Source organism: Anarhichas minor, unplaced genomic scaffold, assembly GCF_050575085.1.
Source record: "Anarhichas minor isolate MPS153535 unplaced genomic scaffold, ASM5057508v1 ptg000033l, whole genome shotgun sequence".
NCBI classification, from domain to species: Eukaryota; Metazoa; Chordata; class Actinopteri; order Perciformes; family Anarhichadidae; genus Anarhichas; species Anarhichas minor.
Genome location: NW_027466479.1, coordinates 4,054,051 through 4,337,609, shown reverse-complemented (window position 1 = coordinate 4,337,609; position 283,559 = coordinate 4,054,051). Strand labels below are relative to the sequence as shown.

Sequence of the window (283,559 nt, the reverse complement as noted above, 5' to 3'; positions counted from 1 at the left end):
TACTGCAAATTGTGAAGTATGCTATATTTTCCTGTTTGTGTTCACTGCAGCATTATGGAACAGAGTGAATCACTACATCTTTAGACTCTGAAAGAGGGGACAATTAAAAAGCCATTGCATTTAAGCCATCTTCTTCCGATGAGAGATTAGAGTGCAAACAGGGAGAAAGCCCATCTCCTCTCACTGTGCACATCAACAGACACAAAGTCACTCCCGAATGAAGCCCAAGCATTAAAGTGGGCAGGAGAACTGCTCAAGAGGCTTTCAGTCCCTGAGCAGAACACAGTAATCAAGGCATCTTTTCTAATCAGTGCCTTGTCTTCTACACAGCCATTAGCTTTTTGCATGTGTGAGCGCTGATACTAAGGACCGGTTTGATTCTTTGATGGGGAGAACTGTATTCATCGGATGAGAAAATTTGAGGTTGCTGCTGGTTATATAAAGGTCATAGTGCATATTATTGAGCAGACGCACACAGGCACATACATTTCAAAACTGGCACAAGAAAAATGTATTCAGTGAAGTGCAGTCATGGATTACTGACAGGGTACAGACGCCCAAAGCGTCAGGGGCTCCCTGGCCTTTACCTACAAACTGTCAATGGGACGCGAACCAACCAGGAAGTTACTCAAATAAACATAGAACCACAACAGATACAAAAAGACTAAAGAGTCCAAAACAACTGCAAAGAGATGCAAAACAGCTTCAAGGAGACATAATGAGACCATAAAGAGATTCACAACCACTTTGAAAAGGGCCAAAACAATCACAGAGAGACACAAAGCTCCGACAAAAAGACACAAGGATGCTACAAACAGACACAAATTAACTTCAAAAAGACACAAATTAGCTGCAAAGAGACACAAAATGACCACAAAGAGATCCTAAACCACAGAGAGATGCGCACTACAGGGACACACAAGACACGACAAAAAGAAGCTAAACTATTATAAAGTCCGTCAGCCTTGTTCAGATGCAGGAGAGGTAGTGATGGGGCCTTTTGCATGTCTGTACCCAGGGGCCAATACAACTGAAAGCCAAATAGAGGCCTTTCTTTGACACATTTCCCCCCCTTACAACCCACTAAGAAAGGTTCTGCTGTCCTAATGGGGGTTACCATGAACACAACACGAATTAAGACATGACCCCTCTGGTTTGAATTTGATCAAAACTTAAGGGATGATGATGCATTTGCCAGAGTTTTAATACATTTAGAAACATTGCACAGGCGAGAGGAGTTGTGATTAAAGGTAACCATTCTGAATTGGTACTGTTCCACCACTGGGTGTCCTGGATAAAAGCATCAGCTAAGAAGCCCGAGATGTTGATGTAACCTTTGGCCATTTGTAAAGGTCTGACGGGGTCACTGCTGGTCTCCTGTTATGACCACTTAGATAAACCGAACCGTAGGCGGCGCAGCGCTCACTAAACGGCGTGTGACACATCGAGCAGTGGTGAGAGGTGCGGAGGTTACATCTTTCCGGCTGATCTCATCAGCCCGACATCCATCCAGACTGATGGACTTAAGAGCCTTTTCCCCCCTTCATCTCTCCTCTCCCACACAAAGCAGGAGGGCGGTAGCATCATGCCTCCATCCTTCTCTTGTTACAGTATTGTCTCTCTCATCTTCCTGCTTCTCTCTGTCTCTGCTCCCCTGTCTCTTCTTTTCTTAACGTCCTCTGAAACACTGCTCCCTTCTGCTGCCTTATCTTCCCTTTGTTGTCTCCTTTTTTTCCTCTCCATAATTATCCTTCAAACGGATTCCTATTAGGGTCAGTGTGATTGATGGGCTGGTTTACTTGTATACTGGGCTGTTTGTGCCCTAATATTAAAAACCCACAGCTGATGGTCTCTTCATTGGGCTCTCTCTACCATCGCTGCTAACTGCTAATCCCATTAGCCTTGTTGTTCCTTACAGTTTCAGGTCCTTAGACTCCAAGTTCAAAATGTATCATATTTCTAATTATATCAATTTTTTAAGATGAACATAGTCCCATTAAGTTAATTCAACACTAATACCTTTAATCTGAATATACTGAGATCAATGCCGCCTTAAAAGTACCCCCCCCCCCCCCCCCCCCCCCCCCCCTTCTCTGCATGAAGTCCATAAAGCCAGGAGCAGCATGCTGGTGCAGCCAAGGGTGTGTCACGACCGGCATGAAGCCAGGCTGTCCCGTTACAGGGGTGCCCAGGATGGAAGATGGTGGAGGAGATGAGATGGGGGGGATGCAGAAATGAGAGAGAGAGATATTGAGGGGGTTGGATTTATCACCACAGTCAGACGCTCCAATGCGAGAGCCTGAGAAATAATAATATTAGTTTTTATCTAAATAGAGGATGCATTCTCCCTCTGTCTCTGCTGTTCCCCCCCTGCAGACATCAGATGGGGGACGGTTTGGGCGCGTGCCGTGCCATGCCATCCATCAGTGAGCCTACATCATGCACTTAAAGATTAAGCAAAAAAAAGTCTGCAGATATCAGGAGCTGCCATCGTTGCTCGTTTGAGCTCATTTCGAAACGTGCTTCTCTTCTACGTGACAAACACTTCAGTCAGCGGCTCTAATGTGTGCCGTATAGCGTAGTGCATTGCGTAATCCTTTCCAACGGGATGGACCAGAAGATACCCCTCAATTCAGACGGGTTCACCCCGCACACAGGACAGGAAAACCCCTTGGTGACACCGATTATTACCGGTATCAGATGTGTAAATCTAGAGTATGTAAAAATATACGGTGTTGCATTAATAGAGAGACAGTGTGCATTTACAGAATGAACACAGACAGAGAAGGAAGGAGGCCATTAGGTGCACAAACAGCGTGTGTAATGTCTCGGAGCAATGCTGGGATTCCTGCCTGAATACTGTGGATTTTGCCGGGTAATAAAAAAATAAAAGTTCATCCCTTATCTTTCTCCGTTAACTGTGTTATTCTGGCGTTGCTGTTGGTTACACGCCCAAAATCAACCGTATCGTAGCGCGAGCAAATTGTCAAAACAGCAAAGGGAAAACTGCAGAATTTAACCCACTATCGCCCCGTTTGGACGAAATATTTCGGGGGGAAACACAAGACCAATTGCTGTAATATATAAGTATAATTGGATGATGATAATTACCTTTGTCAAGCCTCTAATCCAAAAAAAATCCCCCGGACTGGGAGGGGCTCAGGAGTGGTGGTTCCTGGAGATCGCCTCTCGTTTTTTCCTCTTTATGTCGTAAGTCTCATCCACCCCATCACCCCCAGCCCGACAACACACTTCAATGGGGCCGGATCGGGAGCAGCTGAAGACTTTCGGTTAATGTCGGGTTTTGTGGATCGGCGGCGCTCGGGAACCTCCGGTAAGAGTCGTTCAACTCTGGCTCGGAGCCACAAGCAGCCGCTCTGCAGTTTTAATGTCAGGCGACCATTAGACGCGCACGACTTCTCCGAGCATCACGTTCACGTCTCTGGTGAAGCAGACCGTAGTTTGAAGGGGGGGGGGGGGGGGGGGGGGATCCTCTGTGACTTGTAGCATACTGTTTTTTATCATTACACAGCATTACATTCGCGAGCATGTCAGCAATATCAGCAGCAGTAAACTAATTACCTCGTTCCAAATTAGTCTCACCCACTCAATTCAATTTAATTTATTTTATAGCCTAAAATCACAAATCACAAATTCGCCTCAGAGGGCTTTACAATCTGTACACATACAACATGCTCTGTCCCAGGACCCTCACAGAACATGAAAAACTCCCCAAAATTACATCAGGGAGAAAAACAGGAAGAGACCTTAGAGAGCAACAGAGGAGGATCCTCTATCAGGACAGAAGTGTGATAGATGTCATGTGTACAGAATGAACAACATAACAGAGTTACAACACATTCAATGCATATGACATACATGATTCATGTAATGAGAGTAGTAAGCAGAATAATGATGGAAAATTTTTGACTACTAATAATAATGACAGTAGCAGTGGGTGTCGGGCCGGACCACGGCAGGAGGAAGGACCAGGGACCAGGATCCATGGAAACCTGTGAGGAGAGAAAGCACAAAGACTCCAAAGTCCACTGCCGTCAAATTTGTTGGAATGGAAAAATACTTTGTATGGCCTTTGTGAAGCATTGGTGATGCAACAGTGCAGACAGCTAGCAGCTAGCGACCTGAGACAGCACCCAACTGTCACTCAAAGTGGCCGCGCCCACAATTAAGCCTAACTTTAAGACTTAATATAATTTCAACTGGTGTGCTATATCAAAAATTCTTCCCCCAAACAGGGGTTAATCTACCCCTGTTTGGGGGAAGAATTTTTGAATGAATTGCAATACAATAAACGTTTTTGGTAATGTTATGGAAACGTCAGAATTCGATAAAACCTCCTCAATTACCAGGAACATGTTTATGCCAGTTTGAGGTGGTTTTTGCCTTTATCGAAAAGGAGTTGAAGCTAAATGAATTATGGAAACGTCTCTGCCGAATAAATTCTCACGTAGTAAACCTTTACCTCACATGACTGATAAGCTGTTTCAGCTGTCGGCGTTGTTGACATATATGGAAAATTTGCTCTCAATCATAGAAATGAATCTTTTGTTTTTGTGTACTGCATGACAGAGAAATGACAACAGCCAATGAGAAGAGTGTGTATGTCAAATGGGCATGTGTCAATAAAGTCCTTTCACTTTCGAGTGAGTTCCAGTCTGAGCAGAATTAGATTCATTATTATTTCCGGTCTAGTACTGGGCATGCACGTTAGAATCACTGAACCATTCACCTCTGCTAACAGGCGTCTTCTCCAGTATTTCCATAACGTTCAAATGCTTGTCTTCATCTTTGGACAGCATGAAACATGGCCGATACATAGCACCTCCTATCGTCATCAGATAGAACTGTGCCTACACCAAAGAACAATTCAAACGTACTCAATTGCAACAAATTCCTGAACACGTCTCTCCATTTTTCTCTCGTGGATGGGTTAGAATGTTAGATAGTCAAGCCGACTTGTAATGTTTCCGGTTTGCAACCTACTTCTTCTTCTCCTCTGTTTTACGGCGATGTTTACCCTACAGCACCAACTTCTGATCAAACTATACGCTGTAGCCAGGTTCATTCATGCCTAATTTGCAAATTTTTTTGCGACATTTCAAAAGTTTGCTCAACATTTGCTTGACAGTTGAATGGAAACAAGGCTTATGATTGAAGTATAGCCTCCACACGGCTCTCAACATGGCGGCGGCTGAGCTGGTGGCTAGAAGCTATCGGTGCTAACAGCGCTAACAGTGAAAAGAACAGTGCTGACAGAGCTAACAGTGTTTACCAGCGGGTGTACCGGAAGGCGTGCTCTACTTTGCCGCAACAAAGCAGTGGTGGCGACGGCTTTATCAGCTGTAACCGCCGTATGACATCAGTGCAGAGTGGGAGCGATTGGCTAGCCCGTGGGACACGCTCACATGCACTAACATGCACTAAAAGGCACGCACAGTCAGCCCGGCTATGTAAATAAAGCACAGAGAAGCTCAGATTACAACACACTCAGAGGGAGACTACATTCTCATGTAGACAATGTCACTTTATCGAATCAAAAAGTTGTTTGCTGCTTGTTCAGATTTTTAGTGGTCCTGTTTTTGGGTTGTAATAACAGAAACTCTTTTCCATCAAACGTCTCTGCCTCCTTAGAAAGTTCCACATTGGTGAATAATTAACTCTAAACTCAGTTTTTGGTTCACGGTAAAATATTTTAAAACTCCTTTAATTAAGAGTATGTAGTGGTCAAAAGCATTCAAAACATCCCTTATTTTGAAAAAAAATATTTGAAATGATGTTTCCTTATTTTCAAAACTTATTATTTTCTATATTTATTCTTTATTTACTATTTTCCTATTCAGTTGTTGTTTAGAGTGTATTGTATCGTTAAAAAAAAGAAGAAAAAGAGAAGAAGAAAAAACACGGTTGCTAGAAATTTTAAATTCAAATGTTTGACGAGGTTTTGACGCAATGTTCCCCCTGGTCGTCAGCTCTTCTGGATCTAATGGATCATTTCGCTGCAGGAGCACAAAGGAGGTGTCAGAGCTCGAGGCTAAAGAGACAAAGTGTCCTCTGGAGGAAGCTTCGTCACTGAAACCACCACAGCTGTCAAGATGATCCTGGAGAAAGAGGTTGCGTGTTATCAGTGTCATTTAAACATAGTGATGACATTTCAGTGCTCCCTGGTTCTGCCCAGGATACACACAATGCAGCATCTGAGATTGTGAGGCTGGTTAAGGAGGAACCCAAGAAGAAGACAGATGGCTTAGAATGAGTCTGAAGGAGAGGCCAAGGAGCAGGCCGAGAGAGCATCTCGCTGGAAAATGGTGCGAGTAAGGTTAAGGCCTTCATCGTCCACAGATGGAAAAACTGTGATGCACACTTAACTGCTTCCCTGCACTCGAAGACAAACTTCATTGAAGCTGCTAATCGAGGACGCCGATTGCCCGTTGGAGGACATGGTCCTACCAGAGGAAGATGAGGAGAACAGAGAGGGCACAGATGAGGATTGACCTGGTGTGTGGTGCCCTGAGGCAGACTGCGGTGGCAGTAAGTCAAATTGTTCCACAGGATTTCAAAAAGGTATCAACCCACAATGAAGCACAAACACACATAAGGACAACACATGCTGAATGCATACTGGCTCAGTGTAAACATGTATCAGAATGGTAAATCGTGTACTTCTTCACAGGACTTCATAGGATCGAACATAAAAGTGCAAATTAGTTTTATATTTTTGTGTCAAAATGACTCGGTGTGATGTCAAGTAGATATAGAGAGGTGAAACGTAGATGTACTGTGAAGAGATGTATAATAATACCTTCGACTTTTACTAAATAGAATACACTAAAATATCACCTGGGAGTCGGGTTATCCTTTTTAAAGCCGAGGTTTTACATTTTACATCTTTTTCTTTTACTCAGAATACTTGGCTGATTCATGGTTCCCATCCAGCAGCAGCAAAGCTCAGCCCTTTTTGAGTCCAACATATCAGGAAATAGAAAACAGATCAGTGAAAGTGAAATAAGCTTTCCATGAGCTGGCAGAACATGTGCAGAGTGTGATCCTCCTCATGACGTTGGCTGGCGTCTGAGAATAATCCTGCTGCTGCTGCATTAAAACTGTCAACATGTATCTCAGTGAAGTCAATTTGTTCGTCGGGAGTTCAACAAAACCGACCTTTGTTCTGTTTGGCAGAAGTTGAAATTACCGTTATGTTATATGTTGAATTGGCTGCAGGCAACAACAACAACATATTAAAACATTTGTCTTTCTTATGACACTTATTTTTGTGCTTTCTGAATAAAATGAAAAAAATTTATTATGTGAATTTATAACATGAAGTTCTCCATAAAAGGTAATGTTACTACATTGAGAGAGAAAGAGCTCTCTGTTTAACAGGAATGGAGAGAGGTCTTTAACTTAGATGAGGATATAGAAACACTGATCTCTGGAATGAAATGACTCTATTAGCCATTTCTGATCAACGTGAGAGTCCTTTTCGTATCTACTACCAACACTCACGATGATCTCAGAGTGGATCTTCAAAGCTCATGAGTCATGACAAAAGTAACGAACACTCATAGAAGCAATAAACACTGATAATGGCGTGATTTCACATTGCTGAAGCTCACTTTCAGGGTTACAGGCCTGGTTTAACCCACAGTTACAGGGATTCTAACACTTGACATTCTTTTACTTCACGCGTGACTAAATGCTTTCACACTGGAATAAGAACTGCTGACACTGCACTGCAAATCAGTGAAGTAGCACACAGATTTAATTTTCTTCCAATGACTGCAGAATGCTGCAAGAGGTAATGTCACGTCAATTATATTTGGCAAAATGTGTGAATGAATTTAAGTGTAATATTGCATTTTAAATCAGTAATATTACACATTTGTTCAAGGTGGAATTAACTTCACTTTATAAAGCCGCTTTGTTGAATGTTTCCTTGTAGTAGTTTTAGTTTCCGTCTTCCAGAAAACAGTAAAAATGGTCCTACATGATGGAAGTGTCAGCAGTGCTTCTGGGCTGTTTATTTGCTGCAGAACAAGATCTTGGTGTAAAAAATGTTTTTTGGGAGGCTAGTGTTGGTAAAACTGCCCAACATGGCGTCACAATAAACGTCACACTGTGGCACATTCATTTTTTTAACCTCTTTCTCATCCTGCTTCTCTTTCACTTCTCTGCCTACATTCATCTTTCATTTCTGCTAAATTTCTTCATTTCCTATCGCAATATTTTGTTCTTTTTTTCTGGATTTTTCGGGTCATTAGCTTCATCTCTTTCTTTAGCTCGTGTGACATCGTTTTTGTTTTGTTTTGTTGCCATTCTATGCATCCTCTTCTAGGTCCTCCTCGAACTCTCCCTCCTCCTCGGCCGTGGCGTCCTGGTACTGCTGGTACTCGGAGACCAGGTCGTTCATGTTGCTCTCTGCCTCGGGGAACTCCATCTCGTCCATGCCCTCGCCGGTGTACCAGTGGAGGAAGGCCTTGCGGCGGAACATGGCGGTGAACTGCTCGGACATGCGCTTGAACAGCTCCTGGATGGCCGTGCTGTTGCCGATGAAGGTGACGGCCATCTTGAGGCCCCGCGGCGGGATGTCGCAGACGGCCGTCTTCACGTTGTTGGGGATCCACTCCACGAAGTAGCTGCTGTTCTTGTTCTGCACGTTCAGCATCTGCTCGTCCACCTCCTTCATGGACATGCGGCCGCGGAACACGGCGGCCACCGTCAGGTAGCGTCCGTGGCGAGGGTCGCAGGCGGCCATCATGTTTTTGGCGTCGAACACCTGCTGGGTGAGCTCGGGCACCGTCAGGGCGCGGTACTGCTGGCTCCCTCTGCTGGTCAGAGGGGCGAAGCCCGGCATGAAGAAGTGGAGGCGGGGGAAGGGCACCATGCTGACAGCCAGCTTTCTCAGGTCGGCATTGAGTTGGCCAGGGAAACGCAGGCAGGTGGTCACGCCGCTCATGGTGGTTGAGGTCGCCGTAGGTGGGCGTGGTGAGTTTGAGCGTGCGGAAGCAGATGTCATAGAGGGCCTCGTTGTCAATGCAGTAGGTCTCGTCTGTGTTTTCTACCAGCTGGTGGACTGACAGCGTGGCGTTGTACGGCTCCACCACTGTGTCCGATACCTGAGGACAAAGACACGAGGAGCATCAACAGTCATGGCGGGTACAGACACATGTAGGACACCATACTGCCATTCACCGTTCAATAGATCAGCTCACTGATGGAGGACAGTGATGCAATCTCATTCTTTCAGACTAGTGGAATGCCTCATTTGCATATTTTATTCAGTATTTCCTGATTTATAGCATGATACGCAAACATTTTCTCAGTAAAACTTTGACTCTAATATGTAAAAAAATGAAACAATTTTGAACCTGGCTGTACCCAATGTTTCGGAAATGTGTGCAAATTAGCACATATTTGAAAAGAGAATGCATAATTTGCATATTTAAACATAACATTTCAGAAAACTTGTAATACATAAAATAATTTTCTTATTATAAGTAATCAACTGAGGAAGTTTCATGGTGGTATCTATTTGTTAAAATGTGTCACCCTATTCACTTGGAGTGTCTTAATATTAAGAGCAGTATAGATGGCACTCACAGGATAAATCATCAATCATATTCCACTGCATTCAACTATTGACTCTTTATTCAGAAAACACAAAAACGGCACAGAAAACTACTACTACATATTATGTCACCATCAGAGTAGCAATAAAGGATGGTATTAATATTTCATTTGAACGACAAATTACCTAAAAAAGTAAGCAATGAGATCTAGTTCTTGCTGTATACGATGGTAAAATATTACGTGTGTTACCTTAGGGGAGGGCACCACACTGAAGGTATTCATGATGCGGTCTGGGTACTCCTCCCTGATCTTGCTGATGAGCAGGGTGCCCATGCCGGAGCCGGTTCCCCCTCCCAGAGAGTGCGTGAGCTGGAATCCCTGCAGACACTCACAGCTCTCTGCCTCTTTTCTCACCACATCCAGGACCGAGTCCACCAGCTCTGCCCCCTCCGTGTAGTGACCTTTGGCCCAGTTGTTTCCTGCTCCACTTTGACCTGAGGAACAAAAAACAACAACCAAACGAAACCCAAACCCCCTTGTGGCTGCAAGCTTCCAAGTGTCCTTCAGCGAGATGTTAAACTTCACAAGCTTCACGTCTGCTGTTTTGTATCCCACCCTGACCCCTGACCTCCAGTGGAAAAGAGGGCCGCATGAAAGACTCCAACTCCGTGTGGTCTTACCAAAGACAAAGTTGTCAGGTCTGAAGATCTGTCCGAAAGGTCCGGAGCGGACTGAGTCCATGGTGCCTGGTTCCAGGTCAACTAGGATGGCCCTGGGCACATACTTCCGACCTGAACACACACACACACACACACACACACACACACACACACACACACACACACACACACACAGAAACAAAGTGTCAGCTCAATGCAGCATGTATTCGTAAAGCTTTAAGAAGGTTTCACAACTGCAAAATCAAACTTGAAAAAAGTTGAAGGGTCCAGACCGACTTAAGAAAGGCTGGTATTGTGCATACAGGATCGGGTCGACTCCAGTCACTGTTTTGACTTGAGTCACATGTCCATGTCACGTCCATCAAATATTTTGAGTTTATGTTGTAAGTCATGACAGTGTATTCAAAAAATGAACCTCGTGGGCTTTGAATTAGCAGAATTAAAAACTTCACTGTGCAGTCTAACAGCAGGTGTGTGGATGTAGTACCTCATGTGGCCACTAAGTGGAGTTTAAACACTCCACACACTAGTTTGTAATGGTAAAAATAACCTTAATTAGGACAAATGAGCGACAATATTGCATGTTCTCCGATCATTTACTACAGCAGCTACTTCTATGAACTTTTCTTGATGCTCATTTAACTCATTTTCATTGGTTTAGCTGCTGAGTAAATCTGTGGGGTTTGGTCTTGTTATATACAAACATTGAGGGCATTTGGCACATGTATAATGTTCCACTGTTTTATTAATAGCAAAATGCATTCTACTATATGTACAGCAGTACATTTAAGCATCAAATGTAGTTTTTCCAGGAGTAGTTAGTGTGAGTGACTCTTTAAAGGCCGTATGGCCCTCGTAATGAATCTCATCTGTTCACATCATGAATGTCTTTTTCTTTTCTTCTTCCAATTAGCATAACATCAGTGCGTTGTATTCTTCTCCCCTCATGTGATCAAACAGACCTGTGTGTGTCACCTACCAGTGGCCTCGGTGTAATACACCCTGATCCTGTCCAGCTGCAAGTCGCTGTCTCCGTGGTAGGTTCCCGTTGGGTCGATGCCGTGCTCATCGCTGATCACCTCCCAGAACTGAACACACAAACACACGGCCAACGCAGCATCAGCAAAGACGCACAGTACTGTGATGAAGTGCTGCTATTGACAGACGTGTGTAACTGTGTGTTAAAGTCCATTTGTAAGAGTTCATCTTTGCATAACCTACATCTGATCTTTTAGCAGCCACCTTCAACAATCAATATGTCATTTGGCTTGAAACCTGCAGCGTCCATGTGCAGCTTTAATTATGATGAAATGCTGTGTACTCACTGGAGTTATTCAGTCACAGTTCTGGAAACATGTCTTAGAAAAGAGGTGTCTTTGTGTACTGATTAAGGCCATGACTGTAAGTCAATTTACTAAAGGGAAAGAAGAGAGTGGTTTACAACTACTCCTCCTGTCATCTGATCAGCAACATGTTCTTTAAAAACGGTTTCTTTCTTTGAATCTGGTTAAAGAAGGTGTCTTTGTTGCTGCCTGTCAGTATATAACCGTCAGTATTCTCCAATCGTCATGCGGATTAAAAGCTGCATTTCATGGAATCACACTCATTGTATCGAGCTGCACGCGTGTTCAAATGCACAAGCATGCAGCGACCTGTCGCAAATCCAGTTGGTTCTCTCTGACCCAAAGCCTGTTTGAAATGAGAAGGGACTGTAGCTTTGATCCAGATCACAAAGCAGCCGAAAACTGCTCAGGAAGAACTCTCTGTGTTCGATGTCAGTCGTCCGCTAGATTTACAAATGAACCAGAGATGTGTAATATCTGGAGAATAGAGAAACGGCACAGCCCTGATTATAATGGAGAATAACAACGAGAATTTCAAAGGTTTGAGACCAGAACAAGAGAACCAAAGGAACAACGAACAACATATATATAGTATATATACTCAAATTCCTTGTTCCACTCGCAGTCTGAGGGTCAGTGAGCAGAGCTTTCTCAGAGGATCCTGTCGGCCTCGTTTCTACATGCTGAGGCATTAACGCCAAACTCAATTAAGATTCACACACAGACTGTCTGTCACACCAGCTGACCCTAATCTGTGCAGGACTGTGTGTGTGTGTGTGTGAGCTAAAGCATTTTATTGGGGCTAAAAGCAATAAGAAGACTGAACAATAATATCATTTAGTTTCCTAATCATTTACATTTACACAATCTGTCTTAAATACATTACATTAAATACAAACTTGGAACAATTAAAGTGTATTGCAGACTTTACAATGAACGGGAAAAGGAGGAGAGTCAACACACCCAACGAGTGGTGAATCTGAACTGTTCGTGGTATCTAGTTATCCAGCAGATTTCTGTTGGAACTCCATCGGGTCAGTGAGTGAATTCAGAGTTAATCCGTTGGGAAATGAGGATGACCTCAGCTTCACTAAATCCTCTGTAAATGCACTCGTCTTCACTGGTTTTGAGCCAACCCGTGTGTTGCTGCCACGCCTCTCGTTGCCCCGCCAACAACCCCCACGGGGCAAATCTGATGGACGGGCCACATAAAGACGCTATAAATCATTGAAATGACCAGACTTACAGATTGTTTTATGTTGCAAAAGCAATCGACGCTAAAGGCTCTCAGGTGTTTTCAGCTTATCAGGCGTATTGAAACCTCTTCTCAGGACTGTGTGGGTCTGTGTAGACTATGAGTGACATCTTTCTGTTAGCTTCAACCTGAGCAGAGGCGTCACCAGTGAGGAAACACCTGTGTGTCAGTTCAGAGGCTTTAAAGGCCTGTTTGTGATGTTTGAATAGTGGACATCTTGATAGACAGCAAATGGCTCTTTTGGTACTTGATTACTGACTGGTTTCACACAACAGGTCTACTGTACATCCAGCCAACACTCTGTCTGATTGTAACATCATTTACATAAACGATCAAGGATTAATATCTTGATTAATCCATCAAATATCAAAAATGTGCTTGTTTTTGCCCAACCAGCAGTCCAAAACATACATTTCAAAGACATTTAATTGATCACCATAAGACAAAAAAATAAGATTAAGCTGAAACAAGCAAAACAAATTAAATATTTGATATATAATTTTGATTGACTGGTTGCTCTATTTGGCGGGCAGTGGATCTCTGGGAAGTGTAGGAACAACCACAGGACATTTAATTAGAGCGCAGCAGCAAAATCACTGATAACATAGAACTTATATTCCAGATAATCATTCTATGTGTAAATATAGTTCTCAGGCTGTCTGGTGTTGCATACATGTGATACACTCACTGACTGGAGAAGCAGCTATTTAAATGACCTCATCTGTGCCTTTAGAGAAGACACTTTTTATCTCATCCCGGCGCTGATTGGATGAAGGGGCAGATCTTTCTTTCTGAAGGGGTTTCCTTGTCTTAATGGCAAGGACGGAAAAGAAGAAAGAGTTACTTCATGGATCAAAGTATTTTACAAGTCCATTTGCCAGTGTTGGAAAGTAACTTAGTACTTTTACATTAATGTGATGCTCACATTAATATACTAATGATTATAATCCAATAATATAATATACATTCGTAGGAAATGTGTACTTTTACTTTTTGTACTTAAAGTAAAATTGCATGGTGTATAGTTTATAATAATTTGTATAATAATGTGAATATAATTTTCAAAATACATGCCTACTTTGCTACTTTTACTTCAGTAGAATTTTGAATGCATTACTTTTACTTTTACTATTACTACACTGAGATATTGCTACTTCTCCTGAGGTCAAAGATCAGAGTACACCACTGCCGTACAGAGGCAGTTCGCCACCACGCCACTAGATGGCGGACGCACACAGTTTGAATGATGTGCGTGCTGCGTAAAGGCCGCGGAGCTGCAGTCAGTCTGTGACGTACTGTGTTGGCCCCATCAGCCAATAGTACCTGGCATCAGCGTTTAACGGGAATAAACGCAACCTGGTCACCAAAAATTACATTAAATTGAACCAATACAGACAGACCGCTACTTATTCCGCCATTTTCACCCTACTACCTAACCCACACCGTGTATAGGCTAACCGGTAAGTGTGTCGCTGCACTGCGCCTCCAACCACATGCATTCTCGATTGTAAACACAGCTGTGGTTAACAATGTGATTGAGGTAATGGACAGACAGCTAGCCGCTAGCTGTGTGCACAGAGTGTTTTCTTCAGCGTCATTCTTTCGTCATAAGCGGCTGTAGTGTGTAGGTGTTTGTGTTACTCTTGTGGCTCTTCTTGCACATTTTTACTGCGCAACATGAGCGTGAATTAGATTTGAGCTGGTCAGGTCTGCTGTCTGGTACCCATCACAACCCCCCCCCCCCCTCCTCCTCTTTCATCACAACAGACACTGCTACTCATTTTTGGAGGCATTATTATTTATAAAATAAGAATATAAAATAAACGTGTGTGTGTGTGCGTGTGTGTGTGTGTGTGTAGTAGAAGTCCAAACAATTCCTTTACAGTGTTCACAGTGTGACTGGTTTCATGTTTTATTCTGAAGGAGGATCAGCAAACATGTTCTACACCTGCGGTCCCAACGAGGCTATGGTGGTGTCAGGTAAATGATGGCAGCTTACAGTGACACCATAATCAAGAGGATGCCATTCTTGTTTTTAATTATTATGATTATTAATTTCCATCCATTTGAAGGGTGTCATTCCAAAGTGGACAAAATATCCCTAATATCCAAATATTTTTAAAAAACATCTGTGATAACATTTTCTAAAAAGTTTGAAAGCAAAGTTATGAAATAGGAATTGCTCAATGCTATTTAATGGGTTTATGGTTGAATGTCTGATTGTGAAGTGAAACATGCAGAAACAAAGCTAAAGCTAGAAGCACCGTGTGTGACTGGAGGCTCTGCTCCGTCTCGTCTCTCAGGGTTTTGTCGTTCCCCTCCTCTGATGATACCTGGAGGCCGAGTGTTCGTCATCCCGTGCATCCAGCAGATACAGAGGTTTGCAAACGTCACCGCCCGCTGTTGTCTGCCCGTCTCTAACGCCTGACGTTGCTGCTTTTTAAATGACTATATTATTACCAGATTGGCAAACTTGATAAGATGGCAAAAGGCACTGCGGCGACATAAAATACAAATCCCAATTGTAAATTAAAAAGTAGCTTTACACTACAGGACATTTTGATAAAATTATAATAAATCATATAAATATGCAATTATAGTGAATGACTGATGGACACATATTAAAAACGGTGGCCATCTCCCTCTTCTTTATGAAATGAAAAGGATTAGTGATATCTATATTTTGTCTAATAATATAATTTGTGCTCTAACAAACGGATTGCAGGACACGTTAGGATCACATGCTGCTCCTCTCACATCCATCTCAGTTCATCATCTGGCACCAGACTTAATGTTTTGTTTGTCTGAATGCTGCAGAAATATATATGAGTCCGAGCGCACGGCTGAAATTATTCCACTTTAATGTATACCATTATAATAATCGATCAATCATCCTCTTCTCCCGTATGTGCCTCGCCATGCCTCCCTCCAGGATTTCCCTGAACACTCTGACTCTGAATGTGAAGAGCGACAAAGTCTACACCCGCCACGGTGTGCCCATCTCCGTCACCGGCATAGCCCAGGTCAGTGCTCTCTGGGTCGTCAGTTACCGTCTGAACGCGGCTAAACTGTGTAATAACGCTGTAGCTGGAAGGTTTGTATGGCTCCTCCACATCTGTTAGTGTCACTTTACCAAACAAGACATATCAACACTTGTTTTTGCTCCTGTTTTTCATGAGTTGAAAATAACATATCCAAGACTTTTTCTAAGTACACAAAAGGCTTATTTCTCTCGAATTCTGTTCACAAATTAGTTTGAATCCGTGTTAGTGAGCACTGACTGGTGTGGCGTATCAACAGGCTGATCAACCAGCATGATTGTTACACAGGCAGGGCTTGGTCTGGTCACGATAAGGTCACTCCAAAAAAGCATTTCTTCAGATTTCACATGACTCAGGCTACAGAAATGCGTTTTGGGGTCAGGAATCAGTCAGTACACACATCATCACACATCTCCTTTGCATAGACATAGAGTTGGTGAGGTTGTGGCACAGTTTTTAGAGTGACCTTTTATTGTGACCACAGCTGTGAAACAATCATCAGCCTCTTGATACGCCACACCTGTCAGCTGGACCGAACATCGCGTTCAAGCGCTCACTAACACGGATTCAAACTAATTTGTGAACAGAATTCAAGAGAAGTAAAACTTTGTGTGCAAAGAAAAAGCATTTTTTATTTTATTATTTGAACTCGTGAAAAATGTGAGCAGAAACAAAAGCGTTGATATTTTTGTTCAGATACATGAAGCAGTATTTGCTCGTATTTGCTGTAGTGAATGAAGCCGCTTGCTGTAGAATATTACAATCTCAGCGTCATTGATCAGTATTCCTATTCAAAAGTAGTTGCAGCCACAGATTTCTCATCTTGTGATGATTCAGTGTTGTGATTTTAAAAATATCAGAGTGTCATTTATTGGTTTGCATTAAAAAAAGCTGCTGTCCTGCTGGACTGATTAGATTAGATCTATTTATTTTGAACGTGTAACATATAATGAGAATACAGAACACGATTAACCAATAACATGAAGAGTAACCATATACATCAAATTCTAAATAAAATAAAAAGGTTATATGTTTAGAATGTCCTATGCCTTTTATGATTTAAATAATGAACTTAATGTTTATCACATATACACATAAATAATCATCTTGATATATATATATATATATAAAATCATTAACAACAATGAGCGTCACAGTCCAGAGAGAGACCCGGCCCCTTCCTCATCCCTGTTCCTCTCAAAAACAGTGTATTGTATTCGTACTTTAATCATTCCATTAGTTCACCTCACAGGTTGAAATACACCTGCTCTTCCTGGTGGTACGAGCACAATGTTTCATCTCCTTGTGGACATGGTGAATGAGCCTCTTAACGATAAACGGGCTGCTTGTTTTCCTGCAGATGAAGATCCAGGGCCAGAACAAACAGATGCTGGCTGCCGCCTGCCAAATGTTCATGGGGAAGTCCGAGCCCGAGATCGCCCATATCGCCTTGGAGACGCTGGAGGGACACCAGCGGGCCATCATCGCCCACCTGACCGTTGAGGTAAGGGTCCGATGGTTGTTGGTATAAGAGAGTTTAAAAGTCCTCGTCAGGAATTAAACCACGTTGCCATTACAAATATTAATCCAGTGAGCATTTCACAACAAGAGTAAAAAAAAGGTTCATGTTTGTTGACATTACGTCGCTTCCCGACTGTCAAGGCACACAGAGAAGCTGGCAAAGAAGCACAGGTGCTGCTAACGGGGCTGAACACGTCTCACTTGTATTGTTCTACCATTAACCTTGAGACTTCCTCCCACAGGAGATCTACAAGGACCGAAAGAAGTTCTCCGAACAGGTTTTTACGGTGGCTTCCTCGGACCTGGTCAACATGGGCATCAGCGTGGTCAGCTACACGCTCAAAGATGTTCACGACGACCAGGTAAACTGCACACCTTGCAATCAGTCATTTTCAGAAGTGGGACATTTTATAACTACTTTTTATTTAGTCCCTGAATTATTTTTGAACAAATTGATGATTGATCACAGGCCGTCATGTTAACACACGTATAAGGAGTTTTTCCGTATGTTATTTAACACACCTAACTGTGACATCTCTTTGTGGTACGCAGGATTATCTGCATTCGCTGGGGAAGGCTCGGACAGCCCAGGTTCAGAAAGACGCTCGCATCGGAGAGGCCAAGAACAAGAGAGATGCTGTGATCAGGGTGAGACATCATACCACGCTGTCTCCATCCTCCAGGATATTGATATGCCTGTGAACACGTCTCATTTCCTCACAAACATCAGGCTATAAACAAGGTTTTTATTTGGAATGCGTTCCAACAGAAGTCCATCTTGGTTTTTTTGAGGTCTGTCTTTAAAGGAGTCGGTTCTTGTCCTTAGTCCATTTTGCTCAGTCTCCGATGATATTCGTCTCAACTCTTGTCTGTATTTTTAGCATCTTGTTTATCCTATTTTCAAGAGTTATGGAGTGCTGCAGGAACGAGTCCTAAAACCCAGAAATGAGTCAGCATGTTTGCACTTGAGTTATCTGAATGGGTTTTTGGTTAGATGCCTGAAATAAGGTGTGTGGTTAACACAAGCTGAAGAGATTTTATCATTTTGTTCAACAAAATAAAATGTATGTATCTTTAAAAAGTTGGTTGCTAACAAGAGGCTAAATGAGACGACTAAACGTCATGATAAGAACACTAGTTCTTCTTTAGCTTAGTGGTGGTGACATGAAGTCATGTGACCATGGTGTACATTGTTTATGGCCTAAAATGTTGATATCATTATTAGTAAAGTATCATAAAAAAGTGTTTGCCACAGAGTTTATTTTCTGCAATAATCCAAAATCCAATGAAAAAATCCCCTTGGCTTTTTGTCAGGGGAACCAGTGGGATGCTAACTTTCCTCCATGCTAGCCTACAAAAATACATCGTCCCTACAGAGCACATTTAAGTCCCGCTCACGCCGGAGGGGAAACCAATGACTTTGTGTGGTGCAAAGGGGCCTCATGGTCACTTTCGACTGCCAGCAAACATCAGAAAAATGCCTACAAGCTGTGGGACGCACTACCAACAGGTTAAAGAACCCAGAACCTAGTTTTTATACTACATATGCAGCAAGCATTTTGTCGAAATGTCAGTTTTAGGCTAACTGTATTTCTGTAAGTTAAACTAAAGCATTTTGACAGCAGAAAGCTATGCAGCATTATGTTAGCAAGTGGCTAAGCTAACTACAGTAGCTTGCTGTAACACATAGCTAATGGCCAACTTCATCATTTTAGATATCAACTGTACCTCTGGGAGACATAAGTTGCTACAATAATCCTCAGACATGCTGAGATGTAATGTTTTTTAAGCAAGCTGCAGCCACCTGTTAGCCTTTCAGCCCCTGGTTGCATATTGTGGCGCCGATCTTGTTTATAGAAATCTGTTTTTAGAGTTGTCAGTTATTTTCCTTGGTCTGGTTTACTCAGTCTCCAGTGATGTTTGTCTAAACTCTTGTCCATATTTTTAGCATCTTCAGCCTGTTTATCCTATTTTCAAGATAGGATAAACATCTTCCCCTTCCCCCTCTCTCTCTTTCTCTCTCTCTCTCGCTCTCTCTCTCTCTCTCTCTCTGCAGGAGGCCCATGCGATGCAGGAGAAAGTTTCAGCTCAGTACAAGAATGAGATCGACATGGCGAAGGCCCAGAGGGACTATGAGCTGAAGAAGGCCACCTATGACATCGAGGTCAACACTAAGAAGGCGGAGTCAGAGATGGCCTACCAGCTGCAGGTACACAAGAGCGAATAAGAACTGGGTGATGTGTGATTGCAGTGCGTAACGCATTTACTGACTGGATCGAACACTTTCTGATGCTGAACGACGGGATGTTCCCCCTTGCATTCTCTCAGGTGGCGAAGACGAAGCAACGCATCGAGGAGGAGAGGATGCAGGTCCAGGTGGTGGAGCGGACGCAGCAGACCATGCTGCAGGAGCAGGAGATCACCCGCAAGGAGAAGGAGCTGGAGGCCAAGGTGAAGAAACCGGCGGAGGCTGAGAGGTACCGCCTGGAGAAACTGGCCGAGGCTCAGCGGTGAGTTGTCACCTCACGGGTGCTCTTCCAACACGACAGGGTGGTGTGGTGAGTCAGCAATTTGGTCATTTTCCATCCAGCTCAAAGATGCCCGGATACTTCTCCTCTCAAGACCTCCAGGTTCATCTGGTTCTTGGTCACTTGAGTCAATTTGCACATTCCTTTGTGATGTTGTCTTTTTTCTAACTGTTTTCATCCTCAGTATAGCAATTTTGTTTTTGCTTTATATATATACCAATACACACAGACAATTAAAATAAATAAAATATATTTTAAGTTGTTTTTTAATATATGTTGTATTATTATCGGAATCTGCAACCTAACTGGTTATGAAATAAATGCAGAGGAGTAAAACAATATTTGCCTTTAAAGTGTAGTGGAGTAGAAGAAAACAGTAGCAGAAAATGGAAATACTAAAGTAAATTACAAGTACCTTCAAATTGTACTTAAGTACAGAACTTAAGTAAATGTACTTGGTAACTTTCCAACACTGATTAAAAGGTGGAACTTTTTTACAGCCAATGAGAGTTTGTTTTTAAGAAAACAAAGTGAATGTATCATAGTGACAGAGTGAAGTCATTATCATACCGTACTTCTTTTGATGATTGAGTGAAAATAAAGATGGACCATAAGCCCCGTCTCATGCTGTATATTGTTCATGATATCTGCTGAATCATCTGTTTCCTTCTCTCTCTGTCCAGTCTTAAGTTGATCATGGAGGCGGAGGCCGATGCCGAGTCCATCAGGGTGAGTCACAGCTGATCCCCAACTCGGCTGTTTTCTAAATACTTTAAACTGGAAGTCATGTTGAGAATGTTGTGAAATATTGGTCCTCTTGTCTCCGTCAGATTAAAGGTGAGGCCGAGGCGTTCGCAGTGGAGGCCAAGGGTCGCGCCGAGGCGGAGCAGATGGCGAAGAAGGCAGAGGCCTTCCAGCAGTACAAGGATGGAGCCATGGTGGACATGCTGCTGGAGAAACTGCCTCTGGTGAGAGACAACATGTTATACAGTCCATTCATACAACACTGCTGTTTGTCCATCTCTGGGTTACTTATTGTCCTAATTAAAGCTAATAATTTGCCCTCGTCAGTGCACCTTTAAGACTGTTAACATTAACACAAATATATTAAGGAGATGCGTTGTTAAGAAAACAAAAATAAAAGTATCAGTGTTCCTTGTAGACATGCTATTGTTTGCTATATTTATTTCACATTTCAGAAAATATCATTAAAATAAGATAAAAAAAATAACATTAACATTTATTAAAAATCATGTATGGCATAAAAAAACTCATGGTTAATTAAATGAATTTTGGTTAATTTAATTAGTTTAGTTTCACTGCTTAGTTGCACACTGTCATTTCTCACAGTCACTTCGTTGCTTCATGTCCTTCGTGTTTCATCTGCCTATGAGGAGTTTGTGAAGGTTCTAACATTTGGTAATATCTCTCTTCCACCAGATGGCGGAGGAGATCAGCAAGCCTCTGTGTGAAGCCAACAAGGTTACCATGGTGTCCAGCGGAGGCGGGGAGGTGGGCGCCGCCAAACTGACAGGAGAGGTGCTGGACATCATGGTCCGCCTCCCCGCGGCTGTGGAGAAGCTGACCGGAGTCAACATCTCCCAGGTAACACATCCACACACAGCACTGTTAACTCTCTGGACTCGCTGACCCTGGTCTGCTGATGCGTGTCCCGTCATATGCATCGTGGAGGATGCAAGAATGGATCCTCCATGAGCTGCAGTCTTTGGTTTTATTTTGTTGCCAATGTGGAGGCAGAAGAAGTCACAAAAACACTGACACGCAAACAGTCCTGGGGCCGTGCTCACAAACATTCTGAGAATAATCTGAGAGCTCCTAACTCCGCCTGAGCATTACTAGCAATGAGTGATTTAGGAAGCAACTCTGAGCAAGGAAGGGACCTTAGTGAGGAGGTGTGGTTGACTCTGTTGATAGGTATGATTAAGTGTGATTGGTTGAGTCAAGTGTATTGAGTTGAGTGTATTTATGAAAACTATTCATGTGATGAACATAACATAGCACTAGTTGTAAGCCATAGGCCTACTTTAAATGTAGCCGACAACAAAATCCCAAGCAGGCTTACCTGCGCAGTGACCTATTCACACGCTGATAGTTGTTATATTTATTTACCATGCTGGTAATATATATTTGATATTAACGGCGAAACTTTGCCGCATGTCGTCTTCTCTCTCTCTCTCCTTTCCTGTCGGTCCTGTCTATCTAATAAAGGGAGAAAATGCCCAAACAATGTTTATAAGAAAAAAAGCTAGTGAGCCCGAGCCGCTCCGTAAATAGGCTTAAAAACTCATTAGAGCTGCAGAGGTAAGTTCAAATGAGAGTTATCTGCATTTATTGATGTAAAAATGTAAAAATAAATTGAACTTGAAAGACGGACCTCTCTCTCTCTTTCCCTCCATTCTGCAGGTGACCTCTCGTACAGGCTGAAGAGAATCAACCCCCCCCCCCTCTGTCTTATCAGCTGGACTCTGCATGAGTCTGCGAACACTTACACAGTAACACAGCCCGACCCCTCTACTCACATGTCTGTCTTACATCATCTGGTCAGCTGTTTCCCCCACGTAGCTGTGGACATGTTCACTGATACCCATCTGGGTTTAAGTATTGTGCTCCACTGGCTACTGTTACGGTTGTTGTTTCACTTGTTTTTTAGTCCGCTGGTACTGACATTCAGCATAAACACAAAGCATTCAAACTACAATACTTCCAGCATATTTTCTCTTCATATTTCGGGCCTGTGACTTTGACATTGGCATCGAAAGATGGCAACAGATGTGACAGTAGCCTCTGTGTATCCCGTACTTTTTAAACCTTCGCTTTAGACTTGGTCTGAACAGTCTCATGTCCTTTCCTACCTTCTTGTCCCTGCGGTGGGTCACATGTTGTGTGTCTGTGCTCAACTTTAATGTCTCCTTCATAACTGCCTGTCCACTGCCTTGCTGCCGAACCTTAAGTGCATCTTAACACGAACACGCGTTGGAAACCTTCATCTCCTGCTAACATTGCGTCGTTTAATACAGGACCAAAACCACAGCCTTTGGTTTGAGCCATCACTCATTTCTCCCCATGGGATTCATAATTCATATCTAATGTATCAAGGGGGATTAGTTTCGTCATCAGACCTTAACTTACAGGTCAGCAAAATTGTGGTGCCATCTGTATACCATTACTATGTATTGTACATCTATTTTTTATCATTGTTTTCTATTTAATATGTGTGTTTTCCATCCACACTGGTGTGTTCTAGTCTTGTCCTGCTGAATCAGTGTGATAGGAAGAGCCTTTGCTGAAGGCATACCAGCATAATATAGTATTAACCATTACACCCTGTGCAGCAGCCCCATACCACCTTTCCCTGTGACCTTAGACAGAAATATTAGCAAACGTTGTGCATGTTCACTAACCCTCACCCACAGGTGTTCCCTGACTTCAGGTTCTACACTACGCACTTAAACATGTCTCTTATCGACTTGATATTTTTATATCTATCATCAGAGCACTGCAGTGGTCACTTTAAGTCTTTCTACTGGATGCCAACAAAGTCGGCAATTCAGAGAAACTCGGCTCACTTTACTGTTAACCTCACTGTACGTCAATCTAGTCAACGGCATACAACGTCAGTATAGAATCGTTTTCTGGATAATCCGATGCTGTGATGGCCGTCATAGGTAAAGTCCTCTCTCTCTCGGTCCCTCCCAAGCAGTGGGGTCACAGGTCAAGGGTCCTGTCTTCTCCCAAGGACACTTAAACAGATTCAGGCCAAAACAGGAGCTTGAACCTGGATCTTGTGGTTCAGGTTCCCTTGAGTCTTTGCAGCCCTGCAGCCCAGTCATACATACACTGTACTTAAGTAAAGTGGCACCCTCTGTGTTGTTTTGGCACAGTTATGTAGCAGCTGTCATAAAGGTGTAGCGTGTGGAACTGAAGGTAAACGTGGTGTAGAGTATAGCTTTAGCCTTCTATTGTAGCAGTGGGAATACCACAGTGTCATTATGAGTGGATTGAAATGCTGAACTATAAATCTTTTATTTTTTAAATGAATAATGTGAAGAGATGCTAAACGGACCGTTAGACAGCTGATCGTCAAACGACGGCCGCTTGTACTTCAGGGAAAAGGATGTTGATGAAGATGAAGAGATGAAGGTTCGATAGCATTCATCAGGAGTGATAGATTGCTCGTCAATCTTGCTGTATTGTGCACTCTTCTTATTTGTTAACTTATTTATTTATGATACAAAGTTATTACCAAACAATCCATTGTAAGGAAGTGAACATATATTATATTTTGCATGAGTAAGTTCTCATGTTAGAGTCGATGCATCTGTCCCCCAGAATGATGTGCTAGTGAAGGTCTCCAGAAGCCCTGAGAGGCAAAAATCAGAAAAAATCATTCTGGTGAATCCTTTTGTGAGTCTAATGTAAACATGGGGCAGTGGTACTCCTCAGCTCCTTGTGGCCAAAATAAGTATTACAACAACAACAACAACAACAAAATGCACCTGACACAAACCTTTGTTCTTCAGCTGTTTTCACAGATGAAAAAAAGGACCTTAAAAAAAATGAATAAACAATTTCCCCACAAAAAATGTAAGGACACAGAGCGATGAACCTGACAAAACCTCTCAAGTCCTAAACACAGGAGAGAAAACAAGTTAGGTCAGACTTAGGAAATGGTTCACCAGGATTGCTGTTTTCTCACTTGCGTCTCTGTGCTTCTGTATAGCTCCGAAGTGATAGTTCCTAAAAAGTGATGCAACTTGCCTTATACCCTCTCACACCGTCACCCTCCACCCATAAGCTCCGAGGGCTGGGTGGGTATCAAAGAATCTTACAATGAAAACACGTTTGCTTTTCTTTCGATTTAGAAAATGATTTGCATGTGTGATTTTCTTTGACTGAGCTGTCTGACAGCGGTGACTTGAACCAGTGGTCCTTTCTGTTTCCTCCATGGTACCCAGCCTTGACAGCTCACTATTTATCTTTCTGTGACTGCTGATTACAGCACAGCCAAATGTATTAAAATGGATTACTGAAGGTCCATTTCATTTGTTTGAAGGTGAATTCTACTGTTATTGTGCATGCATCCATACCCCCAACACTTTAACTGTAATTGAATCTGTTTTTAGTCAGGACTCTGTGTGCTGAGATTCATTGGTGAGCTATTGAAAAGGAAACGTGACCGTTGTTCCTCTGTAATGGGATGTTAAGCACAATGATGTGCACTACATATAGATGTGTTTATACAGTATATATTTGATATTTAATACAGTTGCACTGTTTGCTTCACAAGTCACCATTAACCACTACTAACTCTTACTAACAGCAGTGCTTCAGTATACATGTATTTAAGCTATAATCGGTTTCAGTGTTTTTTCACCTTACTGGTAAAGTTCAGGAAGATGCCACTTTGTAGCTTTTTATTTACTGTCTGTGCACTTCAGGAAACGTGTGTTTCTAGGAAGATACTATTCAAACCTGTACCCAGTAAAGTTGTCATTAAATTGCAAAAGGGAAACCACTTATGCCCTCTACTATTTCTGAAAACAATAATTACATTATATAATCAACTGCTGTGTTTGTTATTAGTCTTTACGCTTGTGTTATTTCTGATTACACATGTGATGTGTGCATGGTTTTAGCTTTGCATATTTGTTCCAGTTTTTATCAATGTGTTGGTTTTGCATTGTATTGCATAATGTTTTTTATGGGGAGCCCATGAAGAAGCTCTCACGTGCTTGGTGTAGTCCGAATAAACTGAATATTTTCTTTCTTTCCTTTCTTTCATTGATCTGTCACAGAACGTTGATTTTAGTCTGGTTCACACTTAAACTGACGTTCTCTACTGTTTGCACTGAGCAGCCCCGTTGGAGCTACAGTGCCTTGCCCAAGGGTAACTATCTGGTGTAGTTGTACCTGTTGTTGCATCTCAATTTATTTAATTTTTTCCAGGGATTCCAAACCAGCAACCACGTAGACACAGCCCTGGTTCTCACCCTAATGCTAACGCCATGATACCTGATGAAGAAAGAAGTAGGTCTATTTCTCTGGCAGAAACTACTTCATCTGATGTGGACGTAAAGTACAAATTGAAAATAATAACAGTGATTGGATTTTAAAGATACAAGAACCTGCAGCAATGCGGACGTTTTAAAAGGGATGAGTGGCTTTTAAAAAATAAATTGAGGATTGTTTTGTAGGAATATAGCCGAGCAAAATGTACATAGAAATTGATCATCTTATTAATGTTCTCAATCCCACACACTGACGGGATAAATAACAGGCTTTACCGGAAGACACTCTGTTGGACTATTGGCAGATGTGTCAAGTTAGCTAGAGATAGCCGATCTACTGCAGGAAGTAAGACAAAGACATTTATGCATTTGTTCTTATTAATCTAATTTGAATTCTGGTCAAACTCACATTCACAAACGCAGACGAAACAATGAATGTGTGCAATACCTTCAGTTCATTAATTTTCAAACACTCGCGTGTTTATTTTACGTTGATTGGATTTGTCTCATTTCCGGTATCTTTTTTTTTGTCTGGCACTCGTTTTCCTTTATTTTCGCAACACTTCATCTACATGATTCTGATGTTTACGTTTGATACTATGTATGCTGACAATTTTAAATAAAGATTAATAAAAAAATTAATAAAAGATGAGGAAATAAGAGGATTTCGTCTTCAAAATTCATAATTCAGACATAAACCGTCTGAGAACACCAGGTATTAATATGTGTATAACACACAATTCAAAAACACTCAGTGGTAAATACACCAATACATTATGGAGGGCAGCATCCACCTGCCAAGTCAATATATTATTTAAATAAATGTTATCAGGCAAAAGAGATCTGACAGTTGTTATAGTTTATTACAACTTCCACTTGTGCCGTGAGTACTTTTAAAAATTTGACAGCGGTACTTTTTCATTGAAACGCAATGGAAAAATCAATATGGCTTTTATTTTTTAAAGACGTGACCGGAAACGCAACTGTTCACCTCCGACTTGACTCTTCTGAGGAGAGCTGGAGGGAAAAAAAGGAAAAAAAACCGAACGAAAAAAAGGCATATCTGAGGGGTTTGAGGGGCGGATTTGGACAAAGTTTCCCAACTGTCCCGACCCGAAGAGGCTCCGGGGGGGTTGACGGGGAGTCGATTTCACCGGTAATTAACACAGGAGTTATCAGTCCGTTGTTAATTAACTGTTATTTTCAGTGTGTCTGAGAGCACCGTCGTCCCGACCGCCGGAAGTCTGCATGAAGCTGCGTCTCCTACAGAGGCGACGGCGTCGACGTTTTTTTCCCCAGTCTTCGTTTTTTTTTTTTTTATTCGAGACTTTTTTTTTCTCTTTTTTTATTTTCTCTCAGCGAGATGAGCAGGGAGTGAGGAATGGAGGCGTAGGGAGCAACGGTGTTTGTGTTGACAAAGTGGCAACCAGGTTAAGCATGTGAACAGACAGGCCTCCTTGTAGCTAGAGCGAGCCAGCGAACAAAAGGAGAAAATTAATGGAGGCAAGTTAGCTAGCTCCCCTCGTCTTGTTGCGTTAACCAGCTAGCGCTAGCCATGTTTTTTTTTTTTTTTTACCCAGATACCCCGCGGCAGCTGGCTAGGTGCAGTGTAACGTTAACACATACATGCTGAGTGCTTTGCAAGTGGTTTTCTCATTTAAACCATTTATGACAAATTCGAATTGACAATAATGTATTTATCACGGCTAACGTCAGCTAGCGGTGCCACAGTTTTTGGGGGCCAGCTAGTGCCAATCGTCAAACCCGGCTCCATGAGCACTGAGCCATTGACCAGTAACTACAGAGTCAGAAAGCTGCAGCCTGTTGGACGTGTACTAGCTTGCCCCATCACTTATGCATCGTTTGTGCAACTGTGGAGGCGAGAGGATGCTCTTCAACAAAACAAAACGTCAAACATGCCTTGAGTTATGCGCTGCAGTTCTTTTGCATGCAATATTTCCCTACCTTAGTTATGTCAGAGTTTGTTTTATTAGTGTGTTATGTTGAAGTTATTTTTACATGGGCCGACATTCAGCTAAAGGGCTTAGCTCTATTTCTGTTAAATGTCATGCCGGCTTTACTAACATGCAATTACACGCTTGCTTTTCTTGGTATGTGGGAATATGGCTATGCATGGCATTCACAATCTCCACATGCATACAGAAAACCAAAACCTCAAGAGTTCTCTCGCCTTCGGTCTGTAACAGTAGCAAAGTGTGTGGAAATAAAGTGCAAATGCATGGCAAAAACAAATAGATCAATGAAACTATGAAACTTCCTTCTTTGTGCTACAGAAAACATGTTGCCTATGTGTCAGTGGGAGATGATCGGGAAACAGAAGATTGGAGGTTAGATGATGAAAAGATAGACAGTAGTCTTTTTAAAGTCAGTGAGTGTTGTCTTCAACAAACCATGTCATGCACTCTTAGAAAGGATGTTCTTTCTTCAACACATACTGTACTAGTCTGGACGCCTCTGTGTTACTCCTCCAGGCAATAAATGGTCCGAACATTGTGACAGCATTGGGTTGCACTCCAGAACTAGACTCATTAACACTGATGAAGCCACCGCTGTAAGATTGTGTCATCTGTTAATAGCAATGCAAACTGTTGTAAGAGACTAGTGAGGCTGTGTTACAAAACTTTATCAAAAGCCTCCAAGACTGATTATCATGTGTGTTTTCTCAACTCTTACGTCTTCTGTCCTCCTGTAGATATATTTATTTATTTATTTACCTCCATCCCCCGGGATTGAACATCTTTGCCTGATTCCTTTCACATCCTCTTCTCTGTAAATCTGAAATATATTAACTAAAATAAAATAAGAAACAGAATAAAACTTGAAGCATTTCCCTTCAACCAGGCAGTTGTGTAACAGCTATCTTACACATCTTACTGGACTGGGATCCTTCAAAAAGCTTTCCTGATTTATTGCACATGACAACGAGCCACAGCTAGAACACAGCAGCTCTGCTGGCTGATGCTAGTACTCCACGCTGACCCTGAAACCTGTGCAGTGTGTCGTCCCATGGAGGAGAGGAAACATGGAAAGGAAACAAACTAAGATGATTGAAATGCAGCCACGCATGGTGTCGTTTCACATGAAAGTAAAAAAACAACAGAAACATAGTAAGGAGGAGGAAGAGGAGGAGGGCAGGTGTTTTCTAAGTGTGTTGCTTTTTAATTCCAGAAATAATGGACGATTCCCATTTCAACTCCTCATACTTTTGGTCTCCCGTCTCCACTGTACAAGGACAGGTAGAGACACCCTTATTGTTGGAATTGTCTTGAAATACACATGGTGTAGTGGTATGTGCTGTCAGAAGCAGTGTGGGAGTCCTTTGACCCGTGACACAACACCAGACTATGATTTGAACAGTGCTCGCTAAATCGGTGAAGCTGACTTAATCTCACATGAAAGTTATTTGGATGTGAGTTGTTGACATGGGGAGGGTTCACTCGATCATGTGATGACTCTCCTCTCTCATCTCTTCAACCCCCCTTTGCTCCTTTTTTCATTGTCTTTCTGCATCTCACTTCGTTCTCTCTTCTCTCCCATGGCCGTCGTCTCCTCCGCTGTCTTCTAACTCGTTATCGTCTCCCGCCCTTCACGCTCCCATCCCGCTGCTCACTTCTTTTACTACCGACCTCCATAATTACTCCCCTCCCTTTCTCTTCTTTCATTCTTCGTCCCGTCATCACATCCACTTTTATTGCCTCGCCTATCTTCCTCACATTCTGCTCCTGTGTTAAACCCATCCTTGACTCCTCTTCTCCCCCTCCAACCTCGTGTCTCCCTCTCCTTTACTCTCTTTCCTCCTCCTCCTTTCCCCATGTCCCTTTCATCTCCCTAAATCTTCCCGGCCTTCTGTCTTCATCACACACTTGCATATCACCAAACCACTCCCCCTTTTCTCACCTCTCCTCACCTGTCTCCCTAATCTCTCATGGCCTCCTTCCTGGTGCTTTTCATCCTTCATCTTCCTTCCCTGTTCGCACTTCCTCTGCTCCTGCTCCTCCCAATGTTTTATCCTGCACTCCTTTCCTCTTTATTACTTCGCCCCTTCCTCCTTCCCCCCCCCCCCCCCACCTCTAGATCGAGAACGCCATGTTCCTGAACAAGGCAAAGGAGCAGCTGGGTCAGGAGAAGGCCAACGCGTCCTCCTTCCCTCACGCCTCCGCGTCTTCCACCTCCTCCCCCCACTACCCCACGGCTGTGCTCGCCATCCCCGGCTCGATGGACGCAGGTCCCGGGGTGCGGCTGGTCCCCAAACAGGAAGGAGGTGGGGGTACCGCAGTGGGAGGAGGAGGCATGAGTGCGCTCGGGGGACACCTGCACCAGGTGCACACCACCCAGAACATCACCGTAGTGCCTGTTCCCTCTACAGGTATCATGACCGCAGGTGAGTGAGCGGCTGCGTCTTCTTCCCTTCCCTGTCATGGCTCGCCATCCTCACATGTATCATCGTATTATATCTGTTCCCTGGTATCACTTTAAGACCAATGCACGCGAGTAAGGAACACTATAAATATTCAACTGCAGCTGCTTCAAGTCTCGATCCGAACAGTTTTCTTTGCCGTCATAAACGTCTCTTTGTATTCCATGTCAGTATTAGCAGTTTTAAGGTAGAGGTTGTAGGAATATTGACCCTTATACAAAGTGTTTCTTGTGGCTTTAAACATTGCCAGTGTCTAATGGAGGACAGTGCACCTCCTGTTAGTTACCCTTAGTAGCAGCGGTAGCCTAATGTCAAATGTTTGTTTCGACCAACAGCCAGATCACAGTTTCTCTCTCCCTCTTAGCGGGGTTAGTGATCACCCCTCAAGGCACACTGGTCCCCACCGCCTCCACGCAGTCATTTGTAGCTGGACACCCCACCACCACCACCATGATATTATCTGCAGTGCACCCCTCAAATACAGGTAACACGGGGCCCCAGCTCACCGTCACTTAAGGCATTTCAACAAACGTATAAAGGTTCAAGTATTGTCAAAGTTTATGCTCATAATTTCTTTCAAAATGTATTTGTCTGAGGAGTATCTTTTGGCCGGTGGGCGGGGCTTCGTTGTGGCTTTGATACATTTACACGTTGCACCGAAATATGTTTGTGAAAACATTCGAGGAGAGAAATAGGCAATGCATTAACATAATGTTGATTCATATTTGATCAGCGCTGCCTGGCTCAAGAGCTTCAGCAGCAGTGATTGACAGCTGCGTTAGAGGCTCCTCGGCTCTGATTGGTGGTTTTCCGTCGGGCGAGGTGAAATATTGCAAAACTAGGAGCACTTAAATAAGGCCCAGGAACCTGATTATTTTACAGATCATCCGTGTCATGTGCTGCTGTCAGGATATAGTAACAGTTTGAGCAAATATGACGAATAGTTACTTTTATTAAAGTTACCAAATGCAGCTTTAAGGACAGACACACAAATCATTTCATTGGAATAGTTATTTTTGTTTTGGACCCACCATTTATTTGTGTATTCCTGTCTTTTTTGCTTTGTGACATCCATACACATGCATACACGCACACACACACACACACACGTGTGTACGTCCATACTTGTTTTGTAACTCTTGTATGTGATGTGTCGGTCCGATTCGTTCATGTAAGAGAAGTTGTCTTCACACAACTCTCACCAACTCTCCCTTCCTTTCCTTTTCCTTCCCTTGCTGTCTTTTTTTAAACTTTTCTCTTGTTTCCAGACAAGAAGCAGAACATTCCTGCGGTTGTCATGCCGACGTCATCAAAGCGGGGCAGGAAGAGCAAACAGATGTTGGCCAGAGTGGCCGGAATGGGGGGGGTCCTTCCTCCAGGAAGTGATGCGTTAATATTGGCCCACCTGGCCGCTGGTGGACAGGTGAGGGTCTCTTGTGTTCTCTGCTCACGGTCTCGTGTTACTGGTGTTCTACACAGCATGGATTGTCAGTGTTCCTGCCTGTCATCATAACGTATATGTTGTTGTTGTGTCAGCACCACACTGCTGACCCATACGACCTGTCAAACGATGAGGATGACCATACCAACAAAGACGGTCCCAAATCCTACAGGTAGTGGAAACTCATCTGCCCAAACAGGCACTACAGACTCTACGCGTAAGCCTACGTTAAAACCCCGTAATGGTTTCCTTCTCTCTCTCTTGCCAAGGTGCCGGATGTGTGCGGTGACCTTCTTCAGCAAGTCGGACATGCAGATCCACGCCAAGTCCCACACGGAGGCCAAGCCCCACAAGTGTCCCCACTGCTCCAAGTCGTTTGCCAACTCCAGCTACCTGTCCCAGCACATCCGCATCCACAGCGGGGCCAAGCCCTACACCTGCACCTACTGCCAGAAAACATTCAGGCAGCTCAGTCACCTACAGCAGCACACACGGTACTGCACCGGTCTGTGTGTGTGTGTGGTTTCTGCTGTTAAAGCGTGTGTGTGCCTGTGTGTGTGACTGATGAAGGGAGGAGGGGGATGGTGAGTTGGGGTTACATTTTTTAGCACAAGCTCTTCTTGCAGTCTCAGCACCTTTTAAAGGTGCAGCACTTGTACCACACTTAAATTAAATCAAAGCTCTAAGCTTGTTATTTTAATGTATTTATCAATGAAGATTGGTTCCTTTCTGGACGCCTGCTTCATCATTACAGTTATTAGTTGCTTTGATCACTTACAAGCTAAGATTGTTGGGTGGATGCATGCTCCAGTGTTGGTAGAGGAGGTCAACTTAGAGTAACAGTTGCCCCCAAAATATACCTTCATTTAGCAGGTGGTGGGTGTTAACTTCCTCATCCTGTCACAAGCTTGGCCTGGTACTGTAGCATGCATGTTATTATGTTATTATATTATATTTCTCTCTGGATCTGCCTCTGCTTTCACACGACTACTTCAGGCATCCCCTCCTTCCCTTTGTTGTTAGGCACCATGTGGAGACCTTTCACTGTCTTTGGAGCCACCTGTAATGTTAAAAGATCCCCATTGAAAAAAAATAACTGTGAAAATAGAATTTTGACTAAAATAACATTGAGGAGATAATAGCACTGATTACGTCCTCAAACGACCGTTGATCGTCGGTGTTTGTGCACTTTGTATACGAACCTCAGAACGATGCACGCTCCTGATTGTGTTTGCCATTGTTTTACGGAGCCTACATGTTCAACGCAGATAAAGCCGCTAATCCGACATATAGAATGGTGTATTTCCTGTAACTGTGTGACGATGTAAGTGATGAAAGCACCCATTCATGCCCTCATGATACATGTTTTAATTTGACGTTTGACCTTGTCCTTCACCGTCTCCACGTCTTACGTTCCCTCGTTGCCACGCACCGGGTTTCAGCCATTACTTTTAGGCAGGACGATGCGCTCCACTGGCCTGCCACTCGTCCTGAATTTACATTTCAATTTGGCTGCAGCAGTGCCAGACATTCATAGACACACTCCACTCAAAGCAGGACACACCGATGGGGAGAGGGAGGGAGGGAGGGAGGGAGGGAGAGAGAGAGAGAGAGACTGTGCTTGCTGTATGTTTTTGTTCTGTGTTGTCACAACTCAGACACAGCACAAAGAGCACACCTTCAAACCTAATGATCTATGATCAACGCTATTGATCGCCGATCCTGTTAACTTTAACGCATGATTTGGTCCTCAGCTCATGGTGAAGTTTGGTCATGCTGTAGCTTAAAAATCTCTCGCTGTTTCTCTCTCTCTCTCTCTCTCTTTCTCTCTCTCCCTCCCTCCACCTCCTCACCCCTCCAATCCCGGTTTCCCCGTGTTAGAAACCACACGGAGGCCAAGCCCCACAAGTGTCCCCACTGCTCCAAGTCGTTTGCCAACTCCAGCTACCTGTCCCAGCACATCCGCATCCACACCGGGGCCAAGCCCTACGCCTGCTCCTACTGCCAGAAAACATTCAGGCAGCTCAGTCACCTACAGCAGCACACACGGTACTGGGCCGGGCCGGGCTGGGTGGGTTCGAATGGCCGGTTGTGTTTTTATGTGTGCATGTACCGTACGGGAGCAGGTGTGTAGAGAGTTGCGGCATTGTGGTCGTTTGCATCTTTTTGCTCTTTAGTTTTTGTAACATGCTGTGTTGTCAGCTTTCTTTGATAAATCATATCAGAGTTGCCAAATAAAAGACATTATCAGTAGCCCTGACAATTGATTGGGCTTGAAATTGAAAATAGGTTACCTATCAGCCACAGCCAGGCTTATGGCGATCTCCTGCCTCCGGTGGGAGAGTAGTACCTACAGTAGATGGCGGTCCAGCACCAGAACAGGAGCAAAGCAACGTACTGCTGTAGACGGGGCAGCAGCAAATGTTTTTTAGACACCTAAAAAGAATCAGTCAGTTCAAGTGTACGCTGTATTTAGACTGTTTTTGTCTGTTTACCTTGCTGTCAGACAGCTCTTTCTGACGGGGAACTGAAGCCGTTATCTCTGCTCTCTTCACAGCCACCAGACTCCTTTGACAAAAACACATTTTTCCTAGAAGAACAGGGGTGTTACTGGTCTACCCCGGCCTCCATTGGTTAGTTAGTTAGTGTTATTGTGTGACTTTGGTTAGTTCAGATTCACCAGAGTCAAACAATGACACAAACAAACTAACTGACCGAGGCAGCAGTAGACCAACAACCCCTGTGTGTTCTGCAACGTAAATGACTGTTTGTCAATGGAGTCTGGTGGCTTTAAAGAGAGAGTCTAGATAGCTGATTCAGTTATCTGTCAGAAAGGGCAACGGATGGCAACGTAAAGCGGAGAAAGCATTCTAAATATAGCGTACACTTCAACGTAATGATAAAATAGATTTTATCATTACGTTGAAGTGTACGCCTACAGCAGTACGTTGCTTTGCTCCCCTGCTGGTGCTCCTGTCTGTTTCTCCAAACTGGGGGTGTGCTGCTGCTACTGTTACTGTAGCTAGCTAATACACAGACTGTGGATAAGTACTTCAGTCTAAAGCCTTCGATGGGGTGCAAATAACCACAGAAGTTTTCCCGACTCAGCATAATATTTAATAACACCACGCAGCAAAAGGCATTGCCTTTTGAGGAAGTTAAAGAAGGGAAAAACAAGGGCTTGAGCCACTAAGCTGTGATCTTGACGTCATTAAAAGCACCTTAATATGTTTACTTTTATTTGTGAATGACGGTAAGTGATAGATGGCTAAATAGGACTGAGTACACTGCATCTGAAAAGGCATAACGCTGTTGTGTACAAGGTGTTGCCTTGAAGAAGAGAAAACACTAAATACCTGCGCTTTACTCCCTTTTTCGCTGATGGAGTGCCTTACTGTGCTGTTTCAGGATTCACACCGGTGACCGGCCGTACAAGTGTAACCATCCTGGCTGTGAAAAAGCTTTCACTCAGTTGTCCAACCTCCAGGTAAATGAATTCACAGGTTCTGACCTGATGACATTTTCCAGAATAAGACTTTGATTTGCTGACCTGTTCTTTCTCTGTGTTGGTGGAGACGAGAATGTAAACTTTATATGTAGATCCCATGTGTAGTCAAGATCAAGTTAAATGTTCTTGTTGGTCCATCAATTGATTGTATTATTCACTGTTTGAGGAATAAACGACAGTGGCCCTTTAAGACATATTCGTGGTACTCTCAACATGCGGAAAACGTCCCCTGTTGGTTGTGCTGACGTCTGTTCATTCCGCTCCCCACAGTCTCACCGTCGGCAGCACAACAAAGACAAGCCGTTCAAGTGCCACAACTGCAACCGTGGTTACACGGATGCTGCCAGCCTGGAGGTGCACCTGTCCACGCACACCGTCAAACACGCCAAGCTGTTCTCCTGTGGCCTCTGTAACCGATCCTACACCTCGGTAAGCACTCAGCAGACGTACGGATGACAGAAGCAGCCTTTCCAAAGGAGGTCCTGGTCATTTTAGTCCCGGGACTACTTTGAAAGGAACTTGGTTCCTTCAGCCCATTGTTGCCTGAGTTTCCATAGCGGTCTCAAGACCTGGAGACTGACCAGGGCTTTTGGTGTTCGCAGGGTAAACACACTCTGCAGCCTGAGGTTCAGTGTGCCCGTTGTTTTATCTTAAAAAAACACCTTGGAAAAAAACAACAACCCTTGTTTTATTCTGTCTCTCTCTCCTCTCTCTCTCTGTCTTTTTCTTTCTTTTTTTAAATGAGTCAGGAAGCCAACAACCAAGCCTAACTTTACTTTTACTGCTATCAAACGAAAAGAAACGTTCTCCCCTCATCCTAAAATGGTCCTAAATCCATACTGGAGCACTTCTTTGTTTTATGAATGGAGCGGCACACTAGTTCAACCAATCAGCGACGATCATCCCTGCGAACCCTACCCCAAAGGTTCCTGTCATTTCAGAAAGTACTACCCTCCAACCGGGGCCTTTTTGATGGGCAAAATGTCCCTGAACGGAATCTAGACCCTGGTCCCTGAGGTCGAAACGCTGTAAGTTCCTCTAAAGGTTCCTGGGGAAAGTTCCTGCGCTCCAAAAGAGGCTATAAAAGATACAAAAGGAGGAATTTGACAGGAGAATGTTTGTAGTTCTGTTTGTAGTTCTGCCATCATGTTTTCTCTCTCTCTCACCCTAGGAGACGTATCTAATGAAACACATGAGGAAGCACAACCCCGACCCGCTAACAGTGGCAGCAACAGTAGCTGCTCAGCAGGCCCAGGGCCTCACGCCGGGCAGGGGCCGAGGCCGTGGCCGAGGGAGAGGCAGGGCGGGCCAGCTCCAGAACCAGACCAACCCTAACAACACCCAGAACCCTGGACCGCCAGGCGGCTACCAGCCAACCCAGCAAGCTGTGGTCCAGTGCCCGTTCGACCTGCACCAGTACAAGACAGTGTCAGCCAGCGAGATCCAGTACAAACCAGTGTCTGTGGCGGACCTGCCAGTGGTCCACAAAGACCTCTGCCTCACCGTCTCCACCTCAGCCATACAGGTGGAGCACATGAACTCGTAGGCTGCGAGTTTGAGACATTTCTTATTGTATCTGCAGTGTAAAATGGTCCATATAAACAAGTCGGTTAACTGTATTCACTATTATAGTCTTCTTAAGAAAGGAAAAATGGCTCATAGGGTGGAACATTTTACCAATGTAACGTTTGGAGATACAAGTAAATTGAACTCACCCAGCGCCATTTTTTCCCTTCATTTTAAGAAGCTCTAATGTGAAGTGCAGCATTGAGTTCCTGGTCACAACACAGATATTTTACAATGTGCTTCTCGATTCCTGAGCCCACTTGTGCCAAGTACCTCTCAGTAGAGATGCTGGTCTAGGACACTGATACAAGTCTGGAGCCACATTCCTCCAGTTTTAGACTCAACCAGAACCCTGATCTGAGATCCCTTTTGGCTTTTATAACATTGGGAATGAGATGCTGATTAAATTCAGACCTGAATTTCTCAAAAGCATGTCTAGTCTAATTCGCCTTTTTTCAACTACGAGTCAATGAGCCAATAATCAGCTTTGTAAAACACACTTAATACCTTGATCCAAAACCAGCAGTCCTCGTCTGAGTATCTTGATAAAAGAGGCTCACTGGTGTCCCGGCTCTTTTTTTATTGCATGGCTTGCAATAGGCACCATCGGAGGATGAAGATGTAAAATATCTGTAAAACACAAAAGAAATCACACTACTCTCTGCACATTTATAGTCCAGAGAATGGTGTTATCTTTCAACTCATTCAGATCACATTCATCTGAACATTCTCCATTATTTAGTTCAAGCCAAAACAAAGGGAGAGAAAGAAGACAAGGAATCAAAGATGGACGCCGTAGGGACGGACTAAGTAAATCCGTTTAGAATATTGATTGACGCCTCCGACAACAGAGGTTGCATCTGAAAGGCTGAATTGGAGCCTGAGAAAAGAACGCAAAAGAAGAGGCCCAGGAGAAGGAACATGGTGAGGTGTTTTACTGGATGGGGCTAGAACCTGGGGCTGAGTCTCAAAAGGGTTCATGGTGTCCTTATTTACGTCCTCCTCCCCTCTGACAGCGAGGAGTTGAGGAACCACTTCTGTGTTGGAGCCCAGAGTCTTGATCAAAAGAGACGGACCGGTTGGAGAATGCACAAAACAGGAGGACTCTGCAGCAGAGCGAGATGGAACCATGAGGAGAGAAAGGGGGGGTCGGTGGGGTGGGAGGGGTCATAAAGAAAGCACTTGATGAAGCTTGTACTTCATGTCTATGTTTGCCATTATTGTACTTTTTTTTTTTTTTTTTTTTTTATATCATATGTATGTATTTTTCTACCAACAGAGGAACGTGTGAACACACTCGGAGAGAAAGCAAAGTGATGCATGAATGTGAAGGGAACGGAGAGAAGCGTTTTTTGTGTTACTATTCCAAGAATGAACTATTCTCCAATAGTAGTGAAGACAGCCCGACTCATCATAGTCCGTTGTTGGGGAAGTAATGATTGTGAGATAAAAAATGGCTGACAGGTACTGTTATCAATCTTTTTTTTTTTTTTTAAGAACTTTTCATACATATTACTACTTTCAATATAACCATTGCAAATGTTATCCACATTATTATCGATCTGAGGCATTATTGTATTGCAGTATGCTGTACATAAATAGATAGAAAAGACTTTTTCATCTGTGAAAGGGAAGTATGTTCTGTGTAAAGCATATATGGAAACTAAAGGAACTCAAATTAACAAGTGGCACATCAATGGCTGCGTCCCAGGTCACCTTTAGTGCTGGTGGAGCACATCCTCCAAAGTGCAAAAGAATGACACATTTAAACTACGGGAAAGTATTTCTTCTCTCTCTGTAATGAATGACTGTGCAACGTTTTCCTGCAGTTTGAACCGTGCTCGCCCATTGCACATGGTGATATTCATTCTGATTATGATGTAACCAGAGAAGGATTTCACCAAGTTCACTGTGTGTTTCATTTGTACGAATCATTAGCTTTGATCAGGCCTGTGTGACAAGATTGTTGTGTCGTTGTAACCTGAAAACCCCCATCAGCATTCCTCTATTAACACAAATGATATATATTAGTATATCTTCATGATCACACAACATAAAGTCCCGGTGACCTGGGACACTGCTGCCATGTTTGGTGCACAAGCTGTCTCCACCCAATCAGAATGTTCAAGCAGCCTGTAACAGCCGGCTGCTTGTCCTCATGTATGCTGCTCCTTGTGTTTTAATGTGTCTTTTTTTATGAAAAATAACAAGATTCTCACTATTCCTATTAATGTTATTTCTGATGCTCCTGATAATAGTACAGTTATTAACGGCCCTCTTATATGCCACACTCTTGCATACTGTATGCACAGTTTCACCTCTTGCTCATCTGAACAGACTGTTTCTTCCCATAAGGAGAATAAAGTTCGAAAAACGTTTATGATGAAAAAAAAAAGAACCTTATTTGTCTGATTTATTTGATTACAATCCAGACTGTGTGGAACTGGTGAGAATGTACGATTGTGTAATGTTCCGTTGTTTGAATGTGTAAAAGGGATCCATGTGCTCCAAAATAATAGCTCCCACAATTACAGTTGGTGTTTGGAAAAGTGAAATTGTGCTGTAAAAGAGAAAGAAATATATTGTTGATCGCCTACCAAACATAGTGAGCACATAGTGGTTTGTCAGGGAAGAAGTGGTGCAAGAAGTGTGTCTCAGTTTTATGGAAAACATTGTTTTGTGGTGAGAAACATTTTAGCAGGTTTGTGAGATTGCTAATCATCAATACTGTACTCTAAATCATCATCATCATCATAAAAATATTATTCAATAGTAAATCAACTACATTGTAGTATAAAATGTGATCCGTTAGATAAATTAGACTAGTCTGCAGTAGGTTTTACTGTGCGAACAGTGTATATCCCGCCCAAGCGGGACACTCCTTGCGTCCTACCGAGCATACATAAAAACAGAGGCGGGGTTTACGCTGGCTCCACCAATCACGGCAGGTTTTCCGAAGCACCCACCAAAACAGTTACATTTGAAATTCAAACGACCGGAAACAGCGGATTGGAGACAGCCTTTTGTGAAAACAGCGTTAATTCAGGTAAATGCTTTAATAACTCAAAGTTTATTGTTTCTTTCGTTTCATTTTTAAGTCTGCCCGGTGACGATAGTTCCAGTGGTGTAACGTAGCTATTTACCTTTTATGCTCAAGGTAACTGGTAGCAGCTAACGTTTAGTCAAATTAGCAAATTTAGCTACTTGAGTGTAAACATGAAGGTCGGTTTTTCATGGCTAATGGCAATCTGTCGAAGCTAATATAATCCTCTTGATGTTTTAGTTTAATTTTAAATACTTTTGTGTTCCGGGTCCAAAATGACTGCCCCATTATAGATGATTAAAAATAATACATATACCATCATATGTTGTAACAGATATTTTTTATCAACTTCTTGGGAACATTATAACGTTACGTTTTTAACTTGTGTTTGCTATGTATGGCCTGTAACGTTCGGCCTCGTTGACCTGAGCTCAAACAACTAGTTAGTTAGGCTAGCTAGTTTTTGAGTAAATTAAAAAGCATAAAGTTAATGTTTGGATTATTTTGTCTATAACGTTAACGCATACTAAGAGGAAACTATTATTTTGTTTCTCTCACAAAAGCTTTATAGAGCTAGAGCTGCGAGAAAAGTTCTAACTAGCTAATGCTATATATTATTAAAACTATGTGTGTGTGTGTGTGTGTGTGTGTGTGTGTGTGTGTGTGTGTGTGTGTGTGTGTGTGTGTGTGTGTGTGAGTGAGAGTGAGTGTGAGAGAATGTGAGAGAATTCACCCCTCAAACAGGCTCTTTTCACTGCAGCCATTTTGACATGTCAGCAGGGTAAACACAGATGTGTAATTGATGAATGAATCATGGTCCCATTCTCTTTAGTGTGTCACAGACATTACAGTGAGCCATGCACGTCAACTTAGAGTCGAGTTAGAACAGCTTTTTGTTCATTGGTGAATCGTGTAAATCCTCAGCTTACCCACTGCAGCACTGCTCTGTGAAAGTTCAAAAGCTTTGTGGTTTAGCATCATGACGTTCAGATAAGATATCGCCAATCTAATTTGAGACTTGTAGATGTGGTTAATCTGCTTGGAGGAGTTTGTGACGGTAGCATACAGCGCCTGTAAATTAAGTCTAGAGGTGATACCTCTGCCGAGTACCCACTTTTCTTTATATCTAGCAGAAACATACCTCTATCTTTTCCTGTGATGGTCTGTTTGGATCATAATTGACCTCTTCACCCTCAACAGAACATGTCCCGCTTGCCAGTCAGTTCAAACAAGAGGGTCCTTCTGGCGAGCAGCAGCAGCTCAGAGAATGGACAAGACCTTGCGCCTGCTCAGGTTTGTAAATGTACTAAAACCGTCTACATCTTTTGTGTCTGTCAGTTTTATTCTGCTGCTGCACCTCAAGCTGCTCTGCATGTAAAGTAACCTGTTATCCAGCTCATAGGTTCAAGCATCCACATGTTGGCCTCTCACAAGATCTTAACATTAAATGGAGTTACTCTCTCTGCCATGAAGCTGATTATGATGTCGTACAATGTTATGTGATGTGGAACTTCTTGTTTGTGGTGGTGCCGCCAATTAAAACTCCACAGTACTCCACACTGCCTCCAGATAATGATCATGCATGATAGGTGTGCTAGAATAATTTGATTATTGTTATTTATAGCCCAAGAGGTTGAATCCCTGCTGTTGCCTGATGCCGGTGGTGCTTTTTGTGTTTGCAGAAGAGGATTCGTAAGGACCCAGAGCCCATCGTACCACATGCAGCAGCAACCATCATCGGTGGCAGACGGCCTCCCGTTGCAGCAACCAGGGCACCGATTTGTAAGTTAGCTGACTTTTAGAGTCTTTGTTTTTCACCAAGGTCAGAATGCACCAAGAGTGTATGAGATCATTTGAGGTTATTATCCTGTTTTTATTATTTTGACAAAACATAAACCTGTCTGTCCCACTTTGTCCCCCACACAGCGAGGCCAGTCAGAGGTGTGGGCGCTGCCACCGTGGCTGTTGGTCCTTCCAGAGGTAAGATGAGCGGTCTGCTTGGTGATGGAGCAAAGTGAATAAGCTGGGCTGGGTACTGTTTATGTTCACATATCCTCACTGGAGCAAAGACAGTTTTAGTTTAACCTGGGTGTAATGTATTTATATAGAAAGTATTTCATGAGTAAAGTTTACAAACTGGTAGCAAGAACATGTAGAAGGGCTTTGGATCCATCATAATTACAGGGTGTTCTTATCAAGGTAACGGGTGAATGATTTTGACATTGTTCTTTTGTGTTTTTGTTCCGTCAGGTGTCCTGAAACGATCTATAGCTTCAACTGCAGCAAAGGGAGGCAACGTAAAACAAACTGTTGCACCCACAGGTGCAAAACCTGGTGAATAAATCCTTTCCACTTGTTCCTGAGTGAATGTTGTCAAATCAAGTGAATCAGTTAATGAGCTACGAGCCTTCCTGGCAAATGAAAACAATGGTTTGGAGTTTAAGGCTGGGATTAGTTCTGATGCAATTTAGCAGATTTGCATTAAGCAGAGCTCTGTTGCACATTTAAAATCTAATCACTGTTTAGTAACTCCAAGTTTAAACCAAATTTAAATAGTTGCATCAATAGAATACTTGTCTACCCAAATTAGAATAAATAAATAAATAAGTTTGCGTGCTGTCGGGACCTAGTGAGTAGATCAACAAAAGTTATTAACATGCCATAAAACATTACATTGTTTGCCAGCTGGTTAATAAAAAGTCAGTTAGCATTAATGTTACTCATGATGATCCCCACAGAAGCTTTGAGAAAAACCTGTTGGCTGAATTATTGAAGCAATTAACAGTCTGTGAAATGTTAGAAGCTGCAGATGAGGGATTACATTTTGTTACTAACCTGCTTATGGTGAAAGAGGATCAAGTTGAATAGTTTTTTGCAGAATCTCTTGAATGACATGTTCTCTAAGTACACGATCATATTTAGAATATGCCTTTTTCACAGCAGACATTTTGACTCGTCGTAGAAGGAAAAGCAGATGTGTGACTTCTAACAGTGGCTCTGCTCTCTTCATGTGTCCCAGTAAGCTTTCACAATGAGCAGAACACCAGGACAGCAGCAATGGATTTCAGCCACCATTCATTTCATAATTTACTGTGACATGTGAAGATGTGTGATGTGAAAGAGACTCTGAGGTCTGAATGGAACCGTCACACCTGTTGCTTATGCCTGTTGTGCACAGGTGTGGTCGGGGGCACCAAGCGTCAAGCATGGGACTTGAGGGGCAAGGTCAGCGACATGGAGGGTAAGATCCAAAACTACCAGACCAAGGTCAAAGCTACCAACCAGGAGAATGAGGCGCTGAGAGGCACGATGGTCCAGAGCCAGTCAAGAGTGGCTGAAATGGAGACAAATATTGCCAAGCAGAGGAGCCAGATCAGGTACTGAGAAACATTCCATTTGTTAAAAAAAAAAAAAAAGAAGAAAGAATGACTCATCATAATGTGGTTCGTCTGATGCCATTAAATGTCTCCTCTGGTTTCAGTGAGTATGAGGCGGAGCTGCAGGCATTGGCAGGAGTGCGGGACGAGTTGGAGATGGTGTCTAGTGATAAGAGCACTCTTGAAAAGGAGCTCTCCAACTTAGAGAGCAAATACAGGGTCATGGAGACTCTGCGGGACAGCCAGGAGATGGAGCTGCAAACGCTCAAGGTATAAAGTCTGCTGCTGGAACAACTGCCAATACTGGCTGTGTGGTATCAATACGTAAATATGCCACATTGTGTGCTACCACAGGACTATTATTATCATTTAACAAACCGTAACGGAGCCGTTACGTTCCAGAAATCCAGTCAAGAAGTTTGAATATTATTTTAACATATTATCTTTCCTCTCCAGATGAAGCTGTCGGTGCAGGAGTCGACTCTGGCCCGTCTGCAGGTGACCCTCAGAGACACGGAGGAAGAGGCCCGCTCTCTCAAGGACACTGTGGTCCAGCAGAAGGACGAGCTTCATGCCGGGGAGATGGAGCGCAGGGGGCTCCATAATACCATCCAGGAGCTCAAGGCAAGTTAGAACATAGAGTAACGGCTCAACACCGTCCAGTGACACTGTACTTCTTACTCTACAGAGGAGAACGCTGGTGGTTTCCATTTCTTCATCATTATTTTTGTTGTGTTGTTGGCAGTTGTTAATCTTCTCTCTGACTAACGAGACTAATTCAGCAAGGCCGAGATCCTCCTTGTGGCACTGGCACCGCAGTGGCAAGCGAGCCACTGGGGGAGTGCCACCAGTAGTCGGGGGAGTGTGCCCCCCTGGTCTGTGTACGTTTTGATAGTTTGTTTTATGGTTTATTTGTTTTTTCTTTTGAAGAGCGACGCAAAGCAAGACAGGTAGTCCGGAAGTAAAAAATTGCCAAAATAAAAGTCAAGGCAATAGAATGACCGTATACAAGAAAACTGTTAGTCTATGATGCAAGCACATACCAGGGTAACATTAGAAGAAAAATAAATAAATAAACGTGGGCCGATGGGAGTATGTTAGCAACAATATTTGACTACATGCGATTTAATATTCATGTAGCCATGTACACAGCAAGAATCAAGTTTTCGATTAATCTGTGGATTGTTTGATGCAATACAGTTCGTAATATAGTTTCATCAAAATCCTATCGTAACAACAATGGTTGTTCTCAGGAAATGTGGCTCCGCCCGCTCAGCTTCTTGACGGGTGCCGAACGAGTGCAGCTCGCTTGCTGCTGTTGTGACACCTGACTGACGCTTGCCACTGAGCTGCCAGTGCCACAAGGAGGATCTCGCTGTCTCTCGACTAATTTGTCCATCACCCTTTTCTTGCAGGGCAACATCAGGGTCTTTTGCAGGGTGCGCCCTCTGGTGGAGGGAGGCCTCAGCGAGCACATTCAGTTGGCGGCCAGCGACAACAAGACGATAACGCTGGCCAAAACAGAGGAGGTGAGAATCCTGTCAGCATACCACAGCAGATGTATGAATAAATAGATCAATCAAGGCATGTTTGTGCTCTGTAGCCACAGTAGCAGGTAGCATCCAGAGTTTCTGTGATGTATTTCCTGTCTAACCAGCCAGTTACATTGTAGATGAGAAATAATTGTAATGAATTGGATGTCACAGTTAACATAACAAACATGTTCTCAGTGCTCCATCAGACTCTCCTTAAAGAAGAAGAGGCAGAAATGTTGACATATTGCTTTGAGTACAAAACTTAATTCTGCTTTTCAGTCTCACACAGGAAAAACTGCTGACACTCACAAGAATTACAACTTCAGTTTTGACCGAGTGTTTGGCCCTCAGTCTTCACAACAGGAGGTAAACAACATGCATCAAAATGTACAATAAAAGAGTCTTTAAGTTGTCAAAGTATAAAACGCGTGAATATTTTGTGTCTGTTTCCCACCGGAGCAGGAAATTCATGGTGATTTTGTCAATTTGTTTCCAGGTCTTCGATGAGATCTCGCTGCTGGTGCAGTCCGCTTTGGACGGCTACAACGTCTGCTGCTTTGCCTACGGCCAGACGGGGAGCGGAAAGACGTACACCATGGAGGGAGACGAGTGTGACGTGTCCAGAGGTGTCATTCCCAGAGCCGTGAAGCAAATCTTCAGAGCAGCAGAGAAGCTGGAGGCACAGGGCTGGGAGGTCAGTGTGTAATGTCACGCATGAGAACGCATACAGGGAAGGAGGTCGTAGTATTCAGAATGAACTCTTTGTCTATTTCATCCCATTATAGAAAGTATTTTTACTCATTTAAATCTGCCATAACTTATTGTTTCTGGCCACTTTAGGAGAAACATGTGAACACACTTGGACGTTTCATCACCTTTGTAGTTGATACGGCAAACCTGTCGGTTCATTTGCTGATCGACACATCCAGCTGTTACAGAGCAGAGCAGCAGTCATGTTTTTGGTCTCATCCAACTCCTGAGGGAATCTGTTGTAGTATCGTCGCTGTAGAGGATGTCAGCAATAGTGTCAAATACTAACAAACACCTCCTTATTGATGTGTTGACCAACACAAAGTATTAAATTAAAGGCGCGAAATAGAAAAATACAAAATTGTTCATTATACTAATTTTTGAATTAAGTTTTTTTAAGTTTTTAGCACTACTGCAGACACCAGCACTCTGAATACTTATTCAGCAAAACTAAAACTCAACCAACGCAAGAAAACGTCTCTTTCCCAGAGTCTCACATCGGTGTAGATTCATACTGTTGATACCAAAACAAACCAGGGACAGTCTCTCCATCTCATACCACCAATGTCTGTCTGCTATTGGCTCTCAGCGTGTTAGTGTCTGGAGGAGATGCAGTGCGATGAGGGGAGGGGAACATTATCATCAAATGTGTGAATCATTTCTGTTTTTATCTCAGTTCACCTTCACGGCGAGCTTTGTGGAAATATACAACGAGAGCCTGCGAGACCTCCTTTACTCTGGCAAGGCCAGCAAGAGGCCCGAGCACGAGATCCGGAAGTCCCCCAACAACGAGGTGACGATCACCAACCTCGCATACGAAAGGGTCTGCAACGAGGATCAGGTACGCTGGACACGTGTATCTCAGACGATTTAAGTAATTTAACCGTCCAGCAACATAATTGGCACGTTACAAAAAATATGAAAGATTGCAGTCATGCACAGCAGAGTTAAATGAATAAACAAGTATGATTGACATATCAGTTAACTATGTATCCATGTTATTTCTACATGTGTTGCTTTACAGTAAATACTCTGTTTGATCACCTCCACCTGCCAGGTTCTCGGCCTGATCATGCTGGCCAATCAGAATCGTTCCACGGCCCAGACAGCCCAGAACGACCGCTCCTCTCGCTCCCATTCAGTGTTCCAGCTGGATATCGAGGGAGTGAACGTTGGCAGGGATGTCAAATGCAAGTGTGAGTATAATCCCGCGGATTCCACCAGTATCCGAAATGTGCTTTCACTTGTGTGTTTAGAGCAGAACTCTGTGGTTGGGGTAGATATCTTGCTCGACTGTCTTTTTGCAAACGTGACATATGTGCTCATTTTATAATCTGAGTTCTACGTTTATATTACCTTTAAACCTGCTTGTGTATTTTTGTGTGTGTTTAGCCACTCTGTGCCTGGTGGACTTGGCCGGCAGTGAGCGAATGCTGAAGAGTCAGTCTCAGGGAGAGCGCTTTAAGGAGATGACCGCCATCAACGGCTCCCTGTCCAACCTCGGCATAGTCATCACCGCGCTGGCCAACAAGGTCAGTAAGCAGAGTGCACACACTTCTGGTTTACTTCCACCCTACAAAACAACACCTCTGAATGATGTTCATTTTTCCTTCTTCATTTGGTTTGTGGCATGAATTGATTTGTGTTTGTGTTCCAGGAGAGCTTCGTGCCTTACAGGAACTCCAAGCTGACGTACCTGCTGCAGGGGTGCTTGGGAGGGAACAGCAAAACGTGAGTTCAGATATCGGTGGTCTCGGCCAACAGATGCCGTGTCAATCATTTGTCAACAGTAATGGGTTTCATCAGGGTGGGAAAGAATGCGTTCTGAGTTATTTTATTCTAATGACTTTATTTCTGTTGTCATCCCAGCCTGATGTTTGTGAACATCGCCCCTGAGTCAGACAGCTTCGGAGAAACCCTGAACTCCCTGAGGTTTGCCAGCAAGGTGAGCTGCATCTCTGGTTGTTTAAAGTCCTGTCTTGATGACACGGCTGGTAAAATGTGACATGAGTACATTAATCACATGATGTGAAACTGTAGACTAAAGTGAACTTTAGTGTAAAGTTACATTTACTAGCTGAGAGTACAGGAGTAAAGTAGTTCCTGGTTTAAAAATGCACCATCTAGCTTATGTTAAACATGTTTTATTCTTCATCAACAAATAATCTGTTTCCTTGACCCACAGCTTAATTTTCCACCATTTTTTAACATTATAATTAGTTGACTAGTTATAACAAAATGACTCCTGGAATGCTTTTAACACTCACTTACTGTAACAGTTGTATCATTTTCTCATAATTGACAGGAGATGTTGTTTCCTCTCTTTACAGGTGAATGACTGTGTGATTGGGACCGCGAGTGCCAACAAGAAGTAGAGCGAATCAGTGAGACGGCGCTCGAGGGTTGCCTGTGTATTCTCAGGACTTTCATTAGTGATCACTAATACTGTCTTTTAAACATTTAATCGACTATGTGTACATATGCATGTTTCTAGTTAGGTTTTAAATACATATATATACATGGGTTCTTGATTTATGAGGAAATTCTCGAGTTGAGACATTCAATCTCCATTGAACATGTCCTGTATCAATAAGAGGAACCATATCCTGGTTTTTATCCAATTTAAATGTGTTTTTTTTCTTGCACAAAAGTTGCAAATAAATTGTGTGGATATCGAATACTGTCACTTTAGCTTTTCTTGACTTTTGCTGATAAACAGTCATTGTTTGTTTTCTATCTACTTTCTGGCCCATCATGATGTAATAATAAAGACATTAGATGGGCTATTTATATTCTGTGCTGCTTTATGTTTATTTCATGTGAGTTTTTCCAATGTTTTCATAAACATAAAGCATGTTTTATAGCTAATGCATTGGAATTCTCTTGTTCTACTTTCCAGGCAAATGACTTCAGTGTCATTCTACTACGGTATGATAGTTATGAGTTATGTTTCAACATCAACCCTGGAGGACAAACGAGACTAAGGTGTTTGGTCGTATACAGTACATTTATCAGGCTTTACGGTGGCAAAGGATTGGTGTTCATTGCTTAATAACCAGCATCTTTTTAAAAAATGAATGTTGACATGTTCTATATGTCAGGTAATGAGTTGGAATAAAGTTGACTAAAAGGAGAAACACAGAGGTGGGTGATAATTTCTGCTTTATAAATAGTCAAACCAGACGGGGTCATTTCTGATCCCAGAGGACAACAGGTGTGATATTTGCTGCCATTGGAAAAAATTGAAGTGGTTTAAGAACATCATCCTCACTGAACTTTGACATATACCAGTGATGATCTATCAACACGTGACTCTGATCGTTAACTAAAGTCAGAATAATTGATTTTATTTTGACTAAAAAAAACAATTAAAAGTTCATATAAATGAGGTCTTATTGGCCTTAAATTTCAAATGGAATGAATAAATTGTGTTAATGTGTTTGAGTGAAGGTGTTATTAAAGGTGTAACAGAATTGGGTGAAGTATCCACTTTATATTCTTTAAATAATGTGACTTGCCAAAATGCATATTGACAAGCCACAACGCTTCTGGGAGAATGTCCTTCGGACAGATGAGACATCTGTCAAAAAATCAGCTCTATGTTCACAGACACAAAAATGAAGCATTCAAAGAAAAGAACACTACTGTGAAACATGGAGGAGGCTCAGTTATGTTCTGGGGCTGCTTTGCTGCATCTGTCACAGGGTGTCTTGAATCTGTGCAGGGTACAATGAAATCTCAAGACAATCGAGGCATTCTGGAGCAAAATGTGCTGCCTAGTGTCAGAAAGCTTGGTCTCAGTCGCAGGTCATGGGTCCTCCAACAGGAGAATGACCCAAAACATCGTTAAAAACACCCACGAATGGCTAAGACCAAAACACTGGACTACTCTGAAGTGGCCTTCTATGAGCCCTGATGTAAATCCTATCGAACATCTGTGCAAGGAGCTGAAACATGCAGTCTGGAGGAGGCACCCTTCAAACCTGAGACAGGAGTGGGCCAAAATACCTGTTGACAGGTGCAGAAGTCTCATTGAGAGTTACAGAAATCACTTGATTGCAGTGATTGCCTCAAAAGGTTGTGCAACAAAATATTAAGTTACGGGTACCGTCATTTTTGTCCAGGCCATTTTCATTAGTTTGTTTTTTTAATGATTCTGTTGAACCACAATTCAAAAGCAATGTCTGATTTTCATTAGTTCATTTTCAGTACATTTTTATTTATTATTACTTTTGTCAGTTTCAAGTCATTTCAGTGACCATTGTGGGTTTTTCTTTCTTTAACGGAAGGGTACCAACTATTCTGTCCATGTATGTATGTGTATATATGTATGCATGTATGTATGTGTATATATAATCATTCTTTATTGTTCTAGTTACATTTTTCTTGACAGTATTTCATGTATTTAAATATCCCATAAAAGATAAAATAATTTCATGTTGCTTATTATCCAACATAATGCAGCCTATACATAGAGCATATGTGTCAATGCTCTTCAGAGAGCTAATATGGGATAAAGATAATAGAATAAGACAAATGAATGTCTACTATTTTAAATCAAACATCACTTTTCATCTATGACTGTTATTTCGTATATTAACGCTGTATTTGCGGTGTTTCTTCCATTGTTTACTTTGCGTGTTTTTTGTCGGCCAAAGTCTGGCTCGTCTGTCTGGAATCCTTTTAAAGGCGACGCGTCGCTGTCTGCCGCTGCAGGAGATCAGATGGGAAGAATATTTTCCAAAAATGGTCCCCAAACTTCAGGGCCTGGATAAGCTGGCAGCACACACCGCCGTCAGCTCGGACAGAGACGCTACTTCAGCCGGCTGCCGTGTCGACTAAAACGGTGAGTTTAATGCCCGCAGCGCGTCATGGCTATTTTCTTTTCTTCTTCTCGTAGCCAGCCGTCTGAGCTAGCTAGCAGGCTAACGTCACATCTGTAAAGGTGTGATTAGAGTCCGAACCTCCGACGGTCTGCCGCCGTTTCTGTGTCTGCTGTCTGAGAGCTGAAGACGAACACCAGCGGAACATTTTAACAACCACGCCAGCGTGAATCCTCAATCCACGGCTTCGCTTTTGTAGCTTGTCAACTAAAAGTCTGCTTTTACTCCAGCTGTTGATCCCCCCCCCCCCAAGCGCTAATAACACAGCAACAAAGTGTCATGGATGTCATGTTGTAGGCTGTTCCTCCTCATAACTAATGACGTGATGCGTGTGTGGTCTATGTGAAGCCCGACATGAGCTCTTCATCACTATCAGGCTGTCAAAGTGCAATCAGTTCACAGGAGTGCAGGGACAGCCTGACATAACACGCACGGTGCTCGACACACAACACGCGCTCCGTGCACGAAGCTGAGCTCGTCTGTGACGAGCAGCGGGTACCGGCTGCACGAACACACCAGCGTGTATATATATCAGTATATATATATATATATATATATATATATATATATATAGAGTGTATGTATGTGGCGGAGAGCTAACAAAGACACTTCAAAAAAAGACACGTGAGGCTTTCGGTTGCACGGGGGGGGGGTTCCACTTCTACACTGTCTCGAGTGGGACTAATTTGCAGTGCATTCTGGGTAAATTAGTCGTGTTTCTCAAGTGACAACATGGCCAATCAAGTCAACATGCTTCATTGATTGGCTGCACAATATTAATCAGTGAGTCCTTTAACTGCTTGAGGGTGAGTCAGGTTGAGATGAGTTATAGCTAGTTAAGCCATTTGAATGTTATTAGTTGGGTTCTTTAGGTTTGCTCAGAAGGGCAGCCTGTCTCACCTGAAACACTTTAGAACTCGACATATGTGGACTTCCATGTGTCGCTGATCCACCACCCGCCAGCTAAAAGCCACACACTGTAATTCAGCAGCCCTGCCTGATGACTCAGTTATGTGGAGCTGTTGAATTGTTTTGCATTACTGAGAGGTGTTTCTACTATTTTGTCCACCCCGTTTCTATTAGAGGGTGGAATGTTAGAAGCAGCTCTCAGTGTGGACTCAGCAGCAGCAGGCCTCCATCAAATCATTAAGTTAAGAATCAGCAATTAGTTGATCAATCGATCGGTGGATTGACAGGAAATGAATCGACAGTTATTTTGATAATTTGATAAATGATTATTATTATTGAATCATTTTCTAAGACAAAACAAAAGACAAAAATGTGGTCTGATGTGAGGATTTGCTGCTTTTCATTGAAATCTAAATGTCTTTGTTGGTTTAATGAAACAAGACATTTGAAGATGTTGCCTTCGTTTCTCTCTGTTTTCTGATATTTTATTGAATAAACGATTATAGAACAAGATGATAATTGACAGTAATCGTAATAAAAATAATAATTTGTTGCTACAGTAATCATCACCTCTCTAAAACATTTGATAACAAAATCGTTAAAGAACGTAGAATTTATTGCGGGACTGTTACTTAATAAACTGAGTATCTAGATTTCTGTATTTTTGGATTTTTAAAATATCTCAAATTCATAATATTGCATATATTACCACTACAAAGCACTTACTACGTAAAAAAAAGGAGTTGAGAATGACAGTCATGTGACATTTACACAAGTGATTTTTCCATACCTAAACAGATGTGGTGATGTACCTCATCTGGATATCAGAACAAGGCCCTCTGCTTGTTGTGGTACTTCTACTACATCCCTACATCAAACCTCACTGTGGCCTGGACAGATGCAGCAGTAACAAGCCATAATGGAAGCAGTCGGACTTAATCTGAAAACATTAGTGAATTGCCAGTCATGAAATCTTTCTCCTCCTAGATGCAGTCCCTGTCCATGGAAGTGGGCAGCAGCAGCAGCAGCAGCAGCAGCTCAGCTCCCAGCGACACATCTGGCCCGGTGGTGCAGGTGTGCTTCCCCGGCGCTCAGGCCTCGGTGCTGGACAGCCTGAACCGGCAGAGAGAAGACGGCAGGCTGTGTGACCTCTCCATCCACGTCCAGGGACAAGTGTTCAAAGCCCACCGCTGCGTCCTGGCCGCCTCCTCGCCCTACTTCCACGACCAGGTGGGAGCGTTTAGCTGCTGACGTTTTCCATTCAGTACGAACACATAAAACATGGAGTCCTGTTTATCCATCTCTGATCTGGACCATGTCAAAAACGTGCCTTGAAAATCAGATTCAGAGGCATGCAACTTGTATTTGAGCACTTGTATGAGATTCCATAGCAGCTGTCTCAAACTTTATGACCTATGACAGTTTGGTTTAGCCAGACTCAGCGTAAAAGATATGGAGACACAATAATGGATATGGATTCAAAGGGAGATAGTTGACTTTATACGTCTTTGTGGATACGACACACTTCAGTCAACACTCTGTGTATAATATAAGCAACATGTGTCGTAAACAACAGGGAGAGTGAAAGAGAGTAGCTAAACCTCTAAACCAGTGTGTGTGTGTGTGTATTTAGGGTGGTTGTTGATGGATTCAGGTCCTAATCTTGACACTTCAGTGAAAAGCGTTTGAATTCTTCGTTATAAGTATGCATAGCGACTGCCCTCCACTGTCTGAATCCCAGCTATTGCAGACTGGTGAGAGAGAAGTATTAGAGTATTAGTACTGAGTATTAGTACCATGACAAGTGTCTTAACAAATAAGAGAAAGGCGGCATTGAAGGGAGTGGGGAGGAGAGGAGGACCAATTATTCATAAATTGCTAAACGTATTATTGTGATCTACCCCCCCCCCCCCCACCACCAGGTGCTACTGAAGAACATGTCGACCGTCTCCATCCCGGCAGTGATGGACCCGCTGGCGTTTGAGAGCGTGCTGAGCTGCGCCTACACCGGTCAGCTCCGGATGCTGCGCGAGGACATCGTCAACTACCTCACGGTGGGCAGCGTCCTGCAGATGTGGCACATCGTGGACAAGTGCACCGAGCTGCTGAAGGAGGGCCGGGCTGCAGCGGGAGGGGGGAGTGGCGGAGGAGGAGGCGGCATGCAGGACGGAGCAACTGTCAGAGGAGGAGGAGGAGGAGGCGGAGGCTCGGCCAACCTCGGATGCAGCAGCAGCAATGGTGACGGTGTTGCAGGCGGAGGTAATGGGGCTGGCAGGGATGGCGGTGGCGGTCAAGCCCAGGTCGAAGGGTCCAACGAGCCCCAGCGCGCCTCCCAACCTCCCAGCCGCCCGTCAGTGAGTGAGAGCCAGTCTCCCAGCAGCACCAACTACTTCAGCCCCAGAGATGGGAGCAGCTTCGGAGGAAGCGGTGCAGCCGCAGCCGGGGCGTCAACGGACGGAGGCAGGGCCAGCAACACCCCCAGCTACTGCACGCCGTCGGGAAGAGAGGAAGCCTTCCTCATTGAGGAGGAGGAGGAGGAGGAAGAAGTGGAGGAGGAAGAGGAAGAGGTGTTGTACCACCAAAGGAAGAGAGGAGGAGGAGGAGGCAGCGGAAGGAGGAAGAAGATGAGCTCAGCGTCAGAGCAGGAGGTCGGGGTCAGCGACAGCTTTGGCGTGTCCTCTTATCAGGTGAGCCGTGCACCTTTAGACTGATCTGAAGACATTTTATTTTCAATCAAGAGGGAGCTCTGTTTAAACAGGAGGAATATTCTGTATCCTGAGTGTTTTTATATCTATTTCCTCATCATTTCATTTGGTTTAAACTTGGCGTTGGTCCTTTTCAGGTTTTCCTTCCCTTTTAAAAAGAACAAAAACCTGTAGGGTTTATGAAACACTAAAATATATAAAGTAGTAGTCAAGCTGCTTTTTCTAGACTAGAAACCCTTAATTAACTATCTCAATTGAAAGGACGGGGAGGACTCGGCGATGCCGCTGCAGAAGCGTCCCACCTACAGCCAGCCCAGCATCATGCCCCGTAAACAGTGGGTGGTGGTGAAAAGCGAACGCATGGAGGACGACGACCTCATCGTAGTGTCCGGGGAGGAGGGAGGAGAGGACGAGGAGGACGAGGACGAGAGGGAGATGGAGCTGGCCAGAGAGAGGGAGAGAAGCAACTTCAACATCTCCAACGTTCGGAGCCTCTCGGCCGATCTGGGAGGCAGAGCAGAGAGCGACATGGACTCACAGGTGAGCTGAGGCCGGTTCTAAAGACGCGAGGTGTCGAGTTTTCATGTAGCATCTTTCAAAATATTGTGATAGCAGAAGTTTGTGTTCGTGGAAAGGTGGGACAGACCGGGTGCAAGCTGGTGCTGTGTGTGTGTTTTAATACCACCAGCAGGGGGCACCAACGGTTCAACAATTCAAACTGTACACAAACCAATAGGTGACGTCACGATGACTACGTCCACTTCTTATATCCAGTCTATGGGTGAAACAGAAATACAGCCATCTGAACCTGTGTGATAGAAAATAAATATATGTTTTTAAACTTCGAGACTTTTCTAGATTCATGCAGCACATGAGACTTGCGTCGACTGTCCAACATGCAGGTGCAGAGCGCTCTGCGGAGAAGTCTGTAAAATCACTGAAAAGTTTGAAATTCTGCAAATGGTCCTGATGCAGCACAGTCCCTGCATTTTGCACTCATCACATATCTCTGTGTGTCTCCAGGTGGACTACTGCCAGTCGTCAGAAGACTACCTCAAGTTTGAAGGCAGTCTAATGGACCAGACTTTAGCTCACCTTCATGACAGTGCAGCGGGTCAGAGCCAGAGCGCTAACCGCGCCGTGTCAGCGCTGCTGGGCCAGGTTCAGTCTGCCGCCTCGGCCCGGGCCCAGCTCTTCCCCCTGGACATGCAGGGGAACCAGATCCTCCTCTACAGCCAGGCCTCCGGACTCTCCCTGGACGCCACCGCGCCTCCCCTGGGGATGGCCGGTGGTATGATGGGAGGAGCCTCTTTCAAAGGTCCCGGTCTGGAGCACGGCGCGGTCCACCTGTCGGCGCAGGGCGGTCTGGGAGTCGATGGCATGGACGGTGGGGGGATTGGAGGCGGGGGCGGCATCGGCGCCGGGGGTTCAGGGAAAGTGTTCATGTGCCACTGTGGTAAGACCTTCACGCACAAGAGCATGAGGGACCGCCACATAAACATGCACCTGGACCTGAGGCCCTTCCACTGCCCCGTCTGTGCCAAGAAGTTCAAGATGAAGCATCACCTCACGGAGCACATGAAGACGCACACGGGCCTCAAGCCGTACGACTGCCTCGGCTGCGGCAAGAAGTTCATGTGGCGCGACAGCTTCATGCGGCACCGCTCGCACTGCGAGAGGCGCAGCGGGCTGGGGGAGGGAGGCGAAGGAGGCGAGGGAGGGAGAAGAGGAGGAGGAGGTGAGGATGGGATAGATTTGATTGCCTCCCCTCACCTCCTCCTGTCTGGAGGCGAGGGAGGACAGGGCGGTATTCTGGGAGGAGGAGGGAGAGGAGGAGGAATGATTGCTGCTCCTCCACATCTTTCCGGCATCTCAGCCACAGGAAGTAGCAACAACAATATGGCCGCCGCAGGGGCGCTGCTAGGGGTGGTCTCCCAGAGTCCCGGTCAGGGACCGGGGATGTTCGCCGGTCTGGGGTTGGGTCGAAGCGTGTGCGATGAAGACGTGTGTGAAGTCAGTGCCGATGACGGTAGCGTGACTTAAAGCCGTGTGAGCTCTGTCCAACGGGCGCTCTGTCTGAGCAAACTGTCCCGCCTCTCGTTCCTGCTGCTGTTTTTACAACATGGTGAACGTTTACCTCTGAATCACTTTGAACTGCCAGGAAGTGCGTCCCTTGTCTGTTAAGTTATCCGCAATTCTTTTGGAAACTTACCTCCAAAAAGTGGCCTCATTAAAAAAAAAGGACCTTTCGTCTCAGTGAGTAAGCTATCGTTTCAAATATCCCAGATGTTAGTAAAGTATATTTTTTGGGGGGGTGTTTGTGGAAGAATGCTCTGCGTGTCGAGAGGAAGCCAGAAATGAAGACGCAGTGCTTCACTAACTGTTACTAACAAAGTTCCACAGAGAGTAGAGATCAGTAGAGGAAAAGAAAGTCTGTTCTAATTTGCTGTGATTCTGCAGTATTGTATTGTAATGTGTCATATGATGAGAAAAAACACAAATCTGCAAGAGAAAAACTTTATATTCAGAACTCAACTGAGAAAAGAGGAAGTTAAAGTTGCAGGTTTGTGTTTTTTTGGTCTTTTCCTCAGCATCCCATGTGACACACTGACTGTCAGCATCATCACAGTGAGATGATGCTGCTTTGCTGGAAGCCCAGACTGGACCACAGTGAAGGCACAATCATCTTTTAGCTGCTTATTTACCAACCTGTACAGCCGGTGCGCTCATTCAGAACACTTCTTCAGAACTCACAGAGGTACTGCACACCTAAACGTGTTTTTTTTTTTTTAGCTGTAAACTAACCAATATGACTGTACTGTGATGAAATCATCGACCTCATGTCCAGTGTGCTCCACCCCCACACAAACACAAACACTACCTGTCATGATGAGCTCAGCGCCGCTCATCTTCTCTGCCGTAGAGAAGCCTCCCGGTGCTTTTCCAGTTCTGCTGCTGTTACCTGCTTTCACTTTTTCTTGTTGTTCACAGAGTTCTCATGCTTTGAGAAGTATATTATCACTGTAAATGTATAGAAATATATGTCGTTTTCACTCATCACAACCTGGAACAAACACTGACTTTGTGACACGGATGCGTTCGCTGCCGTCCGGTCTGCTTTAATCAGATGTGGAGGCGTTAAGTGTTCTACACCGAGCTCCTCATGAATCATCTGAACCTCCAGTCAGTGCATTTCAATGAGGAGCATTAGAAGCTAGTAATGGTAGACGCTGGTCTCCTCTGAGCTCTACAGTGTATAGAGTGTTTACGAGCGTCCAATGTTTGTCTCTATTCTTTCTACACGAGAGCAACTCTGACTTGTCAAATGTCCTGGATATTGTAAAACTACTAATTGATTAGTTGATAGACAAAAAATGAATCCATGACAATTTTGACAATGAAGCCGCCTGAATGAAACACCGTTCTGTTTACTCTGAAGCTCACCGAGTTTCTCCTTCACAGTTCTCCACAGTGCACGATGTTCTCCTCTGGGCCCTGCTGTGGTTACAATACTCCAGTAATACACCAGTAAATACAGTTAATACACCAGTAAATACAGTAAATACACCAGTAATACACCAGTTAATACACCAGTAATACACCAGTAAATACACCAGTATCATGTACCGGACAGGTATCTCTACAGAATTACTTCCTTTGTTTCTTTATTAAAACACAGAGTAGGTGATGTTTGTAGAGGAGGTAGTTTTTGTCTCCATGCCAACGTATTTTTAATAATGTAATCATCTTATTTTCTTTGTTTTGGTTAAGAGGCCAAAATACATAATTCATTCCTCCTCATGGAGCTGCTCCTAACTCACGTTCACATTTAGCCCCACAAGGGGGAGCTGTTCATGCATTGGCATAAATGAATAGTATTTTATATATACATATGTGTATATATATACGTGTGTACATATATTTATATATTTTTTTTTCTTTTGCATCACAACACTGCTTACTTAAATACTCTTTAAATAGTATTTAGTACTCTGTGTGCTCTGCTTCTCATTTAGATTTAACTTAAATGTGAAAATTTGGCCCATGAAAAAAAAAAAAATTAACTAAATATTTAAGTCAAAAGTATGGAGGAAAATGTCGTTATGAGAGAAAAGTGCATCATTATTTGATTTATAAAATCGTATTGACTTTCACAAAGGTGTGTCCTCTTGGTGCTGTGATTTAAGAGATTATGATCATAGAAACCTGCAGCAATGTGATAACTGAGTGTTTATGAAGCTGTATTATTGTTTCACTCCTACATACTTTAACCAAATCATACTTCAGCGTGTTGCTGCGGCACAGGACAGTAAGGACAGAAATATAACACATGACCTCTTCAACGTTTCACAGTGTTTTACACTAACGTAGAGCTGGAGAGATAAAGGATCGGAACGTTTGACCTTCTGTGAAGGCTCTGGATATTTTTATATGCAGGTTTGGAGCGCTTTTTGTACGTGACCTCTGACCTCCAGTGTTTCCTCCGTGCCGGCTTCAGTTGTGTCTGTGGCTGACTTAGGTTTGTCCCCGTTCGTCTGCTCCTCTGCTGACCAGCCACAGAGAAAACACTGCACGGCTGTGAGAGCAGAATGTGTGAGAGACAAATGTGACGTTAAACACTGGAAAGCGTTTAAGCGTGCATGTGGGGACCTTCCACTGAGTGAGGTGTAGGTGGACGTTTACTATTCCTCTGCAAACACAACGCGTGAAGAGACAGAGGAGGCTCAGTCAGAAACATGTGAACAGAGGAAGACAGAATGATCTCTACTTTCTACATCCCATAATTTAAGAAGTTTCTGCTCGCGTCAGCACCCAAATAATCAATACAACCTCAACATGTGGTCGGTACAGTGTCGATCTCAAACACAAAAACTACTTCTTAGATAATGTGCCAAATCGGGAGTTGTATCTTAAAATGAGAGAAAAAAACATCTACAAAATAGACCCCGAACCAAAGAGAGGACGTTTCAGGGTCCCTGTATGACGGGTGTGTAGTTTGTTGTGTCTCTTAAACTCCAGCCACATGGTTTCTCTAACACCCCGTCTGGTGTGAACGAGTCGTAGCAGAGCTTCACATTCCATTTTTTTCCAAGACCGAGTAAAGACGGAAGGTTGCGGACAGAGCGCTCAGAGCTGCTGACTGAGCCGTTTGAGTTATTTTTGTACATTCCACGAACTGTTACACGACTTCTCACATGTGTTCTGGTTGACCAGTCGATTGTTGAACAGAAAACGACAATAGACATTGTGATGTAAATCCTGAGTGGTACTAATAACGTCATGAACTACAGTACATCAATATTCACCTCTGCCCTGTATCAAAGTAATGGATTAATAAATTATTTGGTGCGAATTATGGCTTTTGTCTTTAATCTCTGTTCAAGCCTCGAACAAATATAAATAAATTATGGGCTGTATTTTTTGCAATTGTTAACCAACATCTGTAGTTTTTTTTTGTTTTTTTATTTCAAAGGTGTGTGTGTGTGTGTGTGTGTGTGTGTGTGTGTGTGTGTGTGTGTGGGGGGGGGGGGGGGGTACAAGCACTTATCCTGGACAGAGGAAGAACAAAAACCATGTTTTTTCATACCTTTGATGATGGACCTAACAAAAATACTTTATACAGCCAAAAGTGATGAAATTGATCAATATACTGATTCCACCCAAAGGCAAACAATGTGCTGAATAAAACCACTGATGGTTTTGGGGGTTACATATTGAATCTCTTGTAATGTATGAATATCAGATACATAATTATTATGAAACTACTAGAGGTTTTACAAAATTGTTGTAAATACAAAGTTGTCATATACAGATTGTGGGATTGAAATGTGATTTGTCAGCACAGTAAGAACGTTCAGCAGTCTGTGTGAAGACACATTTGTTAAACTCTTTGCACTTCTAAGCCAACAAGGCTCGTCACACATGACACCAAGCAGGTGAGCTCAATAGATCAGTTCAGCTCCTGAAAGGAGGAGAGCGTCTCCTCTGCTCCTCCTCCAGGAGCAGAGCTTCTCCTCGCTGCTCCTCCTCGCTGCTCCTCCTCGCTGCTCATCCGCTCCCCGCTGGGAGCCAACACCGACATGGAGACCCAGGACATATTGCTGGACCCGCTGGAGGGAAGGGGGGCACGGGAGAACCAGAACCAGGACTGATCGGGGTCGACTGTCAGACCCTGCTGCAGTAAAATGAGAGGTTTTCTAAATGGACTCTGGTGCGATTAAACACTACCACTTTTTGTCCACAGGGACCGCCAAAATCAACAAAATAAAAAGTTCCTTGAAGTAGCTTTAACATTGAAATGTATTCAAAAAGCCAACTTCTAAAGGAAATCCATGAAAGGCTCTCAGACAACACAGGTGATGTGTGGAGGCTGTGGTGGTGTGACAGAGCTGTTGAACCTGTAAAAGACATGTTTGTAGATCTGAAGGGCCAGGTGCAAAGCCCATCCGGCCCTTTAATAAGGTCAGGATGGGTCAGGAGAGGAATGAAGAGCTTTACAGACACCAGAAGGCTGACGGAAAATACTTTTAATTCTGAGCTTACAAGTTAAAATATTCCATTCTGTACAGAAATATTACAAACAATTGGCACAAAGGTGGCTTTACACTGTGTAGTACATGTTAGCAACCACATGTATGAAACAATCAACAGTAATCACAAAGAGCAAATCAAGTTCAATCATTTCAACAATTAAATGAACTCCAAAGGAAAAGGCCTCCCACTGGTCTTCCTCCGTGTGACGGACGGTTCAGCCCATGAAGAGTCCACCTGACAGAGAAGACACTAACGTTGAGCATGCTGAACATCAAAGTGTTTATACAGAAGCAGCTGTCACACTGTACCTGTCACTTCCACGCTGGCTCCTGTGATGTATCGAGAGTCATCTGAGACCAGAAAGGCACACACATCAGCCACCTCTGGAGGACAAAAAGAGTCAACAGCGTGAGGAGGACCTGGGGACTGAGCATGGCAGACCTGCTCCTGTAGACCAGGACCGGGTGTGGGAAAGTAAAGTGTGTTTTATAACTTTTAAATAACATTTTAAAATGCTTTGTGTCCAACGGTAAAATCAGATTTAACCGTAACGGCCTGCGACACATGCAAAATGTTTAGATTCTAGTGTTTGGAGCTTAGAAAACTTCACATAATTTCCATTATGAAAATCTATCAGATGAGAATAAAGGTCTGCAGTGAAAACAAACCAAAGTGATGCGTTCACTGACCTGCAGGCTCACCCATTCTCCCCAGAGGCACCAAGGACTTCATCTGATAAACACACAAACATGACGCAGTGCAGATTTAAGGAGGACGGCTCTGTTTGATGACCACAGCAGAGTCAGGATGGTCGGTCCACGGTTTCCTTTGGTTGCAGTTTGTATTAAACGGCCGGTTGAACCACTGACACCTGGTGATATTTAGTTCTGCAGAAGGTTCTAGTTTGGTTTGCTGTGGTTTAAAGATCACTGCCAAGACTCTGCAGCCAGAACCACAAAGGTTCATTTGTGCTGCTCAAAGATTCATTAAAGATAATCACATAACAACTTGTCTTTACAGAAACGTCGACATGAAGATGACTCAGGAGAGTCCACTGAACGCACTGTCAGCAGTTTGGGAGCTATTTTATACCGAAGAGAAAACTCAGTTTCACCATGTTCTGAACCGTGCTACATAAATAAAGCTGATATAAAGTCTATCATAGTGTTTGTAGGAGGTGAAACTAACTGCATTTAACCTAAAACACAAGCAAACATTGTTTGTAAAAGGGTTTTATTTATTATAACTCGTAATATTTAAAAGTTTACATTTTATTCACGCAGTAATTTACATATTGCCTTTCTGGCTTAAATAATACATTTGTTGATTCCCTCCTGATAAATGAAGTGTTACTAAATGTGTGTGTCTGCTGTACCTTGCCAATAACCTTCTCTGGAACTTTATCCGTCATGGGAGTCGATATGAAACCGGGCAGCACACAATTACACCGAATCCCAAACCTGCAGGACAAGAGAAGCAGAACCCAGTGAGTGGTGATTCTTCTTTTTCTTAACACTTTGACTGTTACCAGCTGTCTGTCTGTGTCTGTGTGTGTGTGTGTGTGTGTGTGTGTGTGTGTGTGTGTGTGTGTGTGTGTGTGTTGCATCACTCTTCTCACCTGCTGAGCTCTTTGGCAGCCGTCCTGGTTAAACCCTCCACTCCTGCTTTAGAGGCGGTGTAGTTTGCCTGTCCGATGTTTCCCACCTACCAACGTTAACCACACACACACACCAGGAAACACAATCAGTCGTGTTCCACTGGAGATCTTCATGAAGCAGTCAAAGTTCAAATCACACAGCAGATACTCTCACAGAGGACTGAACAACTCATGTGTGTCTTTGGCTTCATATTGTTTTTTTAGAATAAAGCTCTAGATGGATTTCTGTGTGTATTCGTGGATCTTGTGCTTTTGGAAACGTTGATTAGAAAGCTAAAGGAAACATTCCTGTTAAACACGTTTTAAATGACGAACTATTCACTGTATTTCCATCTGTTTTGGGGTTTGACTGCTTCTATTTGGTCCCTTTGGACTCCACTGAAGAGAAGCTCTTAGTGAACTAAAGACAGGTCCAGGATGAAAATACTGCTGACTTCATCCTTTAACAGTTGTGGACAATCCCACCATCACACCTATAGACGTGCCTTTCTGGATACGAACTTTAGCTTCAGCTAAATATGTAAAGTGTAACGCAGAGACCTTTCCCACGATGCTGCCCACGGTAACGATGGATCCCTTGGGTGCTCCACAGGCCACCAGAGCCTGAGCCACAGCCTGAAGGACCAGGAAGGAACCCTGGGAGACGCAGGAGGAGAGAGGACTGAATAAATCTCTTCACTGTGTTGTTCTCTGCTCTTCATCTCAAACACAGAAAGACGGAGACGCAGGGCCGTCTGATGATGAACAGACTTCATGAATATGTTAAAATAATATAAGACGAAGCAGAGAGGATCATGAAGAGGTCTGTCTGATCCAGATGTTGCATTAATATGAATTATGGGAGCTAGTTAACACTGTGTGGATCGGTTTCCAATGAAAGACAACAGAGTATACGAGTTACTTCCAGTTGTTATCACAAAGCTGCCTCGTGTTGTTCTGAGCTGCAGTGATGGAATAAGAGAGTAAAAGCATCAAGACTGACGGGAGGAAACGTAGAAACATTCAAATGCAGCTTTCGTTCTTATATTTCATCTTTAAAACTGTGGCTGCGTTCATAAAGATTCGACTGACAGATACTAATATCTGTTGCTCTTTACTACTTGTCACTTTATTTTGAAGTCACTGCTTTAGTTCCTGTCAGGATCCTGAAGGAAGGAGGACTGCATGTCCCAGTGAGCTGATTGGTCAGTGGTTAACCTGCAGCGTAGGTTACCATGGTGATCCATCCCAGCTTAAAAGCCAGAGTTGAGCTGAAAGACAGCCGGGTAACTCCCTCAGCTCCTCACTAAGCGTGGCGGTTCAGGCCCCAGGTGTCATGGCCGCCTACCTTCAGGTTGACCTGGACGACTTTGTCAAACTGATCCTCCTCCATGTTGAGCAGGAAGTCGTCCTGGGTGATGCCTGCTGCGTTCACACACACCGAGGGAGGCTGGAAGTACCGAGTCTGCAGAGGGAGAGGAGGACATTCACTGTCAGAGGAAAGAAAGCAGCAACAGTCCCTGCAGCCTTCTACCACAAAGAGATGAGCGCTTGTTTCTCAGGACATTAATGCTCCGTCTGCACCACGCGCCTGTATACTCCTGACCAGCTTCTTCACGCTCTCTTTTGACGACACATCCACCACCGCCGCCATGTGACCCTGTCCTCTGAGCTCACTCGGCAGCCTCCCGAGGGTCTCGTTGGCCGACTCCAGGCTGATGTCGGCGACCACCACGGAGGCGCCCTCAGAGGCGAGGCGGCAACACACCGCCCGTCCGATCCCACTGCCTCCTCCTGGGAGGGAACATACAAGTGTCATCTCTTTGTTCTGCATTTGTTTTTTGTATTCTACAGATATATGTTGTGTCTCTGCATTGTTATTCTGCCTCTCTGTTGTGAGTGAATGGACCTTTATCCATCCTAAAGAGCCTTAGCTCCCACTGTGTGATGTTGTGAGTTTACAAGAACAAAATGATGTTTCATTATTTATATTACAACTAAAATGATTTCAGTCAATGAATCAATTACAAAATGAATCTATTCATCTAAGTATTTAGTCATGTTTTAAGCAGAGGTGCGTAACAGTCTGGTTGCTGCTTCACTGAATTATAGAGTGAATGTCTTTGGTCTTTGTTAAACAAGACGATGGAAGATTTGGATTCGGGGACACATTCTACACTATTTTCAGCCATTTCATTGACAAAATCCAGATTAATCCAGAAAAACGATAATTCCTGTAAATTGCAGCTCCAATTAATAACATTCATATGTCTCAGAGACAGACAATGCAGTCAGTGGTTTTATTTTCACTCTACGTTCAAGTTACTAAACTTAATCGGCCCTGATCCTGGTGGAACTACTTCTTTGAACGTCGTGGATCAGAGTTTATACTTCACTTGCTAAAGCTGAACCCTAAAGCTGCCTAACTGGTGGTGAGTCAGTAGGTAAACAGTACTTTAACACACTTCTACAAGAATACTCATGAGTCTACATTGACAAACCAGTAGCACTCAGCTAGCATCAGTTAAAACGGACTGAAGTGAGACTGACGACCAAACGTTACAGACAACGTCCTGCTTTTCCCTGTTCACGTATCACACTGACAGACAGACGCGTGGTCAAATATAAACGTACCAGTGACCAGCGCCAACCTTGACACGAGCCTTGTGGCGGCCGCCATGACGGGTTTGTAGTTTGTAGTTTGTAGCGCGAGTGGTTACTGAGAGTGGCACCACAGCGGCAAGCTGCAGGCGGGAGACAGCACAGTGACAGGCGAGCCTGTGTGGCTGCAGGCAGGAGACAGGACAGTGACAGGTGAGCCGGAAGCTGCCGAGCTGAGCGGCCCGGACGGCCCGTCTGCAGCCGAGAGGCGCCTCTGTCAGGCCCGGTGATGTACGAAGACAACTGGATACAGCTTAGGAGAAGCGCTCCATTCATTCCGAAGAAAGTTGCTCAGTAGCGTGTGAAGCAAAACAAGTTTGACTTCAGAGTATAACCCGGATGTTCCGGCGATCATCCGCATCCACGGGCCCATAGAGCATGCGCACTACCGTTTTACGTAAATCCGCCTCCCAGTTTTTCAGCCTCGTTCTCGGGTTCATTCACATGAAGGAAGGAAAATAACTCCGAGTTCGGCTATTAGTGCACTTTACTTTTACCTAATGATTTGAATAAGGGCTATTCTTGTGTTCATGCTGGGAAGTTGAATTAACAACAATGTAAGTCTATGGGGGAAAAGGGTATCAATGGGTCAGATCAGTCTCAGTATGAATGCATGCTCACAGAGGGATTCCCAAATGTATTTTCTGATATGTATATATACATATCTATATATACACACATGACTCTCCAGAAAAATATTTTTCAATGCACACAAAAATATAGTTATTATATAAATGTAAACAAAATCCACAAGAAAAAAAAGAAGAAATGTAATCTAAATCCACAAATATGTATATATGTATACATACATTGAAAACAATGTGTGACTCAAGCGATGTCAAACACACAAATGCAGTGAAGTTCAAACATGACAAGGAGTTTGTAAATGCAGGTTCAACAGTTTGTATATAAATGTAACATCCAAATATGTTTTTGATGACATTTTAAAATTCTTTTAAATACATTTATTCATCAATTTCTTTTACATTTATTTTAAAGCATTTATGTGTGCATCAGAAATATCAACCAGCTGAGACAAATTGTTTTTAAATCAAATGAGCTAAATAAATAAATACTCATCTGCAGCTTTCTTAGAATACCAAGTTTTTATAATGTAAAAATGTATTCTATATATTTATATTCAAGAACTTCAAATCCAAACAGAAAAGAAAAGCCACACAGAGGCTGTGTATATATATTTATAAAAAGTATCATTTATTTATTTATCAAAAATGAAAAAAAAAAGAAGAAAAAGAAAATAAATCACAGTTTGTCATGGATCACTCCACTGCATAAATGAGGCCTGATAGATAGTAGCTATGACAACTACATTCCAGGTCTACATTCTATTAAGTCTGAAAAGACCATTTACCCGAAATATTATTTCACCTGTGTGGGAAAGAGAACAAAACTGGGATTCAGGAGGAAAAGAGAAAAACAGGATTGTTATCGGGATAAAAAAAATATCCCCTCACCAAAAAACCCAGAGTTGTATTCCATGAGTTGTATTCCACGAGGACCAGCCAGCCAACACGTTCTAATGAAAGGATGCAAAACATACCTGCCACAAAAGAATCTCTTTCAAACATGAGACATCTTAAGAGCAACACTGTGTTTGATCAACTCAAAGATTTTCATGAAAACAAACTTGATGTTAAATAAGTTAGGGATGCAGAAATGTAAAGTGTAATGCTAAATGTATCAGAGTATCCAGTGTGTGGTCAGGAGGGAACCACATGTAAAAGCTGTGCCAACAGATGATTATCTGTTTGAAAGTGAACCATTGTGTGTCAGAATAAAATGCTAGCATGGTAAGCTGTGGTTTGGGCTTAAACTGTGGACCGGGTGAATAGATGTAGTTATCGGGGCCGGGCAGAGGTACAGGTTGAATTTAGCAGTGTCATGGTGAAACTCAACTCTGATGGAGGTGCATTAAAGAATTTCTTCAATCTAAACTTCCCCTTTTGCTTTAGAACGTGTCAGAATCACAAGGAAACATTTTTGTGCTATAGCTACTTAAAGGATAAGGCTCAATGTCAACAGATCCCATGTGAAGACCAGGACCATCAATGTGTTCGTCTACCTTTGACTGACTACTGCTCTCAGCTCAAAGACCATTGGTTCCTCAGCTATTTTGTTTTTTTGATAGTTTGTGGACAACAATGGAGCTCTGTGGCCCAGAGGAAGAAGACATATCAGGTTTGGGATACAGAGTTTAGTAACAATTAACTGTTCTGGTCTTTGCACGGGATTTGTTGACGATAACAAACATATAGAATATTGCTTAAGCTCATCCTTCAAACATTTGTGTATGAGACTCGTCAACGTTGGCCATTTAAACCAACAACTATCTGGAAACTATTCAGCTATCCTGCAGCAGACACGGGTCTGAATAAAACTTACTTCATTACAAACCTAAAAAATAGAAACATGTTTGGAGGGAACATAAAAAACAAAGTGTTTAAAATGTTCTCTATTATCAAACAGCTCACTGACTCAATGCACATCATAAATAGCAAGTAAAACAACGGCATCTCACACTTCCGTTTATACAGCCCACTACCTCCCTGCTCCTCTTTATGGAAAACATACTATTGAAATATAAAAATGTAAACAAACTGGCAGTGAGCTACCGAAGCCTTCGCCAGTTGAGTGTCAGTCTGGGCCATGCGTCCGGCTGCACAGGTCATGTTTTCAGGCACTGGTTTCTTACCTCAACCCCTCAAACAAAAGTTCTCCTCATTTCAATGCTACTGCCAGCTGACGCATTGTTGGTGCTGCACCGAATGGCAGGAAACACGGCGACAGACGTTTGGTTGCTTGGATCACCCAATAGATTCTGACGAGGTCATCTTTACTGCACCCGAAAAGGGAGAGAAGACAGGCGAGGTAAACACCAGCCGATGGCTCTCTGCTTTGAGACAGCGACAGCTGTATTCTCTGGTGTTCACTGCTGAACACGAGGACTCCTTGATTTTACAAAAACAAAATCAAGTCCTGTTGAAACGGCTTTCTTTCAAAATTTAGGTTACAATTATTTTTATTTAAGTCTTTTACAAAAACACTTGTCTTGGCTTTTGTTTGGTTGTATGTAATCAAGTGACATGAGGTACTAAATTCATAGTTTTCTCCGTCTTCCACAGTTACCAACGGCTGTTGTGCATTTAGTAAAAACTTGATATTGTCGGTTTGGATCACACTTATGGCAGAAGTTTCACAATTTTTGGGGAAAAAATTGAGCTTCTTCCTCTTCTGACAAGCCAGCGGACAAGGACGGTCCTTAAAAATCCGTTGAGGAAATGTGATCCAGAATACAGGTGAGATGTGGACCAATCACTCAGAGTCTGACAGGACGATGACCTCGTCTGGGTCACACTGTGTGGCCACGTTGACCTGGAAACAAACACACTCAGTGAGTACAGTGTGATCACGGCTCAATGTTTTCTTGTATTTATCACTGTATAATTTAACTATTAAACAGGTGAAAATCAGACACAGATTACCGGTATTTCATTTCATTCTTAATTTGAGAGTCATTGTCTGGAGCCCTTTTTCTCTCACATTCTCTTGTTTTGAACTTTTGATTTTAGAAGCATCTCCTGAGCTACTTCACGCCGTAACACTGTGGAGGACAACGACTACTTGTAGGAGGAAACACATCACAATATATACACATGTATAAACTATACCTGGAAATTGTCCTCTTTCTATGAGCACCCACCTTGTTTTTCTTGGGGGGCGGAGTCGACTGAGAGCTGCTGACCATTTCATTGGTTGGAGTGTCTGCTCGGGTTGACTCTGCCTGCTGTGGAGAGTTGCAGCTGAAAACGCCCATATCCAGAGGGATGTCTGCCTCACTGGGGAGGGAACAGGGTGGAGAGGGAGGGGGGGACGACGACGACAAAGAGTTTTAGAGGGAATTACAGAGGTAAAAGAAAATCAACAAGAGAAAAAATAAAAAGGTTAAAATACTTGCGATTACATTAATCCAGAGCAATAATAATATATTATTATTAATTGAAGAGCACTAGGGCTACAACTATAGTGGCATTTTAAATGCATTACTGTTTTCTTGACTGTGGAGTCCCAGACTAAGTGAACTTTATCTCAACCTTCTCCTCTGTTCCTCTACATCAGTGAGAGTATGTGTTGAGCACACAGCACAGCTTAAAAAGGTGCTGATGCAAACTAGAACTGAACAAAAAGTCCATCATTGAAAATCGAGAAATACAGATGTGTTTCGTTAAATTGTTGACTGATTTGCTCTTGAATAAGTAGTGGTCTGACTCGTCGACGTTCATCGAGAGATCACACAGGTGCTGTTGTTTAACACAAGACCAGGTTGAGTCCAGGACCAGACTGCTTTGACAAAATCAGTAATTTCACCTTGAAAACACAGGAGTAGCTGGTCTACCGCTGCACTGATCGTTAGATAGTTTGTGTTATGACTGTTTGTCAGAAGAGTCTGGTGGCTTTGAAGAGAGCAGAAATAACGGCCTCAGCTCCTGTTGAGAAAGGGCTGTCTGGCAGCAAAGTAAAGCTGTGGAAATATTCTAAATATAGCGTACACATGAACTGATATTGACTTGTTTAGGTGTCTAAACTAAGTTTTGCTGCTGCCCCGCCCACAGCAGTGCATTGCTTTGCATCTGTGCTGGTCGTCCTCCAAACAGGGGGCATACCGACCGCCCTCTACTGTAGGTAATACTGTCTGAATAAGAAGCTCATACAACCACACTAAAAAAAAAAACAGTTCATCTGAGCTCCTCGTTCCTGTTTTTCATTTGGTCTAAGTTAAGTTCATATTTATTGACACTGCAAATATGATTTGCAGTGTCAATATACTTTTTTTAATAACAATATCTAATACATTCATGTCACATATTTCTCCATGTCATGCAGTCCTAATCTATCAGTAACAAACCCTTCATTCAGTACCTGTCGTGGATGAGTATGTGCTTATTATTTCGGGAGTTCCCCGACGTCGCTTCCTCCCTCTTCCTCTTCTGGCTCCTCGTGGCTCTGAGGCTTGGCGGCGGCGACGTGCCGTTGGTCGTCTGTGTGACACAACTTTCTACGATGACCGCTGGCGACAGCGGCAAAGACACCCCGTTAGCTGTTGCCGGAGAAACGTCTGCAGGGTCCTGAGTGACTTTGCTGGTGCTTATCAGCACGACTGAAACATGATTGGATGAATCCACGGGCTCCTCCAAGCCTGCATGGTTACCATTAGACAGCGGCGTCTGGTCGTCAGTCTGCATTGGCTCTGATTGGCTGGGGCTCTGTCTGGGGGAGGGGAGGTCGGACAGCGGAGAGATCTGGGGCTTGCTCTCATCAGAAAGAGGACTGAGTCCACTTGCTGGCTCCTCGTCCTCATCTTTCACGCTTTCTTCTTCCCCTGCAGAAACACTTCCTGCCAACCGATCCGTCTGATCCTCGTTGTTGGTGCCTTCACACGCTGGTTCCGCCTCGTTACCGACGTCCTCGTCATCGTCTACAGAAAGAGGGAAATGAATGCAATGAAATCTTTTCTCTCCGTCGCTCCCACTAATACAATCAGAGAGAGACTTAGTCTAAAAACTGAAGCAAAATATGTCTTAGAAATATGTTAACATCATTTAAAAGTGGCAGGAAACTGGATTTACTGTTGAAACTTCAGAATAAAAAAAAGAAACATTTCAGTGAACATCTCTGCTCTTACCTGGTCCGTTCTGCTGGGTGCTGGCCTGGATCTCTTCCTCAATGTCTGGGTCTGATGATTCATCTTCTTCATCGTCATCCTCCTCCACCTCCTCTTCTTCCTCCACCTCTGCCACTCCGTTCACCTCTTTAGTTCCTTCTCCGTTTTCTGATTTGTGGGTCTGAAAATAAGAAAATAAGACGTGAGGGTCAAACAAGGAAAAACAGAATTTTAAAAAGAAACAGAGCTGTCAGAAGCTGGATATACGTATCATAATATATTTCTCTAATGTTGAGTTTTATTTCTATATAATTGAATGCATTACTGTGGAGAATGCAACGATCATAGGGATAAAACAATTCCAGGAACACATTTTCATACATAAAAATGAAACCAAAAGCATGTGAAACACTGAAAGCAGAAGACTTTGATGATTTTCCTCCTTCCAGACGCTCTCTTACCTCTTTCTCCTTGCTGTCTTTCTCCAGCCGTTTGGCCCTGTCCTGCTCCTCCGCGTCCTCTTGTTTGATGGCGTAGTTGGTGATGACATCCTCGAGACGGGACAGAGCCACTTCTCTGTTCGACCGAAGCTTCCGCAGCAGTGAGGGGTCCTCCAGAGCCGGGTCAGTGGCTTTAGAGGGGGGGTGGGGGGGTGGGGGGTGGAGAGAAGGGATAGATGAGGCGAGGACAATTAATTAAGAGTCAGATAAGAGATGGGCAAAGAGAGATAGAACTTTGTCTTTGCACCAGTGTGGTCCCATCAACCAAGTCAAATGTAAAGACACGGCACTTCTTAAAGAGACAGTGTGAAGGATGTGGTGGCATCTAGAGGTGTGGTTGCAGACTCCAACCCCTCCACTGACTCCTCCCTTTCCAAGACTGCGGTCACGTGAGCCGTCGAATGCAAAACCAGGGTAACACCATTTGCCTACATACCATAGCAACACTCCTTTAGGAGCAACGGAGGTCACGGTACACCATGCACTCTGCGGCTCACGTTACCACAGTTTCACAAGCGTGTCGGAGAACTACGGTGGCCTCCGGGTAACTTAGGAAAATGAAAGGCTCTCTATAGAGCCAGTGTTTGGTTTGCCCTTTGTGGGCTTCTGTAGAGACATGACAGTGCAACACGGTGGACTCCGTGAAGACGACCAGCTCTCTGTGTAGATATGAAGGACTCATTCTCAGCTAACAAAAACAAGATTCTTAAGTGATTACAAACTCAAGAACAACATTATTATGAATATTGAATTCCATTTTTGCTAAAAAGATCCCCTGAAATGCTACATCCTGGCCCTTTAAAGCTGTGGATCATGTTTTATACACTCAACACAAAGTGTCCAAAAGTTGTTCAAGCCTTGAGAGGAAAGTAGGTGTTTTAAAAACAAGGGTGGAAAGAATTGCACTTCATATAAGACTAATGTATGGAATAGCTGTAGCACGGAGCTGTACATGAGTAGCTGGAACGTTTATTGTACTTTATTAATCTTTTTGTGTTTACCAACAGACCAAAGAAAGTGTCAACTATTACTTGACACTATTACTTCCAAACCCTTGAAGACCTTGACATTAACATTTCTATCCGTACTCATGTGCTGTACGAGACACTGGGTGATTGTTGAAGTGGGATCGCCCTTAAAGGTTTGTTCAAACCAGAAAATAAAGGTTTCTTGTGGTGCATTTGTGTTGATAACCTGCGTAACGTCAGAACAATGCATTCTAAGAGTCAAGTCTGCCACAGCAACCGGCAGACAGCCTCACCAGGCTTGTAGGCGTCAGTGAGGCGCGAGCCGAAGTTGTACACCAGGTCCAGGTGGCGTCTCTCCTGCATGCAGCGCCAGGTCTCTCTGAAAGCCTCCTGGGCGATCTGGTCCAGCTGTTTTCGGCTCAGGCACAGGTTGTGGCGCTCATTAGCGCGCAGCACCTGCTGGAAGATGTCTTGGAAATCCGGAGGGTTCCGCTGCGCCTCGGGACTGTTGATGAAACGCTCGATCTGACGGGAGGAAGGAACGTAGGGCAAGGGATCAGGAGCCGATCACATTCACCCACGTAAAAATACAGCAACAGCTTCTCCAACATCACCAGTTCATGCATGGCACATAGTTATGTCTTTGTTTTCTCATGTCACTTTGCTTCTATAGGAGGTTCTGACTGATCCCGCTCAGACTCCCTTAACGTAGTCCCTTAAAGCTTATGTGATATTTATATTCCCCCAAAAGTTGATTAAATATGTATCTTGACACATTGAAATAACAGCTGTTGATTCTTGTTACTAAATTTGCCACACCTTTTTTTTTTTTTTGAGCTACTTTATCCAAATACTGAAGGTCCTGCTTCAAAAGCATAAAGATATAACTATTGATACGATAGAAATAAAAGTTAAACTCTCGATAGTTCCAATTTACATCAACTCATTTTGAGGTTCCGCAATTTTCTGTTTTGTATCGTGCTCTGGATGTTTTTGAAAACCTAAATAAAAAGAGTAATAATGATCAAATCTAGCTGTGAGAAATAATAATCCTGTTCATGCAAATAAGAGTTCAGCTGTGAGACATTTAACATGGTAGATGCACAACCTGGTGTCAGCTTATACAAAATGAATACTGCTGAACTTAAGATATACCTAAGCGGGTCAGAGGTCACTACTAACATCTACTATGGGAGCCAGGATCAAGATAAAACAACCCAATCACACAAGTGAACACCAAGTTTCACCCAGCGTGTTACTGTCCAGGACATTTAAACGGACTAAAGCAACCACCAGCTCACCTTCCTGTTGATCTCAGGATAACGAGTGCTTTTGTAGGGGATCCTCTGCTCAATGACTCGGCCCGTTAGTGTGCTGCACTCCTTCAGTTCACACAGCTTTTCATAAATCTTTATCATCTGGAAGAGAAGAAGTAGAGGACAGAAGAAGAGGTGTGACTAGCGGTCACACAACCTGGCATTTGACAGCTTTCAGCCGTGTTTATCAGCAGTGGAGCCCCGAGCCTAATCAACCTGCAGGCTCACCTTGCGTTTGAGCTTGTGTTCCTGGATGTATAAAGAGTCCTCAGTTCCCAGGTCATCTAAATTCAGCTCGGCCTGCTGCAGGCGGCAGATCTCGTCGTTGTACACCTTCAGCAGGTTCTCCAGGTACGCTATCTGAGAGAAATTGAGAAAGGACGTGAAGGGTCAGTGTTGATTCATCCTGGTTGCTTGTGTTTCCCGTATCAAGTTGTATGTCGGGGATGAAAGGAAAAAGAAGAATTAGGTGCGATTGGTTAATGGTTTCTAGGCTACCAAGTAAAAACAGGTGACAACTACACCTTAGTGAGGTACTAATTGCATTAAAGGCATTGTATAAGCTGATCAAAATCTGAAAAGAAATACCTTTATGTGTCCATTAAAAACCAATATACATTAAAAAGTCCATCACAAACCCATCACATTCATCATTCATACTTTTATGCTCTCTAATGTGATCTTTATCTGTTCTACTTTTATGAATAGTACTTCATAAACACTGAAGAAACTTGAAAAGTGCCATAAAAATCCTATTTCTAATTATTCATCACATGTCTAGTGTTCAACACTAACCTGTTTCCTGGATGCCCTCTTTGCCTTTTTCTCTGCTTCCGGTCCCTCCTTGTTGTTGCCCTCCTGCAGCCCTGAGGTGGAAGGTTGCTTATCCCCCGCTGCCGGTTTCACCCCTTCCTCTTCCTCATTCATCTCATCTTTACTCTCGTCTTTCCTTTTGGGCAAATCAGAGGTAAACTGGACAGAACTTGATGAGGTAGAAAGCCCGGGTTCAACCTTGGTGAGGGCCTGCCTCCTCTTCGCTGCATGCTTCCTGAGTGCAGTGCAGAGTTCATTGATGTAGACAAAGGTTTTGGACCGGTTGGCCTGAGTGTGAGTCAGACATCGTCCCAAGGTGTTCCTGAACTCCACGGAGAACAGATACTCTGGGGAGGCCTTGGCATGCTTGGTTTGGAGGAAGGTCAAGACCTCGGGGCAGTCCTGGGTGTGAGTTGAGCAGTGCTCCACGAACTAGGAGGAAGGAGTAGAGAAAACACCCATGATGACAAGGCAAGGTGACAGAGGAGGGAGAGAGAGGAAAAATGATAAACGCCCTTACAGCAAACATCATCAAAACTATACATGCGTGTGCATGTTGGCCGTCCAGACCGGTTAGCAAGCTTGACACTTTTTAAAATTAAAACTGTTAACAGCATCAAAATGTCTGCTTGTTGCATTGTCAGAATATATGTTCAAACAGTGGACTCAAGTTCTGGGGAATTCCGACAGGATCGCGCCCGTTTCAGAGCAACAGGTGTTTCAGTCTAACGAGTGACTGAGTTAACCGGTGACTTTCAGTCGAATGCGTCCGTGGTTGCTCATAGTAACTTATGGTTGGCATAGATAATAAACACACGAGTATGTATTTAAAATATATCTAGCCACTAAATATTGGGCCACTTGCTAATGTAATCTACACACATCACTACAAGCACACAGATCTAGAAAGTCAATTTGTTTAGGTTGCATTTGCAACCTTTGGTGGCTGATGAGCTTTCATATCTTGACAAGCAATTGCAATCCGCCATAATTCTGTTGCATATCTGCGTGCGCACACTAGCGCATGTCTTCATTTTCACAAACTGTAAAAGGTCGTTAAGAACACGTACAACAGCACTTTGTGATTCAGGTTTGTTCCAGTTTCAATGTAATGTGTCATAATTACAACTATCTGGTATTTATAAGTATCGTCATTAGTTACAATGGACGTTTGTGTATCTACATTATCATGGGGTACAGAGATCAATGCAATGAAAAGTGAAAAGTATGAGCACACTGGTATAGGCTTCATGACTTCTTCAAAAGGGAGCTTTTCATTCCAGCGTGTATATTAGTTGCCATTTCATACAATACCCCCAATTCCATCAAGGAGAGAAATAAACACAGCTACCAGCCAAAGGCTAATATATTTTGGACTGGACATTTACCACTGTTATTCTAGCAGAAAGCCAACAATTATATTGTCACATTTCTAAATAATCTACAAGGTTTGAGTAAACACACTCAGTTGTGCCCCTTAACCGTCTAAGCTCACCTCAGTGAACAACTTCTGATTCTCAGCCTGCAGAACATGCGTGTCCTTCTTCACTGAGGCGAAAGGCGACTGGGTAATGTGGGTAGGGGGGGCAGGCTGCTGAGCTCTGCGTGGCAAGACTTTTTTGGCTTGTTGATGAGAGGACGAGGCTGAGGCTGAGCAAGAGGGTTGAGGCCTCTCCTCTTCATCATCATCAAGGACGATGATCTTATCCGCCATCGAAGCGGGAGCCACCGCCATCCAAAACGCTGGTGATTTCTGCTTTCAGAAAATAAAAACAGGGAGAATGTTGATCAGGACAACTGAAAGTACAAGATGTCAAACAAGCAGAAGGATGTTGAAGATCAAACAATATGAAAGTTGCAGTGTTCTGGTCAAACATGAGGGAATTGGTGGGTTTAATAACAATATTGGTGACAAATAACTGATGTATATTTTGTATTAATAATCGAAATAAGCTCATAACTAAAGCTGTCCAATAAATGCAGTGGAGTAATAAACACAATATTGGCTTCCCAAATGTAGTGGCGTAGAAGTATAAAGTAGCATTAAATGGAAACACTCAATACAAGTACCTCAATATTTTACTAAAGTACAGTACTTTTAGACGTTCTTGTTAGACTGCAAGTAGCATTCATGAATTCAGACTGTCAGGGGTAAAAGTGAGAAATATTTTCAAATGTACTATATTGTAATTCATTCCCATAAGCATACTGCGCAGAGTAATCTCAGTGACGGCTCTTCTGCCAACAGTGCGGGTTCTCTTCATCTACTCATGGGTCTGGCTCATACACTGTATACATATCTGTAGATAAAGAGGGTCTGGCTGTGCGAGACTACTTTAGTCGTAGGTGTGGGGCATGTACGGAGCCCCTAAAGGGACATGGTAGATTGTTAATAGGGGGGGGGGAACTTTGGCGTTTGTGAGGTGAAACAAAAGAAATAAAACTCGCGTTGTTTTTCGTGGCTCGCCTCACAAACGTCAAAGTATTTTCTCTAACTATATAATGACCCTTCAGCGGCTCTGTACCTCTGATACGTGTAATAGTTTGATATTCTCCCTCCCTTTGTAGATAGTTTTACTTCATATAGACAGTAAAATACACTGAAAGAAGGCCATATGTTTGTGAATTTAGCTATGACTCTCTAATACTACCCCTTACTTCATGGGCAAGCAACGACGCCATTTAACATGAGCATTACGTTATCCGTGGTTTAAGAAACGAAACTAACAGTCAGACAATAGTAAGTGAAGGTAAACAGCGACGTGATCGAAGCTTGATGACATATTGAGGTTAGCTTTATGACAGACAAAAAGCTATCAAATAGAAATAAAGGTTAGCACTATAACACATTACGACACACTCACAAGTGCCTTACCTCTTGTTTATGAGCCGTTCGACGTGAAGACAAAAAAAGATAATGTTTCACCACAATGCACCATTAAATTCTGTGTTCAGTTATGCTAACGCTCGTTAGCATTAGCTAGCTAGTTAGCATTGTGACAAGTAGCATTAAGTGCGCGAAGTAAGAAAATAACGAGCTGGAAGAAAAGCCAGTGTTTTGTTTTTAAGACATAACCCAACGTTACTATACAAACAAATCCACGATACTATTTAAAACCATATTTTAATCCCACATACTTTCTGTCTTTCTACCAAAACAATGCTCATCAACTTCGCTATGCTGTCGACTCAGAATCGCTAGACTTGTCGAAAGTGTACCCGCTAAAGTCCTACCAGCACCAACGCCTCTGATTGGTTCATAGATGGTTTACGGCCAGTAATGTCGTTACCCATTGGGTGATTTGCTCCCCTTGAGTACCATTGCTATATTTTGATAATTTTTTTAAACAAACGTCAAAATCCAGGAAGTGCATTAAAACCTATATACAGATGATTAAAACCTAAACGTAATGTTATATAATAATTAACATTGTATCAAACACCAATTCTAACTTGAATGCGCTCACTTAAATCGAATAACACAAACAACAAACATAGTGAACACAAAGAGACGCAGGAAGAGCTATTTCACGTTTGCGTTAATCTCATAGATGTCAAATTAAAGACATTTGTTTCTCCCAACCTTGACATATTTTCATACTTTAAATGTATTTAATAATTATTTCAAAATGATTAATAATAAATCATGAATGTATGGTGAGTTGCTGGTATGAAACAGTTCTGTTTTATGTATTATTTCATTTCTTAGTATTATGTCTCTCTATTCTGTCCAAGATTCTAACATGTTTTAGTTAAAAACACAACTCCAAAACAATTTAGTTTTATTCTGAAAAGGACAACGGAAGTTACACTTTCTCATTAATGCTAGCTTGAATTCACTTTGTTGGATCAGTCAACTTTTACACTTTGTATTTTACTACTCTCAAACTTTGAGAGAAGTTCATCACAAGGTTTTTTTATTTAGAAATATTTCTCATCCCTGCGGAATTAACAGCAAGAAAATAAAAACAGCCCAGCCATTACAGTCTGTTAAAATACTGCCCTATGAATTCATTTAAGAAGACACATTTTCACTATTATACTATCATAAATGAACACGTGACCATTTTCAGTTTGTTTTCCAACAATGTGGCACTTTAATTCTAATCTTTGAATTCTAACACAAATTTAGATTTTCCGTGGGGTAGAACTATGTGCTCTGTTTGTACCATTTCCTTCACACGTCTATATAAGTTTAATAGTGCAGTAGCCCAGGCTGTTGGAGCATCATTCCTACCGACACAAAATGAAAGCAATACCACTCTAACACACAAGTAACAAAAATGTCAGAATATACATACATTATTTTTTCTATATTTACAAAAACAAGATTCTGATTGTGGGTTTGAACAGTTTAGTCCAATAGTAATTTTACTGCCCTGGATCATTTATAAACAATGTTAATTTAGTTCTTTCTGTTTCTTAAACATAGCGGAAAATCATATGGAAGCATTAACATCTTCAAATTGAAGCTGATATTTCAACACTATTTCAAAATTCCTCTAACTTTCTGGCACCCTTCCAGTGTCCGTGACAAAATATAGTATTCAAACAGTGGGAGGACAATATGATATAACAGCTATATCGCTTTAAAGTGACAGAAATATCACAAAAAACATGTTTAGACTGAGCAGAAGCCCTTTGCCACTGATACCCTAGCAGAACTGGACCTGTGAAAAAAAAGGTAAAATTGAGAGACACAATAGCCTTAAACTAAAAGACATAACTGTCTGGAGGATAGTCACTTCTGAAACCCCATCCTAGATATCAAAACAGACAGGCTTGTTGGTTCAGTATCACACTTCCACAGCAGTTGACTTCGTTCTTCTTTACTTGTCTTTCTGTAAGTAGAAGTGGAAAGTTATTATTGAAATGAGACATGCAAAACACCCGGGAGCAGCACCAGGGTTATAATAAAGAACAAGTGGACGAGTGGTCTATGTGAAAACATTCAGAATTATACATTTTGTGAATAAATATTTGAAAAGCTAACATTACCTTGTCTTGTTGACCAGCCTCATCTGAGCCTGTGTGCAGTGAAAAGATAACAAAGTCACATATAGAAATGGAATTGAAATATATTAATGTATCTTATTAAATATCAATCTGTCTTGCAGTTTAAAATAATGAAATGGGTGCAGACAATCAATTATTACTGTTAGTATACACGGCATTCTTTCTGGATTATTTGTTACCTGAGCTGGTGAAGGTCCAAGAGACGAACTTGATAAGACCGTAGAGCACCAGCGCTACACCGACCATTGCCATCGAGTCCTCAATGGAGGGGGTGCTGAGCCCTGAAAAGACAAAAGAGGAGTTTAAACATAATTGATTCCTATACATTTGACTTGCATCTTAGTCGTCAAGCTTGATGAAAGTAATTTATTTTAAGAGTTACATATTCCACCAGAGCCATTACACAGAGTAGATGTGTTAAAATAATCGTATCTCCGTTGAAAATATGTTAAAGAGGATGAGCTTTGCCATTCATGAGTATGTTTTACTGGCCAAACAGCATACAATGACCATAATCCAGCTCAATGAGTAGCAGTCTCTCTACGACATATGTCAGATTGATAATGTCTTTAAATGATGATATTCAAGGTGTGACTGCTGGTGCATTAACACACATCTATTGTATGTATAGATGTAACTAAATGCAGGGGTGGATATCCAAGCAGGTAGACATTCACTGTTCATTGAACTAAAGGCGCAATGTGTAATACCTGTCCACCCGCTCCAAAAGCATAGGGGGCAGCATTTCACCTCTACACCTGAGTCCACACAATCACAATTTACAGTTGTTTTAAAAAAAAGACAACTACTAACTAACAGCAGGGCAAGAATACGTAAATTCGGAGTCCAAATAACACTTATTTTATAATCTTCACGTGTGCCACAGGCCCATAGTTAGCCATCTGTGTGTTTACTGTGCCACTAACTGTGCTATGGTCTGTGTAACGTCTTTGTGCTTTCTCTCCCCTCAGGTTTCCATGGATCGTGGTTATATCTGGACCCTGGTCCTTCCTCCTGCCGTGGTCCTGCTGACACCCACTGCTACTATCGTTATTATTAGTAGTCACATTGCTATTACTATTGCCGATACCATGACTGCTTTTGTTATCATTGTCATTCTACTATATCCACTTCTGATGTTATTATTAGTAGTCATCATTTTTCCATCATTATTCTGCTTACTACTCTCATTACATGAATCATTTATGTCATATGCATTGAATGTGTTGTAACTCTGTTATGTTGTTCATTCTGTACACATGACATCTATCACACTTCTGTCCTGATAGAGGATCCTCCTCTGTTGCTCTCTCTAAGGTTTCTTCCTGTTTGATCGTTTGTCTGGTGGCGGGGGCCCGGGGGTGGCAGAGACAAGAGAACGACTCTACTTCTTCGTCCTCTGGACTGAGGGCAGACTGGACGCTACAGTGACTCACTCTCGCCTCTCCACGTCTTTAACGTAACGTCAGCAATGTAAGCTCTTCACACTCTGTTGATAATGTTAGCTCGTTTTTTTTCAATGTTTTAAACTAAAATGGTCAGATCTTACACATTGCACCTTGTAAATAGAAAATGGCATCACATAATTGTAACGCTTCCTTTAAAACCAGGAAAATGTAACATGTAGGCCAGAGTATATTATAATAACCAAAATTTCAAATAACATCGGGTTTTACATTGATATACCTGCCTTTTCTAATTCAAACATTCCTGGCAACGTGCAGAAAAATCACCACCTGGCCTCTACTTATTGAACAAAAACGTTCAAACCCACTGTCGCCGAAAGAGCTTCATAAATGTCTTAGACAATAAATCATTCAGCCTTACCAACGACATTGAGGGTCACGCTGGCCCGTCGTGTGCCTCCAAGATGGACAGCCACACAGGTGACCTCCCCTCCTGGGCCCAGGTCCAGCTTGGTTGTGTCCAGCTCCAGCCGGGTGCTCTGGCTATAGGTTCCATCCCAGGCCTGCCTGTGGCCCGTTACGCTGCCTGATCCCAGAGGCCTGGACTTCCCATCGGTGCCTTTGAACTCCCAGCTCAGTTCCAGGGAGAGGGGGGCAAAGCCGGACGCCTCACACTGGACGGTCAAATTCCGGCCGGGAACAGCGAGGGGCAGAGGGGACGGGTGGATGGAGAGGGATGGAGGTTCTGGGTAGAAGGGGAAAAGAGCGGAGGAGCAAAGAAAAAAGGAAAGACTGTAAGAGAACGTTAATAACAATCTGGTTCAATGAAATCTAGGCTCTTCTGGAGCTTATGAGCTCCTAATTTCCAAACGGAATAATTAGTTTATTTCAGCGTTGTATGACAGCAGATACTAAACAACAACAGTTTCCCTTTCCCTCACCTACAATCTCAAGCTCCAATGCCACCTGAGCCACAAGGTACGGCAGATACACCGTACAAATATACATCCCGGAGTGACGCACTTTAGCCTCCAGCAGGATCAGGGACGCATTCCCTTTCTGGCGCAAACCCTCAAAGTCCAGCGTGGCCCCTTCCTCTTGGACATCAGCCAAGCGGTCCGTTTTGCCGTCGTAGGCCAGAACCAAGCGTCCGTCGCCTCGGAACTGGTAGCGCCACTCTACGGCAAAACCCGACCCGGACAGAGGCGAGGAGGGGTCGACCCAGAAGCCGCAGTCCAGCAACACTGGTTCACCGAGTCTGGACTGCACCGAGATGGTTTTAGTGGTCACACTCAGGATCACTGAGGAGACAGAGAGTCAAGTCAATTACATTTTTGTGTACGCATCTCAACCATGTTGTGGGTGGCCCTTGGTAACAATCATCATTTTTCGGACTGGTCTTCTGTGTCATAAATCATTACCATCGTGCTCTTTGGTTGCTGTGGGAGCACGCGTGATAGTGGAAATGGCCAGCTGTCCGTTGAGGCCCTGAAGGGCGGTGGAAAACCAGTCAGCCTGCAGGTAAATGGGGCTGGAGGCGGAGTCTGTGAGTGGAGCGACCCATTTGAGGGTGGAGGGCTGCGGCAGGAAGGGGTTGATCTCACACTGGGGCTTCTCGACTGAGCCTCTGGGAGGATTGAGAGAGCGGTGGCAGAGAGTGGCAGCTGGGTCTGAGGAAACAGGAGTCAGACGGGTCACATGTTTCCGTCGCTATGGTTAAAAGCAGGCCACAGATGCTCACTCTGCTTCTACGTAAAAGAAATCAGAAAATCTAAAGAGGGAGATGGCAGAGAGATAAATACTAGGAAAATCACAATACTTTTTTGTTTCCTTTTCTGATAACTTTCTAGTTAATTATGGAATACTTGGCTGAGAAATTCAAGTTTAGAAAGCCTGGGAAAAAATAAATGATGAAATTAAGCCACACTGAAAACATATATCTATATTATTGATGTAATATTAAACACGAAAGGTTTGTTTTATATGTAAAAAGAAAAAAAAGTGTAGAGGACACAGAGAATACGTAGCTAAAACATGATTGCTGCATTTGTGTAGCGCATCTATTTAATGCTCTCCATTTACTTGGAAGGTATACAGAAGAGTACACACACACACACACACACACACACACACACACACACTGAATTACACCCAGTGCATACAGAATTCTCTCTCATACGTCTACATACATGTGCCGTCACACATCCTGTTCCGCGTGTCATTTTGAACTGACCGCTGATAAAGTAGACTCTGTCGGGGTCGATGTTGGACGGAGCCTGTTGGGTCTCTGCGGTGTGGCGGTCTGTTCGGATGTGAAGCAGGGATTTCTCCTGGCTTGTAGCTGCAGCTAAACCTCCTCCTCGACCCGTCTTCTCCTGCACCAACCAGCACTCCAACACTGGACAGCTGCTGCTGCAGGCTTCAGACAATAGATCCAACAAGAAAGGAACAATATAAAACAAACCCACAGTGGAACAGGAATATAATACTCAGATTACACTATATTCTGATATTAAAGTCCATAGCATTTTGTATTATTCAGTGGCAACACTCCAACAATCCCCTAATATTTACCAATAAACCGTTGTGTCTCTAGTATCCTTCCATAACCTTTTATGGAATCGATCTACTATAAAATAAGTTAATGTCATTGGAAATACAAAAACGCATCAGGACATTGCAGGAATCAAACCCTAAACCCTATGACTTTCCCTCTAGGGAGCTAAATATGCTGTGGCTGACTGAAGTGGTTCAGAGTCTTGCTTTCACTTTTATTCTCTTTGCTCTTTTATGTCAATGTTTAGACATTAAACAAAACTTCTGACAGAGTGGGCAGTGTTCTGTAGAAAGTCCAACACAGTTCAGCCTATGTGCTGTATCATCATGTCTATGGAGGCTATGTTTTTCAGCTGTCTCGTGTATTCATTCAGTGAGACCTCGAGCTGTTGTTTCCGGGAACACTTTCGGCCACGAGAGCGCGCTGCTGCACTGACCGCTTCACACCAACGTCTCTTTGGAAATATCTTCATTTAAAGTAATCCATGTTAAAGTTAACAGTGTGTGATGAACAGGACATTGTTTCACACGTTATATTACGTGAATGCATTCCATGCTTGATTCGGCGTATGAAGAATCTGACGGAGAATCACATATAACTACATTTAAATAGTTTGAGTTTTAAAGTTAAAGTTATGCACACGCCTCCATTGTCAACTTATACTTATAGACAGCTGTTTTGCTATAGGTATTGACTTTTCTATAATATGATTAAGTATATAAGCAACAGAATATCTTAATACATATTTCCCAAATTTGCTGCAATTGAAGATATGCACATTAATATGAATTAGCCTGGCTGTATGTTCATGTGGTCCACGGAGCTCGTGTCATTACAAGAGAAAACACGCATCCGGGCTGCAGTAGGTTATATTGCTGGTCTATGGTAGGCTGTGTGGCAGCAGCAGAATATCGACGACGGATTCAATTATTCGACTGTTAGCGCAACCTCACCTTTAATGAAGCAGACCACTGCAACCAGCGACAGTTTGTAGATCGTAGAGAAGTTAGTCATGATTGTGTCTTCTTCTTGCTGTCTGACACTCAAACAAAGTAGACTTTATCGCGCTGGTTTTCCCCTTCAACTACAGGTTCATTTTAGTTTCACTTTCACGTACAAGCTAGAAAAAACAAAACAAATTCCGGTCATCATTTCAAAATAAAGCCGCCATAATCAACACTTAGCGACAGCAAATGTTTAGTTATAACTGGAAATTAAATCGACTGGAAACTTGAAGTAAAACCATTTATAAGAACTCGTTATAAAATAATGAAATCGTTTTAACTGCACAATAAGACTATCTTCAGCTCTGCCGCTAGATGGCGCCCTTTGCCGCACAATAATGCGTCAGGCTTTGACTACCATCATGTGTCCCTATGTGACCTTATTTCTTCTCAAAACATTGTTACATGTGATTAATATCATCTGAAGAAAAGAAAACAGATTATTATTATTGTTATTAGTGTAGGAAAGTTGCAGTTCATTTGCATATTGCGTAAAAAGCAAACCGACAGACACAGGAGGAAATGTGTGTCTGCAGCCTGACAGCAGTAGAGTCCCCTCTGTGAGATCAGAGGTCAGAGGAGGACAAGAGAAACAATCAACAGTCTTAAACGGACCAGCATTCATAGCGTCACCGTACACATATAATCTTTGTTCAACACATCAAGGTCATGCCCCTCGCATACAGAGATAAGACTAGAGTGTTGTGTTCTGTTTTCATGCAACTTGTCTGTTTAAGTCAGTGTAACTAATTCCCATTCACTATATTCAACATGTAGGTTATTTTCCTTTAAATGGTGAATGTATTGTAGATTTAAAACCAGCAGGACACTCTTTATTTATGGATTTTCAGTCTAACATCATTCAAGTTTAACTGATGCTCATTTTTTATTATATTTCCGCAGAAAGTATCTTCTTCGACTCCAGAGGAATGCAGCAAGACGAGGAGGACGAGAAGCTTCGACGGCCTGTCAGGGACCACAGTGAGATAACGATCATGTATGCAAAAATATGCAAATCATGGCAGAACGCGGTGTCACACACCAAACACAGAAACGAAACCTAACGGCCTCATCACGTGATTTACCAGAAATGGTACAGAGTGATGTGCTGTTTCTGCCCAGCAGAGGCGCTCTGACTCTGTTACTGAGTCCTGAAAAACACAACGACCATGAAGGCCTCATAAACTGCCAGAAATAGAACCAGGGGGGTTTGACAGAGGGACATTAAACAGAGGTAATCAAGTTGCATTCTGGGTGTTCATTGTGACTCACTGCTTCTGTCTGTTCCAGAGAACAAGTGTTATCTGAAGAGTTTCATTTCTGGGTTTATAAAACAATTAATAACCACAAACCTCAGTATATATATCTTCTTATTAATAAGCTGTGTGTGTGTGTTAGGAATCAAATAGGCCGACTGACTGACTGTCAGGTCACAGCGAGAGAATGTTTGTGTGTCTGCCACGTCCAAACAACAAAGGAGGACACAGTATATGTTTGTAATTACACAATCAGAGTTTGTGCCTTAGTGTCCCCTTTTTTCTCTTTATATTATTTATTTACGTTTTCTTTTCTATTTTTCTGCTTTTATTTCTGTCTATATCTTTTATTCTCTGTAGTTGCCCCCCTGGCATGTTAGTTTACATGTTTGTAATTTGCTGTTTCTTACTGACAATTTGTGAAATTGTACATGTGCAATTGTTGAATAAATAAAACAACAACAAAGGAGGACACAAAATGGCAGCAGGCAGGTGTTGTCAGAGTGAGAGGTGTGGCACAGGGACGACTTGCACAAGTATCTGATGTCATACCGTGTGCTTCTTAGTTCAGGAGCAAAAGCTCACAGCGCTGTGTGTTGCAGAGCTCTGCTGTGTATTTTTTCATTGCAAAAAAGATATCATCTCTTATTACATAATGATAACTTTGAAGACAATGCAGTCAAGCCTCTGCTCAGTTAAGTTTAGGTTTGTTATTCTGCTGTGAGCAACATTGGATTAGCAGACAAAGCTAAACAACACACAGTGATTCACTACACTACACAACATGGAGAAAATGGCATAATTCAGGCGTGAGAAGCTTCACTGACAAATGAACAGATTAAATAACCATAATCCCTTCCTGCTACTTTTTTAATGGGCGTAGTCACTTCTCTTTCCTGTATTACAGGAAGCACGTCTAATTAAACAGCCCGTATTCTGACTGTGGTTTTTAGTTTCACTCAGAAGCTAAGAACTGATAATGTTCTCAATCAAACAGAGATCATACTCTACTCTTTCTTTGTAAATCATTGTAATATTATACAGTGCACATGCTCTGAGTTGTCTTATAGCACCAATAATAGTCTCAAGTGTAGATTTTGCACTCGAATGCTGTTTTGTATTTTTATGCCACAGTCCAGTGATGTTTTGTGGAAATGAAAAACAACAAAAAACTTCTTCAGTCAAGTTTTAAACTAAGAACTTGGAGGTCAATGGTCTAAATGGTGTTTCAGGAGCTTTAAAGAGAATCTCTGAATATGTGGAAAGTAAAAATAATAAATACCTACACAAGATAATTGCCACAGGTGACCTTTAACCTTCCTATAGCACTGTGGTACTGCAAGTATAATTATGAGGCTCTAGTACTTTACTTGAGTATTTCCTTTTTATGGTATATTTATACTTCTACTCCACTACTTTTCAGATGGAAATGTTGGAAATGTATTTCTGTCTCTTGTGTTTTTGTAGACAGTGAACAGTGATGTATAATATCACTTTTATTCTTGTTTTCTGTTCAATAAGACTTAAATGTAGCAGAAGTCTGTCTCTTTTTAAGATCCACACATATAATAACTGTTCTTATGTACCAGCCCTATGAATATTATATTCACTGTTCTCACAGAGCTCTAATGAACGTGACCCCACCTGTAGATGTTAGACCTAGATCAGCAGAGATAAACTCAGTTATTGATCATCAGAGATAAACTCAGTTATTGATCAGCAGTGAGCAGGAAGAGTTTTTGTCAACCAGCATTGAAGCCTCACAAACAATATAAATTCTACATCGTCTGGATAAAATATGACACATATCTCTTAGTTTGTGCAATAATCATGCATGATGATGTCATAATCATAAATAATACTATAATAAGTAACAGTAATACTGCAATACATATAAATAATACTGTCTCAGTAAAGCAGTGGGAACAAAGTGTTAGGTTTTTTAAGAACAAAGGATGAAGGAGCCTGCAGGCCGCAGGTACTCTTCTGCTGTGAGCTTCTTACTGCGCACGCGCATCAGAAGAATGAGCTGGACCCGGTTCAAAATTAAAACAATATTTAATGTACTACACAAAGTTCACTTACAAACTGAATTAACTATCAATAGTAATGTTCTCGAGAGCAGAGACCACTGTAGGAAATTTGGGTTTAGAACTGTGCTTTAAGAAATTATAATAGTGTTTAATAATTCATAATTAAGAAATCATAATTAGAAGTGTCTTGGAATACATAATTAGAAGATTCATAATTGTAGAAGTGTTTTAGAATTTGTAGTTAGAAGTGTATCTTAGTAGCACCTTTATATTTGCTTGTGAAACTTGTGAAGGTTTTTGCCAAAAGTTGCAAATCCTTATCTTTATATAGAATGTTTACCATAGAAGTGTTAAGCCATAAAATACAGTCATTGAATGTTTTAAACTGTAAAGAATAGTATGTTGGGAGTAAGGGACAGATAGATTTCTAGATAGGCAATTACAGGTCATACCCGTGCGAGGGTCCTGCGAGGAGGAGGAGCCAGCTGGATTTAGCCAATAGGAACTACGGACACGAGGGGATGTTTTTTGAACTATGTAAGGCGGGGAAGAAAGAAAGTCCGGCTCTTGCTCCTGTACCACTGGGTGGGTGGTAACGCTTTTTGGGGTGAGCAGGTCATATTCGGTGTAACTGTAAATGATGTACTCCACTATGCAATTGTTTTAGCATGAGAGGTTTTAAATGCTTTGTTTATAATTGAAACCGGTTCTCTTTGTGTAAGAGGCTGGATTACATGCGGTTTCAACACAGTCTAGAGGTTCCATGAACCTAACACCACATACACGCATCTCCTCACAGTCAGGCGCGGCCAGTTAGCTGAAAATGAGAGCTGCAGTGATCTAAACTCCCTAAAACTCCCTAAAGCATTGTCTTTTGTATCCCCTGAGAGTCGGAAAGTGTCCGATACTGTCATAAAACGTGTGAATGACCCTCCGTGGCGATTAGTGATTGGCTTCATTTGAATCCTGTCCCCTCCCATTATCGATCCCTTAGCAAAACATCTTGGCTCCTCGCAAAACATCTTGAACTCCTCCTCTCTGTCCTGCTGGTCAGCTTGGCATTTGACCGTCCCACTGGCCCCATCCTCCATCGATGAGGTCGCCTCCATTTGCTGCTGCATGTCTGACACCTCACTCAGAATCCCTATCTGACCCTCAAAACTATTCTTAGTGTTTTAATACCTACAGTGACTATACTTCTATGATTTAATACATGCAATGAGTTAATATACTGTAACATATAATATCCTCTATAAGTAAGAATATTGTAAACCTATAATACATTCTATATGGAAACATATTGTGACTAACATATTTATTATTGTAACACTTCTACTCACCACTAGGGGTGTTATTAAATCCTACTAATAATGCATTTAATACTGAAATTCTCCACAAAAGCATGAGTTTATTTTAATCAAATTGAATTTCTTAACCTTTTATAAAGTGCTTGAACAACAATAAGTGATGAGGGGTGAAACAGAGAATCAACGTTTCCAAAATGAAAAACAGCATCAGGTGTTCAAACATCAACAGAGGTGTTACATTTCTCTTCTTCAAGCAGTTTCCAGCGTCCACAGCTCTGATCACTTCAGGAGCACGTGGGCTGTCGGACAGAGATGACCTCATCTGATGCTTGTGTGTGAGAAGCTCTCTTGACTCTCTTCCTGCTTTGCTTCTCGTTTCTCTGCCTCTTGTTTTCCTCTCAAAGCCAAACTGTGAGGTGAAATGCTGTTTGATGGAAACTATCTCGTGTTGTGTCGTATTGTCTGTGCTGATGCTTCAGGCCTCATGTGGGCCAAGACCAGCGTGCAGGCCTGTACTGAACACCTTAACGTGCTCACACATCAATAAAACCCCTTGTTGGATATGGAGCTCCCCTCCATCTCAGTTCATCAGCAGACGCTCTGATCGCACACAGACCTGTTTAACACAACAGATAATAAGAGTCTGAGAAACTGTCCTGCTGCTCATCAAGTGCAGGTGTGAACCACTGTAGTCTGACGTCATGTAACGTCTGTGCACGTGACGTGACATCAGAGTACAAATCATGAGAGAAGACCCGAGCAGCAGGAGGTCAAACACTCCTTTCATATGAGAACAGCAGAATAAAGCCCCGCGTGTCCGTGTCTCCTTCATCCTCTCACACGCGCTCAAACAACATCACACTACTTTCACTTTCGTTCACTAACCTCAGTGGCTCACTTCTACCTAGTTATACGTGACGTAATGCTCAGCTTAAATTCCCATTGGCTCAGATGGAGGCTGAAGGCAGCGCTCCTCCTCCTCTCTCCCTCAGTTCAGTGCTGATCCTGGAGCTGAACGGACCGTATGACTTTCTCTCTTCAAGATAAAAAGTACCAAAAGTTAAGATGCGACATTTCACTATGGAGGCGTTGATTCTGTCTCTCCTGATGATAAACCTTCATGGCGCAGCAGCAGGTGAGTTAACTCTTTGTTATTCATCAGTTTAAGGTTCTTTTGATAGTCTTTGATGTTTAGCTCCAGGACTTCCTCGTTGATAACAGAACATTAAGAGCGAAACGGTGTGAACGCGCTTAAAGCTAAAATGGCAGCATGACGCAGCGCAACAACAGTCCAACAAGACAAGAAGACAAACTACTTCCTGTTTTGTTGGTGTAATATTTCATATCGTTCACTAATAAACTCAATTACTGACACTTAATACATTACTCATGAATTATCTTGTTTTTCAATCTCTTCAGTGTACACTCCTTAAACAAGATATAAAGTGTCATCTGTTACTAAATAATACATATTTCATTATTAAACAGGAACAAGAGGAAAATAATATTATATATCAGCCTCTCATAGTGAATAAATAACAAAGTTTTAGAGAATAACATGCACTCATAAAAACACACATAATGAATGACAACCTCCTGAACATGAATATTAAGTTTATATGGTGGTATTGTTTGACCTCTACATATTGTCTAAATATTGAAGCCGTTCCTCAGATAATGATGACATTTGACTCCACACACTGAAACACACATCAGCGTTAACACTGACTTTAGTTGGTTGGGTCAGATTACATCACACTGAGGCCGTTTAGTGGAGCTGGACTGATAAATCAGACGTCGATATTATTTGTGGATATGAGCTTATTGCAGATATTTGGGTAAATACATATTGGCTGATGAGTAAGAAGAAATAGAAATGAAGAAATGTCAAACTAAGTTTGAGCTCATTCATAAACATGTCTTCATGACAGAGTCTGTCCTCCAGAGAGCACAAGTTCATTTTTAAACTGTGAAATGTTCCACTTAGTTTGTATCTTAGTCACAAAAAACAACAACTAATGAATCTGAATCAAGTCTGTTTATGATCTGTGTTCATATTACAAATACTATCAGCTGATGTATTTAATATTTAAACTATATTGATGTCAGTATCAGCCTCAGAAGTCCAGCATCCGTCTGGCAGTACTGTTGAAGTATTTGATGTATTAACAGGAAATAGATTTATTCTTGGACAGATTTGCAAAATATTTTTGTGACCAGTGCAGAATTTATGAACAGAAATATGACGTACATGCATTCAGACACAGAGGACAGCGGAGGATTCTGAAACAGACCATAATGTGATCAGCAACACTCACAGACACCTGCAGGAAGTTTACTCTGCTGATGCTTTAAAAATGTATTTAGATTAATATTTTAGTGTCAGGACTGAGTGAATAAACATCAGTTCATGGTGGAGGGGATGTTGGAATTTAACAAAAGATATTAAAGTTCATAATTAATCAGTTTTTAATCCAACTGATACAAATTTAAACAAGATCAAATATTACAGAGAAGTTTCTTGAATATTAAGTTGTGTCCATCCGGTAACATTTTACTGAGAGCATCATAAAATTCATCAGATTCAATTTTCCACAAAGATATTTGGAGTTAAACTTAAACATAATTCTTCAGTTTACATAAATCGAGATACATGAAAGTGAGGGACTGGGTCAGTTTTGTTTGTTTTTTCTTTTTGTTTGTATTTTAAAAAATAACCTTTATACTTAAACATCTGAAATCCACAAACCCTCTGACAACAAAATCAAACAATAAAATGAATTATTACTTGAATATGAAAAATGACAACAGGAATAAAAAGAGCATAATAACCCACTTTGAAACCGTATGAGGAGAAGTGCTGCTAGTTTAACTTCAAGAAACTCACAGAGTTCAAAGTTATTAATTAAAACCTCAGAAGAAGAAATGTGAGATGTCAGTGGTCACAATTTATGACATTAAATAGAGATCATAAAATACTTAATATGAAATAGAAGATGTTTTAATCTGCTGGATATATGAAATATAATATTAAACACATGCAGCATCAGGTCTTTTACTGGGATGTGGTTCTTGTATTTCTGCTAAGCCCAACATTGTCAGCAGAGGGCGCTCTAAGCATTACACTGAGCATCAGCAGCTCACGTCAGTAGAGCAGAAGAAAGCGTCAGTAGTGATGAGCCAAGTGTCATCAGAACAGAGCGCTTCTCACGTGACTTGTATTTTCATATATTTACAGGTAAACTGACTTTAAACAGAAACCTGTTGATATAAAATCTGTATTCACTTGAGAAGCTTTAGTTACTGTAAAATGCAGACTTTTGATTGTCGTCGGTAATGAGTATTTTTCTCGCTTCTATTGTTAAAATGGCGGAGCTCATTGAAATAATTCTGCTGACTAAGGATAAACTAAAAGACAGTCCGGGTCGATGAGAGCTGAAGTTAGTTTTATATATGTATTATAAATACATTGAGGGAATGTTTATAGCAACGTAGTTAAGGAATGATCAGTGTCAGGCTGGAGAGCTAATTAAGCGATGTGTCATCAGAACAGAGAGCTTCTGACCGGACCAAATGTATTTTCATATATTTACAGGAAATGAAATATGTAACATCTGCATGATCTAAATATGTGACTTGTTTCATATTTCATTTCAGAATAGATAGTTTTTAAAACAGAATCATCAGAAATATTAACTTCAAGAAACTCACAGAGTTCAAAGTTATTAATTGAAACCTCAGAAGAAGAAATGTGAGATGTCAGTGGTCACAATTTATTATATAAAATAGAGACCATAAAGGACTTTATATGAAATAGAAGATGTTTTAATCTGCTGGATATATGAAATATAATATTCATCACATGCAGCGTTCATGTTTTGGTCAGAGGTTTGTGATTTCACACTTAAACTAATCTGATGATGACGAGTGTAAACTACTAATGATGCGTCCTGAAGAAGATGACACTAAACTAGATGAAAACATCTTTCTGTCAATCAAAGTCAGCGACACATCTGCATGATCTAAATATGTGACTTGTTTCATATTTCATTTCAGAATAAATAGTTTTTAAAACAGAATCATCAGAAATATTAAAGTAAACATTTATTTCTGTATTTATTGAGCGCTCAGCAGATATTATTAGCATGTATTTATTGTACTGTAGTTCTTTCTGATTCTGTGTGCAGCAGAACAACATTGTTCAGTGATTTATTAAAGTGTGATATCAAAACTGTAAATGATGACTTTATCTTTCTGTTCCAGTGACTCACTCTCTGAGGTATTTCTACACTGGGTCCTCTGGAGTCCCAAACTTCCCAGAGTTTGTGACTGTTGGGTTGGTTGATGACGTTGAGATGGTTCACTATGACAGCAACACCAGGAGAGCAGAACCCAAACAGGACTGGATGAGCAGAGTCACAGAAGATGATCCTCAGTACTGGGAGAGGAGCACTGAGATCTCTATGGGCACCCAGCAGGTCTACAAAGACAACATTGAAATATTAAAGCAGCGCTTCAACCAAACTGGAGGTTTGTTTATGTTTCACACATTTTGTTTATATTGTCATCCTGTACTTTAGTAAACAGATGTCTCACACACACACACACACACACACACACACACACACACACAGATTAAACAGTCTGACAGCGTCTCTTGGCTGAAACACAGTGTGACTCAGCAGAAACATGACTGACACTGAGTCGACTGGATGCTGCTGTGCTCCACTGATACAGTGTTTGTGTCCATCCCATAATAAGCAGCAGAGATCATGAACACCTTCTCTCCACTGGGTTAGATCAGAAGAGCTCTACTGAAGTGCCCACAGTGAGTTGGTCCATGAGAAGTGTGCTGCAGGAAGCTGTTGATCACAGAGCGTTGGCAGCACACAGCTGGTAGAGGAACATGACGGCTGCTTCCTCAAAGTAGGGAGCAGGACTGTGAACGGGACGCAGCTGCTCCTGCTGGGTCCTCTCCTGAGAGGAGGAGCAGCATGTTTTAATAGAGCTGGCTGACAGGACCACATGGTGCATGTCTCATTCAGACCACAGGGTTCACTGTGCTGATCCACAGTGTGTCCATCCCATAATATTATATACATGTGGAGACACAACTACAGACGAGTGAACTTCACCTGACCACAGTGTTTGTGTCATAATAAACATATTCAGTGCTGAAACTAGTTATGAATTTGTTTAGATAGTTAAACTAACTAATTGGCAACATTTGTGATAATCAGATAATTATTGAAGTCTTTAATTAAAGAAATAAGTCAAACATGTTATAGTTCCAGTTTCTCAAATATAAGAGTTTTCTGCTTTTCTCTGATTAATATCATTTCATATTAAATATTGTTCAGTGTTGTTCAGACTAAAGAAGCAATCTGAAGATTTCACCTCATCCTCTCACAACTTGACGGACATTTTCACGAGTTTCTGAGAGGACATGGACAGAGTCGGGATGTCGGGACGTCCCTCTGTTTCCCAGCAGTCTCTGCCTCCCTGTCTCTCTCTGAGACGTCCACACTGTCCAGCTGATGATTGGCTGTAAGTGGCTTCATCCAGCCAATGACAGCAGGAGGTGTAGACCCTCTGCTGTGTGTCTGTGGATCAGTGTGTCTCTGTGGTGAAGATGTGACATCAACTGATGAGAGACGACTGTGATCTCACTCTGGTTTAATTCAGTCTCTCTCTCTCTCTCTCTCTCGCTCTCTCTCAGGTGTCCACATTGTCCAGGAGATGGTCGCCTGTGAATGGAATGATGAGACCAATGAGGTCAAAGGTTATGATCAGCGTGGTTATGATGGAGAAGACTTCATATCATTTGACCTGGAGACAGGGACATACATCGCTCCAAAACAACAGGCTGTCATCACCAAACACAAGTGGGATAATGACAAAGAGACGATAAAACAGAGTAAAAACTACTACACTCACATTTGTCCTGAGTGGCTGAAGAAGTATGTGAACTACGGGAGGAGCTCTCTGATGAGAACAGGTAGAATCACATGACCTGATGTAGTTTCATGAAGCTTCTGTTGTTTCTGACCAACAGTCACATTACAACACATGTCAGCAACATACAGAGAGCTGCTGTGTCTCACACCTTTCTCCTCCCTCACCTCTCTTCCTCTCTCTGCCTCCTTCTCTCCTTCACCACATTTCCTCCCTCACACTCATCACCCCTCTGTCCCTCCATTCTCTCTCTCTCTCTCTCTCTCTCTCTCTTTGTCTCTGAACTGTTTCTGTCTGTCTCAGTTTCTCTCTCTGTCTCTTTGCTCTGTCTTTCTCACACTCACTGTCCTCTCTTTCTGATCATCTCACCTCTTCATCTGTTTGTCTCTCCCTTCTTTCATCAATTCAACATCAATGACATTCATTTGCATTGCATACATAAATATATATATATATATATATATATATATATATGTGTTACCAAGGCATTTAAAATACATTCCATCAAACATGAATGATGATATGAATACACAGTAAATGATAATACTAAAGAACCTATAACCTGTCTCTCTCTTCCCTCTCCAGAGCGTCCCTCAGTGTCTCTCCTCCAGAAGACGTCCTCCTCTCCAGTCAGCTGCCACGCTACAGGTTTCTACCCTGACAGAGCCTCACTGTTCTGGAGGAAAGATGGAGAGGAGCTCCGTGAGGACGTGGACCTCGGAGAGATCCTCCCCAACCACGATGGATCCTTCCAGATGAGCGCTGACCTGAAACTGTCATCAGTCCCAGCTGAAGACTGGAGGAGGTACGACTGTGTGTTCCAGCTGTCTGGTGTGAAGGACGACATCTACACCAGACTGGACAAAGCTGTGATCAGGACCAACGAAGGTGAGACTGAGATCAGCTGTGATGAAGGTGGGAAGCACACCTTTAGTTTACTGGAACAGTTTGTGTGTTTTTATGAGGACGGGAAGTTTAGTTTCCTTCAATTCTTTAGTTGTCAGTTTCTTTCTTCTAGTTTTTATTTGTATTCTATAATTTTAAAGCTTAGATCAGAATTAAACCAACGCAAGAGCCTCTAGACCAGAATTATGAACACTGTTTACTGAGCTGTGATTATATAGAAACGTATCAATCTTTGGTTTCTTTCTATGTTTTTTAAATAAGTAAAATATTCACAAAGAGTTTTCTTCAGACCGTGTGTAACTCTTTCATGTGTAACCACAGGTCAGAGATTGTAGAAGCTGTAGTGACTGAACTACTGCTCACTGTTAGAAGATGAACAGACAGAATTATGAAACACCTGGAGGAATGTATGTATCTATCAGTACATCAGTCACAATAAAGTTTATTCAAAGTGTGCTGACAGTCAGAGAGGAGTTTGAATATGTTTGTCAGAAGTTGTCGTTGTGTCACAAACCAACATATGAGACAGAAAGCAACACAAACACACAGCTGAACAGAGAGAACACAGCTGGACGAGATCAAGAAGCAGAGATACAGTCATCATGTACAGACCAGATGAAGAAAGGACAGACAGATGGTGTGTGTGTTCAGGACTGTGGTCTGCTTGATGAATGGATGTTCTCCTCTTCTAACCTGCTTCATCTCTTCAGCTTGTGACTATTTTATTCTTGTTTTCTGCTCAACAGAGAAGCCCGCTGACATGACCTTCATCATCATCACTGCAGTGACTCTTCTTGCTCTCGTCATCATCGCTGTGGGTGGAGTCATGGTTTACAGGAACAGGAAAGATGAGAGACCCGAACAGAGACGTTAGTACTTCATTAGTACTTCAGTAGTACTTCATTAGTATTTCATTAGTACTTCATTAGTATTTGATTGGTATTTGGATTTTAGGCATTTTATTCAGAATGTGACAGTGAAGCAGATTTCAACAGTCAGCAGTAATGTCATGATGACATGACTAGAAGAGACAAATTCATATTTTATATTTAACATGAATTTGTATTTATGTTATTTCATCATATTTGCTTTTATTCTTAATAATATATTATATCTGCAATTTTATAGCAATCGACGAACACTTTAAAGTAGCTAGTTGTTTTCTACACATTCTTTTAGACTGTTGATAAAAGTATTTTTGACTTTTGGGGGAAAAGATAAATAATAAACAGTATTTTCATAACTGTAATAATAATTACAAGGGACAGATGATTAATAAACCCTTTTTCATCTCCTAGAGGAGTCAGAGTGAGCGGTGTGCTTAGGATCACTAAGTTACAGGTTTACTCTGTGGAGCTGCTTTTGCTCCTCCAGTGATGACAGCGTGATGATGTCAGAGAGAAGTGAATAAAGAGAAGAGATGTATTCATCACATTCTGACATTTTGGCTCTCGAGAACTAAAATGTTGTCTTTGCTTTTTATTTCAGGGAAATACTCTGAGATCTCTGAGAAGCTGAACCCTGCTCCTAAATGCTGAAGTCAGCGCCCTGCACACAGTGAGTTGCTTCATACGGGACATGAACTATTCACAGCTGCTGTTAAACAAAGCTGCCCTAAACTATGAGCAGAAGAAGCTCCTGTGATTGGTTCTTTATCCGCTGTAGAAGCTCTGGGACACGTTGTCGCTGTAAAGTACATATCACTGCCTCCAGGAAATACACAACACCTTTAGTTCTTTTCTACTGATGGATTTATTCCTCCTTTTACACCACCGTCTTCAATCCACCGTCGAACTGTATAAATTACATTTAGACATACAAACAATCCGACATTAACATTACATAAACACAGTTTAAACGCAAATATGCACAATGACAGATTTCACATGCGTAATGTACCTCACTGGCTGCACACAACGAGAGGGAATGAGTCCACTTGAAACACGATCAAAGATGATCACTTTAACTTTTAGTTTACTTTACCACTTTGAGTGACTTATGTGGCTTCACGTGTCATCCTGCTGTCACTGTGCCACGGTCAAACACATCCCAGTACAACACAGCACGCAACAATAGTTCCCCCCTTTTATACAAAAACAAAACAAAAACCCATACTGACATAAACAAACCGTACAGAACAACAACATATAAACAAGCATACTAAACAGTGACATGAATAACCTTTATGGCAGTTGAAGAACGTCTTTGACTTCTTCCACAACGAAGGTGAAGCTGCTTCATTTGATGTGAAGTGAGATTATGAAGAGAAAGACACAGATGAGTTCAGAAAGCTTCACATCAGCAGCTCAGATAACGTCTCAAACATGAACCTTTACAAACACAGTGACACCAATTTATCAGATGAAAATAAGCAGTTATGACTTCATAAGCATGATGGTTAAATATTACAAAAGGTAATACTTATATGAGTGAGTCATGAATATTTGATGTCTCAATGATTCTGTAAATATGAGGCTTTGTTTTAAACATTTGTGGTAAATGATTTAGTTTTCTCTTTGATGTGTTTGTTTTCTTTTTGTCTCTTCAGGTTTATGGATAAATATTTCACTGGATCAAGAAGTGGTGCCTCCACACTCTCCTCCATGAACTGTGAACTCATCACTTATTCATCATTCATATCATAAAGTCATTGAATCTAGTTGTAGATGCTCATCGATTGGAACACAAAGAAAACACAAAGAAAACTAGGAGCAAACATCAGTGGTCACGTTAAATGATTTGGATCGTTTAGTTTCAACTTAACAAAATGTAATTTCCTCTGATGAGATGTTCTTAAATCAGATGAGGAAGATTATTGTTGGAGATCTTAGAACAATGAAAGCATCACAGCACTCTGCACACAAAGATTTGTGTTCATCTCAAACAAATCCTCCATATTTACACTTTAATGCTTCTGCTGTTGGGTTTCTGGTTAAATCAATATTGGTAACACAAATGTAAATTCACACACACACACACACGTGTGCGTTCCCATTGCCACACACACACTGGTAGGGTCTGGTGATATGAAGACATAAACCTTGAGATCAGAGATCTTTGAACCAGTAGAGTTTCTTCTCTTTTTATCCTGAGGAAGTCATTCTCTGGTTCTCTGCTTGGGTTCCATCACTGGAGGAAACGCTGCAAATCAATCAGCAGCATCCAGAAACACGCTGCGGGAACTGGACGCCCGGAGTCTCCCGTAGGTGTCGGTGTAATGGTTTCCTATCTGTGTCTCTGCTGCTGGTAAACTGGACTCCAGCTCTCTCCCAGTGTGGACTGGGATTGACTCCAGTCCCCCCCCCCCCACACTCTCAGCAGGATGAATCATGTAGCCCGCCCCGATACACACACACACACACACACACATGTAGACATCAGTACATTTATTTTCCAGTTGTGTAAATAGTTTGTTTGTATATTTCCTTTTTCTTTTAGCAGCAGGTCAAAGTTAAAACCTTTTAAGCCCGAGGGGAGACCATTTGGGCTTCTCGGGCTCAGAACCCCTCAAACTCAAATGCGGAAAATAGCATGATTATTAGCCAGTAGCATGTATGTGGCTAATTTTTTTTTTGATGAAAGAGCAACGTATGGGCAACAACATCATATAAGTCACTTCTGACACACTCCCAACACAGGTATAGGGTACTCACATAAGCAGAAAAATATCGTGGCATAAACGCACCAAATCCGGGCCAGAAATCGGCGTTATGAGTACCTCAAATCAATGTTTGAACCCTCATGCTAACGGCTACCCAGTCATACAAAGCATGTAATAGCATTAGCACACGTGGCGGAACACGTAACTAACTTCTGTTTTACGATCCGTAAAAGCACTAAACTGTTGTGAGTGATCAAACGTACCTTCATGCTGAACTCCGCCGAAAAAAATCGTAGGTATGCGCCCAAGTTTTATGAAAAATATGGATAATAACGCCGCAGAATTTCCGTTCCAAAGCTGTAGTCATTGCTGCCAACTGCATACTGTTGACTTCCGACTTGTTTCCAGAATAAGAGCGGTCAAGCAGGCTTGGGCGAGTGGTCAGACTGCCTGCGACCGGAAATTTCCGCCGGGGTACACGCGTCACTTCTGGCAACTTTATTGTATGAAAACTTTTGCCGATCGCCACCAAACTCGACACAGGTCTTCCTAAAACTGTGACGCGTCTAAGGAGGGGTTGTTTTTGGAAATCGACCGAGGATAGGCTGACATGCAGCCACATACACACACATGAAATGAGAAAATCCTACAGATGACAGCCAAAACTGGCTCTGATGATGTTATGAATATGAATATGATTCCTATTATCTGTATTTGGATGTATTGAATCATATGAGTGATAAAGAAAGTGAAATATATAGTTATATAGTGTATAAAAGTACAATGTAAGAGCTGCAACAGCTGGTTCGAAAATGATGACCTCGCCTGACTAAAACCTCTTATTCTTAACTTTATTCCACTTTAACCTTTTTTTAATAACTACTGATCAGTTATGCTATGACTTGGGAAAGTTTTAGGGAGATAGCTGCATTATTTCAATAACCTTTTATCAATGAAAGTGCATTTTTCCAGGCGAAGCTGAATATTTTCAATTTCAGCTGTGTAATGTCTTATTTTCCTATATTAACCAGCAACATATACACAATATTACCTGTCTAAACTATCTCACAGGTGTTGTGATCTGATTATATCAACAAAAATTATTAAAATCGACCTTGTAGTTACAGAACTATGGTCAGTTTTGTAGGGCTATGCATTTTCGCTCAGAGACCTCAAAAACGGCTCAGGGCTTAAAAGAATGATTTATGTGTCTGTGTTTTATCTTAAATAATCAAGAGGATGTTTATTGTTTCACAACATGTTTTGATCTGATTTGAAACATTATTTATTGAAATGAAGGCTTCTAGTTTCTAAAAGCTGTGAGATGTTTGAAGCTTCTCAGCTGATAGAAATCTTCTTCAATATATTTCCTGATAGTATTTTGGGACGAGGAAGGGTGTTGGCTTTAGAATGGATGTTAATGAAGTGGCTCTATTTCATTCCTTTTCTACTTTGGTTTTGCTTTTCAATAAAGTGCCCAAAACTCCAAATGTCTGTGTCTTTCTGTGATTCAGTAGATATGCTTATGCTTATTGGCACGACATGTTTTTTGTGACTAAACCTTTTATAACCAGCACAGCACACAGGTATGATACTAATAATTAAGTTTATCATCCAGCATGCATATAACCTGATTTATGATGCTGAGATAACGACATGAACTCAGGGACAATGTCTGTCTGTTGTGTTTTAGTAGACATTGAACAGTGATGTATAATATCACTTTTATTCTTGTTTTCTGTTCAATAAGACTTAAATGCAGCAGAAGTCTGTCTCTTTTTAAGATCCACACATATAATAACTGTTCTTATGTTCCAGCCCTATGAATATTATATTCACTGTTCTCATAGAGCTCTAATGAACGTGACCCCGCAGAAAGTATCTTCTTCGACTCCAGAGGAATGCAGCAAAACGAGGAGGACGAGAAGCTTCGACGGCCTGTCAGGGACCACAGTGAGATAACGATCATGTATGCCACAATATGCAAATCATGGCAGAACTCGGCGTCACACACCAAACACAGAAACGAAACCTAACGGCCTCATCACGTGATTTACCAGAAATGGTACAGAGTGATGTGCTGTTTCTGCCCAGCAGAGGCGCTCTGACTCTGTTACTGAGTCCTGAAAAACACAACGACCATGAAGGCCTCATAAACTGCCAGAAATAGAACCAGGGGGGTTTGACAGAGGGACATTAAACAGAGGTAATCAAGTTGCATTCTGGGTGTTCATTGTGACTCACTGCTTCTGCCTGTTCCAGAGAACAAATGTTATCTGAAGAGTTTCATTTCTGGGTTTATAAAACAATTAATAACCCCAAACCCCAAAATATATATCTTCTTATTTTAGATTTCCATTGGGTAAAATAATAAGCTGTGTGAGTGCGTGCGTGTGTGTGTGTGTGTGTGTGTGTGTTAGTGTTAGGAATCAAATAGGCCGACTGACTGTCAGGTCACAGCGAGAGAATGTTTGTGTGTCTGCCACGTCCAAACAACAAAGAGGGACACAATATATGTTTGTAATTACACAATCAGAGTTTGTGCCTCAGTGTCCTCTTTTTCTTTTTATATTATTTATTTACATTTTTTTCTATTTTTATGCTTTTATTTCTGTCTATATCTTTTATTCTCTGTGGTTGCCCCCCTGGCATGTTAGTTTAAATGTCTGTATTTTGTCGTTTCTTACTGACATTGTGAAATTGTACATTGTGCAATTGTTGAATAAAAACAACAAAGGAGGACACAAAATGTCAGCAGGCAGGTGTTGTCAGAGTGAGAGGTGTGGCACAGGGACGACTTGCACAAGTATCTGATGTCATACCGTGTGCTTCTTAGTTCAGGAGGAAAAGCTCACAGCGCTGTGTGTTGCAGAGCTCTGCTATGTATTCTTTCATTGCAAAAAAGATATAATCTCTTATTAAATAATGATAACTTTGAAGACAATGCAGTCAAGCCTCTGCTCAGTTAAGTTCAGGTTATTGTACTTTACTTGAGTATTTCCTTTTCATGGTATATTTATACTTCTACTCCACTACATTTCAGAGGGAAATGTTGGAAATGAATTCAGGGACATGGGACAATGTCTGTCTCTTGTGTTTTTGTAGACAGTGAACAGTGATGTATAATATCACTTTTATTCTTGTTTTCTGTTCAATAAGACTTAAATGTAGCAGAAGTCTGTCTCTTTTTAAGATCCACACATATAACTGTTCTTATGTTCCAGCCCTATGAATATTATATTCACTGTTCTCACAGAGCTCTAATGAACGTGACCCCACCTGTAGATGTTAGATCATGAAGAGGGAAAGGTAGAGGAACCAAATCAAGTAGAAATATCAGTGTATTCACAGAAACACAGCTCACTTCAATCACTACTTTTCATCAGTTACTAACGTGGAGTTTAGGTTTTATATCTGTTTCAAAGAAACTTAATCTCTGGACAGATTTGATGAATATTTTGGATTTGACCTCCACAGACGTTCTCAAGTATTTATGACTTTGACTATAATTTAATTTGCTTTGAATTCTGAGGAAATTCTTTCTTTTGCTCCTTAAAAAATAATCCAGAGGAAATTGTGTTGGAAGAAGGATTCAGAGAGAAAAGAGCATTTAAAGGAGGAAGAATGTAACAAGTAATGAGATGATGAAAACATGCTTTTACTTGATGATTTAAATGTAATATTCAGAAGATATGGTTGAACATAAAACACTGGTTATCAGAAACATTGGACTCGAGGCTTCAGTTGAAGGAGGTCTTCATCGTCTCATCAGCTGTATTTTAATGTGACACTTAAACATTTGTAATCCACAAACCCTGTGACTCAACACTGAGACATGGTGGAGTTCCTCTCTAACACAGTTCTCCTGGGACGCTGCTTCACTTCTAAAGGACTCCAGTGAATCAGATATAAAGCTGAGAATGATCGTCTCATCTGGAGCTGGAAACTGTTTATTTCAATTCATGGCTCCTGTTTATTGTGTGTGTGAGGTATTATTGAAGACGTTTCCTCTCCACCGTGTTCACATTAGAGTTGTCTTCATGAATAAAGAGCTTCTGAAGAAACTCCTCAGAGTTGTGTTTCCTTCTTGTTTGTTGGAGCTTTCTTCTTCTTTCGTCACATTAAAGTGTTTTTGCTGAACTCTGCTTTGTTAAAGGTGTTTCTCAGCTTTCAGCAGCACTGAGGATGTTCAGAGACAATAAGTACATTCTATATGTATTTATGTTCTTCATCTGATCGATACACGTGATCACAGTCATGGAGCATCAGGACGTTTCACAAAGTCAGGCGTTCAAAGGCAGATACATGAGTCATCCACAGGGGGCGCTGTCACACTGCTGACTTCTCTGTGAAGGTAAACACAGAGATAAACTCAGTTATTGATCATCAGAGATAAACTCAGTTATTGATCATCAGAGATAAACTCAGTTATTGATCATCAGAGATAAACTCAGTTATTGATCATCAGAGATAAACTCAGTTATTGATCATCAGTGATAAACTCAGTTATTGATCAGCAGAGATAAACTCAGTTATTGATCATCAGAGATAAACTCAGTTATTGATCATCAGAGATAAACTCAGTTATTGATCATCAGAGATAAACTCAGTTATTGATCATCAGTGATAAACTCAGTTATTGATCATCAGAGATAAACTCAGTTATTGATCATCAGAGATAAACTCAGTTATTGATCATCAGTGATAAACTCAGTTATTGATCAGCAGAGATAAACTCAGTTATTGATCATCAGAGATAAACTCAGTTATTGATCATCAGTGATAAACTCAGTTATTGATCATCAGTGATAAACTCAGTTATTGATCATCAGTGAGCAGGAAGAGTTTTTGTCAACCAGCATTGAAGACTCAAACAATATAAATTCTTCATTGTCTGGATAAAATATGTGACACATATCTCTTAGTTTGTGCTATAATCATGAATAATACTATAAATATTTAACACTAATACTGCAATAATCATAAATACTATAATAATTAATAATACTGTAAAAAATCCGAAATAATACTGTCTCAGTAAAGCAGTGGGAACAAAGCATGACTTTTTCAAATCAAATTTAATTTATATAACCTTTTATAAAGTGCTTGAACAACAATAAGTGATGAGGGGTGAAACAGAGAATCAACGTTTCCAAAATGAAAAACAGCATCAGGTGTTCAAACATCAACAGAGGTGTTACATTTCTCTTCTTCAAGCAGTTTCCAGCGTCCGCAGCTCTGATCACTTCAGGAGCACGTGGGCTGTCGGACAGAGATGACCTCATCTGATGCTTGTGTGTGAGAAGCTCTCTGACTCTCTTCCTGCTTTGCTTCTCGTTTCTCTGCCTCTTGTTTTCCTCTCAAAGCCAAACTGTGAGGTGAAATGCTGTTTGATGGAAACTATCTTGTGTTGTGTCGTATTGTCTGTGCTGATGCTTCAGGCCTCATGTGGGCCAAGACCAGCGTGCAGGCCTGTACTGAACACCTTAACGTACTCACACATCAATAAAACCCCTTGTTGGATATGGAGCTCCCCTCCATCTCAGTTCATCAGCAGACGCTCTGGTCGCACACAGACCTGTTTAACACAACAGATAATAAGAGTCTGAGAAACTGTCCTGCTGCTCATCAAGTGCAGGTGTGAACCACTGTAGTCTGACGTCATGTAACGTCTGTGCACGTGGCATGACAGAGTAAATCATGAGAGAAGACCCGAGCAGCAGGAGGTCAAACACTCCTTTCATATGAGAACACCAGTGTTGTGACCGTTGCTTCCCAATAAAAAGTCACTACGGTTGCTGAAATGTTTGTTCTGACGCGTGCCATAAATAACGAAGTCCAGTTTCCAATATAGGCATTTTATTTCTCACATAAGAGTTCCACTACTTTCTATTCAGTTATCCATTTTCTCCATAAACCAATAAATCATAACATTTACATTCGTTAAATGTGCACGGTCAAAAACTGTTTGCTTCTACCTATTAGCAACAACCTGTGTCCAATGACCCCACTGATTTTATTACCTGTGGCCTGATTCACACCGGCACTACGCCCCCATGTGGTGGGAGGTTGTACAAAAACAAAAACAACGAAATGGCTCTAACAACCAGAATAAAGCCCCGCGTGTCCGTGTCTCCTTCATCCTCTCACACGGGCTCAAACGACATCACACTACTTTCACTTTCGTTCACTAACCTCAGTGGGTCGCTTCTACCTAGTTATACGTGACGTAATGCTCAGCTTAAATTCCCATTGGCTCCTCTTCTCTCCCTCAGCTCAGTCCTGATCCTGGAGCTGAACGGACCGGATCACTTTCTCACTTTAATAATAAAATGTACCAAAAGTTAAGATGCGACATTTCACTATGGAGGCGTTGATTCTGTCTCTCCTGATGATAAACCTTCATGGCGCAGCAGCAGGTGAGTTAACTCTTTGCTATTCATCAGTTTAAGGTTCTTTTGATAGTCTTTGATGTTTAGCTCCAGGACTTCCTCGTTGACGACAGAAAATGTTATAAAAAGTAAGAAATGCTCTTAAAGTCCACGTTAGTAGATCCTGTGTGTGCAGCTCAGTGATTGGTCCCGACATGTTTCTGAGGGAGCCGCTGTTTCCTCGAGTGACTTTGTGAAAAGAAAAACATAAGAGTTCCACTACTTTCTATTCAGTTATCCATTTTCTCCATAAACCAATAAATCATAACATTTACATTCGTTAAATGTGCACGGTCATAAACTGTTTGCTTCTACCTATTAGCAACAACCTGTGTCCAATGACCCCACTGATTATATTACCTGTGGCCTGATTCACACCGGCACTACGCCCCCATGTGGTGGGAGGTTGTACAAAAACAAAAACAACGAAATGGCTCTAACACACCGGCCCCTAATTGGTTCTGGCAGCAGACAAAGCAATTATTTATACGTTTTACGGAAGGAGCCATTACATTAGGAACAAAAATGTACTGTTTTTAAACAGTCAATTTCATAAAAACGTCCTGCAATCGATAAAGTATATTTCCATGTATTGAAAACATGGTTGTGGGTTTTCACCATTATTCTTACACGTCAGTCGCTTCACAAAGCAGACAACCTTTGTCCTCCTAATGTGGCTTTACATTTTTGCATTTCCAAATTGACATCCACTATTTGACGTCCATTGCCACTGGCATTTGCAGAAATCAGCTGCTTCCTTTTCTTACTTAAAGTCAGCAAATTCATCTTCAGCATGAGAATCCAACCTACTGCAACTTTCAGTTTTTTCCAATTGGAAAAGTGAGTAATCAGTTAATGCGTGGGACTTGAATGATATTCAGTGACAATTGCATTTACTGTGAAGTTCCTTTTAACTTCCGGGTCCTCAGCAATGTCCAAATCCAAGACGTGTGCTGGCCACTCGTGTGCAGTTTCTGGTTTCCACAGAAACTTTGGACTTTCAATCCATCTCTTTTGAACCAAATGTTCAATTTTCAGTCCCCTTGAGACGCCATCTGCTTTCTTTTGTGCTGTAGGAATGTATCTCCACTGTGAAGTGTGTGATGCCTCTCTAATAGATAACATCCCACGTCTTGTGTGTGGCTGTTCTCGGATGTTAAATTTGAACTTGAAGGTGTCCGTCTCAATGCACCATTGTAGTCCAAGAGCCCGTTCAACTGGCAATTTGTCTCTGTCAAGATCCAACTCCTTGAAGGTCTTGGATCTATGTTCTTCTGGAATTACCAATAACACCTCACGACTGTTGCTGATCCACTTGATGAGATTGAAATCTCCCAATTTGCAGATAGCTGTGAGGTTCTTGACCATTATAGTAGCATCTTCTTTAGAAGGCAAACTTTTCAAAAGATCATCCACATAAAAACTTCTTGTGACCGCGTCAATTACTTCTGCTGGAAATCTGTTTTGATTATCATCAGTAAGGATGTTTGACTATTCTTTGTGGTAACTTTGATCCTTCAGAAGTCTCATTTTCAGTGAACTGACACGCCGTTTAGCAACAGAAAGGTTGTTTGGCATGTTTACATGGGGTGTCTTGAAAGGCAACTTAATATTGTACTGGCCATCTTTAAGTTGTACTGAACCTTTCATTATTTCCATGAACTTTCTTTCTTCTATTGACATCTCCTTGTCATTAGAGACATTTTCACTGAAATCCTGATTGTACTGCCTTATCAACAGTTCTTCCAATTTGTCAACACCAATCCGATTAACAGTAACAGCAGGGTAGCCACTCTTACACTGCTTTCCATGAAGAGGTCCATTAATCACCCAGCCCAGTAGAGTTCTTACTGCATATGGTCCCTCTCCTCGGCTGTTGATCACTTCCCACGGTTCCATTAACTTTGAGGCGTTTGTGCCAATCAACAAACCAACATCAGCGTTAATACGGGGAATATGTACGTCTTTCAGGTAAGTCCACTTAGACAACTCTTCTTCAGGAATGATATTGTTTGTCGACACAGGCATTTCCATCTGAGTGAACATACTAGGAAGTTCAAAACTGCTTGTCAGCAAATTCAGAGATTTCCAAACCTTTGACAATACAACTTGGAACAGTAGTTCTGTGACCCATTGTACGTAGATTAATCTTCGTTTTTCTTCCTTTGATGTTCAGCCTTTCCATTAGACTTTCAGAACAGAAAGTGTCAGTACTTCCTGGATCCAGAAATGTATAACTTTGTACGATTTTGTTTCCCTTTGTACACTTAACATTGACAGGTAAGATTGAAAGGATGCCGTTACTGCCCCCGGCCCCTGTATGACCACAAGTAGAGACAGCCGTGCCACTCACCGACAGTTCCTTTGGCTGATCTTCGCCTTTGCTTCTTTCCTTTTTCTCAATGTGAAGAATGCTGGGATGACTTTGGTTGCAAACTTTGCAAGATATGCGTTTATTGCAATCCTTGCTCATGTGTCCTATGCGCAGGCAACCAAAGCAAACTCTTTTCTCTTTCAGAAATTCCAATTTTTCCCGATGTGTTCTTTTTTGCAATTGTGGACAATGCTCCAATGCATGTCCGTGCATACAATACAAACAGGAAACATTTGAACTTGTAGGTGACATACTTTGTGTTTGAGTCTGAATGCTTTTCTTGCTTGCATTCACAGCTGGTTCAGTAGACATAATGACAGTGGTTGCAAAGCTGTTTCTTTTGAACTGCGCCTTTTGCTCTAACTTGGCCTTGTTGCCTCCTTTATTTACACCACCTTGAGTGTCTTGAATGTCACCAAAGATTGGATCCGAAACGATCTTGACTTGGTACTCGAACTTGATTATGTCTTTAAAGCCAGATCTGCGACCTTGGGTTTCAGAGATGTCATACGCAGTCACTCTCCATTTCTCTCTGAGCTTGTAAGGAAGTTTCTGCATTATTGTTTTCATGTTTGCAGGCATATTGAGTTCATCTAAATATTGCAATTCCTTCATAGCGTTGCAACACTCTCGTAAACACAATGCATATGCCTGCAGCCCTTTAACATCTTCTGCCTTAACAGGAGGCCATCCAATGATTTTATCCACATAGGCAGCTGTGACCTTTATTTCATTTCCAAAATGTTTTCCAAGAAGGTCTTTGGCCACAGCATAGCCTGTCTCTGGAGCCATGTGCTGGCAGCTACGCACCAGATCTCTAGGCTGCCCCCTAGTGAATTGCTCAAGATAATACAAACAATCTCCTCTGTTTGTTTTAGCTTCAACACAATGTTCAAATGCTCTGATGAATGATCTAAATTTCAGCGGATCTCTGTCGAAAATAGGAATTTCTCTGCGTGGTAGAAACAGAGTTCTGTGATTGTATAAGGAGTGCTGTTACTTCATTTTGTCTTTGTAACAGGCTGTAGAGATCTATAGTTACTTGAGGATTGCCTTGGGATTGTGTTGCTGGTTGACCACCAGGATTTATATCTGATTGATGTGATTTACTTTGCTCAGAAGTTTGCCACTTGCTGTTTCTCTGCATAATCGCACTCTTACTTTCATATTTGTCTGCTTCCATTAGTTTTTCCAATGTTGCCTTAGTGTTGGCAGACAAATATTTCTGCCGAGATGATTCTTTTTGCAGTGGGTTGTATTGTTCAGCATGAGGATTGAGTTTTGCTCCTTTTTTGAAATAGGATTCCATTCCATCCGAATGTGCATTTGAAACACTGCCTTGACACGAGGCATTCAATACTGCTAGTTTTGCTGTAGTTGTTGCTATCTCAGTCTCCATTTCGTGTTGCTCCTTTGTCCTCCTCAGCTGTTCCGCTTGTTCCTCCAAGACATGCCTTTTCTGTAGCGCTGCAGCACGTGCCATGAGTGCAGCCTTTTCTGCCTCTGTTTGACACCGTGCAGATGATGTTGTAGACTTGCTGCCTTTTGAAACATTACTTTTTCGACCTGAGCCCTTGTTGGAAGCATTTGATTCAACATTTGAAATGCTGTCTTGAGGCTCCACATTAACACCCTCATTATGAAGATCGACACCTTCACTATTGAGGTGACTTTCATTGCAAAACAACCATTTGTTTACATCAGCAATAAAGTCATTGACACTGAGCATTTTTAGTTTATACCACATTTCATGTTTATCCACCTCCTCTTCAGGTAACAACCCCATCAACATTTCATGTATTTCTTTTGCTTCACCAGAGATTATATTTTTCAAATGTACCTTTTACCTCTATAACATAACCTTTATCACCCATCAAATCAACAATTATCTCTTTGAGATTATGTGCTCTTTGGAATTTCACCTCTCTTTGTTTTTGCAAGTTGACGATTTTTTCCATAAGAGCTTTTTCTGTCAATTTAACAGTCCGCTTTTTTACAGTGTATTCCATATCACCAGATTCAACCCGAGACTCTGTCTCAGTTAAGAGTTCAGAATCGGCAGCGTGATCTTCTTCCATTGTCAGTTACGCACATTCAGTTTTGTGAATACGCGCTCAGTTCATTTATACTGTCACCACCAAAGCATTGGATTTTACGCGCAAAGTCATGTGTGCACAATTACAACAATGGCCATTCCTTTGTTGGAGGTAGCGATACACATACCTTGGCGTTGAACTACATACAGTTGTTCTTACGTTATTTTTCCTCCGTGAGACAACCGCAGCTCCAACCTGCTCCTGTGCGCTTCAAACAGCTCCGGCTCTCCAACTGCTCCGGTGCGATCCAACTGCCTCCGGTGGGCTCCGCCGCTTCACCGACTGCCTCCGGCGGTCCAACAGCTCCGGTCCGGTCCAAAGGACAAGATGATAGCCTCCAGCAGCTGGTCCCGGAACGCAGTCAAACGCCAGCAGAGCTTACACGCTTTCCTCAATGAAGCAGTTTTTGACTTATTGTAGTGACCGTTGCTTCCCAATAAAAAGTCACTACGGTTGCTGAAATGTTTGTTCTGACGCGTGCCATAAATAACGAAGTCCAGTTTCCAATATAGGCATTTTATTTCTCACATAAGAGTTCCACTACTTTCTATTCAGTTATCCATTTTCTCCATAAACCAATAAATCATAACATTTACATTCGTTAAATGTGCACGGTCAAAAACTGTTTGCTTCTACCTATTAGCAACAACCTGTGTCCAATGACCCCACTGATTATATTACCTGTGGCCTGATTCACACCGGCACTACGCCCCCATGTGGTGGGAGGTTGTACAAAAACAACGAAATGGCTCTAACACACCGGCCCCTAATTGGTTCTGGCAGCAGACAAAACAATTATTTATACGTTTTACAGAAGGAGCCATTACATTAGGAACAAAAATGTACTGTTTTTAACGAAATGGCCCCAACAACCAGAATAAAGCCCCGCGTGTCCGTGTCTCCTTCATCCTCTCACACGGGCTCAAACGACATCACACTACTTTCACTTTCGTTCACTAACCTCAGTGGGTCGCTTCTACCTAGTTATACGTGACGTAATGCTCAGCTTAAATTCCCATTGGCTCCTCCTCTCTCCCTCAGCTCAGTCCTGATCCTGGAGCTGAACGGACTGGATCACTTTCTCACTTTAATAATAAAATGTACCAAAAGTTAAGATTTGACATTTCACTATGGAGGCGTTGATTCTGTCTCTCCTGATGATAAACCTTCATGGCGCAGCAGCAGGTGAGTTAACACTTTGTTATTCATCAGTTTAAGGTTCTTTTGACAGTCTTTGATGTTTAGCTCCAGGACTTCCTCGTTGACGACAGAAAATGTTATAAAAAGTCAGAAATGCTCTTAAAGTCCACGTTAGTAGATCCTGTGTGTGCAGCTCAGTGATTGGTCCCGACATGTTTCTGAGGTAGCCGCTGTTTCCTCGAGTGACTTTGTGAAAAGGACAGAAGTGAGTTATTTCTCTCACTCTGCTGTCGCTTTTATTTGGGACATTATTTCATAATATCAGCAGCATTCAGAGCGAAACGGTGTGAACGCGCTTAAAGCTCAGATGTCAGCATGACGCAGCGCAACAACAGTCCAACACCAGTCAGATGAATAAGAGCATAAAACATGACGTCACAACAACACTATATTTAGTGCACTTTTCTATTTCAATATCTAACTTCTTCATGTTTTATATAGAATGTGTGCTGCGGTTCATTCAGTGCTGTTTACAATGACTGTTATTGTATAAATGATGTCAATATTTAGTGTTAGTTATTTTCCTTCAGTAGACATAATGAACATATTCATACAGTCAGGAAACACGTCAGCACATTTCATCTCTCAGGCTGCTGTGGAGGTTTGGGACTTTTACTTTGAAACAACAAGTCAGTTGATGGTTGTTTTCCTGCTGAAGACAAACTACTTCCTGCTTTGTTGGTGTAATATTTCATATCGTTCACTAATAAACTCAATTACTGACACTTAATACATTACTCATGAATAATTATTTTGTTTTTCAATCTCTTCAGTGTACACTCCTTAAACAAGATATAAAGTGTCATCTGTAACTAAATAATACATATTTCATTATTAAACAGGAACAAGAAGAAAATAATATTATATATCAGCCTCTCATATTGAATAAATAACAAACAAAGATTTAGAGAATAACATGTGCACTCATAAAAACACACATAATGAATGACAACCTCCTGAACATGAATATTAAGTTCATATGGTGGTATTGTTTGACCTCTACATATTGTCTAAATATTGAAGCCATTCCTCAGATAATGATGACATTTGACTCCACACACTGAAACACACATCAGCGTTAACACTGACTTTAGTTGGTTGGGTCAGATTACATCACACTGAGGCCGTTTAGTGGAGCTGGACTGATAAATCAGACGTCGATATTATTTGTGGATATGAGCTTATTGCAGATATTTGGGTAAATACATATTGGCTGATGAGTAAGAAGAAATAGAAATGAAGAAATGTCAAACTAAGTTTGAGCTCATTCATAAACATGTCTTCATGACAGAGTCTGTCCTCCAGAGAGCACAAGTTCATTTTTAAACTGTGAAATGTTCCACTTAGTTTGTATCTTAGTCACAAAAAACAACAACTAATGAATCTGAATCAAGTCTGTTTATGATATGTGTTCATATTAATAATACTATCAGCTGATGTATTTAAGTTTTAAATTATATTGATGTCAGTATCGGCCTCAGAAGTCCAGCATCCGTCTGGCAGTACTGTTGAAGTATTTGATGTATTAACAGGAAATAGATTTATTCTTGGACAGATTTGCAAAATATTTTTGTGACCAGTGCAGAATTTATAAACTCAGAAATATGACGTACATGCATTCAGACACAGAGGACAGCGGAGGATTCTGAAACAGACCATAATGTGATCAGCAAAACTCACAGACACCTGCAGGAAGTTTACTCTGCTGATGCTTTAAAAAATATCTAGATTAATCTTTTAGTGTCAGGACTGAGTGAATAAACATCAGTTCATGGTGGAGGGGATGAAATTTAACAAAAGATATTAAAGTTCATAATTAATCTGTTTTTAATCCAACTAATACAAATGTAAACTAGATCAAATATTACAAAGAAGTTTCTTGAATATTAAGTTGTGTCCATCCGGTAACATTTTACTGAGAGCATCATAATATTCAGCAGATTAAATTTTCCACAAAGATATTTGGAGTTAAACTTAAACATAATTCTTCAGTTTACATAAATCAATATATATGAAAGTGAGGGACTGGGTCAGTTTTTTTTTTTTTTTTGGTTGTATTTAAAAAAATAACCTTTATACTCAAACATCTGAAATCCACAAACCCTCTGACAACAAAATCAAAAAATATAATGAATTATATAAGGAATAAAAAGAGCATAATAACCCACTTTGAAACCGTATGAGGAGAAGTGCTGCTAGTTTAACTTCAGGAAACTCACAGAGTTCAAAGTTATTATTTAAAACCTCAGAAGAAGAAATGTGAGATGTCAGTGGTCACAATTTATTATATAAAATAGAGATCATAAAGGACTTTATATGAAATAGAAGATGTTTTAATCTGCTGGATATATGAAATATAATATTAATCACATGCAGCGTTCATGTTTTGGTCAGAGGTTTGTGATTTCACACTTAAACTAATCTGATGATGACGAGTGTAAACTACTAATGATGCGTCCTGAAGAAGATGACACTAAACTAGATGAAAACATCTTTCTGTCAATCAAAGTCAGCTACACATCTGCATGATCTAAATATGTGACTTGTTTCATATTTCATTTCAGAATAGATAGTTTTTAAAACAGAATCATCAGAAATATTAAATGATGACTTTATCTTTCTGTTCCAGTGACTCACTCTCTGAAGTATTTCGACACTGCGTCCTCTGGAGTCCCAAACTTCCCAGAGTTTGTGGCTGTTGGGTTGGTTGATGACGTTGAGATGGTTCGCTATGACAGTAACACCAGGAGAGCAGAACCCAAACAGGACTGGATGAGCAGACTCACAGCAGATGATCCTCAGTTCTGGCAGGGTCAGACTGAGATTGCTATGGGCGCCCAGCAGGTCTACAAAGCCAACATTGAAACAGTAAAGCAGCGCTTCAACCAAACTGGAGGTTTGTTTATGTTTCACACATTTTGTTGATATTGTCATCCTGTACTTTAGTAAACATATGTCACATATACACACACACACACACACACACACACACACACACACACACACACACACAGTTAAATTCAATTCAATTAAATTTATTTTTGTACAGCCCAAAATCACAAATCACAAATTTGCCTCACAGGGCTTTACAATCTGTGCACATGTGACATCCTCTTGTCCCGGAACCCTCACATCGGAACAGGAAAATCTCCCCCAAAAAACCCCTTTAACAGGGAGAAAAGAGGGAGAGACCTGTGGGAGAGCAACAGAGGAGGGATCCCTCTCCCAGGATGGACAGAAGTGCAATAGATGTCATGTGTACAGAATGAACAGCATAACAGAAATACAACATATTCAATGTATATGACAGAACCACGGCAGGAGGCAAGACTAGGTCCAGGTATAACCCGGATCCACAGGAACCTGCAAGGTGAGAAAGCACAGAGACTCTAGTGAAGAAGCAAAGGCATTAATGTGCATTAATGGTATCTGTAATATAAAATAGTAATGTGAGTAATAATAAAAATGATATTAGCAGTGGGAGTCAGCAGCGCCATGTCGGGAGGAAGGACCAGGGTAGAGATGAAACTACGATGCATGGAAACCTGTGAGGCGAGAAAGCACAAAGACTCCGGGGAAGAAGCAAAGTTAGTAATGAGCATTAATGGGACATCAATTCATACAGAAAGAGATGAAGAAGAGGAGAGAGGAGCTCAGTGTATCCGAAGTGCCCCGGTAGTCTAAGCCTATACCAGTTTGTCTAAGGGCTGGTCCAAGGCAAACCTGAGCCAGCCCTAACTATAAACCTGATCCAGGCCTAACTATGAGAGTTATCAAAAAGGAAAGTCTTAAGACTACTCTTAAATGTGGTGAGTGTGTCTGCCCCTCGGACTGAAACTGGAAGCTTGTTCCACAAAAGAGGAGCTTGATAACTGAAGGCTCTGGCTCCCATCCTACTTTTTACGACTCCAGAACAACAAGTAACCCTGAATTTAGGGAGCGCAGCTCTCTAGTAGGATAATATGGTACTATAAGCTCTTTAAGATATGATGGTGCCTGACCAGTTCGGGCTTTGTAGGTAAGTAAAAGGATTTTAAATTATATTCTAGATTTTACAGGGAACCAGTGCAGAGAAGCTAATACAGGAGTAATATGATCTCTTTTCTTAGTTCTTATTAGTACACGAGCTGCAGCATTCTGAATCAACTGGAGAGATTTAAGACGTATAGAGCAGCCTGAAAATAAGGAATTGCAGTCCAGAGGTAACAAATGCATAAACAAATTTCTCTGCATCACTTTGAGACAGGATGTGCCTGATTTTTGAAATATTACGTTGTTGAAAAAAGGCAGTCCTAGAAATTAGTTTTATCTGAGAGTTAAAAGACAAATCCTGATCAAAGATAACTCCAAGATTCTTTACGGTGCTGCTGGATGCCAGCGCAATGCCATCTAGAGAAACTATATCATTAGATAACTGATTCCGGAGGTGTTCTGGGTCTAGTAGAATAACTTCAGTTTTGTCTGAGTTTAACATCAGGAAGTTGCAGGTCATCCAGGTTTTTATGTCCTTAAGACATGCTTGCAGTTTAGCGAGCTGGTTGGTTTCATCTGGTTTGATCGATAGATATAACTTAGTATCATCTGCATAACAATGAAAGTTTATAGAGTGTTTTCTGATAATATTGCCTAAAGGAAGCAGATATAAGGTGAACAAGATTGGTCCAAGCACAGAACCTTGTGGAACTCCATAACTAACTATTGTTACGTAGAAAGTCACACAACCGATTCGCAACTGCTTTCTCAAGGATCTTAGAGAGGAAGGGAAGGTTAGAGATCGGTCTACAGTTGGCCAACACCTCTGGATCGAGAGTGGGCTTCTTAAGAAGATATTTAATTACAGCTACTTTGAAGGACTGTGGTACATGGCCTGTTAGTAAAGACAGGTTGATCACAGACGTGCTAACTAACGGTAAAACTTCTTTAAGCAGCCTAGTCGGTATAGGGTTTAAGAGACAGGTAGAAGGTTTAGATGTAGAAATTGTTGAAGTCAATTTGTCAAGGTTGATGGGAGTAAAGCCATCTAAATATATATCAGGGTTTACAGCTGTTTCTAAGGTTACTCTATTTGAGGAAAGATCGGTACTAGTCGAGGGCTGTAAATTGTTAATGTTCTCTCTAATAGTTGTGATCTTATCATTAAAGAAGTTCATGAAGTCATTGCTACTGAGGTCTATAGGGATACTCGGCTCAACAGAGCTGTGACTCTCTGTCAGCCTGGCTACAGTGCTGAAGAGAAACCTGGGATTGTTCTTATTTTTCTCTATTAATGATGAGTAATAAGCTGCTCCTGCATTACGGAGGGCCTTCTTATACGTTTTAAGACTGTCTCGCCAGACTAACCGAGATTCTTCCAAGTTATTGGAACGCCATGTTCTTTCAAGTTTTCGCGATGTCAGCTTTAATTTGCGGGTTTGAGGGTTATACCATGGAGCGAACCTCCTTTGTTTTACTAACTTCTTTTTTAGAGGAGCAATAGAGTCTAGTGTCCTTCTCAGTGAGCTTGTAGCTCTATCGACAAGATCATCAATCTGGGTCGGACTAAAGTTATCACAGGAGTCCTCTGTTATATTGAAGCATGGTATTGAGTTAAATAAAGACGGAATCGCTTCTTTAAATTGAGCTACGGCACCATCAGATAGACATCTAGTGTAGTAACTCTTGCTTACCGGTGTACACTCCGTTAGTAGGAATTCAAAGGTTATTAGATAATGGTCCGATAAAAGAGGGTTCTGTGGAAAGACTATTAAATCTTCTATGTTAATGCCATAAGTCAGAACCAGGTCGAGGGTTAAAACAGTGAGTGGGTTTCTGTACACTCTGACAGAAACCAATCGAATCTAATAATAAGATAAACGCAGTACTGAGGCTATTATTCTCGACATCAACATGAATATTAAAGTCACCCACAATAATTACTTTATCTGTTTTAAGGACTAGACTTGATAAAAACTGAGAAAATTACGATAGAAATTCAGAATACGGACCTGGGGCCCGGTATAATATAACAAATATAACTGGCTGTATTGTTTTCCACGTTGGGTGTGAAAGACTAAGAACCAGGCTTTCAAATGAGTTATAATCTAGTTTAGGTTTAGGGTTTAATAATAGGCTTGAGTCAAAGATGGCTGCTACTCCACCTCCTCGGCCGGTGCCTCGAGGAATGTGAGTATTAATATGACTTGGGTGGGTAACTGCTCTAATCGAAGCTCAGAGAAGTGTGTAAGACTGCAACTCTGCTTCCTGGTCTGAACTCTGGGTTGTCATGGATTAGGTCCACAAAGAAACTGGGTCAGATTTGCAGAAATGAGATCTGCTCCATCCAAAGTGGGATGAATGCCGTCCCTCCTAAGCAAACCAGGTTTTCCCCAGAAAGTGTCCCAGTTGTCTACGAAGCCCACATTGTTTGCTGGGCACCACCACGACAGCCAGCGGTGGAACGATGACATGCGGCTAAACATTTCATCATTGGTCAGGTTCGGGAGCGGGCCAGAGACAACTACGGAGTCCGACATGGCTTTTGCGTATGTACACACAGATTCCACATTAACTTTAGTGATCTCCGAGAGCCGTAGTCGGGTGTCATTACCGCCGACGTGAATAACAATCTTATTGTATTTACGGTTATCTTTAGCCAGTACTTTCAGATAGGACTCAATGTCGCCTGCTCTGGCCCCGGGTATACATGTAACTGTAGCCTCTGGTTTCGCTAGCTTCACGTTTCTCAGAATAGAGCTACCTATGACCAGAGTTGGTTTCTCAGCTGAGAACCATCTGAAGATTTCACCTCATCCTCTCAGAACTTGACAGACATTTTCATGAGTTTCTGACATTTTAAAATATTTTATAATAAACATATATGTGTTACATAACAAATGAAGACACACCCCCAAAGTGTTCACACTTTACTGACATTTTACAGTGTAAACAATTTATGGATTCATTAAAAACAGTCATTACATAATCAGCAAAGACAAGAATAATTAGTTTGAGCCCTAAATATGGAGAATAATACAGATGAGAGTCAATTAACTTCACTATGGTGTGTTTATGCCATAATAAACATATATAATGTTAAAATAAGGAATCTATTAGTTGTTAAACAGAAAATGAATTCACATAAATGTTGATAATCAGATGATCACTCAAGTCTTTTATCAAGAAAACATGTCAAACATTTTCTAGTTCCAGTTTCTCAAATATGAGAAAGTTCTGCTTTTCTCTGATTAATATCATTTCATATTAAATATTGTTCAGTGTTGTTCAGACTAAAGAAGCAATCTGAAGATTTCACCTCTTCCTCTCACAACTTGACGAACATTTTCACGAGTTTCTGACATTTAAAAATATTTTATAATAAACATATGTGTTAAATAAATGAAGACACACCCCCTTCATCAGTGGTGACAAGAGGACATGAACAGAGTCAGGATGTCCCTCTGTTTCCCAGCAGTCTCTGCCTCCCTGTCTCTCTCTGAGACGTCCACACTGTCCAGCTGATGATTGGCTGTAAGTGGCTTCATCCAGCCAATGACAGCAGGAGGTGTAGACCCTCTGCTGTGTGTCTGTGGATCAGTGTGTCTCTGTGGTGAAGATGTGATGTCAACTGATGAGAGACGACTGTGATCTCACTCTGGTTTAATTCAGTCTCTCTCTCCCTCTCTCTCTCTCTCTCTGTCTCTCTCTCTCTCTCAGGTGTCCACATATTCCAGAGGATGTACGGCTGTGAATGGGATGATGAGACCGATGAGGTCAAAGGTTATGATCAGTTTGGTTATGATGGAGAAGACTTCATATCATTGGACCTGAAGACAGAGACATACATCGCTCCAAAACAACGGGCTGTCATCACCAAACACAAGTGGGATCATAACAGAGCTATGATGGCACATAGAAAACACTACTACACTCAGATCTGTCCTGAGTGGCTGAAGAAGTATGTGAACTACGGGAGGAGCTCTCTGATGAGAACAGGTAGAATCACATGACCTGATGTAGTTTCATGAAGCTTCTGTTGTTTCTGACCAACAGTCACATTACAACACATGTCAGCAACATACAGAGAGCTGCTGTGTCTCACACCTTTCTCCTCCCTCACCTCTCTTCCTCTCTCTGCCTCCTTCTCTCCTTCACCACATTTCCTCCCTCACACTCATCACCCCTCTGTCCCTCCATTCTCTCTCTCTCTCTTTGTCTCTGAACTGTTTCTGTCCCTCCATTCTCTCTCTCTCTCTCTCTTTGTCTCTGAACTGTTTCTGTCCCTCAGTTTCTCTCTCTGTCTCTTTTTTTTTTTTGATACTTAAAGATTTTATTACGGTTTTTTTTTTTTTTTGTTGCAAAGAAAAACAAATCCCGACACGTAAAGGAATAATACTAGCAATTCATGCCTCTGGCAAAAAAGACCAGGAAGAATACATTTAAACAAATGGATAAATTAAACAAAAACAAAAACAAAATACATCAAAACAACCATGCAACATGCCAACAACATTGTCCGTCACTCGTGTCAATGTTGTGGAATATTTCTATGACTAGTCGGGAGAAGAGTATAAAGGTTTTTTAGTCAATATCAAATGAACAGATTCTTGATGAATGATCAAAGTGTGTAAATTCAATTTATTGCATTGCAAGCAAGGAGAGCAGTTTCACAGATACGTATTTCAGTAACCTGTGAGAGTGCCCCCAAGAATCATCTCCGTACATTCTTATTTATACCTTTACAAACAAAGGAGACAGTGAGAAGAAGGGGGGGACAAGTCATACGTGTGCATCAGTGTCTGGTACATGTCCTCTTCATTACAGGAAGGTGCCTCATTCTCTGTCGCTGCCCTATATGGCTTGCATGTTTCTCGTCTTATGCTATTGCCCTATATGGAATGTTTTATGTCACAGCGGGCACTTTCCTCTTACAGAGTCTATGCAGAGAACATGTTAAAACATATTTTACCGTTACATTCCACTCTTTTGATTACATTATAATCACATCAATATTGCAAAAATATGTTTTTGTGAGATCAAGTCTCTGGTTGTTTTAAGCAAGCAATACAGTTCAATAAACACAAAAATAAAAAGATAAAAATCAAAACTGTCCTTAGACCTGAATATCGAAACCATCTAAAGAGTCAGTGTCGCTGTCGACGTTGTCTGCATAGTCAAATGTCGGAAATCGGTCATGGTCAATCTCCTTTTGGTCTCCTTCAATGATCACTTGATATTGAACCATTTGTTTCGTCAACGCACTCGAAATCAGACGGCGGGCTATTGGTATGAAACAAGAAACGAAAATCAAGAAAGCCAGTAAGATGAAACTAATGGAGATGATCGTGCTCTTCCATGTGTACCATAGACGTGAGAGGAAATCAGGTTCCGGTGTGGCATCCTTAGCCATGGCGTCCTGTAATTTAGTCATGTTCAATATTGCCTGATGAATAACTCCACCATCAACATCATTTTCTGGAATGAAAGTACAGCAATTTTCACCTACGATAGCACAAACGCCTCCTTGAGCTGCTGTCAGTTGGTCTAACACCATACGGTTCTGCATAATCATCAAACGCATGGAGGTCAGCTCTTCGCGAATACCTTTTACTGCAGCTAAAGTCATGTTCACAAAGCTTTTAAAACGGTAGTCAACTGTTTCAATACGCAAAGTATTTTTGCCCACTCCTGCCCAGGGGAATAAACCCCATAACACCTTCTTGACGATGTTGTTGTGAAGAGGCAGGCATTCGGGAACATACATAGCAGTTTGACCTATTTGTCGCCTTTGCAACATACTCTGCATAGCGCCACCACATGTTCATAGAATAGGGGTTCTTTGGTGACACCCCTACGTTCATCCAACTATGTTCTAGGTGTACTATGGAAGTCCGTTTTACCCGCTTTACAGTTGTGTTTGTCCGTGTGCTGTCACCGTGAGTCGTTGAGTTGGAAGTCAGTGTGTCAGTAGTTTTGTTATTATGTCGGTTGCGGAGGTCTTCAACATGTTTATGGTGATATAAGAGGATAGGCAATAGTACACATAAACCCATGATTACAAAAATACAATATGTGAAACGAGTGCCACCTACCCTCCTAAGAGGGCTCCATGGGCGCTGTCGCTCCATGGCAAAAGTACAACAGCCAACCAAGTTTGTATGGAGTTCACCCGAGCAACTGGTTTGTGTGAGCAGTTCTGTTTGTGTTGACACCGTGAGGTTTCCACAAAACTGTCAGAGACACTGTTATCTAGCCACTCTTTTGGTTAGAGCAGGTAAGTAGTACATGAATAAATTGAAAAAGAAAACAATCAATCATATGAATATGGTTACAATGAAACAAACGATTTTCGTGTCCCTCTAGAGAGGACCTGGTCGCGTTCCTTTTCTTGTGTTTATAGGATGAAACACATGTTGACACGGGCTCTGCCAGCCGTCTTTCTTGCGTGGCATCAGCGTTGGGAAGTAGACAGTTAACACAGATCACGCAAGCGTCTGTCGGTCAACTGCCCGTTGTGATTCCGTCCGTGATCACTGCATCTCTTCTGTTGGTGGCTCCGTCTGTCCTTCCTCCCTCGGTGGTGCCTGTTGGCTGACACTTGTTGTAGGTGCGAGCTCACCTGTAGCTTCAGTTGGTGCGTCTCCTGGATTTGGAACCTTCTTGCAGTGGGACGCGTGGACCCAAGTTGCCCTCTCAGCTACTTTGACAGCCGTCTGAGTAACGAGGAGGATCTGGAATGGTCCCTGCCAGCGTCGTGCGTTCCAGTGCTTCCTTCTGAAGTCTTTCACCACCACGAAATCACCAGGTTTCAGCTTGTGGAGAGGTCCTTCAGCTGGCCTTGGGAGAGCGGCAGACACCTGTTGTCTTATATTAGATAAAGCAGAGGAAAGTTGTGCACAATATGTTAACATTTCATGTTCGCATAAGGCGGTTGAAGGAAGTGGTGCCTTCGGAGCTTCTGTGCCTACATGAGGAGGAAAACCAAACAGTATCTCAAAAGGACTCAGATTGCTTCGTGTTCGTTTTCTCATTCTCATGTACACCAGCACTAGAGGCAGGGCTTTTGTCCAAGGCAGACCTGTGTCAGCACAACATTTTGCTAACTTAGTCTTAAGTGTTCCATTTTCTCGTTCAACAGCGCCACCACTGGCTGGATGATAAGCACAGTGTGTTCTTAAGTCGATACCCAAGTATGCACTTAATTCTGTAATGGCCTGATTGACAAAATGAGAACCATTGTCACTTGATATTTTAGTAGGAATGCCCCAACGGGGAATGATTTCAGAAATCAGAGCCTTTGCTACCGTTGCAGCAGTTTGCTTACTGGATGGAAATACTTCGACCCACTTGGACCACATGTCTACCATCACTAGACAGTGTTTCTTACCTTCAGATGGAGATAGTTCAACAAAATCCATCATGATATGCTCAAAAGGGCGTGTTGGAGGTGGATGTGCAGCCTGGCTGGACACTGCCACGGGCCTGCCTACATTGTGAGTAGAGCAGGTTACACATGCAGAACAAAATTTTTGTGCACATGCTGTGAACCCTTTAGTGAACCATGTTTCATTTAATGCACTCAACATTCCCCCTTTTGACACGTGGTCTAACCCATGTGTCAACTTAGCATAATGGCTGAAATAATGCTTAGGCAGACATGGTTTAGCATCAGGCCCTGACCACAGTCCGTCTGTGTATGTGCAACCTGAAGTTGACCACAGCCGACGCTCTTCCGGAGTGGAGAGTGACTGCATCGCTGTAAGAGAAGAAGGAATGGAGACGCATGAAAACATGAGAGCTGAGGAAGCAGGGAGAGGAAGCCGTGCAGCAGCTTTAGCGGCTACGTCAGCACGAGCATTTCCTCTGGAAACGTCGTCAGTGTGATTAGTGTGAGCTGCACACTTACATACTGCGATGGCCGTGGGCAGAAGAATCGATTCTAACAGTTCAGCAATGAGAGTGTGATGCAGGACAGGTTTACCGTCAGATTTAAGGAACTTCCTATGTTTCCACAGAGTTCCAAAATCCTGTACGACGCCGAATGCATAACGAGAGTCAGTGTGAACTGTGACTGTATTACCTTCAGCAAGTTTGCATGCTTTAGTGAGCGCGATGAGCTCAGCTGCCTGGGCAGAGAGGTGACATGGTAGAGGACCTGAACACAGCACATCAGAGTCAGAAACAACAGCAAAACCCACAAGATTAGTACCGGTCTGAGGATCGCGAGAGGCAGATCCATCCACATACATTACCATGTCGCTGTTGGGCAGCGGAGTGTCCATCAGATCAGGACGAGGAGTGCACTGAGCTTGGAGCTCAGCCAGGCAGTTATGCTCCTCTCCATCACCAGGAATGGGAAGTAATGATGCAGGGTTAAGATTAGTACAGCGTTTGACAGTTACGTTCGGCATGTCTAAGAGACATGTGTGATAACGCAAATATCGCGCTGCAGAAAGGTGAGATGATTTCTGTTCGAGGAGAATCAAAGACACCGAATGAGGAACGAGCAGGGTCAGTGGCGCGTACCCCACTATGTCACGTGAGGCAGCAAGTGCCTTTTCAGCCGCGGCCACTGCACGCAAACATTGTGGCAAGCCTGAAGCGACAGGATCGAGTTTTGCGGAGAAATACGCAACTGGTCGTAGTTTATCACCATGTGATTGTAGCAACACAGAGGTCATACAGCCCTGTCTCTCATCTACAGTCTGAGTGAATGGTTTGTTCGGATCTGGCAACCCAAGAGTTGGAGGTGTTTGCAAAACACATTTCATTTGTGTGAAGGCAGCGAAACCTTCCTTTGTCCAAATTATTTTGTCATGTGCGGTGAGATTTTTACCGTGAATCAAACTTGATAATGGCTGCTCCATTTGTGAGTAGTTAGGTATGAACGACCGACAGTATGAACACATACCTAAAAACGACATCATTTGTTTTTTAGTGTTAGGTTTTGGTATCGACACGATTGAAGCGATTCTTTTAGGGGAGAGGGTTTTCCCTTCTCCGGAAATGTCATGACCTAAGAAATGTACATTTTGCGTTACAAACTGTAATTTAGATAGGCTGGCCTTGTGGCCTTCTTGTGCTAGGTGTTGTAGCAATTTAATTGTGTCTTTCTGACACTGTGCCTGAGTAGGAGCTGCGATAAGGCAATCGTCAACATACTGCAGAAGTGCAGAGCCTGGCGAGAGAGTTAGACTTTCTAAGCTTTCTCTGAGTGCATCATTGTAGATGGTTGGAGACTCGGTGTAGCCTTGACACAGTCGAGTGAAGGTGTATGGCTTACCATTGAAGTTGAAAGCAAACCAAAATTGGCTGTCTTTGTCAACTGGGACGCTGAAAAAAGCATTTGACAGGTCAACCACAGAGAACCATTTAGCTTCAGGAGGAATCTGAGCTAGAATAGTGTAAGGATTAGGCACATTTGGTGCACGTGCATGAATTGCAGCATTTACTGCTTTAAGATCTTGCACGAAACGCCATTCAGTAGGTTTGCCTGCATCTCTGATCTTTTTAACAGGAAATATCGGTGTCCTGACCGGTGAGTCTGGACAGGGAATAATCACGCCTGCTTTCAGGAGTGAGTCAAACACTGGTGTAATACCGTCAATGGCCTCTTGTCGCAGAGGGTACTGGTGTTTGTGGGGGCGGAAGTCAGAGCGTGGAGTGATGACGACCGGTTGGCAGTTGTTGATCAAACCCACGTCATATTTGTGCACCGCCCAGAGTGTCTGTGGAACAGAGGCAAGGGCAGGATAAATTGCTGTGGGATTAGTTACAAACGTCTTGATCTTATTGTTGTGCTCATAAAACACATAAACAGATCTGCAGGCGGGTGTTAAGAGCACACAAAAAGTTCTGAAAAATCCAGTGGATGTCGAGCGCAGGACATGGGGATCACATGTTGTTTCCCAGTCAGTTAACGCCTCGCATTGTGCTACGAACGGTCCCAAATCTCTCCATTGATCAGTGCGTCCCTTGGACAGCGAGATATGTGGGAATGAGTCGTCAACTTGAAACAATTCTTTCTGTGTTGGAGAAAGAGAGACAGACACAGCAGATTTGTAAGTTGACCAAAACAGAGTAGAACAAACAATTGCATCATTAATGCCTTCAAAAAATTTGTCCTCATAAGAGTCGTCTGGACCCTCAGAGACATGTGAAGTGCAATGAAGATGTTCAGGGTTCATACGATCAGCATGAGGGGAGACACGCGCATCTGCCTCATGACAAAGTTTCCGTGCATCATCAACAGGAAGCCACCACTGATAAACAAAAAGAGGGTCAGAGGGAGTCAGTTGCATCATTTGGTGTGCGACTCTACGCCTAACCACTTTCAGTCCATCAGGAGATGACGTCAAACAGATGCCGTATGAGCACATTAAGTCTCTGCCCAATAAATTAATAGGACAAAAAGAAGAAAGCAAAAACGAATGTTTCACTTTAATGTCAGATTCTAGGTCAGTCTGGTCAGTGTGTACACTCGTCATAGGAACCGTAAATTTTTCAGTTACTGTTAACCCCGAGGCCCCTTGAGAATATACAAAACGTCCACTCATTTTCTGATTTGGAAAATGTTTCTGTTGAATCACAGAGTGAGTAGCTCCCGAATCTACCAAAAAGGTTAAAACTTTCCCTTCTACATTCACCTGTGTAGTCGGCATTTCTTTATATGAATCTGAGGAAAACATTGAATAAGTGTGTGGTCGTGGTGTAGATGCATTCAGTTGCTGCTGCTCTAAGTGTGAGATGATACTGAGGAGAGCAGCCTGTTGTTCTGCAGTGTGCGTGCGAGAAAGCGTGTCTTCATTGCTGCAAAGGATTGAGTGTGTCTGTGTGTGAGCTGAGCAGCGAGCTGAGCTTGTGTGTGTGTGCTTTTCACTTCCCTGTTGCAGAGTCATGGGGCAGGTAGCCGTACTCTCTCCAAACGCATCGTCTCCCTCCCCCACATCGCGTCAGTCAGAAGTGCCAAATTGTTGATGAAAGTCACCACCTCCGTCTCCTCCTTGTCGTCCACGTGGCTGTCGTGATCCGCTGTGTGCGGAGCGATGAGGGCACTGTCTAAACCAGTGTCCTGTTTCACCACAGCAGAAGCACACGTTGGGTTGAGTCTCCTGTGTGGCTCCTCCTTGTCGGTCGTCTTGGAAACGTCCGCGGCCTGCACCACGGTGCATTCCTCTTCCGCGCCCCCCCTGTTGGCCCCTCCTGTTGGCCCCTCCTGTTGCTGCTGCGTGATTGATAAAACAGCTTCGTCAGCACTGGAGTTCATGGAGGTGTTGGGGCTGAGCAAATCTGCCCGCTGTTCTGCTCCATGAGGATGGGTCAAGCCATGATGAATTCTGGGGTTGGGGCGTGGAGGGCAGAGGATGGGTGATGAAGGGGTTGGATGGTGAGGCTGGTGAGGCTGGAGATGCTCTGTAGTCAGCATTGCTCTGTTGAGCCATGTTTCTCTGCCCTGCGTGGAGGCGAGTCTCTGGTCTGTCAACCGTTGGACCAGGGCCAGTATATGGCGGAGGGGGTGGTGGTGGGTTGTCAGGTTGCTGGACGACACGCTGTGGGGAAGCCTGACAGCATGTGTTTAGGAGAGGACCGCCTGCTCCTGTAAGACTCGGATACATAGGAGAATGGGACACGGATGGATTATTCTGTGTGTCTGGAATCAGTTTTTCTTCTTTTAAACACGTCATTTGTTTAATCATTTGTTTTCTCTCCCTACAATCACATTCTGTTTGCCATTGAGCCAGACAGTTCTGGTTTTTCTCTATCATTTCCAAGTCTTTAACTCTAACCTTTTTACCACTCTTCATTTCTTTCAACCTTGCTTCTAAATCCCCTTGTAACATTTTAAGTTTAGCGGCACTTAATGAGCCGTTCTCTGGAAACCCAAACTCTTTTGACCAGTACGGGAGTAATTCCGTACATGCATTTCCATATTTCTGTCGCATCATTTCTACAATCGGACCCGAAGGCTCTGTGTGTTTAGTCTGCTTTCCACCCATCTTTCAGGCGTGGAACACGTTAACGTTTATCTTAATACAATACAGCCGTCGCTGTAAGGCGTAGTTTCTTTAGTAAAACTTTGCAAAAACCTTGTTTGAAATTCACGTTACGTTACTACCAACGGTCTTATTCCAAGTAGTTTGGAATTCACGTATGTAGGTTAATAACAACGGTCTTATTTCAGACAGAATTTGTTTGAAATTCACGTTAAGTTAATAACAACGGTCTTATTTCAAACAGTTTGAAATTCACGTTAAGTTAATAACAACGGTCTTATTTCAAACAGTTTGAAATTCACGTTAAGTTAATAACAACGGTCTTATTTCAAACAGAGTTTGAAATTCACGTTAAGTTAATAACAACGGTCTTATTTCAAACCTATTTGTGTAGTCAAGGATCTGTGTTACGATCTCAAAATGTTTTTATTCTGAGTTAAATCTTCACCTTATAACACAATCCTGTCTTCTACGTAAACACGTAAAATGATGCTCCAGAAATTCTAAATGGATTTTACATAAAGAATTCAAAAAACAAATATACAAATGTTAAAAACAATTGTATTCCCCAAATAATGATGACTACTTGATCATTCATCTGTGTCCGTTATATCTTATTTTTACGATATCAATAGTAATTGGAATTTCAACTTCTCACCGATTTGTAGAAATTAATTCTTTATCGTTGGATACGCGTGACGTCAATCAGGACTCCTTGGTTTCGCCGGCCCTCTCTCTCTCGTCTAAGGAGGTATGAGACAAGATCGTCAGTTGTGGATCCTGGAAAAGGCCTTTTTCTCCGGACGGTCCCCCGGAGCCTGACGGACAGTCAGCGTATCCCACTTCTGACACCAAGTTGTTGTGGAATATTTCTATGACTAGTCGGGAGAAGAGTATAAAGGTTTTTTAGTCAATATCAAATGAACAGATTCTTGATGAATGATCAAAGTGTGTAAATTCAATTTATTGCATTGCAAGCAAGGAGAGCAGTTTCACAGATACGTATTTCAGTAACCTGTGAGAGTGCCCCCAAGAATCATCTCCGTACATTCTTATTTATACCTTTACAAACAAAGGAGACAGTGAGAAGAAGGGGGGGACAAGTCATACGTGTGCATCAGTGTCTGGTACATGTCCTCTTCATTACAGGAAGGTGCCTCATTCTCTGTCGCTGCCCTATATGGCTTGCATGTTTCTCGTCTTATGCTATTGCCCTATATGGAATGTTTTATGTCACAGCGGGCACTTTCCTCTTACAGAGTCTATGCAGAGAACATGTTAAAACATATTTTACCGTTACATCAACCATAATTTCAGGATCAGATATCAAAATTATGTATTGGAAGAGTTCTATACACAGCAGTATTTATGTTAAGATCTAGATTTGCACAGATGAAGTAGCATCCTGTTTGAAGAGAGTACCTGTCTTTTTAAAAGATAATGAGCATCAACAATGAACAGAGTCAAAAACCCTGTGAGGTTAGAGAGGGCAAGTCACCAGCCAAGTTCTTGTTCTGACAAATATTTGGTCCATTTTGTCCATCTTGCTATGTATGTGTCTTTTCTTAATCTCAGTAGGAAAGTCAGTCTTTCCATATCGTGAATTTCTTTAATGATTTCAGTCCAATTTTCGACTGAAGGTAGGTCGGTTTGTAGCCACTTTCGAGTAATTGCATTTTTTGCTGCTACCGTTAATATTTTCAGGAGGTATCTGTCACTTCCTGTTATTCCTTCTGGTAGATCACCCAAATAAAGTGACTTGCATGTGAATAAGATCTGCTGGCCAAGAATATGCTGCATAATTGTCTCTCCCTTCTTTTATCAAGTCAACCTCAATGACATTTATTTGCATTGCATATAAATATATATATATATATATATATAGTGTATGTGTTACCAAGGCATTTAAAATACATTCCATCAAACATGAATGATAATATGAATACACAGTAAATGATAATAATAAAGAACCTATAACCTGTCTCTCTCTTCCCTCTCCAGAGCGTCCCTCAGTGTCTCTCCTCCAGAAGACGTCCTCCTCTCCAGTCAGCTGCCACGCTACAGGTTTCTACCCTGACAGAGCCACACTGTTCTGGAGGAAAGATGGAGAGAAGCTCCATGAGGACGTGGACCTTGGAGAGATCCTCCCCAACCACGATGGATCCTTCCAGATGAGCGCTGACCTGAAACTGTCATCAGTCCCAGCTGAAGACTGGAGGAGGTACGACTGTGTGTTCCAGCTGTCTGGTATGAAGGAGGACATCTACACCAGACTGGACAAAGCTGTGATCAGGACCAACGAAGCTGAGACTGAGATCAGGTGTGATGAAGGTGGGAAGCACACCTTTAGTTTACTGGAACAGTTTGTGTGTTTTTATGAGGACGGGAAGTTTAGTTTCCTTCAATTCTTTAGTTGTCAGTTTCTTTCATCTAGTTTTTATTTGTCGTCTATAATTTTAAAGCTTAGATCAGAATTAAACCAACGCAAGAGCCTCTGGACCAGAATTATGAACACTGTTTACTGAGCTGTGATTATATAGAAACGTATCAATCTTTGGTTTCTTTCTATGTTTTTGAAATAAGTTTGTTTTTTACCTTCTTTGTAAATAAGTAAAATATTCACAAAGAGTTTTCTTCAGACCGTGTGTAACTCTTTCATGTGTAACCACAGGTCAGAGATTGTAGAAGCTGTAGTGACTGAACTACTGCTCACTGTTAGAAGATGAACAGACAGAACTATGAAACACCTGGAGGAATGTATGTATCTATCAGTACATCAGTCACAATAAAGTTTATTCAAAGTGTGCTGACAGTCAGAAAGGAGTTTGAATATGTTTGTCAGAAGTTGTCGTTGTGTCACAAACCAACATATGAGACAGAAAGCAACACAAACACACAGCTGAGCAGAGAGAACACAGCTGGACGAGATCAAGAAGCAGAGATACAGTCATCATGTACAGACCAGATGAAGAAAGGACAGACAGATGGTGTGTGTGTTCAGGACTGTGGTCTGCTTGATGAATGGATGTTCTCCTCTTCTAACCTGCTTCATCTCTTCAGCTTGTGACTATTTTATTCTTGTTTTCTGCTCAACAGAGAAGCCCGCTTACATGACCTTCATCATCATCGCTGCAGTGGCTCTTCTTGCTCTCGTCATCATCGCTGTGGGTGGAGTCATGGTTTACAGGAACAGGAAAGATGAGAGACCCGAGCAGAGACGTTAGTACTTCATTAGTACTTCATTCGTATTTCATTAGTACTTCATGAGTACTTCATTAGTACTTCATTAGTATTTAATTAGTACTTCATTAGTACTTCATTAGTACTTCATTAGTATTTAATTAGTATTTCATTAGTACTTCATTGGTACTTCATTAGTATTTCATTAGTATTTGGATTTTAAGCTTTGAGTTGATGAAGAGACAAATTCATATTTTCATTAAACATTAATTTCTATTTATGTTATTTCATCATATTTGCTTTTATTCTTCATATATTAAGTTCAATTACTTTTAGATAATTCTGCAATTTTATAGCAATCGACGAACACTTTAAGGTAAAGTTGTTTTCTACACATTTTTTTAGACTGTTGATAAAAGTATTTATGACTTTTGGGGGAAAAGATAAATATAGCTTGATAATATTGATGATAGCATGATGATGTCAGAGAAGAGATGTGTTCATCAGTGGGAGGGGCTAGAAGAGGGGATCCTCTCCACTGGGAGGAAGCTGTTACAACACATTCTGACATTTTGGCTCTGAAGAACTAAAATGTTGTCTTTGCTTTTTATTTCAGCCAAATGCCCTCCGACCTCTGACAACAGCTCTGAGCTCTCTGAGCAGCTGAACCCTGCTCCTAAATGCTGAAGTCAGCGCCCTGCACACAGTGAGTTGCTTCATACGGGACATGAACTATTCACAGCTGCTGTTAAACAAAGCTGCCCTAAACTATGAGCAGAAGAAGCTCCTGTGATTGGTTCTTTATCCGCTGTAGAAGCTCTGGGACACGTTGTCGCTGTAAAGAACATCTTTGACTTCTTCCACAACGAAGGTGAAGCTGCTTCATTTGATGTGAAGTGAGATTATGAAGAGAAAGACACAGATGAGTTCAGAAAGCTTCACATCAGCAGCTCAGATAACGTCTCAAACATGAACCTTTACAAACACAGTGACACCAATTTATCAGATGAAAATAAGCAGTTATGACTTCATAAGCATGATGGTTAAATATTACAAAAGGTAATACTTATATGACTGAGTCATGAATATTTGATGTCTCAATGATTCTGTAAATATGAGGCTTTGTTTTAAACATTTGTGGTAAATGATTTAGTTTTCTCTTTGATGTGTTTGTTTTCTTTTTGTCTCTTCAGGTTTATGGATAAATATTTCACTGGATCAAGAAGTGGTGCCTCCACACTCTCCTCCATGAACTGTGAACTCATCACTTATTCATCATTCATATCATAAAGTCATTGAATCTAGTTGTAGATGCTCATCGATTGGAACACAAAGAAAACACATTTGAAAACTAGGAGCAAACATCAGTGGTGACGTTAAATGATTTGGATCGTTTAGTTTCAACTTAACAAAATGTAATTTCCTCTGATGAGATGTTCTTAAATCAAATGAGGAAGATTATTGTTGGAGATCTTCAGAACAATGAAAGCTTCACAGCACTCTGCACACACAAAGATTTGTGTTCATCTCAAACAAATCCTCCATATTTACACTTTAACGCTTCTGCTGTTGGGTTTCTGGTTAAATCAATATTGGTAACACAAATGTTAATTCACACACACACACACACACACACACACACACACATGTGCACTCCCATTGCCACACACACACTGGTAGGGTCTGGTGATATGAAGACATAAACCTTGAGATCAGAGATCTTTGAACCAGTAGAGTTTCTTCTCTTTTTATCCTGAGGAAGTCATTCTCTGGTTCTCTGCTTGGGTTCCATCACTGGAGGAAACGCTGCAAATCAATCAGCAGCACCAGAAACACGCTGCGGGAACTGGACGCCCGGAGTCTCCCGTAGGTGTTGGTGTAATGGTTTCCTATCTGAGTCTCTGCTGCTGGTAAACTGGACTCCAGCTCTCTCCCAGTGTGGACTGGGATTGACTCCAGTCCCCCCCCACTCTCAGCAGGATGAATCATGTAGCCCGCCCCGATACACACACACACACACACACACACACACACACACACACATATAGACATCAGTACATTTATTTTCCAGTTGTGTAAATGGTTTGTTTGTATATTTCCTTTTTCTTTTAGCAGCAGGTCAAAGTAAAGAATAATTTATGTGTCTGTGTTTTATCTTAAATAATCAAGAGGATGTTTATTGTTTCACAACATGTTTTGATCTGATTTGAAACATTATTTTATGGAAATGAAGGCTTCTATTTTCTAAAAGCTGTGAGATGTTTGAAGCTTCTCAGCTGATAGAAATCTTCTTCAATATGTTTCCTGATAGTATTTTGGGAGGAGGAAGGGTGTTGGCTTTAGAATGGATGTTAATGAAGCGGCTCTATTTCATTCCTTTTCTACTTTTGTTTTGCTTTTCAATAAAGTGCCCAAAACTCCAAATGTCTGTGTCTTTCTGTGATTCAGCAGATATGCTTATGCTTATTGGCACGACATGTTTTTTGTGACTAAACCTTTTAAAACCAGCACAGCACACAGGTATGATACTAATAATAATGTTTATCATCTAGCATGCATATAACCTGATTTATGATGCTGAGATAACGACATGAACTCAGGGACAATTTCTGTCTCTTGTGTTTTAGTAGACAGTGAACAGTGATGTATAATATCACTTTTATTATTTATTATGAATATTATATTCACTGTTCTCTGAACAGAGGTCAGATGAGGACAAGAGAAACGATCAACAGTCTTAAACGGACCAGCATTCATAGCGTTACGGTACACATATAATCTTTGTTCAACACATCAAGGTCATGCCCCTCGCATACAGAGATAAGACTAGAGTGTTGTGTTCTGTTTTCATGCAACTTGTCTGTTTAAGTCAGTGTAACTAATTCCCATTCACTATATTCAACATGTAGGTTATTTTCCTTTATATGGTGAATGTATTGTAGATTTAAAACCAGCAGGACACTCTTTATTTATGGCTTTTCAGTCTAACATCATTCAAGTTTAACTGATGCTCATTTTTTATTATATTTCCGCAGAAAGTATCTTCTTCGACTCCAGAGGAATGCAGCAAAACGAGGAGGACAAGAAGCTTCGACGGCCTGTCAGGGACCACAGTGAGATAACGATCATGTATGCCACAATATGCAAATCATGGCAGAACTCTGTGTCAAACACCAAACACAGAAACGAAACCTAACGGCCTCATCACGTGATTTACCAGAAATGGTACAGAGTGATGTGCTGTTTCTGCCCAGCAGAGGCGCTCTGACTGTTACTGAGTGCTGAAAAACACAACGACCATGAAGGCCTCATAAACTGCCAGAAATAGAACCAGGGGGGTTTGACAGAGGGACATTAAACAGAGGTAATCAAGTTGCATTCTGGGTGTTCATTGTGACTCACTGCTTCTGCCTGTTCCAGAGAACAAGTGTTATCTGAAGAGTTTCATTTCTGGGTTTATAAAACAATTAATAACCCCAAACCCCATTATATATCTTCTTATTTTAGATTTCCATTGGGTAAAATAATAAGCTGTGTGTGTGTGTGTGTGTGTGTGTGTGTGTGTGTTAGGAATCAAATAGGCCGACTGACTGTCAGGTCACAGCGAGAGAATGTTTGTGTGTCTGCCACGTCCAAACAACAAAGGAGGACACAATATATGTTTGTAATTACACAATCAGAGTTTGTGCCTTAGTGTCCTCTTTTTCTCTTTATATTATTTATTTACGTTTTTTTCTATTTTTCTATTTTTATGCTTTTATTTCTGTCTATATCTTTTATTCTCTGTGGTTGCCCCCCTGGCATGTTAGTTTAAATGTCTGTATTTTTGTCGTTTCTTACTGACATTGTGAAATTGTACATGTGCAATTGTTGAATAAAAAACAACAACAAAGGAGGACACAAAATGTCAGCAGGCAGGTGTTGTCAGAGTGAGAGGTGTGGCACAGGGACGACTTGCACAAGTATCTGATGTCATACCGTGTGCTTCTTAGTTCAGGAGCAAAAGCTCACAGCGCTGTGTGTTGCAGAGCTCTGCTATGTATTCTTTCATTGTAAAAAAAGATATCATCTCTTATTAAATAATGATAACTTTGAAGACAATGCAGTCAAGCCTCTGCTCAGTTAAGTTTAGGTTATTGTACTTTACTTGAGTATTTCCTTTTCATGGTATATTTATACTTCTACTCCACTACATTTCAGAGGGAAATGTTGGAAATGAATTCAGGGACATGGGACAATGTCTGTCTCTTGTGTTTTTGTAGACATTGAACAGTGATGTATAATATCACTTTTATTCTTGTTTTCTGTTCAATAAGACTTAAATGTAGCAGAAGTCTGTCTCTTTTTAAGATCCACACATGTAATAACTGTTCTCATGTTCCAGCCCTATGAATATTATATTCACTGTTCTCACAGAGCTCTAATGAACGTGACCCCACCTGTAGATGTTAGATCATGAAGAGGGAAAGGTAGAGGAACCAAATCAAGTAGAAATATCAGTGTATTCACAGAAACACAGCTCACTTCAATCACTACTTTTCATCAGTTACTAACGTGGAGTTTAGGTTTTATATCTGTTTCAAAGGAACTTAATCTCTGGACAGATTTGCTGAATATTTTGGATTTGACCACCACAGACGTTCTCAAGTATTTATGACTTTGACTATAATTTAATTTGCTTTGAATTCTGAGGAAATTCTTTCTTTTGCTACTTAAAAAATAATCCAGAGGAAATTGTCTTCAATTCAGAGAGAAAAGAGCATTTAAAGGAGGAAGAATGTAACAAGTAATGAGATGATGAAAACATGCTTTTACTTGATGATTTAAATGTAATATTCAGAAGATATGGTTGAACATAAAACACTGGTTATCAGAAACATTGGACTTGAGGCTTCAGTTGAAGGAGATCTTCATCGTCTCATCAGCTGTATTTTAATGTGACACTTAAACATTTGTAATCCACAAACCCTGTGACTCAACACTGAGACATGGTGGAGTTCCTCTCTAACACAGTTCTCCTGGGACGCTGCTTCACTTCTAAAGGACTCCAGTGAATCAGATATAAAGCTGAGAATGATCGTCTCATCTGGAGCTGCAAACTGTTTATTTCAATTCATGGCTCCTGTTTATTGTGTGTGTGAGGTATCATTGAAGACGTTTCCTCTCCACCGTGTTCACATTAGAGTTGTCTTCATGAATAAAGAGCTTCTGAAGAAACTCCTCAGAGTTGTGTTTCCTTCTTGTTTGTTGGAGCTTTCTTCTTCTTTCTTCACATTAAAGTGTTTTTGCTGAACTCTGCTTTGTTAAAGGTGTTTCTCAGCTTTCAGCAGCACTGAGGATATTCAGAGACAATAAGTACATTCTATATGTATTTATGTTCTTCATCTGATCGATACACGTGATCACAGTCATGGAGCATCAGGACGTTTCACAAAGTCATGTGACGTCCTCACGTGGTTTCTCATGAGGCGTTCAAAGGCAGATACATGAGTCATCCACAGGGGGCGCTGTCACACTGCTGACTTCTCTGTGAAGGTAAACACAGAGATAAACTGAGTTATTGATCATCAGAGATAAACTCAGTTATTGATCATCAGAGATAAACTCAGTTATTGATCATCAGAGATAAACTCAGGTATTGATCATCAGAGATAAACTCAGTTATTGATCATCAGAGATAAACTCAGGTATTGATCAGCAGAGATAAACTCAGTTATTGATCATCAGAGATGAACTCAGTTATTGATCATCAGAGATAAACTCAGTTATTGATCAGCAGAGATAAACTCAGTTATTGATCATCAGAGATGAACTCAGTTATTGATCATCAGAGATAAACTCAGTTATTGATCAGCAGAGATAAACTCAGTTATTGATCATCAGAGATGAACTCAGTTATTGATCATCAGAGATAAACTCAGGTATTGATCATCAGAGATGAACTCAGTTATTGATCAGCAGAGATAAACTCAGGTTTTGAGAAAATTTGATGTGAAGTCAGCTCAAATGACATTTCGATATTCATAATTTCCCTGTATTTGACATTTTATAAAAATGAATCCTTAAGAGGTTATGTCAATATTTCACTGGATTCTTGTTAATGACGACCCTCACTATGTACATGAATATTGTCATGAAATATTACTGTACAGTTTTTGAGAAAATTAGATGTAAAGTCCGCTCAAATGACATTATGATATTCATAATGTCCTCATATTTTAAACTGTTAAATAAAGATATGATAAGATAATCCTTTATACCTTTTTAAACAGTTCCTTAAGAGATTCTAGTACATTTTCAATGGATTCTTGTTCATGATCACTCCGACTATGTCCATTAAAAATCCCATGTAATTTTGCTGTATGTCTAATGTTTTGATTGTCTATATTATTAAGCTTAGTAAAAGCCTTGGTCTTTTGTGTCATTTTGGACATATATAGCTCTACCTCCCTCTACGTACCTCCTTAGTGTGGTGGTGATCAAAGGCATTGTTCTAAAACGAATGTATTTGGATTCGGATTCAGTTGGAACACATGCGCATTAATTGTTTTCTAATTGTCAAGTTTCAAAGAAAAACTTTCAATGATAAAAACACAACATGAAATGCAAAACATATCTGACCACCCTCTTCACAGACAGATATAGCAAGGGGGCATATAAAAAGAGACAAAAAAACATAACAAATACTGTATGTGGATTTAATTGTTGCACAAACAGCATTTCCAGTCATTGTTTTTTATTTTTAAAAGCAGGGATTTTTCCATCTGCAGGCTATCGGCATGGAACCATCTGTTACAGCTGTCACACTGAATCTGAAATAGGATCAAATTGAAACAACTTAGTAAAGACAGACTTCAAACAGGAATTCACCCCAAAAGCAAACTTTATTTAAATTTGAAATTATTTTCATCATTTAATCAAATGGGACATTGTTATTGTCATGGTCACAGCTTTTACAATGTTGTTTTTATTGATTGACAATCAACAATAGGACAGGTCCTATTTAATCTGAATTTGCCAGCTGCCATGGTGCAAATGCAAGGAAAAGAGCAAGGCAGAGTATATGGACATATCAGAGTGGCTTGGTGCAGATGATAGCAAGTGTTCCTTGAGATTGTGATGGACAATGAAACCTCTTTGTGCTATGTATTTAGTTCATTTGAAATTGCACACATATTCCTGGAAACTCAAAAGAAGGTACACCATCTTGTTTGCATTGCCAAGATTAAAACAAGAGGTTCCCTAATGTTAAAGGAGTAAACCGCAATATCACTGATATGACTCTGAATGGCGACCTTTGTTACATGACATTCCCATTCTCTCTCATACCCTCATTTCCTTTCAGCCCTCTACTGTCCATTCTCAATTAAATCTACAAAACGCCAAAACAAAAACTCAGATCCATTAACAAATGCACAAATACAATTAATTACAACAACACCTTACCCATTCAGTGATAGCAGGTCCTGGAGTGGGTAGCTTTGTGGCAGAACACATGGCACAGTTGTTTTCGATGTTAAAAACTAATTTAGAAACATTTTAGATCTTTAGTAGTACAATATCACAGTATAAATAAATATGAAGAAATGCTGTCACACACCTGATGCTTCGAGTATGTTAAGTGCCACGTGTCGACGTTCCTGCACCATCTCTTTTCTTGTTGTCCCAAAGGCCATGTTAGGTGTTTAATATGAATTAAAATAGAATATTTAGGTAGATAACAAAAAAAACAGCTGGTAGGAGCAAAAGGAATATCCTCGTCTTGGCTGTTTTCTCAGATGTTTTTCCTGGATATGTTATTTTTTCTGTCTGTTAGCATCAGTTCTGTTTGTATGTGTTGGAATTTAACAAATTAGCCTGCATTAAATGTATTAAGTACTGCACATAAGTAACATTTTTACATTTACTTCATTTTGTCTTGTGAAAATTGTAAAAAATTGAATACAGTTTCACTTGATCATGCAATAAAACCCGCATTTAAAAAAAAATTCTAAGGGTAATACATTTACCATTTTGTAAAAAAGATTGTTGTAACACAAACATCAAAGGGTACACACAAATGTCAGGACAGTGACACACTCATGCCTACATAAGACACACACACACAAAACACAAACACATAGCTCTATCTTTATGCAATCATGATTAGGCTCATTTGTACTGTATAGAAAGACAGACAAAATGATTGCAATTGCTATAAAGTTTTATCTTTAATTGTCATTGTGACGACCCCTCCCTTCCACCAGGGCTCTGTGTCCTGTTTTCAGGATGGTAATCTGCTGCTGATGAGCCACACCTGGGCCTGCTGTAGGTGCCAGCTATAAAGGCTGACACTCTTCTTTGGCTGGGGGTCTCTCCTGGCTGGCTGGCTGGCTGGCTGGCTGGCTGGCTGGCTGGCTGGCTGGCTGGCTGGCTGGCTGGCTGGCTGGCTGGCTGGCTGGCTGGCTGGCTGGCTGGCTGGCTGGCTGGCTGGCTGGGTTATTTGTTCTTAAATTAATGTCTGTTTGATTACTTTTATACTCATCTTGTCTACCTCATGTTGCGGCCTTTTGAGCCGGGTTGTGACATCGTGCTTAAGTGACTCATTTTTAAATAAGCCATCAGGTAAAAAGCAAGCATAGCATATAGCTTAACAATACAACAATTCAGTTCTAACTAACAAAATCTACTCATGAAGAAGCCATAGTGGCAAGAACTTTACCAGCATTCACAAAAAAGACAGCTAGCCACAGATAGTCTCACAAACACTTTTCTTCTAAATGCTTAAGTACATTAAACTACAAACACACTTGAAGCTGCTGTAAACACAAGAGTTAAGGCTGTGTCTTTCAAAAAATGTCCAGGATTTTAAATTGGCCACAGCCCATATTCCTAGGCAGTACCCAGGACATCATCCACTTGCTATTTTCACTAAATAGCTCCTTTAGTCTCTTTGCAAGACCACTTCCGTGTCCAACAGATTTGTAGAGCCTCATCATACTAACGACACTGTCGAAGTCATGGTCCAAGTAAAGCGTTGCCATGTCTTTATCAAGGCTTAACTGCACAATATATGACAGCAATTATGTTGGCAGGAAAGGTTCTTGTAATCTCTTAAGGATGTGTATTTATAACCTGTCATATAGGACAATTCTGAAAATTAATGTAAATTGAGCTGATTTTGCCTTTAAGTTTCTCAAAAACTGTACAGTAATATTTTAAGACAATAATCATGTACATAGTGAGGGTCCTCATTAACAACAATCAAGTGAAATATTGACATAACCTCTTAAGAATTAATTTTAATAAAATGTCAAATATGGGGAAATGATGAATATCAAAATGTCATTTGAGCTGACTTTACATCAAATTTTCTCAAAAACTGTATAGTAATATTACATTACATTTGACATGGAGATACATGGGGTCATCATGAACATAACTCCAACGGAAATTTTAGCTAACCAATGAAGGAAATGTTTTTTTTAGAGATCAAAGATGATTATTAGGTAATATTATAATTTTCGAGCCCTTTTTCAATTAAACAGCAGTGTAATTTCAGATTTTATTATTGTTATATTTCACTAAATATACAAAATGACGTTGTTTTTGACTTGTTATATCAAATTGGACAAATTATTGATGAAATATAGGTCTATTTCGGGGCTTTTTGGGCTATCCAAGCACCCATACCGTAGTACCTCGAATAGAGAGCATTACATTTCAAGTGCCGGCTGACGTGACCGAGGTTCCGCGGATGACGGACCACATGACCGCAGTGTAAATCCTGTGTGTGCAGCTCAGTGATTGGTCCCGACATGTTTCTGAGGGAGCCGCTGTTTCCTCGAGTGACTTTGTGAAAAGGACAGAAGTGAGTTATTTCTCTCACTCTGCTGTCGCTTTTATTTGGGACATTATTTCATAATATCAGCAGCATTCAGAGCGAAACGGTGTGAACGCGCTTAAAGCTCAGATGTCAGCATGACGCAGCGCAACAACAGTCCAACACCAGTCAGATGAATAAAGAGCATAAAACATGACGTCACAACAACACTATATTTAGTGCACTTTTCTATTTCAATATCTAACTTCTTCATGTTTTATATAGAATGTGTGCTGCGGTTCATTCAGTGCTATTTACAATGACTGTTATTGTATAAATGATGTCAATATTTAGTGTTAGTTATTTTCCTTCAGTAGACATAATGAACATATTCATACAGTCAGGAAACACGTCAGCACATTTCATCTCTCAGGCTGCTGTGGAGGTTTGGGACTTTTACTTTGAAACAACAAGTCAGTTGATGGTTGTTTTCCTGCTGAAGACAAACTACTTCCTGCTTTGTTGGTGTAATATTTCATATCGTTCACTAATAAACTCAATTACTGACACTTAATACATTACTCATGAATGATCTTGTTTTTCAATCTCTTCAGTGTACACTCCTTAAACAAGATATAAAGTGTCATCTGTAACTAAATAATACATATTTCATTATTAAACAGGAACAAGAAGAATATAATATTATATATCAGCCTCTCATAGTGAATAAATAACAAACAAAGTTTTAGAGAATAACATGTGCACTCATAAAAACACACATAATCAATGACAACCTCCTGAACATGAATATTAAGTTCATATGGTGATATTGTTTGACCTCTACATATTGTCTAAATATTGAAGCCATTCCTCAGATAATGATGACATTTGACTCCACACACTGAAACACACATCAGCTTTAACACTGACTTTAGTTGGTTGGGTCAGATTACATCACACTGAGGCCGTTTAGTGGAGCTGGACTGATAAATCAGACGTCGATATTATTTGTGGATATGAGCTTATTGCAGATATTTGGGTAGATACATATTGGCTGATGAGTAAGAAGAAATAGAAATGAAGAAATGTCAAACTAAGTTTGAGCTCATTCATAAACATGTCTTCATGACAGAGTCTGTCCTCCAGAGAGCACAAGTTCATTTTTAAACTGTGAAATGTTCCACTTAGTTTGTATCTTAGTCACAAAAAACAACAACTAATGAATCTGAATCAAGTCTGTTTATGATATGTGTTTATATTAATAATACTATCAGCTGATGTATTTAAGTTTTAAACTATATTGATGTCAGTATCGGCCTCAGAAGTCCAGCATCCGTCTGGCAGTACTGTTGAAGTATTTGATGTATTAACAGGAAATAGATTTATTCTTGGACAGATTTGCAAAACATTTTTGTGACCAGTGCAGAATTTATGAACAGAAATATGACGTACATGCATTCAGACACAGAGGACAGCGGAGGATTCTGAAACAGACCATAATGTGATCAGCAAAACTCACAGACACCTGCAGGAAGTTTACTCTGCTGATGCTTTAAAAATATATCTAGATTAATCGTTTAGTGTCAGGACTGAGTGAATAAACATCAGTTCATGGTGGAGGGGATGTTGGAATTTAACAAAAGATATTAAAATTAATAGAAAATCAGTTTTTAATCCAACTGATGCAAATGTAAACAAGATCAAATATTACAGAGAAGTTTCTTGAATATTAAGTTTTGTCCATCTGGTAACATTTTACTGAGATCATCATAAAATTCAGCAGATTAAATTTTCCACAAAGATATTTGGAGTTAAACTTAAACCTAATTCTTCAGTTTACATAAATCGAGATATATGAAAGTGAGGGACTGGGTCAGTTTTGTTTGTTTTTTCTTTTTGTTTGTATTTTTAAAAATAACCTTTATACTTAAACATCTGAAATCCACAAACCCTCTGACAACAAAATACACAACTGTGGGTACACTGGGTGTTTGAGCAGACAGGGAAATATTAGCCCCCTTTTTTGTTGAATTCAGTAAAAGCTAAGGTGTCAGAAACATTTTCTATTTCTTTGTCACTTACCTGTATCATGCAGCATCAGGTCTTTTACTGGGATGTGTGGTTCTTGTATTTCTGCTAAGCCCAACATTGTCAGCAGAGGGCGCTCTAAGCATTACACTGAGCATCAGCAGCTCACGTCAGTAGAGCAGAAGAAAGCGTCAGTAGTGATGAGCCAAGTGTCATCAGAACAGAGAGCTTCTCACGTGACTTGTATTTTCATATATTTACAGGTAAACTGACTTTAAACAGAAACATGTTGATATAAAATCTGTATTCACTTGAGAAGCTTTAGTTACTGTAAAATGCAGACTTTTGATTGTCGTCGGTAATGAGTATTTCTTCGCGCTTCTATTGTTAAAATGGCGGAGCTCATTGAAATAATTCTGCTGACTAAGGATAAACTAAAAGACAGTCCGGGTCGATGAGAGCTGAAGTTAGTTTTATATATGTATTATAAATACATTGAGGGAATGTTTATAGCAACGTAGTTAAGGAATGATCAGTGTCAGGCTGGAGAGCTAATTAAGCGATGTGTCATCAGAACAGAGAGCTTCTGATCGGACCAAATGTATTTTCACATATTTACAGGAAATTAAATATGTAACATCTGCATGATCTAAATATGTGACTTGTTTCATATTTCATGTCAGAATAAATAGTTTTTAAAACAGAATCATCAGAAATATTAAAGTAAACATTTATTTCTGTATTTATTGAGCGCTCAGCAGATATTATTAGCATGTATTTATTGTACTGTAGTTCTTTCTGATTCTGTGTGCAGCAAAACAACATTGTTCAGTGATTTATTAAAGTGTGATATCAAAACTGTAAATGATGACTTTATCTTTCTGTTCCAGTGACTCACTCTCTGAAGTATTTCGACACTGCGTCCTCTGGAGTCACAAACTTCCCAGAGTTTGTGTCTGTTGGGTTGGTTGATGACGTTGAGATGGTTCACTATGACAGCAACACCAGGAGAGCAGAACCCAAACAGGACTGGATGAGCAGAGTCACAGAAGATGATCCTCAGTACTGGCAGAGGAACACTGGGAACTTTATGGGCACCCAGCAGGTCTACAAAGCCAACATTGAAATATTAAAGCAGCGCTTCAACCAAACTGGAGGTTTGTTTATGTTTCACACATTTTGTTCATATTGTCATCCTGTACTTTAGTAAACAGACGTTACACACACACACACACACACACACACACACACACACACACACACACACACACACACACACACACACACAGATTAAACAGTCTGACAGCGTCTCTTGGCTGAAACACAGTGTGACTCAGCAGAAACATGACTGACACTGAGTCGACTGGATGCTGCTGTGCTCCACTGATCCAGTGTTTGTGTCCATCCCATAATAAGCAGCAGAGATCATGAACACCTTCTCTCCACTGGGTTAGATCAGAAGAGCTCTACTGAAGTGCCCACAGTGAGTTGGTCCATGAGAAGTGTGCTGCAGGAAGCTGTTGATCACAGAGCGTTGGCAGCACACAGCTGGTAGAGGAACATGACGGCTGCTTCCTCAAAGTAGGGAGCAGGACTGTGAACGGGACGCAGCTGCTCCTGCTGGGTCCTCTCCTGAGAGGAGGAGCAGCATGTTTTAATAGAGCTGGCTGACAGGACCACATGGTGCATGTCTCATTCAGACCACAGGGTTCACTGTGCTGATCCACAGTGTGTCCATCCCATAATATTATATACATGTAGAGACACAACTACAGACGAGTGAACTTCACCTGACCACAGTGTTTATGTCATAATAAACATATTCAGTGCTGAAACAAGTTATGAATCTGTTTAGATAGTTAAACAAAGTAATTGGCAACATTTTTGATAATCAGATAATAATTTAAGTCTTTAATTAAAGAAATAAGTCAAACATGTTGTAGTTCAGGTTTCTCAGTGAGAGTTTATGTCGTTATGAATGAAATACTGTTCAGTGTTCAGACTGAAGAAGCAGTTTAAAGAGTTCATCAGACTCTCTGAACTTGACGGCGTGTTCACACTTTACTGACATTTTACAGTGTAAACAATTTATGGATTCATTAAAAACAGTCATTACATAATCAGCAAAGACGAGAATAAATAGTTTGAGCCCTAAATATGGAATATAATACAGATGAGTCTATTAACTTCACTATGGTGTGTTTATGCCATAATAAACATATATAGTGTTAAAATAATGAATCTATTAGTTGTTTAACAGAAAATTAATTGACATAAATGTTGATAATCAGATGATCACTCAAGTCTTTCATCAAGAAAACATGTCAAACATTTTCTGGTTCCAGTTTCTCAAATATGAGAAAGTTCTGCTTTTCTCTGATTAATATCATTTCATATTAAATATTGTTCAGTGTTGTTCAGACTAAAGAAGCAATCTGAAGATTTCACCTCATCCTCTCACAACTTGACGGACATTTTCAGAGTTTCTGACATTTTAAAATATTTTATAATAAACATATGTGTTAATCTCTCTCTCTCTCTCTCTCTCTCTCTCTCTCTCTCTCTCTCTCTCTCTCTCTCAGGTGTCCACATTTTCCAGTGGATGTACGGCTGTGAATGGGATGATGAGACCAATGAGATCAAAGGTTTCTATCAGTATGGTTATGATGGAGAAGACTTCATATCATTGGACCTGAAGACAGAGACATGGATCGCTCCAACACAACAGGCTGTCATCACCAAACACAAGTGGGATAATAACAGAGCTATGATAGCACAGAGGAAGAACTACCTGACTCAGATCTGTCCTGAGTGGGGGAAGAAGTATGTGAACTACGGGAGGAGCTCTCTGATGAGAACAGGTAGAATCACATGACCTGATGTAGTTTCATGAAGCTTCTGTTGTTTCTGACCAACAGTCACATTACAACACATGTCAGCAACATACAGAGAGCTGCTGTGTCTCACACCTTTCTCCTCCCTCACCTCTCTTCCTCTCTCTGCCTCCTTCTCTCCTTCACCACATTTCCTCCCTCACACTTATCACCCCTCTGTCCCTCCATTCTCTCTCTCTCTCTCTTTGTCTCTGAACTGTTTCTGTCCCTCCATTCTCTCTCTCTCTCTCTTTGTCTCTGAACTGTTTCTGTCCCTCAGTTTCTCTCTCTGTCTCTTTGCTCTGTCTTTCTCACACTCACTGTCCTCCCTTTCTAATCATCTCACCTCTTCATCTGTTTGTCTCTCCCTTCTTTTATCAATTCAACCTCAAAGACATGTATTTGCATTGCATACATAAATACATATATATATATATATATATATATATATATACATATATATATATATATATATATATATATATATATATATATATATATATGTATGTGTTACCAAGGCATTCATAATACATTCCATCAAACATGAATGATGATATGAATACACAGTAAATGATAATGATAAAGAACCTATAACCTGTCTCTCTCTTCCCTCTCCAGAGCGTCCCTCAGTGTCTCTCCTCCAGAAGACGTCCTCCTCTCCAGTCAGCTGCCACGCTACAGGTTTCTCTACCCTGACAGAGCCACACTGTTCTGGAGGAAAGATGGAGAGAAGCTCCATGAGGACGTGGACCTCGGAGAGATCCTCCCCAACCACGATGGATCCTTCCAGATGAGCGCTGACCTGAAACTGTCATCAGTCCCAGCTGAAGACTGGAGGAGGTACGACTGTGTGTTCCAGCTGTCTGGTGTGAAGGAGGACATCTACACCAGACTGGACAAAGCTGTGATCAGGACCAACGAAGCTGAGACTGAGATCAGCTGTGATGAAGGTGGGAAGCACACCTTTAGTTTACTGGAACAGTTTGTGTGTTTTTATGAGGACGGGAAGTTTAGTTTCCTTAAATTCTTTAGTTGTCAGTTTCTTTCTTCTAGTTTTTATTTGTATTCTATAATTTTAAAGCTTAGATCAGAATTAAACCAACGCAAGAGCCTCTGGACCAGAATTATGAACACTGTTTACTGAGCTGTGATTATATAGAAACGTATCAATCTTTGGTTTCTTTCTATGTTTTTTAAATAAGTAAAATATTCACAAAGAGTTTCTTCAGACCGTGTGTAACTCTTTAATGTGTAACCACAGGTCAGAGATTGTAGAAGCTGTAGTGACTGAACTACTGGTCACTGTTAGAAGATGAACAGACAGAATTATGAAACACCTGGAGGAATGTATGTATCTATCAGTACATCAGTCACAATAAAGTTTATTCAAAGTGTGCTGACAGTCAGAAAGGAGTTTGAATATGTTTGTCAGAAGTTGTCGTTGTGTCACAAACCAACATATGAGACAGAAAGCAACACAAACACACAGCTGAACAGAGAGAACACAGCTGGACGAGATCAAGAAGCAGAGATACAGTCATCATGTACAGACCAGATGAAGAAAGGACAGACAGATGGTGTGTGTGTTCAGGACTGTGGTCTGCTTGATGAATGGATCTTCTCCTCTTCTAACCTGCTTCATCTCTTCAGGTTGTGACTATTTTATTCTTGTTTTCTGCTCAACAGAGAAGCCCGCTGACATGACCTTCATCATCATCGCTGCAGTGGCTCTTCTTGCTCTCGTCATCATCGCTGTGGGTGGAGTCATGGTTTACAGGAACAGGAAAGGTGAGAGACCTGAACAGAGACGTTAGTATTTCATTAGTACTTCATTAGTACTTCATTAGTATTTCATTAGTACTTCATTAGTACTTCATTAGTATTTCATTAGTACTTCATTAGTATTTAATTAGTACTTCATTAGTATTTAATTAGTATTTAATTAGTACTTCATTAGTACTTCATTAGTATTTCATTAGTACTTCATTAGTACTTCATTAGTATTTCATTAGTACTTCATTAGTATTTAATTAGTACTTCATTAGTATTTAATTAGTATTTAATTAGTACTTCATTAGTATTTCATTAGTATTTAATTAGTACTTCATTAGTATTTCATTAGTATTTGGATTTTAGGCTTTGAGTTGATGCTTTTATCCAGAATGTGACAGTGAAGCAAACTTCAACAGTCAGCAGTAATGTCATGATTCACTAGACATGACTAGAAGAGACAAATTCATATTTTCATTAACATTAATTTCTATTCATGTTATTTCATCATATATGCTTTTATTCTTCATATATTAAGTTCAATTACTTTTAGATAATTCTGCAATTTTGAAGCTGCTTCATTTGATGTGAAGTGAGATTATGAAGAGAAAGACACAGATGAGTTCAGAAAGCTTCACATCAGCAGCTCACATAAAGTCTCAAATATGAACCTTTACAAACACAGTGACACCAATTTATCAGATTAAAATAAGCAGTTATGACTTCATAAGCATGATGGTTAAATATTACAAAAGGTAATACTTATATGAGTGAGTCATGAATATTTGATGTCTCAATGATTCTGTAAATATGAGGCTTTGTTTTAAACATTTGTGGTAAATGATTTAGTTTTCTCTTTGATGTATTTGTTTTCTTTTTGTCTCTTCAGGTTTATGGATAAATATTTCACTGGATCAAGAAGTGGTGCCTCCACACTCTCCTCCATGAACTGTGAACTCATCACTTATTCATCATTCATATCATAAAGTCATTGAATCTAGTTGTAGATGCTCATCGATTGGAACACAAAGAAAACACAAAGAAAACTAGGAGCAAACATCAGTGGTGACGTTAAATGATTTGGATCGTTTAGTTTCAACTTAACAAAATGTAATTTCCTCTGATGAGATTAAATCAAATTAAATCAAATGAGGAAGATTATTGTTGGAGATCTTAGAACAATGAAAGCATCACAGCACTCTGCACACACAAAGATTTGTGTTCATCTCAAACAAATCCTCCATATTTACACTTTAACGCTTCTGCTGTTGGGTTTCTGGTTAAATCAATATTGGTAACACAAATGTAAATTCACACACACACACACACACACACACACACACACACACGTGTGTGTTCCCAGTGCCACACACACACTGGTAGGGTCTGGTGATATGAAGACATAAACTTGAGATCAGAGATCTTTGAACCAGTAGAGTTTCTTCTCTTTTTATCCTGAGGAAGTCATTCTCTGGTTCTCTGCTTGGGTTCCATCACTGGAGGAAACGCTGCAAATCAATCAGCAGCACCAGAAACACGCTGCGGGAACTGGACGCCCGGAGTCTCCCGTAGGTGTCGGTGTAATGGTTTCCTATCTGTGTCTCTGCTGCTGGTAAACTGGACTCCAGCTCTCTCCCACTCTCAGCAGGATGAATCATGTAGCCCGCCCCGATACACACACACACACACACACACACACACACACACACACACACACACATATAGACATCAGTACATTTATTTTCCAGTTGTGTAAATAGTTCGCTTGTGTTTTTCTTTACAACAGATTGAATTCAAAGATCTACTTTTGATTCCAAACAGGTTGAAGCAAATAATAATTTATGTCTTTGAGGTTTTTCTGAATTAATCAGGAGTATGTTTATTGTTGCATAATGTTTTTTGATTTTGAGTTTTGAAATATATTTAAATTTGATCTGAGATTCTAAAAGAGCTGTTTGATGTTTGAAGCTTCTCAGTAATCTGATAGAAATGTTGTTGATTTTATTTCCTGCTACTTTGGAACGAGGGATGTTTTCCTTCTTGGTTTTGTAGAAACTGATCAGTGATGTTCTGAATCACTTGTAATGGTTACGTAGGTGAAAGACGAATGAAGTTGCTCCTTTTGACCCTTTTTGTACTTTTGTCTTGCTTTTCAATAAATGACCCAATACTCCAAATGTCTGTGTCTTGTTGTGATTCCATATGCTTACCCCTCTGTCACTGTAAGTTCAATTACATGAATATTGTTGCTGTTTTGTGTTTTTACTGCCCGTAGAACTAAACTTTGTGATCTTCAGTTCATTGATTTACAGGATACTGTGAGTTGCTGGATATGAAGACTCACATCGTCTGAAATAGTTGTATGAATAATGATAGAAAAGTTATTGTCAACACATTGTCCATGTTGTGATTCTAGAAGCTACAATGATCTGAATATTCAGTGTTCTCTATTGTCTCAGAGACCAAATGAACGCGTCTCTGACCTGCAGATATTCAACGAAAGCAGGAAGAGCAACATGTTTGTGGCAAACCGGTGATTCTTCACAGAGATCTGAAGGGGATTTTACACATGACCAGAAAACACATGAGAGGCTTTTGTTTGAGACCTTTTTCTGTAAAACCCTTTTACATTCTCTGTATGGTTTGCTGCGTTCTCTAGTAAGAAAGGTCTTAACACAATTTTTTTCTAATATATATATATATTTACATATATACACAGTATATATATAAATATATATATATATACACAGTATATATATAAATATATATATGTATATTTACAGTATATATATATATATACGATTTCTCATTGTGTGTGTGTGTGTGTGTGTGTGTGTGTGTGTGTGTGTGTGTGTGTGTGTGTGTGTGTGTGTGTGTGTGTGCTCTTCTGGCTGCTCTTATGGTGCTTTAGTTTCAAAACCTGTTGCACTGAAATCTGCCTGGCAACTGATGACTTTACAACCGTCAGGAAATTCTCCGGTTGTGTTGCTCCTCCAAATGAACTCTATCCTTCTTACTAGATGTAATGTATTACAGGTTATACCTACAGTATGAAACATCAAATACATACTCATTAGTATAGCTGTGATAACAACTCTTTGTGTGGCCTTTGGTTGTAAATCTATTTTTCAAATAAATATATTAATTAATTTCAATTCCTGCTCGCATTCTGTGACCTTTAAAGTTTAACTTAAGTGAAAGAAAACAAACATCCGTTCAGACCTGTGAACATTAAGATGGTTGATCTTTTTTCATAAAGATCATTATACCTCCATGATCAAAACCTATGTGGCCGAGTTCTGCATGGAAACAGATGACATCACAGCCGTTCTCACAAACATTTTATTGTTCGGTGTTATACTTTAAACTATAAATTATGTAACAAACCATATTTAAATATACACACGTTGGTTTTACATTAAGTGATATGACCCAGTTTCCTTAGTATTAATATGGATTAGTATTAATATGGATTTATTTAGTTAGATCCCAGTTATCAGGAATATGATAACTTTAGAAATCTCATCTCACAGGTTTTATTCTGGAAAGGAGGTTTGGCACTTCCTGTATGTTTTTAGTCACATTTCACTGGACGCTCAGCGATAATAAAACCGAAAGCTGTAACGATCAGACCCTGCATCTAAAATGTTTCTTCCACAGCTCAAAAATAAAAATAAAAATAAAATATATAAAAACCTCAATGACACAATCATATTGAATAATGTGGTTGACAGTAAAACAAGGACAGAGACTAGAAGAACTGCTGGAGAAAGGATGAAAAGCCTTGAAATCTAATTCTTCTCATTTTCATGTCACATATAAACATCAGTACATTTATTTTCCAGTTGTGTAAATAGTTCGCTTGTGTTTTTCAGATTGAATTCAAAGATCTACTTTTGATTCCAAACAGGTTGAAGCAAATAATAATTTATGTCTTTGAGGTTTTTCTGAATTAATCAGGAGTATGTTTATTGTTGCATAATGTTTTTTGATTTTGAGTTTTGAAATATATTTAAATTTGATCTGAGATTCTAAAAGCTGTGTGATGTTTGAAGCTTCTCAGTAATCTGATAGAAATGTTGTTGATTTTATTTCCTGCTACTTTGGAACGAGGGATGTTTTCCTTCTTGGTTTTGTAGAAACTGATCAGTGATGTTCTGAATCACTTGTAATGGTTACGTAGATGAAAGACGAATGAAGTTGCTCCTTTTGACCTTTTTGTACTTTTGTCTTGCTTTTCAATAAATGACCCAATACTCCAAATGTCTGTGTCTTGTTGTGATTCCATATGCTTACCCCTCTGTCACTGTAAGTTCAATTACATGAATATTGTTGCTGTTTTGTGTTTTTACTGCCCGTAGAACTAAACTTTGTGATCTTCAGTTCATTGATTTACAGGATACTGTGAGTTGCTGGATATGAAGACTCACATCGTCTGAAATAGTTGTATGAATAATGATAGAAAAGTTCTAAATTCTGTTTCTTGTCAACACATTGTCCATGTTGTGATTCTAGAAGCTACAATGATCTGAATATTCAGTGTTCTCTATTGTCTCAGAGACCAAATGAACGCGTCTCTGACCTGCAGATATTCAACGAAAGCAGGAAGAGCAAGATGTTTGTGGCAAACCGGTGATTCTTCACAGAGATCTGAAGGGGATTTTACACATGACCAGAAAACACATGAGAGGCTTTTGTTTGAGACCTTTTTCTGTAAAACCCTTTTACATTCTCTGTATGGTTTGCTGCGTTCTCTAGTAAGAAAGGTCTTAACACAATTTTTTTCTAATATATATATATTTATATATATACACAGTATATATATAAATATATATATGTATATTTACAGTATATATATATATATACGATTTCTCATTGTGTGTGTGTGTGTGTGTGTGTGTGTGTGTGTGTGTGTGTGCTCTTCTGGCTGCTCGTGTGGTGCTTTAGTTTCAAAACCTGTTGCACTGAAATCTGCCTGGCAACTGATGACTTTACAACCGTCAGGAAATTCTCCGGTTCTGTTGCTCCTCCAAATCAACTCTATCCTTCTTACTAGATGTAATGTATTACAGGTTATACCTACAGTATGAAACATCAAATACATACTCATTAGTATAGCTGTGATAACAACTCTTTGTGTGGCCTTTGGTTGTAAATCTATTTTTCAAATAAATATATTAATTAATTTCAATTCCTGCTCGCGTTCTGTGACCTTTAAAGTTTAACTTAAGTGAAAGAAAACAAACATCCTTTCAGACCTGTGAACATTAAGATGGTTGATCTTTTTCATAAAGATCATTATACCTCTTTGATCAAAACCTATGTGGCCGAGTTCTGCATGGAAACAGATGACATCACAGCCGTTCTTACAAACATTTTATTGTTCGGTGTTATACTTTAAACTATAAATTATGTAACAAACCATATTTAAATATGCAAACGTTGGTTTTACATCAAGTGATATGACCCAGTTTCCTTAGTATTAATATGGATTTATTAGTTAGATCCCAGTTATCAGGAATATGATAACTTTAGAAATCTCATCTAACAGGTTTTATTCTGGAAAGGAGGTTTGGCACTTCCTGTATGTTTTTAGTCACATTTCACTGGACGCTCAGCGATAATAAAACCGAAAGCTGTAACGATCAGACCCTGCATCTAAAATGTTTCTTCCACAGCTCAAAAATAAAAATAAAAATAAAATATATAAAAACCTCAATGACACAATCATATTGAATAATGTGGTTGACAGTAAAACAAGGACAGAGAATAGAAGAACTGCTGGAGAAAGGATGAAAAGCCTTGAAATCTAATTCTTCTCATTTTCATGTCACATATAGACATCAGTACATTTATTTTCCAGTTGTGTAAATGGTTTGTTTGTATATTTCCTTTTTCTTTTAGCAGCAGGTCAAAGTAAAGAATAATTTATGTGTCTGTGTTTTATCTTAAATAATCAAGAGGATGTTTATTGTTTCACAACATGTTTTAATCTGATTTGAAACATTATTTTATTGAAATGAAGGCTTCTAGTTTCTAAAAGCTGTGAGATGTTTGAAGCTTCTCAGCTGATAGAAATCTTCTTCAATATATTTCCTGATAGTATTTTGGGAGGAGGAAGGGTGTTGGCTTTAGAATGGATGTTAATGAAGCGGCTCTATTTCATTCCTTTTCTACTTTTGTTTTGCTTTTCAATAAAGTGCCCAAAACTCCAAATGTCTGTGTCTTTCTGTGATTCAGCAGATATGCTTATGCTTATTGCCACGACATGTTTTTTGTGACTAAACCTTTTAAAACCAGCACAGCACACAGGTATGATACTAATAATAAAGTTTATCATCCAGCATGCATATAACCTGATTTATGATGCTGAGATAACGACATGAACTCAGGGACAATTTCTGTCTCTTGTGTTTTTGTAGACATTGGACAGTGATGTAAATATCACTTTTATTCTTGTTTTCTGTTCAATAAGACTTAAATGTAGCAGAAGTCTGTCTATTTTTAAGATCCACACATATAATAACTGTCTTTATGTTCCAGCCCTATGAATATTATATTCACTGTTCTCACAGAGCTCTAATGAACGTGACCCCGCAGAAAGTATCTTCTTCGACTCCAGAGGAATGCCGCAAAACGAGGAGGACGAGAAGCTTCGACGGCCTGTCAGGGACCACAGTGAGATAACGATCATGTATGCCACAATATGCAAATCATGGCAGAACTCGGTGTCAAACACCAAACACAGAAACCAAACCTAACGGCCTCATCACGTGATTTACCAGAAATGGTACAGAGTGATGTGCTGTTTCTGCCCAGCAGAGGCGCTCTGACGCTGTTACTGAGTGCTGAAAAACACAACGACCATGAAGGCCTCATAAACTGCCAGAAATAGAACCAGGGGGGTTTGACAGAGGGACATTAAACAGAGGTAATCAAGTTGCATTCTGGGTGTTCATTGTGACTCACTGCTTCTGCCTGTTCCAGAGAACAAGTGTTATCTGAAGAGTTTCATTTCTGGGTTTAAAAACAATTAATAACCCCAAACCCCATTATATATCTTATTATTTTAGATTTCCATTGGGTAAAATAATAAGCTGTCTGTGTGTGTGTGTGTGTGTGTGTGTGTGTGTGTGTGTGTGTGTGTTAGGAATCAAATAGGCCGACTGACTGCCAGGTCACAGCGAGAGAATGTTTGTGTGTCTGCCACGTCCAAACAACAAAGGAGGACACAATATATGTTTGTAATTACACAATCAGAGTTTGTGCCTTAGTGTCCCCTTTTTCTCTTTATATTATTTATTTACGTTTTTTTCTATTTTTCTATTTTTCTGCTTTTATTTCTGTCTATATCTTTTATTCTCTGTGGTTGCCCCCCTGGCATGTTAGTTTACATGTTTGTATTTTGTCGTTTCTTACTGACATTGTGAAATTGTACATTGTGCAATTGTTGAATAAAAACAACAACAAAGGAGGACACAAAATGGCAGCAGGCAGGTGTTGTCAGAGTGAGAGGTGTGGCACAGGGACGACTTGCACAAGTATCTGATGTCATACCGTGTGCTTCTTAGTTCAGGAGCAAAAGCTCACAGCGCTGTGTGTTGCAGAGCTCTGCTATGTATTCTTTCATTGTAAAAAAATATATAATCTCTTATTAAATAATGATAACTTTGAAGACAATGCAGTCAAGCCTCTGCTCAGTTAAGTTTAGGTTATTGTACTTTACTTGAGTATTTCCTTTTCATGGTATATTTATACTTCTACTCCACTACATTTCAGAGGGAAATGTTGGAAATGAATTGAGGGACATGGGACAATGTCTGTCTCTTGTGTTTTTGTAGACATTGAACAGTGATGTATAATATCACTTTTATTATTTTCTGTTCAATAAGACTTAAATGTAGCAGAAGTCTGTCTCTTTTTAAGATCCACACATATAATAACTGTTTTTATGTTCCAGCCCTATGAATATTATATTCACTGTTCTCATAGAGCTCTAATGAACGTGACCCCACCTGTAGATGTTAGATCATGAAGAGGGAAAGGTAGGAGGAACCAAATCAAGTAGAAATATCAGTGTATTCACAGAAACACAGCTCACTTCAATCATTACTTTTCATCAGTTACTAACGTGGAGTTTAGGTTTTATATCTGTTTCAAAGGAACTTAATCTCTGGACAGATTTGCTCAATATTCTGGATTTGACCACCACAGACGTTCTCAAGTATTTATGACTTTGACTATAATTTAATTTGCTTTGAATTCTGAGGAAATTCTTTCTTTTGCTCCGTAAAAGATAATCCAGAGGAAATTGTGTTGGAAGAAGGATTCAGAGAGAAAAGAGCATTTAAAGGAGGAAGAATGTAACAAGTAATGAGATGATGAAAACATGCTTTTACTTGATGATTTAAATGTAACATTCAGAAGATATGGTTGAACATAAAACACTGGTTATCAGAAACATTGGACTCGAGGCTTCAGTTGAAGGAGATCTTCATCGTCTCATCAGCTGTATTTTAATGTGACACTTAAACATTTGTAATCCACAAACCCTGTGACTCAACACTGAGACATGGTGGAGTTCCTCTCTAACACAGTTCTCCTGGGACGCTGCTTCACTTCTAAAGGACTCCAGTGAATCAGATATAAAGCTGAGAATGATCGTCTCATCTGGAGCTGGAAACTGTTTATTTCAATTCATGGCTCCTGTTTATTGTGTGTGTGAGGTATCATTGAAGACGTTTCCTCTCCACCGTGTTCACATTAGAGTTGTCTTCATGAATAAAGAGCTTCTGAAGAAACTCCTCAGAGTTGTGTTTCCTTCTTGTTTGTTGGAGCTTTCTTCTTCTTTCTTCACATTAAAGTGTTTTTGCTGAACTCTGCTTTGTTAAAGGTGTTTCTCAGCTTTCAGCAGCACTGAGGATGTTCAGAGACAATAAGTACATTCTATATGTATTTATGTTCTTCATCTGATCGATACACGTGATCACAGTCATGGAGCATCAGGACGTTTCACAAAGTCATGTGACGTCATCACGTGGTTTCTCATGAGGCGTTCAAAGGCAGATACATGAGTCATCCACAGGGGGCGCTGTTTATTTGAATACAATTTAAATTCTATAACCTTTTATAAAGTGCTTGAACAACAATAAGTGATGAGGGGTGAAACAGAGAATCAACGTTTCCAAAATGAAAAACAGCATCAGGTGTTCAAACATCAACAGAGGTGTTACATTTCTCTTCTTCAAGCAGTTTCCAGCCTCCTTCATCCTCTCACACGGGCTCAAACAACATCGCACTACTTTCACTTTCGTTCACAAACCTGAGTGGCTCACTTCTACCTAGTTATACGTGACGTAATGCTCAGCTTAAATTCCCATTGGCTCAGATGGAGGCTGAAGGCAGCGCTCCTTCTCCTCTCTCCCACAGTTCAGTGCTGACCCTGGAGCTGAACGGACCGGATCACTTTCTCACTTTAATAATACAAAGTACCAAAAGTTAAGATGCGACATTTCACTATGGAGGCGTTGATTCTGTCTCTCCTGATGATAAACCTTCATGGCGCAGCAGCAGGTGAGTTAACACTTTGTTATTCATCAGTTTAAGGTTCTTTTGATCGTCTTTGATGTTTAGCTCCAGGACCTCCTCGTTGACGACAGAGAATGTTATAAAAAGTAAGAAATGCTCTTAAAGTCCACGTTAGTAGATCCTGTGTGTGCAGCTCAGTGATTGGTCCCGACATGTTTCTGAGGTAGCCGCTGTTTCCTCGAGTGACTTTGTGAAAAGGACAGAAGTGAGTTATTTCTCTCACTCTGCTGTCGCTTTTATTTGGGACATTATTTCATAATATCAGCAGCATTCAGAGCGAAACGGTGTGAACGCGCTTAAAGCTCAGATGTCAGCATGACGCAGCGCAGCAACAGTCCAACACCAGTCAGATGAATAAAGAGCATAAAACATGACGTCACAACAACACTATATTTAGTGCACTTTTCTATTTCAATATCTAACTTCTTCATGTTTTATATAGAATGTGTGCTGCGGTTCATTCAGTGCTATTTACAATGACTGTTATTGTATAAATGATGTCAATATTTAGTGTTAGTTATTTTCCTTCAGTAGACATAATGAACATATTCATACAGTCAGGAAACACGTCACTACATTTCATCTCTCAGGCTGCTGTGGAGGTTTGGGACTTTTACTTTGAAACAACAAGTCAGTTGATGGTTGTTTTCCTGCTGAAGACAAACTACTTCCTGCTTTGTTGGTGTAATATTTCATATCGTTCACTAATAAACTCAATTACTGACATTAAATACATTACTCATGAATAATTATCTTGTTTTTCAATCTCTTCAGTGTACACTCCTTAAACAAGATATAAAGTTTAATCTGAAACTAAATAATACATATTTCATTATTAAACAGGAACAAGAAGAAAATAATATTATATATCAGCCTCTCATAGTGAATAAATAACAAAGATTTAGAGAATAATATGTGCAACTAAGTTTGAGCTCATTCACAAACATGTCTTCATGACAGAGTCTGTCCTCCAGAGAGCACAAGTTCATTTTTAAACTGTGAAATGTTCCACTTAGTTTGTATCTTAGTCACAAAAAACAACAACTAATGAATCTGAATCAAGTCTGTTTATGATATGTGTTTATATTAATAATACTATCAGCTGATGTATTTAAGTTTTAAACTATATTGATGTCAGTATCGGCCTCAGAAGTCCAGCATCCGTCTGGCAGTACTGTTGAAGTATTTGATGTATTAACAGGAAGTAGATTTATTCTTGGACAGGTTTGCAAAACATTTTTGTGACCAGTGCAGAATTTATGAACAGAAATATGACGTACATGCATTCAGACACAGAGGACAGCGGAGGATTCTGAAACAGACCATAATGTGATCAGCAACACTCACAGACACCTGCAGGAAGTTTACTCTGCTGATGCTTAAACATATCTAGATTCATCTTTTAGTGTCAGGACTGAGTGAATAAACATCAGTTCATGGTGGAGGGGATGACATTTAACAAAAGATATTAAAGTTCATAATTAATCCGTTTTTAATCCAACTGATACAAATTTAAACAAGACCAAATATTACAAAGAAGTTTCTTGAATATTAAGTTGTGTCCATCCGGTAACATTTTTCTGAGATCATCATAAAATTCAGCAGATTCACTTTTCCACAAAGATATTTGGAGTTAAACTTAAACATAATTCTTCAGTTTACATAAATCAATATATATGAAAGTGAGGGACTGGGTCAGTTTTGTTTGTTTTTTCTTTTTGTTTGTATTTTAAAAAAATAACCTTTATACTCAAACATCTGAAATCCACAAACACTCTGACAACAAAATCAAAAATAATATGAATTATTACTTGAATATGAAAAATTACGACAGGAATAAAAAGAGCATAATAACCCACTTTGAAACCGTATGAGGAGAAGTGCTGCTAGTTTAACTTCAAGAAACTCACAGAGTTCAAAGTTATTATTTAAAACCTCAGAAGAAGAAATGTGAGATGTCAGTGGTCACTATTTATGACATAAAATAGAGACCATAAAATACTTCATATGAAATAGAAGATGTTTTAATCTGCTGGATATATGAAATATAATATTAATCACATGCAGCATCAGGTCTTTTACTGGGATGTGGTTCTTGTATTTCTGCTAAGCCCAACATTGTCAGCAGAGGGCGCTCTAAGCATTACACTGAGCATCAGCAGCTCACGTCAGTAGAGCAGAAGAAAGCGTCAGTAGTGATGAGCCAAGTGTCATCAGAACAGAGAGCTTCTCACGTGACTTGTATTTTCATATATTTACAGGTAAACTGACTTTAAACAGAAACATGTTGATATAAAATCTATTCACTTGAGAAGCTTTAGTTACTGTAAAATGCAGACTTTTGATTGTAGTCGGTAATGAGTATTTCTTCGCGCTTCTATTGTTAAAATGGCGGAGCTCATTGAAATAATTCTGCTGACTAAGGATAAACTAAAAGACAGTCCGGGTCTATGAGAGCTGAAGTTAGTTTTATATATGTATTATAAATACATTGAGGGAATGTTTATAGCAACGTAGTTAAGGAATGAGCTAGTTACATGTTCTGCTATTTGAAAATGGCATTTTATCAGAGTTTGCAGTGAAAGTGAAATGTTTGCTGTGATGAGTTCTATTGGTTATAGAGTCGCTCACGTCAGTAGAGCAGAAGAAAGCGTCAGTACTGATGAGCCAAGTGTCATCAGAACAGAGAGCTTCTGATCGGACCAAATGTATTTTCATATATTTACAGGAAATGAAATATGTAACAACTGCATGATCTAAATATGTGACTTGTTTCATATTTCATTTCAGAACAGATAGTTTTTAAAACAGAATCATCAGAAATATTAACTTCAAGAAACTCACAGAGTTCAAAGTTATTAATTAAAACCTCAGAAGAAGAAATGTGAGATGTCAGTGGTCACTATTTATTATATAAAATAGAGATCATAAAGGACTTTATATGAAGTAGAAGATGTTTTAATCTGCTGGATATATGAAATATAATATTAATCACGTGCAGCGTTCATGTTTTGGTCAGAGGTTTGTGATTTCACACTTAAACTAATCTGATGATGACGAGTGTAAACTACTAATGATGCGTCCTGAAGAAGATGACACTAAACTAGATGAAAACATCTTTCTGTCAATCAAAGTCAGCGACACATCTGCATGATCTAAATATGTGACTTGTTTCATATTTCATTTCAGAATAAATAGTTTTTAAAACAGAATCATCAGAAATATTAAAGTAAACATTTATTTCTGTATTTATTGAGCGCTCAGCAGATATTATTAGCATGTATTTATTGTACTGTAGTTCTTTCTGATTCTGTGTGCAGCAAAACAACATTGTTCAGTGATTTATTAAAGTGTGATATCAAAACTGTAAATGATGACTTTATCTTTCTGTTCCAGTGACTCACTCTCTGAGGTATTTCTACACTGGGTCCTCTGGAGTCACAAACTTCCCAGAGTTTGTGACTGTTGGGTTGGTTGATGACGTTGAGATAACTCACTATGACAGCAACACCAGGAGAGAAGAACCCAAACAGGACTGGATGAGCAGACTCACAGCAGATGATCCTCAGTACTGGCAGAGGGAGACTGGGATCTCTATGGGCACCCAGCAGGTCTTCAAAGGCAACATTGAAACAGCAAAGCAGCGCTTCAACCAAACTGGAGGTTTGTTTATGTTTCACACATTTTGTTTATATTGTCCTGTACTTTAGTAAACAGATGTCACATATACACACATACACACACACACACACACACACACACACACACACACACACACACACACACACACACAGATTAAACAGTCTGACAGCGTCTCTTGGCTGAAACACAGTGTGACTCAGCAGAAACATGACTGACACTGAGTCGACTGGATGCTGCTGTGCTCCACTGATACAGTGTTTGTGTCCATCCCATAATAAGCAGCAGAGATCATGAACACCTTCTCTCCACTGGGTTAGATCAGAAGAGCTCTACTGAAGTGCCCACAGTGAGTTGGTCCATGAGAAGTGTGCTGCAGGAAGCTGTTGATCACAGAGCGTTGGCAGCACACAGCTGGTAGAGGAACATGACGGCTGCTTCCTCAAAGTAGGGAGCAGGACTGTGAACGGGACGCAGCTGCTCCTGCTGGGTCCTCTCCTGAGAGGAGGAGCAGCATGTTTTAATAGAGCTGGCTGACAGGACCACATGGTGCAGGTCTCATTCAGACCACAGGGTTCACTGTGCTGATCCACAGTGTGTCCATCCCATAATATTATATACATGTAGAGACACAACTACAGACGAGTGAACTTCACCTGACCACAGTGTTTGTGTCTTAATAAACATATTCAGTGCTGAAACAAGTTATGAATCTGTTTAGATAGTTAGACAAAGTAATTGGCAACATTTTTGATAATCAGATAATAATTTAAGTCTTTAATTCAACAAATAAGTCAAACATGTTGTAGTTCAGGTTTCTCAGTGAGACTTTGTTCCTTTTCTCTGATTTATGTCGTTATGAATGAAATACTGATCAGTGTTCAGACTGAAGAAGCAGTTTAAAGAGTTCATCAGACTCTCTGAACTTGACGGCGTGTTCACACTTTACTGACATTTTACAGTGTAAACAATTTATGGATTCATTAAAAACAGTCATTACATAATCAGCAAAGACGAGAATAATTAGTTTGAGCTCTAAATATGGAGTATAATACAGATGAGAGTCAGTTAACTTCACTATGTTGTGTTTATGCCATAATAAACATATATAGTGTTAGAATAAGGAATCTATTAGTTATTAAACAGAAAATGAATTCACATAAATGTTGATAATCAGATGATCACTCAAGTCTTTCATCAAGAAAACATGTCAAACATTTTCTAGTTCCAGTTTCTCAAATATGAGAAAGTTCTGCTTTTCTCTGATTAATATCATTTCATATTAAATATTGTTCAGTGTTGTTCAGACTAAAGAAGCAATCTGAAGATTTCACCTCTTCCTCTCACAACTTGATGGACATTTTCACGAATTTCTGACATTTAAAAATAATTTATAATAAACATGTGTTTCTCTCTCTCTCTCTCTCTCTCTCTCTCTCTCTCTCTCTCTCTCTCTCTCTCTCTCTCTCTCTCTCTCTCTCTCTCAGGTGTCCACATAGTCCAGATGATGTACGGCTGTGAATGGGATGATGAGACCAATGAGATCAAAGGTTTTCATCAGGAGGGTTATGATGGAGAAGACTTCATAACATTTGACCTGGAGACACAGACATGGATCGCTCCAAAACAACAGGCTGTCATCACCAAACACAAGTGGGATAATGACAGAGCTATGATGGCACAGTACAAGAACTACCTGACTCAGATCTGTCCTGAGTGGCTGAAGAAGTATGTGAACTACGGGAGGAGCTCTCTGATGAGAACAGGTAGAATCACATGACCTGATGTAGTTTCATGAAGCTTCTGTTGTTTCTGACCAACAGTCACATTACAACACATGTCAGCAACATACAGAGAGCTGCTGTGTCTCACACCTTTCTCCTCCCTCACCTCTCTTCCTCTCTCTGCCTCCTTCTCTCCTTCACCACATTTCCTCCCTCACACTCATCACCCCTCTGTCCCTCCGTTCTCTCTCTCTCTCTTTGTCTCTGAACTGTTTCTGTCTGTCTCAGTTTCTCTCTCTGTCTCTTTGCTCTGTCTTTCTCACACTCACTGTCCTCCCTTTCTAATCATCTCACCTCTTCATCTGTTTGTCTCTCCCTTCTTTTATCAATTCAACCTCAATGACATTTATTTGCATTGCATACATAAATATATATATATATATATATATATATATAGTGTATGTGTTACTAAGGCATTTAAAATACATTCCATCAAACATGAATGATAATATGAATACACAGTAAATAATAATACTAAAGAACCTATAACCTGTCTCTCTCTTCCCTCTCCAGAGCGTCCCTCAGTGTCTCTCCTCCAGAAGACGTCCTCCTCTCCAGTCAGCTGCCACGCTACAGGTTTCTACCCTGACAGAGCCTCACTGTTCTGGAGGAAAGATGGAGAGGAGCTCCATGAGGACGTGGACCTCGGAGAGATCCTCCCCAACCACGATGGATCCTTCCAGATGAGCTCTGACCTGAAACTGTCATCAGTCCCAGCTGAAGACCGGAGGAGGTACGACTGTGTGTTCCAGCTGTCTGGTGTGAAGGAGGACGACATCTACACCAGACTGGACAAAGCTGTGATCAGGACCAACGAAGGTGAGACTGAGATCAGGTGTGATGAAGGTGGGAAGCACACCTTTAGTTTACTGGAACAGTTTGTGTGTTTTTATGAGGACGGGAAGTTTAGTTTCCTTAAATTCTTTTGTTGTCAGTTTCTTTCTTCTAGTTTTTATTTGTATTCTATAATTTTAAAGCTTAGATCAGAATTAAACCAACGCAAGAGCCTCTGGACCAGAATTATGAACACTGTTTACTGAGCTTTGATTATATAGAAACGTATCAATCTTTGGTTTCTTTCTATGTTTTTTAAATACGTTTTTTTTACCTTCTTTGTAAATAAGTAAAATATTCACAAAGAGTTTCTTCAGACCGTGTGTAACTCTTTCATGTGTAACCACAGGTCAGAGATTGTAGAAGCTGTAGTGACTGAACTACTGCTCACTGTTAGAAGATGAACAGACAGAACTATGAAACACCTGGAGGAATGTATGTATCTATCAGTACATCAGTCAGAATAAAGTTTATTCAAAGTGTGCTGACAGTCAGAAAGGAGTTTGAATATGTTTGTCAGAAGTTGTCGTTGTGTCACAAACCAACATATGAGACAGAAAGCAACACAAACACACAGCTGAACAGAGAGAACACAGCTGGACGAGATCAAGAAGCAGAGATACAGTCATCATGTACAGACCAGATGAAGAAAGGACAGACAGATGGTGTGTGTGTTCAGGACTGTGGTCTGCTTGATGAATGGATGTTCTCCTCTTCTAACCTGCTTCATCTCTTCAGGTTGTGACTATTTTATTCTTGTTTTCTGCTCAACAGAGAAGCCCGCTTACATGACCTTCATCATCATCGCTGCAGTGGCTCTTCTTGCTCTCATCATCGCTGTGGGTGGATTCATGGTTTACAGGAAGAGGAAAGGTGAGAGACCCGAACAGAGACGTTAGTATTTCATTAGTACTTCATTAGTATTTCATTAGTACTTCATGAGTATTTCATTAGTATTTGGATTTTAGGCTTTGAGTTGATGCTTTTATCCAGAATGTGACAGTGAAGCAAACTTCAACAGTCAGCAGTAATGTCATGATGACATCACTAGAAGAGACAAATTCATATTTTATAGTTAACATTAATTTCTATTTATGTTATTTCATCATATTTGATTTTATTCTTCATATATTAAGTTCAATTACTTTTAGATAATTCTGCAATTTTATAGCAGTCGACGAACACTTTAAGGTAAAGTTGTTTTTTACACATTTTTTTAGACTGTTGATAAAAGTATTTATGACTTTTGGGGGAAAAGATAAATATAGCTTGATAATATTGATGATAGCGTGATGATGTCAGAGAAGAGATGTATTCATCAGTGGGAGGGGCTAGAAGAGGGGATCCTCTCCACTGGGAGGAAGCTGTTACAACACATTCTGACATTTTGGCTCTCGAGAACTAAAATGTTGTCTTTGCTTTTTATTTCAGCCAAATGCCCTCCGACCTCTGACAACAGCTCTGAGCTCTCTGAGCAGCTGAACCCTGCTCCTAAATGCTGAAGTCAGCGCCCTGCACACAGTGAGTTGCTTCATACGGGACATGAACTATTCACAGCTGCTGTTAAACAAAGCTGCCCTAAACTATGAGCAGAAGAAGCTCCTGTGATTGGTTCTTTATCCGCTGTAGAAGCTCTGGGACACGTTGTCGCTGTAAAGAACATCTTTGACTTCTTCCACAACGAAGGTGAAGCTGCTTCATTTGATGTGAAGTGAGATTATGAAGAGAAAGACACAGATGAGTTCAGAAAGCTTCACATCAGCAGCTCAGATAAAGTCTCAAATATGAACCTTTACAAACACAGTGACACCAATTTATCAGATGAAAATAAGCAGTTATGACTTCATAAGCATGATGGTTAAATATTACAAAAGGTAATACTTATATGAGTGAGTCATGAATATTTGATGTCTCAATGATTCTGTAAATATGAGGCTTTGTTTTAAACATTTGTGGTAAATGATTTAGTTTTCTCTTTGATGTGTTTGTTTTCTTTTTGTCTCTTCAGGTTTATGGATAAATATTTCACTGGATCAAGAAGTGGTGCCTCCACACTCTCCTCCATGAACTGTGAACTCATCACTTATTCATCATTCATATCATAAAGTCATTGAATCTAGTTGTAGATGCTCATCGATTGGAACACAAAGAAAACACATTTGAAAACTAGGAGCAAACATCAGTGGTGACGTTAAATGATTTGGATCGTTTAGTTTCAATTTAACAAAATGTAATTTCCTCTGATGAGATGTTCTTAAATCAGATGAGGAAGATTATTGTTGGAGATCTTCAGAACAATGAAAGCATCACAGCACTCTGCACACAAAGATTTGTGTTCATCTCAAACAAATCCTCCATATTTACACTTTAACGCTTCTGCTGTTGGGTTTCTGGTTAAATCAATATTGGTAACACAAATGTAAATTCACACACACACACACACACACACACACACACGTGTGCGTTCCCATTGCCACACACACACTGGTAGGGTCTGGTGATATGAAGACATAAACCTTGAGATCAGAGATCTTTGAACCAGTAGAGTTTCTTCTCTTTTTATCCTGAGGAAGTCATTCTCTGGTTCTCTGCTTGGGTTCCATCACTGGAGGAAACGCTGCAAATCAATCAGCAGCATCCAGAAACACGCTGCAGGAACTGGACGCCCGGAGTCTCCCGTAGGTGTCGGTGTAATGGTTTCCTATCTGTGTCTCTGCTGCTGGTAAACTGGACTCCAGCTCTCTCCCACTCTCAGCAGGATGAATCATGTAGCCCGCCCCGATACACACACACACACACACACACACACACACACACACACACACACATATAGACATCAGTACATTTATTTTCCAGTTGTGTAAATAGTTTGCTTGTGTTTTTCTTTACAACAGATTGAATTTAAAGATCTACTTTTGATTCCATACAGGTTGAAGCAAATAATAGTTTATGTCTTCGAGGTTTTTCCGAATTAATCAGGAGTATGTTTATTGTTGCATAATGTTTTTTGATCTGTTTTGAAATATATTTAAATTTGATCTGAGATTCTAAAAGCTGTGTGATGTTTGAAGCTTCTCAGTAATCTGATAGAAATGTTGTTGATTTATTTCCTGCTACTTTGGAACGAGGGATGTTTTCCTTCTTGGTTTTGTAGAAACTGATCAGTGATGCTCTGAATCACTTGTAATGGTTACGTAGATGAAAGACGAATGAAGTTGCATCTTTTGACCCTTTTTGTACTTTTGTCTTGCTTTTCAATAAATGACCCAATACTCCAAATGTCTGTGTCTTGTTGTGATTCCATATGCTTACCCCTCTGTCACTGTAAGTACAATTACATGAATATTGTTGCTGTGTTTTGTGTTTTTACTGCCCGTAGAACTGTAAACTTTGTGATCTTCAGTTCATTGATTTACAGGATACTGTGAGTTGCTGGATATGAAGACTCACATTGTCTGAAATAGTTGTATGAATAATGATAGAAAAGTTCTTGTCAACACATTGTCCATGTTGTGATTCTAGAAGCTACAATGATCTGAATATTCAGTGTTCTCTATTGTCTCAGAGACCAAATGAACGCGTCTCTGACCTGTAGATATTCAACGAAAGCAGGAAGAGCAACATGTTTGTGGCAAACCGGTGATTCTTCACAGAGATCTGAAGGGGATTTTACACATGACCAGAAAACACATGACAGGCTTTTGTTTGAGACCTGCGTTCTCTTGTAAGAAAGGTGTTAACACAATTTTTTTCTAATATATATATATATATTTATACATGTATATAGAAAAAATCATACAAAGGATTCATGTTATTTCCGATTTCTCATTGTGTGTGTATGTGTGTGTGTGTCTGTGTGTGTGTGTATGCTCTTCTTCTGGCTGCTCGTGTGGTGCTTTAGTTTCAAAACCTGTTGCACTGAAATCTGCCTGGCAACTGATGACTTTACAACCGTCAGGAAATTCTCCGGTTGTGTTGTTCCTCCAAATCAACTCTATCCTTCTTACTAGATGTAATGTATTACAGGTTATACCTACAGTATGAAACATCAAATACATACTATGTATCATTAGTATAGCTGTGATAACAACTCTTTGTGTGGCCTTTGGTTGTAAATGTATTAATTAATTTCAATTCCTGCTCGCATTCTGTGACCTTTAAAGTTTAACTTAAGTGAAAGAAAACAAACATCCGTTCAGACCTGTGAACATTAAGATGGTTGACTTTTTTCATAAAGATCATTATACCTCTTTGATCAAAACCTATGTGGCCGAGTTCTGCATGGAAACAGATGACATCACAGCCGTTCTCACAAACATTTTATTGTTATACTTTAAACTATAAATGATGTAACAAACCATATTTAAATATGCAAACGTTGGTTTTACATTAAGTGATATGACCCAGTTTCCTTAGTATTAATATGGATTCATTAGTTAGATCTCAGTTATCAGGAATATGATAACTTTGGAAATCTCATTATTCTGGAAAGGAGGTTTGGCACTTCCTGTATGTCCAACGATAATAAAACCGAAATCTGTAACGATCAGACCCTGCATCTAAAATGTTTCTTCTATAGCTCAGAATCAAATATATAAAAACCTCAATGACACAGTCATATTGAATAATGTGGTTGACAGTAAAACAAGGACAGAGACTATAAGAACTGCTGGAGAAAGGATGAAAAGCCTTGAAATCTAATTCTTCTTATTTTCAGTGACGTGTGACTGCTTCACTCAATTTTATCATCGTCAGTTCAATCAATCATTACAGGACAGAGCAGGGAGTAGAGCAACAGGCTTTATTAGGAGCTGTTATGTATTATGTATTATGTAAGATTATCTTGAACAGGATGTCTGGTTAACACAAACTACTACATGGAACCATGTGAGAATCAACAAACACAGTACCTCCATTACATATAAAGAACAAATACCAAACAAAGATCTTAAGAGTTTAATGACAGTTTGATCCTGCAAAGTTTTCATGTGTAAGGAAAGAAACAGTTCTATAGCATCTCATGCTCTGATGTTTCATTGAGACAAAATCACTGAACTCTGCTGTGAGACAACAGGAGGGTAATTTCCAAAATCAACTATTGGAAAAGTTATCAAAAAAAAAAAAAAGGTTTTTGGAAAGAAACTCATCATTGGTCGTTTTTAGAGTGCTGAACATTCAGAACATTCCTTTCCTGTAGCGGTGGATCAGCTCTGACACGTCTTCCTTACACACCTTTATCCAGCCATCCTCCTGCATGTGGTACACTAGACAAACACACACACACACACACACACACACACACACACACACACACACACACACACACATATTACTTCAAAGGTATACACATACAGACAAAAATGACAATGTAACTCTTTCAAGTGCTCACAGACCATGGCTTCATACATTTCATAGCTCTATAACATGCTGTTATTTTTTATGCATCTATTTGAAAGGTATCAGACGAGACGCGACAGGAAATGAGGAGAGAGACTTGTAACAAAGCTCCCCGGCCAGACACCAACCAGGTTTGAGTTCAGAGGTTGACTCTGACATGAGGTTGTTTTTCTTTGGCTTATTTTTATTCTAATTCTTGTCCATGCTCTGTTTTATATTTTTTCATATCATGGAACACATATCGACAGTAATAGTATTGGATTTCATAACACTTGTGAAAAACAGAAAAACTTATATTGCTTTAATAAAAGTGAGGAAACACAGAGGACTATTGCTGGTACAATGTTAAGCTGAAACCATTAGTCAGTTGCTAGTTTGAGTTTCTTATATGTGAGGATATGATAGGAACCAAAGTTCATGGCAATCCATCCAATAGTTAAGATTCCCGTCTGGACCAAAGTGAACTGACCAAAAACAAAGATAATAAATGTAAAAGAAAGCTGAGGAGCGTTCTGAGTCTACTCACTGTTGACCACCCCTCCAGAGTAGGCGTCCCTGTGTGTCGCGTGAACGATGCCCCGACGGCCCAGCTCATACGCCTCCTCCACCGTCATGTCCTCCCGGTAGCCGTTGTCCACCACACCGTAGGCGAAACTGCTTCCACAGCCGGTAGAGAACATTCGGCCGGACAGACGCGTCCCTCCATCGTCCACGTAGTACAGACCAGGGCCCTGGAGAGCACACGGACATTAAATTATCATTTTACATACAGGCAGCAGTTTCTGAGCCTCGAAACACGAGCTGCTGATAATGTTTCACCATAATAACATGCTGTTATTTTGGGTATTATTTTCAAATTTAGTTTCAAATGAGCTGCTCCATCAACGACGGTGTACCTGAGTCTTTAATAAATGATAGGATACTTTAATGCATGTGTTTTGAGATGCAGCCATATGGCTCTACATTTCATGTGTCGTACTGATTTGAATATGTTGTGGTTTCATGTTTTTGTTACTGGAACCCGAACTGTAAAAAAACGAACCGTTCAATGACGTAACCTCCAAACCGATCGGTGGGCCCAGTTTAAATGTTATCTAGGTGATGACTATTTTCTATAGTTTTCACATTGATGAAGGCCGTTTGAATATAAAGCAACTTAGCATCATTAACATTAAATAATGCACCAGTATCACTTTTTTTAATAAATCAGCCATATTAACAGGAACATAAAACATCCATATTAAGCATCCTGCCTCAAACCACAACATCACATCCTCTACTGCCACAGTGGGGACATTTCTATTGAGCTGAGATTGTGAGACCCACCCACACCCACAGCTTACCTCTTTGTCCCATCCACAGATCATGCTTCCCATAGAGAGGCCCATGCCTCTGTAACCCAGCATCATGTTGCACAGCAGCTTGGAGGCAGCAGCCACAGAGATCCTGTGGTTGTTCCTCAGCCTGTACAGCCTGGATGGACGTCAAAATATAGCAAATCAATTAAAACATCAATCAGCCATGGAGGTGGTCCAGGCTGGCCTGAACTTGTGGCCTGTCAACTATAAAATAAAATACTGGTGATATTCCTCCTGAGTTTATAGGAATACTGACTTTTTATCCTTTTATCTTATTGTGAAAGTATGTTTTCATTTAAAAACTAGAATCAGCCCCTCAGGGTTGTATGCCTGCGACCCGTCATGTTGAAGTTTACATCCATGTCTGTCTAAATATCATCAAACATCAACGTGCATATCTTCACACAAACTCAAACAAAATCAGATCTTTCTCCCGTTTCTTTCCTTGACCAGATACTTTACTCCACTCTGCATGCAACTTCCTAACACATTTTACATAGTATGCAAGCAGCATAATACACAGATACATAATAATTACATTTCAGGGACCGATCAATATTCAAAACACTGCATGACAGACCTGCATTCCTTGGCCAGGAGTCTCTCCCAGTACTGGCAGTCTGCAGCGCTGCCCGACATGGTGCCCAGCAGGTAGGGGTTGATCTCTATGACCTTGTTGACGTCGTTGGATGCTGCAGAGCCGGGACACATTTGGGTAAAGGAGACATTTTGTGACCAAGACTACAGGCTGAAGCATGAAGAAGCCCAGTGTAGCAGCACCTTGGTTACACTTGTTGCCTTATTTACATTTTGTGAGTTCATGGTCCCTAAATGTTACATTCAAAGCTCCACACCTCTTTGATATGATGCATGTTGATGGAGGCGGGGCAATATATGACTGACAGGGTCAGCTCACTCTATAACTCCTTCATTTCCTTTACAGAAGCTAACACATTGCATTACATTTTCTGCAGTTCCACCTTTTCTAACCTTTTCCAGGTCTGCATAAGAAATAATAACGTATTTACCTAAGTAACGTCCTGCTGAGGCTCTGGAGTCCACAGCCACGATGACTCCATGTTTGAACTTGAAGGCCAGGGTGGTCGTACCGTGGTTCAGGTCTATAGACACACCACCGTCACGGTTGCAGGATTTGAGAAACCCTGAGGGCTAAAATGAAACCAAAGAAGAGAACTCAGACTCATGATGCGTAATGGCGTTATGTGTGTGTGTGTGTGTGTGTGTGTGTGTGTGTGTGTGTGTGTGTGTGTGTAAGAGAACATGAAAGTGGAACATTATACATAATGTAATATTCTTTAACAATAACTCCTATAGTTAAGATGAATGCATGATATGACATTTCATAAGAAGCAAACGTGCGCCACACACTGAAAACCACAGACGCGTAAAATACGTTGAACGCGTCTGACGCTTCACGCTTGTGGCATCAGGCTTACCGGATACGATGCAAAGTATTCATTTTGTACCAAAGGTTAGTGAAAGGATACTCACGTCTACACCCAGAGGTACAGCAAATTCCTGAGTTTTGGTCCCGAAATTGTAGTGGTTGGTTCGGTCGACGAGATGCGTCTGTCCTGCTGGAAGAATCTGCCCACGGAGTTCTGCATAAGGCGTAAAACCAGACACTTGTAAAAGAGCCATTATGTATTAAACTATATTCTAATGATATTCTACAAGTTTAGGTGTTAAGTTTTCCAAAATGACGAAGGCGACTGAAGAAGCGTCACGGATAATTTCCTGGTACGAGAGAAAGAACTCGAAAGTGAAAGGGTTCAAAAGCTATTTCACTGTAGTCGTGTCCTGCATGCAAAAATAGTCATCTACACAAAGTCGACGAGTAACTATTTATGAATACATTTGGCCAATCCTTTTTTATATAATAAAATGTTAATTGACAAAAACTAAATAAAAACAAGACTGTGGCATTTATTTTACTGTAAATAAAAAAGATGGCTCAAGCTCGCATCAACCAATAGGAGAGCCCTGTATGTGTGTCATCATCAGTCTCTACGCAGAGAAGCAGCGCTCAGGTTTGGGGAAGCCAGCAGAGGTCAATAACATTATTAATGCGTGTTTGAATTTCATATTTATAAAAATACACAGTATCTACTATAGTTAGGTAAATAACGTGTCAATGACGTATACATTCACATATAAGCCCTTCTTTTTTATCGGGTCTTTATCAGAAGTACAGGGCTGCTTGTCACGGGCTGTGAGTGTGGACCCAAATGCAGGCACAGACCAGGGATTATAGGTGAAAGGTTTATTGACAGGAAACCAAGGGGGGGGGGGGGGGGGGGGGGGGGGGGAAATGACCAGAGCACCACGGGAAAGTCCAGGGAGGGTGAGGGTGGAATCCAGGCAGGAGGAGGTAGGGCAGGGCAGGCAGACTGGGGAACCGGGAGGATGAAAACACTGCAGGAACAGAGAGACAGGGTTAAAGCACTGAAACAACACTTGGGAGAAAACTCTGAATTATCTTCAACCAGAGCGGCCAAGAACTACTAGCTACCACGTGAGCTGTAAACAACGATCTGGCAAAGAGTGGATGAAGAACCGGGGTAGATATACTGTTGGGTTGATGAGTTGATGGAGTGCAGCTGGTTTGACTGGGCAGGTGAGGAGAGTTGTAATTAGGAAGCCGGGAGGAGACCAGGTCGAAGCCCTGCCCATAAGATACACACACGGGACAAGCAGGAGGCACGGCCTGGCCGTGACACTGCTGTTTGGGGCTTGATATATTATATTAATAATACATTCAGTAAATAATTAGAAAACATGAAAATAAACAGCAACAGGGGTCAAATACGATTTCATTCAAAGATCTTTTTATTATTATTCCACATGTTACAGTCTTCTCATTTGGTCTATAGCAGTCTCTCTGTTTACTGTATTTCTGCCACATCACAGTGAAGAATAGAAACCATGTTGACAATGTTAATCAAATGTCTGAGATGTTTCACTGCTTGCATTTAAAAACTAGTGTATGACAATGCAAAGACTTTTCACTTTACTGCTAAATGTGGTGTTTATAAGGTGTGACTGTGCATCGGCTCAGGCTGTATCCATCCGCTGCACGGTCTCCTCTACAACCTCCAGCTTCACGGGGACTACTTTCTCAGTCAGAACCGGTGTTGTGCCTGGACCATATTTGTATTTTGTTTTCCTAGGAGAGAGGAAGAGATGGATGGATGGATTCAATAATTAAAAAGCTTCAGGGTTACATGTAAGTCACAACCAAACACACAGAAAAAAGTTAATGCATAATCACACAAGATATTCACCACTCTGAGAGGGAAATCTGATTTGCAGACATGGTTCAATATAGTTGATGGTTTAGAGGTATTTATTGGAAGAAATGGAATGTAATATTCATAGCTATGTGTTCATTAAAGTATAATCGTTGTGTTTTAGTAAGCTTCGAATGAGCCCCTCTTATCTAGGGAGCGGGTCCTCTTCATGGAGTCCCATGCACAGCCATGTTTCTACAGAAGCCCAGAACGGACAAACTGAACGGCTCTAGAGAGAGCCTTTCGTGTTTTTACATTACCTGAAGGCCAACGTAGTTCTGACACACTTGGAAGCAATCTGCAACCTCATGACCAGAGACGACTAAACCCTGCACACTGCTCCTTTAAGAATCCGTCAGGAGAGCAGATGAAGTCACACTCATACCTTTTGTCTTTGTACTCGGACACCTGGTACGGTCTGATGTAGTCCACTCCTGGTCTGGTGATGACACAGATGTCGATGTTGTTGCCTGATCCGAGGTCACTCATGATGCCTGCATGGATGGCAACACGCACCAGCTCCTTCGCCTTGTCCAGCTGAGAGAGTTACGAGAAATTAGAGAAATTACGGAGAGAGAAAATATCTTCACATTCTTTAGGTTTTTCTATTTGCTAATTCAATAGGGACGGGAATGAATGTTTGTTTTAACATTTTCTCAACTGTTTGCATATAGAGGCTTATTTGGCCTACGGTCCCACCACACGCCAACTATTCAGTTAAAGATGCCCAACAGTACATGAAATTATTTAGTGATGGCGTCTAAATGATCACGACTATCGATCCTTCTCACGATATGTAACAACAGCTGTCCAGGTGGCGTACCTCCAGGTCGGGTTTGTACCCGTCCTCTAGAATCCCAAGAGCAGCCAGATCCCCAGATCCTGCATGATGAAACAGATCGTATGTCTGAGAGGGAATCAAATGCATAACTGCAGCAAATTAAATAAGAATTGATAATGAATGATATAAAATGGTGTAATATCTGATGCTTATATATAAAATAGAACATGTTTTGCGGACAGAGAAAAGAGCTTTACAAAAACTCCACCTGCAACGAATCTAAGGAAAAGATGTGACAATGCTTAGAGGATATGGTTCTATCACGTATACGTACCCATTGCAAGGTAAGGCATCTTATTGACGCTGCCATACGGCCCCACTGTGTACAGGTGGTTCCCAGTGCAATCTACTCCTCCCAGTATAAGGCTGGCACCAATCTGGCCGTGATACCTGAGGGCCACACAGATCAGAACAGGGGAAGGTTTTAACGGACCGCATGTCTAACTCCTTCACACACCTCTGGATACAAGTTTATGTGCAACACAAACCTGTACAACGTATCCTGCAGTATGTTGACGGCCATGACGACACGAGGGTTCCTCCCGCTGTTCAGAGAGAAGATGGTGAGGTTGGAGGAGAGGAGGTCCGTGGTCTTCTCTGTATCTGCTGCTGTACCTGCTCCACAACAGCTACGGAGAGAGGAAGTAGAGGCATTGTGAAAGAAGAGGTGAAGGATAATATGAAGGAAAGAAAGCTACAGGGAATCAGGAAGACAGAGAGGGGAAAGACTAAAGAGAGGAGAAAGTGAGGACGGCTTCTTTTCAGCAAATGTTTTGCTTCAACAATCGCAGAAATCCATCATACAAAAAAAGTCAAAGCGACTAATTCCTTCTCCCTGAGTAGCCTCAATAGCCCAGAATGCAATGCAACCACAAATTGCATTTTTGCAATCTGTCATTGGTGACGCATTACTGTATTTACAAGTCTCTCTTCAGTAGATTATGAACAAGAAGTCCCCACAGGAGTGTAACTGCTCTAATGTGGAAAACCTTCATACTTAATACAAGGGGCACTGTAAGGCATTCTGGGATATGTAGGAAATCTCAAGTAAAGAAGGCTGTTTATGGGACCATGTCCACAAGAAAAGGAATACACATTATAGCCTGATAACAGAGAGTATTTTGAAGGTAGATTTCTCTGGTTATGGTGTCAGTGTAGCGTGTAGACTTACTATATATTTGGAGCAATGTAATGGATCTTGGCGCACATCTTGTCAGCCACCACTTCACTGGATGTGGCTCTTGTGTCTGCTCCCAGAACCACTCCATCCTGCACCGATTGGGAAGTGTGTTACTCAAATTATCATTCAACTGCCCTTTGGGTTACACTTGAGCAAGGCATTAACATCTCAGCGGGCCCACTGGAGCTACCCAGACACCAACAGTGCTGTGATGCACTGGGCAGCTCCCCTCATTGCATTTATGTATTTATCAAAGTTATGCATTGTGGCAATGCAGTTGTGAACAGGGACTGTCGTGTTCAGTGATGCAGGGATGGAAGGAAAATATAATAGTCTGGTACACTTTGATTAAGGAATCCAATGTAAGGTTTATGGACTAAATGTTCCGATACATTCATATTATTACAGGTGCAGATTTACACAGCTTTATATACTCGCCTTGAACACCACTCCCGCTATGGTGGTGCCTGTTTTCAGAGGTTTAGGTGTCTGTCCATCAAAAAGACCCTCTAACGCAGCATTCCTAGAGAGAGAGGATGAGGGAGGAGGGGGTGACAGGGGGGTCAATTTATGAATGTATGTAATATATATATATAATAACCGTGAACTCATCATCACTATGTTGTTTCATTGATCACAGTGATAAACAAGCAGGGAAAAGTTACTTTCACTTTTGATCCCGGAGAAAGCTCCGTGTTACCGACAGTTTAATTCGTTTTTTTTCGAAATCGATACAATCTGCTGCTCAGAAGACACAAACAGAAGCTCATACCTGGCTGCGTTGTCGAAATTAAACCCCGCTGCAGGAGTTTCGAAGACATTTGATAGCGCCATAGTGGATACTGGACTGCGGCTTCTCTGCGCGTCTCAATGCGCCTGAGGTCGCTGTTCTGAGCGTCACCTCTCCTTCTTCTCTTTCGATTTTGCAGAGAAAATGGAGAAACGCAGCGCGGACTCACAAGTCAAAGGAGTCAGCACAGGGGTGAGTAAATCCGGACCGGTTCACGAGTATCTTTTCTTGTCTTGCCTACCGAAGCACCAAAGCAGCACCAAAGCCCATTACGCGTAAAATGATCGATACGCGATTTGGCGGTTGAACAGGTGAAACTATACCTGAAAGGTAACCAAACACAAAGTGAAATGACATCGACTGGACGTCTCGCGTATTTTAATATCACAGTTGTTTGCACGTTAGAAACGACTGGCTACACTTATATTTTCAGTTTTTTAAAAATCCTTCCAGAAACTCTAAATCCCATGATTCATAGCCTTGCTCAGAGGGGCTGAACTGGACACGAAGCTATAAGAAACGTGTGTGATGCTGTGTAGCCCAGTGTTATCTTTGTCTCCTGTCATGTTTGACTTAATGTAACTTCTTCATCTCCTCCTCTCTGCCCCTCAGACCACCATCCTGGCTGCCACTTTTAAAGGAGGGGTCGTGATTGGTTCAGATTCCAGGGCTTCCATTGGAGGGTGAGGATGTTGGGAGATACACTGAAGATGCCCACATTGTTAAACACATTCTAAAAAAAAAAAAAAAGGTCTATTTAGAGTCAAAGATGAAGTGATTAGAATTTGGTGGTCAAAGGTCACTGTGACATGATGGATGGTAATCCTAGTTTCATTTCATTGTCTCTGTCTCTCTCTCGTCAGGGAATATGTATCATCTAAGACCATCAACAAGGTGATTCAGGTTCATGACCAGATCTTCTGCTGCATGGCTGGCTCACTTGCAGATGCTCAGGCCGTCACCAAGGCTGCAAAGTTCCACCTGTCCTTACACAGGTGCCACACACACACACACACACACACACACTCATATGAATACAATGGCACATGTTACGCAAGTACAGAGACAACGTGCTACATCACATTTTCACGTCACACATTGAAATCATATTTTGTTAATCCCGCTGGTTATTTGGGTTATTTTTAATTCCAAGAGGCGAAGACAGTCATACACAGTTGTGTGCGTGCAAACTAACACAGTCTCATACACACACACACACACACACATGCAGTAAACACACATATAACACTGACTCTTCACCTATACAAAGTACAAAGTATACACCTATACAAACCTATACAAAGTTAAAAGTTTCACCCTCCCTGATCCCCCCCCCCATCCAATCCATAGTGTCCAGATGGAGACCCCTCCACTGGTGATAGCAGCGGCATCGGTGTTGCAAGAAATGTGCTACAAAAACAGAGAGGAGCTACAGGCCGGCTTCATCACAGCAGGCTGGGACAGCAAGAAGGGACCACAGGTAGGGGGCGGTCGTGATGACAGTCAAACATCAGGGAAGCCGTGACGATGATCGTCTGAAGTAACTCCACATTGCGGCATACAGCTGCATTACTGATATTCTCCGTCCCTCTGCAGGTGTACGTGGTGTCTCTAGGGGGGATGTTAATCGGTCAGCCGGTGACCATCGGTGGCTCAGGCAGCACCTACATCTACGGCTACGTTGACGCCAAATACAAACCCAACATGAGCAGAGAGGAATGCCTACAGTTTGCCACTAATGGTACAGTCGTGTTATTCTACTTGTGTACCCAAATCGAAATATGTTGGTACTTGTTCTGTCAGTTTTTTGGGGGGAAATTAGGTTGTGATTCCACGAAAATGTATGAATATGTACAAGGATGTAGCAGAAAATGACAGTAAGTGTCAGTAAATGTTTGCTTGGTTTGTAACGGTTCAAAATGTCAAATGAGAGTTTGACATAATGACACACAGCTTAGCTGAGATGATTGCACTTAAAGGAAATATTGAAATGGAAATCCATTCTTTAGTTGGTGACTTTGTAGCTGTTTGGAGTATAAACGCTGCAAACTGCGTCCCGTCAGTTGTTGAACTTGACCTTTATTTCTCCTTGTTGTTCCGGCCCTCCCTCTGCTTCATCTCTGGATCACAGCTCTAGCTCTCGCCATGGGCAGAGACAACGTCAGCGGAGGCGTGGCTCACCTGGTGGTGATCACGGAAACTGGGGTGGAGCACGTGGTTGTCCCCGGTAACAAGCTGCCCAAGTTCCACAATGAGTGACAGCCTTCGACAACCAATGAAATCTTGACTTTTTCTTTTTTTTTGGCTTTATCTAAGCAATTGTTTGAAATTCCTGAGCAACAATCTCATCAGCAATGTTCTTTATAGGATTAGGATGTAACACATCTACACACACACACACACACACACACACACACACACACACACACCTGAAGAACAAGACACATGAAACAACTTATGAATGTGGAAACAGTGGTGTAAAATCAGTTTTGTTATTATGGTAAGCTGCAGACTAGTTTATACAAAATATATACCAAACTACTACATTCTACTTACATCTCTTATAATGCCATTATAGATACAGCTCTATCTGCCTGTCTGTTTGGAAACATTTTAAATATAAATAAACATCTTCCAAACCTCATCGTTCGTCCTCTCACTTTCTTTTTCTTCTGTGCTTTAAAATATCTTCATGGATATGTGATGTCTGTAAATGACTGTCCTTGTGGTTCCCCGTGTCATTTCAAGGTTTTCAAATGTTCTTTATTGGTGCATAGCTGAGCGTATGTCTGTAGTGATTGGTGGCAATGGATTGACTTTGTGGCTCACACAATTTAACAGTTTGGCCAAAGCCATCACACAGTCTGATGCCCACTTAAAGACGAGGTCATCACTGTGTTGAGAAGTGTAGGGGGGGGGCTCAGGATGAAAAAGACATTAAATACTCTTCAACATGTACCAATACAGTCTAAGTCAATGTTCTGCTGTTTGTTCACAGCTCTGTGCTCCTCAGTTGTTACTGTAATCAAGCTTTAAACCATGGGGGGTGTTTTCAGTGTAACAGCTGTGGTGGAATGTAACTAAGTACACTTCCTCTGTACTTAACTCGTTTCTTTACATGCCACTTTCCACTGTCAGTGACACCGATGCTTAAAGAGGACACACTCTTCACTGTGTGCGCAAATGTGCGCATTTCAACGGGTTCGCAGCTCGCTGCTCAGAGGAGGAACGACTTCACTTTCAATTTCGATTTAATTCAGAAAAAACATGGAGTCCGTCTGATGTGTGCAACAAACGCGTCGAGCACAGTTTTAGAGCTGCAGAGAGGGTTCACGGGACAACTTTATAAAACCGAGACTGCTCGACTGAACGTTCGGGTTTAACGTCGGGTGTCAGATTTACTTCCCCGTCAGACGGATTCGGTCGTTGTTGTCGTTGGTTGTTACCAGAAGTGCATCAACATGTTGGAAGAGACGGGACCAGAGTGGTTGTCTGAGGAGGTGAAAACCGGAGTAAGTAGAGATCTGTAGCGTCTTTGAGAGACTTGGTGGCTTACATCCCGGGACACATGGTGCGGTGCGGGAGATGAATTCTGAATGACCTTTCCTCTGTTTGTAGACCACCATCATCGCCATAGAGTTCGATGGAGGGGTCGTGCTGGGGTCCGACTCCCGAGTGTCTGCAGGGTAAGTGTGCGCGCGCACTTGTGTCGAGTTCTATCTGCATAATACTATCTTTGCTAAGACATCAATAGCTTATTGTGTTTACTGACACTAAACCCTTCCACCTCTTCCTCTTTCCTTACATGCAGTGTCGCTAGATTAGAGATAAAAGAACTGAGACAATGACATGCAGTTGAGCTTCTAAACAGAAATGCAAAAGTAACGTGCAGATAAATGTGCATATGTATAGTGATAATATATACAAGGTATAAGATATACCCAGGAGGCTATGATTAACCCACACACTCCCCCTCTTCATCCCTCCATCCAGGGCGTCGGTGGTGAACAGGGTGATGAACAAGCTGTCTCCCCTCCATGACAGGATCTACTGCGCTCTGTCAGGCTCTGCAGCAGACGCTCAGACCATCGCTGAGGTGGTCAACTACCAGCTCGATGTCCACAGGTGAATACGCACTCTAAATAGACCGACAGACTCGTTAACCTTTTATTAGATATCCCATGATGGCAAAGTATAGTCCCAATCGTTTTGGAGGTGCCTTCCTGACCCCGACTACAGAGAAACAGCCCATAAAATGAGCAAGGATTGCAGTATATTTTGCACCTTTTATGTATTCATATAATTGCTCAGATAATAGTTTCCCTTAACAATGCAAATGCTGTTCCCGAAGCTTTTTAATATTATATTTCAAATTCTGAATACGATACCACCGAGTGAAATATTTTAGCTTTAAAGGATTCACATTGATCACTGAGTTTCAGCTACTGGCAGCTTCAATGTGAAGATAACATAAAACGAAACCACAATGCTCACAGCGTTTCTCTTCCGCCTTTTTTATTGGAGATCCAGCATCATGTTTGTTTCTACGTCTTCCTCTGTCAGTATTGAGATAGATGAGGAGCCCCAGGTTCGCTCAGCGGCCACTCTGGTGAGGAACATCTCGTACAAGTACAAGGAGGAGATGTCGGCCCATCTCATCGTGGCCGGCTGGGACAGAAGAGATGGGGGGCAGGTCAGTAAAAACATATAGATGACTCCATTCTGAAAGGAAGAGATTCAAGCCTTAAACAAGAAAGATTACTGGGGGAAAATGTTAATATGTCAAAATGAATGTCTGCAACACACATGATGTTACAGGAGTGCATACAGAATGACATTGTGATCTGACTTGCTCCTCTCTGTGCCTGTGCCCTCTGACCTCTCCCAGGTGTTTGCAACCCTGAGTGGTCTCCTGACGAGGCAGCCTTTTGCACTCGGTGGCTCTGGCAGCTCATACGTCTATGGGTTTGTTGACGCTGAGTTTCGCAGGGGTATGAGCAAGGAGGAGTGTCAGCAGTTTGTGGTCAACAGTAAGTTATTTTTTCTCCACAGAAAGCTTTTTTTTTGGTCAGGCAGTTTATTGGATGGTGAAAGAGACACCAGACTCTACTGACTGCTGAGAGGAGCTGGCTGTTCTGTCTCATAATGTTATTTAACATATGTTGTCCTATGAAACCTCTCCTCACCTTTCTCACCCCTTCTCTTCTCTTTCCCTCACTCAGCTCTGTCTTTGGCAATGAGCCGGGATGGCTCCAGTGGCGGCGTGGCCTATATTGTCTCCATTGATGAACACGGCACAGAGGAGAAAGTGGTTCTAGGGAATGACTTACCCACCTTCTTTGACCAGTGATACTTACAGATTCCTCATCTCCAGTCTGCTGCCACTGCTGTGCAGGATGCAATTAGGTATTTGTTTTGCTCACAACAGCCACTACAATAAATAAAGATGATTCTGATACATACACTTTGGCTCGACTGTCAGATAATTCAGCTTGTCAAATAAAAATAGTAGATAAGAATACTTTTACTAAAAAGTTTCATTTTTATAAAATCATTGCATTGCTCTGTGATACGCAAAGCTATGTCATGTTTAATATCAGGTCATTTAAAACCCTGACGTCATTTGTGGCTCATCATTAAGAGGTTTAAATATAACAAACAAACGCTGACATTAGGTGACCTTTATTGATTTATCTTCCAAGGATAAACTGCTGAGACATGATTCTTCCTTTCAGTCTCTGCATGTGATTCTAAGGTTATCTCACCAGATACACCGGTAAACATTATGTCCCCTTTGGCCAAGTTCAGGAAAGCTTCACAGAGTTGAACATGGAATTGTCAGTATGTCTATCAAATAGTCTTTTTTTCTCAGATGACATGTGTTTTTTTCAAGGGCAGATGCCGATATGTAGAGAGCAGGGCTTATAATGCGGATATATTATTGTTGGGGTTGTTGTTTTTGCTTCTAATAAAATACAACAATGTATTAATAATAACAAATACAACACAGAATTGAGGCCTTTATACACTGAATGTGTGACGAATAAATGAGACAAATACACTATGTAGTGGCCTGTGATTGGGGGGCTTTTATTGTGAAAGATAAGAACAGAGGGAGTGGATGTGTCAGCGCTGCCTTTGTCAAGGTGGAAATTAGTAATTAAGTTTGCCGACTGATTAAAATGTGGAGGTCAAAGGTCACTGTGAACTCATAAAACATGTGGGCATAACTCTGGAATTCATCTGCTAATTATGACAATTTCACACAAATGTCTTAGAGGATAAAATGATGAAGTGATGACATTTTGGGCAGAAATGGATGTAAACTGTAACATGACTGGTTGTCGGAGGCTTATAACAGCAAAAAGGTAATACTAGTTTCAAACTGTATTTTTTGTCATGAATACTTTCACACAGAATTTAAATTATTGCAGCAAAAAAGCGACTTTATCAGAACGACACAACAAATAAATACATTTTAAAAACTAAACCCAAAAACCTATAAATGACAAATAAAGAGTTTTAGTGCACGTAACATTGATCATATAGCAGCATGTCCTTGTTTCTAAGAGACAACAAAACTGTTTTAACTTACATATAAAAAGTAAATACAGAATGTTTGTAGCCTTCCTTGGCGTTGGCTCAGCGGAATATAAAGAAATAGTCTGCGTCTCAAAGTGACAGTTATCGGTCTGATTACTCACCACTAGTTTAATGAGGCTTAGTGCAGAGTAAATAAAGGTAATGGATGAAACCTGCTAAACAATCAGCCTCACTATAAATAGTGCACAGAAACACTCACTGAGCAGCAGACTCACACAGTCTGTGTGAGGTATTCAGTGTGACAAGCATGGCAGCAAAAAGTCAAAGTCAAGTTTGTTGTACCATCTCCAGATCATAACTCCCCTTTCTCTACTCTAGTGCTTTTCATCCAGTAATCAGACTAGATTAATAACGGTTGATGGTTGGTCACCTGTCTACATGATTTAAAGCCTGCTTAAATGTAAGCCTACATGCATTTTGAATATACATTATCATTGTGCATATGTTCCCGCACGTGCTTTTATGTCTATTATGTCAAATTTAAAATAAAATAAAAGGCCTGTGTTGAAAGATTAATTGTTTTATTTCTCTTTTCTTCACAATGCATCCCTTTATGCTGTTATGTCTCAGTCACTGACACTATGTTAGAGCTGCTGTGTTATGCAGGTGCTTAGTAATAATCAGAAATGGTTGAGGAGTGTAACCCACTCAGTTTAGGAATCCTGAATATCGTCGTGTGCGGAGCAGTTGGGATTTCGGGGAAACCACTGGTCCAAAGCAAGAAAGTGAAAGTGAAAGTGAAAGTGGACAAAACCATCAGTACAAGACTGCAGAGACAGAGCAGGGTACGCAGACGACTGTAGCTGCAAAATGGCAAGAAATACAGCAACAGTTACCCGCAAAGTCGTAGCTTTGACTTTAGCAGTCTGCGTCGATCTGTCCTTGTTTTACGCAGCGGGACTAGTGGCGACTCACAGCGTGTTTGGACATTTTGCGCGTCTCTGGGTCCACGCGGCTCTCCGGTGCTCGGCACTAACCGCCGTAACTCTGCTCGCCCTCGGAGACCTTAACCCGTTGCTGATTCGTGTCATCGCGTCGCACAGTCTGCTGCCCGCGGTGTTTGAGACCGGGACCAAAGCGCTCTACCACGAGGAGACCGAATGTGGCTTGTCGGCGGATGCGCGCTGCTGGCTCATGTGTGCCGGAGCGTCGCTGGCCGGTGCGCTGTTTTGGGAAATCACCGTCCCGGACGCCGACGACGCGGCCGCCGGTAAAGAGAAGAAGCAGAAAGCCAGAGTGCTGTTTGTGAGAGTCCTGCGCCTGTACTCCCCCGAATATCTGCTGCTGCTTGGGGGGCTTGTGATGCTGACGCTGGCTGTTTTGTGTAAGTAGATGGTGATGATAATGATGATGATGAAGATGAGGAGGAGGAGGATGAGCATAATTAATTGTCATTCCAGTACATGATGTACATGAAAGGGAACAAAATTAAGAACTCAGGTTCCAGTGCAGGTTGATGATGATGATTTTGATGATTTCAGCCCATAGTAAAGAGATGCTCAGGAAATGGACAATTATGAACTATCAGCAGTGGAAAGTATTTTTTTAAGAATACTGTCATTGTCACTATTTCCACATATTTTCAATTCTCAATGTGGGAATTGAAACACTATTGCTGAAGAGATACGCTGGACCACGTTCATGATGATGATGTTGATGATGTTGATTTGCACCTTCATCTCTCTGTATGTGTCTGATGTGTATTCTGCACGTCCCTCTCCTCAGGTGAGATGTTCATCCCGTTCTACACTGGGAGAGTCATTGACATCCTTGGCACTCAGTATCAGCCGAATGAATTTGTGTCTGCGCTCCTCTTCATGGGCCTGTACTCTGTGGGCAGGTGGGACTATTCTATCCCCTCCTCACTCATCCACCAACATGCGCCTGTGGCTCACAAGGTGAATTCTGACTGACTTGTCTCTTTTTGTGATCCGTTAGCTCTCTGAGTGCAGGCTGCAGAGGGGGTATCTTACTTTGTGCCATCAGTGCCTTCACATGCAGGATGAAAGTCAAGCTGTTTGGGGCTTTGACCAAACAGGAAATTGGATTCTTTGAGACCACAAAGACGGGTAAGGCTCTTATATAACATGCAAACATACTGCATGAATAATGTATCAGTGCACATGACGGCTGGAACAAGTCATGTCAAGACAAAATCACACATATAAAGACACATATATTGGACGATACTGAACAAGACGAGTTAAGAGAAACCGGACAGAATGGAGCAGAACATACAAGGGTGTCACAGGACTAGACATACTAGAGAGGAACACGACAGAACATAACAGAAAGTCATTTGTCTGTATTTCCTGTGTAGGTGAAATCACATCCAGGTTGTCTAAAGACACCACCTTGATGGGAAGAGCGGTCTGTCTCAATGTCAATGTGCTGCTGAGGACGTTCATCAAGACACTGGGCATGATCTCCCTGATGATGAATCTTTCATGGAAGCTCACATTCCTCGTATTGATGGAGACGCCCATCACTGGCCTCATTCAGAACATCTATGACACACACTACCAGGTAAAAGGCAGGTTCATAAGAAATGTTGAATTTACATTGAGATCCACAGAATCCTGTTTATGCATCATTTCCATCCCTATTTTTAGACATTTTAACTGATCAAAAACTCCTTCTCTTCAAAGGATTTACAGATATGTCCTTATGTCTTTCAAGAGACAAATGGTGCTCAGAAACAAAACAAATATTAAACCATTGGTTGGGCCCATCTTCTATCTCTGATGACAATATCTTATTACAGATTCAAATAATTTATTTCCTTCACTAATGTACAGGACTCTGGTTCGCCCTTACTTATTCAACTTAAAGCTACTATGTGGAACTTTCATTTTGTGTTGATTTTGATGCTCCCTGTGGACAAAAGCAGTTGTGTTTCCGAGCACCAGAGTCCATTTTAGAAAACCTCTCATTTTACTGCCGCGGGTTCTGACAGTCTGCCCCTCACAGTCCTGGTTCTGGTTCTGGTTCTGTGTCCTGTGCCTCCCTCCCCGCCAGCGGACTCAGAAATACTGCTGGCCTGAGTAGGAGCTGCTGGAGAACATCTGAAAACTACTTTTTAAATGATTCAACCGAAACAACCAGCACTGTGTCGTCAACTTTTTTCCAATGTAATTAGATAGTAGCACTAGCTCCAAAAGTTGCTAAATCGAGTGAGAAAGTCGCCAAGTCGGCAACACTGACAGCCCCTCCCTTCTGGCGTCCCCCCAAAGCCTCAAATTATCATTATGAGCATAAACAACAAACATGGCTTTGGAGTGCTTTTGGAAGCATGAATGCAATTGTCAGAAGTTAAAAGCTAACGTTAGGCTATAAACAAACTGCACCTCAGTCGCTTAAGCGCAAGTTTACACAACCAGGCTGTAAAGCAGACTAGCTGACGCTTAATAGTCTCATTTAGACACTTGTTAGCACCCGTCTTTTTAAAGACATGGAAGAGCTTCAAAAGTCATTTACTGACAGATTTTTTCTATGTATTTTTTTTAATTTTATTTATTTCAGCAAATATAAAAAAAAGTTTCTAAAATACATTCTCTACCCGAACCTTAAGTACTAAGATGACTTTCATTGTCTTTTTGTATTCCTCCCTCAGCGGCTGTCCCTGGCGGTGCAGGACTCGATGGCTCAGGCAAATGAAGTTGTGAACGAGGTAGTGTCCAGTATTCAGGTGGTACGGAGCTTCAACACAGAGAAACACGAGGCCCGTCGTTATGACAACCGCTTGATGGACACACACGTCCTCAAGACAAGCCAGAACACCGTCAGAGCTGTTTATCTTCTCGCACGGAGGGTGAGAACTTTGTCATTTTTAGAAAAATTAGGTAGTTGTGAACGTAGTACTGAGCGTATCATTGTATATCACCTGATGTAACAGTAGTTCTTCCTGTGTGTGTGTGTGTGTGTGTGTGTGTGTGTGTGTGTGTGTGTCTATAGTTGACAGGGTTAGGCATGCAGGTCGTCATGTTGTACTACGGCAGGCTGTTCATCCAGAGTGGACAGATGACCACTGGCAACCTGGTTTCCTTTATCCTCTACCAGTCAGATCTTGGAGACAACATCAGGGTATATAACTGCTTGGTTTTAATATGTTTTATTGAAAGATGTGGTTGCTTTTAAAAGAATGTCCTCAGGAATGATATTCAATTGGCTCATAGCTTTTAAGCATGTCTAACCAGACATGCCTGTCCCACACTATCCTAAACATATGATTGCATGCAAAAACATTGACTCTATAAATGAAAACATTATGTTCTTAAGTGCTCAGTTTTATGACATTTTTTAGACACTCACCTACATCTTTGGCGACATGCTGAACTCGGTGGGGGCTGCTGGGAAAGTGTTTGAGTACCTGGACCGAAAACCTCTGGTCAGCATGGAGGGGAAACTCAAACCGGATCAGCTGACAGGGCACGTCATCTTCCGCGATCTCAACTTCGCCTATCCTACATGCCCCAACAAAACAGTGCTGCAGGTGAGGTCTGACCGGCAGACAGACAAGGGGACTTCTTTAGCATGCATTTGTACAGTTCATGAAAAAAAAATATATATTGAAATGAATAGTGGAAAAAACAGGATAAGTATAGAAAGTGACGAGCTAATGTAAATTATTTACACAGGTGTTCCCTCCCAAGTATTTACAACTACTTATAAACTTATGTATAATAAACTACCGACACAAAACTCTATTTTGTTTTCGTTGTTATCTCCTCGTTTCAGGACTTTTCTTTGGAGCTGAAGTCAGGTCAGATGACGGCACTGGTGGGTACATCTGGAAAAGGAAAAAGCACATGTGTGAGTCTGCTGGAGCGCTTCTATGAGCAGCAGGATGGAGAAATCCTATTGGACAATGAACCTCTGAAATCCTATGACCACCGTTTCCTCCACAAGAAGGTAATTAATCATTACGGCTTATTCAAGTGATGCACACTACTCTTTTGTTGTGACCTCCTGTCTTAGAGAATTTCTGTCTCTTATCTGTGTTTAAATTGTTTTTATAGTTTCAAATACAACATTCGACAATCCATACGGGAAGAAATCTATTGTGAAAAAACAAGAGATTACTATTACTAGCCTATTTAGACCAGACTGCAGTTCAACCATAACACATGTTGCACATTGTGTAATGGCCTGATGAGCAGACTAAATGGAAGGCAAGATAAGATGATCCTTTATTAGTGCCATCAGTCTGATGAGAGTGTGTTTGACAGATTGCTGTGGTGAGCCAGGAGCCTGTGCTCTTCTCTGGCTCCATCAGAGACAACATCGCCTACGGGCTTGCTGAATGCTCATTGGATGAGATCCAGGAAGCAGCACGCAAAGCCAACGCCCATGACTTCATCATGGAGCTGGAGAAGGGCTACGATACAGGTAACCTTTTTATAACCACCCCTGCTATTGTTTCCACATCGAGTAAAAACCTGCTTTGGATGGTCGAGTGAAGAACATAGCATTTGTAGAACTAGATTGACTTTCTATTTATTTATTTTTTTGTAATTTGTAATTTTTGGACAGTAGCTTAGATTACAAAGTATACACCATCACCAGCATATATGCTGTCCACAGTTTTTCAAAATTGGGTAACTTTGTATAATTTTGATAGAGTGTACACAGTCTTGAGAGAGAATGGGATAAAAATCGATGAGGCTTCCTAAGCTAAAGCAACGTTACAGGGTCATTCATTATCTGTCCGTAATGGTTTCACATATCTCACCCACTTGTTCCAGAGTTGAATAAACACACTTCTCTGAGGGCGAAGGGACAAAGTAATCCTTTCCATAACATAGATGTTGTTTACTATATCTATCGACTTTCTATTTATTGAAGCTGCTAATTTCGACATTCAGAGCATATCTATTGCTTCCACGCTTAATTTGGCAACGGCTGAAGCTTTTTTTATACTTGCACGTTGCGCCGTAGCGCGAGCCTCCGCAGACATGCATGAACGGAGGCGTTTAAACTCTATGCGCTGTGAGTTGCATTATTCCCCGAAACACCAGAGAGCGTACAAACAAAATGAACTGTGAAGAATCAAAAAGACAACGAGTGTAACTCATAGATATGCCCATAGACTGTAGGTGTAACCGGTAAAATGCCATAAACTAACCTCCACAATGACCTGGAGGAAATATCTGTACTCATATCTGATATACTTTATTGCCTTTATACAAGCCCTGTAAAGAAACAAGTCAAGTATTACATGCATTATAAAGAAACGCAACATTATTGCCCGCACCTCGCACCGGCTTCACTGCGTCAAGTATAAACTAAGCTTGAGCTGGCGTCTAGCAGCTAACAGTGCTAACAGAGCTAACAGTGCAAACAACGGCAACAGTGCGGACAGGACGAGCAGTGTAAACTTGGGGGAGTAACCTGAAGGCGTCTCCGCGACGACGCTGTCGGTCAGGATGCCGTTATCATCTGTTACCGCCGTACAAGCGCAGTGCAGAGCAGTGGCCACTAGCTAGCCAGTGGCGCACGCTAAAGCACAGAGAAGCTCGGACTACAACACGCACACAGAGGGAGAGTGACGTCATTCTCTGTCTTTCTGTATCTGCATCCCACCTTGAACCTCAATCCGTTATGATTTTATGATGTTATTTCTCAGAGGTGGGTGAGGGCGGCGGCCATCTATCCAAGAGCCAGAAGCAGCAGATCGCCATTGCTCGAGCTCTGGTCAGGCAGCCACAGGTCCTCATTCTGGATGAAATAACCAGCTCTCTGGACATGACGAGTGAAAATAAGGTATGTCACAACTTCCCTCCGGGCCAGAGTTCATTACCATCAGTCACTTCTGACTAAAAACATACAGTCAGTATTTAAAACATCCAAATTACACATTAAGCTGTCTATGTGTCTATTTGCGTTTGTAGATTTATCTTAAATTCACCAAAGGTTACCATTAGATAATGCCTCATTTGCATATTAAAACATGACATGAACATTAACCTGTCTTTATCCAATGTTCCCATTTCTGTTCTTGAAATTAATGAAATTAGCAGTATTTAACAAGATAATGCATCGTTTGCATATTTAATACATTTTCAGAAAACTTGTAATATAGAAAGTAATCGTCTCAATGCAAGTACTCAAATGGGAAAGTTTCACGGGGATATGTCTGTCATTGACTCTGCACAGATCCAGCAGGCCCTGGCGAGTTGTCCCAACCAGACCCTGCTGGTGATCGCTCACAAGCTGAAGACCATTGAGAGGGCAGATCAGATCGTTGTGATCGACGACGGCAGAGTTCAGGAACAAGGGACTCACCAGGAACTGATGGACCTAAAGGGGAGCTACTACAAACTGAGGGAGGGGAACTCACCACAGTGACAAAGCGCTGTCACTGAGCCGGTGCTGTGGATCCATGTCATCTGTGAGACAATTGTTCTGTGTGACCGTGATGCACGTTGGACCAACAGCAGCTAACCTAATAAAAGAGTTGTTATTTTGAAAGCCATAATATTTTTCTGAGTGATAAAGTGGCCACACACATACAGAACATATACACACAGACCTGATAAAATGTTTATGTAAATATTGTTGTATAAATATTGAAAATGAAAGAACATGGACATATGTTTTTCAGAAATGTTAAAAGATGTGGAACCTTCTCAACTTTAGTAGTGTACTTTTGTTCTTATACATTTTGTTGAAATGACATTAGATATTGTAAATTAGTCAAACGAAATGTACGCTATGGTTTTCTATTTCATGGCCTTGTATTTGGGTACAGATGAATAACACAACAGCACACAGTTGACGCCATAAACTTTTATGATCAGAGTGGCCTAAGGTTGCCTCATGTGTACGTCCCAAATAAAAGATTGATGTTTCAAACAGAATGTTTCTGTTGGATTATATTTGTCAAGCCTTGTGTCACATATTTATAAAGCCATTCAACAGATGTGTGTGGGCAGATGACCCAAACCTCTGACTTGTCAATGGGTGGATGAGCAAGAACTTCATGAAGCTAAATGAAGATAAGACTGAGATCCTCCTCGTTAGCCCAACAACAAGAGGGATCCTGTACTTGCTGAACTGGGACATCTGGTCTGCAGACACGACCACAAGAAACCTCGGCGTCGTTTTAGATTTGGACCTCAATTGTGAGCTCAGTTGAATTCATCGACTGCCTCGTTCATGCTTTTGTTTCTAGTCGCCTTGACTTCTGTAACGCTTTTTATTCTGGCCTACCAAACGTAGCCATTGCAAAGCTACGGACCACTCAGAATGCTGCTGCCAGGGTTTTAACACAAACTAAAATGAGAGATGATACAACTCCTGTTTCATGCAACCTACACTCCCTGTATCTTTTAGAATTTAAAGTTCTTCTCTTAGATTTTAACACACTGAATAGCCTCGCTGCCCTTTTATATGACAGATTGCATCATCATTTTATGATCCTCCACGAACCATAAGATCCTGCAAAGCTGCTCTTTCTTACTGTTCCCAAGGTCGCCACAAACACCTTTGAGGATGCTACTTTTTGCCACGACACGCCAAAAATACGGAACACTCTGCCTTTAAATATAACACTATAATATAACACACACGCTGACATGTTCTCCCCTCCTGCTTGTGTACGTGTATGGTCTTTAAACCTGAATTGTAAAGCCCTTTGTGCTGAATTCTGTGCGTGTAAAGTGCTATATAAATAAAGTGCATTCATTCATTCATTCAACAAAGGTCTCATAGGACAAAGTGAAAGTAAAATATGTTAAGTTTTATGCAAAAATCTGCATGTGGTTTAGTTTTTAATTCCACAGTAAAAATTCAGAGTTTGCAGGTTTTATGCAGACAACAACGGACCCGGCATGAGTCTCACTGCACTGTGCGATGAAAAGGAGGGAAACGCAGCTCGTAATAATTACTCACATGTATTTATTCAGGTTACTGAGCGTGGTGGTTGTGAGTTTGTTATACTGGTTAGTAGTCTGAGGCGTTTGAGCTTTTCTAATCAAACATTAGTGTTTCTGTTTCTGGTTTGACTGTGGGGGGGGGGGGGGGTTGTCTTTATTGTTTGAGCGGACCTGGAAAGTCCCTGACTACCAGCCCTGTTTTTTTTGTTCCGGCAGTGAGGCTTTTTGGAAAGTTGCCCGGTGACGTGTCATAAAAACCAAAGGTGCAGTGAAGCGATATGCGGCATTATGTCAAAACACCAACCCCCTCTATTGACAGAGAGCAGGCTCAGCTTAGGCAACATTGGTCGCCATCTTGTCGAGACATCTGTGCCGCCACAAAATGGTGGCTGAAGTCACGTGCTGCAGACCAGTGGGGCATTTGTTTCTCCTGGACTACTGCAAGACTTTTAAAACGTCATGTATCGTCATTACGTCATTACATTTACATTTAAAATAGGTCAAGTTCAAGAATGGTTTATCCCCATTCTTTGTTTGCAATGTCTTGCCTACTTAACTTTAGATGAACTTATTTGCATGTTCCAACATTAACTGAATGATCACATGCTTCTCCATGAATCTTGTTCTGCTGTTGATTCAAACTTTGTTGAATCCCCTGGATGACTTAATAGAATGTGTGGTGATCCGGCTGAAACCAAATCTATTTGTCATTGTTCTTAAAAAAGCTGACACTCTGGAGATACAACCCGGCTCGGTGACTCATCATAAACTTGGCTGCTTCCCCATCAACAACTGTGTGCTGCCTGCGGGTTATGAAGGCAGGAGTGGAAAAAGCAAATGTCAAAAAGTACGCCATCTTAAGGTGAGACCTTCAAAAACCTTCAAACCCAAAATGGCCGACAGCGTGAGTTTGAAGTTAGTAAATAACGGGTAATTGGTCAAAAAAAAGATGATAGTGACTGTGGCAGTATTTATCTATGGTGTACTAGAAAAGAGTCATGTGTATCCTCAAACCTCAGTGTGCACCTACTGTACTCTGTGTGTGTCTTTGGATGTGCGTATGTGCTGAGCAGCTTTTGCCTGTCCGGTTCTGCACCATACCAATGCACCACGACACTGCCGAGCTGGAAAGTCCCTTCTCTTCTTACTTTCCCTTTCTGTGCAGTGTTGTGCATTCAGTGACTCATCCAAACCACAACCAAGCCCAAGCTCTTGTGACTGAGAGCATTCTGGTGTTATTGGCACTCCTCTCTACCACAAAGATATGCAGCTTCTGTCGACTATTTTAAGCAGTTGTCACATAAACATATTTGATATTATACAAAAGATTTGCCACACTGCCTGTCATATGTTTAAAACTGGACTGTCTGTCATGACTTCATTGACTTTTAGGCACCAGGGACACTTTGACAGAGCAAGTGGATGTTGATGACACTTATGAGTTAATCAAACCTTTGTCCTTCACTTCCACCAGGCCTTATAGAATACTTCAAATCAGGTTGTATCTGTTCCGAAGGGCCAGCTATCCCGCTCATATTATATTATATTAAATATATTCAGTGGTAAAATAACTTTTCAGTCATGTGAAAGTACCACTACAGCGATGTGAAAATACTCTAAGGGGTCACATGGTTTAATCTTAAGTTATTGTATTTTATAAACTCATTGTGTATTTTCTATGTCAAACATTAATTCTTAAAGTAACTATCTGTAAATGGAGAGTACAATAGCCTCTCGTAGTGGAGTAGAAGTATAAAGCCGCATAAAATGGAAAATACTCAAATAAAAGTACAAGTGCATCAAGTACAGTACTTGTAAATGTATGTATCTACTTTCCACCACTGCAAACAGACTTCCCTTAAATAGATGTGCGACACAACCACAACAATATTAGATTAAGCCTATTGTATATGTCGTATTGTACGTATGTCCTGTCCCTGAAACACGTTAGCTGGTTGGTACAATCCTACACAGAGGAACTGAAGTGCAAATGAAAAATAAGTCATTTTAGCGAGATACAGAGTCACAGGACAGATTGGCTTCACTGTCACATAATACTTGCTTCTCTTCTCCTCTTGATACCAAAAATAATAAAAAGGAACCGATGCGGCATAAAGCACAACAGAAATGACACCGATGTAGCTTCTTTCCCACCTCACCTCATTTAGTTTGACAGGTGAGTGAGAATAGAATAGAAGACTCAGAAACATGGTGAAACACAATGCTACTAAAAGTATTTTAAAAATACATGTGCAAATAAAGTACTTCAGTTAAGTCATAATACTATTCTGGATATAATGAGGCAAAAGTAAGCACTGTGCAGTCCTCTTCACTGAGCAGGGAGCTGCAGTGTTATTTAACAGACAGGTAAAGCCCCACTGTCTTTTTGTGAATCCCCTAACTTCCCCTGGGGAGTCGGGCAATTGCAACATTTACTGCAGTTAATGATGAAGAAAAAACATCCAATCAAACACACAGCACATGATCAGTTAAGGAAAGTCCCGGTTCATGAACAAAGGAAATACTAAAACACTGATCTGGTGTCTGTTGTTGACTTCGGAGAGCAAAATGTAGAAAACAGAAACTGATCCTCGGTCAGCTTAAAAAAAAACCACAGCCCTGCCCTGTGCTGAATCCTTTAAGGCAGAGTAACAGCGCCTCGGTTGGTTGTATTTGCCACTTTTATCATCAGACACGTGATTTCCTGGAAAGTGCCTGCCTGGTAGATTGGCACAAATCATGTTATTCTCAGAAGTCTCAGCAAAAGGCTGAATCATTGCTGGTGACTGCCATCTAGTGAAAGCAACAAAACAGCACTGCAAATGTAAAAAAACACCCCTAACACACAGACCACTTTGGGTTGAGAAGTGGTTACCATACAGCAGTACTGTTATGTGGTATTCTCAGTTCTCTGAACTGTGTAGGTTCTGTGTTGTGTGCATATTAGATCCACAGGAAACCACAAGCGTGTAAGTGCAGAGAGGTGAAAGGGACATCTGAAGCCACAGAGCCACATGAATGTTCTATTCCTCTGTTTAAAGAATTCATACTGAAGGTTGTTTTAGATCGCACCAGTAACCAGACATACTATGTAAGATGTGATATTTTAACAGAAGGTTGACACTGCTTCATCGACTTGTAGACTGGGGAAATGGAGGACATTGTATCAGCTGAATTTCAGTCACAGGGCCGTCTCTCTCACCACCACACTGTCTTATAAAAAGCTCATTTAATAGTGATTCAGGGGTTTAAACACCAGGACAGTCAGATCCTCAGGATGTCAGAGGTCTCTAGGAGTACAGCAGGAGGGTGAAGTCATGTGATGAAGAACATTAGAGGCTCAGCACCCCTAGTGCTTCTCTCAGGCATTTTCACCATGCAACAAGACAACCAACCAGACAACCAACCAGACAACCAACAAGACAACCATGTGATTTCCCGTCACTCCTCAGTCTGGTGAACTGGCGTCTGTCAGCTGGCTGCCATAAGTCTCCTACCGGAATAATAGAGCTCGAGTGCCCCCAAGTGGGATAAAATAAAATGAATAACTTGCATGAAATGTATTGAAAGATAAGATGAGACAAGATAACACAAGATAACATAACATAAAATAATGTCACATAACAAGATATATCCAAGCAGTGCTTGAGAACAATCAGTATATAAACCTCATGTAATACCAACACATATGCCATTACATGCACATTTGTGGAAAGGAAAGTCTTGTTCAAATGTCCCAAAGCATCCAGAGACACCATCAGGTTGATGTTCACATGTCAAAGTGTCCATGGATGGACGAGACACTGAATCCTGGTGCGTGTGTGTGTGTGTGTGTGTCAATAGACACACTGTAAAGCACTTTGGATAAAACTGCTACATAAATGCATCTAATGATGCATCAGACAAGTAGATTTCATGTAATAAATATGATCAATAAGTGTTGGCGCACACAGATATATACTGTATGTGTTATTGTTTACTGCAACTTTAAAGCTACTTCAGGTTTCAACCACTTAACATAAATGTTTCTCTTTTTTTCTCGCTAAGTAGCTTTGAGGTTGTTAAAATGCTTTTATTCCACACTGTTTACATGTATTCTGTATCAGCTCTTTATCACACTAACTTTAAAATCAATGGTGTTGTGGCTGCACCGTTGCACCAAACGGAAACGTAGTAATTGTATAATGAGGAGTGCCTTCAGACAGTTTTCAGTGAGCGCAGTTCACACATGGAACAGTGACACATTCAGCCATTAAAACTCATTTAACATTATGGTAAAAAAGACAATTGTGTGTGTGACCATACTATGTAAATAACCCTAACTGTGCTTTGTTTTATGTTTTATGTATTGTTGTCTTTGTTTTAAAGTATTTCACGTGTTTTATGAAATGTGTTTTGATAAATGTACAATACTGCTGTTCCTGTCTTAATGTGTTTCATGTGCAGGCAGCTGTCATTACACCAGCATAGGGACCGCAGTTGAAAATTAGCCACGGTGACTAAACTTCCACATTTACACAAATGTCTATAAATTGTCCCTGTAACTTTAAACTGTATTATTAAATACATGAATAAATACATGTCTTCTGCATCATTTTATACACATTTTTACAAATCTCAGTTTGTATCTTTGGAACCTTTGGGATCTCCACTAGAATATCAAATACAGTTCTGTGGATTTGAACAGAGATTGGCTGCTTCACATGTGTTTGCATTGACTGGCAGTTCAAGAAGGTTTAGAAGACTAGGGGTAAAATCGGGGTTCAAGAGTAAAAAAAAAAGCAATGTCAGCTATTTGATGTGGCATTGGTTTTGAGTCAGTGTTGTGACGACCCTCCTCCCCCCAAACACTAGGTGTCCCTGTTGTGTGTGTGTGTGTGTGTGTGTGTGTGTGTGTGTGTGTGTGTGTGTGTGTGTGTGTGTGTGATGATCTGTTACAGATGCTGATTGGAGGGTCGGCAGCTGGATGAGCCACACCTGAGCTGAGTTGTGGTTCTGCCTTAAAAGCCCTCTTCATTCAGCAGCCTGGGGCTGGACGGAAGAGCCTTGTTGTCACTGGTGTAACACTGTTGCTGCGGTTAATGTTGGAGTGCTGTTATATTGGTTTACTTATGTTGGCTACAAATAAATTGCTTTCTTTTAGCAGCCAGCTTGTTGTCTCCCTGTTTTAGTCTCGGTCTCTGAGCCGGCTGTGGCCGTGTGTAAATCCTGACCTTTAATGAAAGTATAGAGCTCTTGGAAGACTTCTAGTGTTAGTGTGTTTGCATTTAATGAGGCCAGTACAGTCGAGTAGAGGTACAGTACCTGGTTGTGTGTGCAGACTCCACCAGAAACTACAGGCTGGTAGGTGAGGGAAAACTGCATTGGACCAAAACATCCACACAACATGGAAGTAACATGACCACTACAGGGCAGGACTACACCAGGAACTAGTGGCTTTCTCATGAAAGGATTATTTGAGGGCTATGGAGAGAGAGGCATGTAGAATCGGACCGGGGACTCATTACTCCCATGTGAGATGGGACCTAATCACTTGGAAATCAAGTAACCCCCAAGACTGACATGTTTACAGTTAAAAGAGCACAGACATAAACAGTAGCCTTTTAGGCAGCTGGCTGATTGTCAAAACAAAGTAAAATGATATGATTTACAGTCTCAGGAAAACTAAATATTTTGGAGCGTCAAATTCACTTTTTTATGTTCAGTTGGTATTTCCTGTTCAACCTGATATTATGGGATTTATTTACTGATTTGTACAATTTTTTAAGTATTTTTTTCATCCAATATTATTAATGAAGAACTGAGGGCCAGGTGGAATCACGCTGTCTGTTTTATGTTGAATCAAGAGAAACCACGGCTCTAACGAGAATCCTATATTTGACCAAAATAGCTTATGCCAACGTTAACCAGAACATTAAGAATTTCTTTCAGTCAGGTTCCCATATTGACATTGAAACAGTGTTTGCTTACTGTAATTATTCCCTCTGTTCATATTGGCCATCCATCATTGCTTTCCATGTAAGTGATGCAGGACAAAATCCCCAGTGTACAAATGTATCCCAAAGTTTTAATGTTAAGCCACCTGAACTATTGTTCACCTTATATGCATCAAAATGTGTAGTTTGCAAAAATTTTTACACAGTCAAACTATCAAATGTAACTTTCATTTCACTAAAACAGAAAATAAAAATAATTTTTCCCCATTTATCGTGCCATCAATCATTGCATTAGCTACCCCCCTCTAGCTACAATATAATTTAATGTAGATTTGAATGAACGGCCACTTAATGTAAGACAGTTAGAGGTGCATATGCACTTCTCTGCTGAATGTGACATGGTGCTTAATAGTATTGCTATTGATGATGTTGACAGGCTAGAGATTGACCATAAATCTGTCAACAAGGTCCTTAAGCAAATCAATGTCAACAAGGCCACAGGTCCAGATGGTATCTCTGCTTTCTTATTAAAAACATGTGCAGATGAATTGACACCTGCCTGGTGCCCTATTTTCCAGAGGTCCCTAGATTCTCACACTGTACCAACACAATGGAAAAAGGCAATCATCATACGAAACCCTGTCCACAAGAGAATAATGATTTTAGACCTATTGCTCTAACCTCTGTTGTAATGAAGTGTATGGAGAAGCTCATGGTGAGCAAACTACGGCTGGATGTAGGCCCACAGCTAGATCCTTACCAGTTTGCATACACACAGCAGAGAGGCACTGATGATGCAACCAACAGTATAGTTCACCTAGTGACTAAACACCTGGAGAATCCGAGGGCCTATGCTAGACTGTTGTTTGTAGATTTCAGTTCAGCCTTTACACCTTGGCTACGAGTCTCCCCCATTTGGGGGCAGAGCGAGACGGTTTAGCGAAGAGCGTCATAAAATGCACTTTTCAGAAACGAATATAATAAATGCTACACACATGCTATATACCGTTTTAACGAAGAAAGTATGGGTAACAACGTCATGTAAGCCATTTTATACACTGCAAACACAATTATACATGAACTAGTATCATATCTGGAAAATATCTAGAAGATTTGCCACAATTTTGGCCAAAAACCGACGAACTATGGTCTCTGTATGGATCTCTAGACACGAAGCAGGGATCGCACATGGCGGATGAAAACATGTAGGAGGGGCGTGATTCGACCCGGAGACGATCAGCGTCGTCGAAATTACTCTCTTTCAAACATCAGCCACAGGTCACGAGAAAAAATTGGGTAAAAAAAACTTTTGACGGTTTTAGCGATGAAAAACGGATTTATTCCACCGGATTTCGGCACAGCTCTTTGCTCTATCTTGTGCTGCGTGTCTGTGACTGGTATCAATGCGCTGGCGGAATGAATGGCAAAATGGCAGCCGATTCTGTGAGGTGGACCAATCCATGTAGAGAGGGGGGTTCGCCCTGCATTTTGCGATTTTTAGTCAGTAAAGTGACACGGAGATTCTCAAACACCCCCGCATGGCTCCCGTTGGACTATCCCACATCTAAAAAGGTCTCACACTAGTAAATCGGCCAAGCACAGGCCTTACCAGGGTCACATAGACACACATTATGAGCCATTTATTGTTATGAATGACAGATATGATACATAACTGCTCAAAATTATTCAAAATGGTGTCAAACTGATTTATTAGGATTATTGAACACTCTTAGTGATAAGAAAAGTGAATATATAGTTAATATTTAGTTATATAGTATATAAAATTAGTATACAGCAATGCAACAGCTGGTTCTGAAAATCAAGATTTTGATTTTTTATGACCATTTATGCTGGCCTGCTTCACTCAATCGAAGTAAAATATGTTGTGGGGACATGTAAAACGTGTTGTTCTATGTCTGTGGCGTATTTTTAGGCTTCAATCTGCATTATTTAAAAAAAAAAAAGTTCAATACAAGTGCTTTTTTTCAGGCGAACCTGGAACTTTTTCAACTTGAGCTGTGCCATAAGTGTATCAGTTATTAACCAGTAACATATACACAATATTTACACAATTCAACACATCTCACAAGTGTTACCTGTATTAAACCATCAAAATTATTAAAATAGACCTTGTAGTTAGAGCTGTGGACTCTCTTGAGTATGGGTATGCAATTTTCGAGCAGAGGCCTAAAAATAGGGCTAGTAGTTAAAAGGTGATTAACACAGAGGAGATGGTATTCGACCCCAAATACATTGGAGACCACTCACCAGTGGTTATTCATGACCAGAACATTGCACAGGTTGACTCCTACAGATACCTGGGCACACACATTGACCACAAACTGACATGGAGTGTTCAGGTAGAAAATGTCTGCACTAGGGTCCAACAGCGGCTACACTTCCTCCGTAGGCTGAGGGTCTTTGGTGTCAACCAGAAAGTGTTGCTCCTCTTCTATCACGCCATAGTTGAGAGCGTCCTGCGGTTTGGCATCTCAGCCTGGTTTGGCAACCTCAGTGTGCAGCTGAAAGCCCAGATCACCCGGCGAACACAAAGAGCCATGAAAATCATGAGAGTCAGACAGCATCCCACACTCCAGGCCGTCTTTGATGACACTATCATCAGACAGGCCCAGAAGATTATTTCGGACCCCACTCATATCCTCCACCCTGAATATCAGCTTCTCCCCTCAGGCAGACGCTTCAGAGTCCCCCAGTGCAGGCTCAACCGCTTTAAGAACTCCTTTGTCCCCTTGTCCATCAAAGCCCTAAATGGCAAGCTAGCCAGAGCTTAACCCCTGTAACACCGATTTTTTATTTTTTTTAATATCTTAACTATACACTACTGGTGCGTTGTCGAATGGGCAGAGTGAAATGTGTTTGTTGGCTGGTGGCAGTCTTTTGCAAATACTGTAGGTAGTGTGTGTAGTATGTGGACTGGCGACAGTCTGTGTATCTAATATATGTATGCAATATGTTTGTATTGTTTTTTAACAGCAGTCACTGTACACTGTATGTTTGTTTCCAAGACAAATTTCCTTCGGGACAATAAAGTCTATCTTATCTTATCTTATATGTGATGAACATAGCGTAACAGTGTGATGTTGTATACAGTATGTGATGAATAAGATGTACTATTTCAGACCCGAGGAAGACTAGCTGGTACCATTGGCATCAGGTGCATAGGGATCCTTTTAAATAGATAAATAAATAGATGGATAGATGAATAAATAAATGACAGTCAACTGTCTGATTTATTCAAGTCAAGTATATCTTCCAAAGCTACACTCTTTTTAAGATACAATATTATGTTTTCACAGTGGTGGGCCGTGTATTTTATACATGGGCCTTCAGTGCTGTCCTACAGTTGAACCACCTCCTAATAACCTCATTATGACGCCACAGCTACGGTTAATATTTGTTTCTAGGGGTGTAACAATACATATATTTGTATTAAACCGTTCAGTACGAGGCTTACGAACCGAACAATACGTTTGAATAATACTAGTGCATTTGGAAAATGCAGAAGCTTAAATTGTGGAAAATATGTTTTCGGTGGACTTTGCTCAAACTGGCAACATGCTGTCTGACCCCGGAAACAAAACATTGTACCCTGGTGAGGCACGTGTGTTCTGGGAGGCTATGCTAAACTAGCTTAGCAAGAAAACCAACACGCTGCAAACTCCCCGCAGCGTTTAGGCAGCTGTCCCCTACTGATTCAAACAGGGATAAAGCAATCTCCACACAATCCCCATTTCTCCAGACCATCATTCTTGCTTTGTAGAAGAAAACAAAAGCCCAAACAGAGAATCAAATGTCCGACCCTAACCCCGCATATGACGGGATAATTCGTCAATAACGGACAATGCATATAGTCAAAATCAATGTAATTAACACAATGACAAGAACAAACTCACAAGAACCAGTCATACATATATATATATATATATGACAACAAGGCATGACAAATCAATCCAGCAAAACTGGCACTAAAATATGAATTCCACCGCACACTGAAGAGCACGAGCCATTCAAATATTATTCACATCAGAGGGAACAATATTAACCATATCAAAAAAACGACACCATAGACACATTAACACAGTAGTAACGCTACTGCAGATGTAAAAACACAAAAGCAGTTCACTTACCAAAGCTGCTGTTCACTTAAAGACAAAGTCCATCCTCCTTTCTTTGTTAACAAAGAGTTTAATGACGCGGTTGTACAGAACATCGGTGCGGCTCCAGCCAGAGGTCCTCCTCCGAACACGTTCATTGAGTTGTAGATCCACTCGGGTCTCAGCAAAAAATTTCAAAAGCACCGTAGCTTGTGAGTGTCCTGTGGTGCTATGGTGTCTTGTTGCTGCCTTGGTTAGCAAATCTAGAGTAGCTCCAAACACCAAGACGCTCAGTCGCAAATAAAACGCATTCTTACCATAAAATGTGCAATGTTTCTCCGACGCTGTCAGCCAGAAATACCATTCGTACAAATCCTTTTCCTGGCTGGGTCAAGCAAAACACTAAAAATGTCATGTCAATGTCATAACTTCTTACGTATCTTTCAACTTGAACTCTTACTACTAATACTAACTTCTGCTAGCTAGCTTCAGCTTCACAACAGTCACGCTAGCCCACTGACCAATCATGCCGCATGTTAATGCTGAGCTGCACCTTAATGCTGATGTACTTGTAGGCCACCTAGACAACTCTGACATGTCAAAGAATACGCCCAACATGTCAAACTAAAGATCTGATTGGTTGAAGACGATGACAATCAACAATATTGTCCCCATTTACTTAAACTGCAAAGGCTCTCTAGCAGGTCTCGGGCCTCTCTTCTTACCTAGAGACACAGAGGTGAAATCTGATTGGATAAAAGCTCTACTTAAAACAAGCTGCACTGGAAGCAGAGCAACTGAGGAAGACAATAGCTGTGCAATGAGAAAATAAGATAATGGGAAATCAAATAATTAGAATACATGTAGTGTATTTGTGAAAAATTATTAAATTATAAAATAGCTATAACTGTGATTCTGTTTAGGCCAGCGACGGCGCAACACTGTGTAATGGCCACTTGGTGATAGATAATAACCTGTTGAACTAATGAAACATTAATTTCAAAAGAACACTGATCGTGATCGTTAGAGTCTTTCAGAATAAAAGATACTGAGGTATCATCAAAATATGGATCATTCATTCAGTTGCGCAGTAGCGCTGATGCACACAAAGTAAGTTTTACATTACTGTTAATAACTTGAAGTAGCTGGAAACAAACTACACGTGTAATTTAATGACAAACATCGATTTGTTTCTTATCAAGTTCAGCTGAGTGGCCACCAGATGGCGACATAACACAACATACTCCAGGTTACAACCTCAAAGCTAACCTGGAGTTTGGCACACCAAAAAGTAGAGGAGCCTGGTACGTGACTGGATATTAGATCTTACACAAATGGCTTCTGCTCAAAATGGAAATAGTGTTTTTTTAGTATTCTCATAGGAACATACAAGTCGGTACAATTGAACCCCTAATCTTCACCAGCTGGCCAGATGTTCTTTCCTCCGGCTATAACTAATTAGGACTAATCTCCAATCACGAGATCATCTCTAATTAAAAGCACTCTTGATTCCAGGACAAGGTCTGTGATAATCTTTTTTTCTCTGAAGCAGTATTTGACACTGTCGCTAAATCCTGATGCAGTCATTAGCTATGACAGCATGGTCGGTGCACCGTGCTCATATTTTGTCATATTGACATCCATCCCAAGAAAGATGGTACTGACTCTGGCTTGTAATTTTTATTTGATTTTATGTGATTAATGGCTGTACACAACTCCAATCTCAAACATCAAACACCAACATATCAAATGTAAAATATACTCCTAAAAGTGGACAATTGCACAAGAGATTTGTTATAATTACATATTAGAGCTTTATTATTATTAAGGATCTGCTCTATTGGAGACAAGCCAGTATTTCACACCTGAGCTCGGCTGGCTCTCTCAGCACACACACACACACGGATCTCTCCCTCTCTCTCTTTTCTTACTCTTATTCTTACCTTCTATTCTTCCACTGTCCCTCTTTCTTTGGTTCTATTGTGGATATTGTTGGCATATATTGGTATAAACGTCAAGCAGTATTTTCCCCAAAAACAGTCAACAACAACATCACACCCTTCTAACTGAACTACAAAGGCTCAAAGACATATGCTCCAAGAGAGATTACTCGTATAGGATTAGGAAGCATGATAATCTGGTTTCATGCCAGTGATCATCTTTGTTCAGCATTGCCTGTCCTGTAGCTGTTTGTTTGGTGTTGTTGCCTAAATGCAATCCCATTCGAAATGTTTTTTTTCTCTAACTTTTCTATTTTAAAGATTTGCTCTCTTCATCACGTGAACCTTCTGGAGGAGAAAGTCCACCTCCATTCAGATGGAAATCACTCACTTCAGAGTTCCTGTTCCATTTTTTCAGAGTAGATAATGAAGTGTCCCTACCCCTTTACGACTCATTTTGCATGCCTGCATAATTAAGCAGCTGTTGTTTTCCTACACTGGGACGCTACCTTCTTGGAACCACGCTGCCCATGGGCTTTGGTTTTCAAATTCATCTCTGATCTTTATCTCTAGTTGCCTGAAGAAAAGGTTCTAAAGAAAGCCGGGCAGTAAAAAGGTGATGCTGTAAATGTAAAATGTATTTTCCTTGTACAGATCTAGCACAACCATGTTATCAATCCATACTAACAATAGACAACTTTAACTGAAAATATATTCATCTACTTTTTTTTTGCTTCATAATGTCTGTGATCAATCAATTAATGAGGGAGTTTCTTGTTTGTTATTTCATTGTGTTTTCTCAGTCACTATATACGCTGTTTTTAGTCGTACTACTATCTTTTTTTTAAGCTGTATCAAATATTTGACAGACTATTGTGATATAGTGTAGGTACTTGGTATTGTTGCAATCGTTGGTATTTGTAGTTTGCTGGTTTTTCTTTTGTTCCCCTTGTCCTTGGATTTTTAATTACATATGTTTTGTATTATGATGTAATATTAACTTGTGTAGACCACAGAAAGAGTAATTGCTACCTTGGTGGTGCCTAATGGGGATCCAAATAAATTCATAAATAAACCCACTGTTGCAGATTTTAGGCTTTTTATGGCACATAATTGCTCATCTCTGATTCATAGCGCTACACGGGAAATGGTCAATGTTCTGCAAATGCAAACCCAAGCAGGCAGCAATGTCCACTTTGTGGAAGGAAGCAATGAATGTGTTACTAAAATACAAACACCAGTATGGGAGAGGTGCCCTGTTGTCTTTATATTGTTAGTGTTGTCACATTATATCAGGGTATCCAGTAATGTAACGTTGTATATTTACATTTTGAAATATGTACCGGTAATGACGATAACTGATATTTAAAAATGAAATACTGATATCATGTTACAGTGATAATACACATATAATAAAATTAAGTAAATAATCCAGCTCCTTTTAAATCACGCTTTTACAGTTATTAACCATAAAGTTAAAGATGAATTTGACTGATGCATTATTAGTTAATTTTTTTATATTCTATACATATCGCAATAATATCATTATAGTGAATTCTTTTAGCCACAATAATCAGGTAGTGAAAATCTGATATTGTGCATAGCCTATTAATACTACATTAATACTGCCCTCGCTTGGTACAAGTAGGGCCGCTAATATATAACAAATACAGTAAATCAAGTCAATAAAACACATATAGCTGCTGTAAGTTTTTTTTTTCCAATGGCAAACATCACAGGTGTGTTTACCACACTGAGATGCAAATGAAAATAGGTGGGAATGGAAAGATCAGCACGCTGCGGCCAAATACTGTGATTCCATGTACAGAGATTATGTGAGTATACTGTTGTTGACATAGTGAGTGTGTAGGTGTGAGCGACACGCTCAGAATGGACAATTCTTCATAGAGAATGTGACGTTCAGGAGATGACAGCGCAGCAACGCTGCTCAATAGGACTCCTTCGATGCACAGTGCTCTTCTGTATCAGAAAACTGCTGCTTGCATCTGTTGACAAAGAGACTGTTGTTGCTAAGGAAGGCTTGCCCGCCATAGTGAGAGGAAGTGAATGGACTAGATTTACAGAATGGGACCAGCCATATGCAAACAGCACAAAAGCAATCTGTGATCCTGGAGCTTGGCTGTCAACGCTGCACCAGTTTGCAGTATAGATCTGCAAAACTCTGGCAACTATGACGCAGGACAGAGGAGTGGTGAAGGAGAGAGCTTCCTTGGCAACCATTTCTGGACCGATTGTCATCATGTGACAGGCTGATGCAGCCACGCGCTGAAAAAACAGACAGGGGAGAGAGAGAGAGAGAGAGAGAGAGAGAGAGAGAGAGAGAGAGAGAGCACACTGATGAGTCAGAGCAGGCTGATTCTGATGTAATCACCAACCCCTCCCTTCCTCTGCCTACATGGCTGTTCCTGGATATTCAGGTCAGAGCCTGTTTCCCCACAAAACACAGACGCATAGAACCTGTAACACAGCATGTTGTGCTTTTGATCTAGTTTCACATCAGTGAATGGTCAGCAGTGGTAGGCTGACCCATTGGGGGAATCGTTTTATGGGTTTTGGGAACAGTCACAATACATAGGGGTTTTTTGGTTTAGTTTTTTATAACAGATTTTAGAAATACAGAAAATAGAAAAAAACATAATATATCTCAATGCCCAGATAGAAGATCTTCAACTGTAAAATACTTTACATTTTGCCATATTACTGTATTCCCATATATTGTTCATCTATACACACATAGAGTTTAAATGTGTGTAGATGTTTGTGTTATATACAGAACTGGCAGTATGGCTGGAAATATATTAAAAGACAATCAAACAAAAAACATCCGGATAGCAGTACAGCCTGGCATGACAAATACATAATCACAATTAAATCATGTTCAATATTCAATATAAAACAAGGGCAATTCAGTTTACAACCAACTGTAACTGGTTCTCAGTCCCCTGCCAGGTAGATAGATAATTATCGTATATATAATTATCATATGCTAAAAAGTAGATTTCTTTCAAAAGCATGAAGCACACAAACTACGTGTTCATCTTCTTCTTCCTGCTTTAATTTGGAAACCAACACTCGTCAGTTCTGCGGCCGGATCCCACCTCCTTTCCAGGGAGCACTGAAATGCGGGATCTACGCATTTGAGTGTTAAGAAAAACTGCTCTTAGATCAGCCTTCAGCATTCCCAGTGCATCGTTGGCGATGTGTCTTCATGGTAGGGACGCATGCGCAATGCTTTGTGTTGCAACACAACTGAGCTCGACAGCAATCATAACCTGGAGAAAACAGACATTACTAACCCTTTTTGAAACAAACTGAGAAACTGCACACGAGATGTAAAGGATTACTGCGACCACACACGGATTACAGCAGGGGAAGTTTAGGAAACAGCACAATAAGTAATACTTAAATCGTTTTCGTCACGTGGTCAAGGAAGACCAATCGGAGCCGACCAAATCCAGCGGAAAGTATGCTCTTTGTTCGGATATTTTGCCAACTTTATGCCCAAATCTGCGCCTTATGCTTTGCCAAAAGCACCGGATGTGTATCTGGATGCACGTTTCGCGACAAAGGAGACGCAATGGATACGTTTTATTTCGGTTTTGGCGGAATGCCACGTGTCGAAGTTTTGATAAACAGTGCGCTCAGTCTGATCTCATCACATGACTCCCCTCCCCCACCCAGCGCAGGGAATGGGGAAGAAGGCGGACATGTTTGAGGGAAATGTGCTGGTTAAAAAGTATCGAGGTGGAAGACAAGAAGAATATTTGAAGAACGGTTTCGCTTTGTTATGGGATTTACCAGTCAACATTTGTATTCATGTTAAATTTAAGGTTTTTATCTCATATCTTATGAATTATTTATTTATTTGTCTTTTGGATCATTTAAATGTCGTTTTGAACTTTATACTACGTTGTTTAAAAGCGCGAAGTTTTTTAAAAACTTTAGTAGTAATCAATGTAAGGATCTAGTGTTACCTTCCATCGTTTATTAGAGTGACATTGTGGGGAATTTGTAACCTTGGTGTGGGGGATGGGCGCATGTGGTTAGGTAACCATTTTGTATGGTTGTTGGATTTCTAGATAGTGTCGGTCGCTTTTAAAAGATGATGAATATTTACTACTCACTACTACTGTAATTCTATAGTTTGTAGTTTTGGTGTATTCTCATGAATGTTCTAAGGCTAAATATGGTATTTGCATTTTTAAACTTAAGATTAATTTTCGTTTCGATTTTCTAATACTTTTAATTAACTTGTTTTCCGTGCGAGTGTCTTATTTAACGTTAGTTAAGCTGGGCAAAAGCAGTATTTACTCTGATGCAGTCTGAGGTCAGTGAGGAAAACTGCTGTGTCATTCAGTGGATGATTGTTTGGAGTTCTCATGACCCGCTGACATTTTTTCCGCTGAAGTAAAGGGTCTCCAGACTTATCGTTTTACACACTCGCAGTTACAATTGAATTGGACTTTACCCTTGTACGTTACTGGTGTGGTGTTTGTGAGCCGCGGAGGCCTGGATTGGCGTAGTGCTCTCAAATGTTGGCCTTTTTCATGCTGCAGACCCACGCTATTTAATTAATTTGTTTGTACGCGAAAGATGTAGCGTTTTGTATGTTTTGCTTTAGTTTTTACCAGACATATTGTTAATATTTCTACTAATACACTCTGTGTCAGTGTGCTTAAAGATGGTGGCTGTGAGCTTCTTCTGAAAGACAGAAATGCGGACATGCTGGTAAGCAAGGGAGCTTGTGGGGTGAGGCTCTCGAGGGTTACACGTGATCCGGTGAAAGAACCAATGGGCTTCTTGATATTTACCTTGGAAGCCCGCGTTAGAACCCTATTGACCAATCCCCGCCGTCGCTTTGCACACGTTGACGTAATGTAATATTATAAGGAAGGGGGGTCGACTCGGTGCCCTCGCGTTTTGTACAGGATTAAATGGAGGAACCAGTTACAGACACATATCTGTAATGCTGAATAGGCTGGGCCAATAGTATTGTGCAATTTCCTTGACCGACAGCAAAAACACGCGAAGAGGTTGGCCCAAAAGATTGTCGGTGAAGTTTCTGTATCGAGGGGTGTGGTGACTTTTACCGACATGTTAAACAGCGAATAGAAGCTCTGGGGGTGTGGACAGTCTGAAGTAGTCTATCCAATAGGACTAACGCTCGGTCTATAAAGCCGAGGGTGTAGTCGCATCGTCGCCATTTCAACGAAGCAGATTAAAAGGAGTTTGCCGTGGCGGGGAGCGGAAAGCTGACGAACAGAGACGGATCCAGGTCTGAGTCTAGCTATAAACAGAATCCGGATCCATCCTGATGGATATGGCTGTTAACCCGCTCCTTGACAGGTATCTACTGGTAAAATCGACTCTCAGCTTTCCATCAGTGGGAATATTGTAAATATTTCTCATGAGTTTTATTCAACATATCGGTGTTGGCAGCCTGTGTTTGCTGTAATACGAGTGGGAGAAGGAAATGGACAGTGAATGTGCCACAGGAAGAAGTCTATCGCGGCGTTAAAATGAGTAGCAACGAAATTCATGTTGAGGAAATTAAATGTGTTTTGGGTCTGTAACGAGCTGCGACTGTTGTTCGCACTACGCCGGCGCCATCTTCGGAGCGCCTTTGCCGCTGGCCGCTCTCTCCCGCTGCCTGGCAGTTAGCATTGCTAGCATTAGCGTCACGGATGCAAGCTTTTCCCCGATTTAACAGTAGCTTGACCTGCGCTTCTCGTCTGTATGGTGGTAATGTAACTTGCGCTCTGAGTTAATATTCCTGACATAAGGTATGTCAACAGCACAGCTATATTTTAGTAACGTTATTATAATAACTGGCGGCTAACCAGACCGTATTGTTGACGACGGTAAGCTATGTTACAACAGAGGAGGCTGAGGTGTGCTCTCAAAGCGCCATTTCTGTATGGAACGGCCGGTTGTTATTGTAGCCATGTGACGGGCGGGGGTTGTTGTGATCATTGGTACAACGTTACACCAACGCTACATTTACGTTACAGCGCGAGGGATTTAGCGGTCCATGTGTGTTGGTTGCCTGGTTACATAGCTCAATGTCACTCAACTAAGTCAAGTGAGGTAACGTTAGCAACTCAAATCATTGTGGGTTGTTAATTTAGTTCAATTGTTTGTTACTTAAGTATCAATTTCCCTTTTTTCTGAGCTCCCATACCCAACTTAACTCATAGTTATCTGTTAATCCAATTTACAGCTAACATGAAAATATGTTTTTGTTTAGTGTTGTTAATGTTATGTACATGATTATTTTCCTTTTTAAATAATAAAGTACACTAACTGTCAAATGTGTTTCCAAAAGTTGTATCATTCAAAACAGATTGCCTTTCCAAAACAAATACAAATAAAATGTAAGTATTTATTTCTATTGCTTGGTTATAGCCATGTCTACACTTAATATGAATATGTAACAATTTATTTTGAGCTGGAAGCTAAATTTGCCACTACTTGTGTTCAGTCTACTGATTGGTGCAAACATCCTCTAAAAGCCAGGGGAACCCAAGTTCTAGATAAATGCATGCACAAACAAGCACGGAACCTGTTCTGAGGGGCACCTATTTTACAGCATGGTTCCAACTCAGTAATACCCACCACCATTTGCTTTAATGTCAAAGAGAGGCTCTTATTGTGCAGACATCCTATTGTGATATAAAGGTGCAAGGGGACAGTGGCAGTATAAACAAATCAAGAGGTGCTAAGTACATTATTTTCCAGCAGAAGACTACAGTTTGCCCTTTGGGCCTAACTTTTGTTTTGTAGTCAAAGTGTCGGTTGGCCAGTGAAGATGGATGTGGTGAGTTCATGTTGTCGACAGTGGGGGTAGTGGACGCTTAACATTCCCTAACATCAAAGTTAGCTGTGCTGGTATTGTTTTGATGAGGGTTATGCTTTAATTGGTTATTGCAGTGGTGCATATTTAAGTACAAGCCTCAGCAGATGCCAGGTGTCAAATGTTGTTGAGCACAGTGTCTGACATCCTGGACTATTTGTAGCAATTCTGATTAGTAGTAATAAATGGGCCGGGGTGGAGGTTATCTCTATACATGTGAAAGTGCTGATTTTATCAGCTCAGTGTTGTTAATATGGGCTGTAAACTGGGACTCGGGGGATTGCATTAGAATTTGAACATGGTTGAAAGGATGCTGTTTTCTGATGGCGGCAGTCTGGGAAGTCTAAATTAGGGTTAGTATGACACCAGTCTCCATCTTGTTAGGGTGCTTAACAGACTTGTGTGACCGTGGAGAGACGCTGGATGTGACTGTTAAAGCTGGCCACCCAACTGCTGCTGAGAAGTCACCAGGAACTCCCTCTGCTGCTCACCTAAGCTAGCACAGCCGCATTAATGGTAGAGCAGTGATGGAATTTTTAAAGGCCGATGGCCTCAGTCATTCTGTGTAGAGTTCTGCTTCCTTTCCCCGTAGAAACTAAATACAATAATATGACGGGACTAAATAGTACAGTTCCTTTTAGGATAATTTTTCCTCGTGGAAATGGGGTGGGGTTCTGTCTGTGTGAGGTGGACTTACGGGGGAGGAAGTGAAAGTCATGCCTTTTCTCCTGGGACCGGGATTGCTGATTTGGCGGGGGTAAATTCCAAGTCGGCCTAATGTGTGCTTTTCCAGTAACGCCTAGAACGTGGCTGGCTCTGTGTGCCTTGTAACGGTGATTTACTCTATACTGTATTCTTGTGAGTGTGTAGTTAAGCAATTAGGTTGAATCATGTTTGATAGCATACAATGTATGTCATGTATATGGAGTTACTGTTAATGATGGAAGTACTAATGGGAGCATACTCCAAATATTGGCTCAATTTGAGTTCTTGCTAATGCGGGCAGTCTTGTTAAGGTGAAGGGCAAACCGTGTTTAGCATTTCATGGGAGACTTGTAGAAATATACTATATTTTCTAACCACATGTCGGTCTCGGTGTGGCTTCAACAACCTAAGACAAACTGCCACATAGTTAATTGGTCTTTCAATCGCTCTCTACAGCTCCCTTCTCGGGGTTGAGGTTGGCATTATGGGAGTCACAACGATGGACCAGAGTTCTGGCACAGCTGGAAAACGCATCCGAAAACCTTCACTGCTCTATGAGGGCTTTGAGAGTCCTGGGATGCCCCCCCTCAGTCATATGACCCCTTCGGGACCCCCACAGCCCCTGGTGAGAGACCCCAACCGACAGGGCAGGATGACCAACCAACTTCAGTTCCTACAGAAAGTCCTGCTCAAGTCTTTGTGGAGGCACCACTTTGCCTGGCCCTTCCATGAACCTGTTGATGCCACCAAGCTCAGCCTGCCTGTGAGTAAGAATACAAGACAATTGGACATAACTTGTAGTGACCAACTGTTGATATAGATATATGATATATATAGAAACAACCTCATGGTTATCCACATAATGAGATATCAACACGCAAAGGTCATGGTTCATCATCACTGTTGGTAGTAAAACATCTAGATACTATCCACCATTGTATCATGTTGCCACCCTACTGTGTCAGGTTTTGTGTCTTCACAATTAAGTAGTCCAAGGACTCTTCCCCTGTGTGGGGACACCAGTCCCACCAGCCACTTGCCAATAGTGCAGCTTTTAATCTATTTGTTAGCCACTAAGGCGTCAGACCACTTTTGCTTGTCTTTTCCTTTAATGGCATAATTGTTCAAAAAGTAGTTTTGGAATGTAGCGGCCACTGTTTACGCCCCTGAAAGTGTCTCTGTCTCCCTTCAGGACTATCATAAGATCATCAAAAATCCCATGGACATGGGCTCTATTAAGAAGAGACTAGAAAATAACTTCTACCGCTGTGCCAGTGAGTGTATGCAGGACTTCAACACCATGTTTACCAACTGCTACATTTATAACAAGGTAAGAGTGTGTGTGTGTGTGTGCGTGCTGATATTTGTCCCCAAAATATACAATATACAAACTGATAAAAATCATATCTCCTGGAAATCATATGAAGCCATTTACCTTAACATGAAAGGTTCAGATGCACAATTTTAAGAAAGTGTGAAAGTAGTTTACATTTTGTAAATGTATGTTATGAGGAGTTGTACCATTTTATATTTGTTGTATTTATATAAGTGTGTTATTGACTTGAATAAGACTTGATGTCTACTGTTGTAACAATTTTGCCCAAATGTCCTCCTCCTGCAGCCTACAGATGACATAGTACTGATGGCTCAGTCTCTGGAGAAGGCTTTCCTGCAGAAAGTAGCTCAGATGCCCCAGGAGGAACTAGAGCTGCCTCCTCCCCCTCCGCGGACCAAACAAGCCAAACCTGGCAGAAAAGGAAGAGGTAATGCAAGCGAGCGCTGGCTGCAAGCAGGCTAATACAGCCAGACATGTCAAGTCTGCAATCATCAACATTCAGTACAAGCATGTCATCTTCCTAAATGCACATGTTTGCCCCCCCCCCCAGTCACCGGAGGAGTGACGACAGCTCATCAGGTCCCCGCTGTATCCCAGTCAGCGTACTCGCCCCCCACGCCGGAAACACCCGACTCCATCCTCTCTACCCCCCCACAGTCACACATGACCAAGAGCCTGCCCCCACTTCTAACAACTGAACAAAGCATCTCTGCCATTACTGGTCTGCCTCCAACACAGCCCACCGCTAAGGTAACGTATTCCACTAGACATGTTGTATTTGTGTAGTCAGAGTTTATTTTGAATAACGGTAAAGAGGCCCTTAGACTAATCCCCTCTTTTCATCGAATTCTCATCCACAGAAAAAAGGTGTAAAGAGGAAAGCAGACACAACCACCCCAACCACTGTAGCCATGCCCATCATGAGCACCATGGGCGTCAGCGGCATCAGCCTGGGGATGGGCGGTGGGCACGACTCCCCGCTCACCCTCACGTCTCTCGGAGTGGACCACAACTCCACGCTGGGGATGAACCAAGGCCTTAGCCTCAGCCAGGGCATGGGAATGGGCATGGGAATGGGCATGGGGATGGGCATGGGGATGGGCATGGGAATGGGTATGGGTTGTGGACCAGTGATGATGGGTACCAAAGCAGCGGGGGGCCGGAGAGGAGTGAGTGGCCGAGCCATCAAAGCTCCAAAGAAGGATTTACCAGATTCCTTGGTTGCACCGCCGGTGCGCCGCAGCAAGCTGAACCCTCAGCTCCGCTACTGCAACGGGGTCCTGAAGGAGCTGCTGTCAAAGAAGCATGCAGCGTACGCCTGGCCGTTCTACAAGCCCGTCGATGCCTCGTTGCTCGGGCTTCACGACTACCACGACATCATTAAGCAGCCCATGGACCTCAGCACCATCAAGGTATTTGCCCTAGGGATGCACACACACACACACACACACACACACATATTGTTTTTCCCAAATACAGTGTGTAGCCTAAACCTCTCCTCCTCTTTGTCTTCAGCGTAAGATGGACGGCAGAGAGTATCGTGACGCCCAGCAGTTCTCTGCTGATGTTAGACTGATGTTCTCAAACTGCTACAAGTACAACCCCCCCGATCATGATGTGGTGGGCATGGCCAGAAAACTGCAGGTAATGCACTTATTCCAGTTATATTGAAGTAATAATTATAGTTTTTGCAGAAGCATAATAGAAGTCTATAGTCCATATCCCTCACATCATCACTGTTGTTTTTATCTGGTTCACTCACATACTGTTTAATCCTTTTAGGACGTCTTTGAGTTCTGCTTTGCTAAGATGCCAGACGAGCCTCCAGCACCGCCTAGCTCCTCCTCTTCCTCCTCCTCCTCTTCATCGTCCTCTGAGAGTGAGGTCAGCAGTGAAAGTGAGGAGAGCGAGAGCAGCCCTAGCTCTGACTCTGAGGAGGAGAGGGCCAACCGGCTGGCAGAGCTGCAGGAACAGGTTTGTACTCCAGTGCATATCATTTTATTATATTACACCAAGATTACACAACTATCCGATGAGAGTCTTGACACGAGAGGGAGATTCTAGCTGTAAGTGGACACAAGTGGTGTGGAACCTCTCTCCGGAGCTATTGACAATCAAAACTCAGACTGGAGAAAGTCGAGAAAGAGGAGCAATGACGAAACCAAGTCCCTTTATGATATAAACACAGCATACCACGGCCTGTCATGAGATGTTGCTAGAATATCCCTTCCTCGGTATTCCATTGACCCATCTGTCTCTCTTTCTCCCTTCAGCTCAAAGCTGTACATGAGCAGCTCACTGCACTCTCACAGGGCCCCATCGTCAAACCCAAGAAAAAGAAAGAGAAGAAGGACAAGAAAAAGAAGAAAAAGGTAGAAAAAGAGAAGCATCGGAAGATAGAGGAGGAGGTGACCCCTGTTAGACCGCCCAAGACTCCCAAGATCACCAAGACTCCAAAACCCAAGAGCAACCGAGGGACGGGCGGTCCTGGAGTGCCGGTCAAGAAGGCGCCGAGCAAGAAAAACAACAAGAGCAAGTGAGTCCTGCCACCTGTTGGACACTGTTGGTACTGTATGTGGTGTGTGCTGTGTTTGCCTGAGGGCATGTGAAAGATGACTCAAAGGGACAGACGGATTGCTACATGCTGTAAGATTTCTATAGAAATTGTTATTGTGTAAAATCAATATCAGTTCGTAGTAAAACAAGTTAAAAGTACATCATCCATGCTGTTTGCTTGGCGTTTCTAAAGCTCTTGTGTTGACATTACTTTTCTGGGTTCCAGTGGACCATCTCTTAACCATGTCTCCCTGTCTCCTGTCTCCAATCAGAACCAAAAAGGGCGGCATGACGTTCAGCATGCCTCAGCCGGTCCACGAGCCCATAGTGAGTCATTACGACTCGGATGAAGAGGAGGAGACGGCGCCCATGTCGTACGATGAGAAGCGCCAACTCAGCCTGGACATCAACAAGCTTCCCGGGGAGAAGCTGGGCCGCGTCGTTTACATCATCCAGTCCCGTGAGCCCTCGCTCCGAGACACCAACCCAGAGGAGATCGAGATAGACTTTGAGACCCTGAAGCCATCGACGCTGCGGGAGCTCGAGAGATATGTCATGACGTGTCTGAGGAAGAAGCCTCGTAAGCCATACGGTTAGTTCAAGAGATCGTGAAATATCTGCCGGTTTAGGCCCATAATCGAACCTTTGGATTGAATGTTGATGTTATCTTAAATATTTCATCTTCAGGATTTGTAGACCGTTGATGAGGTAGTGCAGTACATCCATCTTATGGCTATTGTTACTTTTGTGTTTCCATACAGCAAGTAAAAACAACATTGCTGGCAAATCTCGGGAGGAGCTCACTCTGGAGAAACAAATGGAGCTGGAGAGAAGGCTGATGGACGTCAGTGGTCAGCTCAACTCTGGGAAGAAGCCTGCTAAGACCAAAAGTAAGTCCTCCATACTTCAGTCTTAGGGAGTACAGGGTTGGGGCTGAAAATCACTGTATTAAGTGTTAATGATAAAAAATATATATATTCTGATAAGACTTTTCCAAATTGTATACATCGTCAACAGTACTTAAAGAACCACTTTATAAAAACATCTATAGTGTTATGAGATAAGTGCACCATCTGTTTGTGATGGTTTAATCAGCTTTCTTATATTTACTCCAGCAGAGAAACCAGCAACTGAGCAGCACACCCAGCCGTCACGTCTCAGCGCCAGCAGCTCCTCCTCAGACTCCTCTTCATCGTCTTCTTCCTCGTCATCCTCAGACACAAGCGACTCAGACTCTGGCTGAGAGGCAGATGGTGTTTCCACATTAAACGGGTCACGTGAGGGACCCTGGGTGTTTCACTTCCCACCGAGCGGACTGAACTGCAGTAGAGCTACCGGCGACGGAGCCGCGGGACGGATCAGACGAGACCAGCACTAGGCAGAACTGGTCCGACTCAACCAGTGTGAAACCAAGAGAGAGAGAGAGATGGGGCTCCCTACGCTCGGCCCATTCATCCAATCCTGTCCTGGACACAGAAGCGCTGAGCAGGGGTGGAAGGAGGAGACTGGAGTCCTGCCGTTCTCTGGAGAGCCGGCCTTGCTGGGCAGAGCGAGGGACGCTCCATCTCCTGCCAACACGGGAGAAGAGCGACGCATGCGTTGGAGGGATATGGGTGCTAGAGCCAGAATCTGTCTTATTTCTGGAGATAATTTCCCTTCTTCCTGTGCTCTGTCTTTATGCTGTATAGATAAGGTGTACAGTTATATAAATATCTATTTTTCTTTTATAAAGAAGCATTTTATGGAGTAATTTATTCCCTCATTCTGGGAAACAGGTGCGAGCGGAGTTGTTTTAGTTTTTGTCTAGTTTTTTTCTTTTTCTGGAGTGATAAAGAGGGTAGAGGCAAACACATGAGCGAATGTGAACGTATGAATGTGTCATGTACGTGTCTGCATGTGCGAGTGTGAAATCCTCATAGTTTTGACGCAGGCGTTGAAAATCAGTCTGCACGCAGAAGCACCTTGGTTCAGTAGAATACCGAATGCATGCAATACAGAGGAGCTGACGAACATCTGCATACTACTTTACTGCATCCTTGTGTACTCATGTACTTGTTTGAAAGGGTTGGCCACTGTACAGACATGTGACCTCGTTCCACATCAGTTTATACAAACGTTGATCTGGTCCCATGTGTGCCGTCATGTTTTTTCTTTTTTCATCCATTTCAATTTCTCTGTAAACGTGTTGCTTTTTTTCTTATTCTGACCAATCTGCTAATAAATTGTGAGGACGTGTCTTGTCCACTCACCTGTGCCCAAATAACTTCTCGGTTCTTCTGATTTCTTCTGGTGTTCAGATTCAGTTTGCAAAAAGGTTTTTCTGGTTCTGACATTGATATTTGATTCGAGTAGTTGAAGTGTTTTGGGTGGACTTTCCCATGGGCCATCACTTCTTAACACCATGGTGTCACAAAAAGCAGAACTGCTTTGTCTTTATTACAATTTGGCCTTTGAGATCTGGCAGCTTAAAGTTTTATTCTCTGTAATAACTTGAGTTTTGTCTAAAAGTTAGCTTTGTGTGGGGGATGCCTGGTTGGTAAGGTTAAAAGCAAAGCGGCTTGTGAAGACGTGAAAGTGTCTTTTTCAATCTAGGGCTCCAGCAGCCAGCTCAGACTAAACTGGTTTACTGTAGTGAGTGATAAGTGCACTGTTTGTCTGGAGTACTAAACCATCTAGTGATTTAGGTACGGCTGCGTGTCTATCTTGTTCTTTTAAAATCGGCTGTGGCTTGAGATTGGAATATTGTATGTTTGACAGTGATTATTTATTGAGAAGGAATTTGAAGGTTTTTTTCACAATACTGAAAGTAACTTTTCAATTGAAGTCTACTGTATAAATGATGCACAGATTAACTGTCAGGATTGTAGAAGTGTACATATTTTATAGTCTCAATCTTCGAGCATGTTTTTGTTTTTCCTTCAGTCGAGCTACTTTTCATTTTTTTGTGGCTTCAGTTATAAACCGAATTACTCCAGTTATCAGTCTTACTTTTCTGGTTTGTCAGGAATCTAAATGCCTCTGTACTTGACTCCATTGTTTCTTCTGAACATCTGTACATAAATAAAGTGAGACAAGTTCCTCTTTTCACTGACTGGGGACATTTTATTTACAGATATGTCACTGAAGTCATGCAAGTCTGAGGATGAGAATGTTTGACATGACTCGAGATGATAAATCTTTGAAAACAGTGACACCTGCTGTATTAACATGTGCTTTTCCAACGGACAGTAATTAAGATCCAGACCAGCTCAGTGGCCAAAGTGACCTTTTTTATTTTCCTCTTTAGAAAATATCACATTTTAACACCACATATAAAAAAGATCCCAAACTTTTTAGGCCACGCACCCCCTTCTACATCCCGACCGGGTTCACGCACCCCCAATCCCCCACACTTAAAAAAAAAAAAAGCAACAGAGCCTATTTATAGCCGCATAAAAATCGGACCAATGAGAGAACAGTTTGCTCGCGCGTGGCGTTTGTTTACAAGATAAAAAAGACAAAAAAGACAAAAAATCTTCCTGCACCGTGCCTTCGAAAAGGTAACGGACGTACAACAGAAGATTGGCCAGATTGGCCACATGTGTAGACTCGTCTACTTGCAGAGAGTAAAACTCACTCTTCTTCACGCGACCGACTAATGTAGCCAGGATGTCTTCGGACAAAGCATCGATGCGGCGCGACAGTGTTATTGGACACCGGGATCATGTCCAACTTGTTTGCTTCTCTCTCTCCATCATACATTCCACCATCTCTTTGGCAGCTGGGAAGCACACGTCTTCGGCGATTGTGTGAGGTAGCTCCTTTCTTGCTATGTGACCAGATATGAAGCCCGTAGTGCGTGTTTTGTAGACCCAATGTTAGCCAGAACCTCACTGCACTGTCTCCTAAAAATGATGTCCCCCCAAAAACTAAAATGCATTCTCAATTACGTTTGACCAAAAACGTATTTTCTCCCCGATTACGTTTGTGTTTGACTTATTACATTGACTTATTACAAATACGTTTTTAATCAACATTTTAACACTTTAATATTTTTTTCCCTCTCCACCACCGCCTCTCATTCTCCCTATTACGCGGTCAGAATACCACCAAAACACACCGCCTGTCTCCAGCAGAAACGCGCTCATCCAGGCCGAGCAACGAGGAACATTACGCGGCTACAATACCTCCACAAAGGCCCGCGTGTAAAATCCGGGAGTAACCGTGACTCTCTTAAGGGTTAGGTTTGGGTGGGGACGTGGCTTCCTAGTGGAAGTTATGGTTAGGGTTAGATGGATATAAATAAATAAAATATACCTCCATAACACCCCGCCACTCTCGGCTCATACCTCCCCAGCAACGAGGCACATCACCCGGCCACAATACCTCCAGAATGTCCCCCGGGTGAAATCCGGGACTTGGTTTTATGGTTCCGAGTGGCGGGCGCTCACCCGTTGGCGCCGGACGCGAGGTCTCCAGCCGCCCCCGCCGTGAGGCACCCCATCGTCAGGTCTGTCAGCCCTCGGAACAGGCCGCGGGGCAACACCTTGTGGGTGGCGGGGGTAGAGGCGAGGCAGATCACAGAAAAATAATAAAGAATATGTATGGCAAAGATATGTTGATGAGAAACGTATTTGTAATACGTCAAACACAAACGTAATCAGGGAGAAAATACGTTTATGGTCAAACGTAATTAAGAATGCATTTTAGTTTTGGGGGAACGTAATTTTTAGGAGACAGGACTGCTCCATTAGACCACCATTACATTTTTCCTCTCGCACCACACTTTGGGAATCCCTGCTCTACGGTATACGTTTTCTTTATCTTCACAACTCCTAAAATGATCAAATAGAAAAAGCTGACATGACTACTTAGTGTCATTACGTTTGTAATTAGGATGAACTAGTCTAATCACCCGGTTAAGAAAAAATACACTTGATGTGTGAATATTTGTTGTGAACAGTTTTTTATTTATTTATTTGTTTTTAGCTCAAACTCTGCTCCAAAAGTGTCATGACTGCGATTCACAGGATGTAGTTTATCATCTGCTCCACGGAAACAGGAAGCCGCCACAGGACGTTATTTATTTACTTTTTGTTTTGCAATAGGAGACTTGGGAACCGAAAATATCGATAGCTACATGTTGGTAGCTTTGTTACAAGCTATGGAAATTTTGCCGTAATGGTTGTATGTGTTTCCAACTACACAACTGTGCCGTTATGGTAAAACTATTTATTTTGAAAGTGTATACCGGAAGCAATCGTATGCTATCGTTTCTGTCTGTACACTTGAATAATTGAGAGCAGGCAAGAGAGCAGTGCTAGCTGTAGACTGCCACCCTGTGGTCACACCGCGTTACTACATCATGTGCCAACAGTCCGTGATGTAGGACTGACCCACTGTCAGATCATCGCGTGTATGAAGGCTCTCTCAGACATTTTGAGCCCTTTATGAACACTTTTACGCAAAACTGCATTTTTTGCAGACTTTGCCCAAGAGAATTACCCACAATTCATAGCAATATGACGTTAAACACGTTGTTACCAGTGGAAGCATGGAGACGTAAAAAAAGTCAAGAAAGAGGACGGCACGTGTGTTCAGCCTGGTGTATTACATTTACTCAGAAACATTAAGGATGAAAGATGTAACATAAACACACATCAGAGGAATGGAAGCAGAGATTATATTACACAGATTTATTCATCAAACAGTTCATTTTGTTATTGAAGCTGTTTTGACAAATTGACAATTCCCAATACTCTTGTGAGGCAAAAGCCTGGAAGACGTTCAAATCAGGGAGTAAAAAATACACATTAACGTCTGAATCTGACACATTTCCTGAGAAACAAGCGCTCTGCTCTCATCTCTTTACGGCTGCAGGGACTGTTGCTGCTTTCTTTCCTCTGACAGTGAATGTCCTCCTCTCCCTCTGCAGACTCGGTACTTCCAGCCTCCCTCGGTGTGTGTGAACGCAGCAGGCATCACCCAGGACGACTTCCTGCTCAACATGGAGGAGGATCAGTTTGACAAAGTCGTCCAGGTCAACCTGAAGGTAGGCGGCCATGACACCTGGGGCCTGAACCGCCACGCTTAGCGAGGAGCTGAGGGAGTTACCCGGCTGTCTTTCAGCTCAACTCTGGCTTTTAAGCTGGGATGGATCACCATGGTAACCTACGCTGCAGGTTAACCACTGACCAATCAGCTCACTGGGACATGCAGTCGTCCTTCCTTCAGGATCCTAACAGGAACTAAAGCAGTGACTTCAAAATAAAGTGACAAGTAGTAAAGAGCAACAGATATTAGTATCTGTCAGTCGAATCTTTATGAACGCAGCCACAGTTTTAAAGATGAAATATAAGAACGAAAGCTGCATTTGAATGTTTCTACGTTTCCTCCCGTCAGTCTTGATGCTTTTACTCTCTTATTCCATCACTGCAGCTCAGAACAACACGAGGCAGCTTTGTGATAACAACTGGAAGTAACTTGTATATTCTGTTGTCTTTGATTAGAAACCGATCCACACAGCGTTAACTAGCTCCCATAATTCATATTAATGCAACATCTGGATCAGACAGACCTCTTCATGATCCTCTCTGCTTCGTCTTACATTATTTTAACATATTCATGAAGTCTGTTCATCATCAGACGGCCCTGCGTCTCCGTCTTTCTGTGTTTGAGATGAAGAGCAGAGAACAGAACACAGTGAAGAGATTTATTCAGTCCTCTCTCCTCCTGCGTCTCCCAGGGTTCCTTCCTGGTCCTTCAGGCTGTGGCTCAGGCTCTGGTGGCCTGTGGAGCACCCAAGGGATCCATCGTTACCGTGGGCAGCATCGTGGGAAAGGTCTGCGTTACACTTTACATGTTTAGCTGAAGCTAAAGTTCGTATCCAGAAAGGCACGTCTATAGGTGTGATGGTGGGATTGTCCACAACTGTTAAAGGATGAAGTCAGCAGTATTTTCATCCTGGACCTGTCTTTAGTTCACTAAGAGCTTCTCTTCAGTGGAGTCCAAAGGGACCAAATAGAAGCAGTCAAACCCCAAAACAGATGGAAATACAGTGGATAGTTCTAGTCATTTAAAACTTGTTTAACAGGAATGTTTCCTTTAGCTTTCTAATCAACGTTTCCAAAAGCACAAGATCCACGAATACACACAGAAATCCATCTAAAGCTTTATTCTAAAAAACAATATGAAGCCAAAGACACACATGAGTTGTTCAGTCCTCTGTGAGAGTATCTGCTGTGTGATTTGAACTTTGACTGCTTCATGAAGATCTCCAGTGGAACACGACTGATTGTGTTTCCTGGTGTGTGTGTGGTTAACGTTGGCAGGTGGGAAACATCGGACAGGCAAACTACACCGCCTCTAAAGCAGGAGTGGAGGGTTTAACCAGGACGGCTGCCAAAGAGCTCAGCAGGTGAGAAGAGTGATGACACACACACACACACACACACACACACACACACACACACACACACACACACATTTAGTAACACTTCATTTATCAGGAGGGAATCAACAAATGTATTATTTAAGCCAGAAAGGCAATATGTAAATTACTGCGTGAATAAAATGTAAACTTTTAATTTCTACAAGTTATAATAAATAAAACCCTTTTACAAACAATGTTTGCTTGTGTTTTAGATTAAATGCAGTTAGTTTCACCTCCTACAAACACTATGATCGACTTTATATACCGTAAGCTTTATTTATGTAGCACGGTTCAGAACATGGTGAAACTGAGTTTTCTCTTCACTATAAAAAAGCTCCCAAACTGCTGACAGTGCGTTCAGTGGACTCTCCTGAGTCATCTTCATGTCGACGTTTCTGTAAAGACAAGTTGTGTGATTATCTTTAATGAATCTCTGAGCAGCACAAATGAACCTTTGTGGTTCTGGCTGCAGAGTCTTGGCAGTGATCTTTAAACCACAGCAAACCAAACTAGAACCTTCTGCAGAACTAAATATCACCAGGTGTCAGTGGTTCAACCGGCCGTTTAATACAAACTGCAACCAAAGGAAACCGCGGACCGACCATCCCGACTCTGCTGTGGTCATCAAACAGAGCCGTCCTCCTTAAATCTGCACTGGGTCATGTTTGTGTGTTTATCAGATGAAGTCCTTGGTGCCTCTGGGGAGAATGGGTGAGCCTGCAGGTCAGTGAACGCATCACTTTGGTTTGTTTTCACTGCAGACCTTTATTCTCATCTGATAGATATTCATAATGGAAATGATGTGAACTTTTCTCAATGATCTGAGAGGATCCTTGTCTCTGATGTCTGCAGCTGACATCACAGCATCTGGAGCTCATTTGTCTTCTTTGTTGGTTCTCAGAAAAAAGACACAGAGAGGTGGAGGAGCAGCAGACTGGATGACTTCATCTAACTCTACTGTGACATCTTTTATTACATTAATGACGTATCATATTATTGTTGTTTTATGGCTAATTTATGGTTAATGCCATACTATGATAATGTTTATGATTCATTTTGAATGGACTACTATTTTATGCCATTTTTCATGACAACATTCTTATGTCATTTTATGACATACTATATCATTTTTAATGATATGTAATATCATTGAAATGTCCTGAAAAAAGACATTTCACATGTCTTTTTTTCAGGACATACTATGTTGTATTTGTTTAACGGCATACTGTACTATTTTCATGAGATACTATACTATGACGTCTTTTATGACATTTGAATGGCAAACTATACTATGATATTTCAATGATATTGTAATAGTATATATAATATAATATTATATATACTTTTACATTTACTTACATTTACTTTTTTATAACTTCATGGCATACTATACTATGCCATTTTTATATTATTCATGAAATTAATTTTGAATGGCATGGTATAGTTACTATGACTTTTTTATGATATACTGTATCTTTTTTTATGGCCTACTTTATTATTATCTTTTCATTGCATAATACACTATAACATTAAAAAAATATTTTATAATTGTTTATGACAATGTCCTTTTTTTAACGACAAACCATACTATGACTTATTTATGGCACATGTTACTATACTATGACTGATATACAGTATATACACACACATAAATAATTATGATTATGATAATTATGATATATACATGTACAGTATATGTACACACATATATTCACACACATACTGTTACCACTTCCTTTTGTCCATTTGTATATTGATAAGCTAAGGTAACTCTCTAAGTTAAAGTAACTTTCCTTTAAAAAGGTTAAACGGTGTCTGTGAAATGACTGCCTATGAAAACACTGTATTTTAATAATAATATTCACATGGCTCTCAAGTGGTTTTATACTCCACTTTTTCTATTTGGGTGAGTCAATATATTGATCAATTTCTTCACTTTTTGCAGTATAAATATTTGTTGTTACAAACATCATCATCACAATTATTATTTTGTTTACCTCGGGTACAGGTGTCTGAAAAACAGGATTTGAGGATTTGTGCCTATAGTTAATAACTGCGTCCTCACACTGTATATTAATAATAACAATTTCTGTGCAGAAATGGCAAAAAAACAACCGGAAATTCACGGTAAAAATAAAACAAACAAATAATTTAACCAGGCAGGTTAAAAAGTAAAAATAAATAGAAAAGATGCATTTAATACTATATTTATGCCATTTTAAGTATTATATAATAAGTCATCCTTTAGAACCAATTCAGCCCAATAATTGCCGTATGGTTAAACCCACTGCATATGAATCTCTAGTGACATTGCTAGCATGCTAGCAGCTAACACTGTTGCTGCCTCACTGTAAGAAGCAGCATCAACAGGCTGAGCCTTCACTTCCTACAGCTGCAATAACACGAGACTAATATGAGAAGATTAATGACGAGATAACTATCAAAATATCTACCGGCATTACCTTTGACTAAACTAGAAGCGTGATTCCCATGAAACCATATAAATACATAAAGAGGTGTGTCCTGTCTGTCTGGAAGAAAAACAAGAGTCGAGCAGCTCTTTTTAAAAGATTATATATTACAGAGACAATTATTTAAAAAAAAATTACTTACACACATTATAAAATAATACTTTTTTCTCTTTTCAGCACCATATTTTTTGTTTTTTTGTTGAAACGTTTGCCTTCAACACAATAAAAGCAGACAAATATTAGAGGTCATTCACTCTGGAGAATCTCAAGGTCAGATTTTTAAATTTTTAGGTTTAGCCACGCTGCCCCCGTTTCCCTGCTATAGTAACAATCAAAATAAAAAAGACAAACAATAAAAAAACAAACAAATAAAACCAGAACCCTCGTATGATCTCACCCCATAGCCACGTTGTACTTACAAACAATAATCATATTTATCCCTTTTAATCCCCTGGTGGCTGACAGCTGTCTCCTCCCTCTCACATCCCGTCTCCTGCCCGCCGTGGTCTCACATAAAAAGTCAGAAGAGGGTCGTGTGTCACAGTTTGTAGCACCTCAGTAGATCAATGCAGGGGCTGAGTCAGCAAACTGTTTCAGTGAAGCATTAACCCGAGCCTAAAAACCAGAACAACGACAAGGAAATGTGACAGAACTGGAGAGTCACCATTTAATCATTACAGAGGAAGCAACATTGAACAGCACAGTACAGTTGTTGAAAACACTAAGAGGGGATATTACAATAAGATATGGCCACAGATTCTTTGGTTCTACAAAAGGAGTTTGGACAGGGTGTGAACAGAAGCACCATCACTCAGGCTGGCTGTTAACATGTGAGTCACTCGCTTCACTTCACCTCCAAGTGTCAGCTACAGGAAATAAATACAAATGGAATATACCACATTTGACTGGAATATTTGGTGGTCCGTGTATTATTCAATCTCAAAGCACCCTGTTTGTTTTAAATAAATACAATAGAATATCACTATTTCTGTACAAATGGAATGTAATGCACATTTTCCCCAGTAAAAAGCTTCATGAAATTGTAAAATAGACTAAAGAAAATGAAGGACTCAAAGTGAATACTAAAGGTTTCATGCTTTGGTATAATTAGCACCTTGCCACACAGTTTCCTTCAGTAAAGCCTGCGTTTTATTCACCGCTGTAGGGAGAAAGGAGGAGGCAACTTTGAATCTCATATACATGTTTAAACCCTGACGATGTTCAGCGCTGGGATGCGAAATCAGAAAATGTATTCTGGATGGAAAACAACAGTCAAAGTACCCAGAAGGTGACTCAGCAAATACTGGACTGGTGCGTGGTAGCGACCCTGGTAGGCTGATCTAGGATCTGAAGAAGAAGCGTCAGCCCTTTTAAAAGGCACCAGTAACATGCAAGTACAACCGCGTCAAGTTCAGCACAGTTTACAAAAGTAATGGCTTTTAAGTTCACTGATCTGGGATCTTCTATCCTGCCTCACTGCATGCAGCAGGTTTGGTTGAGTCTGCTGCTCTCAGGGCGAGGAGAGGTGATCTAGTTTACAGAAAGAATGAATCCTGCGTCACACTGGACTCCTTTAACCTCGCTGCATGACACCAGGGAGAATCCTTTTATCATCCGCTTCAGCTGTTAATCACATTGTTGCACTCTGCAAGGCGGTCATGAAGAGAATATTACAAAGAGGCAGCAAGACAAGACAAAAAAGGACCCAGCTGAGAGCTCTGTGTTTTAAATGTGAACATGACTGACAAGTCACTGGACTTTCATTCATTTCTTACAGAACTAGTTTACTAGTTTCTGCTCGTTTGGTTTGATGTGAGAACTTCAGGCAAGAGCAAAACAGGTAAAAAGTCCATTCAACACTTTCAATTCTGAACAACTTTTCATCTGAATGACTTCAGGTTTAATCGCCAAAGCAGCGGAGCAAAACACACCGTTTAACTGCTGAACATCCTCGATGCAGACGGCTGCATAGGAGCCTCTTGCACCTCTTATAAGAGTGACTGTCAACCACGTTGCTCGCAGTGTGAACTTGGGATCCAAAGAAGTGGAAATAGTGTCCAAGTGTGACCTATTTTTGAGAAGAAGTGAGGGGGGGGGAGGTAGAGCAGACGAGATGAGTGGAAAATAAAAGAGAGACAGCGGGGAGGAGAGATGAGTGAGAGGGGGGATCAGAGACGGGGGGGCTTCAGGTTGCCGGCGTGCCCTCTTCCCCTGGCCGGCCCCTTTCGCTGCTGGTACAGAAAACACTGTTTTATTCCGAAGAACACTCTCTCCTGGTTTTTTCTTCCTTCCTCGCGGTCGTGCGCCCAAACGATGGTCTCCGCTCCGCAAGTTTTTTTTTGTATTTCTGTCCTCTTTACTTTTTTTTTTTGACGTCCATTAATTGTTGGGAGGATGTCGCTTTCCCCGGGCACGTGCTTGAGAGTGTTTGTCTCACAAAAGCACCTCAGTGTAAATGTGTGTGTGTGTGTGTTTCATATAATTTACAAGTTAATTTACAAATTACTGGGCATGTATGTTTCTTATATATAAGTGTGTATCTAAGTGCATGTGTGTGTGCGTGAGTATCTGCACGTGTTGTTTCTTTGCATGATGCGTGGATGTGTGTGTGTGTGTTTTAGCCTTGGAAACAGACAGGTCCCACTTCAAAGCCAAACTGCTGGTTGCTCTCCCCAAAGTCTGACACCTTGATATCCAGCAGAGGAAGATGCTCCACCTGTGGTGTGTTGATCTCCAGGACTGTCCTGTCGAAGCCCTTACGGTACTGCAGAGAGAGAGAGAGAGAGAGAGAGAGAGAGAGAGAGAGAGACAGAGAGAGTGTCAGCATCTTTAAACTCTGCATCACAACATGGCAAATTAAAAACACCTTGGAAAGAGAGTTAGAATTCACAACTGATGCACTTCAGATGAGGTGGCCTGATGCTTGAAGATCCCTTTGGATTATCATTCATCTTTCCCAATCAAAACAAGTGAAAACAGATCTTCCTGTGTGGCACTACTATTTTAAGATGATTCGTCCAACAAGACAGTAGATCAAAAGATAATTCTCAAGTCTTAAGTTAAGCTAAATACTTCATTTCATCCTGTACACTGGTAAATGATAAATGTCTTTCAGTGACAACAACATAGCTGTGGAAGCACAGAGTGAGCATTTGAAGTTACAGTGGTGAGGTTTCTCTTGGGATTTGCAGCGAAAGGGGAGACGGCGTTATTTTGCCTTATATGTTGTGTAATCGAAGCGAGTGTTCTTGGTAGTATGTGACATCAGAGTGTGAGCAGACAACAGATTCATAGTGAAATGTTAATCAGTAAATATCTATAGCAGGTTGACTGGCTGCAGAGGAAGGTGAGGAACACTCTGGTTCTATCTTAAGGCTCTCCATGAAACGGACCATTTTGTTCTTGTCAGTTTAACTTGATAGGACAAGAAGGACAGACTGAATGTGTTGGCTTCACTGGCTGGATGTCGGATGTGTTATGCCTGTTAGTGCATGTAAAGCATGAATAAATTTGATCATTATTATCGTCTCAAACTAAATCCGTGTATGTGTGTGAACTCACAGAGCAGCCGTCGACCAAGGCCTTGATGTAAGGGTTGGTCTCGTAGCTCAGCTTCTCGTCGTTGGCCCCCTGGAGGTGCAGCGCCCTGTTGTAGTTGTTCTTGGCGCTCCGGTCGGCCCAGGCCACTGAGCGGTGGCAGTGGTAGGTGAGGTTCTGGCGGGCCTGGATGCTGAGGAGACGCAGGAAGCCCAGCTGGACCACGCCCACAGGCTCACCGGTAGAGTCCACATAGGAGAACTGGGAGGAGGAGGAGGAGTGAGAAGAGGAGGTAATAAAATGGGATTTGGAGGAAGGACAAGAAGGTAATAGAGGAGAAAAGGTGGAAGATCAAATGGAGGGAATGCACAGAGAGGGAAAGGGATGAAGGGAAAAGGGGCGAGAAGGGAAAACGAGTGGAGTCAGAAAGAGGAAATAGATGGTGAAAACTAAATAAAGGGTCATTTAGTAAAGTTAAGAGCTAGACTATTAACTAAAGCACAAGGTTTCACAGCTCTTCATGTCACAGAGGATTACTAACCTTACTACCAGTGCTGAACTGGCTGTACCAGGATCCTGGAGTCTCGTTGTCCCAGGAACTCATCTTCACCTGTCACAAGAACATTACACACGACACATATTAGTTTAATTTTCATATTTGGACAAATAAATAAGTACTTGTTTGTGTGGGAAAACACCAACCTGGGTTTTTTCTGAACCATTATAGCACATTACATTACTTTTTTTTAATTTATAATTTTGTCTTATTCAAAATGTATTTAACCAGGAACTGAGATTAAATATCTCCTTTTTTAAGAGTGTCCTGGCCAAGACAGCAGCAGCACATTAATACAGTTTCAGACAACAAATAACATCTACAGTCAATCAAATGTCAGGTCACAGCATGAGCATACCAACATATAAGACTCAGGTCATCAGATTTTATAGGGCAGACTGCTCAGATAACCTTCCTCCAACTCTTACAGTCTTTTTTTTAGCTCCCCTAGCCCCAAATATGCAGATGCATTATGAAATGAGTTTCTAGAAAGAGGGCAATCAGAGAGTATAAACCTCCACCAACACTGATTAGTCCCATCTGCATCATTTCTAACACTTTTCTTAACTTTTAAGGAGATGTTACAGTGTTGCTGATTTGGTGGACTGACCGTGTTGATGCTCTTGCTGGGGTACAGGCAGGTTTCTGCTCCGCTGGTGAAATTACAGAAGACCTTGAAGGAGTCTCTGGAGCAGCCCTGGTTAGGGTCAATCCAGTACTCTCCTGCAGAGGGCGACAGAGAGACAAAACAAGGTGGAAAACCTGATGGAGGGAGCAGAACTCTGAGCAGGTGGCAGCTACATATTTGGGTCGATTCCCTTACCGTTTTTGAGCTCCGGCTGGCTGAGGTGCAGGTCTTGGCAGGTGCGTGCAGGGCTGTTCTGGGTGCCGAGAGGGAAACGCATAGTCTCGATCTCCTGTCGCAGTGAGTTGAGAGAACCGAAGATCTCCTCCATGCCTTCAGTGCCCATCAGGAACTCAGTGCCAGCGGCGTCAGATGCGGGCATGTTGGTGTCGGGGAGCAGCTGGCTGGCGTCGATGGAACGCTTTGACTTGGGACTCCTCTGGATGGGCAGGGGCTGAATGACCTCGCCTGGTGGGCCCTGGGAAGCATGTTTACGTTTTAATCAATGAACTGACAATCGACAGTGAGGTGCACGAAATGAGCGCAACTTAGAAACCAGTGAAGTACTTACAGGAGGTCCAGCAGGTCCTTGTACACCTTTTTCTCCCTTTGGACCAGATCCACCCTAAACACAGCACCGAGAGGAAAGATCCAAGAAGCACAACCGCATCAGACCCAAGCTGATGCATTTCATTCATTCATTTAGGTACAAACACTCTTAAAGTATACTCACAGAAGAGCCCTTAGCTCCCTTGATACCTTGAGGACCCTGTAAGAGATATGAGGCTTTAGTTTATTGATGGTGAACATTACTATGGTACTTAATAACATCTTGGGAACTGAGCCAGGAGGAATATAAAAAGTGATACGGTGATGATGTGATAAAACGGCACTCACAGGCAGACCAGGAGGACCAGAAGGACCGATGGGTCCGGTGCCTCCATACATTCCCTGTAAAGCAACACGATACATGTCATACATGAGAATAGTCTACATAGGATCACATGACTGTGAGTGATGGTGGAAGAGGTCAGACTTACAGACTCTCCTTTTGATCCAGAGGATCCATGAGGCCCAGGCAAACCTCTGTCTCCCTTCTCTCCCTGCTCTCCTGGGCCCCCAATGAGACCGAGAAGACCCGGGTGTCCCTTCTCTCCCTTAGCACCGGGGTCTCCACCCAGACCAGGCAAACCAGGAGGTCCCTGCAGGAGGAGAAGACAAGAAAGGAGAGGGAGACGGGAAGGAGGCAGTGGTGGGGACGAGAAACATGAAGAACAGGAGATAGATCGATAGAGAGAGAGAGAGAGAGAGAGAGAGAGAGAGAGAGAGGATGGGAGACAGGAAGAGGAAAGTAGGAGGATTGAATGAGATGACAGTAGGATGTACAGACTACAGTTTGAACAAAACTAACTAGATGTCAGAGTAGATGTACACATGCAAGTAAAACGTCATTGTCATCTTACAATAGGTCCAGGTGGTCCTTTCTGTCCAGCAAGTCCTGGAGATCCTTGCTCCCCCTGAAACACGGTAAGCAAAACATTTAGCAGGCCGTCCAACACCCCATCCAACGAAGAGTGTAGACATGAATATCACGTGTCCCTCCTGAAATAGTGCATCGCCTAGTAGTCAAATGAACAAATACATGAAAATCTTCACTGACCACTGATCCCGGGAGTCCTCTGAGGCCTTCTGTTCCTGGTTTGCCTGGTTGACCCTGGGGGCCGACGGGGCCGGTCTTTCCTGGGGGGCCGACAGAACCCGTGTCTCCCTGTAAATGATGATGACGAGAAACATGATTAAACATGTTTTTAAAAGTTATTCCATCCGTTACGGATCAGTAGACGTTATGTATCACAATTGCCGAATAAAAGAAGACGAGAAGAGAAGTTTGGTTGAATAAATCACATATCAAAGACATGTAAATGATTTTCAGAATAAAAGCAGAGTTAGTCATTTATCCTGGGATCACTGATGGAAAGTATCATCACAGTGAGACAGTGATCTCGTGTCAAAAAGGTAGATTCATAGCACTTTAGTATTTGCCACGCCTTTAATCTTTGACAGGGAGCTGAAAATTGTTCTAAAAAGCTCTGGACTCACCTTAGTTCCCTTCTCTCCCTGACGTCCCTCTGGTCCTCTTGTTCCAGCAGGGCCCTGGAAAATAAAACATTGAATATAACGAGGCCCTCTTCAGGCAAAAAGGTAAAAAGCATTAAATCAGATGTCTATATCATGTCAAGTTCTACGAACATAGACTTTCTATTGTTAAGATAGAGCTGGGTAACCCGAACAAGAAGCCAATAAACTCACAGGTGACAAGTGAAAGATATGACGACTAGACGACTCTACAAAATGTGTAGAAGGAAGAAAAGGATAATAAGAAAAATATAATGAGAACAATCAGAAATCAGCTGTGGCCTGCATTTGGTGTCTATAAAAAGTCTCTTCAGTCGATCTCCACCTCGAATGTTCTTTGTATTGGTTTCCAGGCCTTTAACCAAAAGGCTTTTTAGATTGCTGTACTTTATAAAAGTACGTATCTTCTCTGGTTGCATACTTATGCTCAGAGACTCAGTCTTTCAGTTGTCTCTGTTAAAGCAACCACAGGTACAAGACAAACGTTACACAACAAACGTAGTGCTACACTTAATGAATGTTTTGATGTCATACACCTTATGAGTGGGACATTCCGTCATATTAGCACAATTGTATGTACCCTTCAATGATCACTGGCGCAAACATTACTTTTTATTATTACTGGCGGGGATATGGCTACACACTCATCTGTCCTGTAGGGGCCCTCGTGAAACTGATCACAGGAGGGCCAGAAAAAGCTTTCCTAAGAGTAGCGTCACTTTTGAGTGTATTTAAAAAATAAAATGTTATGGAATTTGCTCAAAGAGTTTGTAGACTGTTTGTACAAAAGTTTGTTGGTTTTTGGCCACTGCCATCTTGTTTTTTTTTTTTACAACCAGAAGTAAAAACGACAGAGTGGACCTAAGTACAACCGAACGCTGAATGAAGACATATTTTAGGCGACCAAAATGTTATAGTTAACTTTCATGAAGTGAAAACAAACTGTGGAAGTCTGTTTGACTCTAAATGGACCATAATGTACTAAATGAACATCATGCTGTATTGAAGAAGACTTGAAACTATAGATTGAGACCATAAACTCATGTTTACAATGTTTACTGAGGTAATAAATCAAGAGAGAAGTAGAGTCATTTCCTCATTGACTTCTATACAACCAGACTAAGGCACTTCTGCATTGGCTTCACTTATCAGAACTGGAGTCTACTCCGAAGCTTGATAAATAAAAATGATTTCAGTTGAGAATAAAAATCAATTTATTAAAATAATCCGATGAGGATGGTGACCTTACCCTCTTTCCTAGGGGGCCGGGAGGTCCGTTCTCACCAGAAGGTCCGGGGGAGCCCTGCAGTAGGAGCCAGAAAGAACAGGTTGAGAACACTGAGGCATTTTGACGTCACTCACATATCTGCATTGTTGACTTACAGATTCTCCTGATTCACCATCTTCTCCTCTCTCTCCCTTGGCACCATCTTGACCCTGAAAGCAAATTGAATGCAGCCTTTAAAACCAGGAAAAGACAACACTTATGCCTTACTGTGATATCCAAAATCTAAGATAATATGTGCTCTCATATCACAATATCAGTATAATATCGATACATTGTCCACAGTGGGGCAATGTATCAGTATCAGCAATGTAAGATGCTGACATGGATTTTTCAAAAAAGGGTACTCACTCTGGGTCCAAGCTCACCAGGGGGACCAGGATCACCAGGGAAACCAACAGGACCCTGAAGTTAGAGACAAAAACAAACCTCTAAATTTATGGCAATAAAGTCAAGAGGAAGAAGAATTTAGAGATAAAATCACTTGTTCCTTCTGCAGTGGAGTCTATATTCATTGATCTGTGTGTAGATGTATTTGTGTGCGTTTGTTTGTGGGTGTCATACAGGGTTTCCTTTGGGTCCGTCATCTCCAGGTCCTCCTCGTCCTCCAGCAAGTCCAGCAGTTCCAGGTTGTCCGGATTCGCCCTTCTCTCCGCGCTCTCCACGAGGACCCTGCCAACAGGAGCACAGGACTCTTCGTTAACTCATGGAGGCCATTAACCAATCAGTAAAGGGTTAGTCAGGGCCAGTCACTCAGCCACTCACCTTCTTTCCTAGCTCCCCTACGATCCCAGGTGGTCCGCCCTCACCAGGCTCTCCCTGTGGAGCAAACAGTATTTCTTCTAGTTTCAGGAAGTCTTTATTTCTGCGGACGCCATCAAACTCATACAGAGAAAGTGCTTTGATGTCAGCAAAACAAAATGTATGTATCTCTGCACCTTCTCTCCAATAGATCCAGGATTACCCAAACCACCAGGAGGACCTTGAGGACCCTGAAAAACACACACAGAAACGTGAAACAAAACGATTAAATAATTCACATCAAATTGGTTATTATCAGCAAAAAGAAGAGCGACTTCGCTTTTTTACTTACCTACCCAACAATAACTTGTTAGATCAGGATAATAAGAAACTTTATAGAATCATTTTGTAGAATCTGTTTAACTAACCAACCATGGCAGAGTGGTGGTTTGTGGGACTTTTGCTTTTCCTGAAGCAATCTCATTCAACATGCTACCACTGACAGGCAGTCAGTACAAATAAGAGCTGTGATCACTCACGTCAGCACCGTTGGGTCCAGCGGGGCCACGGGGTCCTGGGGGACCTGGAGGACCCTGGACACACAAAGAGGCTCACGCTTTAATCATCCTTTATGATGTCATTGGGATGAAATAAGTCACTGAGTCATTATGACTGATATCATGTATTTCTGAGACTCACCAGAGGTCCGACATCTCCTGTCTCTCCCTTCTCACCTGGTGGTCCTGGCAATCCCTGCAGAGCAGAAGTGAAAGTTTAGTTAAGCTGAGCAACTTAGCGCAAGAAAGTAGCTCGAACTTCCTTCAAACATTTACATAAAAGTCTAAAATGACGATTCGAGTGACATTTCCTCTGAAGTGAGCATTGTGGCTTTTATTTTACCTGCAATCCGATGGGTCCTGGGGCTCCTGGGAATCCTCTGGTTCCTTCGTCACCTTTAGTTCCAAATGGCCCCTGCTGGCCCCTTGGTCCAAGCTCTCCATCAGCACCCTGCACCACAGAAGAAGAAGAGCATGATAGCGATTGAATGTTCAGTAGTGATCGGTGTCGTGTTTGTACTGTTTTTTCCCATTCAGCTAAACCCTTTATCCTACTGATAGCTCCTGTATGATGCAACATACAGCTTTCTTTCTTAAGTATTTTATATCCTAGTTGGTTTGGAATAAAGAACTGAGTTTGTAGCATGAGCAGTGACACCCACTATATCTTAACAAATAGGGAGTGCCAGCTAGAAACTCATCTGGCACCAAATGCAGCCAACTGCAAGTTCATACAATCAGGAACAAGTGCAACCAAGTGGAACTGCAAACTGTCTGATTTCGTCTTCAAAGTGTTCAAGTCTGTACTTACAGCAGGACCAGGCTGACCGACAGGACCCATTGGCCCGGGTGGACCAGGAGGACCCTACCAACAAACACAAGACAAGCGCACACACAATGAGCAAAACAGCAATAATACGATAAACAGAGAAACAGCATTGTTTCAGTTTCACAAATTAGATCCTGATCATTTTCCTTCACAAATAAATCTTTCGGGCTCGATGCACGTCAGCGTCACTCACATGCTCTCCTTTTCCTCCCTTGGCGCCCTTCTGCCCATGCTCTCCAACCTCACCCTGCACCGAGCAAGAAACATCACACGTTACAGCAAAGAAGCAATGTAAACAAAGCCCTGAAATGAATGATCCCCTGCTAAGAGCAGGCGGGAATAACAAGGTAACCAAGGTGTTTTTTAAAAGGACATGTTGGTATGAAGAGTTACTGGCCTTGTCGCCGTCCTCTCCGGATATTCCAGGTGATCCTGCAGGGCCAGGCAGACCCACGGGACCCTGCACTCCATCACGACCGGCCGGACCGATGGGACCTTTCTCACCCTTAGCAGGAGAAAAAGAACAAAGAGGAGAATCAATAGTTAAATCTCAGTTAAATTCAAAATGACGAGTCAAATGCACATTGGATAAACCAGAATACTCACAGGAACTCCCTTCTCTCCAGATGATCCAGGAGGCCCCTGAGGGCCTGGTCTGCCAGGAGGTCCAACAGGTCCAGCAGTACCAGCTAGCCCCCTCTCACCAGGAGACCCCTAGAGAGGTCCAACATCACAAAGACAGTACCCATTACAGCAGGTAGTCATTGAGTGAATACTTCATTCTTTTGAATAGAATGAGATATACTGTTATTACAAAGTCAAACTATTTCATTATCACATCCCATATTGACCTGTAAAATAAATAGCAAGAAACAAATACACATTTGTATTGATCTAACTCAAAGTAATTAATCCTATAGTACTTTACAGGGCGGGCTGGCTAGATAGTACTGTGTTGTTTTATTAAATAAGTTGGAGTTCGGGTTTTGGTTTTGGTTTGAAACGTACAGCGGGTCCAGGAGGTCCGGCAGGTCCTTCACTTCCCTTCAGTCCTCCACCTCCCTGCAAGAAAAGATAAGAAAGGATTAATCAGTGATCTTTCACCTAACCTCTACTAGACTCTTTACTCCAAGGGTCAATCTACTGCTATCAAACTGATCGAGATAAGAATGAAGATCTGTACGCAGTATTTGTCTAGGTCATACTCACAGGGGTTCCAGGTAGTCCTCTCTCCCCAGGGAAGCCTCTTAGTCCCGGTGGCCCGTCTTTACCGGGGCCTCCGGAGGGTCCAGGGTCTCCCTTGGTGCCCTCCTTCCCTGAGGGACCAGAAAGTCCCTGCTCTCCAGGTGGACCTAGGGGTCCAGGGTGGCCACGCTCGCCCATTGGGCCGGTCTCTCCTGATGGACCCTGAGAAGATGGAGATAGAGGGGCCACAGAGGGGAAGAAGATGTTGGGAGAAAAGAGGACACGTTGTGTTGTTATGGAAACTGATGCGGTCTACTGTATCAGTAAAGAGAAAAGTCTGCACCATGATTGGAAAAACTCACCTGAGGTCCAACGACTCCAGGAGGTCCAGGTGGACCCACCTTACCTTGGAAACCCTGGAGGAGAGAAATTCAGTTAGCAAAACAATCTACAAGAATATTGATATCTAAAGAAAGTTGGATCGGTACAGTGATCTTAATTGAGATCAAACAAACTACAACGGATGTCTAAGAGTATAAGAAATTATCTGAAAATATCTGAAGCAGTGTGACTGCATCTATGAATACAAATTAGAAAACCTGCTATCTCGCTTAATGCTAGTTCATTTATTCATTCACGACATTTACGACAAATCCTCATCGGGTATATTTTTGAGTGACTGGAATCAGAGTAAAAGTCTTAAACTCATCAGTTTAAACAGGTGCAACATCTTTAAGGGGAGACACTGCAGCAGTTGCTTACTTGCATTAAGACAATTATCTTTTGTATTATAAGTTTTCCGAAATGTTATGTTTAAATATGCAAATAAGGCACTATCCAATGTTAACTTTTGGTGATTTTAGGAGAAATCTACAGACTCAAATAGACAAAGTGTAGTAAAAAAATACAACTTACAACTTCTCCTCTCTGCCCAGGATGTCCAGGCAGCCCGTCCTTTCCTGGTGGTCCCTGTAGGATCAATCAACCATCATTTATCAATTAAATCTCCACCTTAAGAGAGCTACAAGCAATAGAGAACATCAAACCCAAGACCATGCTGGAAGAATGTACTTCAATTCTCTTATACACCGCCAAGAGATACCACCCTGACTATACAGTATCTACACTCTGGTATGAATGCAACTGGTATCAAAACATGTTCTTACAGGAGGTCCCTTTGGTCCAGGGAAACCATTGGCTCCCTGAGGTCCGGGCAATCCCTGGTGAGACAACAACATATGTTACAATTACAACATATAACAATTCCCAATCGAGCCATTCAGTGTCTTGCAAAAATCGCAGCACAGATTTGAATGTAAGCAAAGTGCGACACAGTCCGACATGCTTTTTTACTGTAACGTAAATGAAGCGCTCACCCTCTCTCCAAGAGGACCAGGAGGGCCATCACTTCCCGAAGTTCCCTACCAGGCCACAAAACAACAGCACAGGAAACAACAAATGAGGTTTTGGATCACTACTGTTCACTATTTTTGGAACTATTGTTCTTTAATGTCTTTTGCTTCTAGAAATGGACTTCACTCCGATTAAGAGCCAGGTCATTTTGGGATGCAAAGAAATTTGCTAAAGACAAGCCTTTTGCATGTCTTTACTTAAACTGCTTGGTGTCAAATTCAAACTGTGAGATTGTTATGAGTTACTAAATAAATACTTCTAAATATAAACACCAATAATCATCACCATAATGGCTCTCACATAGCACATATATCAGTACAATCTGGATAAATTCACTGCGTAGACAAACCTTTGCTCCGGATTTCCCAGTCGTGCCCCTCGGCCCTCTCTGCCCTCTGGGGCCCTGATGGGTACAAACAGTAAGCAGCATTAGTAAGAAGTGATTCTCTCTGCGATCACCTCGATGTTTGTCAGTTTTAAATGACTGTTTTTCTCATTTGCTTTGGCTCAATTCTTGAACAGGAATTCAAATCTCTCAATAATGAGTTTGTTGTTCACAAAACATTTGAATATCTTATTTATTTTAAGCCAATTCCACATGTTTTGGCACAAGTGTGCAAAAGAGAAAGTGCAATTGTCTAATTTGCATAATAGAGTGCTGCAGGGATGACATATTTTTTCTGAGTTAGCGTCTCAGAAGCTAATGGGATATTTGTAGAAAATAAGCTCATTGGCAAACAGATGTTTATGATACTTACACGTTTTACAAAACATTAAATTCTCTTCAGCTTGTGTTAACCGCAGACCTTATTTCAGGCATCTAACCAAAAACCCACTAAAAAAAACCTCGAGTTTGAGACGAGGGAACCGGAAATACAGACACGCTGACTCATTTCTGGGTTTTAAGACTCATTCCTGCAGCACTCTATCACCAACTGCATATGGCGTGCTGATCAAAACTTTTTGTTGGTATGCATGTCATTTTGTGACACATTTTCGGTTGATTGTATATAACTACACACGTAAATGTACTGCATACATGCAAATATTCATATCCTTTTTTTCTGTGTATTGCACAGTATTAACTTTTACCAATAAACTTTTACCTTCTGTTGAGATGGGGATCTTAAAATCTCTAAAGTCAGTCATGTACGTTTTATTTCTTTCTCTTCGTGTTTATTTTTCTTTCTTACTGTTATGTCGTAGATTTTTGTTCTTATTATAAATGCTTTTATTGTTTCTGTTTTTACCATGTAAAGTGTCTTTGAGTGCCTTTTAAAGCGCTATATAAATAAAATGTATTATTATTATTATTATTATTATTATTAAAGCTCAGTGTGAGAGACAGTAGCATTAAGCTAGATAACACGGACATTCTTGTATAGAACAGTTGGAAGTCAGTGTCAACTAATAGTAGAACAAAATTATATTAGATTTGTATGTTAGAATCATCTTCATGGTTGACTGCCAGGTGAAAAAACATACAAAATTTTGACCTAGTTTGGCCTACATTATGACAAAATAACCAATTTACTGACTTAATAATAGGTTTTGAAGCGTGAATGAAATGTTTCGGGTGAGTTACTTATTTTGCAGACATGACATGTTGTGCTGTCCCATGACACAGCTGTGACCATTGCACTGACAGTTTAGAGAATGTTAAGAACAGGGGCGTTTCTAAAGTTGAAAGAAAGGGGGGGCTTAGCCCCAAGGGGAGTGGCATGTTTGTGCGATTTTTTTTGGGGCCCATTTGGGGGCGCGGATATCCATTGTTTCAGACAGTTCATAGATTGGTTCAATGAGAAAGAGTGTGATTTTGCTCTGTAGTTTTGCTTGCATTCAGTATATGATAACACAAGAGACAGAATTTCAGGGTCATAGTGAAATTTGACAACACAAATATGAACTTTTCTCAAATAAAGAATATCCGCGTCACTCCCAAATCCTAATTCTTAAAGGGACCGCACACAATGGATGGAGAATGGACCTGACAGTGTCAACTTTATATCGTTAAGTATGATGATAGGCTGTTGGATTGTAATTTGAAGGGGGAGAAAACATACAAACCAGAACGCACGCACATATGTAGCATGTTAGAGTTATAAATAACTTGTCCATGTGAGAAACAATAGTTTAATTTAATGACATCACCAAAATAAAAATATATATATTTTTTTCTTCTTTTTTTTTTTTAAAGCCAATAATGCCAAATAATTTGGGGGGGGGGGGGGGGCTGAAGAACATTTCAGCCCCCCTCAAATAGGCCTAACGACGCCCCTGGTTAAGAATGTTTCAATAATTGAGCCAAAGCAATTGAGGAAAAACTGCAATCACACCGGTCCTTAAAGAATAACTTAACACTCCCTGAAGGTCTTTTTTTAAAAACTTCTCACTGGCTTGAAACTTCCAGCCAGAGAGGGCAGTGAAACTCTGCTTTTCAGCAAAGTTATAAGTTACTCTTTTATACCACCAGCAGACAAAAGTAACAGTTTTTGTCCATCTGTGCTTAACAGCTTGAGTGGAAGAAAGATCAAAGACAATCATCCTCGGAGCAGAATAGCTTTTACACACTGACTGACAGAACGAATGGATAAATGTGAAACGGTACCGTTGGTCCTCTTTGTCCTCTTGGTCCTGATTTGCCGCCAAGACCCTGAAAAAACAAACAAACAAAAACTGTGCATTACTGACTATATAACAGGATTGATCAGTCCAGGGTATCTGTGAAGAGATAATGAATCAGCTACATCATTTGACACGGTCAGTATCACTTGAACACTTGACAACTAAAAGCTTTAAAAAGCATAGAAGCTGACTAGAGAAGAAAAACCTTCCACAGAACCGTTGACTTACCCTCGTTCCCTTCTCGCCGTTTGAGCCGGGGAATCCTGGGAATCCAAGAGATCCCTAAAAAAAGAAATCAACATCTCAGCATCAGCACCGGGATGAAGAACTGAGTCAGAGAGGACGACTGAAGCCGTATGTGTGTTTCTCCTACCTTGGGTCCTTGTCTTCCGGGATATCCAGGAAGTCCTGGTACACCAAGTTTACCCTGAAATCACATGATGACCTCATTAATCCGGATCGTTAACTTGGGTGCGTCACAACATCTGTAATTGTGTTTAGAAATGACCAACCTGCTACACAACAATGACAATTTGCTCAAATTCAGAAATATGTGTCAGAATATGAAGAGTGTAGAAAATGAGAATTGGCTGATTTGTGCCCAGGTGTGCTGCAGTCATATTAACAAAAAACATAACGTCAAAATGTAAAAAGTTTAGTCGCAGCAACACATGCAAAAAAGAAAACACTTAGGTGGAAATGCATGCATGTTTCATTCAAATATGCTAAATATAAAAAATACTGTAAATTCCACGTGAAAATGTCCCGTTTCACTCAAGTGCACATACCACCACAAGAGAGCAGCACAGCACAGTGATAGTTCTGCCTAATGTCTTGTCAAAGAGGAGGCCTCACCCTATTTGTTATGAAAATGGGGACATCTGAGGGGAAATATCAGCATTTGCAAAACAAAAACCTGAAATCCAGTTCACTTTCAGTGAATAATACATTAAGCAGGAAATGATGCTCCTTAAAATATCAGTGACCTATCTCACAGGAGTAAATGCAAGCGTGTCTTGATTGAACCGGTAGTACCTTCTCTCCAACCAGTCCAAGTGGTCCGAGCTCACCGGGGGGTCCGACACGACCCTTTGGCCCCTCTGGACCATCCTCTCCTCTGGGCCCTGATACTCCAAGCTCCCCCTGTCAGCAGGAGACAAAGCAAAACTATATGGCAAGATACAAATTGACAAGTGAAAGTCAATCAATCCTTCATTCATCAATCATTCTATTAATCAACTGATAAACCAACCAGTTACTCCATCAATCTATCTTACCCTATCTCCCTTGACACCAAAATCTCCCTTAATTCCAGGGAAACCATCTTCTCCCTAGAAACGCAAGAAAACAGAAAACATACAGAACATATTCAGTAAAATATTATATAAACCTGTTACTGATTTGAACTCAAGATCATTTTAGACATATATAGTGCTAAAAATGTACACTAACAACTTGTGATTTAAGTGAAGGGTATTCCTTGAGTGAGTGGAAGTATTAAACTGTGATGGATCACTTACCTTCTCTCCCTTGTGGCCCTTCAGTCCACGGATTCCTTGACCTCCCTGCAATTAAAGCGTGGCATAATCAATACACTGACATGCTAAGGAATATGCAAGCATGTGTTGGTTCAGTTTATTTGCACATGAAGCAAAAAGTGATTTGACCGTTTTGCTGTAACTGGACTGACCTTGATGCCACGAGGGCCAGGATAGCCGACACCACCCTGGGGTCCGTTGGGACCCTTGAGAAGATCAAAGAAAGAAGGACGAGTTAACACAATAAACACCTTAAAGTAAGGATGTTGAATGTCATCTTTATGACTACAAGACTTTCCTGTAAATGTGCATTTTAATCTGACTCTTTCATGTAATGTGTTTCTTCTGAAGGAGTCTCATGTTGAGTTGGTGAATGTAGTCTGTTAGATGGAAGAGAAGGGACCCGGTGTGATGGGGTGTGTATGATTGACACCCACCTGGTTTCCTTTGGTGCCAGAAGGCCCCTCCTTTCCTGGGTGACCCTGAGAAGGCAAGACAGAGAGCTCAGGAAGGGTATCCCGTGTCGGTGGATTTAACTTAATTTAGTTTCAATGACATAAACGAAGAAAGAAAGGAAGAGGCGAACATACAGGAGGGCCATCGGCTCCAGGCATTCCTGGCAGACCCGGTTTTCCTGTGGGACCCTGGAGGAGAAGACATGTGGTCATGAATGAGAGTCCAGAGAGTGCTGCACCTGAAACAGGTTGGTTAGTGCCATAAAACACCACAAGAAGAGTAAGTTGTGCTAAAAAAAACTGTGCAGCTGCCAGGCTGACAATTCTCTGTCACACAGAGAACGATGTGTTATTCCACTGTAACTGCAGAGTTACTTGAAGTGCCATTATCAGTCGGTGGGCTTTTGTTTTACCCTTAGACAGAGCCAGGCTAGCTGTTTCCCCTTGTTCCAAGTCTTTATGCTAAGCTAAGCTAATCAGCTGCTAGCTGTAGCTTCATATTTAATGAATTGAAAAATTAATTTAATGAATGTGCTATCAACCTTCTCATCTAACTATCGACAAGAAGGCAAATAACCATAGTGCACAAAATGAACATAACTTTAAAAGTCTAAAAGAGATGCATGAATAAAGAACAATCATCAAGAGACTCTCCACGTCCCTTAATGTGCTAACAATCCTGAATGATGAGATATGACACACAGTGCATGTTATGAGACATCTCATCCAATCTACTGTTTTGAGTAAAACTGAAGTTAGTATAGTTATGGTTACAGACTCTCTCTCCACTTCAATACACTCGTATTTTGAGCGTGATATTATTATTATTTTTTATTATTATTTTCTATAGATATCGCGACAATATCGTTACGTGTATTCCTTTGACCACGATAACCTTCGTGCAAATCTGATATCGTGACAGCCCTAGTACCAGGACGTGTAAATAAACGATAAAACTATCACAGATCTTTAAAGAATCTCTGCGTCTCCCATCACACTGCAACTGTGAGGCTCTCCCAAACTGGTATCCTCCTGGTTTTCACTTTTGTAATATCCTTCAATCCCTGCATTATGTGTCACTCCACTCTCTGTTTCTCTATAGAAGAAATACAACTAATTGAGGATGCAGAATGCTCTCCACACAATGGGATATTGGATGTCCTCCTTTCTCATTCACATCTCTATCCGGTAAAACCAATAAGTCATTCTGTAGAACTGTGCCTTGTTATATATATTGTATGTCCCTGAACAAGTTAACGTTAACCTCTTAGTTTTCTTACTTTCTCTCCCGGGGGTCCGAGGGCTCCTTGAGGTCCTGCCATTCCCTGCAAAATGAATGGATGGATGAATACACATCGTCAACATTACTGTTTCCTTTTAGTTTGTGTGTATGCACAATTACTGAGTGAAAGAAGTTAATATCACGAGTCTGTGATAGTGGGCATGCTGTCCTCCGTCTCACCTGAGTTCCTGAGGTTCCCTGCTGACCTGGAGGTCCTGGCTCTCCTTGGGGACCCTGAGAGACAGAGAGAAGATAACATGATGACAAAGGTTTTGCGATCAAGTTTTGTGATACTGTAATTATCTGCTGATTCTTAAGTACGAGGTTACATGATAACATGGTAGATAAGATAGTGACACTGACCAAGTTTCCCTTGGGACCGTGGGGCCCGTCATTCCCTCGTACACCCTGAGAATCAAAGAGGATGAACAGAGAAAAGTCTGAATGGAACTCTGAACAAAATGTATGTCAACCATTCACAGAATAGATAACAATTCTAAACACTTCAAACACATTTGCGTCTAATAATAACGATGAATAGCATAAAGCCTAAAGCATTTCGCTGCTCCTGAGGGAGCTGTGAGAAGTCTGATGAATGCCCTCAAGGGATGTCACTTGAGCTAGTGTTGGTTGAGGCTGAAGAAGTTTGAAAATGAAAAACTCTGGAGGTGTGGAGTTAGGTAGAAGTGAGGTTACCAGACCTCTGTAGCCCGTTCCTCATAGCACCTCAAAGCTACATTAGCTGCTAGTTGCTGTTATCTGTTTACCATATTTTATTGTCAATTTTAATATTTTTCTATTTTAAAATGATGTCTTGATTATTGCACTGTGTTTATTGTTTATTGTTATGCACCATTCACCTAATAATAATAATAATAATAATAATCTTCGACTGAACTGGCAGAGGTTGAGTTGCATTGTGGGGAATGCAGGCACCGGGCTTTGACAAGGAAGAGGAATATGTGGAATAAAAATGACAAATGTCTGCTGCATCGTAGCTTTTGATCGGTGATTCAGGCATGTTATCGTAGTGCAATGCTAACTCTGTGGAGTACTCTTTTAAGGGCAGACCACAACCAGTGTACAAAAACAACTCTAGGACAAATAAATATATGCGTGTCAAATGGATACTTGGCTGCCTAAATCCTGGGTGTCTTGTTATTGTTTTGAGGTGAGTGTGGGACCGTTACATGTTCATTTTTAGATTACTGGATATCCCCGTCTTTATATCAGGTCACAGAGCGTGGTTTCAGGAGGTGCTGTGGGAGCTCAGTGGGCACAGCGGGACAAAACAATGCAGCTAAAATAACAGCAGCACAATGCGGTTTGAAATTGTTTTTACTCACAGGAGGTCCAGAGATTCCAGGAGGACCTTTGGGTCCGAGCAAACCACGAGGTCCCTAGAACACACACACACACACACACACACACACACACACACACACACACACACACACACACACACACACACACACACACACACACACACACACAGACACACGCCAAGATCAGTCAGTACTCACGGTTGTAAATGACAGATTTAAACAGCCTCATGAATGGATTGTAGAATAAATCATAATGTAGATGAATATTAATGGAGGTCAAAGGTCAACAACAGCTACATCAGCCACATTAGCATCAGGGCAAAGGGACAGATGAATATGGAGTAGCACACTGATTATTATTCGGCAATAATTGTTACTGTTTGTTGATAAACAACACACATATTTAACAAACTATATGTACTGGTTCCAATAGTGGCTATTTAAAAAAAAAAAGTTTTAAACATTTTAATGATGCCACTTTCGAATTTAAATATAATGATTTAATTGAAACGTGTGTCTTTGATAACAAGACTCATTTTCAATTGATCATATTGTATAAGATCCTTCCAACAAAGACTTTTCAGATGGGGTTTAGATTATGATCAAAGGTGTTTTTTTTACGGTAGAATATGATTTATTTTGGTTTTGTCCTCATGTGGAAGCGTGAATAAGAAAAGCTGGCTGGCTGAGTATTCTATGTCCTTGAGTGTGTGCCCACAAACAGTGATACTTGTTGACTTTAGAGCCGGGGGCCCTGTTGTCTTAAATACTGGTCTACAGATGGCTAGAAATGTAGAAATGTCTTTTTTTGATTGGAAGAGGAAAAGAAGTCCAGCGCAACAGCACCTTTAACTATGACCTCTGTAATACATATATCATTTAATTCACACATTTCGGACAATGTAAACAAAAACAGAACATTCTACAACTTTAAAAAGGTAGAATAGCTGTTGTATTAGATTGCATTAGATTGTACAGGTTCGCCCAATAAAATGACCACTGGGTGTCTGTAAATACAGGATTATTCATGCAAAACAAAAGTAATGTATTTTATAACTTTGTTAAATTTTGAATGTTGACTCTGTTATGATTTGTTGTTTATTAATTATTGCTGATTCATAGTATTGATGTTATCAATGAAGCTGAAAGGAGTTTACATCCAGACGTCTATTTCTAGGCTATCCAACCTATTACATTTCAGACAGCACGTGGTCATTTATGAGTAGAAATCATCACACTGTACACATGTGGTCCTGACAGCAGTTGGCTGTATCTTCTCCATCACATGATTACAGTGAAGAACCCAGACTATGTCAGGTATTATTATAATGGTGAGAAATAACACGTGTGAAGGTAACAGTAGGGCTTCAAATAGATACACAGGGTTGCATTTTGGGATGCTGTTTATAACAAAGACATAGACATGAGGGAGAGATTCAAAATCAGATTGGAATCATGGAAACACTCACTGCTTCACCTGGGAGACCCCTGGGTCCAACTTCTCCATCGTCTCCCTAGAAACACACAGAGAAACAACATGCCAAGGATGGAAAGATGCTGATTATGAACCGTTATGGAGTGACACAATGACAAGATGTTTTGAGTAGTGCTTGGAATCATTTCAAATTCTTTTCTCATATCTTCGTACCCTCTCTCCGTCCTCTCCTTGAGATCCTAGGGGCCCCAACGGTCCTGAGTCACCCTGGGGAGTGAAAGAGTGAAGGAATCACTAAATGATTTAGCACTGCTTACAGATATTCATGTATTACAGTTATTATGCATATTAAAGAACAATCTCTTTTTTGTTTACTACTACCACTGTTACTACTACTACTACTACTACTACTACTACTACTACTACTACTACTACTACTACCACTACTATCACTACTACCAGTAGGCGATTTGTTCATTTTTAGCAGGTGGGTGGAGAATATTATAGAAAATACTGTCAGGAAGGGCGGGACTCAGGGCCCCTCTGCTGCTACTCCGTCAAGAGCTACGTTACTATGGAGCCCACACTGTCACTAACTGCCCTGAATAAATATGATCACATTTTTTGAAAAACGATAAATCGATTTCAGAGAGAAGCAGACAGAAGTATGTCCATGATGTCAAACTGATTCAGCAGCAAAAACAGGTTTTAAAAAGATAAAGTTAGAAGCTAAAAGTGAACCACTACCTCAGCTGGAGATGGAGACAGAAGACAATGAAATGAAGGAACAACACTGTAAAGCCGGGTCGGTCTTTATTCACTGTTACAATCATTAAAAAGCTAAAGCAGCATGTGTAGACATTCAGTATACCTTCAGTAGCTAGCGTAGCATAGACATGCTAACACTTGTTATTGATGTGCTAATGTTAGCTCCACAGGTTTTTAAGTAGTTTAGAGACGTATATCTCCTTCCAACCTCTCCGGTTAACGAGTATTACTATTACACAACGTTTAACTATGACTAGCTCCAAATCCACTAAACCAGCCTGAACATGAAGAAAATCTCAAACGATTGCATGAGAGTCTGTGGAGCAGAGCCGGCTAGTTGTCGGACCCTGGTCGGAGCTGGTCTATAATACGCTATAATTGGCCAGTCTGCTTTTGACGGGTGGGACTCAATGAACCGTCAATTACAAATCCGTCTGCTACTTCAGCAAGAATTACATTGAGACTAAAATGGTAGTACATATATACATAATCGATAAGAACTGACGCATAGTGGATTTCATGAAGGAGAGGAGGCTCTGACTAAAATACAACACTAGACTGCCTTTATGAGAGAGGTTAAGGAGTGCATCAATTTCATTTTCTCCGTGGTGATTGCTCGGTTTCTTACAAAAGTTCTGATTGTCTTCAGCACCATGGACTTATCAATACACAGCTCAGTTAGGCTACTGATATATCAGAGCCGTGGTCTGGGCCATAGATTTAAACTGGCACAAACCTCAGTCAGATGGAGGATCAGTGAGTCAGACAGACTAGACTAACATATTCAACTAAACAACCCCTGTGCCTTTACACACTCTCTCTCTCTCTCTCTCTCTCTCTCTCTCTCTCCCTCAGTCGGGGGATGTAGAGGGTCATCCCCCCTTTAAATCATCTACTGAGTACTTATAATAATAAAAAGTGTATGTGGCATTTGGATAGTCATTTTTATTTTAGACTCACCCTGTGTCCTTTGTCCCCGGGTAAACCAGGAAGGCCATCAAATCCACGGTCACCCTGAGAGAGACAAACAGACATGGAAGGTATTATCACTGCATTGTAGTAGATGAAGGACTGCATCACATGTGGAGTTGACGCATTAATACAGAGTTTAATGCACATAGCTTTGTGTAGTTTTGGGACACCAGAGAAAGCCTTTTTGTCCCAGCCAGACCAAGTAAAAGCTGGCATACCAGGTGTACATTTATCATTTCACAATATAGGTACAGGTTTAATTTTATGGTCACATCACAGTTATTGTCTGTATAAATTGGTACTTAAAGGACACTAGTATTTCATTTTTCATATTGGGGGATCTGTTCCAGGACTTTCAAAATACCAGCCATGTTGGTAGCTACAAGGTGAGCTACAAACAAAGAGAGAAAATCACGAGCCAACAGAGTTCATGTTGACGATGTCCATGAAGGAATGGCACCAGAGAGAGATTACCTTGGATCCAGACTCTCCTGGCATTCCCCTGCCACCATCAGCTCCAGCACGGCCCTGTTAGAGAGAGGAGGAACGTCTTTTAGAAGTGCTTCTGTACATGAGACACAGTTGTCCCACTTTGCCAAATAACCATGTTTTGTTTTTGACAGGGCATGCTTGGCAAGGACAACGCAAGACATTTTTCATACTCACTCTTCTTCCTGATTTGCCTAGAGGACCCATCGTACCCTGGGATCCCCTGGAGCCCTGGAAAATGAACGAAAATCATATGTCTGTGATACATTTTTGTCATAGATCTGAGCTGAGTATACTTCCTACTATACATTATACTTTCAGTAATACCAAAGACAATGCCCTACTGAAGGAAAGGCTAATTACATGATTTGACATGAATTAAATAATTTGAATTTGGTGTGAGGTCAGAGTTTGATTCTGTGCTTTTACCTGAGGACCGGGGTCTCCACTCTCTCCCCTCAAACCATTACTACCTGGATTTCCCTGAAACATACACAAACATCATCATCATCATCATCATCATCATCACCAAAACATCATAATTGATATTCGCCCCTTAAAAATTAAAGTTTTTGCAGTTAAGAGACTTAACAAAAAAGCTTATAAGAGACATATTATGAGATAACAATCCTGGAATAGGTAAAACAAAATTTTGTGTTGTGTACAATCAGCTTGATTGTGAAATTGACGGTTAGCATAGACAACAACAAACTCTTGATATGAACAGGTAAGGGTCCAAATGACAGTAAACATACCAGGGGTCCGGGGCGCCCAGTGAATCCCATTGGTCCAGGAGGTCCTTTCAGAGCCATCTGCAGACAAAAATATCTCAGAGTCAATGGTCATGGAGGAACATGGCTGCTTGTAATGATGGTGATGTATGAAGAGAAGGAAAATCTCCCGTCACACTCATTATAAATCTCTCTGGATGAAAACATCAGCTAAATATCAAAAATCTGAAAGTAAATTAAGTTTTAATGAAGTCAGAAATTTGCTGTAACTAGGTTTTCTCTACCGCGTTTGTGTTATGTGTTTTTGTTGTGTATTATAATTTGTTGTGTGTTCTAGTACTGGCTTCAGTAAGAGTATTTCTCTTTTACACAAATAGCAAAGAAAGGCTGATGTTCTGATCCTTGAGGCAAATTAAGCACATGGTGGAAGTGAAAGTGACGACTGACCCTGGCCTGAGACAAGATGGCTGCTGCCTGGGCTTCCTGTGCAGAAACGGCAGGACCCTTATCTCCTCCACTCTGACCGAAACGGAACTGCAGAAAGAAGAAATGATTTGTTTTTGAGTGGATACTTTGCCTGATGAATGGTGGGGGGCAACTGTTGGAGAAATTGAAGAATCAATCAGCAAAAATTGCTGCAGAGCAATTACTTGGACTATATAAATAAAAAGGACAAACAAATCAAAGTGTGATGGTAAGTTCCAGTTCCTCATTGATCACTGCTACAGTTATTTGGATTCTGAGTGGCAAATATTAATATTAAAACGCATCAAGCCATAGTGTTCTGCAGGGATGACCTCATTTTGTTGGCCATGCCGGAAGTTAGCATCGCACATGTTCCCTCGACAAAGAGCCAATGGGATTTATCTGTTGGATTTTAGATTATTGCACAAAATAAGATCTGTGGCGAACAAACGTTTATGATATTTTCATGTTTTGTTCAGCAAGATAATCTTAGAAGATTTTTGAAGGGTAAATGCAATCACCAGAAGTCAAAAGCTAACGCAAGGCTTGAAAAAAACTACACCGCGGTCACATGACTTCACGTCACCGCCACAAAGTAAAAGGCGGACTAGTGTTCTAGTGATGACGTTTTGTAGTCTCATTTAGCCACTTGTTAGCAACCGCCTTTTTTAAGACGCATAAAAGCTTAAAAAGTCAAGTGACCACAGAACTTATTTCAGGCATCGAACCAAAAACCCATATAAAAAACCATTGACTTCAAGAGGTTAATGGTAAAATGGTAAATGGAATGTACTTATAGTTCTTTTCTAGTCTTCCGACCACTCAAAGCGCTTTAACACTACATGTCATCATTCACCCATTCACACCCATTCATACACTGCTGGCAGGGGCTACCATGCAAGGTGCCACCTGCCCATCAGGATTAACTAACATTCATACAACATTCACACACCGCAGGAACAGCTACAGGAGCAATTTGGGGTTTAATGTCTTGTCCAAGGACACATCGACATGGACTAGCGGAGTCAGGGATCGAACCGCCTCCTCTGATTGAAGGACGACCCTGCTCTACCACTGAACTGCAAGTGAAAAATGCTGACACACTTCCTGGTTTTAGGACCCATTCCTGCAGAACTCTACTATAACAGGAAGCTATACTGAACAAACAGAACTACAATGTAAAAAATGCCCCTGTTGGAGCAAACATCACTCAGACATCCATTTCTAAGAAAGGATCAAAAGTTAAGGGTGACTCACAGGCAGCATGACTGAGGTTCCAGGAGGTCCAGGGACTCCATCAGCTCCAGGCAGACCAGCCCTACCAGAAGTGCCCTGCGGGATGGAGAGGATGAAGTGAAATACGCTTCTATGTCTTAGAATCGTCTGTGCACAGATTTGGCACTGATGTTTCTACAGACCTGCAGTTCTTCAGATAAAGAGAAACACTCACCCTCTCGCCAGGGTCACCAACAGAGCCAGGAGGTCCAGAGGAGCCGGGGGGGCCAGTAGGACCCTGAAAGAAGTGGGAAAGGGTGCTTAAGTATTCTGATTGCAGACTTGTTGAGCTGGTCATTCTCTCTATCAGTGTCAGGTGCAGTTTGATTATGGTGTTGCTTAGGAATATCCTAAAAGTAACATTCAAAAAAGAACGTTAATTGCCACAACCTTTAAACAGAGGAGTGTATGGCTGAGGGGCTATCTAATACCGGCAACAAGCTAATTACACTACTATCTAAAATAATTCATAGCTGAGGAAATAAAGATGTGCAAACTACAGGAGTATTAATATAATATTTAGAAGTTAGTAAAATGTCTTTAGGATAGAAAACAAGGGAATAACCATAATTTACTTACAGCAGGTCCCTCAGGCCCTGGAGGTCCTTCAATCAGCATACCCTGCAGGAGTCAGAATAAAGTTAAAAATGTTACAAAAACCTGAAAAAAACAAGGCGTGAACATTGCAAAAAATACAAGACATTGCTAAGAAATCTCTTGTATTCCGAAGAGTCTGATTAATGGAGATCAGACTCTGACTTTGTCAGATACATGTTGTCTGTTTGTAATGCACCTTAACTTGTACAATGTTCTTAGCGGAAAAAAACACATTTGCATCCTACTGGAAGAATCCGCCCCTTTTCAACAGCTGCATTTAAGGTTAAATAAGTAATTTTATTTCATTTACATTTTTGGGATTGAAATAGATGAATGGAAAAAAGCCTTACTACGAGGACAAGAAGCTTGTCATTTAGTCCTTGGATGGGCATGTTCTCTACCATTTTAACTACAAGTTGTCTAAGCTGAAAGGAGTTTAGCTCACTGACCTGTATAATGGCTCATTGGCAACCATTGAAACGAATATGGAACAGTGTAGTTAACCAGCTAGAGTTAAGTCCTGTGACTTTTGAACAGGATAGGCAATGTTCCTCTGCCAAAGTATAGTCTCCTAAAAGGTGATTGTAAATATGTGTTCAATCACACCCTCAAATTGATGTGACATCTATCTCGGATAAGAGGTATAAAAGCATGTGTGCGACTGAAAGGTCACGGGTCACAGAACAAGCCAGTTAAAAAAACCCATCTGCTCAGGTAAAGCTGCTGAAAGACAATTAGTAACTCACAGGCTCCAAGACAGCAGGGTCTCCTTTCTCTCCTTTCTGGCCTCTGACGGCAGCCTGAGGAAAACACACATGTAGCCAACAACACAGTGTCGTCAGTACAGTATAGAGCGACTCACACACACCCAATGAAAACCAAAAAGACAAGCACATCCAGAGAATGCAGATGTGGCATTAAGACACCCACATTAGTTTGCTACATTATATCAAACGCTATTATGCTAGAAAATAGAATGATGAAATAAAAACCTGATTTGCTTGTGATAAAGGCATAAGCTTTCGTCCAAATACCGATGAGTCAGTGATTCTCCAAACTGTTGGTCCATTACCTCTATATACAGAGAATCATGTGGGCTAAGCAGCGCTAAATGAAGCAATACACCACCATAAATGGCATTTAAGAAAAAGGATGCAGCCATCCAAATGCCTTTTATGCAGAGTATGTGATAGTTGAAATGATTGTTTATGCTTATTAGAATCCCTTATAGCTTCTACCGTGGTAACAGCTATTCCTCCTGGGTTCCTGAGCTTCTCACTATACACCGAATAAAATAAAACCCATTTCAACCTCTGATGTGTGGACTACGTCTTGGTCCTTAAAGTATTTGAAATGCATTCAATTACAGGTGTCTCTGTGACTGATTGAGCTTGCCTGGCATAAAATTGAATCTATGGATACATCTTACTAGCATGGTGGCCATTTTGAATTTACTTACATCACACTTTTGGTGTAAAACTGAAAGAGACGTTAACAACCAATATCATAAAATTAATTTATTGTCTGAAATAGAACATAATATTCATAACTACGTTTTTATTAGTGTATAATCACTTGAAACTAAGAATTTATTGTTGTGTTTTGCTAAGCTTACAATGAGCCCTTCATATCAACATAGGGAGCGGGTTCTCTTAATGGAGTCCATCGTGTTGCACCGCCATGTTTCTACGGTAGCACAGAACGGACAAACCAAACTTTACCCGAAGGACACCATAGTTCTCCTTCACACTTGGAAAGGGAGGGGCGAGTGGAGGGGTATTCAGTTGGTTTCAATCTGCAACTTCATCGCTAGCGGTCACTAAATCCTACACACTGCCCCTTTAAAGTGAAGGTAATTATGGAGACATTACATCCCAGGCTTTCAGGTAAAGCTTTCTACAGTACCATGTGGGTTCAAATTAGCCACCATGGGTAAGAAGGTCCCAAAGGTAAAAACAGAACACATAAATAAATGATGTATCTACATAATGGCAAACTCAAAACAAGTCAATTGAGAGAAGATTGAATACAATTCGCCAAAGACTAGGATTCAGAGTTGGTTGAAACTGATTTTGTTTATGTTTTTTGCCTCTGATGCAAAAAGACTTACGCCTCCCTCGTCTGTCACAGCGGACAGGGCATGGCCCATGTTGGCATCGCCCTCTCCGGTCTCCAGTATTGGTTCATTGTAGTCCCTGTAGGAATAGTCGTATTCCTTAAGGCCCACGTCCCCAGTCACATACTCCTCAGTGAAGACCTCCTCGCCCACACCGCCTGCCTTGGTGGCATCTACCTCCTCTCCCACCAACATTGTCTCCACCTGGGGCTGGGTTGGGTTTATCAGAGCCGCAACAGGATAGATAGAGGGGCACGAGAGGGTGAACCGAGGAAAGGAAAAAAGGGAATGCAAGAGGAAGAAGGAAGGAAGAGGGAGAGGTATGTAAGATGGGGAAATGTTAGTAAAGGAAAGAGAAATATAGAATGATGGGGAGTGGAAGAGAGGGGCATATATAGAAAGAAGTGAGTCTTACCTTTTGCAAATAAACAGTGACATAGGGACAGAAAACAAAAAGACATCTGGCAGACTGTGGTGTCAGTCCTTTTTTTGTTCAGGTCAATTACGGATTAGCAAGTTTATCCTGCGACTATAAATCTCCTGTTAATCATCTATTGTTGAGCTTTATGTGTTTCCACCAAAGCATATCCTCATCAGCTTCTGTGTGATGACCTGTAACCCAATGATTTCTCCAAATTTACCTGAATATATTATCTGACATTGTAAATTTGTGGTTTAAAAAATGCATTTTTTTATCTGAAGGTCATGCTTGTCTGTCCCTGAGCACACAGAACTGATATGAAGCACTTTGTGAAAACGAGCTGCTGCTGCTATGTGCTACGCTATGCAAAGGCCACACTATGTTATTTTCTATTTCACTTACCATGGGTGTTTGAAAAACAAATGTGAATCCAGTGGGAAAATGCTGTACCGTCATCTCATATAAAAACAACAGAATAAATCTGAAGCGCTATCAAAACAAATAGTAAATAACGTGTACATTTCTCCCAAAAATATACCGTATATGACTGAAACATTTCTACAACATTAGCAAAACATTCATAGCTTCAAAATTGGAAAATAAAACAAAGTCATCAAAGTCAGCTAATACAGATAAAACGGTAATGATGTCAATATGGATTATTGCCAAAAAAAGTGAACTGTGAGAAACAGATCAGAAATGTGAGAAGCTCATTCTCAAATTCTGATAGTTTAGGGCCGTAAAGTAAGCCACAACGATTAGTTCAGTTCGATTTTTCTCTCAAACCAGAATGCATTATATTCATCTCCCTTTGTTGCTTTGGTTAAAACTGCATATCAAATATTCCTATGTGGATCCCTTTTTCACAAGATTTTTGTTCTTATGTCAAGATCACCACCTGATCATCGAAGGATCTTCAGATGAGAACAGGAAGCTTGTTGTTAGAGGAAAAGGGGAGCCACGTAAAAATGTTTGATGATACAAGCAGATGAATGTGGTGCATTCTCTTTGAAAAAGCTCTTCTCTTATGTCTTGTCACGTGGCATCGGTGCCAACAAAACATTGATGTGTGGTTAGAAAAGTGTAGAGAGACACAGAGCTAGAACTACTTGGTTAAGTTAATAAAGACTGGGCTCACCACCACACAGGTGTTACACTGTCCTCTTCCTTTGGTGATGGAGGTGATGATTTATTCTCGTTTCTGTCAGTGTGCTAATTGGTGAATTCTGTTTGTTTTACATTTTAATGTGCAAATTAAGCAAATATATCTATAGATCTATATGCATTCTATTACACAGTTTCTATATCTACTCTTGATCTGTGTTACTGAGTGTATAATTCTCTTTTTTACCTGTGCAGGGAACTCTTCTTGTCCAATCACCTCACTCTCTGGCACCGTCTCCTCATAGTAATAATCAGTCTCTGTCGGGGTGTGGCCAGCCTCGGAATATTCAGTGTCTACATCCTGATTTGTCAAGTCGACAGGAATTGGGGAGCAGGGAGGAAGTAAGCAGATTTGAATGGAAGAGCGCGGTTAGTTCAAGGTCTGCTTGTAAGTGATGATGAGTTAAAAGTGAAAATAAATAAAAAATGGATCACTTCATAAAATTGCGGTCGCCAGAGGCCAAGAATATTCTTACTGGCAACTCACATCTTTAAAGTTGAAAAGATCCATTTTACAAAAGAAATTTCAGGTAGTTTCAGAATCTCAATAACTATAAATTTTGCCATACGCAAGATTTAGGGAGCCATTGAGACTACTTTGCTGAGATTTCTTTCTATTGTATTGTTAAACAATTTTTGCGTTTTAAACTCAAAATTCATGAAAGGGGGAAGTCTGCTCTTATTGGAAGTACTGAGAGCCTCTATCCATCCCTTCAGATGGAAACATCGTAACTCGATGCTTTGGGATGTCTAGTTTCACCCAAGACCAGAAACCAGAGAGACGACCCCAATCAACAGCCTCACAGAACATAATTAAGTTACTTCAATGAAACGCATTCTACGAATTTTCCAGAACCCACTAATGACCATGAACCTCTCAATGTCACTCTAAATCATGTCAGCTTTGTAGTAGAATACAGATTGAATGAAATGTAACTTCTAATGATAGCACACTTTAAGTTTGCTTTTAAGTTTCTGTGAGGCTGCTTTATTCATATTTGACACAAATATACGGCCAGAGACAGCGAGACAGGTGTCAGAGAGAAAACACAGGTACTTAAAAAAAACAAAAAACAAAGAGAGAGAATGACAGAGTGACAGAATAGGCTGATTGTCTTCTTTGTGTATACAATTGGATAGTATTTGCGTTTTCTCAGGTTTAGTTTTTGTGCCATAGAAATCCATGCTCATTCATTGCACCGGTACGTTAATGGTTTCCACCGAAAAGAAAGAGGCGGAGTGCTGGAGTGTAGTCGGGTTCTGAGATCCAGTTTGAGCTTGAAGGTAGGAATATGAAGTGAAGTAAAGAACAATGAAACTGTACAATTAGCCATGCTTCCATGTGCACCGCTGTATCATATCATATGGAGAAGTTGGGGTGATCGTGAAGATCATATGATATACAGACAGAGGAGAAGGCACCCAGCTTGGTATGAACCAGCTTCCATCTGAAGACCAGATTGTCCACCATCAAGGATTTACCTCAAAATATGCACTGCCTGTAACCTACTGAAGACCCATAATAATGGTAAAAATTCAAAACATTAACATTTCCAATTTATTTTGTTGCAGCCCCTGGATGGTGGAAAGACCTGGCCTGACCAGATGGGACACTCTGACCCAAATATGGGCATTCTTTTTGTACCTGTTGATAACCGTTGGTAATTTTCTTCGCTGTGACTGCAGTTCCACTCAGCACAGCCGTGCCAAAGGGTGGGAAGGGTTTGTGCAGGGATTTGACATTAATGTCCACCGGCAACTTGGATTTGGTGGGTCTGGGTGGAGTGGGCCGGACTGGGGCAGATGTTGGAGCTACTTTCTTCAGGATGGAAACCTTTTCGATCACATTCTTCACAACTTTGGTCACCGTTGATTTGACCAGAGGGACTTTGGTGACCACAGTTTTAACTTTGGTGACCTCTTTGACTTCTGTCTTTACTTGAGTTTTTGCTGCAGGAGGTTTGGTGGCCACATCCTTTGCCATTTTTGTAGGTTCAGCTTTTGTGGGTTTAGGGACCTTAGTAGCTTCTACTTTGGCAGCTGATTTAGCTGCAGCGACCACAGTCTTTTCTACCTTTACAACGCTCTCAGTCTTTGCTTTTGTAGTGGTTTCAATTTTTGCCTGATTTGCAGCACCCTTACTAACGGCTTTCTTTTCTACCACAGTAATAACTTTGCCATTAGCCTGCCCGTTGACTTTATTCTCAGCTTTGCCATTAACTTTGACTTTAATCTCTTTAACCTCAATGGTAGTTTTGCCATTTCCATTGGCCTTCTTCTCTGCTGTAGCTTTGCCATTGCCGTTTCCATTAGTCTTAGTCACAACAGTGGCTTTTCCATTTCCATTGGTTTTCTTTTCTGCTGAGGATTTTCCATTTCCATTGACTTTATTCTCGGCTACAACCTTGCCCTTGCCATTTCCATTCACCTTGGCCTGAGCTGTAGGCTTGCCATTGCCATTTGTTTTTGTTACAGCTGCTTTTCCATTGCCATTGCTGTTGGCTTTAGCGGCACCATTTGCTTTCTTCTCCGCAGCTGGTTTACCATTACCGTTCTTAGCTGGGGCAGCTGTGGGCTTAGATTTAGCTGCTGCTGTTGGTTTGATCTTAGACAGGAGGATCTCTACTGCAGTGGGCTTTGCTTTGGACAGCTTGGCTGTGGAAGACTTGGGAGCTTTATTGGACATAGGCGTCTTAACTACAAGTTTGTTTGAGCCAGTCTTGGCCGGCTTAGCTGGAGAGGGTTTTGGTTTGACAGGGGTGGATTTGGTGGGGGCTTTTCCATTGAGCGCCTTCTTCTAATATCCGCGATTAATGTTTGGTGGAGATGGTGTTTAGTATGTAAAAGTGCATATTGACAAAGAGAGAATGGAGGAAGACAAAAATACATGGAAGGGTTGGGAGGGGGGTGAAAAGCACAAACAAGGGATGGACAGAAGGAGAGAGAAAGACAAGAGAGGATGTTTTGAGAAACAATGACATAAAGATGGCCAAGGCTTGGATGATTTACTGAGACTGTACAGGCATTACTGGATACAGCAGAGGACTAATACAAGTTTTAAAACGGTAAGCAAAAATACAACTGAAAAAACACCAGTACTAAAACAAATTCCAAATTCATTCCAAGTCCATATTTTGACAAATTTTGACAAGATTTTTTGCTGATCTCTCCAGTAATGCCATTCCCAATATTAAATGACAAAGCAGCATCGTTGCGCTAAAATGAACTGGAGCCTGGAGTTTGATAGAGGCACTGAGGGTGTGATTGGTCAGGTGAAGCTGATGCTGAACACACACAAACACACACACAGTTTATAATGCACTGAGCAGTCCAACTACAGAGAAGGTTGCTGCTGTTTAGTCAAAAAAAAGAAGGAGCACGGATGCCAGGCGAGCATGCACGTTAGTCACATAAAAACACAAAATGAAAACAACAGTACACAATTAATTCTTACTTCTCATGCTGCTATAATAAAATTACATGCAAATTACCACTGTGAAGAAACAAACAAAAATGCAATCCAGGTAATATAGTGTGAAGGAAAAACAGGCCAACACCGTGAATATGAACTCCACAAATATGCAAAACAGAACACAACTGAAAGGAGACAGGCTGGCATACATGTGTATGTCATGTATGCCACACAAAGGCCAGCTGTACAACCATGAATACATATACCAAGACAAAAACATGTGCATAGATATCCCCATGTTGACTGGAAAATTGGCATGGAAACTGATGACCCAGAAGTACAAGCATGCGGTGACATCCTCGAAGACAATGAAGAAATCATGCAAGGAACAGCACAACACAGATTCATGCCCTGGTCAAATAGTATTGCAAATTATTCTTTTTTTTTTGTGATCAGCTGTGAAACAAATGGGTGGAGTTTATCATAAAAGACAATAGCCGTGTTTCCATTCAATCGCTAAGAAATTTTAAACAAACGTTTGAAATGCCGCCAAATAGAAATATGAATTAGGCGCGTTTCCATCCACTGGTTTGGAGCGAATAAACTTGTCTATGTTTAGTTTGGTCAGAAGTTGGTGCGATACTTCAAAATGTGCATAAAAATATGTGAACGGAGACACGACTAATGAGTGCCAGAAAATGTAAACAATCACAGGAAAGCATTTGAAAGTCAATTTAATTGTGCTGATGTGTGATTAGCAACAAATAAAACAAATTTACAAAGACTATTTGACCAAAATCAGCTTAAGAAAAGGCTACTCTGGCACATTCTCATACGTTACTTATGCTAAATTGTATTTGCATATGCTCAGTTTGTTATTATAGACAAAACACCCAATCATCATATTGCCCATTGGTTTGAAATGGTAATGTCAGCAGATCCACAAATTAAAATCAGACATGAGATAAAGTAACCTTTCTTAACAGAACAAAACAAAAAACAAATCATATGACTGACAGATGTAACCATGTTAGGTTTCTTGCTTTCCTCTTATTTTCAGAGTTGGTTTGCTTTGTGATTAAACTTTCATCTTTCTCCTTGTAGAGATTATTATGTGCTGAGGAACCTTTGTGACGCCCTGTCTCTAAACACGAGCGTGCGCTCCTTAAACAGGACATATGAAGAAGAAGACTGGAGAAGTGAGCCGAGAGGAGTGTGAGAAAAAGGTCTGCACGTGTGCGTAACAACACAGCTGCACCTACACCAACCCCAGTGCCCCCACTTGGCCACATCTGAACACACATACATACAGTATATGACAACATGTTAAATGATACGAGGACAAAAAAATCATAAGGAGCAACGGTAATCCTGTGTGACGGAGACGGTGGAAACGAGGTGTGAGAGCTCAATGTGGATTTAAGAAAAGTGAATAAAACAAAGGAGGTATGGAGTGATGAGGGATGAGAGAGACATGTGGAATGCTACAAGTGAAAATGAAGATTTTCAAACAAATGTTGCAGAAAATTTGTGATGCAAATTTAGTTGACACTCAAATACTCAGCAAACTAAACCTATATTATGATTCATGCCTCCATGATCGCTGTGGTACATCTCTCTCTCTCATGCTCCTTCCCTTCCACAAAACCCCGCTCGTGTCTTCCCTCTCTCGTGCTCCCTCTTTACCTGTTGACTGGGGGCCCCAGGTTGGGGAGAGGGGGATGCAGAGGAGGAGGGAACGCCTGTTGTTTCCTCATAATAATATTCATGGTCATCCTGCTCCTCATCAAAGTACTGAGAGAGATGGGGTAGGATTGAAAGATGGGAAGGATGGATGGGTTGGCAGAGGGGACATGAAAGCAGGGAGAGGAATGCACGAAGAGGCCGAGAGTGGATGTCCAAAGGGGAGGCGAGTAAGATGTGCAGAGGGGTAAATAAAGGTAAAGAGGAAAAAGGGTGAATGTGGGGTGAAGCAGCAAAAAATAGAAACACGGTGACAGACAGCGAGAGACATAATGAAAGGAGATAATAATAAAATGCTACGCTTTGATATTTTTTCCATTCATCAGAAGGAGTCTGTGCTGCTGGTTGAAAGATGTTGGTATTAAAAATACACAGACGACCTTGATGAGTGAAAAAAACAGCAAAGATAAAAAACAGAGCAATGGATGAAGCCAATGAATAAAACCACAATGATTTATATTCATTCAGAAAGCAGTCATTTCAACAGCATCACATGACAGGGTTTGGGACGCAAGGTGTTGGAGCTCTGTGCATTGACGGATACAATTACTGTATTGACTGATCCGCATGCAGCTTTGTGAATCAAAGATCATGTACTTTGGATGGTTGAATGCGGATGGAAATGGCTGGTGTCAGGGAACTGTCAGCTCCCAAATATCAGTATGTATTTGAGAGCAGAAGGGAGGCAAAGCTTCTAATGTATGTAATGTGCACAACCAGTCTCAGTAAGCAAAGAGGCTCCACCTTAAGCCATCTTCATGCCAAATGCTTGCATGTCTCAATTTAACCAGAAAACCAATCAGAATTTAGCTTCATTAGCAAGTTTCATGTTACTGAACAAGCTCTCTTTCTTTCAATCCATGGGGGAGAAAAAACGGGGAAAGACAGGTTGGCTTGTATCATCCTCTTCCCCCTTCCTCTCTGTGTTCCACTGCAGAAGAGCAGGAAACAAAGTGACAACTAAATACTGCTGAAACAGTTCATGCTTTCAATGTGAAATGATGGAAGTGTGCCCACTTTTGGAGGTGTAGTGATGGAAAGGCATGACAGAACAATGTCTGTGCTGTCCCTTTGGTTACCTCTGGGACACACAGACCGAGGAGGTGAGGAGGAAAGTGGATGGATACAAACTGTTGCTGATGATGGGGATGCGTGAGGAGGACAGAAAGGGCGAGCAGCACTTTGATGACATTATCAGATGACCCAAACTGAACCTGAGGACTTCTCTTTCTTTTTCAGGAGGACCGGTGCGTCTAGTGTGGCCTTTGTTTTTTTAACTGTAAGACCACATTTTCATGTAGTGAAGTTTTCCTAAAACAAATCATATTTTCACAATCAGATTTTCTTTTTTTGTCCTTGGAAAGATAAGATAAAACTGTATTTATCCTGAGGGATGTTTGCTGATGCATCAGTGATTAAATTAGTTGATTTCATAACTCCCTTATGAGAGGAAACCGGGTACATCGGGAGGAACTTAAAGCAAACACGGGAAGAACACGCAAACTCTGGGCAGCAGGAATTTACAGGTCCCTTTTTCCTACACAGTGACGCTGCTAACCACAGGGCCAGTTCACAGGATGAGAGAGGATTCTTCATTTAGGTTCCTAACTGAATGAACTGTCCCAGAAGTATCTATTAAGTGACAGTCATGATAAAAGCTGGATGAACTCTCTCAATTCTATCCATGTAAAAGGTGCTTCAGTCCATTTCTAAAGCCCTTCAGTGCAGGATACACACGACCATCGGAAAAAGGAAAACAAAGTCCACAGATTCTGTTTGGGCCTGCTTAATCGGAGCTACAGATGAGCCTGCAATTTTATGCTTGAGCTGTGTTAGCGTAGTGCTGACCGTCTGAGGTTATCGCTCTGTAATAGATGCTATTCAGTAATCTGAGAGCTATAGGATTTGTGTGAACTCATGACGCAGTAACCTTCAACGCGTGAGAGTGAAATGTAAAGGCTAGTTTCTGCACCCTGACGGGAGGTTGTCGAGATCATTTTTTCACTAAAAAGTTAATGGTTTGATACAAGTTTGATATGTGGTGGAGGACCAAATGTTGACTTGTATGTCTGTGGGTGAACTTTCGTTGTGGTTGGGTTACTCACGTATGTGTTGGGGTCCTGAGCCTGGGTCTTGGGCAGTGGGGAGTCACAGTCAGGGCTGTAGTGTTCACAGAAGTCGTAGGCAGCCTGGGAGTTGGAGGCGATCAGCAGTTGCTGGATGTCTCCCTATGGAAAATTAAAAAAAACAGATGAACAAAAACCTGTACAGCTATATCATGTGTTACTGGACTCAGTGGAAACGTGTTAAAGTCCAGATGAAATGAAAAATGCCTTTTTAACACTTTTAGATCACGGTCCCGGACTTATTGAACAGCATATGCTACAATTTTACAAAACAAAATCTATTTTCGAAAAAAACTCACTCATGTTTTATTCCTGTAAAACAAAATATGACGGGTGCTTACGTGAGTTTGTACCAACTAATTTCAACCACTAATTTCATGACACCCATCCATCAATCAATCTGCACATTTTAGCGAAAAGGGAGGTGTGTGTGTGGAGCCAGACCTCTGTTGCTGCTTTTTAGCGGTCCAATCAAATACAAAGGATTTGATTTAAATCCATCTTGTAACTGTATGCTGCTCAAATATTCCTTTTCACTGGGGAATACGTCAGAGTACAGAAGCTAAAGATGCTCTAACTTCTGAGGCGCTCTCCTCTCCACCTTACGCCAGAGCTCTGACTACAGGTCGAAGGCGGCAGCGGGGCTGGATCTGGGTCTGTCCACGGTGGACTGGTCTCTGCCGGAGGCCCCGCTCGAGTCTGAGCTAGAGGAGTTTCTGCTGAACCTGCATGATTTCATCTGATTTTGCCTGAATCTGACCCGCTGGCACGATGACACGCATTAGCTATATAGAAATAGACCATCTTCTCGCTGATTTTCTTGTTTACTTATGAAGGTCATATGAAGGTCATATAGAGACTGTTTCATAACCAGTTAAAAGTCCCTCACAGTAACTTTAATCATTAATGTGTTTTTAGCCTTAATTAATGCTTACCTTAATGACTAGAACTTGCTACGGTGTACTCACAGTCACCAGAGATCAGCCACCCAACCAACAGCCACATATCCCTCGCACATTATGCTTAAACAGGTCCTCACCTGGAAAACCTCCTCATCAAGCAGACGGGCTCCAAACACCGTGATGCCATTGGTGTCGACCTCTGCGTTGTTGCCGCGGGGCAGGGCGCGGGTCATCTTCTTCTTGCAGTCCAGCAGCAGAGTCACATTTTTCTTTGAAACAGAGATAGCGATGCGATGCCACCTAGAGACAGGGAGGAGGAACCGAAGGCGAATAAATGTGTACTGTGACGACAGGCCTGATTTATAGGGCATCAAACCAACCCTCGAATCACACATGCGTTCCAACCAACACTCACACATACTACTCCCAACCACTCACACCCACATGACCCCAAACGTGTCGTCTCAACCAGTCACAAACTGGTTGTTGCTGGTTACTGACTTGCCATCAGCCAGGTTGACGCCTCTGAACAGTGGGTAGTCCTCAGGGGCCGGCTTGCCGTTCTGGTCCTCGTACAGGAAAACAGGGGAGCGTCCCATTTCAATGCCCAGCTGCTGGATGCCCTGCTCGCTGTAGATGGAGAGGAGGAAGGCCTGGAGACCAGCTTGGGCCTTAACCAGAGCCATGATGGAGAAGTTCTCCGGGAATCGACCTGTTGATGAGCGACGGGAGGGATGGGAGGAGAGAGAGACAATGAAAAAGGGTTAGATCACAAAATGGGTCATTACAAGACTGGCCTTTGGGTATTTTAGGACAAGAAACAAAAATGAGGAGAAGGAGGCAGTAACTGATAAAAGAGCCAAAGAACAGCTGGACTGTAATTTGACTGAGGAAAAAGAAGGGAAGCAGGAGAGGGAGGTGAAAAGGGAGGAAAGAGAAGGCAAACAAAATGGGTTTTAAGCAGGACAGAGGAACACGTTGTGGCTAAGGAAGAAAGACAAGAATAGAGAAGCAGGATGAGAGATGGGTAAGAAAGTGCAAAAACAAACTTAAAGCTCAACGTGATTAAAGCAAGAGGCTCTGACGCAGGATCAAGTGATTCCAGAATGTCAGAGTTAGTCCCGTGTGGAGCTGGCAGAGAGGACGAGGACACGTAATAACAGGTGGGCAGCAGGAGAAGGAAGGCAGCTAAACCTCAGACAATGAGGTGAAAATCAGCTTTGACTTTTGAGGATTTCTTCACAACCACATAAGTGGCACTTTCTCTTTTTCGCTCCTTACTCCAGGGTGTCAGACAGTATTCTGACGTTAATTTGTTATGGCTCTCCCACACAGTTCCACTGCAACACATAATTATATTTTATATCCATGAGCAATCTAGCATGGGGCACCACAGCCTCACTAGACTCCAGAGAGCTCCGTTTAAAATACATCCAAACATAAAGAGCAACCTGTCATTATGAATGGAGCTTTCTTCACTCTGGAATTCACCGTAAACATGTTAAATATTAAGCCCATCCTACAGTGTGCGGTGGTACTGGAGTAACGTACGACGCAGGGACATTAATACGTCTGGAAATACATACATGCCCAACAAATGTTCTTATTTATATTAAGTAACTTTTGTGTTACGAATCAGGTTCTTGAACAAAATAAAACAGCGTCTATATTTAAAAACTGACACTGCCATGGAAGCATCAACATATGAAGAGAAAATAAAGGGCCCATCTAGTGAATCAGTTGCTTTACTGTAAAATAATTCTGTAAACCAAATATAATACAGAGGTTAGATTTAACATGAAAAGGATTGTAGTGTATAATGTCCTCTGTGGTTCTGCTTGGAGCTTCTTAAAGTTCTCAAACATGATGAACACGCAATCACAAATGGATAGACGCCGTTAAGACACCAGGATTGTGATGTATTTTTATAGTGATCGAGTGGCAGTCTCTCCAAACAGTCAAACGGCCTCCGCCCCGTCCGGTCGAAGCCTACCTGAGAAGAGCTGCTTGGTGGGGGCAGAGATCTGGGCCTTCTTGGTGATGCGGTAAGCGTGGTCGGGGCTGCCGGAGCGACGGGATGCGCAGAAGCCGGGGACTTTCTTCACGCCCTCGGGGAGAGAGGGGACCTGCAGAGCCCGCAACACATCCACTGGGTCTGAGGGAGAGAAGAAAATCGTCATTACATTTTTGGATTTAGAGGTATACATCTGTTCTACATTGATGATGAGCTAAACAGATATGACCAGTGTAGTATTAGATGAACCCCAAACCCACAAATGATCAATTACACTACAGAGGGCTTAAAGGGGATGTATCATGAAGTGCTTGTGCAGAGACATTTGGGTATCACATGTGATTCAACAAGCCGTTCAGATGTGGCGCCCCTTCCCCACGTCACATGCAAGATCATTAGAATACACCGGTACAAAGGTGCCTCATATTTTTCTCACAAGCCAATCAGAGCCGACTGGGATTTTTCGGGAGGGTGTCTCAAAGAGACAGGGGCTGGAAAGGAGCGTTTCAGTCTGAGGGTGAATACAGGTATTTTTAGACCAGGCTGGTCTAAAAGGCTGTATAGAAATCACTGTCAAGTTCAAGATTTTTTTTGTTTTAAAATTAACTCCTCTACAATGTTGCTGAATCAAAACTAGAGGACAGTTGTATCTGTCACTGCAGCCATTCTTAGCGGACCTAACTTGGCCCAGAGGATCAAACTAAGTGAACCTCGTAAGCAATCTTAGATGTTCTTCTACTAAATGCCTCACAGGAGCAGGTACAGACGATGTCCACAATGGCTCCCACTGTACATTCAGGCATAATGTAAGAAAGGAAGCACTGTGCAGGAGCAAATGGGCCAGAGTCCAGGACACATATGTGAACCACTGCAGGGCAGGTACAGTAGAGCTCAGTTTAAATGGGAGCGGAGACAGTTCCCTCTATTCTGCTCATTTATCAGGAAACAAGTGGCCGTTGATGTGATAGTGCTGAGTCAAATGAATGTTTGAGGATAGACAAGCATTTCACAGCTTCACATGACAGACAGACACGCACACACACACACACACACACACACACACACACACACACACACACACACACACACACACACACACACCAGGTATTCAGTATACATCCTAACATCACATACACACACACACACACACACACACACACACACACACACACACACACACACACACACACACACACACACATTGACTGTACCACCAGACTCACATCCTGTCTCCACTTTCACACGCTGAGGTCAACCAGTCTGTTTCTCCACCCTCAGTCTGAACGGGGGTTTACCTCGTCGGCTTCCTCACATTGCTCAAAGGCACTGCGTCAGTCTGCGTGTTTCACTTTGAAAAGCTCAGGAGTTCAGGGTTCGATTCCCTATATGACCACCGACAATAACTACAATAAATGCTGTAGTGTAAGACAAGTTTAAAAGCAACCACTTATGTCATAATGAATTCCCCTTCATGGGTTAAACAGCACGTATAAGTTAAAAGGTATCAATACTACAGATGGAGAAGGAAAAGCTAAGTCACAGTCACTGAAGGTTCAGCGCTCAGTGTTTTCTCTCTGTCCTCTAAAGACTTACAGTTTTGGAAACGTCCTGAATGAACTGACAATCTTAAACATAATTTGGTTAGTTTTTGCTCACGTGCACTAAAGCGCCCCGGCTGTGCTACCAAAGCACAGAGAAGCTCGGAAACAACAGAGGGAGAGTGACTTCTTCTCTGTTCAGGTTGACATCCCTCCACTCACTTTTTACACAGCAAATAGTTCTTTTCTGCTCTATTAATGTGCTTTGTGTCGTACAGACCGCACCAAATCAAATGTTATTATAAAGTCTACCTTAGACACAACATCTTCATGGGTCCCTATGGTTTTGAAGCGAGGCAGCTATAAAGTTGAACAGTGTTTCCTGAGCTCAGTTATTCTCCCTCACACTTGGCCCTCTGTGTCTGTGCTGCACCAGAGAGCAACACTCAGCCATTCACAGCCAATGAAGTTCATTTACAGCCAGCCCTGCTATGGCCCTTCTCATAATAAACTGATGGTGGCAGTGATGCATTGCTGGTGTAAAAACTACAGCTTTGATGGAAAGATAACAACCAAGCCCTCCCGCCATGCAGCCTGCAATAACTTCTGTTTTCATTTTTCATCCAACAGCCCCATTAATAAACTCTCATTTCCAGGCTCTTCAAAAAAAGCATCACATTTATGCAGAAATGATGACTTGGGCCACTTTTGCTAAATATATCACCTACTGGTACAGTAAGGAGCTGTAAAGGGCAGAGCCAGCGACGGATGCAGCTCATGCATCACTCTTATTCAACACCAGTGTGTCAGCAATACACCAGGAGGCACAGCTGTCCATCAGACACTAAATGAAGGCTCCTGCTCGCACATTAACGTCACACATAGAGCCCCAGTCAAAGACTCATACTACTTTATAATGTAACACTGCAATATAAAGCCTTAACAGCAGCCACTTGTGATGCTTCTAATGTGAAGTTTCCTTGTGTTTGTCCTAAAAACCACAGCGATCCCGTCCGTGGCTCTTGTGTTTAGGTGACACCCAGCGTCTCGGGTTTAATAGTTTCACAGGTGGTAATATTTATTCAGACAGAGCAAATGGTGCGTTAATATTGCCTCAGGGTGTCTAGACCACAGCCCATTACCGTCACTCTACACCAGAGACAGAGAGAGAGGAAGTGGAGGGGGGAGTAAGAGGAAGACTTGGGGTGACGAAGGGAAGGACGTATCAGCAATACATGAGAGGTATTGAGAGGTAAAAAGGAACAGAGATTAGTGAGTGAAAGTGGAAATGTGAGACAGGTCAAAACAGAAACGAAGACACATACAGAGAGGAGGACACAAACAGAGAGAGACAAATGAACATTGAGAGAAGTAGACGACAAATAATATATATATAGATATAAATATATATATATATATATATATATATATATATATATATATATATATAGCATAGTTCCTTATTGAAGATTCTCTACTTATTTCCAGAGCCAATAGAGTCAATGAAGTCAATGTTTTTTTAAATTGGGTTATTAATTAGATGCCTGAAATAAGGTCTGTAGTTAACACAAACTAAAGAGATTTTAATGCTCTGTTCGACTATACGTCATTAAATAGATTTTTGCACATAATTTTCTGCAACAATCTAAAAATCCCACTGGCTTTTTGTCGGGGGAACCAGTGTGATGATAACTTCCTGGTTGGCCTCCAAAAATCCATCATCCCTGCAGCACTCTACATTTTGACTGGACTCTAAGATTTGCATTAATATGTTCCAATATTCAAAGTGAACAGGAAGATTCATAAATAGACATGTTTCATAGTTTTTACAGACTTTGCGTGCAATGTCGAAACTTTTCCCTCCAACTTTTCAAGACTTTTGCAGGTCCGAACAGGAATGCTGGGAATGAGAAAGAGGTCGAGGGAGGAAAGGAGGGAGAGAGAGGTTCAGGCAGAGGTGGAGTGTGTGTGTGTGAGTGTGTGTGTGTGTGTGTGTGTGTGTGTGTTGGGGGGTCAGGCAGTGACAGTAGACAGTGTGGTTCTGTGATGGCAGGATACTGGATCAGATTGCAGCCCGAGCTCCCCCAGTACGCCCAGCACAATGTGCCGCTCTGTTCCCCCCGCTGCCTGCAGCTCACATCTGCAGCCGGGGCCCTTCCTGCCTGGAGGACCACAATCACGACAAAAACACACCCACAGAAATAACACGCGGGGGCCGCAGAGGTACACACTCACACACAGCTCGGGCAGAAAGAAAATAACGCACCAACACAGCTCATGAAGGGTGGCAAATATGAAACTAGACAAGGTAGAAAAACAGAAAGCCAGGAGGAACAAACTCTCTCTCTTTGCTTTCTTTCGTCCCCCCTCTTCCCTCCATCCCTCTTTCTTACCATAAGCGCTCGCAGATGGCTGCAGCCTTTTGATGTAAAGGCGGGCCAATCCCACTGCTGTCATTAAGACAGGAAACAGGGCTCCCTCGTTACAACCGGTGCTGTAGGTAAAGATTACAGTAGCCTGTACAGTTCCCCCTACTGACAGCTGGCTGCAGGGAAAAAGGCCACTTTCAGAACACATGAGACTGATCACAGAACATTAAAACCTTAACGACTAAAATTGAGTCTTAATTGAATCTGAAAAGGTTCTGACATTGGGGACAATCTTGCACAATCCCTGTGGTGTTTCCTTTCTGAACTTCTTCTAATTTCATTTGTTTGTTTTAACGGCTCAACTCAACTAAAGCTTTTAGAAGAAGTGCAGACATATCTACGTTTTAAATCTTGTTAGTATACTTTGAATGTTTTTTTATTTTTATAAAAGTCTGCAGTGCTCAAAAGCAGTGAAGCTGAATGATGTTACAATATATTGATGATGCTGTGCCTCATATCTCCAAAATACCAACATATCAGACATTTAGAAACACAGGATTGTTTTACCCACAGCATTTCTTAGGTAATCAGATTCAGATTCAAGTGTTTAATCCTTTCATTGAGGTAATATCTCCAAATCCCCTGAAGTAACGATATGCTGTTTGGTGTAGAATGGAGCCCTGTAATAGGTGAATACAGGTGCCTCGGGCTGAAACAAGGCTATCACTGTTACCCACTCTGTTCTACAGATCCACAACTGACCAAACACGCAGACCACCAGCTTATTACAACCTGATGGAAAACACATGTGATGCCCAGGTTGGCAGTCACACTGTAAGACGAGGCGTGCAGATGAAACAGCAGAGGTTTGCAGCAGTTTGAATTACTGTAGTTCTCCTCAGCCGCCACTAGATGGAGCTGAACAGATTCACTGTTAACAGAGAGTATCCAGTCTGTTGAGGGGCTGGAAGGAACCACACACACACACACACACACACACACACACACACACACACACACACACACACACACACACACACACACACACACACACACACACACACACACACACACACACACACACACACACACACACACACAGGAGTGACAGATAAACAATGCTAATGCTTACTGATCTACTGAAGACAATCTGTACACTCTGTCAGCCAACAGGGTGAACGACTTGACAAACAGAACATATACACACACACACACACACTTCTTCTGTCTGGACACAGATTAGACTCTGCATGCACACGACACATCGAGAGAATCTCTGGTCATAGGTTGCAGGGATTCAGCGTGCTGGGTTTCTCCTAAAGGCAACGTGAAACATGAAATGACCCCATGTTATTAAATATTAGGAATAAACACTATTTAGTGGACACCGTGGACAACTCAAAATCAAGCTCAAAATCATGAATAAAAAGTCGGTCCTTTATCACAGTGATTTAATGTTCGAGGTTGAAACCTGAGCAGGTTGCATGAGTCCTGGGTCACTGCAGACCTGTGTGAGGTGACAACTGAAAACCTTTATTTCCTCTCCTGGGCTCTCTGCCTATAGATGCTCTGTGTAATGATTTCTGCTTGTGTGTGTATGTGCATGTGTGTGCTTTCCTCTTTTGGTACAGCTGTGCCAAATACCAGACACACACTCCAGCTGACACGCTGACCCCTCACCTCTCCCCTTTGCACAACGGCCACATTGTTAGACACGCAGAGCAAGACGGACGTGCAATATTGACCACAGGTTAACAGGGTTTCACAAACTTTTCACTTTGAAAAAAAAGAAAGACAATCCATCGCGACCCAATTCTCAATAGGCCTTATCTGTGAATCATGAGTAGAGAGAATTTGTGTAATTTGACCATTTTTACTGCCATTTCTGTTTCACCCTGTATCAACCTAAATAGGTGAACCAGCCAGTTTGAAGAGATACACGTTTGATGAATCACAACTTTGTTTTATGCATGTGTTATTGAAAACATATATGCATGTTAATATTTATAAATGAGGCCAAATAAATGCATTCAGGCGGAGTTAACAGGCTATCTCACTCTTTTCATTTCCTCTGTTCAGTTAAACTAACACAATGTACGCCAGCTTTTCATATTAGATTCAATGTTACAAGTAGACTACAATTATCAGAACAATATGAACATCCAGGCTCCCTCATGTGGCTAGAAGGTGTACTGCAGATATAAATATGAAACAAAAGACTATGGAAGAATTTCTGCTAATTTATTTGGCGATTTATCTCTCGTGACTCCAGTGTTTGTGAATGACTGGATTAACACACACACACACACACACACACACACACACACACACACACTCTTCTGTCTCAATATTTGCGTCTCCTCTAATAATAAACCAAGATGGCAGGTTTTTCAGAGGCCTGAGATGAGAAGAAAATGAGCATAAGATATCCAGGAAGCATCATCCATTACAAAAAGTTAAATATAAAACCAAAGAAGGCGTAAAGTAAACTCCAGTCATCCACCCAGCTGACCAAGGCGGCTCAGCGCACGAGCTGCTGCAGGTAGTAATTTTCAACATGGTGCTCTGTAGTTACGATGTATTTATAAAGCCTTCTGTACACAGACAGAAAATCCATTATGAGTACCCATGCTGTAAAAAGGGGTGATTAGACTTTGCATTATTTATATGGTATAAAATGAGGGGTTGGTTTGTCAGTGTGGTGTTAATCATCATGTAGAAGGCACGCCATGTGCCAGTGTGTGGCTAGCTGCTCTGAGAGGGGAAAGAGCAGCACTGCATGTGTGTTATAGGAAAGGGGAGTGGGAGCTTATTACTGACGGTGAGGTGGTCCTGCATCACAGATGTCTCAATGAACTCCCCCAGTAACACCAGAGGCCTCAGCATGAAGGCGGGAAGGAGAGAACCTCGAGGAGTTCAGAGTTAAAGAACCAGAGATCAGAAGATCAAAAATCAATCTGAAAGTTGAGGTCAGTCATATAATTCAACCACGCAATTCAAACACAAACTGTGCGGCTACTTATCGAAACTAAAGAACTCAGGAAGGAGTTAATTATGAGACATAAGAGCGCTGCAGGAATGAGTCCTACAAACCCGGGGTTGCATTGAATGGGTTTTGGTTAGAGGGCTAAAATAAGGTCTGTTGTTAACACAAGCGTAAGAGATTTTAACGACATAAAACAGGTCAGTGAACACCCCTCTGGTGAATTTAGAAGCTTTTACGTGTCTTAATGAAGGCGGTTAACAAGAGGCTAAACGTCATCACTGGAACACTAGTCCTGCTTTATCTTAGCGGTGACATGAAGTCATGTGACTGTGGTGTAATTCTTAGATTGCATTCGTGTTTCAAAAGTCATAAAAGATTATCTCACTGAACAAAACATATCATTACATTTGTTTGCCTCAGAGCTTATTTTCTGCAGCGATCAAAAATCCAGTGGAAGAATCCCATTGGCTCCTTGTCGAGGGAGCCAGTGTGATGCTAACTTCCTGGTTGGTCAGAAATACATCATCCCTGCAGCGCTGTAATATCTGCCCTGACACAAAGTCTTACAGACTGAGTAAAAGAGACAAAGTGAAGCATGCCATGCAGGCGGTAGTGTTACTGATCACTGTATGAGCGGTGTTTGGGCCTTTGCATGCAACGTGCTTATGCACGGAAGGGGAAAACAATTCAGAAATACTGGCAAGTCCTTTTCAGTGTACAAACTGCTACTGTTTACTGGATAACATCTAACAACAGTCCCCACAGCAGGCAGCGATCTGGAACGCAGGTTGCAGAAGACTAAAAGTTAGCTGGATGTCTATGACGTGTTTCTACTGGACCTTTGGAGAGGACACAGAACTAGAGGGAAAGTGGAACAACATTCATCTCACAGTGAAACTAATGCATCTTCTGTCCAAACACCAAAGGGGAACCAAGAAGTCCAAACATTTTAGTATTTTACATGTTAATAGATAACGAGAATCAATCTGCATTCCAGGCCCAAACCTTTATCAAGTAGTCAAAGAACGCCTCTGTGACATATTTCATTTCTCTGCGAACATGATCACCAGTTCCTGTGCTTTTTATTTTCACACCTGCTTCCATCAGCACTAATAAGTACCTCCACTAATGAATCCCACAGTCCGTGTGGTTTATCCACCACTACAGTTACTGTGCTGCAGCCTTATGTGGTTTCTTCATTCCCTCCATCGGGGAGCTGCTGCCAGCACATGGCTAAAAAAGTCCTCTGCTGTCCCCCCTGTGCCATTATGTGGTCCGTGCCGGTCTGTGCCGGTCTGTGCCGGTCCGATGCTGCCAACGTGTGTCATGCTGGAGTCTCGTGTGGTTTCAGGGCTGGAGGCCACAGTCTTAGTTTGGACCCGAGGGTGGATCCTGACACCGCAAGACCTGCTGTACCAGCACCAGCAGACAGGCAGCGCTTCCCTGTGACCGACTGTCACAAATTAGAAGGCCGCCGTAGACCCATTGATGTGTCTGTGCTGATCGGTCAGACTTCCTGCTCAGCTCTGACTGCACTTCCTCACAAAGACAGTCTCCATACGACACTTTAAAGATAAAGCACTCCTTACACTAAACCAATACACAGAGCGACTCAAACTGTATTTAGGTTCCACTGATATTACATTTTACTACTGACTAGTATTGAGATTCTACAAACTGGTCCATCGAAAAAAAATGTAATTATAATCCTCTGAAAACTGGTCAGTGCTGATGCACAAATTTTACACATAATTTATAGACAATAAACTAAAACGTGCAAAAAAAAACCACTTTGGTCATTTGAGGAAGAGTGAAAAAGTCTTTACGTCAAGCAAATGTATAATATATTTCATAAAACCTCTTTAATAAGAGTGAACAGTGCTATCTGAACACTTCTATTTGGCCTCAGAGTCAGACTAGTGACAAAGACGAGAGTAACTTACACAAGCAACTCCTGTGGGCCAAGAAGAGCAGAGCAGGCCTGAGAAAGGCTATATATAGATCATTGGGGATTACTGCATTAGGCCTCTTCCAATATTCCCAGATAAGTTATGAAATTGCACAGACAGGTAAGTACTGTCCTGTGATGTCTTCTAAATGTGAAACCCTACTCAGTCTCCTAATATCTGATGGACTGAAGAGCCACACTTTTCCGCTCGTCCCGGTCAAACAACCATCTCAAACTATTTTCAAATGGGCCAACGCCGACGGTATTGATGTCTGGAAAAGAGATGTACATTAATATTACATGCAGGAGCACACAGCTGGTCTCCGCATCCTCCTACGCAACAGAATACCAGTGACTAGGAATAGACTCCTACAGGCAGCCTGTCATTATACAGTTGGCACACTCTCCTGCAGTCCTTGTACATCTTCTGCTAAAACAGAATGCCTTGGAGGAACGACGCCTAACCGTCCACTCGTCTCTCGTGTCTCTCGGCTTTGACTTCTGTTCGTTTTGATTTCACAACCACAGTCTGGGTCTCCTGCCATCTATCTGTGTTAGATGCTGCTGAGAGACTGAGAGCGATGGTGAGGGTGTCCGGCATGAACCAGACCTGAGCCTTTCAACACTCCTGATTACACAGGGAAGTGATGGATATGAAGAGGAAACTGATACTTAATAATCATCAGTAAACTGAGCCTAAAGCTGTCAGTCTTCACATACCCGGCTGTAAACTGGTGGAAATGAATAGCTGCTAACCTAAGACAAAAACAGGCCTGAGCAACTCCTTCCATTGTAAAACCATTGTTGTAAAATAGAATTTTTCTAGTTTTCCTACAAAAGTCCAGCAACACGTGTCAATATACACTCGTTAGATACATACAGTCTTTTCAATATAAATGTCCGTCTTCACAGGAAATCAACGTTGACTTCTCGTTTCACACGGGGACAAACGTCTGTCCTCTGGGTGAAAGAACGGATTTTGTTTGACCGACCCACGTCCCCTCACTCCCGGCCCGTGTGGGTTTTTGTGTTCTTTATACTTTTGCGTTCTTTATTACGTGCGTTACAAATAAATGATTTTGTGGCATATCTTCAAATTACAGCACATTCATTTCCGTATGTACGAACGCTGTACGAGTGCAGCCTGTATGGTTTGTGTATGTGTGCTTAGTAACTAGCGTGCACTGTGCGGGCCTGTCATAAGAACATGCACCGGGGCCTGATGTAAATACCTCACGCCACTGTCTGTGGATCACTGGAGCCACAGGGGCCCATGGGAAAATGATGACAAGGCGGCAGAGGAGAGAAATCAAACGGACAAGGTTAAAGCTGCCAGACTGGGTCACATGTGACCAACAGGCTGAAAACACCACGCAGCCACAGCAATGAGCTGTCATATGCCTGCTGCTCCACCGAGAGAGAGAGAGAGAGAGAGAGAGAGAGAGAGAGAGAGAGAGAGAGAGAGAGAGAGAGAGAGAGAGAGAGAGAGAGAGAGAGAGAGAAGGGTTAAGTTGTGTTTAGTTAAGGAACATCGATGTCAAGAAAATATTGCCCTCTGATTTTCTTCCTCCTTTGAACAACACTCAGCCTTTCCGTAGGCCTCCTGCTCTCTGGGTGCCGCCTCCTCCTCCTCCTCCTCCTCCTCCTCTCCCAGTCTTCATTCTCCCAGGGAAGAGAGAATACACATGAAGGATTCTGACCACTCTCTTCTCTAAATCGGTCTTTCACTGCTTGGGTGGGGCGCTGTTATAGTAAGTCTACACTAACATCTGCGCGGCTGCACCACGCTGCCCGCACAGGAACGCGCATACAGAATGCATGCGCGCACGCAATGGTCCGCCAGCGCGTCTGGCCGGCGTGCGTATATGATCCATTGTGCGCGCAGGGACGTTATTTACGCAATCAACAAAGGAAACAATCAGGTTTTTATTAGCGTCACTTTACATTATCACATTACATTGTTTTTATCATATAAACCTCCGCGGGCACATCGCCTCTAATGTATCCTTTAAGATGATAAATACAACCTGCACGAGGTGTTGCACACAGAGGCACTTTCACATACATGTGGCATACATTTCCACACCGGGGGGGGGGGGGGGGACATCCATAGTTTACGGACGCATATACACAAACAGAACTGTACAAAGCGCACATAGACACGGAGACACTGGACGCTTTCACTCCCGCGCCGCTGAGACCGAGGTGCTGCGCCGCATAATAACCTATTCATAGAAGGCAAAAAATGTCTCAGTCTTCCGCCTCCAAAATACACACGGGAGACGACGGGAAGGTGCAATTGCCTCTCGCAATCTGAAATTGGAAACGGGGCCAAAGAATACACTGGAGGAGGGCAATTTATGTCACAAAAGCCCCCTTGGTCCGTAAGCTGTCCCTGCCACGAGCTCCGCAAACGAGGAATAAAGAGTCCACTGACACTCCTAAAGCAACTTTATTCCTGTGTGTAAACTAAACCTGCCTTCGTTTTGTACATTATCATAAAACCATAGTTAGAAAAAAACATTTTCCAACCAGCTTCAGATCCAGTCGAACAAAAATCCTAAATTCATCATTTAAAAAGGTTAATTAAAACCTCACAAATCATATTTAACAGTCGTGTTGCTGCACTTACAAAAAAAACACCTTTATGGATTTATCTTTAATTTGATTTATTTCCATGGCGCATTACGCATTAAATCAGATCTGAGCTGTTCAGGTGAATCAATGGATCCTCTGTGTTAAAAATAAGTCGAGACTACTAGCGGTGCGCCAGGGAACTGCAGCGCATACAGATCATTCCTTTTAGGCGGACTCTGTACCTGTGGATGGTGAGGGGAGAGGATCGTACGACCGTAAAGTAAAGTAATCACTTCCGACTGTTCGCAAACAAACCATTCTTCTCAATATCAATGTACTAATCTTTTCTATCGCTATTAAAAATAATACAAACATTAGAGTGTTATTCTAAAAGGTGAAAAAACGCAAAATCAACTTTCATGGCTTATTGTCACATCCTTCAAACTCAGAGATCCCTCCTCCGTGGACGAGCAGAGGCAGTGATGGATGGACTGGTGCACAGGCTGAACTGGTAAACACACAGCCAACCTGCACGGTCCCTGCTGGCAGCCCAGTTTACCCACAGGACGACGTTCAGTTGCAACACAGAACAAAAAAAATAGTTCACGTTTGACAAACGGGATGTTTAGTCGATTAAAAGCGACTGAAGCAGCTGTTTGCACCGTCCTACCCACGGGCCCCTGCGGGTGGGAGGGGGCCACAGAAGTGCGCACCATCAGCAGGATTCTTGGAAGTGAAATTAAGTTTATAGAAAGATAAACTGGAAAAGTCGACATCGGACAAATTGTTCAGAATGAGAAACAAACACGTGCCTGCCTGTCAGCAGGCTGCGCGCGCGCACAGACAGATACACAGCTGAGGGAACGAGGTCCAAAAAAGCGGCAACAAACTTTTATTCAAAACATAATACCACGTTATATGTCATATGTTTTTCTGCAGCAACAATACATAATAATATGACTTCATAACGTATTTACTCTGTCGCTATTGGTTGTGACATCCATCATCGGACAGGGTGTGTGAAGGCTGGCCAGATTCCAGCTGCCCGATAAGAAAAATAACTTTATCAAAACATACAGAAATAATCTGACAAACGGATGTTGGTATCATTATTTTGGTCGTTTGTTTGAATGGGATGGACCTTATTAATTAAGAGACGCAGCGCTGAAAAGATTATAGGTTCATTTCGGATACTTCGATTTCCCTGTCAATGTCCATATGCCGGGACCATGGTCACATAAGGCCTTTAGGAAACGCAAGTCGGCCTGGGATGCTTTTGGAATTTGACTGAAATTAAACATGTAGGCCTACACTTCTAAATATACAAGTATCAACGCAAAACAACGCAAAAGATGTACATATTTGAATATTGTGATGCAATGATTGGCCACATTTCTCTGGGAAAATGAAAATAAGCATGTCAGGTGCGTAAGTGTCTGATAATGGATGAGTTTTTACGCACGGTAAATCCAGACAGACAGCGAAAGATGAAGACGTTTCAAAATGAGAAAAAAGACCCAAAGTTGGCCAAACGCACAATAAACATCCCAAGTGGAAATAAAAGAGGCCGTCTTACCTGCCCGAACCACGGTCGTTTGGCACGCGATGAGCGCCACGGTTACCAAGGCGAAGGATGAGAAGTCCATGCGCCATGGTCTCCGTTTCTTGCGGAAGGGACAGTCTCCAGTATCCATAGTGTTGCAGTAGTTCGCCGGCCTGGTTGAGCTGTAAATGTAGGCTATAGTGGAAGTTATCCTCTCGCAGAAAGCCAGCCGACGACAGGGACCCGACTGAAGCTTCTGCGAGGCAACAGACAAAAAAAAGGCACGCCTCTGGATACGTCTCTACCTCTCTCCCGGAGACTTTCCTAGATGGGTTACCTATGTCTGTCTGTCTTAATGCATAAAACCTAAACACTAAAGGGGGTTTCGGGGTGAATAAATATATTTTATTTTAACGTTTAACCCCTTAGTGCTAAAGCCCCATTGACTCAGACCGGGTACGAGTACCCAAAGTGGAGAGAGCAGCAGAGAGAGACCTGGAATCACGCTCTCTCTCTCTTTCCCTCTTCCCTTCTTTACTTACACACTTACTCCCACGGAGAGTGAGAGAGTGTGTGTATGTGTGTGTGTGTGGAGAGAGAGGGAGGGAAATAGAGAGAGAGAGTGAATGGCAAAAGAGGGAGACGGAGGGCGTGCGTAATTGCGCCCTCAGTCCTCAACATCTGAGTATGAGCTGACTGTTTTAATGATACATAGACCTTTACAAATATGTCACCACACACACAACAATTGAGTCTTTCTTTTCCACTGAGAGTGAGTGAGTGGTCAGTGAAGCCTGTTTTCTGTCTGATTCTCTTTAAACAATGCGAGAAGGGCGGTCGGAGAAATGTTCTTTACCTTTTCTACTTCTACACGTTCTTGTCTTGGATTCTGTGTCAATGAAAGGACTGCCTTTGTAAACCACGAGGAACCGTTCAGGTAAACGGTAGATAAAGACAGCAGGACTCACCGCGCTGTGCCAGGGCAGAAGAGTGAGAGCTCGGCCAGCCAATCGGGCTTCTGTCCGCGCAATTTACCACGCCCCTTTCACACAATCCGAGGAGCTCTCCTCTCGTTCTGATTGGCCAGCCCCACGTGCCCTTGTTTTGTAGCAGCAGCTCAGGTGCGCCGAGAGAGAGAGAGAGAGAGAGAGAGAGAGAGAGAGAGAGAGAGAGAGAGAGAGAGAGAATTGTATGTTAAAATATGCAAATAAGGCAATATCTTATTAAATACATTTCCTGACCAGAAATGTGAACATTGGATAAACCCAGGTTCAAACTTCTTGATTCATTTTGTCGACATATTAGAAACAAAGTTTTTACATCTCTTTGTATCACTCCATAAATCAGAAATTATTGTCAACAGCAATTTTCATCATGTTTCTAGGAATAAAATATTGTATAAATGCGGCTATGAATGATAAATGAGCATCTCTGTAAAAACCTTCAGATAGGAATGAAAGTAGATTCACGGCAGCAGGATGCTGCATGTGGGATTGATAAAAATAAAAATAAACTATGGTTGCTATGTTTTTCATATTCAAGCAACATGTGACCCAACGTGGCTCATATGTGATTCATATTTGTGGAACACCATGGAGCTCTATGGCACAGAGGAATAAGATGCATCACACTATGTCAGGGCACCATAAAGGTTGCCAGGTTGCCAATGGCAACAATTTTGAGAACTTGTCAACCAGTTCTTAGCCTTTTTATCACATCAAAAATAAGCAAAACGTGCATCTCTCTTCAGCTGTATATGTGAGAGGGGAATCAGCTGTCTCAGCAGTAATCCAGACAGACTGCAGGTCGTCTCTCAGAGTAGAGATGATGGACAAGCTGATGTTGGCGTTGAGGGACCCACAACAAGACTCGGTGGTGGGAATCCGAACAAAGGTCCAGAAAACCAACATTTAAAAGGGAGAGAACGGATGGACAACCGTGAGGAATCTGTGAAGAACACTGCTATGTTAAACACCAGGAATGATTCAAATTCTGTAACAGATGAAACACAAAACTCTTTTTATTTGGTGACTGTAACAAAGCTTTTATGTCATTTTATGTTCATTAAGCTGAAGCATAACTGTATCTTAATTACTCAAAATATAAGGTGAATTAAAAATCGCCATATTTTGAGTTTCGGCAACCAAAAGCTGACGCCTGGTTGTCAGCGATGCAGCCACTTCTAAAAGTTAGCTCTGTTTGGATATACGTGAGTCGGATCAGCAGATTTGTTGAGGAACCCTTTATGCCTGTAAGAAATGCTGCTTAACACAATAACAACACAACAACACAAACTGACAAGAGTCAACACCAGCTGAACACCTTTACAAAAGCAGTGTTTACTGGAAGGTTATTGTATCACATTGCATCTTACAGTTCTAACATGTATGTCTGAGGCGTATGTCTCACTTTTGGGGGTAAAAAACCCTGAAAGTCCACAACAATATGAACACCACATTCTTTGCCGAGTAAAGTTTAGTTTTGAAAGCCACTGATTCTATTTGCTGAGACGATATGAAACCACAGGGACGTAAACCTTACACTAGTAGCACACACTAGACATTCCTTTCATAATTTCAAAGTGGCTTTCATATCCCCACCTGTCATAAACACTCGATAGCATCTCGTGTATTTCAAAGCGATCCCCTGTGCCCAGCCGTCTGCCTCGTAAAGGTCTCTGTCGTCTTAAAGCCCGTGGTTAGTCACTTTCTTTGAGTGCAGACTCCACATCCAGAAAGCAGCAATTAACCATAATTACCCTTGACGCTCTATAGCACTCACACGTTCTCACTACCCTTCATTTCTGCTGCCCCCCCCCCCATTCTGATTCTCCGAGGGGAAAGGAGGGGGATGTGTTTGCATTCTGTGGTATTTCCATGATAACTCCTCTTACTATCATTCTTTCTACGGGCTTGGTAGCAAAATAAAATAAAACCTCTAAAGGCAACAAAGAGTAAAACGTGATGGTGTTCCTTTACCTGACATTAAATCACATCAATACATTCTGATGAAGGATGGATTACAGAGACGTTTAAAGGGACAAAGATTCTCTTTTGTAGTTCTGCCAACATTTACCTCAACATGGACAATACGTACGTACATCCCTACGGACTTTGAAGTAACGACCATGTATTGTCATGAAGTTTTGTAGACATCCATCTTGGTGGTAAATGTGGTGCAATGTTTCCTTTTATTCATATTTGAGTTATTAAGTCGGAGCTCCTACACACCGACTTGCAGCAATACACTGTAGGTTTTAGTGCCTTGCTCAACAGCCTTTTAAGAGGACAACAGCTGTTATGTGGTATTATGAGCTTAGATACGCATAGTGCTTTTAGATGGTGGTGGGTTAACATGCAGGAATGTTTGGCTCATTGTTAGTTATGTTTCTAAATAATTATATGAGGGATGGGTCATGTTAATATGAAAAATAAACACTCATTCATTGAAATGATTCATTCTTTCATTCATAACAGAAAACTAAAATGTGAGAGGTTGAAAATGTAAACTGCTGTTTCAAAAGTAAAAAATAGGATTCAAACAATTCAAAATAAGATTTGAATGCTTTAAATCGTTGCTTCACTCTCACGATGTTTGCAGTGTCATCTTGCAATATTACAAATCAGTGTTTTTAAAGTTTGGACATGTAGACGTGTGTCAGCTGATCACATTACAATTGACATTTCTTTGAAATGCATCATCGCCATTGTGGCCAAAATGGATGAATGTAGTAATGGATTTTGGTTACTTGTTCTGTAAGTGAGACCCACTGGGAGAGAAGTCAGAGCAGGACCTCACTTACAGCATCACTAGCAGGCAGACTAAACATAAACATGCTACAAGTGCACATTGAATTGTGTCTCTGTAGCATTACATCTGATGAGCGGGACGGACAATGACTGGTGGTAACATAACACATTCACCAGGACATAACATAATAATAATAAGTGGCTTTAACGGTATAACCGGCTGTCATAAAGACAGTGACAAGAACCGATCAGGGTACAGAACCAGGTTGATCAAATCAGCATAAAGACGACATAACAAGGAGACTGACTGAATACAGCAGCTTATATCTATTTGATTGAGCAGATTCAGATCTGTAGTTGGATGATGGTCAAGTTTCGAAAACATTTTGTTTTAATTAATTCCACAGTTTAATCATGTTTTGGGTGAATGAAGTCATCATTTATAGCCAGGTCTATTCTACGGTTTAAGGCGGGATGATCTTATAAAGCTGCTGGTGCCAACAGAACACTTTCATTAGTCCCACTTTCAGCCTGTTCAGCATGCAGGCTTTTCATTTAACTAGGAATAGATTTTGAGTGATTATACGTTTAACATTTGTATAATAATGTAAAGATGGACAGCATAACATTTTGCCCACTGAGAGCATACATCTTTAACAATGGTTGAACTATAGTGCTGTATATCAGCCTCAGTGTGGATCCTCTGCAGGTTTCTGCCGGTTAATTTTCCTTTGATACGCTGTGCAATTTTAATTTTTTGGACCTGTGTGCTCATAAGAATCCCGCCTCCACCATCTCCGTCCCTGCAATACATCTCTACTGTGTACTAAATTCCAAAAAAAGAAAAAAGGGACACGCTTAAAGTACGATGGCCATGTTTTTTTTTTTTAATCTCTGTTCGGCAGTAATGTGCCGTCCATGCAAGGCTGCCAAAGCAGAAAATTGCAGTGCCTTCTCATAAGAAACTATAGGGTGAGCTTTGATGTATGAGAAGGAGCCGTTGGCTGCTGCATCTAGCAATTATCCATCAGGAATCAGAAGGGAAATATGGCTTGGGCTGCATTTATACCTAAATATGAAAACCACAGGGAGAATATAGAAAATCATAAAAACATTACTTTGATGGAATACAAAAAACAAAAGGACAGAGGTCAACAAGACTGAACAGATCAGAAATCAGAGAGCAAACATTGGAGCATAAACAGCAGACTCAGACTTTGTCATATAAGTGAATACCTGATGGAAGCTATTTCCCTCCTTTTGTACACACTGCAGCTTCACCAGGAAACGCTCCCTCGCTGTGGCAGCTCGGGCTTCTTATTTTGGCTTCCTGGACACAGTGGACAGAGAGTTTTTTTGAGAAATGTTCTGTTCCTCCCTGTGCTCTTAAAGTAGATGCCACATGTTGTAAAAAGAGACACCCCAAGAGACATCTGTGGTATGTGCTTGTGCTCGACTTTGCATGTGTGTGCATGTACAGTTTTTATCCACTTAAAGTCAAGGATTCATATTCAAGGACTGTAATCACCACTTGGGGCAACCCTGTCTGCTTGGGGTTGGATGGAGTGTATATG

General features: G+C 41.5%; 19 protein-coding genes, 9 long non-coding RNA genes and 1 pseudogene across 46 annotated transcripts; 18 read left to right on the top strand and 11 right to left on the bottom strand.

Moving 5' to 3' along the window:
• Positions 1-8,335: 8,335 nt before the first annotated feature.
• On the bottom strand, positions 8,336-10,344 carry LOC142965074 (tubulin beta chain-like; annotated as a pseudogene).
• A 4,459-nt stretch (positions 10,345-14,803) lies between these two features.
• Positions 14,804-22,401, top strand: flot1a (flotillin 1a). The gene is made up of 12 exons (XM_076106216.1): positions 14,804-14,846; positions 15,170-15,245; positions 15,799-15,889; positions 17,268-17,411; positions 17,671-17,790; positions 17,981-18,076; positions 19,485-19,637; positions 19,757-19,938; positions 20,640-20,685; positions 20,787-20,924; positions 21,397-21,561; positions 22,381-22,401. The coding sequence occupies exons 1-12, from the start codon at positions 14,804-14,806 to the stop codon at positions 22,399-22,401; spliced, it is 1,275 nt and encodes a 424-aa protein (XP_075962331.1).
• Positions 22,402-26,963: 4,562 nt separating this feature from the next.
• znf384a (zinc finger protein 384 a) lies at positions 26,964-38,405 on the top strand. Of its 6 annotated transcripts, XM_076105976.1 has the most exons (13): positions 26,964-27,141; positions 27,345-27,488; positions 28,280-28,333; positions 29,175-29,242; positions 30,081-30,387; positions 30,788-30,907; positions 31,692-31,846; positions 31,960-32,036; positions 32,134-32,358; positions 33,746-33,913; positions 35,273-35,351; positions 35,643-35,801; positions 36,544-38,405. In XM_076105976.1, exons 3-13 carry the CDS (start codon positions 28,285-28,287, stop codon positions 36,916-36,918), a joined length of 1,782 nt encoding a protein of 593 aa, XP_075962091.1. In that variant the 5' UTR covers positions 26,964-27,141; positions 27,345-27,488; positions 28,280-28,284; the 3' UTR covers positions 36,919-38,405. The 6 variants fall into 6 exon arrangements, with proteins under 6 accessions (XP_075962091.1, XP_075962090.1, XP_075962092.1 ...); XM_076105975.1 differs by lacking the exon at positions 27,345-27,488; XM_076105977.1 differs by lacking the exons at positions 27,345-27,488; positions 28,280-28,333.
• A 1,060-nt stretch (positions 38,406-39,465) lies between these two features.
• kifc1 (kinesin family member C1) lies at positions 39,466-49,089 on the top strand. The gene is made up of 17 exons (XM_076105980.1): positions 39,466-39,984; positions 41,182-41,274; positions 41,664-41,763; positions 41,908-41,961; positions 42,232-42,315; positions 43,160-43,358; positions 43,463-43,628; positions 43,815-43,982; positions 44,774-44,887; positions 45,173-45,259; positions 45,390-45,587; positions 46,320-46,484; positions 46,701-46,839; positions 47,036-47,175; positions 47,301-47,374; positions 47,513-47,588; positions 47,974-49,089. Exons 2-17 carry the CDS (start codon positions 41,185-41,187, stop codon positions 48,016-48,018), a joined length of 1,899 nt encoding a protein of 632 aa, XP_075962095.1. The 5' UTR covers positions 39,466-39,984; positions 41,182-41,184; the 3' UTR covers positions 48,019-49,089.
• Positions 49,090-50,357: 1,268 nt separating this feature from the next.
• Positions 50,358-59,493, top strand: zbtb22b (zinc finger and BTB domain containing 22b). The gene is made up of 5 exons (XM_076106431.1): positions 50,358-50,489; positions 52,423-52,665; positions 53,358-54,122; positions 54,402-54,680; positions 55,164-59,493. The coding sequence occupies exons 2-5, from the start codon at positions 52,423-52,425 to the stop codon at positions 56,181-56,183; spliced, it is 2,307 nt and encodes a 768-aa protein (XP_075962546.1). The 5' UTR covers positions 50,358-50,489; the 3' UTR covers positions 56,184-59,493.
• A 1,156-nt stretch (positions 59,494-60,649) lies between these two features.
• On the bottom strand, positions 60,650-65,693 carry LOC142964972 (estradiol 17-beta-dehydrogenase 8-like). Its single transcript, XM_076105617.1, has 9 exons — positions 64,945-65,693; positions 63,902-64,104; positions 63,659-63,775; positions 62,872-62,967; positions 62,293-62,378; positions 62,050-62,134; positions 61,364-61,406; positions 60,983-61,057; positions 60,650-60,908 (listed from the first exon to the last, which is right to left on the bottom strand). The coding sequence occupies exons 1-9, from the start codon at positions 64,988-64,990 to the stop codon at positions 60,889-60,891; spliced, it is 771 nt and encodes a 256-aa protein (XP_075961732.1). The 5' UTR covers positions 64,991-65,693; the 3' UTR covers positions 60,650-60,888.
• Positions 65,694-66,165: 472 nt separating this feature from the next.
• Positions 66,166-77,471, bottom strand: daxx (death-domain associated protein). Of its 2 annotated transcripts, XM_076105615.1 has the most exons (11): positions 77,124-77,471; positions 75,744-76,001; positions 74,231-74,680; positions 73,664-73,795; positions 73,421-73,537; positions 72,413-72,644; positions 71,113-71,282; positions 70,673-70,832; positions 69,910-70,465; positions 68,693-68,828; positions 66,166-68,364 (listed from the first exon to the last, which is right to left on the bottom strand). In XM_076105615.1, exons 2-11 carry the CDS (start codon positions 75,981-75,983, stop codon positions 68,305-68,307), a joined length of 2,253 nt encoding a protein of 750 aa, XP_075961730.1. In that variant the 5' UTR covers positions 75,984-76,001; positions 77,124-77,471; the 3' UTR covers positions 66,166-68,304. The 2 variants fall into 2 exon arrangements, with proteins under 2 accessions (XP_075961730.1, XP_075961731.1); XM_076105616.1 differs by lacking the exon at positions 77,124-77,471 and having other exon boundaries at positions 75,744-76,025.
• A 542-nt stretch (positions 77,472-78,013) lies between these two features.
• Positions 78,014-84,341, bottom strand: tapbp.1 (TAP binding protein (tapasin), tandem duplicate 1). Its single transcript, XM_076106297.1, has 8 exons — positions 84,181-84,341; positions 82,904-83,089; positions 82,092-82,340; positions 81,612-81,971; positions 81,092-81,415; positions 79,444-79,545; positions 79,247-79,275; positions 78,014-79,089 (listed from the first exon to the last, which is right to left on the bottom strand). Exons 1-8 carry the CDS (start codon positions 84,239-84,241, stop codon positions 79,078-79,080), a joined length of 1,323 nt encoding a protein of 440 aa, XP_075962412.1. The 5' UTR covers positions 84,242-84,341; the 3' UTR covers positions 78,014-79,077.
• LOC142965394 (uncharacterized) lies at positions 84,114-85,949 on the top strand. The gene is made up of 2 exons (XR_012957658.1): positions 84,114-85,228; positions 85,320-85,949. It is a non-coding gene; the product is annotated as an uncharacterized LOC142965394 (long non-coding RNA).
• Positions 85,950-89,802: 3,853 nt separating this feature from the next.
• Positions 89,803-100,779, top strand: LOC142965382 (class I histocompatibility antigen, F10 alpha chain-like). 2 transcript variants are annotated; one of them, XM_076106307.1, is made up of 7 exons: positions 89,804-89,962; positions 93,091-93,357; positions 94,547-94,825; positions 95,368-95,670; positions 96,435-96,557; positions 97,177-97,245; positions 98,237-100,779. In XM_076106307.1, the coding sequence occupies exons 1-6, from the start codon at positions 89,893-89,895 to the stop codon at positions 97,224-97,226; spliced, it is 1,092 nt and encodes a 363-aa protein (XP_075962422.1). In that variant the 5' UTR covers positions 89,804-89,892; the 3' UTR covers positions 97,227-97,245; positions 98,237-100,779. The 2 variants fall into 2 exon arrangements, with proteins under 2 accessions (XP_075962421.1, XP_075962422.1); XM_076106306.1 differs by lacking the exons at positions 96,435-96,557; positions 97,177-97,245; positions 98,237-100,779 and adding an exon at positions 96,222-96,428 and having other exon boundaries at positions 89,803-89,962; positions 95,368-95,737.
• Positions 98,757-112,243, bottom strand: LOC142965391 (uncharacterized). The gene is made up of 2 exons (XR_012957655.1): positions 110,350-112,243; positions 98,757-103,635 (listed from the first exon to the last, which is right to left on the bottom strand). It is a non-coding gene; the product is annotated as an uncharacterized LOC142965391 (long non-coding RNA).
• LOC142965380 (class I histocompatibility antigen, Non-RT1.A alpha-1 chain-like) lies at positions 105,556-132,498 on the top strand. Of its 10 annotated transcripts, none has more exons than XR_012957651.1 (9): positions 105,556-105,708; positions 114,020-114,286; positions 114,701-114,760; positions 117,864-117,911; positions 119,083-119,361; positions 129,360-129,678; positions 130,455-130,556; positions 131,155-131,244; positions 131,732-132,498. XR_012957651.1 is itself a non-coding variant. In XM_076106298.1 (9 exons), exons 1-8 carry the CDS (start codon positions 105,639-105,641, stop codon positions 131,223-131,225), a joined length of 1,248 nt encoding a protein of 415 aa, XP_075962413.1. In that variant the 5' UTR covers positions 105,556-105,638; the 3' UTR covers positions 131,226-131,244; positions 131,732-132,498. The 10 variants fall into 10 exon arrangements, 8 of the variants coding, with proteins under 8 accessions (XP_075962413.1, XP_075962418.1, XP_075962419.1 ...); XR_012957652.1 differs by having other exon boundaries at positions 130,455-130,577; XM_076106298.1 differs by having other exon boundaries at positions 129,360-129,689; positions 130,455-130,577.
• Positions 132,499-132,573: 75 nt separating this feature from the next.
• On the top strand, positions 132,574-134,639 carry LOC142965390 (uncharacterized). Its single transcript, XR_012957654.1, has 2 exons — positions 132,574-133,304; positions 133,574-134,639. It is a non-coding gene; the product is annotated as an uncharacterized LOC142965390 (long non-coding RNA).
• Positions 134,640-135,328: 689 nt separating this feature from the next.
• LOC142965393 (uncharacterized) lies at positions 135,329-144,152 on the bottom strand. The gene is made up of 2 exons (XR_012957657.1): positions 140,238-144,152; positions 135,329-136,065 (listed from the first exon to the last, which is right to left on the bottom strand). It is a non-coding gene; the product is annotated as an uncharacterized LOC142965393 (long non-coding RNA).
• On the top strand, positions 142,810-148,160 carry LOC142965383 (BOLA class I histocompatibility antigen, alpha chain BL3-6-like). Its single transcript, XM_076106309.1, is given in 7 exon segments — positions 142,810-142,834; positions 143,259-143,525; positions 144,951-145,229; positions 145,860-145,927; positions 145,930-146,191; positions 146,928-147,029; positions 147,901-148,160. Coding segments are annotated over 7 exon segments (1,038 nt in total). The 5' UTR covers positions 142,810-142,833; the 3' UTR covers positions 147,960-148,160.
• Positions 148,161-151,885: 3,725 nt separating this feature from the next.
• LOC142965389 (uncharacterized) lies at positions 151,886-155,812 on the top strand. Its single transcript, XR_012957653.1, has 2 exons — positions 151,886-153,323; positions 153,587-155,812. It is a non-coding gene; the product is annotated as an uncharacterized LOC142965389 (long non-coding RNA).
• A 616-nt stretch (positions 155,813-156,428) lies between these two features.
• LOC142965384 (class I histocompatibility antigen, F10 alpha chain) lies at positions 156,429-166,135 on the top strand. 2 transcript variants are annotated; one of them, XM_076106311.1, is made up of 7 exons: positions 156,429-156,584; positions 159,996-160,262; positions 161,726-162,004; positions 162,536-162,841; positions 163,631-163,729; positions 164,288-164,377; positions 164,865-166,135. In XM_076106311.1, exons 1-6 carry the CDS (start codon positions 156,515-156,517, stop codon positions 164,356-164,358), a joined length of 1,092 nt encoding a protein of 363 aa, XP_075962426.1. In that variant the 5' UTR covers positions 156,429-156,514; the 3' UTR covers positions 164,359-164,377; positions 164,865-166,135. The 2 variants fall into 2 exon arrangements, with proteins under 2 accessions (XP_075962426.1, XP_075962425.1); XM_076106310.1 differs by lacking the exons at positions 156,429-156,584; positions 159,996-160,262; positions 163,631-163,729; positions 164,288-164,377; positions 164,865-166,135 and adding an exon at positions 163,418-163,624 and having other exon boundaries at positions 161,626-162,004; positions 162,536-162,908.
• A 1,831-nt stretch (positions 166,136-167,966) lies between these two features.
• psmb8a (proteasome 20S subunit beta 8A) lies at positions 167,967-171,424 on the bottom strand. The gene is made up of 6 exons (XM_076106312.1): positions 171,124-171,424; positions 170,640-170,781; positions 170,192-170,303; positions 169,597-169,726; positions 168,780-168,984; positions 167,967-168,120 (listed from the first exon to the last, which is right to left on the bottom strand). The coding sequence occupies exons 1-6, from the start codon at positions 171,271-171,273 to the stop codon at positions 168,032-168,034; spliced, it is 828 nt and encodes a 275-aa protein (XP_075962427.1). The 5' UTR covers positions 171,274-171,424; the 3' UTR covers positions 167,967-168,031.
• Positions 171,425-171,966: 542 nt separating this feature from the next.
• Positions 171,967-174,430, top strand: LOC142965395 (uncharacterized). Its single transcript, XR_012957659.1, has 2 exons — positions 171,967-172,193; positions 172,803-174,430. It is a non-coding gene; the product is annotated as an uncharacterized LOC142965395 (long non-coding RNA).
• Positions 172,444-176,203, bottom strand: psmb13a (proteasome 20S subunit beta 13a). The gene is made up of 8 exons (XM_076106314.1): positions 175,716-176,203; positions 175,382-175,466; positions 174,935-175,032; positions 174,252-174,392; positions 174,038-174,153; positions 173,746-173,804; positions 173,308-173,459; positions 172,444-172,798 (listed from the first exon to the last, which is right to left on the bottom strand). Exons 1-8 carry the CDS (start codon positions 175,775-175,777, stop codon positions 172,687-172,689), a joined length of 825 nt encoding a protein of 274 aa, XP_075962429.1. The 5' UTR covers positions 175,778-176,203; the 3' UTR covers positions 172,444-172,686.
• psmb12 (proteasome 20S subunit beta 12) lies at positions 175,615-178,377 on the top strand. The gene is made up of 6 exons (XM_076106315.1): positions 175,615-175,925; positions 176,346-176,416; positions 176,597-176,728; positions 177,084-177,213; positions 177,330-177,474; positions 177,865-178,377. The coding sequence occupies exons 1-6, from the start codon at positions 175,878-175,880 to the stop codon at positions 177,990-177,992; spliced, it is 654 nt and encodes a 217-aa protein (XP_075962430.1). The 5' UTR covers positions 175,615-175,877; the 3' UTR covers positions 177,993-178,377.
• Positions 178,378-178,942: 565 nt separating this feature from the next.
• psmb9a (proteasome 20S subunit beta 9a) lies at positions 178,943-181,797 on the top strand. Its single transcript, XM_076106316.1, has 6 exons — positions 178,943-179,245; positions 179,352-179,419; positions 179,727-179,858; positions 180,297-180,426; positions 180,622-180,763; positions 180,956-181,797. The coding sequence occupies exons 1-6, from the start codon at positions 179,195-179,197 to the stop codon at positions 181,081-181,083; spliced, it is 651 nt and encodes a 216-aa protein (XP_075962431.1). The 5' UTR covers positions 178,943-179,194; the 3' UTR covers positions 181,084-181,797.
• Positions 181,798-182,158: 361 nt separating this feature from the next.
• Positions 182,159-189,175, bottom strand: LOC142965392 (uncharacterized). The gene is made up of 2 exons (XR_012957656.1): positions 186,648-189,175; positions 182,159-186,035 (listed from the first exon to the last, which is right to left on the bottom strand). It is a non-coding gene; the product is annotated as an uncharacterized LOC142965392 (long non-coding RNA).
• On the top strand, positions 183,082-190,195 carry tap2a (transporter associated with antigen processing, subunit type a). The gene is made up of 11 exons (XM_076106296.1): positions 183,082-183,660; positions 184,062-184,176; positions 184,275-184,405; positions 184,657-184,862; positions 185,950-186,147; positions 186,291-186,419; positions 186,640-186,828; positions 187,074-187,247; positions 187,565-187,724; positions 188,962-189,098; positions 189,492-190,195. Exons 1-11 carry the CDS (start codon positions 183,147-183,149, stop codon positions 189,681-189,683), a joined length of 2,145 nt encoding a protein of 714 aa, XP_075962411.1. The 5' UTR covers positions 183,082-183,146; the 3' UTR covers positions 189,684-190,195.
• A 1,248-nt stretch (positions 190,196-191,443) lies between these two features.
• Positions 191,444-196,357, top strand: LOC142965396 (uncharacterized). The gene is made up of 2 exons (XR_012957660.1): positions 191,444-192,074; positions 196,153-196,357. It is a non-coding gene; the product is annotated as an uncharacterized LOC142965396 (long non-coding RNA).
• Positions 196,358-204,446: 8,089 nt separating this feature from the next.
• Positions 204,447-209,523, bottom strand: LOC142965421 (uncharacterized). The gene is made up of 2 exons (XR_012957663.1): positions 206,323-209,523; positions 204,447-205,489 (listed from the first exon to the last, which is right to left on the bottom strand). It is a non-coding gene; the product is annotated as an uncharacterized LOC142965421 (long non-coding RNA).
• brd2a (bromodomain containing 2a) lies at positions 206,521-216,937 on the top strand. 2 transcript variants are annotated; one of them, XM_076106352.1, is made up of 12 exons: positions 206,521-208,570; positions 211,239-211,545; positions 211,975-212,112; positions 212,404-212,545; positions 212,669-212,868; positions 212,979-213,530; positions 213,634-213,762; positions 213,901-214,092; positions 214,392-214,654; positions 214,947-215,266; positions 215,436-215,564; positions 215,793-216,937. In XM_076106352.1, the coding sequence occupies exons 1-12, from the start codon at positions 208,539-208,541 to the stop codon at positions 215,915-215,917; spliced, it is 2,529 nt and encodes an 842-aa protein (XP_075962467.1). In that variant the 5' UTR covers positions 206,521-208,538; the 3' UTR covers positions 215,918-216,937. The 2 variants fall into 2 exon arrangements, with proteins under 2 accessions (XP_075962467.1, XP_075962466.1); XM_076106351.1 differs by having other exon boundaries at positions 215,790-216,937.
• A 2,897-nt stretch (positions 216,938-219,834) lies between these two features.
• On the top strand, positions 219,835-222,074 carry LOC142965179 ((3R)-3-hydroxyacyl-CoA dehydrogenase-like). The gene is made up of 4 exons (XM_076105973.1): positions 219,835-219,875; positions 220,534-220,705; positions 221,399-221,494; positions 221,985-222,074. Exons 1-4 carry the CDS (start codon positions 219,835-219,837, stop codon positions 222,072-222,074), a joined length of 399 nt encoding a protein of 132 aa, XP_075962088.1.
• Positions 222,075-226,563: 4,489 nt separating this feature from the next.
• col11a2 (collagen, type XI, alpha 2) lies at positions 226,564-278,387 on the bottom strand. The gene is made up of 65 exons (XM_076105971.1): positions 278,270-278,387; positions 265,255-265,416; positions 263,763-263,973; positions 263,399-263,561; positions 262,339-262,461; positions 260,180-260,284; positions 255,266-255,394; positions 253,488-253,697; positions 252,124-252,177; positions 251,360-251,401; positions 250,956-251,018; positions 250,763-250,837; positions 249,488-249,574; positions 249,065-249,121; positions 248,739-248,792; positions 248,487-248,540; positions 248,295-248,348; positions 247,809-247,862; positions 246,294-246,347; positions 246,115-246,159; positions 244,667-244,720; positions 243,684-243,728; positions 243,501-243,554; positions 243,319-243,363; positions 242,174-242,227; positions 242,021-242,065; positions 241,736-241,789; positions 241,566-241,610; positions 241,323-241,376; positions 241,081-241,188; positions 240,419-240,472; positions 240,274-240,327; positions 240,029-240,073; positions 237,770-237,823; positions 237,384-237,428; positions 237,174-237,227; positions 236,923-236,976; positions 236,370-236,423; positions 236,032-236,229; positions 235,831-235,884; positions 235,429-235,536; positions 235,220-235,327; positions 235,016-235,069; positions 234,805-234,858; positions 234,337-234,444; positions 234,136-234,189; positions 233,976-234,029; positions 233,634-233,687; positions 233,461-233,514; positions 233,260-233,367; positions 233,047-233,100; positions 232,794-232,847; positions 232,660-232,713; positions 231,375-231,428; positions 230,935-231,042; positions 230,738-230,791; positions 230,315-230,476; positions 230,172-230,225; positions 230,008-230,043; positions 229,846-229,899; positions 229,473-229,752; positions 229,260-229,372; positions 228,635-228,703; positions 228,118-228,354; positions 226,564-227,320 (listed from the first exon to the last, which is right to left on the bottom strand). Exons 1-65 carry the CDS (start codon positions 278,385-278,387, stop codon positions 227,174-227,176), a joined length of 5,424 nt encoding a protein of 1,807 aa, XP_075962086.1. The 3' UTR covers positions 226,564-227,173.
• Between the last annotated feature and the right edge of the window lie 5,172 nt (positions 278,388-283,559).

What these genes read in the sequence shown, in the direction of transcription:
- kifc1 (XM_076105980.1), top strand. Translation starts at nt 41,185, where the DNA reads ATGTCCCGCTTGCCAGTCAGTTCAAACAAGAGGGTCCTTCTGGCGAGC. An exon ending in TGGAGGCACAGGGCTGGGAG is followed by an intron (nt 45,588 to 46,319) that starts GTCAGTGTGTAA and finishes TTTTTATCTCAG; the next exon opens with TTCACCTTCACGGCGAGCTT. An exon ending in CCCTGAGGTTTGCCAGCAAG is followed by an intron (nt 47,589 to 47,973) that starts GTGAGCTGCATC and finishes CTCTCTTTACAG; the next exon opens with GTGAATGACTGTGTGATTGG.
- LOC142965380 (XM_076106298.1), top strand. Translation starts at nt 105,639, where the DNA reads ATGCGACATTTCACTATGGAGGCGTTGATTCTGTCTCTCCTGATGATA. An exon ending in GAGCTCTCTGATGAGAACAG is followed by an intron (nt 119,362 to 129,359) that starts GTAGAATCACAT and finishes TTCCCTCTCCAG; the next exon opens with AGCGTCCCTCAGTGTCTCTC. An exon ending in TGAGAGACCCGAGCAGAGAC is followed by an intron (nt 130,578 to 131,154) that starts GTTAGTACTTCA and finishes TTTTTATTTCAG; the next exon opens with CCAAATGCCCTCCGACCTCT.
- LOC142965384 (XM_076106311.1), top strand. Translation starts at nt 156,515, where the DNA reads ATGCGACATTTCACTATGGAGGCGTTGATTCTGTCTCTCCTGATGATA. An exon ending in CCTTCATGGCGCAGCAGCAG is followed by an intron (nt 156,585 to 159,995) that starts GTGAGTTAACAC and finishes TTTCTGTTCCAG; the next exon opens with TGACTCACTCTCTGAGGTAT. An exon ending in TGTGATCAGGACCAACGAAG is followed by an intron (nt 162,842 to 163,630) that starts GTGAGACTGAGA and finishes TCTGCTCAACAG; the next exon opens with AGAAGCCCGCTTACATGACC.
- tapbp.1 (XM_076106297.1), bottom strand. Translation starts at nt 84,241, where the DNA reads ATGACTAACTTCTCTACGATCTACAAACTGTCGCTGGTTGCAGTGGTC. An exon ending in CAGAGTCTACTTTATCAGCG is followed by an intron (nt 82,341 to 82,903) that starts GTCAGTTCAAAA and finishes CTGTTTCCTCAG; the next exon opens with ACCCAGCTGCCACTCTCTGC. An exon ending in CGTGACCCTCAATGTCGTTG is followed by an intron (nt 79,546 to 81,091) that starts GTAAGGCTGAAT and finishes TTGTCTTTTCAG; the next exon opens with GGCTCAGCACCCCCTCCATT.
- flot1a (XM_076106216.1), top strand. Translation starts at nt 14,804, where the DNA reads ATGTTCTACACCTGCGGTCCCAACGAGGCTATGGTGGTGTCAG. An exon ending in TGCATCCAGCAGATACAGAG is followed by an intron (nt 15,246 to 15,798) that starts GTTTGCAAACGT and finishes GCCTCCCTCCAG; the next exon opens with GATTTCCCTGAACACTCTGA. An exon ending in CCGTCACCGGCATAGCCCAG is followed by an intron (nt 15,890 to 17,267) that starts GTCAGTGCTCTC and finishes GTTTTCCTGCAG; the next exon opens with ATGAAGATCCAGGGCCAGAA.
- psmb8a (XM_076106312.1), bottom strand. Translation starts at nt 171,273, where the DNA reads ATGGCTCTTTTACAAGTGTCTGGTTTTACGCCTTATGCAGAACTCCGT. An exon ending in CTCCTGGCCAAGGAATGCAG is followed by an intron (nt 169,727 to 170,191) that starts GTCTGTCATGCA and finishes ACGTCCATCCAG; the next exon opens with GCTGTACAGGCTGAGGAACA. An exon ending in CTCTGGAGGGGTGGTCAACA is followed by an intron (nt 168,121 to 168,779) that starts GTGAGTAGACTC and finishes GTGTTTGTCTAG; the next exon opens with TGTACCACATGCAGGAGGAT.
- LOC142964972 (XM_076105617.1), bottom strand. Translation starts at nt 64,990, where the DNA reads ATGGCGGCCGCCACAAGGCTCGTGTCAAGGTTGGCGCTGGTCACTG. An exon ending in AAGGTTGGCGCTGGTCACTG is followed by an intron (nt 64,105 to 64,944) that starts GTACGTTTATAT and finishes GTTCCCTCCCAG; the next exon opens with GAGGAGGCAGTGGGATCGGA. An exon ending in TGGGCAGCATCGTGGGAAAG is followed by an intron (nt 62,379 to 62,871) that starts GTCTCTGCGTTA and finishes TAACGTTGGTAG; the next exon opens with GTGGGAAACATCGGACAGGC.
- LOC142965382 (XM_076106306.1), top strand. Translation starts at nt 89,893, where the DNA reads ATGCGACATTTCACTATGGAGGCGTTGATTCTGTCTCTCCTGATGATA. An exon ending in GCGCTTCAACCAAACTGGAG is followed by an intron (nt 93,358 to 94,546) that starts GTTTGTTTATGT and finishes GCTCTCTCTCAG; the next exon opens with GTGTCCACATTGTCCAGGAG. An exon ending in GAGCTCTCTGATGAGAACAG is followed by an intron (nt 94,826 to 95,367) that starts GTAGAATCACAT and finishes TTCCCTCTCCAG; the next exon opens with AGCGTCCCTCAGTGTCTCTC.
- psmb9a (XM_076106316.1), top strand. Translation starts at nt 179,195, where the DNA reads ATGTTGGAAGAGACGGGACCAGAGTGGTTGTCTGAGGAGGTGAAAACC. An exon ending in CTGAGGAGGTGAAAACCGGA is followed by an intron (nt 179,246 to 179,351) that starts GTAAGTAGAGAT and finishes CTCTGTTTGTAG; the next exon opens with ACCACCATCATCGCCATAGA. An exon ending in GACTCCCGAGTGTCTGCAGG is followed by an intron (nt 179,420 to 179,726) that starts GTAAGTGTGCGC and finishes CCCTCCATCCAG; the next exon opens with GGCGTCGGTGGTGAACAGGG.
- col11a2 (XM_076105971.1), bottom strand. Translation starts at nt 278,387, where the DNA reads ATGGATACTGGAGACTGTCCCTTCCGCAAGAAACGGAGACCATGGCGC. An exon ending in CTGGAGTCGTTGGACCTCAG is followed by an intron (nt 236,230 to 236,369) that starts GTGAGTTTTTCC and finishes CCATCTTCTCAG; the next exon opens with GGTCCATCAGGAGAGACCGG. An exon ending in CCGGAGAGGACGGCGACAAG is followed by an intron (nt 235,070 to 235,219) that starts GCCAGTAACTCT and finishes TGCTCGGTGCAG; the next exon opens with GGTGAGGTTGGAGAGCATGG.
- psmb12 (XM_076106315.1), top strand. Translation starts at nt 175,878, where the DNA reads ATGGAGAAACGCAGCGCGGACTCACAAGTCAAAGGAGTCAGCACAGGG. An exon ending in TTCCACCTGTCCTTACACAG is followed by an intron (nt 176,729 to 177,083) that starts GTGCCACACACA and finishes TCCAATCCATAG; the next exon opens with TGTCCAGATGGAGACCCCTC. An exon ending in ACAGCAAGAAGGGACCACAG is followed by an intron (nt 177,214 to 177,329) that starts GTAGGGGGCGGT and finishes GTCCCTCTGCAG; the next exon opens with GTGTACGTGGTGTCTCTAGG.
- psmb13a (XM_076106314.1), bottom strand. Translation starts at nt 175,777, where the DNA reads ATGGCGCTATCAAATGTCTTCGAAACTCCTGCAGCGGGGTTTAATTTC. An exon ending in TAGCGGGAGTGGTGTTCAAG is followed by an intron (nt 175,033 to 175,381) that starts GCGAGTATATAA and finishes CAATCGGTGCAG; the next exon opens with GATGGAGTGGTTCTGGGAGC. An exon ending in TCCGAGTACAAAGACAAAAG is followed by an intron (nt 172,799 to 173,307) that starts GTATGAGTGTGA and finishes CCTCTCTCCTAG; the next exon opens with GAAAACAAAATACAAATATG.
- znf384a (XM_076105974.1), top strand. Translation starts at nt 28,254, where the DNA reads ATGAAACTTCCTTCTTTGTGCTACAGAAAACATGTTGCCTATGTGTCA. An exon ending in AGTGCACCCCTCAAATACAG is followed by an intron (nt 30,908 to 31,691) that starts GTAACACGGGGC and finishes TCTTGTTTCCAG; the next exon opens with ACAAGAAGCAGAACATTCCT. An exon ending in ACCTGGCCGCTGGTGGACAG is followed by an intron (nt 31,847 to 31,959) that starts GTGAGGGTCTCT and finishes TTGTTGTGTCAG; the next exon opens with CACCACACTGCTGACCCATA.
- zbtb22b (XM_076106431.1), top strand. Translation starts at nt 52,423, where the DNA reads ATGCAGTCCCTGTCCATGGAAGTGGGCAGCAGCAGCAGCAGCAGCAGC. An exon ending in TTGGCGTGTCCTCTTATCAG is followed by an intron (nt 54,123 to 54,401) that starts GTGAGCCGTGCA and finishes CTCAATTGAAAG; the next exon opens with GACGGGGAGGACTCGGCGAT. An exon ending in AGAGCGACATGGACTCACAG is followed by an intron (nt 54,681 to 55,163) that starts GTGAGCTGAGGC and finishes GTGTGTCTCCAG; the next exon opens with GTGGACTACTGCCAGTCGTC.
- tap2a (XM_076106296.1), top strand. Translation starts at nt 183,147, where the DNA reads ATGGCAAGAAATACAGCAACAGTTACCCGCAAAGTCGTAGCTTTGACT. An exon ending in TCTATGACACACACTACCAG is followed by an intron (nt 184,863 to 185,949) that starts GTAAAAGGCAGG and finishes TTCCTCCCTCAG; the next exon opens with CGGCTGTCCCTGGCGGTGCA. An exon ending in TTTATCTTCTCGCACGGAGG is followed by an intron (nt 186,148 to 186,290) that starts GTGAGAACTTTG and finishes GTGTGTCTATAG; the next exon opens with TTGACAGGGTTAGGCATGCA.
- daxx (XM_076105615.1), bottom strand. Translation starts at nt 75,983, where the DNA reads ATGGCGGTGGCTCCCGCTTCGATGGCGGATAAGATCATCGTCCTTGAT. An exon ending in ATCCTGAGATCAACAGGAAG is followed by an intron (nt 72,645 to 73,420) that starts GTGAGCTGGTGG and finishes TCCTCCCGTCAG; the next exon opens with ATCGAGCGTTTCATCAACAG. An exon ending in CACTGACGCCTACAAGCCTG is followed by an intron (nt 71,283 to 72,412) that starts GTGAGGCTGTCT and finishes CCCCCTCTAAAG; the next exon opens with CCACTGACCCGGCTCTGGAG.
- brd2a (XM_076106351.1), top strand. Translation starts at nt 208,539, where the DNA reads ATGGATATGGCTGTTAACCCGCTCCTTGACAG. An exon ending in GTTAACCCGCTCCTTGACAG is followed by an intron (nt 208,571 to 211,238) that starts GTATCTACTGGT and finishes CGCTCTCTACAG; the next exon opens with CTCCCTTCTCGGGGTTGAGG. An exon ending in CAACACAGCCCACCGCTAAG is followed by an intron (nt 212,869 to 212,978) that starts GTAACGTATTCC and finishes TCTCATCCACAG; the next exon opens with AAAAAAGGTGTAAAGAGGAA.
- LOC142965179 (XM_076105973.1), top strand. Translation starts at nt 219,835, where the DNA reads ATGGTTGTATGTGTTTCCAACTACACAACTGTGCCGTTATG. An exon ending in TACACAACTGTGCCGTTATG is followed by an intron (nt 219,876 to 220,533) that starts GTAAAACTATTT and finishes TTACGGCTGCAG; the next exon opens with GGACTGTTGCTGCTTTCTTT. An exon ending in TGGGCAGCATCGTGGGAAAG is followed by an intron (nt 221,495 to 221,984) that starts GTCTGCGTTACA and finishes TAACGTTGGCAG; the next exon opens with GTGGGAAACATCGGACAGGC.